Source organism: Myodes glareolus, chromosome 11, assembly GCF_982192425.1.
Source record: "Myodes glareolus chromosome 11, mMyoGla1.1, whole genome shotgun sequence".
NCBI lineage: Eukaryota > Metazoa > Chordata > Mammalia > Rodentia > Cricetidae > Myodes > Myodes glareolus.
In genome coordinates this window covers 25,903,195-26,138,542 of record NC_142036.1, presented here as the reverse complement: position 1 = coordinate 26,138,542, position 235,348 = coordinate 25,903,195, and the positions used below count along the sequence as shown (strand labels likewise).

The window sequence follows — 235,348 nt, the reverse complement described above, 5'->3', positions numbered from 1 at the left end:
ACAGACTTGTTATCAGTTATGCTTGCGGTGGGAAGAATTGTATGGGGAGGTGATTGAGCTATTTGAGAAAAAGGCTAAGACCCATTTAAGTTCAGAGAAGGTAGCAAGGGCTCGTAGACTCGGAGTGGGGAACCCAAATGCCATCCCCTGCAGGCAGATGCACTTTCAGCTGAGGCTGAGGTCCAGAGGAGGGCAGGGGAGACCCCTTCACAACGTCTAACTCAAGGACTTGTGGTGCTCGACTTCCCAGGGCCCGGCTTTAAAGTTTTTCCATCCCACACCGTAAATTCCCACTCAGACCTTGTCCTAATCCTGTCTGCTCTTAGGAGGAAGGTCTGTGTTCATGTCTGTGATGGCTACCACCTGAAAAGTCAATGACAGGAAACATGACCTGCAAGGAACTGTGGTGTCACCCAGGGTGAGATACAGACCTGGCTCCAGCCATTGCTAGGCGAACAGAATCTGTGGGCTTTCCAGGATGCTGTGGAGAGGGATCCTGAGAAACAGGACACACTCACAAGCAAGCTGGTGGGCCTGACTCGCTGAGGTAGTATGCTCTTTCCAAGTGGGCCAGCTCCCTAGTCCCTGAAGTCCTCTGCACAGCTGACACCCTGTTGCTTAGCTAGGAAAGGCATTCCTCTGAGGTCATTTCTTGCCTTCCCTTGCATGCCAACTCCAAGTTGGCCCAGCCTCTTGTATCTACTACTTCCTGCCTGTTACACATGGCTTCCACTGGCCTCTCCATGCAGTTCATTGCTCTCTAGACAGGATGGAGAATGTGTGGCTTCTTACCAAATTATGTATTCTGTACATCAGAGATGTGATGTGCTTGCCAGAAGTACAGAAACAGAGGAATATGGTCCTTGGGGCAAGGTAGATGACATCATGTAGCTCTGATGCAGACGGCACATTTGAAGAAGTAGATTTTGTTCAGATGAGATTGGCTCACTCTCAACTCTACTCTGCTTGTCTCTTAGAAAAACTACATTTCCCAGCCTCCCATGCAGCTGGGACTCATGTGACCAGAATCAGGCTAATGGAATATGAGTAATAGGGCTATCAAATACTTCCATACTTGGCCATAATTGCATGTGGGGTTCTCTCTACATTTCATCTCTTACTTGTGTAGATGAGCAAGGGAAATCCCACAATTATGGAACTGCTTCTGGAAAATTCTGGGGTGTCTCACAGACTCAAATGGAAACTTGAGAATGATATTATTGGAACTTAAAAAGAAAACTCCATGGTAGGAAAACTGTAAATCTCAGCAGGTACCTGGGGGGTTGGGGAATGGGAAAGATGAGGGGAAAAGAAGTCATTGACATTTGAGTAAAGCTGGCATGGAGGTCTTCCACATGGTGGGAGGCAGACGCTGGATGGTCACAGAAAATGGGGTGTAGAGACAGAGTAAGGAATCCTGCAAGGATAGCAAAAGAACGTGTAGGCTCTATTCAGCACCTGAAAGAGAGAAAGGATAGAGGAAAAGGGAGAGCTGTATCTTTCTGAGTCAGAACTCAGGGTGCTCAGAGTCAGCTGGACCTCGGGGTTACTCTTAGGGACTGGGAGACAGGGATTCTAGGAAGGAAAAAATACAGTATCTCATTAAAGGGATAATTGTTCCTCTTATTCCTTTAGCATGGATTAAGATGGGCACATCTTCCTACGAGTGGTCCCAACTTCCTGAACTGTCCAGCTGGGTTAACTCGTCAGGGAAAAGCCAGTGGCATCTCTCTACCAATCTTTACAGTACCAGAGTCCATTCCTGGAAGGATTTGAATCTGTCATCACTTGGGAAAAGGCTTGCCAAAGGGCTGGAGAGATGGCTCAGAGGTTAAGAGCACTGACTGCTCTTCCTGAGGTCCTGAGTTCAATTCCCAGCAACCACATGGTGGCTCACAATCATCTCTAATGAGATCTGGTGCCCTCTTCTGGTGAGTAGGCATATATGCATACAGAACACTGTATACATAATAAATAAAAATCTTTTTTAAAAGGCTTGCAAGAAAACAATCTTCTACTAAATTTTAAGAATACTCTGTGTGTAGGGGTGTGTGTGGGTGTGGGTGTGTACATGTGTAAAAGTGTGTACATGCACATGAATGTGGAGACCAGAGGTTGGCCTTGGATGCCTTCCCCAATGGTTTCCCACTTCCTATTTTGGAACTAGGTTCTTTACCTGAGAATGGAGCTCACTGATCATCTTAGTTAGGGTTCTATTCCTGTGAAGAGACACCATAACCATGGCAACTCCTAGAAAGGGAAACATTTAATTGGGTGGTTTAGAGTTCAAAGATTCTGTCCATTATCGTCATGGTGGAACATGGCAGCGTATAGGCAGACTTGGTGCTGGAGAGGTAGCTGAGAGTCCTACATTTTGTGCAGGCAACAGGAAGTGGTCTGAGACACTGGGTGGGGCTTGAGCATATATGAGACCTCAAAGCCTGCCTCCACAGTGACACACTTCCTCCAACAAGGTCATACCTACACCAACAAGGCCACCCCTCCTAATAATGCCACTCCCTTTGAGGGGCATTTTCTTTCAAACCACCACACTGATCTGGCTAGACTTGTCTGGCCAGCAAACCCCTCGCACCTGTCTCTACCACTCCAGACTTGGCATCAGAGCCTGGCTGAGTTTTGTTGTTTGTTTTTGTTTTTTGAGGGTTTTTTGTTTTGTCTTGTTTCATTTTGTTGAGACAGGATCTCACTGTGTAGCCGGCTTGACTGCCCTGGAACTCACTTTGTAGACCAGGCTGGCTTTGAACTTGCAGTAATCAACCTACCTCTGCCTCTCAAGTCCTGGAATAAAAAGTGTGTGCCACCATGCCTGGCTAGCTTTTTTTTTTAAATGTGAACTCAATCTCCATGCTTGCACAAGAGACATTCTCCCGACGAAGCCGTCTCTTCAGGCCCTTCTCACTGGGCATCTTATGAACATAAAATAAACCTGCATTGGTCATTTATGTCTGTTATTTTATTTTTGTTATTTGGGGCCAAGGGTTGAACCCAGGGCTAACCATCAGATAAGCTCTTGCCCCTTGTTTTACGGCACTGTGATTTGGATGGGGGTTATTGCTCCAATTCAATCTAGCTTTGACTACTCTGAGTTGGAAGGTTCATCACCGAGGAAGGTCTTCAAACACCTGCACCCTAAGGGTCACAGCTACAGCCAGGGCCAGTAGATAAAGTGATTCTGTGTTGGAGTCCTTAGGAGTTAGGGTGCCCCTGGAATGGCTTGTCTGCATAGTAGTGAGTTAGCTGCCACTGCTGGTGTCTGTGGAGGGTGGACTGCGGGACCCAGTAGAGGTACTTAGCAGTGAGGATGCTGGGTATTGTGACCTCTCTGCTAGGCCCCAGCACAGATAATGTCTCATATAGCAGTATTCCTCCTCTGAGAGTTGCTAACTGAAAGAGGATGGAACTGAAATCTCACCATGTCCCCCAGAGCCCTGGACATGGAGACCAGAGGAGTTCCAGGAATGGAAACTCCCTCCCCAGATGCCTAAAGCAGTTGGGTCAGATTTGGCTCTCTCTAGAATGCCGAGCCAACGGCAAGCAGCAGATGGGGTTGAAGCTTTCTCCCATTCTTCTCTGGCCAACCCACACAGGCCAGTGTGTGTAAACAGGAAGATGAGCCCTTGTCTTACTAAGCAACCCTGGTGAGCAGGAAAGGAATTTTAATGGTTTCTGACACCTTCGGTCCAAACCAGATAGATTTTCCCTCCCCGCCCTTCTCTTAGGAGAGAAAACAGTATTAATCCTTAATAGCATTCTTGCTTAGTCTGTTTGGAAGAGAGATCTGTTCTTCCATAACACTCCAGAACTCCAGGAGCCTGACCCACAGAGGGATTAAGTGGTCAAAATCAAATGTATGTTTCAGTAGGATGTGGGTAATCCTTCGGGATAAACATTGAGTCTGCCGCTGTTGAGAGGATGCCCCACCTGAAAGAGGTTGCCAGCCAACAAGGTGGGCGGCTCCAAACAAAGCCTGATAGGATTCTGGGAAAATGCCAGAGAGATGAGCGCAAGAAGCCCTTCTTCTGGTCTGGTGAGGGTTCACCCTCACTGGGGGGGGGGGGCTGCTCAACATATAGAGTCCCAAGTGGTCAAAGATAGAGGGAGTGGCGTTCCCCAAACCACAGGGCTGGGCTTTCTCCTCAAAAGTCTCCGATGGGTGGATTTGCGAAGACGCCCTGCACAGATGCTTCCAGGGTGCGTTTGCAACAGCGTGCTTCACTGGAGCACGACCCCTGCCTCAAGGCAGAAGAGAAGACCCTCCTGCACTCGGGGGCTTGGACTTGACCACTTGATGGGTCCTCAAGGGCAGCCCCCAAGCTGTCCTGAGTTTTCTGCATGGTCAACCCCTGAATCTTCCTATTTGGGGTCTTCCAAGGATACTTTGGATCTCCCTGGTGTGGGCGGGGCCCCTGCCCATAAGGACTGCACAAACTCTGCTGTGATTGGTTATTTTGCTTTATTTCCAGACTGAAGTTACTACATAAATCCACCTCACAGTCCAATGCAGGAATACTTGGCAGAACAGAGGCGACGATACAAAAATACAGCTCTCGATAGTAAGGGGACCAGGCTCAGCTCATTCCAGTCCAAGCCAGTGAGAATTTGCAATTTCAGGTCAAAACGGGGTTGGGGGATACTGCGGAATGAAGAGGTGCAGAACACTCAGCTATCAGCACTGCCCCAAGGTCCTAGGCTGGGGTAGGTGTGGGTCTTTCTGGCATGCAGTCACCTCTGGCAACTCTCCTACAAGATTTATACCAGAGTGGAGTTTGAGCCCAAACCTGTGGTCAAGAGACACGACAATATGTGTGTGTTGCTAGTTTAGTTGTACCTAGGAACTCTGGGAAACTGGCACGCTCCTCTCAAAAGGCTGCTGGATGCTCTATAGTGTGGGGGGCAAAGGGTAGGAGTTCCTGGCAGCAGTCACATGACCCTGGTATCAGTGTCTTGGCACACAGTTGCCATGGACACCCTGCAATTTTTATATTCTCCCTCTCTTCCCTCAGGCTCTCAGGTCTAGCACTCTGGTCAGATGGAAACGAAAAACTAATTAAGAAAAGCCCTGTCAAGAACTCAGCTAGGGATTCAGCTTCAGGCCCGAGTCCTCGTCCTTGAACTTTAGGATGACATTTTGAAGGGGCCTTGGCATCTCCCCAGGGAGCCCTGGAGTTTAACTGTCATTAGTCCTCGGGGTTGGGGGATTTATTTAACCAGCCCTGTAAGAGTGAGATGTGACTGGTCCTGGGGCTTCTCCGGGATGGCCACTCTGCGGCTGTTCCTGCCCCACCCACACCCAGAACCCCAACCGTCACCCCCACTCTTCACCTTAACCAGTCTTCCGGTCTAGACTTGTTAGAGAGGTGAGCTCAAGCGTTAATAGTGACAACACAGCTTCCGGCGCCACACAAGGCCACAGCACGTTTGGACTGGTATCACATGACGACAGTGGTACTGTAAGGCTCGGCAGTGAACACCCAGGTTCCCGCTCCCCTCCTCCACGCCCCAGCCCTGCTCCTGGCAAACCTCCCGGAGTGACAATTCTGACTCTCTCTCACCTGTAGCCCGGGTGGCAGCAGACATGGGAAAAGACAGGGCTCATTCACACACTCAGCAGTGCCCAGGCTTCCAGGAGCCAGGGGGACCTAGCTGTGGCCCAAGACCACGGTTCCTTCCTTCCTTCCTGAGGAGAGAGGCACCTGTACATGGCAATGTGGGAGACAGCCACCACGCAAGCTCCAGACCACAAGGCCTGTTGGTGAAAGCTCAGGCCTAACCTAGCCTCACATAAGGATAACTCAAGTTAGGCCAACCCAACTGTTGGGGACCCTCCCACTCCCAGTGAGTTAGGGGTCTGGTAGGCTGAGTGGAGCTTGGTTAACAATTCAGGTTCCTCGCCTTGGGCCCCACTTTTCCCAGAGGCCTCAGGGGCACCCAGAGGATAGGCCTCCCTGGTCCTGCTTGTCCTGGAGCAGGTAAGGAAGGCTAGGCAGGTTCCTCGGAGGCGGGCTAGGTCCCTGTGAGTGGTCTCACTGACGAAGCAGTACAGCACCGGGTCAGCTACACAGTTGAAGCTGGTGAGGAGGAGGGAGAAGTGGTAGATGTTGAAGATGCTCTTGGCGAACTCACAGCTAGCCTCCCAGAGGCTGCGGACTAGCAGCAGCACGTGGTAGGGCAGGAAACAAGCCAGGAAGATGACCACGGTGCTGAGCACCAGCCGCTGAATCTGGTCCTTGCGGCTCTTCTGCGTGCCGTGGCTGCGGCGCACAGCCCGCAGGATGCCCTGGTAGGAGGCCAGCAGCAGGCAGATGGGGAAGAGGAAACCCACAAGGAAGCGGTAGTAGTTGATGCCACGCTGCCAGGCCTGGATGGGGTAATGCTCGAAGCAGACTCGGTGCCGGTCCTCGTCCTCAATGACTTCCTTGTGCTTGAGGAAGTAGATGCTGGTCAACAGCTCCTTGACCCAGATGAGCACGCTGACACCCACGGCTGCCTTCAGGGTTCGGAACTGGTGGAAGCGGAAGGGGTGGGCCACAGCTAGGTAGCGGTCGATGGAGATGCAGCAGAGGAAGCCCACGCTGATGTAGATGTTCTCATAGAGGAGGATGCCGCACACCTGGCAGGATAAGTCACCATATGACCAGTTGTCATGCTGGAGCACGTACTGCAGCCAGAAGGGGAGCGAGCAGATGTAGAACAGATCTGCAATGGTCAAGTTACACAGGTACACTCCGAGCTCATTCCGAGCCTTGATCTGCAGGTAGCCGAAGTAGAGGGACAGGCAGTTGGCTGGGAAGCCCACCACCAGCACGGTCACGTAGACCACCGGGGCCAGTGTCTGGTGGATGGTGTGGTCGATGGGACAGGTTAGTGAGGAGTTCTCCGTGGTGATGTTTCCCATCTTTGGGCCAGAAGAGGCCTTACCCCTCATGGACTTTGAGATGGGGTTAATCTCTCTGTTGCCATCTTGTTTATATGCGACTCAAGTGTGTCAAAATCTGTTCGTCACTGGCGGTAGGTGAACCCCTACAAGTGAAGGCAGAAAAGACTTTAAATAATCACAGCTAAGGGCTACGTAACACCTATGTGCCAGCATCGTTCTATGTGCTGTGTTCATTTAGAAGCTCCGCCACCCAAGCAGCTCCAGTGCAACTGAACGAGATATACCAAAACACCGAGGTGTGGCTTATGGCTCCCCATCTCTGGCTTCCCTATTCATCCCCTGTCCCTTATTTATTTTTATGGTCCCTTGGTGCAAGCAAAGGAGGTAAAGAGGAGATCCTAGGAGCATAACTAAGCCTGACTCTCCAAAGGAGAGTCTCTCCAACATGGCCAGTGTGACAGTAACAGTCTGAACGTTACAGGACTGTAGCAACGAGGCCCAACATGGGACCTCTCCGTATGAAGAGACAAGCCCTAGTCCATAGCCTTCTGTGCTTCAGCAAGAAACAAAGGCCAGTTTCTCATCAAAGTGCCCTACTCAAGTTCCTGTTACCCCTCAGTAAGTGTCTCCTCTCTCATTTCCCCAAGGGATCTTGGGCAAGGTTCTGGACTAGGGATCAAAATAAGCAAAGGTCAAGGCAGAGTCAGTCCCTTGCCCAAGTTTGTGAGTCTCTCAGAGCCTCGATTTCTTCTTCTGGAATTTGGGGATTAAAAACACCTCCCCGTTTCGGTCAGGACCATATCAGATGGCAGATGCTCACTCTTTTACTGCGTTAGTGAGACGACTGTATCGAGAACGTTGGTTTGTTTGTTTGTCTTGTTTTTTTGAGACAGGGTCTCACTGTGTAGCCTGGGGCTGTCTTGGAACTCTCTCTCTCTGTCGACCAGGCTGGCCTCAGACTCACAGAGATCCACCTGCCTCTGCCTCCTGAACGCTGTGAGTTGAGAATTTAGCAAACGGAACTCCAGACCACAACGATGACTAAGGGTAGAATGTGATGTTTTGTCGCAAGTGTACTTGATAAATTAACACATCAAAACAGTAAAGGCTTGAACTGCTCTATTGATTTAACCCTTCTCTCTCAGCTGGAAAAATCTCACTGGGGCTACATCATATTTTTCTTTTCTTTCTTTCTTTTTTTTTTTTTTTGAGACAAGGTTTTTCTGTATCTTTGGTGCCTGTCCTGGAACTAGCTCTTGTAGACCAGGCTGGCCTTGAACTCACAGAGATTCGTCTGCCTTTGCCTCCCGAGTGTTGGAATTAAAGGCGTGCACCACCACTGGCCGGCAACATCATATTTTTCTTTTCTTCCTCTTTTTATCATTTGTTGGCTTGTTTTTGGAACAGCTTTGTCTATGCGTGGAGTCTCCTCAGTGCCGGGGTGATAGTGTGTGCCATCCCCTCTGCTCAACTGGCATTTTTGAGCTTTTTTTGCATTTATTTCCTTCAAGAAGCCGTTTTAGGCACAGTATTTGCTGTCTTGTGATGAAACTTACTGCCACAGGTGTCCTGCATATTCATGCTGAAGTCATCTGGAAGCAGACACGACACTGTGGTCTCTCAGATTTTTTTTCTCACTCTATCCCTAGCCAAGAACTGACTTTCCTTCCCCTTGAGAATCTACAGTCTACCTGACTGAAGATTCTAAATTACACTTCTTTGTGATTTCTGCAGATCAATGCTGGCCTTTGTGCACTCTTCAGAAAGCTGAGGGCTAGCTGGGCTCCTGAGGGGAAGCCTCTTAGAGACCCTGACCAAGTCTCAGCAGACCCCAAGATTCCAAGTTCCTGTAGCTCTCTCCAGAGCCGTGCCTTCCCTTCCACCTCAGCCCTTCTGGCCACCACTACCTCCCATCTTTCCTTGACTCCCACCTGGCCCGGGACCACCAGAGCAGAGATGGCTAAAGGAGCTGGAGACTACTGGAAAGGGGCATAGAGAAATCTGGACCCTGCAGCTCCAGTGCCAGGGTCCCTGAGGACGAACATGGGAGTTTCTCTGAAGTCACACTCAGTCTTGCAGCTAACTACGCAGTTACCAGCTCCGACCTGTGGTTTCTTTAACCTTGATCTCGGCTACCAAGGTTAACAGTGGTAGAGAGAAAAAGATGGGTGAGTGTAGCACATTAATGTATTTTGAACTTGAGACGCTAAAGCAGGGGATTTCAATGCCACCTTGAGTCACCTCAAACAACTTAAACAACAGTAAACACCATTGCCACATATATTATGTATACACACACACACATATGTGTGTATATAATATGTGGGGGATGGTGGTACGTATCCACATATCTGTAATCTCTCTCTCTCTCTCTCTCTCTTTCTCTCTCTCTCTCTCTCTCTCTCTCTCTCTCTCTCTGTCTCTCTTTCTCTCTAGTTTTGTGAGACAGGGTTTCTCTGTGTAACGGCCCTAACTGTCCTGGAACTAGCTCTTGTAGACCAGGCTGGCCTCGAACTCACAGAGATCCGCTTACCTCTGCCTCCCGAGTGCTGAGATTAAAGGCCACATATCTATAATCTCAACAATTATGCCGGGGTCTGGTGCTAGCCCGGACCATAAATTATTTCTCTAGACCAGACCCCAATATAAACTCTCTCTCTTGACCAGCGTGGAGGAGCAGGAATAAAGACACAACTCACATGGCTTTATCGGGAGGGAGATTCTCAGAGATCCCTCATGAAGTCCTGAGTTCACATCCTGAAGAATTCTTCTTGTTTATTCTCCAAACAGCTTTTATACCAACACACAAACTGAGCGGGAAATACACCAGCATTCTGTCTCCCGGTAACCAGGTGAATGGCGTTTTGTCGCGTCTACCTGTCTGCTGTGTATGCTAGCTGTCACATAGGCTTGAATTAGCATCTCTATCAGACATCCTCCAAATTACAAAGAATGGAGCAACAACATCCTGACCTTTTGTTAGGGCAGTGACAGCCTGTCTGCAGGGCTATGTGACCGCCTCAGGTGGGGCCTATGGCTTCAGAGCCTGGCTGCCATACCATATAGAAATATGGGCCTACACAATTATGAAGCAGAGGCGAGAGGATCACTATGAATTCAAGACCAGCCTGGACTAATTGCTTAGTAAAATTTTGCCTAAAAACAATATTTTGAAAGAGAGAAACCACATTCACATAAATTCATTACAGTATACTATTGTAACTATTCTTTTTATTACTGGTTATTACTCACATCTTCCTATGTCTAATATACAAATTAAACTACATCATGGGTAAAATGTGTACATGTTTGATAACTCATAGTGTAAACAGAGGTCAGTGCTCCCCACCTGTGAATTTAGGCATCTCCTGGAGGTTGGATGTGTGCCTTTGGGACAAGGTAGACCACTGTGTATTCCATTCTCCTGGATAAAGGGGCCAGAATTCTCATGCATGTTTAAATGAGCAGGAAATGGGTCTGGTCCAAAGCCACCTTTTCTCTCATCTGGATTCCAACCCCCTCTAGCAGAGTGAAAGCCCAGCCCCTCCTCTACCCGAGCTCGATCCTCTCCTCACCCCACTCAGTCTTTCCTCAGAAGTCCTTCCAGGCCCGCTCACTCTCTATCCAGCTCTCCTCTCTACCTGACCTCTTCCCCCACTCAATCCCACGCCAGCCCTCCCACTCAGGATCTGTGTCAGTCACAGCCCTTCTCCGGAGAAGCAGCCCATCATCTCCTTGATTTACACACTTGGAAGCAGCTTCTCCTACACCTAGACTGAAAACCAAGTACCCTCGTCAACCCAGCAGACCCCCTGATTCTAGCTCCCCTAACCTTGCCTGCCACACCATGTGGCAGCCACACAGCAGCCTCCTGGGCCTTGGTCCCTCTACCTGGATCTTTCCTGGTCACGCCTTCCTAGAGATCTCCTCCTATGGCACAGCCCCACACAGCACCTGCTCCTGATCTGCCAGAGATCTCTGGACTGTCGCTTCCTGGAAAGACTTCTCTTGGCACCCACCTCAAATACACACACACACACACACACACACAGAGCACACATACACACTCACGCACATGCACACACATGTGCACTCACTCACACATTGCACACAGGTGTACACACACACCGCGCGTGTGCACACACTCACCCTCAGGCACTTGTACACACGTGTGTACACACACACACACACACACACACACACACCCCTGTCTCCATATCATTCTGACTGATTGCTTCACAAGCTTTTCCGATTTACGTCTTATGCATTTAACTCGTGTGACTGTTGACGGCCAGGCTCCACAGGGACGCAAATTCCAACACAGCAGAGGTTTTTTCCACCTCTCACTGATGTCCCCCCAGCAGTGGGATCTATTTAGGGACTTCTAGAATGACTAAGTAAGAGTCATTGCTCATTTTTTCCAGATGAGGAAAGTGGGTTCCGAAGGGGAACCAGCGAGATGGCTCAGCTGGTAAAGGCTCTTGCCACTGAGCCTAATGACCTGAGTTCAAATCCCACATCCCACAAGTTGTCCTCTGACCTTCACACATGTGTCATGCAAGTGTGAGTATCGAAGTTCAGACCCTCCAGAACACAGGTAAATGCCAGGTGGGTATGGCAAACCATCTGTAACTCTAGGCTTGGGCAGCAGAGATGGGGGTCCCTAGAAGACGCTGGCCAGCTACATCAGGGGATCCTGGCTGATTGTGAGACCTTGCCTCAGTGAATAAAGGGGACATGAAAGGGAAAAGAAAAGGGTGGAGGAGCACAGGCCCCAGGCTTCCCCAGATCAGAGCAGATGAAGCCTCCTTGAGGCATGTCCTGTCAGGTCTTGGAAATTCCCTGATAGTCACCAGGCCCCAACTCTGTTGTTTACTAGTGGTGAGTGTATGGACGTGTGGGGTGGAGTAGGGCCGGGTGACGTTTGTAGCTTCCTCTTTCCTAAGCCAGCAGCAAGCTACTTCTGGCAACCAAAGGCAGAAATATACAAGTCTACAGAGCCAAAAAGCAGCACTGACTACAGCCAGGTTTAGGCACCTCCCATGTTCATTGTGGAGCAAAAAGAACAGCAATTCTTAAACTGGCTGCATCCACTGGAGGTTTAGGAAACTACAGACTCTCATACTCCTGAGTTTCCAAACTGCCTAGGTCTGAGAAAGGAGCTCTCGAAGTTTTACATCTCAAATGAGCTCCTAGGAGATGCAGAAGATGCGAGGTTGCTGGACCATGGATCACACTTTTTGCATAGCAAGGTTCCAGAAGAATCTCGAAGGCCATAGGCTCAGGTTTTGAGCATGTCCCCCTCCCGTTATGAGTTCCTGAGGCAGGGAGCAGATGCTGCTGGAAGGAGCTTAAAACCCAGCAGGAACTTTGAGCAGAACAGGGACACAGGCACTGGACATTTCCAGACTCCATCTGCAGGGCGTGGCTCCAGGGGTCCTCATGGCGTGGTGACTGCAGGTATTCCCATGTCTCTTTAGCTTGCAAATGTTTTGCACTTTATAAGGGTTTCCTATTTGTACTCTGGTTCCACCTTCACAACCCTGTCTTTGTTTCTTTTTAAGACAAAGCTACTTGTCCAACTGTCCAGTACTTCCAGGTTTCATGGAACAGGTATTTGAGGAACATGTACAGTGTTCAAGTGCAGCCAGGATACATACATGGGGAACTTAAGAGATAAAACAAGAAAGAGCTCCCACCCCCAGGGACCTCCAAGCCCAGAGCTCCTACCCCCAGGGACCTCCAAGCCCAGAGCTCCCACCCCCAAGAGAACCTCCAAGCCCAGAGCTCCCCGCTCAGGGAACCTCTAAACCCAGAGCTCCCACCCTCAGGGAACCTCCAAATCCAGAGCTCTCCCCCCCCCCAGGGAACCTCCAAGTCCAGAGCTCCCATCTCCAGGGGACCTCTAAGCCCAGAGCTCCCACTCCCAGGAACCTCCAAGCCTAGAGCTCCCACCCACAGGGGACCTCCTAGCCTGGAGCTCCCACCCCCAGGAAACCTCCAAGCCCAGAAGCCAGGAGGACACATGCAACGGTTACTGCCATGAGAGGCAGCATCTGGTGGATGCATAGGCATCTCTTACACATACATTTAGTGTTGGCTCACTTTTGTGAGCCCATGCACGCTTTCCTTGATTCCAATCCCATTACAGCCCGATGGCTCCCAGAGCTCCCCCTAGGCTGCATATAAACCACTCCTGCCACCTCACAGGACAAGCTCAGTGGGGTCCACACTAGGTCCCACATTGTCTCCACTAATCTGTCTTAGAAAAGATGTCCCTACTTGCCCAATTACTCACCTTGAATGGATGCCCTTTAGCTTCTTCCCTCCTCTCCTTCATGGCCTTAAGAAAACTGCCAACTTCTAGAATTTTCAACTCCTAAGTCTTTGAAAGCATTGCTCCTTTCTCCCTTTCTCTCACCAGCACTTAAGGTTGGCTTGATCAAGACTTCCTGAAGTCAGTGTAACTGCCTTAAGTTAGGTTCATGCTGTGACTCACCACCAAAATGCCATCTTTCAAAACACACATCTAACCAAGTCATACACTGGCTGTCCAAACATTCACCCATCTACCCAGCCACCTATTCACTTACTCATCCATCCCTTCCCTATCCACCCATCATCCATCATCTAGCCATTCATCCATCCATCTATCCATCATCCATCCATCCATCCATCCAGTCAGCCAGCCACCCATATCCATCTATCCAAACATTCTTCCTAGAACAGTCACTGAATGTCTATTGTGTGGAAGGCATTACACTATATCCTGGCTCTAACAGTCAGCTTCATCTTATTCCCACGAAGAAGAACAGGTCAATGAAGTAAACTCCTAGGAAGAGCACAGGATTTTGTGGGAGCTCTTTGGGGGTAGCCTAATGCAGTAAGGGAAGCCTTTCTGAGCAGTGACAGCCAGACTGAAGCTAAGAGGAAGAGGAAGGGCTGCCCAAACAGCGGGGAGTTTTTGCCTGTGGAAAATGTGTGCATGCCGTCAAATGCAAGAGGGAGAGAATGAGTACCTTTGGGGAACTGAAAGTAGCTTGACATGAGAGCAGGTAAGTACGAGGCAGGCCTGGCCAGAGAGGAGACAAGAAGCTCTATAGAATGCCAACAAAATAGAAAGGAATTGAAAAATAGGGGAAACGGAAAGGTCCCTCAATGGCTGGTCCTCAAGCCTCTCAGAAATGACTTGTTATGCACAGGTAGGTAGAGAGGTAAGTGGGTTGAGTTGCTGGGTGGAAAGCAGATGTATAGGTAGTGAGTGGATGAATGGATGGGAACGTAGGTGAGTGGGCAGATACACGAACGGGTGGATATATTGATGGATGTGTTGATGAGAGAGGCGCAGCTGGGGAAGGAGATAGTTGGAGACGATTGGGTGGATGAGGCAGAAGGGTGTGAATTTTGAGGCTGGGCACTGGAGCAGTGGGGTCACTAACGGAAGTAGGAAAGTGAGAAGCGGGAATCTCTGGGGCTGCCTTAGCTGGACGGTGAGCCCGTCACAGTCAACTCACACCCCTACGCCATCTGAGGATGAGCAGCCTCCAGGGGAGACATCCGTCCATGTATCCATTGGGATCTACCTACATGGAGTCCAGAAGAGAGTTCATCCTCACAAACTAAGCACCATGTTGGACACAGAAGTGTTTGGGAGTGGAAAAAAATCTTAGCTCCATCTGCATGGAACCGTCTCCTGGTCAAGCACAGCTCTGTATTTCCATTCTATGACACCAGTGAGAGCTTTGAGGGTCGGCAGTGAGCCGGTCTCCTGGAGATTCAACAGCTGAGATTCGCAGGTCAGGCTTAAAGTTCAGCCTGAATCTTCCTATACCCGCCATTTTCTAACCATTGATCAGGATCACCACTGAGCAACCAGCTTTGGCCTCCATGCCTCGAAGATGCCACTACAGGGGCCAGTAGGCTCTGCTCTGGGCTAGCCTCCTGCTCCCGGAGGCCGTCTCACCAGCTTACATATGCCCCCAGTCCTTGGTCTCCCGTGGTGGAGAAAAAAAAAGAGATATAGCTCTCTACCATCTAACTGAAAAAACTGAGAACTACACACAAAGTGACTCACAGCTGGGGCAGAGCCTTACACACACGTGAGCCAGGATAGAAGCCATTAAGGGTTTAAATGACCAGGCGAGATGAAGCCCTGACAGGGAGAAAGCACGTCTAGAAGAAGCTTGTTCCGGGTAGGAGAAGCTCGAGAGGGTTGGATCTCTCCTGGAGCCTGAAGAACCATCTTCCCCAGCACTCATTCTTCTGCACGCCGTACTCGGAGCTGCGGGTTTCCTGTCTGCCTGTTTCCCTTTCCTCAACTGACCAAGCATCCAGACATTTACACAGACCATTTCCAGAGGGATGAGGGCACCCAACTGTCCTATGAGGGCTGGCTTCAGCGGAACTTTCCCTGGGGAAGGGGTAGAAATAAAATGTTCTTTCTTTCCATTGTCACCTTTCCCCCCGAATAGTCTCACTCTTGCAGTGACAAAGATAACCGAGTCTCATTTCTAATGTCCAATAAGAGTTTCAAAGTCAACCCAATTAAAGCTTACCAAATCCCTGTAAATCGGGTGGGGCTGGCCTTGCTAACCCATTTCACAGAATCTGAAGCCTAGGGAGGCTGAACTAGTTCCCGAAGCTTACACAGTAAGTCAGGATGATTCTGAATCTAGAACAAAAGCCACTGGGCATTCGGTTGCTGCCTTAAAACAAACAACAGAAGCCTGACAGTGACAGTGGTGGCATGCACCTTTAATACCAGCACTCGAGAGGCAGAGACAGGTGGAACTCTGTGAGTTCGAGGCCAGCCTGGTCTACAAGAGTTAGTTCCAGGACAGCCAGGGCTGTTACACAGAGAAACCCTGTCTCAAAAAAACAAAAAACAAGCCAACTAAACAAACAAAAAAATTCAAAACCAAACAAAAAAAACCAACAATAAAAACAGACCCCAAACAATAGCAAACAATAGCAAGCAATACACTTGATTGTGACTGTGTGGCCCTGTACACACACACACACACACACACACACACACACAGAGAGAGAGAGAGAGAGAGAGAGAGAGAGAGAGAGAGAGAGATTGAGAAATAAACTCCCCCAGATAATGCTTACCTTGATGCTTGTCATACATGCTGGTATTTTCAATTTCATTTTCTTTATACACAGGTCTTGGGCTATTAGACTGATTTCTGTCCCACAAGCGGGCCACTTTGGAAACTATCCAGTCCCATACCCACAGTGCCTGGCTTTTCTGGAGCCTCTGGAAACACAAAGGAAGGCAGCAGGGTATCTGCAGCCGGGGCTGCCGGGGAAACCAGCAGTGAGGTCCAGCCTCAGCAGCCAGAGTCTCTGCAGAAGAACCCAGCAAGAGTCGGCTCTGACTCAGCCCGTCTAGCGAGCTCTACCCTCAAACCTCAACTAGCTGTACTCCTACAGCTCAGCTTGGCAGGACACAGACAACCCTGCCCCCGGACAAGCTCTCCCACTCTTGATTCCTGCAGAGAAACCTCCCGGTTCATCTAGAAAATCCCCAGCTGGAGGCTACCCATTCCGAGCTGAGGCAGAATCATGTGAACTCCAATCTGGTGTCAGGCTGGGCCGTTGCTGAGGAACCGCCCGCCGGCAGGAAGATGAGGGTAGCAGGGATCCCTCCACACATCCTCCATCCCTTCGGCTTTCTGCATGCTGCAGGTGGAGTCAGGGAGCAGCCTCGCTGTAGACACTCGGACTTGAATTAATACTGATGCCTGGGGGTGGGGGCTTAGAAAGAATCAGGCACCCTACTTCTACCTGTCACCACCTCGGGTGCATGCTAGGCACCAAGAGGCACCAAACATTGAACCTCTTTCCTGGGGTTTTCACGGGAGTCCCTCAAGTCTGCACTGCGGTTTGCTGACTTAGGGCCATCAGAGGCAAGGACAAACTGACAACTGACTGTACTCCTAGCCTCAAATCCTACCTCCCAGCAACTAATATCTGGGTTAGTGGGTCTCAGCCCTGGCCACACTTGTCAGAACACACTTCAGAACCTATTAGTATATACATACATATATACATACACACATACATACATATATACATACAGATATAGATATACCCTATCCAGGACTAATTAAATTGTCCAGGCATCAGTGTTATGCAAAGTTCCCTGGTCAATACTAAAATAGATGGGCAAATGGAGCCTGCTCCACAGACCCACAGAGCTGGGGTATTAGGGTAAAAGCCTGGGCAGGATAGGATGTGTGACCCCAAGTGTCAACTAAGCACTGAACCCCACCCGTGAACTCCTTCTGCTCCTGGGAGAGCTCACAAAACCTTGCTGTGTTCATTACCCACTATACTACACAGGCCAAGCTGGAGGAAGTTCTCCAGACCAGCTCCTCAGTTACAAGTGGGGAAACTTGGGGCCCCAAGGCCCAGAGGCTCTGGACAGAACCCAACCACTAAAGGACGACTGGGCTGTGAGTGAGGCTTGGTGCTGATGTCGGGGTCTGTGACGGAGTCCTCCAAAGCAGGGTCCATCACAAGTTATACCTGGAGCCTGATCATACCACACAGAGGGGACCCAAGGGACACGCATCACTGCGATGTAGGGGACCTGCCTTCTCCAGAGAAGAAACTGCTGTAGGACAGTGTTAGCTGAGGATCCTTCCAAGAAATGCCAGGCCTTTTTCAGCTGTCACCTGGCTAGCTGGAGGTTCTTATGTTACAGGAAGACAGCCACTTGTTCTGGGGCCGCCATCTGCCAGCATCGGATGTCATGCCTGGGGTCTAGAGTGTACTTGTCTTTCCATGATGTCACATGGGGGAGGGGAGCATATAAGACTACCTGACTACCCCCAGGTCACTGAGAGCACCTCCCTTCCAGGGTGGCCCAGCTTAACAGGACACACAGACACTGCACCCGTACCGTTACCTCACACACCTTCAGGAACCAGTGAAGGCATTGCGAACTCCCTCCAGGATGCCCAGGGACCAGAAAACTGTCCTAGACCTCTGCTAGCCAATGCACAAATCTTCACCTGGAATAGGCACCCAGAAAACCCACCAAGCCTCCGACACATTGATAGAAGGATGTCTTAGTCCACATCCTCTGTAATGCCCATGTAGTAAGAGAAAATAGAGCCACTGCTAGGTCTTTGGTGCTGGGATTTTTTTTCTTCAGCAGTGACACTACACAGTGGCCTCAGGAATCCTAGAAGCCCCATAACCCCTGCTCTTTACAAACTTCAACGAAACCTACAGTTCTATAAAAACATGAGCCTGTCACACACTGCGGCAAGGTCAAAACAAGTATCGCCCTCTATCTACCTGCAGGATTCTGCCCTTCAGCCAAAGAGAACAGGAGCAGCAGCTACTGCCCAGGGCAGGGTGGGATAAGGTCCTCCCACCCCACCCCACTTAGGTTTAAAGACACAGTCTCCTATGTAACTCAACCCGAAACTTGCCTATGTAAGCTCAAACTGGCCCTGGACTCATGATCCTGCTGCCCAAATGTGGAAACTCTGGGATTACAGACAAGCATCGCCACATCGCTGCACTATCCCAGCCTGGTCGCAGTGACTGCAGTCCATGGACCCCACTGGACTGAGCCCTGACTGTCCCTATCCTGTCACAGCATAGACACCTGCTTCTGAGATTGCCCCTGAGGAGTTGTGAACCTTCTTCAGCTGCTTTGGAAGCTACTGGCTGCCATTTGCTTCGATACAGAAGTCTGTTCCGAGATAGAGACCTAGGTCACAAGACCTTGAGTTACCCACCATCTCCCCAGAAATCCAGGCAGCTGGGAGGCAGGATAAATAGCTTTTGGGGTCTACACGTAAGGTCTCCAGGACACAGGAGTAATGCCACGGCCACTCGGAGGCCAGCTCAAGATGGAGGGTAGGAGGAGCGCAGGCTCTGACCCAGACCTGGAGGTCAAGGTGAGCACTTCCACGTTCTGAAACCTTGAGAATCATATGGTCTACAACTTCGTGAAGCTCGGAGACGATGAGACCCAGGAAAATGCCTGGCACTTAGTAGGTCCTGAAAAAGAACTAGTGAGAGGATGATGATGATGATGATGATGATGATGATGATGATGATGATGATGATTGATGGATTGATGATACTAAGCCTGGAGTTAGAAGTTCCCATCCTGCCATCTGATGACGCAAATCAAGGCAGAAACTGGGCAGATCAACGTGGGAAATGGTGATGGAGCACTGTGTATTACCATCAGGGTTTGGAGGAACTCAAATTATTCCCTAATTTGAAGCTAACCAGGATGGAGGATCTGAGGGGCTCCCCGGGGGTCCTGGCAATGTAAGCAATGCCTGTAATTAGCCATCTGCAGTTTGACTGCAGGGAGCCTTTCCTGGGTTGTGTCTTCAGTAGCTGTGTGTTAACTAGCTCATGCTTGTAGCCAAGGAGACTGTGTAGGTCACCTAGATTCCTGGTGGTGCTGGGGGCTCAATAGGTGCCAGTTGTGGATTAAGGACGCTCCAAAGATTAAGACTCTTCAGTTCCCAATGTGTCCAGCATCAACACCTCCTTGAGGGTTCTGGAAGAATCTGGAGTACCTCAAAATCTACACTAGCCACTGACGATGTGGCTGTCAACCAATGCATGCTCTGGTTTTAAGTTTAAGAAAAAATACTGTGTGCATGCATGGGCACATGTACCACGGTGCATGTGTGGAGGTCAGGAGATAACTCCGTGGTGGCGATTTTTTTTCTTCCACCTTCACATCTGTTCCAGTGACTGAACTCTGTCACCAGATTCGCCCAGCAAGTGCCTTTCCCACTGAGACAGCTTGCATGCTCTATTTCTTCTTTCCTTTTCTTTTCTTTCTTCTTTTGAGACAGGGACAGGGTCTACATAAAGCTAACTGTTCTGGAACTCATCATGTAGATTAGACAGGCCTTGAACTCACATATATCTGTGCATGCCTGCCTCTGCCTCCTAAGAGCTGAGGTTAATGGTGGGCACTACAACGCCTGATTTCATTCTTATATCAACCCTATGCTATGGGGTCATCCCAGCTTTACAGATGAGGGAAAGGAGACTCAGACAGAGATCTTCTCAGGGCTACATAACCGGCAAGCACATTAGCTAGGATTTGAACACGGGCCTTTAACTCCACATAAGACTTTAGGCCAGGGCTTTCCTGGTCCCACTGCTACTGAAGCAGATTGCCACGGAGTTGCTTTAAAACAAATTCTCATCTTACACTTCTAGCAGCCCACATCTGATACGGATTTTAGTGGATTAAAATCAATCTGTTCCCCCAGGTTGTATTCCTTCTGAGGAGGAGTTCAAAGAGATCACCTCGTTTTTCAGCTTCTAGAAGATTCCAACATCGCTAGGCTGTGGGCAACTTTCCACTCCCAGAACTTGCCATATTTTGTTTGTTTCTGTCAGCATGGCTTCTCTCTCCTCCCTCCTTTTCCGCTTTCAGGGACCCTTATGACAAATGAGGTCCACTCAATTGGCACAAAAAAGTCTCTCTATTTTAAGGTCAGTATAGCAGCAACCTTGGTTCCTCAGTTCTCTTAATTGGTGCTTATGAACTTAATTCTCTGCAAAGGCAATACTGTTGCAGGCCCCGGGGTAAGGAACTAGATATCTGGGTTGGGGCAAAGAAGACAAGAGACCTAGATGTTTCCCTCTATCCCTACCGCAATCAGGACCAGGTCTAAAGCTGCAAAGCAAGGCCACATGGACCAGCGCATCAATGCACCTGCAGGATGGGGCCTCTGGGTGGAGGCAAGCTTGAGCTGTGCCCCGAGACGGCAGCGGAGTTCTGGAGAGGGAAGCGGGAGGAGGCTCTTCAGTCTCTCAGCACCCTGTGCTGGGTGACCCAACTTGTAAGTCACCCCTTCCCCAACTTCTGTTCCTCTTCCCCCAATACTCCTTACCCACTATCTTTAAATTCTCTTTCCCAGTCTTGAGGCCACCCTGTTTCCCAGGTATCCAAAAGCACTGCCATTGACCTTGAGGACACCTGTATCAGCAACCCCTGGGTGCCTGGCCTGGACTCAGACTCAGAATCTCTTCAGGGTCTGGAGAGATGCCCAGTAGTTGAGAGAACTTGCTGTACAATCATCAGGAGCAGAGTTGGAATCCCGGAACCCATGCAACAAGGCAAGCATCTTGCTGGGCATGACCGTGCATGCCTTTAATCCCAGAATTTGGGAGGCCCATACACATGGATCTCTGTGAGTGTGAGGCCACTGGTCTAACAGTGAGTTTCAGAAAGCCTGAACTGCATAGTGAGGCCTTGTCTCGAATAGCAAACAAAGGAATGAACGAACTAGTCGAAACAACCCTGGGCCCTCAGCACTTAAAAGCAATGACTGCTCTTCCAGATGACCCAGATTCGATTCCTACAACCATCTGCAACTCCAGTTCCAGGGGATCTGACACCCTTTTCTGGCTTCCAAGGGTGCCAGGCATACAACTGGTGTACCCACATATAATCAGGCAAAACAACCATACACATAAAATAAAAATAAATATTTTTAAATGAAAAAAAACAATAACAAAAACAGCAAAAGCTGGATATCCATAAATATCTGTGCAAGAAAAATAATAGGGTCTATTTTCAAAACAAAAGTGTCTTGAGGCCCAGAAACATATAAACAGAAAGCTCTGCTCCCTGCTAATGGTGGCAAGTCTCACTACCCCAACCCGAACTAGACATTTAGAGTAGAAAATTATCAACAGCCAGGCTTTCCTCATGACCTACAGAGGCCATGTCCCTGAAAAGTTGAAAAATAAACAAACAAACAAAGCAAGCAAGCAAGCAGGCTGTGAAGTGTGATAAACCCACTTGGGCCTTCACTGAGAAACAGGCAGGGATGAGTGACAGATGACATGTTAGTCTGTACCCACCCCATTGCTCAGCCATTGAGGACAAGGAGGAAAGCAGCCCTGTTCAGGTTATTAAACTTCTTCTCTACCCTCGATTGGTGCACTGGTCACTTACTTCTTTGGGTTGGTGCCCAGTTTTGCAAGGCTGTAATATAAATGGCCTCTCTTTCAATACTCTGGTCAGTAGGCTTTATTATTATGAGTGGGGAGTGTTCGTTCCTTCCTCTCAAGCTGTAACCCCAGCTCCAGGGTTCTGATATCCTATCCAGGCCTCTGAACACACCACACACACACGCACACACAGAGACGCACGCATGCGCACACGCACACACATACAATCTTTAAGGGATGGAATCTGGCAGGCTGTGTCTCAGCAGTTCCCCTGGGTGGTTATGCCATATACCTGAATTTCCTGGTCGAGCTTCAATACCAGCTTCTCTATGCAGCCCTTCCCAAGCCCAGAGGCCAAACCAAATTCCCATCCACTCCTACACCATCTACTCCACCCTTCTCTAAGACTGCTTTGTCCTTCCCTGACTGAGCTGTGACTCTAGAAGTGAGCCTGTTCTCTCATTACGACTGTGAGAGCTGGGCCAGGGCCCCTCACATAGAAAAAAGTGTGGCAGGGAGTTCCAATGACAAGGCGAGTGCAAGTTACAGGTACTTGGAATGGGTGCTTGCATGCCTTAAGCTACAGCCAGGTGCAAGGTGCTGGACCTTTCACAGGCTGTGTCACCTAAGTGAGACGCAGGGTCACACAGCTGAGACATGACAGTGCTGGATTCATGGTGAAGCCCAAGTTTTCAATATATGTCAGGACTGCCAGTGTCATTCCTGGGACTGTACAGGGTGACTTCTGGGTGCCCACATCCTCCTTCGTTTCCTGTGTACTGCTGGGCACTGACACCACAAACCCTTGCATGTTAGGCCTCTGACCTCTACCTCTGAGCTCTACCCATGGCCTCCCACCTCCCTCTTGAAGGAGGACCTGGGTCCATTTCGTTTCCTACCAAGGAAAACTCCGTCAAGAGTTTGCATGAAGAAGTCACTGTGGGCCTTTCTTCTGCAGCCTGCCTGAAGTCCGATGTGGCTGAAACCGAAGTTAGAAGCTAACAAACAGGGGAGGCAGACAGGATGTGGATGAGGGACTAGGAAGAGCGTGAGTCTATTCTAAAGGTGTGGGGGGTTGGCTCTAGGTGACTATGAATCACAGCGGAAGCCTGTCACCCAGCCAGACTTCAAGCCAGGAGGGTCTGTGGTTTGAGGAGTTGAAACCTGTCTGAGCATCCTTCTAGCTTCTGGCCAGAGGCACCTCAGGCCTTTAGGTTGCCATGGTAACCCAAGTCGGCTGCACCCTCCCCCTACACTTCCTGCCTACCCACCCTGAGAGCTCTAAGCCATCAATTAATGATCCAATAATGTCTGACAACAATCATCCAAGCCCAGCTGCAGCCTCCTGAAATCAGCCAGACTTCTCCCGGGGACTGGGAGCCATAAAGATGTTCACTGCACTTGACCTAGGGCCACCTGCTAAATTCTCTTTTCCCAAATCTAGGTTACTCTTTATCTTCTTCCGCTTGATTTTGAAAGCATGAGGTTGCCAGAGGTGGGGATTGATGCTTTAGAGACTTCCTGAGAAACAGACGCTGGAAACCAACACACAGGACGCTTACCCCTCTCAGCCCTGACTCAAGACCAGAGACACCGATGCCGATGGTGTCTTGGGCATGCGCTTTTGTGACACCGCTGGTCCTCACCTGGAAGAGACCCTTAATGTTTGCACAAGATGATCAACTCACAGCACCCAGAAGGAAGAGAGGGAGAGAGAGGGGGAGGGAGGGAGGTTGCAAATCTGACTCAGTAGGTAGAAAGATCAACTAGCAATACACACCCTGGGTTTGGTCTTTAGCCCTGAATAAAACCAAGCACAGCCCCTACGCCTGTAATCCCAGTGCTGGGAAGGCACAGACCAGAGGGTCAGAAGCCCAAGGTTAGCACCAGTTAACAGCTAGTGTGAGACCTATTGTGGAGTATTATTTTGACTAGGCAAAAATGTGTTACATTTGTTTATGCTGCAGAATATTACTTCAACTATGTGAACGTGTGTTCCATTTGTTTCCGCTGCCTTTGTTAATGATGGAAAGATGTGTTATATTTGTTTGTGCTAAATTTGTTTAATGATGTAAAGATGTGTTGCATCTGTTTCACCTGGCCTAAGGCACTGGCTAGTTTAATAAAAACCTGACTGGCCAACAGCTAGGCAAGAGAGGGATAGGCAGGGTTGGTGGGCAGAGAGAATAAATAAGAGAAGTCTAGGCTTGAGGAAGAAAAGAGAGAGAGAGAGAGAGAGAGAGAGAGAGAGAGAGAGAGAGAGAAGAGAACGAGGAGAAAGGGCATGCCCAGGACCAGAAGTCAGACAGCCACCAGCCAGACACAGAGATGGCAGGAAACAAAGGAAGAAAGCCCTGAGGCAAACATAGATAACGAGAAACATTAAAATAAGAGCTAAGATAAGGCCGAGCATTCATAATTAATATTAAGTCTCCGTGTCATAATCTGGGAGCTGGGTGGTGGCCCAAAAAGAAAAAACCTAGTACAGAGACAGCCTGAGCTACAACAGGCTCTGGGAAAGCAGAGGGGAGTGGGGGTGGGGAAGAGGAGAAGGAGAAGGAAAAGAGAGAGAGAAGAGAGACAACCATGTTGTGGTGACTCTAAGGTGGCTGTAATTTAATACTCATCTGGCAAGGAGTAGGAGCCCCTCTGGATCCTGCTGGGCTCTGTGATAGTGTGGCTAATAGAACTAAGTGGAAGCAAAACTGTTCCAGCTTCTGGGTCCAGTCTAAGGGAACAGGTAGTCCCCACTCCCTATCTCTGGAGATAGTGGTTAATTGAAATTTAAGTACTAAACTGGAGGGAGCTCACCAATCAAGACAAGAGCTGACAGCCCCAGATGAACCCCCAGTTGACAGCTGGGACTAGACTCCTGCTATACAAGTGTGAGAGCCAATTGCAGATGGGCCATCCCGCTGACAGGCTGACAGAGATCACCTCGGAGTCCTTCCCAAATCGCAGCCTTTTGAGCAACATAAACAAATGTTCTGAGCATGTATCTTTTTTTGTTTTTCTTGTTTCTTTAAAGATACATAACAAAATTCTTTGAGAATTTCATCCACCGTATTTTGGTCACATTCAGTTTCATTTTCCCCCCCCTCCCCCTAACTCCTCCCAGATCCACCCCCTCCTACCTAACTCTTCCCCCAACTTCCTATCCTATCCGCTGCCCATATTCTCCTAGATGTGAGGCCACCCCTGGAGTGTAGTTGACATATTACGGTCACAGCCTGACTGACTGACTCTTCCTCCCATTCCCAGTTCCTAGCTGAGCTCTGCTTTGCTCTGCTCCGGTGACTAGAGGGAATGTTAGTATCACTGTCTCCCAAATCTCTGTAGGGTCTACCATGGACTGGGCTCCATGCATGGTTATTTAATATTAATTTTTGTATGGACTCTGTCGCAAGGGTATTATCACCTTTACTTTCCCTGCAAAACACAAAGGTTCAGAAAGAGAAAGAACATCCATTGAGGTCAGCCAGCTGAAACTGGAGTTTCAATGCTGAGGGCCCCAGAGAGCCCAGTTTAATTGTTCTTCTGACTTAATTGTTCTTCCGACTCTAGTCCCTAGAAAGTGCAACAGGGGAGGGGGCTGGGTATCAGCGTTGGTCTCTGCGCCTTGGAGGTCAGAGCTTGTGTGGTCCCATCACCACACTAGAAAGAACTCCAGCGGCAGGTCCTTTCTCGGAGGAGCCCACTGAAGCTTAAAATGAGGGTGTTTTGAACTGGAGATGGGTGTTGTATGCATACAGCCCTCTGGGGAGCAAGTGGGGGAGAAAGGGTGAAGAAGAATAAGAAAGAGGAGGAGGAGCCCAAAACTCTAACAAACAGAAGAGGTGGCTCAGAACAAAGCGGTGAAGTTCTGGAACTGGGCAGACAATGCAAGGAGCCCATATTTTGGCCGCTCGGCATGGCCCGCTGGGCTCGGGAATTTCCCCTCTCGCTCTTGAACACTCACCTCTGTACTGAGAGGTGGAGATGGAGGTGGGGGCGGGAGGAATGAAGCAAGTCATAGTTTTGTCTGTTGTCTCAGATTTGTGTCGTTTCCAACGATCGTCAGATGGGAGGGCAATCGACTGCCGCATGTCACCTCACTAACCTCTAGGGTTGATTCATTCACCCACAGGTATCCCCCCCACTTCGCAGCGAGACATGCCCACAGCCATTTGGGCACATTGGCACCAAGACAGTGCCCTTTTAAACCAGTGCTGAGCCCCAGAAAACTTGCTTCCCTTAGGGTTTGCTTCGCTTTTGTCCACCCATTCCTTCATCCAGACACAGGACCTGGGACATAGCTTTCTCTCTGGATTATTTGATTCCCAGAGGGGATTTGGGGGTTCAGACCAGCCAGTGCTGGTACTGCTCCTGCTGACTGGCGGTGGGCCAGCGTCCCCCTTCCTTGAGTGGAAGGTGAGGACATGGTAACTGTTTGGGTCTCAGTATAAGATGTAACCAGAATCTTCCGGAAGAAGGGACACAGATTCTGGGAAAGGACCCCAGTGCAATTTTTGGGTCACCAGAGCTGGGGAAATAAAGGGTTAAGAGTCTCACACTCTTTTTGCGGGTGAAGAAATTACCAGGTGGCCACGGAGCCAGCCGCGGGGGCGGCTGCTAAAACCAGCGGCGACCGCATAAGGAGACACCCGACCTAGAAGAGGACCGGGAGGCGCCAGCGCTCCGGAGCAGATACCATCCGGTCACAGTCAGTTCTGCGGGTCCACCGCACGACTATGCTGTTTGGGGGTGTGCCCGCCTCTGCTGTGTACTCGCGTCTGCGCGCGGTCGCACCCGCATCTGTCGCCAGGCAGCGGTTGTACGCCCGACCCCGCGGTGCGCGCTCCGGGGCAGGACCCACAACCCGCCGCAGACCCCCCACGCGCTTCTCCCTGCCCTGGCGCGCAAGCAACCCCGGACCGTGGCGAAAAGAAGGAACTTGGCTCGCAGGGGACACGTACCTGCGCGGCGACAGTCTGGGACGCGGGCCTGCTGTCTTCCGGCGCCCTACACTCGTCGCCCGGAGAGGTCGGGGACTCCTGCAGGCACTCGGGTCTCTTACTCCTAGCCAGCCTGGGCCACGTTGTGCGAGATTCCTCCGGCTCCCAACCCCCTTCAGGCATAGCCAGACCTGCCGGCCCACGCCCTGCAGTTCACACTGACCGCAGGCCACAGGCTAGGCGCCTGCTAGAAGGGCCGAGGTGGCCAGAGCGCGCGCCGGTCCCGGAGGTGCAGCATCCCCCACCCTCCTCCCGCCAGCATCCTGACTTAGAGACTCACTCTGCCTTGGAAGCCTCGCTAGTGAAGGGCTAGGGGACTTCTTCGGCTATAGGCACAGCCAGGCGCGCTTGAAATCCAACATGGGAAGCCGGGAGAAAGGTGAAGAGCGCAGTAGCCTTTCTGTGTTCACCTTCTGTCTCCAACATCAGTGACACATTAGTGGCCACTCAGTAAATGTGGCGGGTGTCACATATCTGAGCCTTTGTCTATGTGCCCTAAATCTGGCCTCCTGGATCCCAGAGCTGCTGCTCCCAGAGCCAGCAGGGGTGGCCAGGGACTTCATGAATGGCCTTCTCTGGTTTATGGAGCATCAAGGAAAACTTAATGTCCTTGGCCCTACATGCTCCCAAATAATACTAATAACAATAGCCACAGCTTGCAGCTAAACATTGTTGATTTGATTAACTCTAAACAAACGCTACTATTTTTCTCGTTTATATGAGGAGGCATTGAAGCACTGAGAGGTCAAATAGCTTGCCTAAGGCCACACAGCTATTTAATGAAGACTTGGAGATTCAAATACGCATTCCACCCTAGCCATCTTCTGTTTCCTAGCTTTCTCACAAGTGCACACCTGGGCTCCTGTGGACCACCTTCCCTTGAAAGCCTCCCTGCCTCTCATTTTCTGAGCTTTCCCAGTTTGGGCTCTTGCACCCCCACTGCACTATTCCAGTCCGACAGCCTTTGCATGGCCTGATGGGATCCTTGGCACACAGCTGCCTGTCTGTGTGGCCCTTGCTCTGGATGCACACTCCCATCTATGGAGTGAATGTCTGTAAGTGGTTGGTGGGGAGTCTACAGAGTTCTTGTCTGAGACAGACAGACGGTCAGGGTAGAGTGCAGTGTAAACCAAGGCGCAGCCTGGCGAGGGGACAGACAGGAGCTGTCTCAGCAGAGTCATAGGATGGAAGCTCCAGATCATTGATTCTCAACCTTCCTAATGCTTTGACCCTTTAATACAATTCTTCATGTTATGGTGATACCCCCTCCCCATCATAAAATTATTTCATTGCTACTTCATAACTGTAATTTTGCTGTTACGAACTGAAAACATCTTTTTTTCTGATGGCCTTAGGTGACCCCTGTGAAAAGGTCAACCCACAGGTTGAGAACCGCTGCTTTAGTTGGAGGGAGGTATTTGTGGAGCTCAGGGAAGAAGGCAGAAGGTACAAGAGCAGCCAGAACGGGAGGGGAGGATGGGTCTCTGTTGGTGTCAGAGGCTGGGTCAGCTAGCTGACTGGTCCCCATTGTGATATTCCACTTTTTTTGTTTTCACAAATGGAATTTTCCAGATTAACTGTCTCTGCCTGAAAATGCTCATCTGACCTTTTTCTTAATTTTTATTTATGTGTGTGAGTGTAGTGTGTGGTATAAATCTGTGTGTGTTGGTGTGCGTGCTTGCGTGTGTTTATGCATGTGGAGGTCTAATACCTTCTCCACCTTGTTTTTTGAAACAAGGTCTTTCCCTGACTCCAAAGATCACTAACTTCTAGACTTTCTGGCCAGAGAGCCCTGGGGGATTATCTGCCTGTCTATCATGTCCCCTGTCCCCATCAGTGCTAGGTTACAGATACATGTGACCATATCTAGCTTTTTGCATGAGAGCTAGGATCCAAATTCAGGTCCTCATGCTGGCACAGCAGGCACTTTTTGGACCGCCTCCCCAACCCCTGCTTTGTTTTTTGTTTGTTTTGTTTTAAATTGCCACTCTGAATGTAGTTAAGAGTTTGGGTTTGAAAATCAGAGCATCTGAGTTTAAATTCCAGCCCTTCTCTCTTACTGGCAGGGTGACCTTTGACCTTAGTTTCTTAGTCACCTTGTGACCATTTCCCCATCTATAAAATGGGGACACTCACTACCTAAGAGTGGAACTGACGTGTTGCATGAGTTAACCAAGTGATGTCTTCTCCACTCGGCACACGGTCAGGGATGTCCAACAGATGTCGGCTGCGGTGATGTTTTGGATGCTCACTGCATCCTTAGAGCTCAACCCTGAGTTTTCTTTGTAATTAGGTTTATTCTCTCCCTCTCACAGATCAAAACACTAAGGGGCTGTGAACTGCCTAAGCCCACCCCATTTCCAAGTGATCCAGCCTGGACTCTAAGGGAGTTCAGACTCTAAAACTGCTTCCCTCAGTAACTATGCTCCACCCCTCCCTTCCTCCCAACCTCCCTCCAGGAAAGAAGAGAGCTGCAGCCCACTGTCGTTGCACTTCGGATTCTCGGAGTCCAGTCGGGCTGTGGTGATAGTTAACTGCAAAGGGAACCCCATACTGCTCTCCTGCCCCACAGTTCCTGCGGTGGTATGGATGAGCTATGTCATAATCTCTGGTTGGAGGCCCCTAGTTCAGGTTAGCTCTACTGAGTAATCCTGTCTCCCTATTTCCACCCCATAATCTGTTTGCAGATGACCAACCAATATCTTGTGCCTCTTGCTGCCTGAATATTCTGTAGCGCTAGGAATTGAACCCAGAGCCTCGTACAACTAAGCAAGCACTCTACCCCTCAGTCACACCCTAGCTCCTAAATGTCCTTGAATTAAGCTTCCTATTGATTTGTACCTCATCTTGTGAGACATGAGGATGGCTCTTACCCCCAGTTTCTCAGAGCAGCAGAACTGGTGGGAGAGGTACAGACAGGGCAATTCTGGCTTTCCCTTCCATAAGAAAATTCTAGATTTGAAAAGGTGAGCTAGGCACAGTGGTACATGGGCATGCCTTTAATCCCAGCACTAAGAGGCAGAGGCAGGCGGATCTTTTGTGAGTTCAAAGCTAGCCTAGTCTACAAAGGGAGTTCTAGGACAGCCAGGAATGTTACACAGAGAAACCCTGTATTAAGCACGCCCCCTACCGCCCTGCCCACTCTTCTGTCTTTTGGCCATATTTTCCGGGGCTCTTGGGGTCAAGGTGACTGACTCTTTGGCAGGGGCAGTGGAATTTGTTGTACTGAAGATAAAACCTGACAACAACCTTATAAACAAGGCACAGCTCGCTAAGTTGAAAGGAAGTAAGAGTCATCCTCCAGGAGCTTCCTAGGGCTGGAATGGGGACTGTTCCAGGAATCCTGATTTGGAATACTCTGCCAACCACTATCCTTCATGCTCGCTGAAGTCACTCCCCACATGGGCAGGGTTCCAGAGACAAGGCCGGAAGTTCTCTGTCCCCAGCAGGTAAGGTTTGCTCCAGGCCTTCTTTTCCAGGCTCCTGTGTTTGGGGTTTTCTTGACTGTATGTTTTGTCTTGGCATTGTTCCTGAAGACAGTCTTCATGCTGAGAGCGATGGTAATGGGTTCACTGTCATTTTCGGTATCAAACTCCAGGTGATGCTCTGCAAAGGTCCAGAAGATGGCAGACATCAGCCTGTGTGCATCGCCCAGGCAGAAGTTTTCTGTGCTCTCCTTTGTCTATCCACACCCACTCTTCACCCATTTCATGGAGGACTGAGTCCTGGCTCCCTGCCTTGCTTCCTGTGTTTAACCAATAGGAGAATGGGGACCCAAGGGACCTAGTCCCTTTGCCAGGGTGGCTTTAATATGGCTGCCTCCTCTTGTTGAAGGTGTCAGTTCCAATAAGCTGCCCCTTCTCTACTTTCTTCCCATTGGCCTTGGGGGAGCCCCTGGTTCCACGTGACTACCCCTTAGGTCAGTCTTCTGGACCCTGCTCCTCAGATCTCTACTTCCAACTGGGACTGGGACTAACACAGAAGCAGAGGCTACACACACAGAGGACAGAATGGGGAGTTAAGAATGAGCAAAGATGAACTACTTGTAAAAATTACTGTCTTCCCTGGCTTGTTCTTCCAATGCGCATAGCTGGCCAGCCTCAGAGCAAATCCCTCTTCATTCTCCAACCAGAAGAACGGGCAGTTACTCCCTCCCCAGCTTCCAGTGCCAGCTCATTTCTGTGCCTGCTCGGCCCCACGGCTCCCATCACTGACTGCCCTGCCCCGTGCTCCCTGTCACGGGAACATGTCCAAGGCAGAGCTGATCAGGCAAGTGGGTGCAGATAGACAACTTTCCTCCTCAGAAATACCCGCCCGTGCTGAGTCAGGCACCTTCTAGCATAGTCTGGGCAGCAGGAAGCTGGTCGCTCTGTGGATGATCATTTCTGGCATCAACCACACACCAGCAGGCTGGGGCCTGAGCTGATTCATCAGATGGCCTGGGCAAGCAGAGGACCACATGGCTGGTTTTGCTCCTCCCTAGATAATCTGAAGGTTCTCAGGAGACTGTGACTAATGGGGACATTAGAAGATAGGAGATGCTGAGGCTGGTGCATGCATGCATGCGTGTGTGTGTGTGTGTGTGTGCGTGTGTGTGTGTGTGTGCTTGCGCACGCATGCACGCTGTGTGTGGGGTCAGCTCAAGTACACGTGGAGTACGAACATATGCACGGAGGGCAGTGTGTCTCAACCCGTGGTTCATGACCCCTTTGGGGGGGTCACATAAACAGAATCCAGCATATCAGATATTTACATTATGATTCATAACAGTAGCAGAATTACAGTCATGAAGTAGCAATGAAAATAATTTTGTGAGTAGAAGTCACCACAACTTGAGTAACTGTATTAAAGGGTCAGAGCAGCTGGGCAGTGGTGGTGCATGCCTTTAATCCCAGCACTCGGGAGACAGCGGCAGGTGGAGCTCTGTGAGTTCAAGGCCAGCCTAGTCTACAAGAGCTAGTTCTAGGACAGGTTCCAAAGCTACAGAGAAACCCGGTCTTGAAAAGCAAATAAATAAATAAATAAATAAATAAATAAAGGGTCAGAGCATCAGGAAGGTTGAGAGTCATCTAGAGGGCTGGCCTTGGGATTCTAGGAGAAGCTTTCAGGCCGAGTTTGCTCAAGTTGGGTTTCTTGAGGAGGAAAGTGCAGAGAACTTACACAGGTCTGATGCTGTGGGAGAATTGTCTGTATTCTGTCAATCATATTTTAAATAAATGCTGATTGGCCAGGCAGGAGGTGTAGGTGGGAAACCCAGACAGGAAGTGGAAATGATGCAAGGAGGGCAGGAGGAATTCTAGGGAGGAGGAAGCTGATTCCCCCACTCCTGCCCAGACCATTGAAGCAGGAGGATGTAAGCTGCCCCACTGAAAAAGGTACTGAGCCACATGGCTAAAATAGATCAGAATAATGGGTTAATCAAGATGTGAGAGTTAGCTAATAAGTAGCCTGACCTAATGGGCCAATCAGCATTATAACTTACGGAGTTCTCTGTGGTTGATTTTCTCTGGGACTAAACAGCTGTGGGGTACGGGGAGGCACAGAAAACACAAACAAGTAGGCCCCCTCATGTTACATGATGCTGTGAAAATAGGCAGCTTCCCTGGGTCTCAGTTTCCTCTAAAATGGACTTAATATAAAGCCGGGCTATGGTGGCGCACGCCTCTCCAGCACTCAGGAGACAGAAGTGGGCGGATCTCTGTGAGTTCGAGGCCAGCCTGGTCTACAAGAGCTAGTTCCAGGACAGGCTCCAAAACTACAGAGAAACCCTGTCTCGAAAAACCCAAAATAAATAAATAAATAAATAAATTTAATATAAAGATCAACACCTACCAACTGAATACAAGGGAACCCTCAATTCTGATTGACCTTAGAAACCAGTAGACTAGCTGAGTGTGCTGGTGTAGGCCTGTGATGCCAGCTACTCTAGAGGATAAGGAGGCAGGGGTACCAGTTTAAGGCCCTTCTAGCAATTTCAAAGCCAGCCTAAGTAACTTAGTGATGCTCTATCTCAACAAAAGCAAGAGTTGGGGATGATGTAGCTCAGAGGTACTTGACTAGTAAGACCAGTGCGCATGACGTTCTGGGTTCTGTTCCCAGTTCAGGAAGAAAGGAAGGAAGGGACTGGATTTACAAGGGCGTGGAGAGAGCAAGTGAGGTGGAGAAGGCACACAAGAGACTTTCCTTGCGGCTGGAGAGAGTTTTGAGAGCCAGGATGGGGTGCTCAGCAGGCATAAGCAGCATCTGCCTTGGTTCCTATGTGGCATGCATCACACCTTGACTTCTCCATTGATGCTCTGGCCTTAAGTATCTGAGTCTCCATTTTCTTTTCTTTTCTTTTCCCTTCCCTTCCCTTCCTTTCTCTTTCTTTCTATCTTCCTTTCTTCCTTCCTTTCTTTCTTTCTTTCTTTCTTTCTTTCTTTCTTTCTTTCTTTCTTTCTTTCTTTCTTTCTGTCTTTCGACAGGGTTTCTCTATAGCTTTGGAGCCTGTCCTGGAACTAGGTCTTGTAGACCAGGCTAGCCTCAAATTCACAGAGATCCATCCACCTGCCTCTGCCTCCTGAGAGCTGGGATTAAAGATGTGTGCCACCACTGCCGGGCTTCCATTTTCTTATTTGTAAAATGGCATCACTAACAATACCTCACAGGGTTGTGACAAATGAGTTAATGTATAAGGAGCCACCTGAAGAAATCGCCATTATAAGATGGCACAGGTGGTCCTGCAGCTTGGAGGTAAACAAGTCCTTTGATGTTGCCGGGTGGGGCTGAGCACCCTTTGCTTAACCTTGCCCCTGGCCAAACTCGAGGCCCTGGGCACCAGCAGAATGGTATTAACCAATCAGGACAGTATCCGAGCCTCTCCACCCTAGAAAAGCAGCTGCCGCTTGGGCTTCTCTCTCTCTCTCTCTCGCTTCCTGCTCTCTCTGGCTTTCTGCTCTTTCTCTCTCACCTTTTTCCTCTCGCCTTCCCCTGCTCCTTCTCTCTCTCGTCCCTCTTTCGTCCCCCATTCCCCCTTCAACCAAGTGGCTCCAATAAAGTTGTGATTTGGGAAGGATTCTCGATTTTGTGGTCGTCCCTGCTTGCTGGTCAAGAGGTGCGTCTCACATTAATGGGTCTAAAACTCTTAGAACTATGCCTGGCTTTAGCGAGCACTCCATGAACGTTAGGCTATCCCTCCTTAGCCCAGCACCCATGGAAAGCGCTGAGCTCTGCTCTTCCTTGAGTACAGGCTTCTTTGTGGCAAGGAGTTGGGTAGATGGAGACTGGTTTGTTTGCTTGCTTCCTCTTGGGTATCATTTTGGAGTATGTGAAGGAAGGAGGATGACAAAGAGCCCTTAGAGAGAGCCACTGGGACTAGGCACAGTGATACATACGTAATCACAACACTCAAAGTTTGAGGCAAGAGAATCCAGCTGAAAGTCAGGCTGCATAGTGAGGCCCTGTCTCAATAAACAAACAAACAAACAAACAGGCTCAGTAGTAGAGTACTGATCCAGTTTGCACAAGGCACTGGGTCCAAAGTACTCCAAGAAAACCAACCAATCAATAATCAACCAACCAAACAATAAAAACATCTCCTGGAAGCTTCCCTCAAGTCTTCCAGGACCATTATGGCTTAGGTGCCTCTTATGGGGTGTGGGAAAGAGATGATGTGAGAGGACTAACAACAGACATAACCTAGACCAGGGCCTGACCAGGGAAATTCCAGTAAGAACTCTCTCCCCAATCTCTCCCCCAGTCAGCTTTAGTCCTTGCTTGGCCTGAGCCCAGGGTGTGGGAGCAGCAATGGTACCAGAGAGGTGGTGTCACCTCAAGGTCAGAAAGGGGGTGCAGTAGAGTCCAGCTCTGCTACCCACAGAGTTCTAAAAGCCAGAGTGCAGCATACGTACAATGAATGTAAGATGTACCAAGTACGATAGTGCCACCTGCCCAGGGTGCCATGCTGGAACCATCCAATGTCATCCACTGCTAACACAACCTTACCACAGAGGTTCCCGGGATGTTCCCCCAGAAGATGTCGATGTCCTAGTCCCTGGAGCCTGTGAATATGTCATCTCACGTGGCAAAGAGGACACGGTCAGCGTAATTAAATTTGAGATCTTGAGATAGGGAGGTTATCTGGATTAATTTAGGGGGAGCTCACGGAACAGCAGGAGCGAGAGAGGGATGTGGGGGACCCACCAGCCGTTGTCCATTCTGAGGGAGGGAAGGGGAATAAGGAATAAAAAAGCAGGCAGATTCTAGATGAAAAGGGCTACCAAATGGAGGTCATCCTGGAAGAGCCTTCACAAAGGACCCCACCCGGGAGCTCTTGGCCCTGACCTTCAACAAATGAGACAGCGCATTTGTGGTCATTTGTCATGACAGGAAATGAGTACAGCCACTGAGCCCCTGCACGGCAGCCTCCTTGATGAATGGGCCAACTGAAGGAGACACCACAGCATCACTGAGCACTTGTGGCATTCACCCCTCCCCATCATCTCCTCTGCGTAGTTCCGCAACCCAGGCCGTGGAAGCAATTGTCTGTGCTTGGGCACAACCCAGGGATGGAAACTTCTAGAATAGGAGAGCTTGGTTTCTAGAGAAACCGGGCTCTCATTGTGTTTTTCTGTAGGTCTCCTGAAGGATGGGCGTGTGTGGGTTTGGATAAGGAGTAGGAGGAGGGCAGACAGAAAGACAGAAGGACATCATTGGAATGGGACCAAGAGATCAGTTTTTCATTCACCTGTGTCTTCCATACTTCAGGGCGGGGCACCTGGATAGTGATGGGAACTTTTCGTGATGTACGGAGTAGCCCAACAACACACCACAAAGATAGCGGGGTTACAGTGGGAGGTAGGCTCGCTGTGGGTGACGTCAGGTGGCTTCTTGGAAGAGGCGTCCCTCCAGCCACTGCAACAGAATGTCCAGGTGTCGAATGGGAGCATTTAGCGATTGTTGTTATTCTCTATCCAGTTCTCTTTTAATTTGTCTAATTGCACGGAGGAAGTCTCTGCTGTGCACAAGCGTGCCTTGCATGCCGTTAGAGTCCTCTGCTGTATGGAAGGGTCAGCCACAGGCTGGTCTGCAGGCAGCGAGGACACGGCTTAAGAGCTCTGCTTGGCTTTCTTTTGTTTTCACCTTTCGTCTAACTACTTTCCTTTTGTGTTAGGATACCGATTTTCCTTTTCTGGGTATGGAATACAGGACCTCTCTTGCTTCCTCCCTGCAGGTTAGTTGACAGGGATAAGCTCCCTTCACCTTGGGACAGAGCTAAGCTCAGCGGTGGGTTGGCCCATGCGAATGAAGGAATGGGAGCAGGAAGGGAAGATAAACTGAAACTCAACATAATAATCCTGTGCCTCTCCCTTTTTCTTCCTCTCCCTGGGCCAGGGTCCACTCTGCCTTCCCCTCCATCTCCAATGCCACCGGTGGTCCCTGGTCTCCTGCCCTACACATTACAAGCAGGAGGGTCAGGACATGTCCTAGTAACTGGGCAGGGTTGGACTAGGCTCCCTCAGGAAGCCTAGACAGGTGACCTCTTGGATCTGCTGATCCTTACACAGCCCGGCAGGTCTCATCAAAGTGGATGACTGCTATCTTCCAGCCCTTCTCCTCCCCATCCCCACCCCTTGGCTTTTATCCCTGAGCCCAGAATTTAAATTTTCTGTGAGGGGCCGGGAGCATTGCTGAAGGTCAGCTGTCTTCCTGGTCTTAGTGTTTGCAGTCGTGAGCTCCTTGGAGGTGTTATCTCCTGGCTGTACTCACCGGAAGCCGGGAAGCCACTCACCTTCCTCTCATGGGCACGGATGGCATGCAGCCCACAAGGCGGGGGCGTGGCATGGGTCCGATGGAAGCTTGGCTCCCATCAGTACCTACCCGACCCCACTGAGAACAGACCCCAAGCTAACACAGGGAGGCGCTGGCCAGCTCTCCCTATCAACTGCCCAGCAATGGCCTGGGGAGGGTGCAGTCTCCACAGTCACTGGAGACAGAGGGACCCAAATTCCTGCCCGTCCTTTTGAGGTACTGTTTTGAAGAACAGGTAGCTGGTTTCAGAAGGCCAGGCAGACAGACTGATAAGGCTTACTGGGATGGGTCACCAGGTTGAGCCCAGCCATCTTCCTCTCCCTCCCTCCCCAGGCACTAGATGACAACAGTGGAGATCCTGGTCCCCCAGCTCTGGCTGACTTCAGGCTGCTGCCAGGCAGAGCATCAGTGCCAAGCTGGCTTCCTGCCGTGCTGCACGGAGAAGGGAAGGGGTGTGGGTGGGGATGGATTCAGGGTAGCTGAGTTTGGAATGACCTGCGGTGGCCAGGGCAAGGAAAGCACTAAAGGAAGAGGTGCTGCGGGCACACCTAGCCATCTCAATTTCAGGTTAGGACCAGACTCACTTCCCTTCTGGTCTTTTGTTTTTGGCCATTTCTTCTTGCTCTTATGTCCGTCCCCTCCTTCGACCACTCCTACTGGTGAAGAGTTGACCCACTCTGACTCCTGACAGCAGAACAGTAAATTGTGCAAACCAGCTGTTAAAGGTGGCCATTACCAGGAGAGGAGGGAGGGGAAACTGAGGTCGAGATGTAAAATAAATGAATAAATTTAATTAATAAAAACGGTGACCGTTACTGAAGATGAACTTATGCCAAGCTGTGATTAAACAATGTAATAAAAACAAGGATGGTAAAAACTCAAACTTCACCCTCTTCCGCATTATGTTACTAGTTCTGTGCCTTCAAAGGTTACAAGCATTTTATCTGTACAGTGTGGGGGAAGGGGCTACTGCACATCTTTCTCCCTCGCCCATGTTCTATCACCCCATGCAGGTAGCTTGAAATCAGCCCAGCCAAGTGTTTACACCACAGGAATGGGCATGCTGTACTCATGGCTGGATTTGTGGCTGGTTTGGGGGTTTTGTTGAGACAAGGTTTCACTAAGCAGTTCAGGGTTCTCTCTCGTTTCAGCTTCTTGAAGGCTGGGATTAACCGGCATGGTCTGTGCCACCACGCCGGTTCAACGCTTTTCCAGTCTGACTTGAGAAAATGATGGAGATAGTATGCTAGCACTATAAAAGCATATCTTGGGTGAACACTGCGGTCCTACCTTTAAGGAAAGCTAGCCATACTGGAGACTGTTGCCTCCTGAATAGCACACACACAGAGGAACTCTCAATGCTGCAACCGGAAAGCAGTACCTGACTTAGCAGGTCACTCCCAAGTCAATGAAATCTGACTCGAGTCTTTGACTTGCTGACCAAGTGCCAACCCACATTCACTTTGGACTACAAGCACCTGCCAGCCAGGCTGACGTCAATACATAAGCATGGCAGCCATGAGCGAGAACATTCTTTGACAATCAGTTGGCTGCACCAACTTTGATAAACTTATATTATTTGTAAATATTTCATATCCTTTACATCAGTGAATTTAGATGAATGCATTCATCTCTCCCAGACAGATATTTGCCAGAATGATCCCCAATGTCTGCTCTATTCCAAATGTTCTCTAGAGCCCCTTGTCCCAAATCTCTCGAAGACCCCACCTCACGCTGTGAACATGAAGACTCATCTGTCACTTGGGTACTTTCCAAACACCTAAAGTTAGTGTAGAAGGTGGGCTATGGGACCTAGGAGGAGTTAGTATTAGAACACAGTTCTTAACCACCGGACCCAGGGTGTAGATAAAGGACCATCATCACTTGGGATTGGATGTGGACTCAATCCCACGGTTGAGTTGAAACCGTCTGAGGGAAGGGACAAGGGGAAAGACAATTCAAACACCCAGGCATGAATCATCATGTTTAGTGAAAAGGGGAAACCGACAGTCAGTTTTGGTGCTTGGGGTAGATGTGAGTTACTTTCCAGGCAGCTTAGCGACATCTCAGTCATGTATGTGCAGATCTAGAATTTCAAAGGAGACGGGGGCTAAGGCAGCTCCGCGCCTCCTGGGAATGGCCTGTAATTAGAATTGTGGATGTGGAGGAGCTTGTCAGGACGTGAGGGGTGATGAGAAACCTAGGTGTGCGTCAGGTGTACAGGACTCAGTCTGCTGAGTGCAGGGTGTGGCCACGACAGAGGCCCAGAGAGGGGAGTGTTTCAAAGGGAAGGTCACCTGGGGTGAACGCACCAGTGACCAGACTGCCTGGGGATTTAGCACCACTAGTGACCTTAAGAGCAGTCTTTACGTTGGGCAGAGCTGGACAAAGTGAGACAGAGAGACCAGAACTAGGGCCCTAGGGCTGGGATGAATGGGATGAAAAGAGCTAACCAAGGGCAGGACAAAAGCCTGGCATGATCTCTAAATATAGCTGAGAGGGTCAAGACCAAACGCGGGCTTCTGTAATGGCACAACAGATGGTGTCCACTCAAGAGCGAGGGGAGGTCAGCTGAGAAGTTCAAGTGCAGGAAGGTGGACTTCATGCCTGAAGCTTCTAGGTCTGCGTTTGTGAGCACGGGGGAGGTGTGTGGAGGGAAGGGAAGTGGTTGAGGGAACCCAGGGCAGCCCACAGGCTGTGTGTGGGTGTGTGAGTGTGGGAAGGCTGTCCCAGAAGGGACACGGTCGTGAGAGAAAGGCTGCCAGCAACAAGGCATGGCTGGCCAGGTGTCAAATCCTACAAAGGTCACACAGAGTGAAGTCTGCCAAGTGAGTACTCCACGGATAGCAGCTCCCAGCACGCAGCCAGCTCCAACAGACTGCAGAGCCTTGGGAAGGAGGGCAGGGCCAGGAGGCAAGAGCAGCTTACACAGGAAGTCTGATGAGGGAGGAAAGGAACTTGAAATTCCAGGTGGACCAGGAAACAGGACAAGGTTCGGTCACCTGGGGAGATAAATATACTTTTTCTTGTCCCATTCATCCATCAAACTGATTTAAATACGAGGCTCCGACATCCAAATCCAAGATTAGCACTTGGGAGCTGTGTAAGGGGCTCCTGTCCTGACTGCAGAGTCCTATGCCTAACTGGAGCTCCCCCGAGGCTGACTACATGTGACATGGACCATGGGGGCTGCTGTCACTTCCGGAACAGCTCTGTTCTTTACCTTTGTCTTGCTGGCTGTGTAGCTCTGCTTATCCAATGACTCAGCCAACTATGGACCCCCACAGCCGAGGAGGAGCCTGGGGTGTGGGAGGTGGAAGCCCTAGTTTGTGGTAGCCCACTGCATGTAGCCATGATGTTCATTGAAGAAAGCCAGGACTCACTCAGGTTCCATTCCGTTTTATTATGGCCCTGCCCTTGTCTTCCAAAAAAGAAAGGTTATTTAACACACAACCCAAACACCCTTACCATGGATCTTGTTAACATACAGAGATCTCCCTGTTTCCTCCTTAGCACGTTACACCAAAACAGAAAATAAATCATTCAGCCCATTCCAGGGAAAAGCACCATTACAATAGGAAACGCAACATGTTAGGAATTGGACCAAATATAAAAACAGCAGGTCAGACCCTGAAAGAATGACTTCCAACATAAAAGGAACATAAATAGGCCCCCGAAAGTATATCTATATATATTCATGTGTGCACATATATATTAAAGAAATTTGGTTTCTACCCCCAAAGTTATTCAGAAATAACAACATTCCAACTGAGCTAAGGAAGGCTGGGTGCAAGAGCCACATCACAAAGGAGTGTGGCTTGGCCTTCCCTCTCTGTACTAACCATGCCTGCCAGTCAGTCCATCGCTAGGACACTTCACACCCTAGCCTAGCAGATCCAGTGTTTGTAGGAAAATGAGCCTGGGAAGTCCCAAAAGGCTGATCCCTGGGCAGCCTCAAAATCCAGTAACAGAGCCTAGGGCCTGGGGCTGATTCTGGAGCTTGGTCCTGCTGGAGGGACAAGCCTGGAGCCTAGGAATGCGATGGCCACCACCCTGGGTTTAACAGCCAGCCCTGCTCTGGGCTTTTCCCAACACCCTGTAGATCTTTGCAGTTTGCCCAGCCCAGGCCTTTCCCTAGGATCAATGGCTTTTAGATGGGAGACCCAGAGTTGGGACTTGGCTCTGTGAGCCTAGCGCCCATGTATGTATTCACATGTGCACACACATGCTTTAACGGAGGTCGACAGGTTGCAAGTGAGCATTCCTACTCAAGTAGTGTCTCTTCCTGTGTAAACTGGTTTTGCCACTGAATTCTAAGCAGTCCCCCTGCTAAAGAGATTTGTCCATTAGACACCAGCTACTGGAAGCTGGAGACATAGAAGATAAGTTACAGACCCTGGAGAGCAATCCTCTTAGGGCTTGGCACAGTGTTTCCATCAACCAACAGGATGACTGTGTGGGAACCCCATTCCCCTTTCCATACCCTTTCCTGGTACCCCGGGCAAACAGGAGAAAAGGCCATTGTCATCAGAAGGCGCACAGACAGTCTGGGGTTTGCAAGCCGCAGATCCAACGACAGGAGTCACACACAACCATACTCATACCACACTGTTTGTGGGTCCCCACCTGGCTCTGGGGACGCTGGTGTGCTCTTTGAACTGTTCCCTTGACCGAAGTCATCAGGGCCCCGGCTGACATGAGGAGCCAACTCAGGAGACCTACCAGGACTTTTGGTCAGGAGCCCCTCGCTGTAGCAATGCCCCGCGCCCCCATCTCCTTCTGAGGTGCTGAGCCCTGATCGCACAGGAGCGACGGTGGCTACCTCCCCCGAGTGTGGTGACACTCTGGGTTTTGTCCTGGCAGCAGGAGCCACAGTGGGAGAAAAGTGCTGGATCGGGGAATTGCTACCACTGCTACACGCAGCAGCAAGGGCTGGGGCAGTGGCAGACTGCTGTAGGGGGGCCAGCCTCTCCTCCTTTGGGGGAGCCAGAGAGAAGCGCCTTGTGTCCAATGGCCGGACACGAGTACCCGGGCCTGGAGAGGAGCTGTCGGCTTTTCCTGCCAGTGTAGTCCGTTCCCGGGTCAGACTGTGGGAGCCCTGCAAGCTGTGGCTGCCTGTGTCTCTGGTTCCTGCAGCCTCAGGACACCCAGGCTTCTGAGGAGACTCTGGCCTGCAGGCTTCTGGCCCACTGGCCCGGAGGAGGTCAGCCGAAGCCAGGCTGAAGGTTCTGCTCAGAGATGCGCTTCGGCTAGCAGGCATGTGGCAAGTCGGGGGCATCGTGGCTTGCCTGGGTCTACCCAGAGACAGGCTCTGGGGAGGCTGGACCTGTCTCGAAGGAACCCCAGCCAAGGCTTCCGCCTCAGACTGTCTCAAGTTGGGCTTTACATAATGCCCTGGCTTCAGCCGCTGCCCCTCAGAGGTGTTGACTGACATCTTGATGGTGGGAGCCACAAAGTTGGTGGGCATCTTGGCTCCGTCTTTCCTAGTTGGTCTTAGCTGGCCTCCCGTGGCTGAAGGATCATGGGCCTTCCGGAAGTTGTCACTAAGAAGGTCATCATGGCAGCTGGGAGTGTCCTGGGGAGGGGAGAGAACAGAGGTGGAAAATTAGGCCCGAGGGTCCTTGGGAGTCCAGACTGACATTTCTTTTTCTTCTGGGCTTCTAGGGATGCCCAGGAAGCAGTCTCGGATGTGGGGCCAGGAGTGCAGGAGACACTGGGTAAAGAACCCCAGACATGACCCAGGCAGATCACTGCCTAGGCAGACACAGAGGGAAGTGACTTCTCATAAAGTCACGGTTTTAATGCCCACAATGAGACCTGGGCAGAGCCGACTGTTTCAGTCCATTTCCTCCCTACAGTACAGAGCAGGAGGGAGAAGCTTTGGGGGGTGAATCAGCCCTTCTTTCTCCATCTATCCCACAGGCTTGGGCACTCACGAGGACAGGAGAGAAACAAGACACACACCACAACTGGCCCTGCCACCCGCATCTTCCTCTCAAGAACAGGAAGGGAGGAGGTGGAAGGCAGAGAGGTGGAGGGCCCGGAGTGGAGATGGCTCATCCCAGGGCTCCAGGAAACTGCTTCCCTAGGGCTCTGCTTCTCTCCAGGAGAACGTATCCTTTGCCACCAGCCTGGAAACAACACAGCTATGGGAGGCAAGATCTGTGACACTGGTAGGGTCTGTAGTCTGTAGTCTCACAGGCTGACAGAGGCAGCAGTCAAGGTGAGGTGTTCTTTCCAAGGCTGACAGGAGGGAGGCTGGCAAGACGGCTCAGGGAGTAAAAATGTTGCCACCAAGGCTGACAACCTGAGTCAGCTCTCCTGAACCCATTGGTGGAAGGGAAAAACCAACTCCCACAGCTGTCCTCTGATGTCCACCGTGCCACCGTGCATGTGTCCACACACACACGCGTGAACAGATAACGTCAATGGGAATAGGAAGAGATGGGAGCGCAGACAGGATGTGAAGCTCAGGGGCCGCCAGTTCCTGCTGTGCCCTGCAGGGGTGCCAGGCTGAAGGATGGAGCAGGGGTGCTCTCTGATGTGCCACGTGTGCTGTGGGCATCTAGGAGAGCTGTGAGCGCTAATGTCCACAGATGCCATTTATCGCCTCTGCCACCAGGCCCCGCCCTAGGCTTCATCTACGAAAACAAAACAAAATCAAAACGACAAAGAACAAAAGCCACCTCACCTGTTGTGGAATACCCCCTTACACTGTGTGAAGCTGTGTTACTGTGACGGGTTTAGTAAGAAAAACGGCCGATGGCTAGGCAGGAGGTATCACAGGGACTTCAGCAGAAAGCTCTGGGAAGAAAGGCAGGGTCTCCAGCCAGGTGGAGAGGAAGCAGGATGGGCAGTGCAGAGTAACGGTAGCCAAGCCACATAAAACAATATAGATTTAAAAATACGGGTTGATCTAAGTTGTAAGAACTAGTTAGGAACAGGCCTAAGCTAAGGCCAAGCTTTTATAATTAATAAGTTTCTGTCATTTTTTTTGTGAGCTGGAAGTCCAAAGAAAAATCTGTCTACATTCACCCAATTCCTAAAGCAGTCTGGCAGGGTTTGGGTCAAGCTGTGGAAAAGTACTTATGACAGACTGAAGAAATGAGGTCACGCAGGCCGCAAGCTGGAGCTTAGGCCACGGCTGTGTGACCCTGGGCCTCTTTCCACACAGCACGCCGCTTCTATTTTCATTTGGTCATTTGCTTCTGCTTGTGTGCAGGCGAGGCAGTCGGATCTCACCCTCCACCTGCTGGGGCAGGGCCTCTCACTTCTGCTGCTGCCCTGCTTGCCCAGGCTAGCAGCCCCTAAGCTTTTGTGGATAACCTCCCACCTCACTGGAGAAACACTGGGATTACCAATGTATGCCACCATACATCCAACTCAACTCTGTGTGTGGGTTCCAGGAACTGAACTCAGGCTTTTTTTTTTTTTTAAACCTGCTGAGCCCCCCACCCCCACCTCTGGCCCCTCTTGTCTTCTGCTGAAGTGACTTATAACTGCCATTTAAAATACGGTACTTGGCCTTCTACACATGCCTAAGCGTCCTACAGCATGTGTAAGTTCTTCGTGTTTGGAATCTCCAAATGCTGCTCTTCCAGTTCTTCCACCATTGGCACTCGCTCCTTCTCTATCAGTTTCTTTTCGCTACTACGTGAGGAAATGTGTGGCGTCTGTCTTTGTGTAAGCAAATTTCCAAGTCTCAAACACGCACCTTCACAACATCAGCCTTCCTGGCTACCCCAGGAACCCACCTTACGCCCTTTCCCCTAGGCATCGAAGGCTTGAGTGGGGACCCTACTGGGGGAAGGTTCTACTGGGGTTCAAACAAGCTAGCGGTCCTAGGCACTCAATGGAGGTGCGAGAGGCTATATGGCTGCCCACATCAGATTTCATTGGAAGCAGCTATAAAAGGCCTCGCATAAGCTGAGAAGAGGTGGGCGAGCCTATAGGACTTGCGGCTCTGTCACTGACAACAGGTCTGAGCCTCAGCCTTTCTTAGAACCTGTAAGGGGAGAGGACACAGACTGTTGTGGACACCACACCAAGACAAGAAGGAAGGCTCAGTTGCAGCCCCTGATTCCTGGACTGTGCCTTGTGCCAGCAGGTCATACGGTGCCCACTGAAATGATCTGAGCACCGCCTTGGACCCATGCAGTCAGAAACCCCAGTGTGCCTTGTCTCTGGCAAGTCTATTAGGCAATCTGGACCTACAGAAGGGTTCAGGAACCATTAACTCAGAAGCATCAACTTGCCAGGGTACTCTCCTCCTCAGCTGGAGATCTCCAGCATCTCGCATGAAGCCAGCACTCGACAGGCGGAAACAGTGCATGTTTCTCTCCTGTGTCGACCATGAAGCCAGGCACTGAGCAAACTTCTAGAGGAGTTAGTTGGCTTCACTGTGAAAACAGGCACCATGCCCACTGCCCAACAGATAGCAGGTACTCAATGAACACTCACGAGCAAGTATTTTATATACCCCATGCCTTTGGGCTCTCGTAGTATAGGCCGTAGATATTGCTACATAGATGAAATCTGTTTACTTAGGGGAAGTGTGTGTGGGGGGGAGACCAAAGCATTAACTCAACAGTTCTCAAGATCAAGATGGTATAGTTCACTCAAACACCCGAGACTCCCGTTACTAATTTCACACAGCATACTGCAGCCTATGGGTGGCCCTAAGACACTGAAGCCCTGAAGAGCACAGAGGACGGTCTGTCAACAGGCGGTCATGGGGAGGGGGGTGAGAAGCTACTGAGCACGCTGAAGCCACGAACCCAATCTAGCTAGGTTCTCAAAGATGGGGTAGGAGAGAGAGGGAGAGAGGGAGAGAGGGAGGGAGGGAGAGAGAGAGAGAGAGAGAGAGAGAGAGAGAGAGAGAGAGAGATGCTGGAGATCGAACCCAGGCTCATGCCGAAGCCACCCAAATACTCTACTAACTACATTCCCAACCCCTATTGCAGCCTATTCTCACAATGCGTGAGCAGACAAGTCTCTGATGGGTGGGTGGGTAACGCAGGTGTGTGTGTGTGTGTCTGTCTGAATGCAATGTGAAGACATGTATGTATGTGAAGGTCAAAGGAAAAACCTCTTCCAATGCTGTCTAACTTAATTTTTTTATTTTTATTTTTTTGGAGACAAGAGTTTTTCTGGCCTGAAGCTCACCAATTAGCACAGCAGGATGGCTGATGAGCCTCAGGGATCTACAAGTCTCTGTCCTTTCAGTGCTAAAATTACAAGGCGATAACTACCATGCCCGGCTCCAAGCAAGCTTTCATGCTTCTAAACATTTGAGCAAACAAAAGCAAACAAAAAAACAACAACAACAAAAAACAGTATTACGAATGGCACAAAGCCCTGGGTTCAATTCAGTAAAAGACACACACACACACACACACACACACACACACACACACACACGGCACGCACCCTGTTACATCATGGCATGTGAAAACCATATAGAATGAAAATGTCACAGTCAGGAGGTGGTGGTGTACACCTTTAATCCCAGCACTTGGGAGTCAGAGGCAGGCAGACCTCTATGAGTTTGAGACCAACCTGATCTACAAGAGCTAGCTCCAGAATAGGGTCCAAAGATCCAGAGAAACCCTGTCTCGAAAAACGAACCAAACAAACAAAACAAACAAAAACAAAACACAAAAAAGAAGAATTCAAATGTCACTGTGTGTAAGCTCAGTGTGTAAGCCATATACAGTCAAAGTCTGCATTCTCTACAGAGCAGAGCGAGACAGCTCTAATGAAACTACCCAAGGGTCTAAGGACCTGAGATGTTTACTCTGTGATCCTCGGAAAGCCTGTCCAAGCCACCAATGGCTGCTGGAGATGACACAGGCTAAGAGGCACTCAGCTCTGCCACAAACCCTGCCAGTGAGTGCTGGTCACAGGTTTGACCTGCTTGGTGTCCAAGGGGAAAGCAGTCCCTGCTGTCCCCCTCCTTACACCACTGGCTCTGCTGGACTCACCTGGGTGGGAGAGCCGCGGTTACTCTCCTCTAGAAATTCCTCCAAGGTGACCATCTCACTGCTGGGTGAGGCCGAGCGGGGCCGACCCCCGGTGTGGGCTGGAGCTGCACCTCTCTTCTGGACACTCTCCTGGGGGACAGGCCCGTTCCGGAGTGGGGGGTACTCGTGGCGACTGAGAACAGCACGTCCTGGGGTGCTGGGGTCCCTGCTGGGGATCAGGTCTGAGCTGCTGAAGCTCTCACAGCGGCTGTGCAGACGGTCAGAGGAACCTAGGAGGGCAACACAGGGCACAGGTTGATCTCACTCTCTCCCCTACTCCCTGGGGCTCACCTGAAACCATCCCAACTGGGAAAAGCTGCCCAAGCCCTGCTGTGCCCAGCCGTGATTCCTTCTTCAGTCACTAACACCACACCTCAACTCTTAATGAACTGGTGGAAAGGAAAAGAAACTTCCAGTAAAATTTAAAAGTGTATTTAAAATGTTCCCATCTCCTAGGCAGTATTCTCCATGTTTTATTATTTATTTAGTTAAGTTTTTTAAAAACTCTGTCTCATGTTGCACAGGCTGGCAGGTGACCTTGGAACTCTGATCCTCCTTTACCTCCCAAGTGCTGGGATTATAGGCATGCACCAGGTTTATGCAGTACTGGGGACTAAACTCAGGGTTTCATGCATGCTAAGCTAACACTCTATCAACTGAGCTATTCCCTAGTTGTTTTTCTATTCTTTGTTTGTGGGGAGGGGAGGTTGAGACAGGTTTCTCTGTAGCTTTGGAGCCTGTCGTGGCCTATTTTTCTATTCTTAAAACAAAACAAAACAAAACCCCTCCCAGGACTAACAACAACTACCTTTGTGTCACAAGAGACAGACACTCCAGTTGCTGGCAAGTGTGAGTGCTGAGGTATAAGGTTTACACTGGAGCAGGAAGCCCGGTGCAGACGGACTGACGGACGGGTGGGGCGCCTCTCAGCTTCACCAGTCTGCACATCCTCCTTGCTCAGCAACAGTGCCCATCTCTTCTACACTGCTCCAACGTCAGTATGTGTGACACCGCAGCGAGCCGTGACGTTGAAATGACTAACCCTGGCACGCTCATCAGCTCTCACCCACCCACATACTAAAAGTTCACTCGGCACACAAACATGCAAGGTCACTCTTGCAGGAGTCAGTCATGTAGAAGTGAAGAAGAAAAAAAATCTCAAGCAATAAAGTCCGGTGACAGCATATGTTCTCTTCAAATGTGGAGATGGGATGGGTGGTGTGGCGCACGCCTTTAATACCAGCACTCAGGAGGCAGAGACAGGCAGATCTCTGAGTTTGAGGCCAGCATGGTCTACAGAGCTAGTGTCAGGACAGGCTCAAAACAAACAAACAAAACAAACAAAAACCAATCAAAAAAAAAATAGAACACCCAAAACCAAACCACAAAAACACCACAAATGTGGGGGGCAGGGGTCCAAACATGAAAACAGACCATGAAATAAACTTAAAATTTTAAATTTCTGTTAAAGAATCAAATTCGGCCTGGGGATGTACCTCAGTTGGCAGAGTGTTTGGCTAACACGCATGGCGTTCAGGGTTGGAGTCCCAGCGTCGCACAGGCTAGCATGGCGGCACTCTGGCCTTGGCTCTAAAGTGAGCTGGAGAGCAGCCTGGGACACGAAACTCCTCTTCTAAAAGAAATCCCACTTGTTCTCGGTTCTGCGTGGGAAAGAGCACTGATCCCTCTCTCTATCCCACAGAGCTTGGGCCCAGAGGAGCTGTGACTTATTCATGTCCTCGGGGTAGGCAGCCCTAATCTCCCTGGCCTGTGCCTGGAACCTTGGTGTAACCTATGACTGCACCAGATGTGCCTCCAGCCCCGCTAAGCAGATCTGAACTCTAAGAATGGTGTGAGTCCGGAGCTGAACGTCCTAATAAATGCTTGCCTTACCCTTGAGGCTCAGGGGTGAGCTGTTGCTGGATGTGTTCCTGCTGCTCTCCAAGCTGTTTGGCCGCGACACTGAGAAGAAACGACTGTATTTAATACAAAGGGCCAATGGCCAGGTAGATCCCAGGTGAATATCCCGACTCGAGGAAGAAAACATAACGAAGTAACTCTACACCAGTTCAGGCCAGGGCTCTCGGGCAGGGAGGTCCGCAGGATGCTGCATATACTCTTCTGAGGCAACTGGCTTCAGCAACAGAGAGCTAGACACAGCACGCAGCAGGCAGCCATAACTGGCAGAGCTAGGTCTCTATCTGTCACCAGGTCTAGGCATCTAGTTTAAAACGGCAATGAAACAGGCCACATCACAGAATTCTAGCACAAAAAGTACATAGGGGCTCTTCTGGGCAAACCCAGGACTGGAGCTTAGAGACCACCTCTCACTGCACAGAACTTTCTGGAACACATGCCCACAGTCCTGTCAGCAGTGAGGTACTATCCAAGGCAGGAGGTGCACACATGTATGTGCAAGCAGAAGTGTGTGTCAGAGTGTCTCCTGTAGGTGATGCCGGGATGTCTGTCTACATGCTGCCTGCATTTCTTCAGCCGCTTTCGGTCACCTTCCTCAAACATTCATCTGCTCTAAATTGAAAACTCAAGGCTCCTAGTAACAAAGGCAGAGGGACCCAGCCTTCATGACCGTGGGTGTCAGCCTGAGCCAGTCTGCAGTCATCACTCTGCTTCAGGTGCAGAGGGCAGCACGCCACTCCTTGCCCTGGCTGGACCATCCCTTTAGGGTCCACCTGCAGCAGCCGGTACCAGTGTCAGGTGAGAAAATACCTCCGCTGCTGGGCTCTGAGCCCCAAGGGACAGGGGTAATGTTCTAACATCTCTGTAGCTCTGGAGTCAAGTGCAATGTGTAACAGCACCGGGCAAGCCTTCAGAAACACTAGAAGGCCCCTGGCTTGCTGTCCTCAAGGGGCGTCAGCCCGGGTGTCTACACAGGCCTAAGTACCAAGTGTGGTAGGCCTTGGCACAGAGCAGGCATCTGGACACATCTGTTGGCTAAGTGTTTAGGGATGAGCCAAAGAAGACTTGGAGCTTGGGAACAGTATTGAACCAAGACCCTTGGTGGAGAGGCAGTCGGAACAAACGCAGGCTGTTCTGTAACAGGTACAGGGTGTGCTAAACGGAAGCATCTATGTTTATTATTTAATTTTGGTTTTGAGTTAGTGCCTTATTAGGTAGTTTAGGGTAGCCTTGAACACACAAACCTCTCATCTGAGTCTCCTGAGAGCTGGGATCATAAGCCTGAACCATCATGCCCACTCACCCAAGTTCATTAAACAATTTTTTTTTTCATATTCCAAACAATGAAACTGCAGGAGTCGGGAGGTATATGAAGAACCTCATGGCCAGGCAACCAGTCACTAAACTGGCTCCACAGTGAGCTGGTGCACTTGAAAGGGCCCCCTCCTACTACAGGGTCCCCTACTCTGGTAAAGACAGAAGGGTTCCTGGACCAAGAGCCCTCATGAAAGAGCCTGTCTTTACCCACAGAATCAATCATAAATAACAAACACCAACATTGTCACACTCTCTAAAGAATGGGTAGAAGACAAGGCTGGCTTCCTCAACAACTCCAAGCACATCAGAAATAAACTGAACCAATGTAAATCTCCAAGGTTTCCCTTTTAAAGAATTTCTTCCTACACTTTAGGGTTTACGTTTTTTTAAACATATTTATTAGTGTGTGTGATGTGTGTGTGAGGGCATGTGCAGAGGTCGAAGGACAAAACTGCAGGAAATGGTTCCCTTCCATCATGTGTCTCCTGGGAATAGAATTCAGGCCATTAAGCTTGGTAGCAAGTGCCCTAACTCACTGAGACACCCCACTAGCCCACTGCTTTTTAGTTTTTAAAACATTATTTTTAAACATTTATTTGTGTGCACGCATGCATGCGTGCATGTGTGTGCATGTGTACACACATGTGTATGGAGGTCAGAGGACAAATGCAGTAGCTGGTTCTCTCCTTTGACCCCATGGGTTATGTGATCAAACTCAAGTTGCCACACCTGCACTTGGCAAGTGCCCTTACACACTGAGCCATTTTGTCAGCCCCCTAGAATTCCTTTTTAAAAACTGGGAACTAGAGACCACTGTGAGAAGTGTGAGCATCAGCATGGCAATGAAAACTACAACGACAGCAGTGGCCTCCACAAATTACCTGACCATGGGAGCCTCAGCCCCACTAACACCTGGAGGAACGACCCTCTGAGCCTTGGGCCCATAGGCACCTGGAGGAACGGTATCCAAAGTATCTCCTCTGCCTACACCTGAAGAAGTAATCAAGGAAGCCACAGCCCCCAACTACACCAACTGAAGGAAAATGGAGTCCCCTGAAACATAGGCTCCACCTGTTCCGATTGGAGAAAGAAATGGGTAGACAGCAACCTAACGAGCAATACAGCACCATCAGGAACTAGTGTTTCTACAACAGCAAGACTTGAACATCCCAACACAGATGAAGCAGAAGAAAATGACCTTAAAAATAATTTTATGAAGATGATAGAGGACTTTAAAGAGGAAATAAAAAATTTCCTTAAAGAAATGGAGGAAAAAGGAATAGATAACCAAAAAAATTGGAAGAAATCAACAAATACCTTGAAGAAAATCAAGAAAAAGCAATCAAACGGGAAAGAAACAGTTCAAGGCTTGAAAACTGAAATAGAGGGAGAAAAAAAATAAACACAAATGGAGGGAAATCTGGAGACGGAAAACCTGGGTAAACAATTAGGAACTATAGAGCAAGCATAAACAACAGAACGCAAGAGATGAAAGAGAGTCTCAGGCACTGAAGATACAATAGAGGAAATAGATTCATTGGTCAAAGAAAATGTTAAATACAACAAATTCTTAACATAAAATATCCAGGAAATATGAGATACCATGAAAAGACTGAACCTAAGAATATGAACTGAAGAAATCCAGCTCAAAGGCACAGAAACTATGCTCAACAAAATCATAGAAGAAAAGTTCCCAACCTAAAAAAGTATGTGCCTATAAAGGTACAATAAGCTTACAGAGCACCAAATACACTAAACCAAAAAAGTCCCCTTGCCACATAATAATCAAACCACTTAACATATAGACTAAAGAAAGAATATTAGGAACTGCAAAGGAAAAAGGCCAAGTGACATATGAAGGCAGACCTATCAGAATTGCACCAAACTTCTCAACAGAAACAATGAAAGCCAGAAGGTCCTGGTTAGGTCGCATTATACAGACACTAAGAGACCATGATACAACTCCATATTACTACATCCAGCAAAACTTTCAATCAACATAGACGGGAAAAAAACCAAGATATTCCATGACAAAACCAGATTTAATCAAATTCCAACCCAAGGAAATTAGCTACCCCTACAAAAACACAGGCAATAATCTCACACCAACAAAATCCAAAAAAGAGAAACATACACACACCACCAACAACAACAAAAATAACAGGAATTAGCAATCACTGGCCATTAATACCCCTTAATATCAACGGACTCAATTCACCTATAAAAAGACACAGGCTAATAGACTGGATACAAAATCAGAATCCATCCTTCTGCTGCATACACGAGACACACCTCAACTACAAAGACAGACATTACCTCAGATGGACCTAAGAAACAAGCTGGTGTAGCTATCTAACAAAATGGACTTCAAACCAAAATTAGTCAAAAGAGATGAAGGTCATTTCCATATTCATCACAGGAAAAATCCACCAAGATGAAGTCTCAGTTCTGAACATCTATGCCCCAAATACAAGGGCACCCACATCTGTAAAAGAAACATTACTAAAGCTTAAACCACACACCAAGCCACATACACTAACAGTGGGAGACTTCAACACCCCGCTTTCACCACTGGATAAGTCTGCCATACAGAAACTTAACAGAGAAAGGAACTTACCGATGTTATGACTCAAATGGACTTAACAGACATCTACAAAACATTTCACGCAAATACAAAAAAAAAAAATCTTCTTCTCAGCACCTCATGGATCCTTCTCCACACACTCGGTAACAAAGCAAACCTCAACAGTTACAAAACAACTGGAATAACCCTGTGTCTTATTGGATCATCATGGCTTAAAATTAGAATTCTACAACACTAATTGCAGAAAGCTTACAAACTCATGGAAACTGAACAACACTCAACTGAATCATTACTGGGTCAAGGAAGAAATAAAGAAATTAAAGACTTCCTAAAATTCAGTGAAAATGAATCCACAATATACCCAAATTTATGAGACACAATGAAAGCAGTGCACTAAGTTCATAGCACTAAACGCCTAAAGAAGCTGGAAAAAAAAATCCCACACTAGTGAGTTAACAGAACACCTGAAAGCTCTAGATCAAAAAGAAGCAAACTCACCCAGAAGATGAGAGGAAATAGCCAAACTGAGAGCTGAAATCAACAAAATAGAAACAAAGAAAACAATACAAAGAATCAATGAAGCAAAGGGTTGGTTCTTCCAGAAAAACAAAATAACAACAACAAAAATTGACAAAATAGACAAACCTTTATTCAAACTAACCAAAAGACAGAGAGAGAATATCCAAATTAACAAAACCAGAAAAGAAATGGGGGACATAACAATGGACACAGAGGAAATCCAGACAAATTAGTTGTCTGAAATTGTTCCAAACAGAAACAGAAGGAGCATTGCCAAACTCTTTCTACAAGGGTACAGCTACCCTGTTACCCCAACCACACAAAGATACAACTAAGAAAGAGAATTTCAGACCAATCTCCTTCATGAACATTCATACAAAAATACTCAATAGAATACTGGCAAACTGAATCCAAGAACACAACAGAAAAATCATTCACTATGACCAAGTAGGCTTCATCCCAGAGATGCAGGGATGGCTCAACATATGAAAATTGGTCAATGTAATCTACCACATAAACAAACTGAAAGGAAAAAAATCCACATGATTATCTCATTAGATGCTGAAAAGCCTTGGACAAAATTCATTACCCGTCATGATAAGTCTTGGAGAGAGCAAGGATACAAGGAACATAAATGGAGAGAAACTCAAAGTGATCCCACTGAAATCAGGAACAAGACAAGGCTGTCCACTCTCTCCGTATCTATTCAATATAGTACTTGAAGTTCTCACTAGAGCAGTAAGAAAAATAAATAAGTAAAAGGAGAACAAGGGGATATAAATTAGAAAAGAAGTCAAACTTTCACTATTTGCAGATGATATGACACTTTGCATAAGTGACTGCAAAAATTCCACCAGGGAACTCCTACAACTGATAAACACTTTCAGTAATGTAGCAGGATACAAGAGTTCTCCTATACACAGATGATAAACAGGCTGTTAAAAAAAAACATTCAGAGAAATAACACCCTTTGCAATTGCCACAAATAGCATAAAATGCCTTGGGGTAACTCTAACCAAACAACTGGAAGACCTGTATGACAAGAACTTTAAATCTTTGAAGAAAGAAATCTAAGAAGACATCAGAAAATGGAAAGATCTCTCATGCTCTTGGACAGGTAGGATAGTGAAAATAGCAATCTTACCAAAATCTGTATTGCAATCTACAGATTCAATGAAATACCCATGAAAATCCCAGCAAAATTCTTCACAAACCTCGAGAGAACAATACACAACTTCAAATGGAAAAACAAAAAACCCAGAATAGTCAAATCAATCCTGTACAATAAAGGAACTTCTGAAGGCATCACAATCCTTGACTTAAAACCCTACTATAGAGCTACATTAATGAAAACACCCTGGTATTGGCATAAAAAAAGACACATGGATTAATGGAACAGAATTGAAGACCTGGATATCAACCCACACACCTATGAATACCTGATTTTGAACAAAAAAGCCAAAATTGTAAAAGGGAAAAACGAAAGCATCTTCAACAAATGGTGCTGGCATAACTTATTATCAACATGTAGAAGAATGCAAATAGATCCACACCTATTAAAACTCAAGTCCAAATGGATCAAAGATCTCAACATGAAAGCAACCATATTGAACCTCATAGAAGAGAAAGTGGGAAATAGCCTTGAACGCATGGGCACAGGAGACCACTTCCTAACTGTAACTCCAGCAGCACAGACACTGAGAGAAACAATTAATAAATGGGACCTCCTGAAACTGAGAAGCTTCTGTAAAGCAAAGGACACGGTCAACAAGACAAAACAACAGCCTACAGAATGGGAAAAGATCTTCACTAACCCCACATGTGACAGAGGGCTGATCTCCAAAATATATAAAGAACTCAAGAAACTAGACATTAAAAGAACAAATAATATAATTTAAAAAAAATTGGGTACAGATCTAAACAGGGAATTCTCAACAGAAGAATCTCAAATGGCCAAAAGTTACTTAAGGAAATGTTTAACATCCTTAGCTATCAGGGAAATGCAAATCAAAACAATTCTGAGATACCATCTTACACCTGTCAGAATGGCTAAGATCAAAAGCACCAATGACAGCCTATGCCGAGAGGATGTAGAGTACGGGAAAACCTAGACAACAAAGAAGACCCTAAGAGAGACACACAGGGATCCACTCTGGAAGGAGAAAAAGACAAGATCTCCTGAATAAATTGGGAGCATGTGAGGTAGGGTGGAAGGTGGAAGGGTTGTGAATTGTAGGCCAATTGTTTTTGCTTTATGTGTCTAAAAATCCAATTATGAGTGAATTCATATTATATTTGTCTTTCTGGGTCTGAGTTACCTCACTCAGTATGGTTTTTTCTAGTTCTGTTCATTTGCCTGCAAATTTTAAGATGTCATTATTTTTTACTGCCGAGTAGTACTCCATCGTATAAATGTACCACTTTTTCCTTATCTGTTCTTCAATTGAGGGGCATGTTCTGCTTATTATGAATAATGCTGCTATGAACATGGTTGAGCAGATGTCCTTATGGTATGACTGAACATCGTTTGGGTATATGCCTAAGAGTGGTATTGCTGGGTTTTGAGATAGATTGATTCCTAATTTTCTGAGAAATCACCGTAATGATTTCCAAAGCAGCATCCTCCAGGTGTGCCAGGGAGTCCTGGTGACCAATGCAGGGAACATGTTTTAGGAAGCCCTGCACTTTGCCCTTGCTCAGGTCCCACGTGCCTGTGGTAACACTGAGTTGTATGACATCTCAGAGTTTTCAGAGGCTTCTAGGGGGGCAGAAGCCTGGAGAGGCTGTCAAGTAGAACTGCGTGGGCGGAGGAAAGCAGGGCAGAGAGGCAGGCTCAGAGACGCTCCAGGCCCTGCCTCTCCATGTCCACCATAACAATTCCACCCTCACCTCTCTTGTGTGCTAGATATCCATGACGCCTGTGCCACTTGGCTTAAACTCAGAGTGCGACCAACAAAAACCCACCTAAACCACACCGGCTACTCACCTGGCTGCCGGTGGTAGGGCCCCTCAGGCTCCATGGAAGGCTCACAGAGATTGTCTTCTGAATTACAACCTAAGGAGAGAATAAAGTTAATGTGTTATGGTTTCTAGAATACCTACAACCCACAAGGAAAACCCTGGGGTCCCGGGCTACATGACCAGTTCAGGCCTTTGTTCAGCCCCTGAATCAAGCAAGCAAGAGAAGGTCCAAGGGGTGAGGGAGGGATATGGATGGTGCCCCCGCTCATCTGTCTACCTGGGAAGAGAAGACGGGCTAATGCACTGGACTGACCCCATCTATCTCAAGTCATACTTTGTGCCTGTGCATGAAGGGCAGGTGAGCTCTGGCCCTGGGGCCAGGGAAAGCGGCTAAGAGTCTAGTGCCCCAGGACCTTTCCAACTCCCACAGCTAGCAGCACCAAAGGCAGAGGGTGTGCGACCATCTTTAAGGGCCACAATGACATCAAGTTGGGGGAGGGAAGGAAAGAAAAAGAGCAGACAACTGGGACCCACCATCTAAGGGGGGGGAGGGTGAGTAAGCCTAGAGCCCTCAGCCCTCAGACAAGATATTAGTCAGCAAGAGGCCTCTCCAAGATTGCCTGTTTCTATCTGAACACTAAATACGGGGTCATCTCTGAAAAGATCTCCATACTGAAATCAGTTACCTACCCGCTGGCAACAAGTGTCCAGACTGTGAACTCAGGGACCCCATGAGTGTTGCTTGTGTTTTACTTATAGCACCAAGATTGTGCATGCTTCCTTCCAAGGCTGAGTGTATAGGCGTAACCCCAAAGAGGCCATCATATTCAGCTGTTTCTTTTTTCCTTTATTTTATTTTCGTATTTTCATCTTTCTTCAATCATATGGAGGGGGCGGTTCCCTTCTGTTTGTGTATTCTAGACTTTCAAACGCTTCTCTCTGGCCATCACTTCTTTCATAGCATCCTGTTCTTGTTTCGCGACCACAGTAACTTTTCTTACCACCATCAGGCAATTTAACACTTCTTCCAAACACCCCAGTTTATGCCAGTGACTTCTCTATTGGCTTTTCCTCTGTTAGGGGCTGCAGGCTCTCATGTGTCTACAGAATCCTTGAGCCTCTGTGGGCTTCATGTGACATCTGACCAAGCCATTTGCCTGGGGATCTCTTCAGCTAGTGAGACTCAAAGCCTACCGATTTTTCTCCTGGGGTGTGTACAGACACTGGAGTGCCAGGATATAGCTATCTGCAAAGCCCTCACTGATGTTGTTGTTTTTGGTACGGGACATTTGCCCTTGGTTCTGTCAACAGACTTCTGGGTTAGAGACCCTCTCATTCATCTTTTCTAGAGAAAATATCTTCTGACTCCAGGGAGCTGCCTGGTATCAGCCCAACCCTGGAAACACCAATGCCTGAATGCTCTTGCTGATGGGTCCTGAGGCTTTTCTCGTGGTACTTGGGCCTACTGATGGTTGAATTATTTATCCAAACTCACTTGGCTGGTTAGCAGAGGCAAGGCTTGCACCAATTTGTGACTCAGAAGTCTTCGTCAGCTTTTCCCCTCTGAGAATATCTCCGGTCCCAGGCCCAGAGCTCATCCTCTAGAGAAGTCATACTCACCTTTGGTGCGGCCTGGGTGCTTGGGGACTGAGGTGGAGCTGGAAGGGGCTGCCATGATGGCTGAGGTTGAAAAAGTCCGGGAGCCAGGCTCTGAGGGCCAGGACTTCACAGCTGGGTCCGTGGAGGCATCTGTGCGATCAACACTGCCTCCTCGTGGAGACCCTCGCTTTGGTTTTAGATCCCCGGAGCCTGGGGCAGAAGACATTGAGAAATGAGGTCGTGAGCCCGAGTCAAGACTGGGCAAGCACACGGAGGCCCGAAGCAGGTGCGGCAGGGCACAGAGACTACAGAGACACAAGCTGGGTGGCCCCCAGCTGGGACTGAGAGTAGGAGGCTACCACAAGGCTAGCTCAGATTCCAGTGTGGCCACATGGTTAGCACTGGGGGACTGGTGGGGAAGAACACAAGAGGAGAAATAAAATGTTGGGGATGATCCAAAAGTCAACTACGGGGTATGCTTTCTGTGATCCTCTACAAATTCTGTCCCAACAACCTGAACAAGTACCTGCAGCTGTCTCCAACCCTGCCATTGGGGTGCTAAGGGCCCTGCCAACTGGTTCCTTGGGGTATCAAAAGGAAGTTCACTGACAAGCTCACCACAGTTTGTTCTCAGAAACGAAACAAAAAACCCCCAAAAACTTTAATCTCTGCAAGGTGGTTTTTACCTTGTATCTTAGGTTTTTATGCAGTGCTAAATTTTCTGCTACAACCTAATTTCTCAATGTCTTCTGCCCCAGGCCCCGGGGATATACCTGCTGAAATTAAGCAATATTGTTGAAAAGCACTACCTCTAAAAACAAACAAACCAACACCCCCTGCCCCAAAACACCTAACCAAAACAGACAACCAGGAGGAGTGAGTGTGGGATCTCCAGATACAAAATATAAATGAGCAGGGAGGGCCGAGGGCACAATGAGATGGCATCATATGTAAGACCCAGGGTGCGAGCCCAGAAAAGAGAATAACCCCGAACAAACAAAAGAAAACACGGGAGCACTCCCAGCAGCTGGCCGGGCTGCAGGTGGAAGTTGCTCTCGCATGACCTGGACTCCTCAGCCCTTCCACTCCAGAGTTCTTCTGCGTGTGGTCTCAAGGCTCAGATCTTAGGATCTGAACTAAGGAGGAGATTAGATTTTGGATGCTAACCCTGATGAGAAGCAAGACTCAAGTCTGGTAGAATGGATAGTGACGAGGCCTTCCTGTGGGTTAGGTGAAAATGAAGCTCCAGAAGGGGGTGGAGACGGGTAGACAGGCTGCATGAGCACCAGACAGACAAGCACAATTCCAACGGCATGCGAGGAAGACAGACTCTGGGATCAGGTGCCATGATGGCTTGGTGTTCTTAAAGACAGGGTCACAAGCTGAAGTCAGCGGCAATGATAACCAACCTTAACGCTGTCATGGCTGCAGGTTTATATGGTCACCTGATTTCTACGGTGACACTTCTTTTCCATGTGCAGCACAGTACTGACAATAACCTTTCCTTTTCAAGATAAAGTGAAGTGCAAGCACTGAGTCACTTTAAGGGAGAACATATAATAACCATATAGCAGAAGGGGCCACGGCCCAAATCACAGAGCCGTGGTGTGAGGCAGACAATGACGGTGGTGGTGACCTCTCTGGCCAGCATCTTCCCCTGCTCTGGGTGTAACTTAAGTCCTGATATATGGTCTGTCCACTATGGCTTTGATTTCACCATCCACGATGTCAAAGAATCACAACAGAGTCATAAAACTCCACTCTGGCTGGGCAGAATCAGCTCAATTATTCAAAATGCTAGAAAAGAGCAGGCCATCCTTCAAAACACAGAACTGGGGGCTTAGGAGCGGAAGGCAGCAGCTGTGTTCTGACCAAGAGAGGGGAGCAAAGCTGAGCTGCTTAAGAATAAATCTTTAGAAAGGCAGCTCACCGGCTGGCGGTACCTCAGGAGCACAGCGACAGCAAACCACGCCTGCGTTGCACGGGCACAACAGAAGCTTGCAGATGCAGGGAGGGGGAGCAAACACGAGGCCTCTTCACTTACTTAGCATGGGTCTCCTGGCCCAAGGACAAGTAAATGCACGTACATCCTGAGGGTCCCCTAAAACTGTGCTGTGCTGAAGAATGGTCCAGGGAGCATGAGAACTCATCTTCTATTTTGCAATCAGAATCCACGATGGCTACTTTGTAACTGGGGTGAGGAACAGGGGTCCATTAGGGACCACGTGGCCTTTAGGGACTAACTTCCTTTGGTTGGCAGCATGAATTTTAGAAATGAAGGAGGGATACATGATGAAGACACATGGTAAAGGAGGGGGTCAGAAGTCCCCAATGTCTGAGAAAGAGACAGACTCGCTGGGAGAGGATGGGATGTCAGAGGAAGACCAGAACCGCAGACGTTTAGAGAGAGCTGGGTGGGCCGTCGGAGACTTGTCTTTATCCTTGCTTTTGCTTCTCAAAAAGGGACTCTTTTTGCGCTGGGATGCTAAATTGTTATCATTGTGATAACCCAGAAGAGGAAAAACAAAAAACAAACAAATGAAATGAACAATAATCACAATGAATCTAGGCTAGCGAAAAGTACTTTAGGAAAGCGGAGTCCTGTCCAGTCAGTACCCAATACCTGGGCCAGAACCATTTATGCTGTGACTCAATTTAATTTAGTGGCACACTGGTGCCAACCATAGCTCTGAGGCACATCAGGAGAACGATACGTTGCCCCAGGAGCAGTCGGTTTAGATGACTTTTCAATTTCAGTGTGTTAAATTATTAAATACGAATGCTTATTAACATGGAAGCCAGCTCTCTTACTCATTCATTTTAATGACAGGTTCCCTGACAACTCATTGGACACACCTAATGACATGCTGGCCCACCGTCAGGGTACAGTCTGCCTGAAGCACTCACAAAAGCCTGTAATTCTAGAATCTCTTCCTTTGGCAACATGAGTTTAGAAAACACTCAAATATCTTTTCACCCCCCCTCCACCCGAGACCTGAAGGAATGATTTCCTTTCAGATCCCCCATGTTCTCCACTCCTTGAAGTGGAGCTCCTGACCGTCCCTGTCAGGGTATTCACTGCTCCAACGGATTTCTGGTTTAGGATTAAAGTGGACGCCAGACTCTACTATTTCTTTTGCCACAGCACCACCTAGTGATCAAATCCCACATTACAGACTAAGGGTTTCAGGTTAGTGACCACAGCTGAGGGAAAACTTCAGGCTGTGCCAACTCAGGAGTCTGAGGCTGAGATGCTGGGCTTGGATCTCTCTTACTATATGGGCTCTGCCTCCTGAGTGTTACCTTTGTGAGACCATCTTCTAGAAAATAAATACATAGCATAAAAAATGGACAGTAATAATGCCCACCTCATGGGTTAGGAATCAGAGGTTCAAAGGGTACTCAGCTCAGCTCCCAGTGGCAGTATGGACCAGGCAGACACTTTCTCTCAAAGTTTGCTTGCTTGCTTGCCTTCTGGATTTTTATTTATTTTTTCTTTTTTTCTGAGACAGGGTTTCTCTGTGTAGCCCTGGATGTCCTGGAACTCGCTTTGCGGAACAGGCTGGCTTTAAACTCAGAGGTTCCCCTGCCTCTGCCTCCCAAGTGTGAGGACTAAAGGAATGTGCTACCACGCTAGAGTCTCTGAAAGCTTTCTTAACTCAGTTAAACTGAGCACAACCAACGCATTTATTCAGCTTAAACGACAATATAGGCAGAAATGGAAAATGTTCAAAAATTGCCAGTATGGAAACTCACTGGCTATCAGAAATGTGAATGTCTAGAGCTAGTTAAGAGATGAAGCGTGGCAGCTCTCACCTGTCATCCCAGGACTCAGGAGGAATGCCATGAGTTCACGGCCTGTCTGGGTTATATGAGTTTAGACTGAGCTGCAGCATGAGACCCCTTTTGCTGTGACTCACCTTTCACCTACTCCCATCCACATAAAGGACAGCCGCAGCTGACGGGAGCGCGCATACGCCTCCCAGCCGAAGTGACAGGAGCTCTTGCAGTGGTGAACATGATGCAACCCACAACAGAGGGCACCTGTGACTTCTCATGTGTCCTGTCAGCCCCTGAGAGCCCGGGCTTCCCTGACATACTACATTCAGAAAGTTCCAGTGTCTTTAATAAAAATTTAAGTTACTTAGAATGAAGGTCTGGCATAAATAACCCAGTACTTCCCTCAATGCACCCATGAGTGAAAAGTACATTTGAACTTCTTGAAATGTTTAAGGTAATTTGTATATTTCAGATTTGATTATAGTCATTTTCGATATCACAGCATCGGAAATTTGGTCCTAGCTTCAAAACTGTTCAGTCACTACAGACCTAGCAGTGACCGCGATAACAATGTCTGTATCACACCGCCCTTGCCAACCTCTTCTCTTTGTATGTTGTGTGCACAACAATCTGTATTTTTTAAAAAAAAAAAAAAAAAGAGCTGGGCATGGTGGTGCACATCTTTAATCCTACTTGGGCGGGAGACGCAGGTGGATCTCTGAATACGAGGCCAGCCTGGTCTAAAGAATGAGTTTCAGGCCAGCCTGGTCTAAAGAATGAGTTTCGGGACAGCCTGGGCTGCACAGGGAAACCCTACCTCAAAAATAAAGTTGCTTTTTTTTTTTAAAAAAAAAAAATATGCGTACGAGTGCTTACTTGTGTGTGCGTTGTGTGTGTGCAGTGTCTGGGGAAACCAGAGAGGGGCATCAGATTCCTAGAGCTGGAGTTATCGACAGTTGTGAGCTGCCATGAGGGTGCTGGGAATCAAAACCCATGTCCTCTGCAAGAGCAGCCAGCGCTCGTCCCTGCTGAGCCATCTCTCCAGCCCCAACTATCTATCTCTTAGATGAGGATTTTACTGCACAGGAGCATGGTTAAAACACCTCAGTGGTGAAGTGCTGCCAAGACCAAAGGCATTCACCAGTGGTACAACCACGTGCAGCTCGTCCAGTCGGAGATGCTTAATGAACTCCAACATGGATGACTAGCGTTCCTGTCTTACTTCAGAGCTCCTGGCCAATCCCAAATGCCTACCTTCAGGGAAGATACACCCAGTGTCCCAAGACTACAGTGGAGAATAAACCAAGGTGCTTTTCAAATGATGAAAGACGACAACCACTCAGGACTTTCTAATACTGGGCACGCGGAAGGTGTGGTCAATACGTGTGTACAGAAACGAGCTAACCATAACCTTCGACACACCTGAGGGAACTCCAAACACGCAGCCCATGTAATAAATGGTGCTTCCCATTCTAAAGTAACAACCCAGCCATAGCAGAGACGGGCTTGGTGACATGCCCAGGTAGGGGACACACATACTGCCACGTTCCCACGGAGACATGGCACACCCTATCAGTGGATGGAGCTGTCAGAGCTTCTATCATTGCTCTGTCGCATCTGGCAGAAGTACCTACCTTTCCCCACAGGCCCGTTGTGGGTGTCGCACTCTTCTGCACAGTTTGGACCGGATGGGGGGTTGTCAGGGCTCTCTGTCTGCGATCTGACAGTCTGGGAGGCAGATGGTGAGGCGGGGTCTGAGGGCTCCAGCTGCCAGGAGGAGTTATCTGTGCTGGACTTTAATCGTTCTCTGGAGCCTTCTTTCTTTGGTTTGATAAGTTTGACCAGGGCTTTAGCTCCGATCCAGTGGTTCTTCCTAGAGAGAAGAATTTTAGGAGTTACAACCCATGCTTACAAGAGGCAAGCAATGGCACGGGGATGGAGGTGTGGCTCTGTGGCAGGGTTCTTGCCTCGAATTCACAAGGTCCCAAGTGGGATCCCAATAACCTCAAGAAAAGAGGACGGAGGACGGTGTTCATGAACATGGCCATGATCTTATTTACACCGCGGAGGCCTGGAACTGAGAAGCCTCGCTCTTGGGTGCAGGCGAGGCAGTTAGCGGAGGGTACGCGGCATCAGACCATGCTGGTCTCCCAGAGGATGACACTTAGCTGCACCGTTACTCATCTCTTGTGTGCAAGAACGGGGCCGTGCTATCCAGCTGCTTTTTGTTTCCTTTCCCCCGTGAAAGTCATCTTCAGGCGCAGCTGCTGAAGTCAACCAATGACGGCTGGTGCTCGCTGACCGGCATTCAGGAGGTGCACCAGGGGCAGAGGTGTCTGGGCTAAAGGGAACTGAGGGCATTCTCGGGTACCTGGAGGAGAGCCCCACTACACACTTCCGGCTCTTGGTCACTTGTCACTCCTACTCCTCGCTGCAGCCTCAGTTTCCCCACCACATAGAAGATGGAGACTGGGCGGCTCAATGGAGCTCCCTTGAAGGGCTGGTGGTGATTCCAACTCCATGGCCTAGCCCAGGCAGTCTCAAGGGACCGCTCTCAGGGCTTCAGGCCAGTGACCAGGGAAGTACTACAAGAGATGATGGGCAATCTACAGGCACTGAGCTAGCCCATAACCTGGGGCACTGCTCACAGGGGTAGATTCACTGTTCATGCCTGTGAAGCCATCCCTCGTAGACAGTGTGTCTACACAGGGAATAAGGCCAATGTATATACCACAGCTGATAACTGTGGGGCCCAGGCAGGTGTTCTGCTCACGATCCCTTTCCCTCCAGGGACCCTGGCTGTGCTGTCGACATCACGCTAAACTCGGACTAAAGTCATTCAACTTTAGTGACCGACTCACAACTTTCTGACTCTTATCAAGGTTCACCCCGGTGTCTCATCAGGGCTGGCTGGCATTTGCCACCCCTCACAGGACAAGCTGGGGTATACAGGGCAGGGCTGAGAGCTCTTACTTCTTTGCCATAGGCCGGTGGTTCTCCGCCTGTGGCCGTGATCCCTTTGGACCACATATCAGATATTTACATTGATTCATAACAGTAGCAAAATTATTGTTATAAAGTAGCAAAAAAATAGTTTTATGGTTGGGGGTCACCATAAAATGAAGAATTGTATTAAAGGGTTGCAGCATTAGGAAGATTAAGAACCACTGCCATAGGGGCACCTATCAGTGGGGCGCAGGGCTGGTCCCGTCCTATGGCTCCCAGACTGTCCTGTCTCTCAACTAAACAGCCTATGATCATTGTGTCAGGGATCTAAGATCTACTCACTTCTTTGGAGCAGGGTCATAGAACTTGTACTGATCCATGATTTTTTCTTCCAGTTTTTCCTTGTGTCTCCGTAAAGCATTTAATTTGTCTCTGTGAACAGAGGGACAGGAAACTGATCAATCCAGTTTAAATAAACAAGTGAGAGTATTCAACAACCCAATCCAGATTAGAAATCGGTGTCTGGATTCGGACCTGAGGGGGTTCAATCCTACATTGCTCAATGAATTGGGAATTTAGGGTCAGCAGTACCAGCTATGCATCTAACCGGCCTTGTTGGCCTACTCCTTTAATCCCAGCACTTGGGAGGCAGAGGTGGTAGATCGCTTTGAGTTCGAGGCCAGTCAGGTCTACACAGTGAGTTCCAGTCTAGCCAAAGCTACAAAGCGAGTTCCTATCTCAAAAAATCAAAACAAAAACCCAGATATTCACGCTCTTGGAAGACCTGTGATCAGCTAAGTGGGCCTAAGAGAGCAAATATCCTACCACCTGGGAACTCACGCTTGGAACTCCCACGATTTCCCAGCCAGGCCAAGCCACTGCTGGCCTGAGGCAGACACTCTAACACAGCAATGTCACCAGGCACATTAACACTTGAACACAGAGATTGAATGCCAGTGTAGCAAAGGCACCCTGGGGCCTGGTAACAGCTTGTGAGGCACACTGCTTTCAGAGGACAAGCAAGAAGGCAACAGGCTGAAGGCCACAGACTGGGGCCCGTGACAAGCTTGAGCACGCCCCAGGCAGTCAGCCCCGGCAGAGCACCATGTGGGAAGAAAGCATCTGGGTATGGTGACCGCTTGAAAAGCCAGAAGCTCAGGGGCCAAAGCAAATCTCTGCTTCTAAATGGCGGAAACCGGCTTAGGCTTTTAACATCACAGTAGCGACTGGCAGTCCCAGTGCCTCTGCTTCCTGTCTGCCAAGCTTGCCGAACCCTGCGGGCCTTGTGTGGTCAGCTGGCTCCAAGCCCCCAACTTCCTCATGGGAAAGCGAGGCCCTAGACAGTAACTGCTCAGGTTACTTCATTGCTGAAGCAGAGAAGATAACATCTATGCGGGAAAACTTTCCCAAGAGCCCCCTGTGAAGGCTGCACTCTGGGAAAAGGCACCAATGAGGTGCACGCTGCTTGGAACAAGCTGAGAGGAGGTGTGCCAAGCCACCGGCCTGACACAGACACTCTCTAATACAAAAAACATCACCAATAGTCTCCCTAGGACCAGACTTCAACGCTGTTTCGTTAGCATCTGCCCAACCTCGGCTGGCGACTCTACCACATGGATTACAGAGGGTAAACTTCAAGCAACTGCCACTTAGATCCCAAATTACAGTGTGGGTTGGCGAATAAACCATCCCGAAGGAGGTGGCGAGTAGATGCACCAGGCAAAGAGGAGGCAGCAGAGTTACATCAGAGGGAGCTGGGAAAGCACCAGGGGTTCAGTGACCACGCCCCTCCATAAACAGGCCACTTCCTGCCTTTGTTTTGCTTTGAGACAGGGTCTCTCTATGTAGCCTCGGCTCTCTTGGAATATGATATGTAGACCAAGCTGGTCTCAAACTTACCAGAAATCCACCTGCCTTTGCCTCCTGAGTGCTGGGATTGAAGCCACACACCACCGTGGCCCACTCTTCTTGTCTTAAGCACACTGAGTCCAGCAGCACAGGGCTTGCCCAAGATGCTGGTCATCAGGAAGGACAGGCATAATATATACAAGCATGGTACACTCGGATTGTCCAACTGTGGGTTTCCAGCATCAGCGCTCTTCCTCACATTCATTACCGCTGACAAGTGACAAGACACACATCCCTTCGGACGTCCCAGGAGAAGCAATGCCTAGCTGGGCACCCTCTCGCCTACATTCCCAGCACCTAGATCACCTGCTATACCTGACCCTCCCTATCCAACCTGGCCTCCTCTCATCTCAGCTCCACGCGCCCTTCTGTGCCTCTCTAATCCCCATGGGAGGGGACTCTGTTCATCCCTGTTGCCCCAGGGTTCCAGGCTCCCACGGCCTGCTTGAGGCTGGGGGGAGGGAGGGGTTAAGCAAGGCACAGGACAAACTTACTTGCTACAGTCAGATGAGATAGAAACTGATTGCCAGTTTTTAATCTGCACTCGATCCCTGAGATGCATCTGGTGCTAGCTGCCTATTTCTACAAATGAACTCAAGTCTAGAAGTAGAGAGAGATACCCCCGCACCCCACACCATGGCAGATGCTTCAGAAAAAGCAAATGAAGGCAGAGGATATAGCTCAGTTGGTAAAATAACTGCTATGGATGCATGTGAGGACCCGAGTTCAATCCTCAGAATCCATATTAAAAAGCCAGACCGAGTGGAGTGCCCTTGTAATCCCAATAGGGAAGAGACGAGACAGGAGGACCCAGGGGTTTACTGGCCAGCCAGCCTAGCCTAATCAGGAAGGTACAGGCCAATGAGAGGCCTTATCTCAAATGACACTCCAGGTTGAACTCTGGCCTACACACACACACACACGTGTGTGCATATGTACCCCTCCTCACACATATGTTTTCACACAGAGAGAGGGCACATGGGAGCACAAAACCTCACACATGCACAAGTTAACCTTTACCTTTTTCAGAAATCGAGAACATTCCATAAAATGGTACAGTTCCATTTCCAACCCTCCAACCCTAATGGCTAGGGGCTGTCTTGAAAGCATCAGGTGTATTGGGGGAGGAGAAGACAGGACGTCTGCAGCGGGCTGAGGACAGTGGTCCAGGGGCCCCTTACGGACATGCCCACCGCGGCACTCACATGTACTGCTTCTGCTCCTCGTGGTACTGCTCCTTGTTCTCCATGTTCTGCTCTAGCAGCATCTGGTTCTGCTGACTCAGCAGCTGGATCTGGCTCAACAGGTGATGGTTCTCCTCCTCTAAGTTCCCCTTGAGACGGGAGAGCAGCTGAAACACAGACCAAGACTGTGACGCTACGCTGGGAACCCAGCCTCTCAAGGGAAAGGAACACTTGCACAGGGCGTCCATCTTAATGCTGTCTGCACTCCTGAGGACCTGGGAAGGATCGACGAGCCCGAGGCTACATTTCCTATGTGCACACCTGACCCAGCAGCCACGTGGCAGCTCGCGGCTGTTGAGAGCACAGGTGAGCCACTCTAATGGAGGTGTGAAGCCAGACGCACAAGTGGGCGCTGAAAACTCAGTAAGAAAAGGGGGAATACAAGATCACGTATGAAAGGATATTCCTGATCTCCTGGTTAAATAAAATGTTATTACAGATAATTTTCTGGGGCCAGGGATGTGGTTCCGTGGTAAAGGGCTGCCTGACATCCCAGCACTGAAAAAAGAAAAAATTATTAATCTCATTGAAAAGAACTGTTTTGAAGGCGGCTACTACACAGTGCTAAATCACACGTGTAGTTTCTATGTATTTCAACTGTGTGCGCTGCTGTGAAAGACAGCCCTTTCTGCCAAGTCAGAGACTAAAGACCGTGGGCCTGCCAAGCCATCTAGTGTCTTGTGCCCTAGCAACACAAAAGCAACCTAAGAATGGCTGTGTCCCAACAAACTACACTCTCACACATACTGACAAAAATCTCACACAATTTTCCCTAGCTACAAAATATCATTGTTAGTTTGATTTTTAGCTTCAACCATTAAAAATGTCAAGAGCCATTCTTGATCCATGGGCTGTGCAACTGCAGGCGATAGGGAGACTCTAGCCTGTGGACTGAAGTTCACAGACTTTTGTTTGAGAACAGCACTGTGGTGTAACGGGAAGGCCCAGAAGCATGGGAAGCAGAGACCGGGGCTCCTGTCCATTATGTACCTCTCTAAGGATGAAATGAGCTAACGGGTAAGCCACAGTGAACTCCCAGCATGCCACAGGAGGGAAACCCCATAAGACCAACTAATCGAAGGATCAAAGTCTGCCTCTTTCTTTTCAATCATTTTTTACAACTAATATGTATGTAATGAACAGAACTGGAAGGACAATAGAGGTTAGACCATTTTCTTTGCTAGAACGCTTCTTTGAGGTCCAAAGAAATGGCTCAGTTCATAAAAGCACTAGCCATGCAAGCCAGCAAACCTGTGCATGCACGCACACGCTCACACACAGACATATAGAGACAAAGACATACAAACACACAAAAGAATCCGCCTGCAGTGGCAGTCTCCAGTGGATATGGGTTCCCTGAGCAGTGACAGCCCTCCCCAATAGGGCACTGAGCCAAGGGCCTTTCTCTCTCTCTCTCTCTCTCTCTCATTCTCCATGGGCAGCTCAGATCTGGCTAGGTGATTGAACACTAGCGCCTGGGACTTGTCTCCCAGGGGTGTCTCAGAAATCAGGAGGGAATCACTTGCTTTCCTCAGTCTCTCTCTATACAGTGGGGTCTATCTGATACTCTATTTAAAGAAGGGCTTTGCTTCCCACAATGGCCATTTCTGACCCAGCTCTGTGCCACCAGCAGCTGAATCACCCAGGGGAACAGAGCCAGGCAGCCACACTCAATTCCAGGCCATTTTGCTTGGATGGTTGTCTGCCGAAAGGAAGAGGTAAAGAAGATGGTGCTACCATGTCCTGAAGGACTGACAGGAGCCACTGCCGACCTCAGGGAGCAAATGTCAGACCAAGTGGTCTCTGAGATGTCCCTACCCCTGGTGGCGCTCGGGTCTCACCTTGGCTCCAAAGACACCTCCAGCCTCAGAGAAGCCACCCAGGAGGAGCGCTAGCCCCTCGCAGAGCTGCCCGGAGCCACGCCTCACCTCACAGTGGTTGTCCAGCTTGGTCAGGGAGATGTCCATGCTCTGGTGTTGCTCCTTCAGTTCGTCAAAGCGCGCCTGCCAGCGGTTCAGCTCCAGCTGGGAGTTGTTCAGCGATGTTTTCAGCTCCTTGGTGTGGGCATGCAGCTCTTCGTATTCCCCTTTCAGCTGGTGGTGCAGGAAACTGACCCTATGGGGAGGAGAGCCACAGGCAAAGGGGCTCAGAAGCATTCCAAAGACAGAAAGGCCTGCAGCAGCTACGGTTTCTGGACCCGTTCTGAGAGTGGCAGACTGCACAGGCTGTTAACTCCTGTGTGTAATGTAAGAATTCTGAGCAAAACTGCTGCTTTTCAGCCGTGTTCTCTGGGGCTCTAAGAGGGCACCTCTGATGCCATGCTGGCCTGGGTATGGGGAGAGAGGACAATACACATGCAGGCTAAGATACTGGCCTAAATAGGACATCAAGGCCAGTAGCCTTCTACATTACAGTCTAGGCATTCTGGTGTAAGTGGAAAAAAGAGCTATGGAAAAAGAAAAAAACACTGGGGAATATTTTCACTCTAAAACACAGCACTCACTCTTCCAAAGAAGAAAGGAAACCAACAGTCCCACTCAGCCAGGACACCCAAGAACCACGTTAACCACCAGCATGGCACAGTAACGCTACAGGTGCAATACTGGTACCGACTCGACAATAACCAACAGCTCAGCTCTCTAATTGGACTTAAGAGCCACTCAACAAGAGGGAGATCATGCCTGGTACTGGAAACCTAGCTAAGTAATCAGAGCTAGAGAAACCATGGCTACTGGAGGAGAATCTACAACCAGTAATTTACTAAACCAGCATAATCCCTAACAGCAACCTATAAACAGTGGACCTTATACCCACAGGCAAGTGTAGTTTCACCCCTCGTCAAGGAAACTTCTCTTTGCAACAGAAGCTACTACAGACAACCACAACCAATGAATATGCAGAGACGTGGAGCCCAGTCCCAACATACATCTACAGACGCTCCTACATCTAAGGCTCAGGGAACACTGCAGAAGAGGGGGAAAAGATTCACAGAGGGGCTAGAGATGGCCCAGGGGTTAAGAGCACTTGACCGCTCTTCCAGAGGTTCTGAATTCAATTCCCAGCAACCACATGGTGGCTCACAACCATCTGTAATAGGATCTGACTAACTCTTCTAGTGTGCATGAAGGTAGATCACACAAATACATGAATAAATTACAAAAGAAAAAAAAAGATTCTCAGAGCCAGAGGATGGGGGACTTTACTGTGAGATTATCCCCTAGTAACATCAGAAAATACACCCATGAGGTCTCACCAACATGACTGCCCAAACACGAGCTAAACAAGGAAGACGTCAAAGAACATGCCACACAGCATGGGGACCCCAGGAGACCTCAACCCTACCCAAAGAACTCCAGGCAACTGAGGAGAGCTGGGAGCTGGAGAGGTGGCACTCCCAGGAAAAGAGCAAACCAACTGGCTGTCCAGTGCCAAACAGTCAGCCCTGAAAACACACGTCCAAGCCTGCGACTCTAGGCAGGTGGAGCTTATCTAACACAGGTGTTTTCTCTGCTAGGCACATGGCTGCCACTATGCACTCAGGACACCGACTGCATTTAAACACTGTACCTGGGTTTGCTTAACACAGCAAGATGAGGACTCACGCCACTGAAGACGCGGCAATAATAGGTCCTGGGAGGACTCTGGTCCACAGTGGGAAAGACGGAGGAAGGGAGCTGGTGAACCTGACAACTGGGACATTTTGTGAATGCTGTACATACCCACAAAAGATTCATGAATAGGATTGAGATGCTGGTTACAGATACGCACTGGCGACTGGGTGAATCTGCTGAATGAGGAAGACCACCATGGCTCCCGCAGGCTGGGCTGACATCTGAAGACGGCTATCCAGATACATGACCCGCCCTTCCCTGTACAGGTTGGGCACCGCCATCCATGCCACCTCCACAAGCACAGCCCTCAGCTCCTCGCCTGGCCAGCATCACGCAGTCCGTGACAAGGAGTTCACAAGCCTTCCACACTAGCAGGTTTTACTGAGGACTGGTCTGAACGGACTTTTGGGTAGCTGCCACTCCCCCAGGCCCGGGTGGGCGAGCCTGGGTGCTCACCTGTCCAGCTCTACTCGCAGCCTTTGGTTCTCGCTCGTGGCAACAGCGTTGGTCCTCTGTTCCCGCTGCAGAGCCTCCCGCTCGGTGCTCAGCACTTTTTCCAGCTCCTCCAGCTCAGCTTTCTGCTTTTGTAAGTCACCATGCCTGGTGGAGGAAGCAGTCATTGGAAGCGCGGCCAGGTTTTATCTTCCACAAGCAACTTACACCCCAGGAGATGGGAACAGACCCTCTCAGAAAAATGGGGACTCCTCTGAGACCTTCTCTCTGTGGAGTGAGAGGCCGGACGGCAGGGGAGCAAGAGGAATGCTGCCAGAGTTGGGTCTGTCAGTCTCCCAGGGGCCCAGAGTCCTCTTCCATTCTCTGGTCCCTTTTGTGTGTCGCCTGAGAGCATAAGGCCTGCACTCTACACCCTTTTTAGAGACTCATCTTACAAAGCAGTTCACTAACAACCAGCAGATCTAAAGGAAACCACAAAATAAACAGCTAAATTCTACTGTATGAAACAAATAATCCCTGCTCACACCCTCCTCACCCTATGGGAGCCCACATCTCTGTTCCCACTGGCGGGACGGGGGGGGGGGGGGGGGGGGGTTGTTGAGGTCTCACCTCCACACACACACTCTGGGCTTGAACTTTCTTTCTCAATCCTTGTAGGCTGCACAGCTGTCGCTGGGGGGCAGCAGAGCACAAGGAGGATCAACAAGCCCTGACTTTTGTCCCTCCCTGCTGATAACCTAGATCTCCAAGTCCGTGAAAGGAGTGGTCTGAAGCACACTACTCAACCACCTGGCTCAGAAGACCAGGACGTTGCCCCCCACACACACACACACCTCTCTTCAGAGTATGTAACATTCTGTAGGTGTCCTTCTGTTGGGGTCTCCAGTCTCCTCTCTAATTTCTACCCCCACATCAGCTGAGCCTGGGCCATCTCACTGGAGCCCCAGGTAAGGAGACTCAAAGACAAATGTTTCCAAGGCCATTAGCCAAAGCACAGAGGTGGCCCTACCACATAGCAGGGTACAGAGATAAGATGTGGAGATCTGTCTGGCTTCCAGAGCCAAGTTAGCGACCGTGGAAGAATCACCCAAGGTTGACAATAAAGGCCACAAACTGACCAGCAAGGCTTTCCAGTTCCTGCTCTCCTTGTGTCACTTCAGCAAAGCATACAGATCTAGTCCGCCACGGCCCGCAAGCCTTACCAGTGAGCCCTTGACACGACACAGCAAGTATCTGGCAGGAGGCCAATTAAACATCAAATGAAAGGAATCCAGACTTCTGTCACTCTGAAGACTGTGCCTCTAGCCAAAGACGTAAGTAGCTGACACGCTATACCAAGCCAGGACCTTGACCTTCAGGGTCAGTCTCAACTACAAAAACCTTCCTCCTCTGAATGGGCATTAAGACTCTAAGAAGAGGGAAGAGATGGTTCAATGGCTGAGAGCACTGGCCATTCTTCCACAGGTCCTCAGTTCAATTCCCAGCACTTACATGGTGGCTCACAACCATCTCTAACTGTAGTCCTTGGGACACAGTGCCTTCTCCTGGTGTGCAAATGCACACACAGACAAAAACACCTATACACATAAAATACATAAGTAAACCTCACGTTGGTGCTCGCCTTTAATCCCAGCACTCAGGAGGCAGAGGCAAGTGGATCTCTGAGTTCAAGGCCAGCTTGGTCTACAGAGTGAATTCCAGGACAGCCAGGGATAACTCTGTCTTAAAAAAAAAAACAAAACAGACCCCCAAAAAAAAATCTTTAGAAGACTCTAAGAAGACAATGTTTTATGACGCTTGAGAGCAGAGATCACACCCGTATTAGTGCCAATGCTATGTTCCACTGCATTAGTCTGCCAAGGGCATGGCTCCTTCCAGGACTAGACACAGCACCATATACATAGCATAGGCCCAATAAATCCTGCATATAGTATGGGCTGGAGGGGGAACACCAGGGGATAAAGATACCTAGAGGCAGAAGCTGCACCATCTGGTAGGAAGGAAAAGTCACACTGAAGCCAACATCTTGGCAGCCCTGACGGACAGAGATGAGGGAGACTCTAGATGAAGGCAGAGGCCATAGTTGATGGGAAAATCCACTGCCGCCACCATTCTACCCACAAGTACCATCAGCACCCCCGCAAGGCTTTCCTGGCTCAGTAACATTTGTAGATCCCCACAATGGAGACTTCTTACACGTCAGTCACTCCTACCAGACATAGCCTAGCTGTTCTGCTGAGGTGGTCCGGGCAGAAATGCTGTCAGTGGGGGCACTTAGCTAGTGCAGGAAGGGGACGCTGGTTCTCTCCTGTCCCACTCCTGTGGGTTCCTTCTTTGAGCAAACCTCCTTCGGATGCATGGCTCACTGATTCTCCAGGCTCTGGAGATAAAACTCCAGATGGGACTTTAGATACACCTGCTAGGGATATGGAACCCGTAGTACAGGAGCAAGGACTCAGTCAACAGTGGGTGACCTTAATGACACACACCCCAGGACCTGGGACTGCCAATGAAAAATTAACATTTATGTATTTCAACATAGCAACAGTTTACCTTTAAAAAAAAGGGGGACAAGTGCAGATGAAAGGACAATTGCAGTGTGGGTGACCATGGGAGGGCACCTGGGGGCTCAGCAGTCTCTCTCCTGTTCTCTCCCTCCCTCCCTCCCAACTGTGCTAAGATCATAGGAGTGGGATTCCTTTGTGCTCTGTTGTATGCATTCAATATTTAACATAATGGGAGGATACACACACACACACACACACACACATTTTTTGGTTCTTCAAAACAGGGTTTCTCTGTAGTCTGTCCTGGAACTCACTCTGTAGACCAGGCCTGCCTCTGCCTCCTGAGTGCTGGGATTAGAGGCGTGTGCCCGGCAGATCTGAGTCTTTTAAGCAAGCCCTCTAGACTTAAGACTTGGAATAGGCAGTCTAAAGTATGAATGTGCACAACCCTGCAGAGGTAGCAGGAGAATTTTCTCAGGGCTGTGGGTCAGGAGAAAAGGTGGGGAGGAAGAAGAAAGAATTCTTAGTGAGCAAATCTCCAAGTGTCCACACTGGGTCACAGAGTCAGGGTGAGCCATGTCCCCAGCTGGACAGACAAAAATCACATAAAAATCACTAAAGGTTCTATTTCCTTCCCTTTGGGAAAGCTCAGGTGCACCAACAATGGGAAGCAGCCTGCCAAGAGGAAATGCGGGGGAGAGAAGGAGGTACGTAGAGGGCTTCAGGAAAGTCCCAGAAGCTCTGGGACAGCCTAAGGGGCTCGGCACAATAGCTGCCTCTACCATAGGCTGCATCTCTACCCCCAGGCCTCTCTCAGGTCTCCCAACTACATACCCAGCTTCCCTCTCCCCAGGTGTTTGCCTCCTCTGCCCCACAGGCCCTATCCCTGCCCTCCCCTGCCCACAGGCCCTATCCCTGCCCTCCCCTGCCCATAGGCCCTACCCCTGCCCACAGGCTCCAGGGCCCACCTCTCCCCAAGCTCCTTATGCTCCAGCTCCAGGTTCCGGTGCAGTGTCTTCAGGCAGCTGTGCTGTCGGATGAGGGCCTCATACTCGGAGGACTGGCGCTCGTACAGGGCACCCAGGTGCTCATGGTCCTGCAGCAGGGCCTCATACGCCGTTGCCAGTTGCTCCTGCTGCTTCTGCAGACCTTCGTGTTCAGCCTCCTTGGCCGCGTGTTGGCTCTGCAGGACTGTGTACTGCGCACCCAGTGCTGCATTCTGGGAGCTCAGTGTAGAATTCTCCACCTGCAGGAGAGCAGAGCCCTGTGTGTGGTGAGCAGGCCAAGGACTACCAGCCGCAGGTGGCACCAGAGGGACCACAAGGTAGGCCAGGCATGGGCAGTGCTTCTAGAACTTGAGGACTTGGCTCTGGAAAGGGGGGGGGGGGGACAACATGGCAAACACTGGCTATATGAAAAGGTTGTCATCCTGAACCATCTCCAGAAACTGTCCATCTTGGTAAGCCCGTTATAAGGCATTACTGATTATTTTTTAAAGCCTGTTTTCTAGACAAGCCAACAGAAAATCTGTCAACGTCTTTGTTCTGCTAGGGTCTGCACTGAGGACTTTGAGCATGCTAAAAGTGGTCCGTATCTGAACCCCCGGTGTTTTTAGAATATTCTAACATAATCCCAAAACAGAAAACTGAACAGGGGCCAGAATTCCTGATATTAAAGGCAGACAAAGGCTTTTTCTAAGACAAAACAAAGTAACAAATCAACATCCTATTTTGTTATTTTAACAAAACAAACCCAACCTCTTTGCCAAATACATTTCCTGTTTATTGTCTCTGTCCCATACACAACTTTCCAACTTTTCCCAGAAATTACATTAACGAGCAATTTTTCATTTTCCCACCACTTAATAGTCACAAATAAAACCACGTGATACATGGGCTGCAATGCTGGCCCTACTGGCTGATTCCAGCAGACGGAAGCCAGGTCACAGCCCCACTTCCCCTCTATCAACTTAATACAGCTCTGCCAGGTTGTACAATACAGAAACTGTTTAACCGAGCTTACTTATTTCCAAATCTCTCTCTTTTGGTGTGTATGTATGTGTGCGTTTACGTGTGCATATCATGCTCACTTGTATAAACTGAAAAGCAAAGAAATGAAGTTTTAGCCAGACAGCCCCAGGCCCAGCTATAAGAAATGTCTCATGAGCCACCCTACCTTCAAAGACTCCCATCTACAGCAAACCTCGTAACAACCACCCAGTCCCCACTGCCCCACGCTTGGCCTTGCAGCTCCCACCAAGGAGCCGCCCTGGGTCCCGCTACCTGCAGCTTTGCGGTCTGGGTCTGCAGTGTGGTGGTGTGTTCCTGCAGGAAGGCGCTCTGCTTCTGTAGGGTCAGGATCTGGCTGCTGAAGGCCACATTCTGAGTCTCCAGGTGCTGCAGCTGATCCTTCAGCAGCTGCTTCTCGGCCTGAAGAGCTGCGTTCTAGAGGAGAAGCATGCGCCAGTTACCCACGGCATGACAGGCTCTCTGGCACGAGCCCTGGGGCTACTGAACCCTCAACGGCAGACACAGCCCAGAGCTGGGGTTCCTCAGGCACAGGAAGTGAAGAGCTTCCCTCTTGGAAACAGAGAGACAACTAACAGAATTTTCAAAATAGGACACAAGATTACAGGAGTTATTGTCCAGGACCTGAGACACACGGGCATGCGAGCCACTTTCATGATTCCGTTTGTTTCCTCTGGAATGGAATACCTGACGAGTACTTTTCTGTGAGCTGAAGCCACTCCCCACTGACCTCAGCAATGGCTGTCCTTACATTTGAGACAACAAATGGAACAGGGTACTTAAGAGTGGAAGACTAAGGCTGGAGGGATAGTTCACTGGCTAAGAGCACTGGCTGCTCTTCCAGAGGTTCCAGGTTCAAGTCCCAGCAACATGGCAGCTCAAAACCATTTCTAACTCCAGTTCCAGGGATCTGACACCCTCACACAGACACGCGTGCAAGTAAGACACCAATGCACACAAAGATAAACTACTTTTAAAAAAGGGTAGGAGATAACAAAGATCATATGTATCATGTTACCAACCAGGTTAGGAGCCAGGACATGGGCTGCCGGCTGGTGCTACCCCTTATTAGCATGTGACTTTGAGAGAACCTCTAATGTTCTGTCTCAGCTTGTTTGTCTATTGAAAATCATCACAGTGAACTTCAAAATGTCACTGTTGTAATCAGGGGCACAAGGGGGGCAAGCGCGCACCGGAGAGCTTTCTCTGGTAAGGACCAAGGGTAAATGCAGGGGTGGTGGTCATGTCACCTCGATCCCAACAATGAAGGCTGCCGAAGCCCTGGGAAAGCAGCGCAGACCACATGGCAGTATAAGAGGTGACTGCATGTCAATAAAGCTTTGTTCAGACACAGCTTGGGCCATGGTACTGGGAGGTAGCGCGGGAAAACACATCACTGTGGGGATAAAGGCTGGCGCACAGATTCTAGGTTTGTCACCACAGGCAGGGAGGTCAGCCCAGGAGACTAGGTGCGTCCCCTTGTATTTGAAAGGCTGAAGGAACTACACTGAAAGGCATCCAAGGGACCAGCCAGGAGAACTGAGGAAGTGTCCTACTAAATCCAATAGCCTCTGTGACCTCTGCCATCCATATTCTTTGCAGTGGTGATACACTCTCAGGCAGCTGCTATTAAGATGCTCAGTTCAAGGGCAGCCCACTCACGCTACGCTCTAGCTCGATGGCCCGGTCCTTTACACGGAGAAGCTCCATGGTGGCCTCTTTGTGGCTGGGCTCCCAGGCCTCTTTTTCTTGGGGACTGGTGTCCACCTTGCCCGTAGGGAGCTTCAGCACGTCCTGTGCCTGGGTTCTGTCCTCCTGGGTCTGCCTGAGCTGCTCACATTCGTCCTTTACCTGCAAGCAGCATTGGAAAGCAGACTCAGGCAGGAAGCAGCCAGCGGGTGCCCCACTAGTAGGCAGGGAGGGACCCCTCACCAAAGCCTCAGACACCCACCTACTCATTACCTGAGGAGGGACAGGCTGGATGTTCTCCTTTGCCATGTGCTTCCCCAGAGAGGACACAAAAGGTGGGGACGTGAACCTTCACCTGGCTTAGCCCCCCCTTAGCTACGTGATAGGTAGGTTCTGTTGCTTGCCTGGGCCTCCAGTCTACACCACACAACAAAACTGGGCATAGACAGTCGCACATCTCACAAGAGCCCCGCCAGCTCTGCGTCTGCCTGACTTCAAATCCCAAGTCAACTCTGTAACCAGGGAATGCGCCACATGTTTAAAAAGGGAAACGGTAACATGTGGCACCAGCCCATCCATACACAGATGGAGATGGAATACACAAGTGTGTGTGTGCGTGCGGATCTCCTTATTGACATGTGTGGAAAATGTGAATGAGGGAAGCATATTTATATGCACGTAGACTGTGCATACATGTCATCTGTATGTATGGGAACATGTTCTTGTATGTACCCAAGAGTTGACACACATATCCATACAAGGTCCTGTCCCATTTAAGGGGCCTTGGAGTCTGCAGGGTTCTGCTTGGCGCTCTGGGCTGTTTTGTGTTCCCACACCTTACCTGGAGGTGTGGAACTGCCCTAAGCCACAGCCTCCTCCCTACCATGCACCTGGCTGTCGTGCCAGCTCCTATACCTGAGGTGGACACCCTGTGGAGCCTATAGTTCATCCTCACGTGTCCCAGAACACTGCCCTGCTTGTCTCAGAGGCCTGGTCCTTACCATCTGCAGTTCAATCTGCAGTTGGCGATTCAAGCTTTCTTTCTCTTCCACCTGGGCCTCCAAAAACACAATCTTTTCTTCTTTCATGGCCAGTGTTGTTTTCAAGGCTGATTCACTTTTGCTTTCCAAAATCTTGCATTTTCTGAAAATATAAAGATACAATAGTACAGTTTTCATGCCACTTCACCCCAATCTCATCTCCCTGTGGCCAGCACACACTCTTCCCATTAAGTTGGTTTCATATGCCACTTGCAGAAGGTGTCACAGGGACCCAGAGCCCTTCCCGGGGTTCCCTGGCTGACATGTTCACAGAACAATCACCGCTATGCTTTACGACTACTCCTAGAAGAGGTGTGCTATCACAGCCACTTTACCCATGGTCTTCGACCATCTCAGCAAACACCAGCAACCGGTCCAAGGTCACAGAGCTAGGACACGGCAGCTCTGTGGTCGCCCACTGCACCAGACACGTCAAAGTAGGTATGTGAGTCTTGGTGCTTACAAATCCAGAAACGTCAAGTTATTCAAGAAGGCATGGCTAGAAGATCTGTAGCCATCCATTAAGAGAGATGTGGCCCTCCCCGGCCTGCAGGTCAGTGCAGAGCCTGTCAAACATGCAAGAGGCCCTGGGGTTCAGTTCCAGCTCCACAGCTGTTTATCACACACAACATTCTCCTTGCATGCCTCCTTGAGACTCTCCAGGGACAAGACCTGAACTAAGGACAGACACAAGGGTCATGTGATACAGTGACTTCAGCAGTGAAGAATAGATCTCAGCTCAGGCTGAGATCCAGGAGCTCAGATTCATCGGAGGGCACGGTGCTGGCATGCAGGGGACTGTCCTTACGTGTCACTGTGACTATTATCCTCCTGCAGCAGCAGCTCCTTGCTGAGGCCAACCTTCTCCAGCTCTTGGCTCAGTTTGTCCAGTTCGCTGGTCAGCTGCTGACTCTTCAATTTTTCCAGCACCAGGTCCTATGAGACAGGATAATACCACTGTTGGCAGAAGTCTGGCAGAGGCATGGCAGGGAGGCTAGGGCTTCATGACGGAGTCACCTCTTTCCCAAACCTGGCTGTTTCAGATGTTACAGGCAGGCAAGCAAGCAAGCAAGCAAGCTAGGTGATGAGGGGGTTAACTCCTGGATGCTCTATCAAAAGAAAAGGGACAAACACCCTTTCTCAGCTTTTTTGGTGCTATAAACAACAGACCACACAGCAACATATAGAGGATGGATCCAAAATGTTCTCCTTCTCCAAAACAGGTCAGAAATATTCCACTGTGCTGCCTTTAGTAGCGATAATGATCTCTACTAATATGACTGACTTTTTAAATTATAAATTTAGCAAGTAATTAAACACTCAATATTGACAATAAAAAAAAAGCAAGGAGAGAAAGATTTTTTTTTTTGTTACTATAACTCAGGGTGGCCTTACTGTGTAGCTGAGGCTGATCCTGAACTTCTGATCTTCCTGTTCTCCAAGTAATAGGTGTACACCACCATGCCTGATTCTACACTGTGGTTTCAACCCAGCGCTCTGTGCAAGCACCCAACCAAGCCTCCCGTCTCCACACCCAAAGGAGTGTATTTTAAACCTTGGCTTTGGTTAACTTTTCAGAATGTGGGCAATAAGCCCAAAGTTCATCTCCTCAATCCATTTTGCTTCCGTCCCTGCACATATATCTGAGAGTAGCTATTACTTCTGCCTGGTGCTACAGCTAACCCTCCTATCAAATCACAGGCAGGATGGGATCCCCACCACCAGATTTCCTGGCCACACCAGCAGCTGATGCCAGGCGAGCAGCTCTGGGTTAGCGCAACATGGATCAGCTCCTGGATGAAGCAGAGAGGAGCTGGCATGTGTTTTCCGGCAGCCTTCTAACCTGCCATGGCCACTGCCCAAGCCCAGTGCCGAGATGGTGGAGCTCTAGGTCAAAGCTGCAGCTGGGTCCTTGGCAGACTGAAGACAGGAGGATCAGGATTTCAAGGCTAGCCTGGGCTACACAAGGATCCCAGACTAGCCTGAGCTACATAGCAAGATTCTGTATTCAAAAATGAAAACAAAAGCAGAGCAGCATCCGGGACGGCTAAGTCCCAGGTCAGATGGCCGACTGCTTCAGGACTGTCCTGCTGTGGTGAGAGTGGCGTGCATCTGTGTGACAAGCCCTGGAGATCCCTGGGAAGTTGGTGACTGTATCACAGCCCACACTGCCCGCACTGGACAGACATGGGCTGTGGGAGGTATGCAAAGCTTGTGTTCCTCCCTGGCTCAACCTACATTGTCAAGGCTCTGAGCTCACTTTGAAATCACTTCCCTTCTCACTAGGCACATAGCACCCTGCAGCCGCCTCCGGCTGAGCTCCACAGAGTGTCGGGCTTTCTTCCTTGATCTACCTGGCACATGCTGATGAGCCAGAAAGACAGTCCACTCGGGGATGGTTTAGTTCTAAGCTAGAAGGAGCCAGGCACCCAATCAGTGAACTGACAACTACCTGGAACTGAGCTGAGATGAAGCCTGCGGGTTGGGCCACTCTCTACTAGAGCACACCATGATGAACACACCAACAGCCCAAGAAAAGGGACCAAGGGCAGTAGAACAGATGCCCAGGAAACAGAAAATACGAGAGGCTAAAACGGTCACACACTTTGATCCCATCACTCTACTTCTAGAAACATATCCTTTAAAAAAGTGTCCGATACGTTCGTGACGTGATAGGGACGTCCAGTACCACGGAAGCAGTAAGAACATGGGGAAACCAGAAGACAACTTGAGAGAGTCCATTCTCTCCTTCCACTATTTGGGTTTGGGGGATCAAATTCAGACCGTCAGGCTTGTCAGCAAGCAAATGACAGACATATGCCCCCCCACACCAAATTAATAAATGAATGAATGAATAAATAAATGTAAGAAAACCATCACCTAAAAAAAAAAGAAACTAATTTCATGTGGAAAAACATGAAAACATAATTTAAAAAAGTAAGAAGAGCTTGGCCATATATAGTCTGGTATGGAGCAGCCCTATGGTACATGACTGATTCACGATTCTCTTTTAATTTATGGTCAGTTTGGGGAATCCTGGTTTTATCCCGGGCTAGCAGTACACACGGTTCAACACTGTCTCTCAATGCTGGGCAAAGGCAGTGAGCTAGAGCTCTGAACCGCAGGCACTCCAGACTGCTGTGTGCCTAAGCTTATGTGCAGGAGATGGCGTGTGTCAAGTACATCTTCCATTTACAGAATCCGATCTATAGTGAGTGACAGGAACACAACCCATTGTGAGTGGAGGGGCGCACAGACACGGGGGCACAGAGTGAGAGGAAAGGATTCCCAGGGGGTTGTTAATGAGTAGTGAGCCACCCCATGCCTTTCCCCCAGGTTGATTGAGCTCAACCTCAGGGAACACCCAAGATCCCCCTCCATTCCAGAACCTCCCATCCTGGAAACAGGCCAAGGCTCACCTCTCTCAGGGTGGTCAGCGTCTTCGTGTGCACAGTGACCTGCTTGGTGAGGTCCCTGTTGTCCTTCTCCAGCTCCTTCAGCTTGCTGGCCGCATCCCGGCAGCGTGCCAGCTCTTTGTCCAGCGCACGGCTCTCCTTCTCGGCTGCTGACAGTTTAGCAGCACTGTCATCCAGGACAGCATCCTTGAGCTCCACCTGCTGCCATAGGCGCCTGGTCTCCTTCTCCAGCAGTTTCTTGTCCTTCTCCAGTTGGGCCACCTCCTGCTCCAGGGCCTTCCTGTCCTTCTCAGCCCCCTCAAGCTGCTTGTGGGTGAGCTGCAGAGTCTCCAGGTCTCGCTTCAGAGACTGGCGCTCAGCTTCCAGCTCGCTCAGCTCCCTCTCGAGGGCCTGGGACTTGTGGTTGCTGCTTTCTAGGTTGTGCTGCAGCCGCAGGTTCTCGGCACTCACGCTCTGGTAGCTGAGTTCCAGGCGCTCTGAATTCTTGCTTAGAGTCTTCAGCAGCTCCACACTCCTGCGCAGCTCCTCCTTCTCCTGCTCCAGCTGCTGGTTCTCCGTCTCGATCTGCGCCATCTTGGCGCTGGTGAAGCGCATGGCCTCCACCATCTTTCGCAGCTCCAGGTTCTCCTGATCCAGCTGCTTGTTGTCCCGCTCCAGGCCCTCGAGCTGCACAGACACGTTCTGCAGGGTGTCTAAGGACTTTCTCAGCGCTCGGTTCTCCAGCTCCAGACCCTGGCTCTCATGCTCCAGGGCCTCGACCTTCTCCATGACTGTCTTCAGGGAGGTCACCTTCTTGGCCAGCTGCTCATTCTCCTTCTCCAGCACCTCTGCCCGCTCTCCCTTCTCCTTGGCCTCCTCCAGGTCTCTGTGCAGCTGCTTCTTCTCTAGCTCCAGTTGGCTGACTTTGCTGCCAGCCTCAGTCACAGCCTGGTGGAGGGCTCTGTTTTCCTTCTCCACATCCTTCATGCTGTTGACCTGTGGCCTCTCCCGCAGTGACCACACGGCCTGGTGGAGGTGGCCCTTCTCCTGCTCCAGGTCCTTTATCTATAAGCAAACACATTAGGTATGACCCAGGCTGCTGCCGGAACCCACACCAGTGATCTGGGTTCACACAGGAGCTGCCAAGTAGAAGTCTTCAATACCACTCTGTGGTGCACCCAAACACATCTATGGCTCATCACAACACACTCGACACAGTGATCATGGTCTTAGACCTAAATGACAGGTCTCTTTCTTGAAAGTGTTAGTGATTCCCTTGGTCATGGTCAGCAGAACCCAGTGGATATCCTAGCTGCCTCTATGGTGTTCTCTTGGGCAACACCCTTCTGTTGTCCAGTTTCTGTTGTCCATGGATACATTGGACTGGCTGCTGCTTCCTGTGCCTTGGTCCCTTCCCTGTGTCTTCTCTTCACTGACCTCAGTGCCCCAAGAAACCTTGCACAATGGCTTTAAAGAGCCGCTGTACGTCCTTGGCTGTGAGTGAGTTTCCTGGAAGTGTGCTGTGTGGGGTACCAAGCCTTCAAAAGTTCCAGCTTCCCTGACCTCCCTGAGTGATGGGCTGTACCTGTAAATTGTAACGAACCATTTCTTCTACACTGCTTTAGGTCACGGCGTCTGTCACAGCCACAGAAAGAAACTAGAACGTTCATGTCAGGAACGCTAAACGACTGTCGGAAGACACTGCCAAGTGTCCATCCCAGACCCGGGGGAGGGTGGAGACACGGCCGTGCCCCTCAGCGCCTCTCCTGCTAGCACGAGCACGTGAGGAGGCGACCGCGATGATGGTGCCTACCTGCCTGGCCTTGTCAGCCTTCAGGGCCTCCATGTCATTCTGCAGCTGCTCCTTCTCCCGGATCAGCTCCTCACTCAGAGTCTCCAGGTCTTGGCTGCTCTGCTTTTCTCTCTCCAGCTGTGTTTGCAGCTTCTCAATCTGCAGATTTAAAGATCCAGCCTGTGACAGTCAGCCTAACTCAAGTGAGCTGTGCTTGGACAGACAGACGGAGCCTTCTCTGCCCAGGCTATTCCCACAGGCCCTTGAGAAAAAAGGTACCAATGTTACTTTGCAGCAAAGTCCTCCCCCTGCCTCAGTCATGGACCTGGTATGACCTGCACTTCCTGCTCAGGATAAGAGAAGTTACTTGGCAGAGGTCTGCCCTTGTCTGTCCCAGGTTACCCATGCTGCTCTGTGTCTAATCTACCCCATATCTTGCTTTTTTTCCTTGACCTGATCTACTTCCACTGTGTCAGACCACATCGCCCAAACACCCAGTGCCAGATTCCCCACAAGTACTGTATGGTTCCCCTTCCCCTCCTTATGCTTGGTGAAAGCACCTGGCTGCTTAGGTTTTATCCTCCTAGGTAAACCTATCATCAAACCCTGCCCCTTCTGCCCACGCTACTTTCACCATACTTCATGGCTGCTGCCCCAGACCAAACTGCCCTGTTCTGCCTAGACATTATCCTCCTATTACCCCCTGACAACACCAGGCTCTGACAGGGGCACCCACCGGCACCCAAGCTTCCGAGAACACGAGTTATCTGGACAAGAGTTCTCCACATCTTCCAGCATCTGGGTGCCCGTGAGGACACAGGACCTGAGTCAGCAGGGCTGGCTCCTGTTCTCTGGAGATGCTCAAGCTAGTCTACTCTGCTGAGGCTTCAAGCCCAGGCTGTCGGCCTCAGAGGGGCAAAGCAAACCTGTCCTCCCTACTGACGATGTGACTTTGAGTGAGTGCTTGACCATTCACCAGGGCCAGACACACTCATGATGCTCAGTCACCACATCTGCTGCACCACAGGTAGCTGAGCCTCCCTGGAGACTGCAGGGCCCACGCCCAGTTTCTGACTCTACGGGTCCGGGATCTGCATTTTATGTCATCTTAGTGTGCCTCAGGCTGCTGATTGGGGGCCACTGCTTTAGAAGCGATGCTGAGAAGCATCGGAAGCTCAGGCCACCGTTCAATCTGAACCTTGAAGGTAGAACCAGGGAAGCCCAGTGATCCCAGGAGCAAAGTACGGACAAAGGTTCAGGATCCCGCAGCTCTAAGAATCCTTGTCTATAAAGACTGCAATCTCTCTCCTCATAGTCTGGGGTACCATGATACCTTCTTTAGGAGAAACTGGGGTCCATCAGCGGGAAAGGCGGGACCAGTAGGGTGTGCATGCATCATGGTTGTTAAGAGTCCCAGCATGGGACCCTAGGGCAGATTTGATTCATCCAGCCATGTTGGTCACGGCTTTCCAGAGGATGCTACAATGTGCCACATACGGGCCTTTTCCAAAATCAAGACCACCTATCTCACCCGAGACCTGACACACAGAAGGGAGGCTGAGTTGGCTCAGCACAGAGCATGCTGGGGGGCCAGAAATGAGAAGTGGGGGTCACAGTTATGGGAGAGTACTGGCCCACAGGAGTCAGTGTGGCCTTGCACCTTTAAGAAGGGCTGGACGCATGTCCCTCTATGTATACTTCCAGGCCTGTGGGACAAGGCCCCCAGCTCTGCCCTGAGCTATGCCAGTCTTTGGGTCCGATGCTGCTGCTGCTGCTATCTAAACATGGGAAATCCCTGGGTCCTGCGTGGCTGCTCTGGGATCACCTCCATCTTTTTCCTTCTTGGTTCTCTGCTCCACATTCTATAGCTTACTGAAGATAGCAAACGCCCCCACCCCCAGCAAGCTGGCTATGCTGGGTTGAGAGCTAGCTGCAGGCTCGTGAGCCTGAGAAAGCTTCTCTCCTTACTGTTGGGGCTCAGACACTTCAGATAGATGCTCCTGACGTCTCCTGATGGCCCCAAAGCAAGCGGGGCCTTCTTCCTCTGATAATACGGAATCTTTTCCTATTTGGCTACAGGAACTGCACCCCCATGGCACCGGTATAAAGTTGCACAAAGACTGGAGGGAGGCAGTGTCTCAAGGACCCAGCAGGGAAACTGCAAGGACTCCAGTGAGCCCTACCACACAGAGGATGACTGGGGTTAATAGAAAGGAAATGGGGCGGGGGGTCGCTGAGCTGGTTGAGTGTGACCGCCTACTGGTGCTCAAGTGCTTACTCACCAAACACAGGGAACTAGGACCAAAAGATGGTCAGAACTGTATAAAGGATGGAAACGGCTCCTCTACTGGCTGGGCAGACTGCTGTCAGACACACTCTATGGGCAGGACACAGGACAACTCTGGTCTGGGAGAAGTAACCCTCCTTCTAGTGTCCCATTAGTCCCTAGCTACTGGGAACTCTGTGGGATGTCATGGCTTTCCTGAGACCACAGCAGGACAGGGCTGGTAAGAGCCAAAGGACTCAGGGAAAGCAGAAGCTAGGACTGGTCATGGGCAGGAGCTGGTGGCAGTGACCACTGCATGTGTTTGTATACAAAGGATAGTCTATAGAATGGAGGTGACCCACACTGTCCCTAGCCCAGTAAGAAGATAGCTCGGGCTTTCCTGAGAACCTACAGAGTGGGAAGGTCTCATCTTCTTTTATGTCAGCTCTTTTTCATTCTATCCAACACTGAATGACCATTTATAAAGACATTCCCTGCCCTGGGACCACAGAAACCCAAGAGACCAAACCATGTGCTCATGTCTCCCCTTTTCGCTTTGCACCACAAGACAAGGCATGAGAGAGGGGTGTCTCCTGTTCTCTAAAGAACAAATCACTTGGCAGCTAAAATGTCACAGGACAGTCCGTACTTTAAAGGACCATGAGAGGGTAAATGCAGCTAGAAGGTTCCATGAAGGTCCTTTTCACAGCGGGAGGGTTTGGGCCAAGTCCTGGCTGAGGAGAGAAGCAGCAGAGACAGGATTCCTGCTAGCAGACCTTGCTCCCCACCCACCACCTCACCAGGTGCCTTATATGGGACTAAGGAGCAAATCAAGAGAACACAGACAAGAGACACAGTTCCTACAGGAGAGCCACCAGTAAGAGAATGATTGCAGTCTCCCTGGAGTCTGGCAGTGGTGTGCTAAAGGCCCAGAGGCATGCCATTTCCTGCATGGCACACTGGGTGCCCCATGCCCGCCCAGGGAGGTTACCTTCTTGCTAAGCTGCTGGTTCTCCTTCTCCAGCTCCCCACATTTGAGACTGCTCTCCTCCAGTGCCAGCGATGCGTCCCGCAGCCCCTGGATGGTACTCTGGAGGCTCTGGTTCTCCTTCTCCAGCTTCAGGATGCGGCTCGAGGCGCACTCGTTCAGCTCGAACACAAAGGACTTCCTGGAGGCTGAAGTGCCGAGTCAGTCAGGGTCTAGCATTTCAGGAGCCCCCGCTTCCACCCTCTGACACAAGCCAAGCCCCAAGAACAAGGCATTCCTCTCGTTCTCCGTTCTCATCCAATTGGGAATGCTGCTTCAGCGCCCAAGAGTGAGGCCTAGGCTGGCAGAGTTGGGTCCACTCAATCTAGAGCTTAAGGAGAAACTGAATTACACTGTAGGCGCCAATCATGGGACTGATGGGAAGCTGGGTTACCACACTGCTCACTCAACTGACTCAAGGGCTGTAGGCATTTTCAGTGCCCACTCCAGGAGCAGTGGGCATCTCGGCTGCTCAGCAGGGAGGGCAGAGTGACCAGCTGACTATGAGTGAAGCAAAGTGATCCCTGTGTACATGCCTGTAGCTGCCAGCCTGGGCTAGAACCTGGGCAGCCTGTGTATATATGCCTGTAGCTGCCAGCCTGGGCTAGAACCTGGGCAGCCTGCGTATATATGGCTGCAGCTGCCAACCCGGGCTAGAACCTGGATAGCCTATGTATATAAGCCTATAGCTGCCAGCCCGGGCTAGAACTGGATAGCCTGTGTATATGTGCCTGTAGCTGCCAGCCCGGGCTAGAACCTGGGCAGATTTTTTCCAACCTCACAGTTACGTTGAAGAAAAGTCAGACAATACATGCAATGCTGCTTTGGATGTCTCAGTGAGATGAGGTAAATGTCTCTGCATTTACACAACCCCACACTTAAAATCTTGAGTCAAGGACTAGATTTCTTGGTCCTTTCCTCCTACAAGCAGAGGCACGGCTTCAGGTGAGTCCCAGGGCTTCTTGGGAGGCAAAGAGTCATGGTTGTTCCCCAGGCCCTCCTCTGTCCACTCACCAACTGGAGCCCCATCACAGTACACTATTGACATTCTCTGTCCCTCTACTCCTGACTCTCCTCATCACCCAGAGGCTAGGAGAGCAGAGAAGCTGCTGAAGTCCACAGCAAACCCATTCATGTGTGTTCAGACTCAGCGCGTGATGTGTGTGTCCAGATCCTTCCGCAACTATAAGGACTGAAGAGTGTTCGTGTCCTCTCTTGTACTATCATCTACCAGACCAAGACCCAACAGGCCAGACGGTCTTAAAGACCCTACGCAACAATGGCTGCAACAAGAAGGGGACTGGGACATCAACGCATGTCCAATCCTAGAAGCAACACAGGTTCAGAGACACTTGGGAGGCCTCTGGCCAGTTAGCAAAAGAAAGCAACCTAGCCATCATGGATCTTGGAGAAAGAACCTACAACCAGTATAATGTCTAACTACAGTCTGAATATATATCCTATACAGGCCTCATCAAACGGAGATCATCACAGAAGATGTAGTCAGCCCCGCCTGATACATCTACAATACAAGTCCTGCACCTAAGGTCAGGGGTCACAGCAGAAGAAGACTGTCAGAGCCAGAGGAACAGGAAGTTGGCTGTTGAGAGTTAAAGTCCTAGAAATGTCAGAGAAGCTATACCAGGAAGTCTCCTCGTCATGGCTGCCTAAACAAAACCAACAGGACAATATCAATAGACATGTTAACACACAACAGGGAAATCACATGGGATCTCAACCTAGGCAAAGAGTTACAGTCAACTAAGGAATGTTGAGAGCAGGAGAAATTCTCCCCCAAGAAAGAGTTCCCCAAATCTGCTATCCAGTACCAAATGGCCAGCCCTGAAAACATATACATACAAGTGACAGTCTATGCACTGAGAAGGGTGTTATTTATACATTTAGCTCTGTGTGTGTGTGTGTGTGTGTGAGAGAGAGAGAGAGAGAACAGTTAAAGACACGTAGGCCATGGATTTGAGAGATCAGAAGTGAGGTACATGGGAATGATTGGAGAGAGGAAAGGGAAGGGGAGAAATGATATAGCTGCATTTTAATTTTTTTTTAAAAAAAAGCCTAAGCAAAGCACCTGGTGTAAAATAAAAGTCCACTAACTCAGTCTGTGGCCATTACTTCTGCAATGCTGGACATTACTTCTTCCTATTGGACAACTACTGCAACACTTATGTGAAGGTCACTTTTATAAATTTAATATTTTAAGTATTAAGTTTTATTATAATTATTTGTGAGTGTGTGTATATAAATGCATGCACATGGATGTCAGAGGACAACTTGCAGGAGTTGATTTTGGGCACTGAACTCGGGTCCTCAGGCTTGGCAGCAAGCACATTTACCTGCTGAGCTGTATTCCACCACTGGTCACGTTTCTGATCCTCCCATGCTGGGAGTCAGCACAGAATAACGTTCAAGCTTCTACAAGTTCAACAGTGGCACCGACTGCAGGCAGCTTATCAGCAACTCAAGCACCCTCCACACTGAACACAAAGGTTTGTGCATCAGACCACCCAGCATTCGGGACTCACAGGTACAGTAAACATAAATGGGGCCAGACAGGGCTAAAGTCTCCTCCCATGAGGCTGAAGGCAAGCTTGCTGCCCTCCTTTGGCAAATGGGGAAGCTAAAGGTTAAAGACACGGTATTACTCCAGGCCCCAGGTAGAGGAGCCAGCACGCTGAGCCAGGTCTTTCCAAGTCTTTCTGTCTTTCCGAGCCCACTAGAGAGGCTGTGGTAGAGCTCAGTGGTTATGTATGTGCTTGGTATACACAAGGCCTTGACTTCAATCTGCAGCCCACACACAATCTCAAGTATTTAGGGCCAGGCACAGTTTAACCCAGCTACTCAGGAGAATGGAGCAGGAGGCTCACCTGAGCCCAGGAGTTTGGAGCCAGTTTGGGTAACATAGTGAGACCAACCAACACTATCACTAAGAATAAATCATAAGTCCAGGGAGATGGCTCAGTGGTCAAGAGCACTGACTGTTCTTGCAGAGGACCCAGGTTCAGTTCCCAGCACATACATGGCAGATCACAACTACCTGTAACTCTAATTCTAAGGGTAATATGACCGTCTTCTGGCCTCCACGGGGCCCAGGTATGCAAGTAGTACAGAGATATGCATGCAAGCAAAAACACCCATGCACACAAAATCATGTGGTCAGGAGATGGCTCAAGGAGTAAAGGTGCCCGATGACCTGGGTTTGGGTCCTCACATGGTGAATAAATAACCAATCCCCCACAAACTGTCCTCGCTTCCATGTATAAAGCATTTATTCCATGTATGCACACATGCATAAATAAATCTAATTTTTAAAATTAAAAATAAATCTATTGTAGCCATTGACTTAAAGGGTTCATAAACTACACCAAGCTGTATGAACTAAACAGGCCTTTGAAGCTAGCCCTGAAAGCCTGCACTGCTTCTCCAGTCCACCAGGGGGCAGAAGTTCTTCTTGGTGGACTTGAACCTCTGAGCCATAGACAATGCCTTCCCCCACCCACCCTGTGTGGCTCCTAGGCACCTCAGCTTGGTACACAGGCACCAAAACAGACACAATTCAGTGTTCACAGAAACAAGCTAATACAAGGCTTTCATGTTCAGAGCTGGTAAGAGCACTGGAAGAAATGACCTTGGTAGTATTCTCAGGGAATTTTTATTGATATCTTTCAAACCTAAAACAAGCCAAATGCCCAAGCCTGCTCTGTCAAGTGCTCAGTCAATACTAACTTGTTAAGTTAGGTGCATGGGAAAGGTGAACGTGGCTATTTTCAAACACAGGAATTGGCTTATTGTTTGCTGGGCGCTGGAGCTTCCTGCTGCAGTGCTGACTGGGGTCCCCCACCCTTCCCATAATGAACAGCTTATCTCAGGGTACCGGCAGAGGGCAGCAGTGCGAGCCAGGAAGAATGACTCTCCTCCCTCCCCTTCCCCTAAGATCATAAAGATCATAAAGAGCCGGAGACTAGGGAGAAGTGGCCACTTAGCATCCCCATCAGGGAGACAGGAGAGGCTGCATCCATCCTGCCCAATTATGCAAATGAACAGGGCAAATAATACCCAGGGTCCATTTATAATAAGGATTAGTGATCACTGGGGACACTTCTGGTGTCAGGGTTTTCTGTCATCAGCAAAGAGCTGTGATCTGGAAGCTTCAGAGCATCCATATGGGAAACCCAGAAAATCCCAGCACTTCATTTAGAGTTTACTTCTGGGCATCGGGGCTGCCAGGCCACTCACGTTTCCCCTGGGGATGACCATAATGAAATAGCTCCGAACGGCACTTGAGGAAATCACATTTTCTCGTGGAGAATGGATGGGCTGTTAGAAGCCGCAGAGGCGGTCACAGGCTCAGCTCCTGGGTGAGCAGTGGCTCGGTGGGGCTGGGCCCCAGCACTGGGCGCTACCTACCGTCGGACAGGTCTGCATGCTTGGACAGCTGCTCCAGCTCCCAGCCCAGGTGGGCCGACTCGTTCATGCTCTGCTTCTGGGCGATCTCCAGAACCATGTTTTCTTCCAGCAGCTCCTCGATTCGCTTCTTATCTGTGTCCCGATCCTGGGGTACAGAGAGGGACACTGTGAGAGTGAGAACGGGCTGACTGGTCTCAGACGCCAAGTACCAACGACCATCCACTCAGGGCACAATGCTTCCTTCCTGACAGAGAGCTGTGCGCAAACACCCCCACTCAGGGCCCCACGGCAACAGGGACCACTACTAGAGAGTCCCTTGACCTGGCCACTTAGGTCAAGGAGGAAATTCTAAGGGCCCAGTGAATGCTCTGAATGTAGGAACACAAGGAACAGCACTTTGCCACGTGACACTGTGGTGACAGGCAACTTGTCAGCTCTAAGGTAGGTCGTCTCTGCACCCTCAAGTGCTGTGACGAGATGACATGCCAGTGCTTAACCCATTCAAGAGCCATTGAGGACCCCTGAAAAAGACACACGCGTTCACTCTTGCAGAAGCAACATGTAAGGCAGGTCCTAGCTGTTTTGAGGGCAGTAAGTGTCCACTCGAGCCACCGAGTGCTGCAAGCTCTTAAGTCAGCAAGCTGCTGGGAGGCAGCAAACTCAGAAGCTGGCACACCAGAGGAGCTTGGCCCTCCTACACCCCCACCACGGCTTCTGCACACGGCACCCGTGTCATTCATACCAGTTCCAAGTCATGGAGTTTGGATTTCAGCTGCAGGTTCTCTTTCTCCAGCTCATGGACTTTGTCGCTGCGAGCCCGGGAGGCGGTCAGTTGCTCTTCCAACATGGCCTTGGTCTCGATTAAGATAATGTTGTCCTCTCTCAGTTCCTGAAGAGCAAACACCAACAGGAGAGCCATCAGATAAGGCCAGGGTCATGACCCTAGGACTTCCAAACAAAGTGCTTTCAGGCCCCTGGAGTCAGACAACCAGACGAGAGAGAGAGAGAGAGAGAGAGAGAGAGAAAGAGAGAGAGAGAGAGAGAGAGAGAGAGAGACAGACAGACAAACAGACAAACAGACAGACAGACGCAAGTTCTGGGAAGCTCGTATGCAGTCCTTGTCAGCCTCACCCATTCCCTTGAAGCCAGGCACGTAGACTCTCAAAGAAAAAAGTTCAAGGATCAAGAAAACATTTAATAGTGCTGGGGTGCAGATCAGCGCAGAGCGAAAGCCTAGCACGCACAGGTCCTGGGTTTGCTCCCCGGCACAGCACATAACGAGAACTTTGGGAAAGCAACCCTTCCTCAATGTCTTCCACAGTCAGTCAGATGATCCTCAACTTGGACCCCACTGGAAAGTGGACTCTACTGACAGTGTGGGTCACCTCTGGGCTGGTTTCCTTTAACACAGGGAAGTGAAGGGGGTGGCCTAGACTGCCGAGGGGACGGAGCCCAGGACGAGGTTGGGGCCAGTCAAGTCACAGCAGAGGAAATACAAATCCCACAGACAGGTGCAGGCAGAAACTGGCCTCTGCGGGCATTATAGGAAGAGGCCAGTCTATGAGCCATGTCGGTCAGACCTTGCTGTCCTGAGCCTCTCACGTCCCATGAACCCTCCTCAGCAGCACTTGCTGTCCTGAGTGCGCGGCACAGTTTATAAACAGTGCACACTGGGAACTGTCACCTTCCTTGGTGGGGAAGGTTCTCAAGGCTTGTCCCACTCACAGCCTGCAACAAGGACCAGGGATGGAGCTTGCACGTACCCACCGTGTGCTCATTCTCCTACATGGGCCTGAATCCAAGCTTCCCAGAAAGGAAAACACTCATGGACACGGGCGTGATCAAAGTTGGCCCTGGGGGCGCAGTTCACTGATTCTAGAGTCTCCATGCCCAACAAAGACTGCATCACTGGGGCTGGTTCTCTCTCAGCCGCTCCTCATAACACCCCTCAGAGGGCAGGCAGGGCCAATCCCTTCCCACAGACGGAGAAACAACCCAAGTGCATGAAGGAAGGTGTCCAAAGTCACAGGCCTGCTGTGGGCTGAGGCTGAGGTTCCCATTTAAGCTGTGGGCTCAGACGTTTCTCCATGCCCCTCAGCTTTTCAGGGGCCTCTGGTGAGTAAGAGGCCAACGCTGCCACCAATGACATAAGACAGAGAACACGGAGGGTCTGGAATCACCCAAAGCCCGGCATGATCTTTGCAGTCACTGTCCATCCTGTGTCTAACAAGGTCTACCCACCAGCCTCACTTTCAGCCTTGCTATTCTGATTTGTTGAACGACCACAGGACAGGCTGTATGTCTATCTGCATAGTCAACCCCTACTTAGTCTTCAAGATCCATCCCTCTGAGGACTTGGAGTCGACATTATTTATCCTGTTCACTAAGTCAAGTCAGATATCTAGGTTTCCACTCTTCTTGCTCCTGCTGAGGTAAAGGTAGCAGCCTTGTCCTCTTCCCCAACTCGGGAACTCTTGGGAAGGAACTGTTTGTTACACTTCTGCTCACTGAGTCTTGTAGGAAGGGGGAGTTGGTGGTAGCCTATGTGGTGGTCTTTGAAGGACTCAGATACTACGACAGGCAGGGACAGCACCCAACAGAATCATCTCTAAACACCCTTCAAACTGCCTCTGCTTTGGTCTCAATGTCCCCAGTATTAGGTAATGACATTCCTCCCTGCCTTACACATCTACCACCTCACAGGACAACAACCAGCCAGGAAAGACACTATACTTAAGCTCCTGCAGGCCAAGGGCTTCACTAGCAGTCTGCAGGGTTGAGAAGTTGACTCCATGGCTCTGGGCAGCTGTCTGGCATACTTATCTGTCCCAACCAGGGGGCTGTTATCAAGTCCAGCCCTGCCCTGCCCACAGTTGGGGTGGTTATACAGCCATAGGTTAGACTAAAGGTCCTGTCCCCAAATGAATTCAAAGAGTAACTGAGGGGGCAGTGGGCCAACTCCATTTCTGCCACGAATTTTGGCTGGAGGAACTCTCAGACTGGATAACTGCCTACGCGAAAGAGCGGGTTAATAATGCATGCACAACTCTGATTACACAACGCCTGAACTCACGAGCTGTCCAGTCACAGGCACTTCACACCTGGGAAGGACAAAGTTCAATCCAGCACTCGCCCACAAAGCAGCTCCTTGTTAACACATAAAAATTGTTTGGCAAGGGCTTAGGGGTGTTGCTGAACAGTGGAGGACTGGCCTAGCATACATGAAGCCCTGGGCTCTGTCCCTAACACTGGAAAACAAACGCATACGACAAAAATTAACTGGTTTCCCAGAGTGCTTCGTGACCCCCCACGAACACCAAACACTGGAAGGGATATGGAGTCAAAGGAAGTCTCCTTTCCAGGGAGCTTGGGATTGCAACACACAGGGCTCCTGGCGTCCACTGTAACAGAAAGCCCAGGGATGCCGAGGGAAGCAAGAGCTGGGCCACCGGACCCATGGCAACAGGCCTCTTGCTCCATCCTGCCCTGTCTCTAACCTTCTTAGCCCCACTGCCATGGAGAGTCAAGGGCAGGGTATGCTCTACCCTGACCCTGAAGGCCTGCACGCCTGAAACAAGGCCTGACCTGAAGAAATGTAGGGACCAGAGCAGAAACCAAAGGTCCCCTCTGGCCTGTTCAACTTGACAGATCTCATCACAGTACCCAGAAAGCAACAGGGACAAAGGACACCCCAAGGCAGAAAGAACAGAAGACTGCCCAGCCAGCATCTGAGTTCCCCTCAGTGAGTTCCCTGGGATTTAATACTCCTCACTTGGGACATGACTGCTTAGTTGGGCACAAACTGTAGAAGGCTGGGGTCCCCCATAAGCACCTCTAGTTCGCCTGCACCACCCTTACCCCCTTTCCTTCTCCTTAATGGCCAAGGCTCCCCCTCATTCTCTGGCAGCCACTCGGGACTCTGGAGACTGCCAGCCACATTCCGATCCCAGACCACTTGCTTAGCAACTGTGCCGCCTTTTCTTGTCTGGAGAAAGGAGGTTGCTACACACCTCACAGGGTCACTGTGGGCCTTAAACGGTACGGTGGACCTAGAGCTAAAGGCAGTTCACGGTCTATAGTCCCTACCGCTCACCTAAAGGCCACGCTGCACATCTGCTCCGTAAAGGACCAGAAAGCAGTACCCTGTTGGGGCCAGAGGATGGGTGCCAACAAAATTGTACCCACAAAAGCCAACGGTGGGCTGGGTTTAATCTACAGAATACAGTTTGCTGGCTTGCGAGCCAAGAATGTCACTGGTGCAGAGGCCTCACTATCAGAGAGGCACATACTATCTGCCTGGGCATACAGTCTGGTCAGGAGACACAGAAACATGTATCACAGTAATACCATACTTCACACATCGCCCAGAGCGGCGCGGGGGTGTGGGGGTGTGGGGTGGGTGTGTGCTTATAAAAGAAATGTGAAGCACATGACTTGCTGAGCTCACAGACCCAGCCCTGCTCTCTGGCCCTAAGCGGACAACTTCTGAATAAATGAGTACAAGGAGAGGCAGACAACCTGGGAAGTCGGCTGCAGAGGCCCAGGGTGGTGGCTGCAGTGGGGGGGTCAGGGGCAGCACTGAGTGCTGGACAAAGGGAGAACATGGAGCCATCCGGTGATATGAAGTATATGGTGGACCACTGGAGAGGCCGGGGGACTGAGGAGCATAGTCTGTGTACAGTTGCCGGAACAACCAGAGCAAGCCAAGAGAGGTCAACTAGAGGCATGCACAGACTTCAGATACCTACTGAGGACAGCAACATGCTGAGAGGTGGGAACACAGGTTTAAAGGATGATGGGCCCCTGGGCCTGATCCGGGTGGGGTGAGGTGAGGAGAAAAAAAAGAGGACATGAACCCCGCACAAGTGCAGGGAAAATGACTGAACTCCACAGTTAGCACAGGCAGGCATGGAGGGCAGTGATTCTGGACACATTAACTGAGGCTCCTATGGGGCGGAGATCTGAAAGCAGGGAAGGGTCCAGTCCAAAGCTCAAGGCACTGAACGCATCTCCCACTGAGGGTGACAACACATCTAGAAGAGCTAGGAACCTCAGGGTATCTCAGGGTACAGGGGAGTAAGTCAGCCTGGGGTCAGGGCAGGAATGTCCAAACTGTCCCTTACTGACCCTGGGCCCCCCTACTATCACCTTAGAGGTGTGATCTCAGAATGGGAGTTACAGGAATGAAACACGTTGGAACTGGTCATTAACTCAGCTCCTAAGGACCAGGGCCTTGCCAGTGACCCACCCATCTCTCTGGCTGCTGTGTCCCTGCAAGACCTGTTCCAAGGCTTTTATCTCCACTTGGGGGTTCTCTACAGGGAAGGGCTGGCTAGAATAAGCTTGCTGCAGGCATGCCTCTGTGCCTGGGAGGCCAGGGCAGGACACACTCCTCCTTTCGTAACAGGACAAGACTTGCCCAGCACTTGGCAGAACAGTGTATGGCTGGGTCTCTGCCCTTCTGATTAGTTCGAAACTAGCACTTCCTAGAAAGCTGTTCATCTACACAGCACAGGGAAGACCACGGCCACTGTGCTCAAGATGCACCCGCCATCTGATCATGTGCCTTCTGCTTTACGTAGAATTTTTTTAAAAAAAGATTTATTGTTATATATAGTGTTCTGCCTGCATGTACACATGCACACCAGAAGAGGGCAGCAGATCTCATTACAGGTGGTTGTAAATCACCATGTGGGTGCTGGGAATTGAACTCAGGATCTCTGAGTTAACAGCCAGCGCTATTAACCACTTGAGCCATCTCTCCAGCCCCTTAGGCAGAAATTCTAAGCCAATCAGGAAATACTGAAAAACCTCCCAGGCTGTGTCACTACCCTACAACCCTGACTGAGACCCTCTTGCCCCAGGCAGCGGCCCTGAGGCCCACTGTTTTCAAAGGGAAGCCACAGGGGCCAGCTAAGCACCTTACCACGCCTTTTCCCGCCTCCAGTGTGGCTATACAGCTCCCCGTATGCAGTTCCCATCCTTCTGAGAACCAGACCAGGAACCACAGAAACACTGCTGCAGCTTAAGGACAAACTGTAAATCTGTGATCCAGATTTTACTCATGAAATTCAACTTGCTATGGCCCTCGGACCCGAGCTCTTCCTCACCTCCTCCTCCTCCACCCGCACTGACACGTCCTTCCTCGGGGATCTGCACTGGTGTGCTCTTCATCACCCATCAGAGAGGATGGCTCGGTCACCCCACCCCCACCCCCCACCCCCTGTTACGGAGAAGTGTCACAAATGGGCACAGCTGGTGCGAACGTGACAGCTAAGCAAGCCAGACTCTCGCTTAGATGAGCTTGCTCACCTGCCCATCGTGACTAACTCGACCCGTTCCAGTCCCAAGGAGAGTGACCCTCAGGCTTCTCCCTGCATTCTCCCTAGAGCAAAGGACTCTACACAGCGACTGTTTCTTTCAAACGGTGCAGGGTTTCCCAAAGATCTCATGCCTGCTGCCATGTGAGGTAGACTCCCCACCCAGGGTTGGAAGTCTGCACAGACAGAGCAGACACACACAGACAGGTATGAAGTTCTGTAATTCTCGCCTATGGAAGTGAGCACCCCGCAGCCGAGAGCCTCTGTAGGAAAGTATTATGGTAGCACACGCCTGTAATTTGTGCGTGTTAGAGAGTGGAAATCCACAGGTCAAGCAGGCCAGAGGTTGGTGCTAAGCGTCTCCTCAATGACTTTTTTACTTTATTTTGAAAACGTACTGACTGGCCAGCAAGTCCCAGGGACCCTCCTATACCCGCCTCCCCAGTGCTGAGATCACAGGAGCCCTCCGGCTGTGGAGCATCACGTCACCAACTGAGCCATCACTAACCCTCACCTTTGAAGAGAAATGTGTATGTGTATATGTGTATATGTGTGTGTGTGAGCGCACGCACTATATGTGCTTTTCCTGTATTCAGATCTGGGCACCACACACCAGAGAGGCCAGAAGAGAACGTTGGATGCCCTGGAACTGAGGTTAGACAGTTGTGAGCTGCCATGTAGGTGCTGGGAATTGAACCTGGGGCCTCCGAAGGTCAGCCAGTGCTCTGAACCACCCTTTAGCTGTCTCTCCAGTCTGAAATGTGTGTTCTTAACAAGTCCCTCAGCTGATTCAGACCCCAGCTTGAGAAATGAAGAGCTAAGATGCAGGGAAGAAAGGTGTTTCATAGCTTCAAACTAGCACTTCTGTTTCATAATTAAGTTGATGTGGCCAACCAGGTATGCACCTAATCAAAGGGCTAATGGCCCCTTTCTCCATTTACTTAAAGTGTGTGTGTGTGTGTGTGTGTGTGTGTGTGTGTGTGTATGTGTGTGAGAGTGTGAGAGAGAAAGAGAGAGAGAGAGAGAGAGAGAGAGAGAGAGAGAGAGTGAGTACATGCTGGCTGTCCTGTTTTTCTCTGCCTTATTCACTTCAGACCACCTCTCACTGAACTTGGAGCTCACTATTTCTTTGGACGACAAACCCTACTATTCCTTCTTCCATCAGAGGTGCTGGTGGGCCCAGGCCCAGTCCTCTGATAGCGGAACAGTTACCTCAATCCCTGCAGACCCAGACAACACCAGAACCTTCAGGAAAAGCAAACTACCCAAAGTCTCCAAGCCACACTTGACCTTAAGGTCAAAACACCCATGGGCCCACAGGCCAGTGATGGCTGGGAACAGCCTATGTCTATAGAAAGCACAGTGTTACCAGCTCTGCAAATGCAGCATCACCCAAGAAAGAATCTAGTAAGTATGATTCTTCAGCTCCTGGTGTGTGCCAAGACTGTTCCAGATGTTGAGAATATGTATCCATCAGCAGCACGAACCAAGCTCCTTTCCCAGAAAGGCCTTTCTGGTGGGGCCCAGGAAAGCAGGGAGAGGCTTAAGTGCCAGCCCAAAGGAGCCTCTGAGATCTACACCAGCATTCCACCCACTAGACTGCTGGGGAATAATCCTTTCGTACACTGTGAAAATGGGTGGCTCTCATTGTTAATAAAAAGTTAACTGGCTAAGTAGAGTTTTCAGGGCAGAGAGAATGTTGGAAAGAAGAAGGGCCAAGACTGAGGAGTCTCAAGCCAGAAGCACCATGGGAAGTTGATAGACGAGGTAAACAAGCCTCGGGGCAGCACACAGATTAACAGAAATGGGTTAGTCTAAGTTGTAAGAGCTAGCTGGTGACAAGCCTAAGCTAGTGACCCACCATCTATAATTAATTAATAGGTCTCTGTGTGGTTATTCGGGAGTGACGCTGGGACACAGAGAAACTCGGCCTATACTAGACATTGAACAAGAATGGTACACTCTGCATACCTTGGCTGGCTGGGCCCCCAAGCCTCCAAGTTCCCTTTGCATTGTCCACCACAGACACACCAGGATACATAACCCTGACCTCATCCCAGGTACTGACCGCCCTGCTGGTTGCTTTCTCAGGCTTCTCAGAATTTGACTCCTCTGCATGGTACCCCCAACCTGGAGTTGCTCCCCGTCATCTCAGGCTCTTCTTTTTCCTGTGGTCACCCAGAAAAGCATTCCTGATCTTGGCCCGTGTCCTGAGGGGGGCTCTCTTGTACGGCGCCTGCATAGCACGGACACCACAACCTGACTGCAGGCTTATTAACCTGCTTCTCACCAGGTACGGAGCTTTAGGAGGGGACTGGCAGGGTCCCTGTCAGTCCCATGGCTGTCTCCATATTGTCCAATGTCACCACAGGGCAAAGTTAAACTCGCCCCAAAGTGTGTCAAGTGTGGAAAGGCCAAAGAAGGTATCACAACTGTTCTTCACATTCTCCAAGGGTAAAGGCAGCTCACACTTGCTGCTGGGAGTTCTCCAATCCAAGGAGCATCCAGATGCTGTGTGTTCCACCATTACTCGAGTCCTGGGGCCATGTTGCACAGATGTACAAACTTCTCCTCTCAGGCCCAATTCACCAGGAGTCTCTGACCCCACAGTTACTGCAACCCATGTACACATCATCACCTGCCTTGCAAGATCTCATGTAGACAAATGCATTCCTTCTTACTATTAATAAAACTACTTCATAACTTATTGAATTAATAATATAAAAAGTGTTACTGTACTCAACTGAATCAGGTGATGAGAACACGGGTGGGAAAGAGATTCCCTGCAAACCTCTTTCAATGTCTAGGTTCGCCCTGCTGCAGAGAACAGAACTCCTCCATCATCAGCATCATCAGCATCATCACCATCAGCAGCAGCAGCAGAAGCAGCTCCTAACACAGTAGCTTATCTGCATGTTCACAGGAGAACAGCCTGGATCTGGGACCTGCCCACCTCTGCTATGTAAGTGAGTCCTGGCCATCACATCGTACTCCTGACCCTGTCTGGGGACCTTTTAAAGTCCCAACTTCAGGAGTAGTTGCAGAGACAGCAGTTTGGGAAACCTGTACAAGACCATGCCTGAGGCTCTATCTGTGGCATCGGAACAAGCAACTAAGCGCACTGGTACACACTCTCCACCTGGAGCCCGGGCCCGAGTGTACTCCTCTCAACTTGGGCAGAGGTAGTAAGCCATGTTCCCAAGACAAAGGGAGGCCAGGGCCCCTGCTCTAGCTCCTTGCCCAGCATCTAAGGTCTTCTTAGCAGGGAGGAGGGTGAGTCATCCGGCTACTCGCATTCCGCAAGGGGACACTCCCTGAGCGGGTCTGGGAAGCAGTGCTCAGCCACATCCTCTAGGGCTCACCTCAGCAACCCTGGCTGCAGCAGGAGGGCGAGTGTGCCAGCAGGAAAGGGAAGTCCCACAGCAGGGATGACAGAGGGCCGCTAGACCTGTGCTCAGTGACCCCAGAAGCTATCCAAGCTGAGGCAGGACAGCTGGAGCCAGTGTGAGCAGGGAGGCAAAACCCATTCTCGGGGGGGGGGGGGGGGAGCCCAGTGGTAAAGGCATTTGCTATGTAAGGTTGACAAATCAAGTGCAATCCCTGGAACCCACATCAAAACTAGACACAAGGGGGTGGAAGGGCAGCTCCGTGGTTAACATTTAGACCCCAGCACCTGTCTCTATAGAGCAGCTCTCAACCACCTCTAACCTCTGACCTCTGTGGGCACCTGCACATGTATGCACACAGTTCCCCACATATACATCATTAAAAATAAGGTTAATCTTTTTAAAAAAAATTCAAAAGGCCAGACGTGCTGGCACACACTTGTTACGACACCTCTATAGTGATATGGGAAGCAGAAATGAGAACCGGATGGAGGCTCGCAGATCAGCCAGCCTGGAGAGTGCAGGGGCATAGACACCCGGGCAGCCTGGGGAGTGCAGGGGCATAGACACCCGGGCAGCCTGGGGAGTGCAGGGGCATAACCACAGGAACGACTCTTTTTACCTCAACAAGGTAGGAGAGGCAGACGCTGGAGAGTCATCTTGATCCACACATACACTGTGTGTGTCCACTTACAAACGCAATGAGTAAAGTGATGCTAACAACTAGCAGGGCTTCCACTGCCTAGGAGTAGACGAGGGGACCTGCATTCCACATCGCTCATTTTTAAAACTTCATTAGCGGCAGTATTTTTATTTTATAGATGGTGGAGACTGAGGCCTAGCAAATAGCCCAGAAATTGTAAGCCTTAAGAAACAAACAAAACCACAGACAGGAGTCACCACCATATTATTATGATGACTTGGTTTGATGTCAACTTGACACAAGCAAGAGGCATTTGGGAAAACGGAATCTCAACTGAAAAATGCCTCCAAAAGTGGTCTAAAGCTGAGTCTACAGTACATTGTCTTAGTTAGAGATTGATCTAAGAGGGCTGTTGTGGGTGGTGCCTGAGCTGAGCAAGCCATGGCTTCTCTATCAGCTCCTGCTTCGGTGGCTGTGCCCAACAGCAGTGGCTGTGCCCAACAGCACTCTGCCTCAAGGGTGGCCACTCACCTCCATGCGAGCCTTGTAAAAGTCCACATCATGCAGCTTCTCCTTGCAGCGTATCAGTTCCATCTCCAGCCTCTCCACACGGTTCGCCTTTTCCCTCAGCGAGTCCAGCTCATCCCGATAGGCCCGGGCTGAGCGGGCATCAGCAGCGAGCTGGATATTCTGTAGGAGCGAGAAGGTGAAACCCCAACTTAAGACACTCATTGGAGGATCAAATCCCTACAGCATGGGATCTCCTGACGGCCAAGGAGCTCCATGTCCATGCACCCTGCATGGTCTCCCACACTTTCACTAAGAAACACGGTTGGCATCCTGAGGAGGCTCTCAGGACAACAACTGTGGACAGCTTTGCTACATTCCTGACCCCCTGGGACCGATTACTGGGGAACCCCAGCCTTAGCCCAGGCCTTGTGCTCACATCTTGCTTGGCCTTCTGAAGCTCCAGGACCAGCTGGTCCACCTCGTGTCTGGTATCTGCAAGCTGCTCCGTCTTCTCCTCCCTGCACGGGTGATTAGGAGAGAGTGAAGGGGAGGATGTTTCTTGGCAGGCTCAGGGAACAGGCTGCTACTTCTAGAACCACAGAGGGGAAAGGAGGGCACACGCGCTTCTAGAAGTCTGTGAAAATATTCCTGACATGTATTCTGTATGCTTGTACACACATGTGCGTGCATGCACGCATGTGCACAATTCACTTGTGCAAGTGTATGCAGTACCCATAGATTTGATAGTCCATGTCTTTCTCTATGCCCTCCACATCATTTTTCTTGAGACAGAGTCTCTCATAAAAACAGGAACTCGTGTTTCAGCCAGGCGGACTAGCCAGCAAGCCCTGGGGACCCTTGTCTTCACCCCCAGTACAGGGTTACAGATGTGCTGTTATGTGGGTGCTGGGATTCCAAACTCTGCAAGCACTGTACCCACTAGGCCATCTCTCAAGATCAAAATTCTTAGGTTTCTAACAAGCACCCTTAAACTGGGCCCAATAACCAACTACCTATTGCCCCTAAGTGAACAAGACAGACAGAGACTAGCCACAGCTCTGTGAGGCCAGACATGAAGAGGTAAAGCTGAGCAACTCCCCAGATACACAAGTGACATTTACAACTTCAAGAAAACGGGAAAGAACCAAGAGAGCCAAGAAAACAATCTGTTCATCCCGGCCCTAAACTGAGTCTGCATGAGCAGTCGTCTACTTTGATAGGCAGCCTGGCTGGATCCTAAGCACCAGGAAGCCCTCCCTACAAGTGCAGACCTGCAGAAGGCTGGTGATGAGCCTTCAGCCACAGGAGCTCAGAGCTGCCCCGCCAGCTGAGCTACCCCACACCACCACACACGCAAGCAAAGTACCTGAGAAGAACCATGTTAGGTTCATACCACAGAAGAGGGGAAAAAACGGCAGGACTCACAGTTCCTGCCTGACGCGCCGCAGCCTGGCCTTAGTGTCAGCCAGTTCAACTGCCAGGTGCTGCTTGTCTTCGCTAGACAGGCTGCTGGTGGGGCTTGGTGTGGAGTCTGGACTGGAGAACTTGCCGGGGCTGGGAGGGTGCTGCGCCTGGAGGTAGTCCCTCTCTTGTGTCAGGTCCACAATCAGCTGGAAGACAGGGAGAAGACAGGCATATGCGGGGTCACTGCTGCTCCCTGGACTGGCCCAGTGTCCAGGCCCAGATTCAGTGAAGAACCACTGAGACAAAAAGTCTGAGAATCAGGAGGGAGAACATGCTACATGTTTACAGAGCAGGAGCAGAAGCAGACCCCACCCATGTTAGGAACCCTGGTCAGCCTCTGTCTTCCTGTGGGCATCTGTGCTGAGGCTATTCACCACAGGGGCTATACCCTGGGGGGATACTGATGTCCCACCCTAGAGACCCTGACCAGCAGGCCGGGAGGAAAGGCCGCGTCAGGGACCCACACTGCCAGCCACAGCTGTCCCCCAAGCACACCTCGGTGCACTCGTCCCGTTCATCGATGAGTCTGCGGAGGTGGAACACCATGTTTCTGGAGAGGGCCTCCAGCTCCTCGGGGGCCACATCTGGCAACTCCAGCCACTGCAGGTCAAACACATTCTCCTGGTTGTGGGTCACCTGTGGGAACACAGCCTAGGATTGCAGAGGCTGCTATGCATGGCCCTGGTATTCCTGAATGCCCAGGGCCGTGTAGAGTGTGACCTAGGCAGAGCCAGAGGCCACTCTACACCTCATTCCCACATCAGGGACAGCAATTTACTTCCCAGACGTGATTAAAACCTCACTGATAAATTTCCCATGCCCAACAGAGGGGGCTCCTTAAGTCCTGTCCTAGGATGACAAGACACTCATTCTCTGGGATGCTGTGAGCTGCATTAATTCACAACATAGAGAAAGTGAGTTTTCAGTGTGTGGACGAGGAACAGCTCTTAGCTTATTTCTTAAAATCTAATGCAAACAGAACAAAAATGTTAAGCCTCTTAGTTCAGAACCGTGCGTACATAGCAATCTTGGTTTCTTCAGGGGAGTTATTTACAGTCTTAGGCGATTTTGAGTCTTTGGTCTCACTCCCACAGACCACAGAGGGCAGCCTGGCTTTACCACTCTCCTGAGCAGAGAGCTGAGGATCTGCTGAGCTGCCGTCCTCTCGTCGTTGGGAGAGAGACAGCACAACACATAGGTCTCAAGGGGACGGCAAAACCAGGGGAAGAGGTGTCCACGGCGGAAGCACTCAGATGTCTGAACAAGGAGAAATCTTATCCCATGGTATCTTGCAGTCAGGATCTGAAGGCCAAATCCCCAACCTGATCTAGGCCAGGGCTGGGAAGACCCTGAGTCTCAATGTCATTGTGGATGGCCTCAGGGTCTCCAAGCCCGTGTCACGTGGTCACCTGAGTTTTTTAATTTCAGGCCCATTCTCCCCCTCTCTTGATCCTAACAAGCGGCTCCATGGCAGATCCTGAGCATGGGGCTTTTAGGAGGCACCCAATGAATTCCTATGCTAGCCGTCAAATTTGCTAGTTTACACAGGCCTCTTTGGTTGTATATTTCTTTTTCTCTTTTAATATCCTGCAGTCTGATCAGGAAGGACAGTGAGTGGCAAAGAACTTGCAAATTTCAATGACCTAAGACTGTCCCTAGACACACATATTTGCAAAACACAATACCCACAAGGAAATTGAAAGGCAGACTACTTCTTAAACTCAAAGAAGCACAGTAATGGGTGAGACTATTTATTAAATACTGACTTTCTCTTATGTCAGCTTGTCTGGGCCTCCTCCTACTGCATGCCCCCGTGGCATCTACCTCATGCTTCAAACCCTGAACCCTGCCGTGCCCCAGCCACCATGGGAGCCAGGTATCCCAGCCACAGACATGTCGCCAGCACCTCCCAGGAAAGCCCTGTGCCTGGGGCCTCTTCTAACTGCACAACGGCTCTTGCATGTTCCCAGTTCCGCATTTCTCTACCGTGTCTAAGTAGAGCGCGCGCTGAGCCCAGACAAGGCACGGAGCACTAGGACACCCCCGGTGGACAGCTGCTACACATGAAGTCACCTTTTCAGCTGATACCATCTCAGCCAACCTTAGACAGAGGAACAGGAAGGTCTGCCTTGTCCTGCCCCATGGCGGTGACCGCGTGGAGGCCTCCTGAGGCCGTGTTCTCAGGGTGTGCTGGCTCTGACATCTCCCTTGGTGGCAGCTTGTTTCCTTGTGTCTCACTGACAGCAGTGGAGACGCTCTATAAAGATCAACTGTTCAGAGCGGGATGACATTTGCCAGAATACATTTTCAGGGCCAATAAATCAAATTCTGAGCCTAAACCATTTGACAGCTCTTAAAAATAGTCTGAGTCCATATAAGGCAAGAAGAAGCAGGCAGAAAATGACTTGATTGAAGTGTTGATTTTTTAAAAAAAAAAAAACAAAAAACTTCTATTTTATTTTAGCTTGCTGGTGGCTACCTTTCCAAACACAATCAATGTGTCTGTGGTGTTATGAAACCTAAAATTAGCGGAACCATTCATGGTGATGGAGTCCTCAAACTTTTCCACGATGGAGATGTCACCTCTTGCTATAACCCCAGATCCATGGCCACACCCCCCACACCCACCCCATGCCTACCTCCTGGATGTGAGCCACAATGCCAGCCTGGGTCTCGATGTCCAGCTGTTTGATTCTCTCAATGAACTCCTCTTTCCTCTCACACTGTGAAGGGTTTATACAAGTTAATGGAAGCATTTGTCCAAGTACAGAAAACCTAGGTAATCAACACACCTATAGCAGCCTGGGGACTTTGTACCCCCCTCAGACTAAGACTGCATAGAGCTCCTCTGTCCACATACAGGAGACTGGTTTCTGAGACTTACCTTTGATCCCTCCCAGGTGAGAACCTAGGTGGGACACAGAAATGCTTGCTTCACACAAGCTCTTCACAAGTAAAGAGAACACACCGGACCCAGGGCGAGGGCAAGCACACTCCAACCATAAAGGGCCAGAGGGCAACTATGTCTGCTTGGTGGCAAGAGGGACAGAACCCAGGCTTTTATACAGGCTAGTCAAGTGCTTTTAATCTTGCACCAGCCCTTCTTCATTGTTTGAGACAAGGTCTCCGTCGTCTAGGTTACCCTCAAATTCACAGTTCTCCTGCCTCAGCCCCCAAGTGCTAAGATCACGGGTGTGTGTCACTTCATCCAACCAGATGCTGACAGTTATCAATTTCCTGGCCTCTGTCACAGTTCCTCAACCCTGCCATCGCAGCTGGACAGCAGGCAGCGACAATTGCAAAGAACAGAGCGTGAAAGTGGCTCCGTAAAACCTACTTACGAAAACAGGTGCCTGAGATCTTGCCCACAAGCTGTAGCGAGCACACGGTATGCTATCCCGGCCTGAGGGGGTCTGTACCTCAAGATGCCTGGCACTACAGACGGTTGCCACATTGTTTCCTAGCAACTCCCGTAATGACGGACTGGCCACCCGGAACCCTCCCCAGCCACTGAGCAGCCCTACCTGAACAGCACAGCCCAGCACCAACAGCAGCACCTTCTTAATCTCCTCCATGCTCTTCCCTGCGTCAAAACAGCAACAGATGTCATTAAATTCAACTGCTTAAGCAAGTCCTGGGAGATGTGTTTTGCTTAAAGGAGGTCTGGGGGGGTGGGGGTGGGGGAATCATAGAAAAGACAAAAATAAAATAAAACAAAAAAAAAATCCCAGTAGCCACTTACACGTGCACACTACACAAGAGTTCATTTATTATTTTTTTTTTAACCATGAGAATTCTGCGCAGAACCATTTGAGCCCTTTACCATAAAATAAAATACCTCATAAAATCTCTCTCTCCATGATAATCAACAGACCTTTCCCATCGGCAAAACTTGTTAGCATGTACTGTAAGCAAACCACAGGAGTCTCCTGTGCACAGCTTTGCCTGTTATGGGGTATCTCCAACAGAGCAGGCGGGACAGCATAGCAAACCCGCTGTCTACAACTTTACGCTGCCAATGCTTTTGTATCTCACATCCCCTCCCCCTTTTGTTGGTGAAGTTCAGTGTCAGACTGGAGGGCTCTAATATAAACCACAGAAAACATAGATGTCCTCTTCTGTTTTTCGAGACAAAGGCTTCCTACGCACCCTTGGTTGGCCTGGTCCTGTGACTGCCTCCTTCTTCAGCACCCCAACCTGTGGCCTTACAATCGAGCACCCACACCGAATCCACATTACTTTTTGATGGTTACCACAACACTTTGCACAAAGGCTCAAACACCGGCCACCAGCCTTCCCTGGGTCAAGTTTTGAGAAGAGCATCCTGTGGCTAGTTCTCTAGGAGCGGCCTGACTCACATCCTTAGGGGGACAGACGCTTCACACTTGCCATGGGCCAAACCGGCCTGCAGACAGGCTTTCCCACATGTCCTGTGAATCAAGTAACAGCTTCTACTTTCCACCTCTTGATCAACACATGTGGCTACACTCTTAACTCTACCACTAGGACAGGCCCCAAACCGTCCTTCATTCAGAACTAGATGTCTTTGACTGTGCTTGAGGCTGAATGTCTGTCTCAATTACCTAACCAATACTCGAGGACCTGGGCTCTCTTCTGCTTCTGTGAGATGGAGGCAGGTGGCCTGGGCTGGGAATAGGGTTTCCATTCAAGTTTTTTTTTAAAAAAAAAAAATTGTGTTTCTGCTTTTTTCATCACATCCTGTCATACAACAGGGAATAGTGTTTGCCAATAACACAGCATCATTTTTGCAAGACTTCTGACTCCCTATCATACTGCGCCAAAACGGCCCTGGGTACCAACTGGAGACACTTGTGATATCAACCATCACTGTCAATTTGACTAGGTTTGGAAGCACCTGGGACACCTCTGCATGTGTCTTGGAGGTCAATTCCAGAGATGCTTAACTGGGGACAGAAAACCAACACTTATACGGGTGGCACCATTCTATGGTGCCTGAACTGAAGAAAAAGGAGAAAAGAAGAAGCCTGATAAATGCCAGCACCCGCATCTTCTCCTGACAGAAGCAGAATATGAGGTAACGTGACCAGCCCTACACTCACACCATCAGGAATTCCATAACTTTCCCCATCATGACGGATCCTCTTAGTTCATGAGCCAAAATAAACGTATCTTCCCTAAAGCTGGTCCATCAGGTACTTTATAATGAAGAGAAAAGTAACTGATACAAGAGAAAACACCAAGCCACACCTAGTAACTGGGATATAGACAGAGGAGCATAGGCAGTTACTATGGGACTCCCCTCTATATGCTGTGAATATGTTTTATTACCGTTGGTTAATAAAGAAGCTGCTTTGGCCTATGGCAGGGCAGAATATAGCCGGGTTGGAAGAGATAGAGAGAGAGAGAATAGGTGGAGTCAGAGAGGCAAATATAGCTGTCGAAGGAGAAAGTCACCAGCTGCCAGCCAGAACCTTACCAGTAGGCCACAGCCTTGTAGTGATTCACGGATTAATAGAAATAGGGTAATTTAAGATGTAAGAGTTAGTTAATAAGAAGCCTAAACTAACAGGCCAAGCAGTGCTTAATTAATATAGTTTCTGTGTAATTATTTCAGGTCTGAGTAGCAGGGAAACGAACGAGCAGTCTCCGCCTACAAAATGGCATGCCAACATGTGCCAGCTATATCATATAAAACCTGAGAGCACTTGGGAAGGAATTCTGGACGGACGGATGGATAGACGGACAAACACATGGACAGACGGGGACACACACACACACACACACACACACAACAGAGTTAAACAGGGCTTCATGGTAGCAGCATTTTCTTGGGTGGGCTCTGTTTGCTAGCAGGGGCACATTCCTTTAAGAGAAAGCTTCCTGACTCAGTGATAACAGCAAAAGCTGCACAGCTCCTTGGAGAAGGCTTCCTGGTTCATGTTGGTTGCAGGAACAGCTCTGCATCTTTCAGGAGGCCAGGCACTTGAATGGGGTTTGTAGGCAGCATGCTGCAAGTTACTTGGTGGCAGCATGAGCCAACTGCTTCCCAGAGTTGAGGTGGCAAACATGGTTCCCACCCGGCCCGGGCGGTCCCAGAACTGGTGGTAAAGGTACCTCTGCCATATTGAAAGCCTGAGAGAGGCGGAGCCATCATCCAGGGCCACTGCGACCAAGCTGCATTTTAAAAGCACTCCTGGTCAGGAAATGATTACAGATATACAATAAAGACAGATTTAGAGAGAAATAAACCTCTGAATGGGTCACAGTGTGTTTAAAAAATGTGCATAGGCTTGAGAGAAAGAAGAAAAAAGTATAGACAGCTGTAAAAAGAAACAGTTTTAGCCGGGCGGTGGTGGTGCACGCCTTTAATCCCAGCACTTGGGAGGCAGAGGCAGGCGGATCTTTGTGAGTTCGAGGCCAGTCTGGTCTACAAGAGCTAGCTCCATGACAGGCTCCAAAGCTACAGAGAAACCCTGTCCCAAAAAACCAAAAAACAAACAAACAAAAAAGAAATAGTTTTTAAAAAATAAAACAAAGTCTCTAAAGAGACAGAGTACAGACAGTCATAGATTTTAGGAGTAGAGATAATAAATATTAAAAAGCAACAGTTAAAAAGAAAAAGGAAAAGAATCCATGTAAAAAATGGAAAATACACAGAGAATGTGGATTATCTATATTATTGTGTTTTCTTTGAATTTTTTGACTGTAAATGAGCTAAGTACAGCAAGACATTTCATTGTATGGGCTGCTAAGCAAAACCAACATACATATTTTAAAGGTATCTTGACTTCAAAATTTGAGTCTAAGGATATGTTGCTTTGGAGAAGAGGTTCTGCTTTTGTTTCCACAGAGGACAGAAAGCTGTGGATTCCTTACCCACTAAAATGGTTTGATCAAACAAGATCCCCTGAAGCAATAGCCCAGAGAGTCCAACATCCATGACAGCTTCAGGACTGCTGGCTGAGATGGACCTAGTAGACAGGATACCCCATGAAAGACCTGATTAACAGTATACTCAATTAGTAAGAAGTAGTCTAGACAACTGCACAAATTCCCTAAATGATCGTTTATAAATGTTTGTTTACATTTAAAGGAGGTGTGCTATAGAGATGAATACTTAGCATGGGTATGGATCTTGGTTTATATGTATATTTCTGTTCTTGATTAAGGTATTGTGTTTGTGCAGTTCATTTAAAAATGTAATGTATATCTAAGAAATATAGGTTAATAGATAGTCATCTTTAATAGTCAAGCTTGTAGTTATGTTAGTTAGGTTTTCTAAACCTATAGATATATTTCAGATGAATAGGTATTCTTCAAACCTTTCAAAGACTAGCAGAATGTTTCAAGAACTTAGGACTTTACATGTAAATGAAACATATCTGCTTCTGGCAACACCAATCTACTTCAAGAGGATGATGGGCATGAAAGATGCTCCTCATGGAGTTTTGTTTTTTAATTTGTTTTGTTTTGTTTTTCGCCATTTGGGCAAGAAACTGCTCTTGCCTGGACTGCTTGATGGTATGCTGTATGAACTGGACATGCAGGACCCATAGAAAAAAAATGACTGCTGAACTTGCCTAAAGATGAAACAGTCCTTCAGGATTCCTGCTTCATGGAAACGTCTGCTGGATACTATGGGCCTATAGGCTAAAGATGGATGCCCAAACGTTACAGAACATTTTTGGGTGACTTTCCAGGCAGTGAAATGGTTCTGTCAATTCTAAAGTTTTAGAAGTTGTTTATAATATACTTCTTGTTTCCTTAGGTATATCCTTCTGAGATCTGTGATGGAGTTGAAGAATAGTTATAATTTTCTTAGTCATGATAAAAGATAAAGTAGATATAAATATTTTAACTGTAATTCTTGCACGATACCAGTTTTGTTATGTGTAATTTTACTATCTTAAAATTAAAACCTTCCTTTTTATTTAGACAGAAAAGGGGAGATGATGTAGGATTCCCCTATGTACACAGTGAATATGCTTTATTACCATTGGTTAACAAGAAGTTTCTTTGGCCTATAGCAGGGCAGAATATAGCCAGGCTGGAAGACATAGAGAGAGAAGAGGCAGTTGGACAGAGAGATGCTATGTAGCTGACAAAGGAAGGAGAAAGATGCCAGTAACCAGCTATAACCTTACTGGTAGGTCACAGCATCGTGGTGATTCACAGATGAATAGAAATGGGTTAAGTTGTAAGAGTTAGCTAGAAATATGCAAAAGCTATAGGCCAAAAGGTGTTGTAATCAATATAGTATTCAGGTCTGAGTGGCTAGGAAATGAACAAACAGCTTCCGCTTACAGACAATAACCTGTGAGAGCCTGCTAATTCCTGGCCAAGACTTCACTGAACTCAATTCTATGGCACTAGCCTGGTTGTCAAGCCTCAGAACAGGGAGCTAGGAGATCACTCCTCTACACCCATGAAGCACCTCCCAGTGTCAGGTGGGGCCTGAGGCCATCTCCTTGTTCTCAGTGACACATCAGAAGATGAGGTTCGGTGATGTGGATCCATATACGATGGCCTTCTTTTTGCCCAAAGACTCTAATCCACACATTAACATGTTCCCTTCTTATCATTGAGAAAAAAAAATTAAACCTTCCACATTGGTTCTAATTAGAGAAAAAGGGAAATCCCATGTCCAAGAGCTAACAGCCTCAAGTCAGGCCAATGGGATGCTCTGGGGCATCCTCAATCACCACGCACCTCCTTCCCCTCTGAGTTTCACAGATTACTGGCAGGCAGAAGGCCCTTATGTGCCCTTGGGTAGACACAAAAGCACTGGCTCCTAGCCCTACAGTGAGAGGTACATAGCCCCTGCTTCCATGCTGACCTGCCCCTATCACTGGACCTGAGACAAGGGAAGAAAATGCTTGTGGAGCTTGAGCTCGGGCAGAAAATCTTTATTCATGCCCAGGACCAGAGGATCTATTGTAGCGTCCTTTAGAATAACTGGGACAGCTCCAGTGATCCACTGGACCAGCAGACTAAAACAACAGAGAGAGGTGGCCTGAGGAGTGCGGGCCCACCGGATGGGAGGAGCAAGCTCTGTCCCCTCCGGACAGTGGTGACAGCTCACAGTACTGTTGTAGGGAGGACTTGGGTGGTCTCACCAGGGATCAGTGTTTGAGTGACAGGCAACCTAAGGGGCCTAGGTTGATCAATACACACTATGAATGGACCAAGATGTCACAGTGAGGTGCACTCGGTCTGTAATTGTCAGTGAAAAACAAATCTAAGTGTGAAGTGGGTGCTGGATAGGTCTGATGCCAGTGCCAAGAACACAAGCAAGTGTTCTGACAGCAAAGGGTTGAGAATCCTGCACAAATGTGAGGGCTTAAAACTACACTGAGGGGCTGGAGAAATGGATCAGCAGCTAAGAGCACTGGCTGCTCTTCCACAGGACCCAGGTTAGATTCCCAGCACCCACAGAGCAGATCACAACTGTCTGTGACCCCAGTTCCAGGAGATCTAATGCCCTCTTCTGGTATCCTTGGGTATCAGGCACATGAGTGGTGCACAGACACATAAGCAGACAATATGCCCACTTACACAAAAAATAATTAAAATAAACAACAGTAAAACCCAATGAGGTCAGCAAAAGAGCAAGTGTGGCACTCCCTCGGCACCCTGCCATCACCCACGTGCTACCCCAAGCCACTCGTTAACTCAAGAAGTCACCAGAATTAGGGAAAAGCTAAGGAAGGGCTAGGCATGGGGGCACACACCTACGGCAGCACTGGAGGGATTGAAGCAAGGAGGACCATGGGTTCAAAAGGACAGCCTGGGATACATGGTAAGACCTGCTTCAAAATAAGACAAAGCAGGGTCAGCAAGATGGCTTAGCAGGCAAAGTCACCTGCCACCAAGCCTGATGGCCCAAGTTTGATCCCTGGCCCCCAAGTTTAAAGGAAAGGACCGAGTCCTCCAAGTTATCCCCACCTTCCATACTCAGGCTGTGTGTCGCAGCTTCCTCACCTGAATGTACACACAGAGACAAATAAATAGAAATGTAATATAAAAATTTAAAAGACAAAAAGGCTAAATGTTTTCTCTGTAGAGCATTGTTTTAAAAAAAAAGGGGGGGATTTTTTTTTTCTTGTAGAGGGGAACAAAAATAGAGAGTTAAGCTTAGGGAAAAAAATTCCTAAATGAAACAACGGAAATAAAATCCACAGGAGAAATGGGTCCTAACCCCGAGTTACACCCATGGCCCACTTGGTGCTCAACACTGGCAGGCTGTGTGCTTTCATCTGGCAGATTCCTTCCTAAGAAAAGCCTGGAATGAACGCTGGAGTCCACTCCTCCCTATGGCTATTGAAAAGTAGATGCCTATTTCTTTGAAGATTCCACTAGGAAAGAAAAGCGGCTCTTTTCATAAGTCTCCCAGACTACAGGCTGAACTAGTTTCAACACACAGCAGAAGACTCTCCTGAGTCCCTGCAGGCAAGCGGGCTGGGTAGCTCAATCAGCACCCGAGGACAGTCTGCTCCCTGCCAGCTCCTACTGTGCGCTGGAAGCATAACAGACAAGTCCTCTGAATACTGACAACGTGGACACAGATGAGCAAGCCATCAGTTTCAAAGGTCTAATGGGCTGGAAAGATGGCTCAGTGGTTAAGAGCACTAGCTTCTCTCCTCCTGGACCCAGATTTACAGATTTGGTTCTCAGCACCCACATGGCAGCTAACCACTGCCCATAATTCCAGTTCCAGAGGCTCCAGACACTCTCTTCTGGCCTCCATGTGCGTGCGCACACACGTGCACGCGTGCGCACACACATACACACTCTGGGGACCCACAAAAAAACTTCTAGTTTGCAGTGCCAGGCACAGGAAACACCATCTGCAAAGGTCCAGAGGTAAGAAAGCACGTTTCTCAAAATATGAACGTTTTGTGGTTAAGCTTCCTGGAGCTGGTTTCCACGGAGACGGTGCTGGGTAGGGGTGAACCAATGTCATTTTCTAGGCCAGATGATTCACAAGCAACCCCAGGTAGTGAAGTCAGACACCCACTCTAACCTTAAGTTTTGTGAAGGGAACCCCAGAGAGTCTGAGTCAGTGGTGGAGTCTAAGAAAATCCCACTAGCATGCTTACAGTCTGACAAAGTCACCCAATTTGTTCCAGTCGGCATGGCAAGCAACAGACGATCTGATCAACAAACGCACAGACCCGAAAGATGCACACAGCACCTGGCTCCAGGTGCAAGAGGAGGAAAGCATCTGCTCTCATGCATGGTGTGAGGGTGGATGGACAGCAGCAGCAGTTATACCATGGTGCTGGGCTAGCCAGAGGTGTGAGGGTCGGGCGGACAGCGGCAGCCTCGAGGAAGGTAGGAAGGAAGCACTGAGGATCTGGACAGGGTCAAAGAAGAGCAGGGCAACTCAGCCCTGCCTGGCTAACTGAGCAAGCTGAGGACTTGCAAATTAGCCAATTTTGGAGGGGAGGGGGCTTAGACCCAAGTACCAGCCTGAGCCTGTGGAGATATGCTACAGCCACGATCATTGTACCTCAGTATCATGTACTATGGCTACCATTTGTGTTAACCCCAAAACAGCCCCAGAAGGACAACATTATCTCCTCCATCTTACAGACAAGAAGAAGGAGGCTGAGTCAGAGCTTCAGGCTGCCCCCAAGACTGCCTACCTCCTCCCTAGCAGCCCAGCACTTACTGATCAAGTGTTTCCCCAAGTTCACTCACTGACTGATCTTAACTGTTGCAGGAGATCAGCAAAGATAACAGTGTTGGTTTCCATAGATAGATGCCTTTCTTAGTAATTCTACGTTCTGTTCTCCCCTGACTTTACATGCTAGGGTGGACCACTAACTCTGCTTTCCCTGGTTTGCTGTTTAAGAAGCGGTCGTTTCATAAGCACGATCATAGGGCTGTCCCATGTGTGAAAACAACAGTCTGAACATGGTATCAATGGTCCTCATGTATATCCAAGGACTCACCCAAGAGGCTGGCTCTGGGAACTTCCTGGAAGTTCTGTCTAACATAAAGACAGTGATTTGCTATTATTTATATTATTTAGACAGTCAGGATAGCCTTCCATGGTACTACCATGGAATCATGCACAAAACTGCTCATGTGTAGGAACATGGACAACCTGTACTATCCATGTCCCACTCAAGGGGTAGGAAGCAGGCTCACATTCTGGGGTGGGGGTGGGGTTTGGTTAGATTTCTTAGCCACTGAATGTGATCACACTTGACACCCACCCGGCACCAAGAAACTATACAATCCCTTACTTGTTTATTTAGTCACTCAACAAACATTATCAGCTATAGACTTTGGCAGGCACAGAGCTACACTTCTGTGTGGAATGGTGCAGAGCTGCCCCAAGTGCCCCTGACCAACCACACCCCCACCCCAGTGTCTCTCTCTGTCTTCCATATTAAATCTGTCCTGTGCCTCTGAGTGCCCTGGTAAAACCACACAGGACAATGTCCCCAGGTTATGCAGAGCCATTTGTAACCACAGGAGCCCTCAGGACACCCTCCCCACCCCAGCCTGTTCCTACCAGCCTGGGGCCACAGAAGTTGACAGAAAATTCACCAAGCAAAGAATACGAGAGGAAAAAACATCCACACAGTTTGCCCCGGAGGAGACGAGGGGCTGTGCCGCAGAAACACATCAGAGTCAAGGGACCTCCCGGCACCAGATGAAGAACTCTAAGCCCGGACATGAGGGGAAGACAGAGACCTTTGACAAACAACATCTCCTCCTTCAATCTCCTCTTCTGACTTGGCCGGCTGCAGCCACAGAGAGCAGAACTTCTAGAAGCCATGGCGGTGGTGGTGAGGCTCTCTCTGGGCTCCACCACTCCAGAAGTTTACTAAACAAAACTTGGTTTCCAAGCAGGCCGTGCTGGCCAGAGGGCTGGCCCTGGGCTACTGTGCTGGTATGGGCATGCCGGGAACTGAGCGCCATCTGTTCCTAGGAGGCATGGCATGGGCTTCTGCTGTCCAGGCCACCAAACCAGCACTGCAGCCTAGCAAAGGGACACAGGGAAGCCAGGAGCAGGCTAACAGACCCTGAGAACATCAGGATGCTATCCTGAACTGCTCTCGAGAGTCAAACAGGAGACGCTAGAGTGATTAAAATTCCAGGAAAGAGTAAGGATTTTTAAAAATTTACTGTATTAGCTATTTTTCCTCACTGCTGTGACAAAGGGTGCACGCAGGCTCACGGCTTGAAGGAATATGCAGGGCAGGGCAGGACACCTCACGGCAGGGCAGGTGTGGCGGCAGAGTGGGGCGCCTCTCATGCTGCTTCGCTGCACCCACACTCATGAAGCAGACTTTATTCAGGCCCGGACTCCATTCCACAGCATGGCGCCACCCCTACTCTCTGGAAACATGCTCACAGACACACTCTGGTGCTTCCTAGGCGGTTCCCAATCTAATCAAGTTAACGAAGATTAGCCATTAACTCTTATATTTTCTTCCTCGTTCAAACAACTTAAGGTTTTTGCAATCTACAGTCAGCCAGACCTTTGTGGGTAAAGGTGCCTGTGACCAAGACTAACAAGTTGAGTCTGAACCCTGGACCTACATGATAGGAGGAGAGAATCAACCCCTAAAATGTTGACATCTCAGTGGAGCTCTGTATGTACACTGTGGCACATGTGCACACAAAGTAAGTGTAATAAGTAAACAAACAGGGTTAGCAGTAAAGGCCTGGATAAATGAAATAAAAACAAGGGCAGGCTGGGGAAAGGACACAAGAATGGCTCAGCATGAAGACTCATGCAATTTCATCACTCCACAGCAGTCGGTTCGGAGGAAAGCAACCGAGGTAAGAAGGCCAATCATGACAAGCAGAGCCTGGGCCATCGCAGGAAGCAGCCGGTGAAACAAGCACGCCTGCCTTGGTACCCGCAGTTGGCTGTGCAGAGCTGCTGTGTGTGGGTTGTGAGAGGGAGGTTGCTGTGGGACCCGGGAACTTCAGGGCTAGCCCTGAGAGGGTAAGGAGGTACGGCTGCCTCAGAGCCTGCCTCGGAGCAGGGTTGGCTCCTGCACATCTGCAACCCTGAGCTTCTCCCACCCCTTCACCCCTCTTCATCTCCACAGTTTGAATGGCCTGTGTGTTGAAGGGCTGATCCCAGAGTGGGACTGGTAAGAGACTGGAGAGATGGGGACTAATGGGAGGTCTAAAGTTGTCACTAGGGCATGCCTTGACCCTGGTCATTTCTTCCTCTGCTTCCTGGCTCTCGTGTGGGCAGTTTTGCTCCAACATATGCTTCAAGGTCCCAAAGCAACTGAATTAAGGGCTGGATCATCCCAACATGATTCAAAGTAGACCGGCCCCTGTATAAGGCAATCCCTCAACTCGAGTATCAGTTCCGTGACAGAAAACAAGCACAACTTAACTTCTCCATTAAGAATTCATCAAAGTTCTGCCCAAACACCACCTCCTCCATGAAGCCCTTCTGACTTGCTGGGGTAAGATTAATTATGCCCCTCTGTACACAGAGGCATGCTGTCGTGCCAGGATAACCATCATTATGGATTCTCCTCTTTCACCTCCCTGCTCAGTGCACACTGGGGGCTTTTCTATGGCTCCAGGGCCCCTGGATCCAGTACAGGGAGCATCTGAACAGCAAAGGCTGTAGAGGAGGTTTGGGCTGAGCTCCTTCTGCAAGGCTCCAGCCAAGAGGCAGCCAACCAGGATGAAAAAAGATGCAAGGGCATTTGAGTCTCCTTGGGAGGGTCAGAAACCAGGCCTCTGGCTTCCTTAACCAGAGCAGAAGACATCACAGGATCCCACACTTGGCCAAGGAGAAAAGATACACACAGAATGATCTGAGCCCTCCACGAGTCTTGCCTGCTGCTGGAGACCTTTCTCAACCGCCACGCCAGGAACACTTGGGACCAATGGCCGAATCACTGACAGCTGGTCCCAAGAATTGAAGCTTGTATTCACAGACAGGTCCCTATGGAGTATACATATAGGGTCGCAACCCCTCCACAGCACCCCCACCCCTACCCTGGAATCTGAACTGACATTCAGAATGAGCACAGCAATGGTGGTGGCCATAGCTTAGGAGCTATGGTCAAAACCCCTCAAACATAGCCATCTGCATGATGTATGGTTTAAACACGGTTTACCTAGGAGACCTCTGTGCTGCATGCATGTCTCTCTCTCTCTCAACAGGGTCTCTGCACCTTCATGGCTCCTTCCCTTCTATTCTTGCTAATGCAGATGAGGTCAGCAATTTATGAGTATGTAAACCACCGCTGCGCTTGGATGCAGGCCTTGGACGAAGAAACAAAGTTCTCTTCCAGACCGTTCTTTGCGGCATCACAGAAATTAATTTGCTAACCCTCTGGCTTCTTGTCAGACAAATTCCATCTTTCTGTGTGGCGAGGGGCACAGTGGCAGGCCTAGGTGCTGAGGAACCAGAAGTGTCGTATGCACCACCCTACCTCATTCTACAGTCAGAGCTGATGTGGGCCCTCGATCTTCCTAAGGCTTCTACAGAACACTCTTACCAGCAAACCAAATAAATGGGCTTGATGGTTATGCAGCCGGCAAGCCGGTGTGGCTCTCTGTGGGCCATCTTGGGCCTAAGGAAGGCACAGCTGTTACAGAGCAGGGATTAACCACCACCCGAATGACCTTTTATGCATCCAAGTCTGTGGTTAAACTGTAGGAAGCCCTAGGAAGCTGTTAAAAGGAGTAGCATATGGAGAGACAGGAAGAGATGGGGCATGCCTCCAGCACATAGGTCGTGGCTCTGCGTGTTCGCCGAGCAGTTATTTCACGCCAGACCCTGATCTAGGCACAGACTATGCACTCAAAGGAGCTAGGGAAGAAGGGAAAACAGGCAGGAAGAAAGGGACAGGCTGCTGAGAGACAAGGAGGCCAGGAGGGCCTTGCTGAGGAAGCTCAACAAGCAAGGACTTAAAAGGGGCTGCCTGAGAGAGGAGTGTAGCAAGCAGGAGAAGAGCAGTCGGTGGTACCAGGAGGGTATGCCACAGGGGAATCCACACTATTTGGGATCAGAGACATTGTTCCGTTGTGGTACGTGTGCCAACAACACGAAAGTAACCTCACACAGCAGAAAGCTATGATTAACAGCATGGTGTGAGCCTCTGCCCAAAAAAAAAAAAAAAAAAAAAAGTTCAAAATGTGTCCCTCATTAGATGCAGGAGACAGGAGTGAAAAAGGCAATTCTCTCTAACCCGGGCAGCCACACAATTCCTTTAAAATGCTAACTCTGTTCTTTGTTTAAAAGGAAACACAGAACGCTTCGCACATCTATTTTTAAAATTTAAAACTGAAAATACGATTCCATAAATACCGCCTGGGATTTGTGTTTGCATCTTCTTGTTGGCAGATGACTCCGGCCACCCCCCCCCCGCCCCCCGCACACACACACACTCTCTCTCTCTCTCTCAGAACCCCTCAGGAGCCCTGTCAAACCTACTCATCCATGTGTCGTGGGGAGGCCACCTCTGCCCTCAAAGGCAGCCTGCTGAGGCCCCAGTCTAGCCTGTCACTCAGGCCTGCCTAGGTCTCTGAACTTAGGCGTGGGTGTCATTTTTGTTTTAAGATGCGATGCTCCCCGTGTCTCCTCATCACTTCTCCTCAGAGCTGGACCCAGAGTCTCTGGAGCGCGCGAGCATTGGTTCTGTAGCGCAGAGGAGCCCCGGGACCATTCACCTCACCTGCTGACAAACACGGAAAAGCAGCTACCCCACGGACTGAGGTGAGGGTCAGACAATTCTGTGCACTTATGGGGAAAAGCACTAGCGCGAACGATACACTTAACACTGGGGGAATCCGACAAACGAAATATGCAAAGAAAGCTGGGTTTTGGTTTTAGTTTTAAATCGGGCTGATAAAATGGCTCAGCAGGTAAATTCATTTATCACCAAGCCTGATGACCCAAGTTTGATCCCTGGACTCTACATGGTGGAAGGAGAGAACCAACTCCTGCAAACTGTCCTTTGATATCCACATGCCTGCCCTGGCCCATGTGCCTGTGTCCCCCCCCCCTTACAATAAATAAACAATATAATTTAAAAAGAATCTACTTTTCTGTGGGTATTCTGGGTTGGTGTCACACAGGAACAAGGACTTGTTTTCCCTAAATGGACAATCTGTCTCTGGTAAGGAGGAAGGGACCCTGAGGAAGAGAGACAAAAGGCACCCAGATTTGGGAGCAACAGGAAGATGAGGAAGTGGCACAGATGACAGGGCGGTCAGGCAAGGCAAGGAGAAAATGTTTATTACATTGATCCGTTCACCACTGACACTTTTCTCAGCACCATGATTCAACTACGTGATCCAAATAGGTTCAATGTTGGCAACTGCCGAGCTGGGGTGTGTACTACAGACAGGAACTCAGGCCCCAGAGAGCCTGAGATGCCAATCAGCTGTTCTGCTTATCAGCCTAGTGACAAGGGTGTGTGCATACATAAATTCCACACCTACATAAATGGGAATGACACTGACACACCCCAGAAGCACACTGTCATTTCCACACTTTAAGAGGTGTTCAAGGGCTGGCACAGGAGCAGGTGTTCCGTTCTCTGGCTCTCCAGTGCCCTCAAAGCAGACAGAATGGCAGCCCTTGCTGGCACAGCCAATCTTACAAGGTGTACCCCTATCTACTGGTTAACATCAGCCCCTCATCAACCTGGAAGGCAACACAGTTCTCAGCAAAGCGGCCCCACTCCCCATCATCACCATTCAAGTCTCACAGGACCCAACTGTACCTGAGGTTCAGGGGTGGCTGGCCAGACCACAGCTGGCATTCTCCACCTCTTTTTGGAGGGTCATAAGCTGAACCTAGAGTCGGGGAAGCAAATGCTCCCGTTCCTGATGCAATGGGATAGAATGGGGAGGGTCCTCACAGGCAGGAGCCACCAAGCAACCTGGTGGACATGGAAGGGCCACCACGTCAAGCTGATGATGAGTGCTTACGCGCCAGTGCCAAGGATGTCTTTTTTTGGGTGTACAGAAAAAAAAAAGAGGTGGACATAGTGCCAGCTGGAGCCCAAAAGGAGTGTCCTACCTACTTAAGCTGTACAAAGACATCTCTGCCGACTCCAAGGTCATGCCACCAAATGAACTCCTGTTTTAGAAGTCCTGTCCTTGGTTGGTCAATAGGTTTATTTTTCCTCCAGTGTCACGGCAACTTAGGGACTGTCCCAGTCAGGAGAAAGGCCAGGCAGACCCCGGGAGGCCAAGGAGCAGCCCACAGAAGGAAGCTCCTTCCGTGAAAACTGCTGACTCTCAGAACCCCTGGCCTCAGCCCATCCTGCAGGCCTAGTTCCCTTGTTTGTCCTACCACCTCACGGACTCCAGAGTTCTAAGCAACCAAGGTGCAAGGAGGAACCAGCATGAGGAGCTGGGACCCCAGGGCGCATACTGGGTGCCACAGTGCGACGATGTGTAAGGCAGGCCACCCACCACCATTTCACCTGGGAATTGCCTGCACATGGAATGTAGAAGGTGTCAGGAGGATCTGCCACTTTACAGACTTACTGAGTCCGAGACCAGAGGGGCTCAGAACCCTTGCCCACCAGGTGCTCTCAGTCCAGGTGAGGGACATGAGACAGGGGAGAGACACTGGCTCCCAAAAGGGTGCTTGCTTCCAATCTAGGGACGCATCCATCACACCGGAATCCGGTGCCGTGTTTACAGGAGTGGAGTCTGCAGAGCCCAGCACAATCCAGACTCCCAAAGTCAGACCCACATTCTCAGAAGGAACACAGCAAAGGCCTGTCTGTCTCTGCATTGCATCTGAGGGTGGAGACAGATTCACCCTCCAAGGGAAGAAACGCATGCTTGGCCTAAAGTCTCCGGACAGTAAGCCACCCTTTAAAGCCTCTCCAAGACTATCACGTGTTTCACTGTGCTGGCTCTAAGCTGGCAGCCAGAGCTGTGGCTAACAGCTGTCCAAACTGATGGCACTGCCCAGGCACTGCAGAAGGTGGGGGTGGGGTGCTTGCACTCACCAGACAGAGGATCTTTGCCAATCATCAAAACATTGGGCAAATTCATTACGATCAGCTGCTGGAGAACTTCCTATAGAGACAGAGAGAGAACGACACGGTTAAAGAAGACAGGAGTAAAGAGCCATTAGGTAAATCACAGCTAATCAAGTCACTAGAGAAGTGTGCAGCCACTATGTGGCAACCGTGAAGGCCCTCAATGATAGGATGAACCATTCAACACGGAGTGTAATCATTCTGTCTTGCTCATCAAATAAAAATGGTGGCTGCATATGTAGAAACGTGCAGGGAAAGACAAATGACACGCTAGGCCTAAGCTTCCTTTCAAAAGCTACACAGAATTGGTTTTGTTCCTATCGTAGGCGCAGTTAAAATAAAATAGGGAATAAATAATAGAGAGGCTACTGAGCCTCTACAAGCTGAGGACAGAGGATCTAAGCATGGGATGAGGCTTTGGGGGCAAGTTCTAGAAGAGATTTTGTTTTTCCACATGGAGTGACCTTCAGCCTGGCCAGAAAAGGTGGCCTTGGGGACAGCTGCCTCCTGACCTGCATACAGAGGCCCCTGAAAGAAGGTGGGGCAAGGCCTCCTATCTGTGGGTCTTTTAGGAGCTGAGTTCTGGCCAGTGGCAGTACTGACACACACAGCCTTGGTCATTCCCCATCTTGGGCAGATCCAGTCTTCCTCCCTACTCAGAACTGCTTTTCACAGATCCAGAAAAGAAAAACCCAAGTCTGGAGCTCCAATACTCAAATGAAAATTGAAGCATGATAAGGGTGGGGGGTGGCAGCAACAACAGGCGGATCTTCAGAGATCACCGGCCAGCCTAGTAGTGAGCTCCAGATTCAGTGAGAGACTCTGACTTGATGATGATGATGATGATGATGATGATGATGATGATGATGATGATGATGATGATGATGATGATGATGATGATGATAGGAATGACAGAAGAAGACATCCAACATAACCTCTGGCTCCATGTGCATGTATGAGGAGACACACATGCACAGACACACATGCACACATCCAAAGAAAACTCCAGTTTTATGGAAGACTGGTGGGAAAGAGTGGGTGCCTTTGAAAAGGGTTTCTACTGAGATGCAGCCTGAGTCCGACTTCTCTGCTGCTCGGAGGGGAAGGCGGCGGCTGTGTTCAGCAGGCTTCCCACTGGCATTTGAGAAAAAAACTCAATACCTAGAGGGCTAGTCCCACAGCTGAGCACCTCAAAACCATCTCAGAAGCATGAGGTGAGACACTTGACCGTGGGGACTAGCTAGTACCTGGGCTCACATGTCACCTTGCCGACCACAGCTGTCTTCTCAAACATACCTCGGTGGCAACACACAAAACTCTCCCAGCACAGGTCCGAAGAGCACATCTGGAGAGTGGGGCTTCTAGAACAGCGTGCCCATCCTTGTAGGCAGCTCCCTCTGTGGGGTCCTAGCATCAGGTTACCCTGGGAGATCAAGACCATCCCTGACAACCACCTGCATTCCAAGTCCTGGTGGCTTTCCTTCCACCTTGTCCAAATCTCAAACCTTCATGCACCCTTCTATAAATGACGTAAGTACAGTTAGGAATGCTTTCTTCACTTTTTTCAAGGTAATCTGTCAAATCTCCAAGCTTTACTTTTGTGCTAAAATAAGCAAATATTACAAAGCACCATTAGGAAAACTGTCTTCCGAAACAGGAGGCTTAGATTCATTTAATCAGTACTTCCTCATTTCTCTTAAGAAAGATGCTACTTATGCAATAGAGAAAAAAAAACGGTTTATGTCATGGTGGTGTATGCTAATAATTTCAGCATTCAAAAGGGTGAGGCATGAGAATTGCCGGGAGTTCCAGATCAGCCTGGGCTACACAACAAGACCCTGTTCTCAAGAAAACAGTAATAAAGAAACAATATTTATAAACAGGATTTTTAAAAGTGTTCCTTGTAAAACACCAGGAGTCTCCTAAGACCTAATTCATTGAAGAGAAAAAGAAAAAAAGCCATTAACCAGTTCCCTTAACGAAGCATCCATAACATTCCAGCAAAAGCAGGCTCAAAGGTTAGCATTGCCAATAACATGCAACTTGAGACACATAGTTAACTCCAATTTCTCCAGAAGCCCACTTTAAAAAGGTAAATAAAAGTGGGGATATTTTCATAATACTTATAAGCCAGTGTATCTAAATGTAATCATTTAAAACAAGATAAAAATTACTGAGTCATTTTACACTCTTTCTCATAGGATCTTTGATAGTCACAGCATATTTTACACTAAAATCACTCAATTTGTATGCAATTTGAAAAACCTGAAGTGTACATAGATTTCATAAATTTATAGCTAAGCAAGTAGATTTCAATTCCCTAGTTGTTCCAAATACACTTAAGAATACCTTTTTTTTTTTCTTTTTTTTTAAATTCGGACAAACTAAAATAGTACTTTGTATTCCCAGATGTACCAGTCACATTCCAAAGCTCTGGACAGTCATAGATGGCTACAGGGTCCCCAAGAGAAACAAGGTACTCTGTGGCCCATGAGTTTCCTTGCACCTTTGACCTCCCCCAACAAAGTCCCGCAGGGCTGGAGCCTCCCTCCAGGACGGGCCTCAGCCTACTGGGGACGTGAGCAGGGTGCTGACGAGAGGCCCCTCTGCCTGGCACTCAGAACAGAAAGCCACTGTGAAGCAGCTGCCACAGTCTGCTTGGGACACCTGGTCCCACCCAAGCTGGCTGTGAGGAGCAAGGCTGGCTGATGCTGGAGTGCAGCCCAGTGTTGAGCTCCCCACAGTCCCCCAGACCCAACCACCCCAAAATACCACAGCTACATCCTGACGTGGGGATGAGGGAGCCTTAACCAAGGCTAGGGCACCCCCGCCCTACTACCCCTGCGGTAGGTGGAAAAGAGTCTGCACCTTCCTCAATGGACTTGAGATCTGCTGTCACAGCCACACATAAGAGGCCATGGAAACCCCAGATTTCCTCTTCATAAATTAAAGTGGACTAAATCCAATCCTGGGATGGCCCACTGGCAGTTAGTTGCTTGAAACAATCCCCCAAATCTGGGTCAGAGGAGGGTGTGTGCATCCTGCAGAGGCAGCCTGAGCCCTAGGGAGGAGCCAGGCAGGAGAGTACTTAATATTATAATAGGCACCCTTTCTGCCACACTAATCTGGGCTTCAAAACCAAACGCAGGATCTCATCAATTGCTGGAGACCAAGGGGAGCTTCTACAACCCTCTCAAAAAGGATCTGTCACACCAGCTTTGATGGGACCCAGGGCAGTCCCTGTGTCTGCACTATGAACAAGCCAGAACCACAAACTGAGCCTCCCTCGATTTTGACCCTGACTGGCATAAGGTAGCTAGTGTCAAGATCTGTGGTTTTCAGCACGCCACAGAAGAGTTAAGAATATACTAGGCGTGACGGCTTAGGTCTAAAATCCCAGGACACAGGGGCCTGCGGGTGGGGAGACCCAGAAGGGCACACTACACAGAGCACTACACATCAGCAAAGGCAGAGCTGGAGCCTCACTGTAAACTTTAAACAGCCAGTCAGGCCTATCAGTCTTTGCCATCCATTTGAACAGAAGATTCTTTCTCTGTAAAGGTGGGAGAAATGTAGGGTACTAGATGGATCAGGAAAATACCAGGAGGGCTTGGTGCACTTGCCAGAAACCCCAGAACTCAGGAAACAGAGACAGAAAGATCACCACAAATTCAAGGCCAGCCTCCAAGCCAGGTGTGGTGTTGCACACCTACAAGCCCAGCATTTCGGAGGTTGAGGCAGGAGGATCACCACGAGTTTTAAAGTAGGCTTAGAATTCAGAAGTGAGTTTCAGACCAGCCTAGGCTATAAATAAGACTGTCTCCAAGAAACAAAATGAGAAGCAAGATCGGGATAAAATTACTCTTGTATGCATGTGTGAAGGAGGTTAGTGTGGGACTGCCAGATCAAGCACAGCGATTTCAACCGGGCAGTGGTGGCGCACATCTTTAATCCCAGCACTCTAATCCCAGGTAGAGGCAGGTGGCATCTGTGAGTCTGAGGTCAGCCTGGTCTACATAGCAAACTCCAGGCCAACCAAGACTACAAACAGTAAGACTGTCTCAAGTTAATCAAGCAAGCAAGCAAACAAACAAAAAAGAACGATTCCATGAGAAATGGAAAGAACAACCCACAACCACTACCACTTAAGTGAAACTTTTTTTAAAAAATGTGTTATAGGTGTTTTGCCTGCATAAATGTATGTGCACCATAAATACACCTGGTACCCATGGAGGCCAAAAGTGGGTATCAAATCCCCTGGAATTGGAGTTAGAGGTGGCTGTGAGTCATCATATACCGGGGAACTCACAAAGAACTTGGGGTCCCCTGAAAGAGTCAATGCTCTTAATGGCTAAGCCATCTTTCCAGCACCCTGAAACTCTGAATCTTGTAAGTCGACAACTTGTCCAGAAGGGAAAACAGGAGCTGCTGAAGCTAAGTGCTTAATCTTTGTAAGAGGTGCCACAGCCGCTGTTAATCCTGAATCAAGAAGGGAAATCCCAAAAAGTTAAACACTCTGCACAGGCAGCAGGAGGAAAGTGATGCTCTTGGTTGCCAAGGAGATGGGGATGGTCCATGCGGCAAAACCACAAAGAATGTTCACGCTGACCTACCCAGACTCTCAGAGTCAAGACTAAAAGGCAGGAACATACATGACATCGGCTTTGTATGAGCTGTTCACACACCCTTCAGGTCTCATCTGAGTTCAGATACTCACAGGACACAGACCTCACTGTGGCTGAGAATGTCAAGTACGCAGACAGCCACAGCACAGCAAAAGGAACACTGTCAAGGGCTTCCCAGTGGCAGGGGCCTTCTGGCCTGGGCTGTCAAGGACCAGGCTGACAAACTGTTCCAGGTGAGCAGCAGATCAAGCCCCAGGTTAGTGAGTGGCACACTGAAGGATGCACAATCTGCTCTTTCACTGAGATGCCCTTCCACACAAAGCCCTGCAACACCAGCCAGGGCCCTCTCAGCTCCCAAACCTCAGGCAAAACACCAGTGCCCACAATCACATGCAACCTTTTTTCTCTCTCTAAATTTATTCATCTGCCACTTCCACATTTTACTTGTCAATCAGCTCCCCACTCAGCCATCAAAAAGCTTCTAACGGTGGCAGTTGGGAAAACTGAATCAGAAAACATTCCTAAAAGATTTGCATTAAGACTTCCTTACAAGGCCTCTTTTATGTGGGTGTCTTCTCTCTCCCATACTGATGAGATACCAAACCCCCGAAAGCCAAATGCTTCCCTCTGCAGAGTTATCTCCCATGCTTTCAACCCTGGCACTCTCTCCCACTATTTCCTTAAGATTCACAGCTTGTAGCTGTTAGCAAAAGATGAACTCTTTCAAAGTGGGAGGGAAAGAAGGAATAGTTCAGAACGTGTTATAATTCTCCATGAAAACGACCGTAAGTGGAATACTGAATATAAATGTAAAAAACACATTCTGAAGTGAATCTATGATGCGGGCTTGAACGTGCCGTGCCCTTCTAAACTGTAGAGTCCCAAGGGTGGTCATCTGAGGAGCAAACTAAGCAAAACAAGGATCACTCCTCAATTTCCAAACTGTGTGTGACAGTCCACAGGAAAGGCTCACTGGTGTCAGATGCCTACAAATGCCATCAGGGTTCTGCTGGGAACGCTCCCTAGGAATTGCACCGCACCGGCTCCACCCAGCGTGGCAGGAACTGAGCCCCACAGAGACCCTGAAGCTGGGAGGAGTATAACATGGGTCATTTGCACCGTGGTAGCCCAACACTCATGACACCGGTGTGCGTTCCTCCACATGCTACATCTCAAAAATCTTTGACCTGTATTTGGCCAAGATAGTTCTCAGAACAACACTTCAACACTGTCCAGAACAAAAGCTGCCCTTCCAACTTGGCTCCTGGGCCTTACTGATCACTTCACGATTCCCAGTCATTGAGAGGTTCCTGTTCTTCTCTCCTCCTATCACTCCTATATGGTGTCCAAGACAGGAATCACCAGTAAGCAGCACCTGCAGGACCTGTACTGCTCAGGGATTTCATGGGTGAGGGGCAGGGCTGAGTGAGCTTATCCCCCACCAGTCTCTCCGTGGCCCAAACCAGGGCATCTCCTGCAGCTGACACTTGCTTCATACCTTTACTATGGACTCATGACATTTCCAGTCAGGCCAGCATACCTCCCACATTGCCGCCCCTGAGAGGGCAATAGGGATTTAACCCCAAAATCGTGAGCATCAGAGAGCTTTGGGGGCCTGTTACGCCAGGACCACAATTTTCTAATTTAACTGCCGTGAAGAAACATAAAACACTGATTTATCCATGACACCTGCTCAAAGCATGACCCAGAGGACCAGGAGCTTGTAATTCCATCTGTACAGGGGCCTCCAGTTCTAACAGCCCCTGCTGACTGGGGCAGGAGTCCTGGTACAATCAGTGGGTAATGAAGTGCTTTAGTGTGAAGAGGCTGCCATGGAGCGCTGCTGATAGACTCAATCCATCTGTTCCGCCTCGTTTCAATTAATCCAGGGTCCCTAGGGCCTGAAACCAGCCCGGTCTGAACAAGCATGGCAGCACAGGTTTCCCTAATTAGGCCAAGCTGTGTTCTAGGATAAGGCAATTTTAAGGCCTGTCTGAGGTTACCAAGTCACCAGAAACCCTCTTCCAACAAAACAGAAACAAACACCAGCTGACTGAAGAGAACTGGGGTGGGGGGGGAGCCCCCAGAAAAGCCAGCACCACCAGAAAGGGCAAATCAGCCCCTCTCTGAATCACATTCTCCTGTAGCAAAACAGGACTCCCTCAGCTTCTAGGGGGAGGGGGCTTCCTGCATCAGGAGCTCTGACAGCAAGAAGTGCACACCCACCAGGAAGAACTCAAGAGGGATGGGCCCAGAGGACATTTCAAAAGCAACCCCAAGAAATGTCCGCCCTTCTCTTTAAAGGCTGTGTGATGGTCCCTATGGCTATGTGGACAGCTGTCTGTCTAATGGCAAGAAAGCAGGACAGGGTGGAAGTGCTTGGGGAATTCTATATGAGGTGAACACATGCCTGGTCGTGAGAACCCAGGGGGAGGCTTTGGGGACCAATGTCTCTTATGATCTCATCAGTAACCACATGTATCGGGGTGGCAGGTCTCAACTATACACAAAGTACATCAGGAGATAGGGAGAATTTGCTACTTTTTTAAAAGTCTTATTTTAAAGTATGTGTATGCGTGCCTGTGTGTGGCCAGGTGCCTATAGAATCCGGAGGTACTGGAAGCTATATGCTGTTATTCGCCACCCAATGCGTGGGCTGAGAACTGGACTTGGGTCCTCTGCAAGGGCAGTGTCCATTCTTAACTGCTGAGCTGTTTCTCAAAATCCATAATCAAACCAGCACAGCCTTAAGGATTTCCTATAGAGCCAGAAAACAAGCCCAGAGCAGAAAAAAAAATGGGAGCCTAGCACCACATTTGGGTCTTGAAGCAGGACCCACTGGCCCCTGCCTTGGGGCTCTTTGTACCATAGCACAGAGCCTTTCGCTCCAGTGTCTAACAAGGACCAGCCTCCTGGGAAACAGAGGAGCAGCTGAGCCGAGAGCTGTCCTGTCGTCTGCCCACCAACACTTCTACTGTCAGCTTACGAGACAGCACTGCAGCCCTGGAGCGGGGACTAACAGAAGGAGCCTGCTCTCAAGAAGCAGGAGGAGACTGCTATCAATCAAGTCCTAAGACTCCTCTCTTTGGGCTTCCAGGAAAGGCCTGGTTTCCCTGGTGAGAAAGCAACAGAAGAGAAGGCAAGACTTCCTGGAGACTTGATTGTTGTGAGTGAGCCTGGCCTGTCAGCGGGCGATGCAACCTGAGGCACTTCTCCCGACCAGGCTCTGTGCTGCCTTCCTGGCAGAACCTTCTGCCCTGAGCGCTCCACTAGCCAGTGCTCAGTGACCGAGGCATAGCCTTCCTTCCACCTAGCAAGTGGCACCACCTCAGCGACTACGTCCAACCATACCTGGCACACTATCCTTACTCACTACCCTTGGTTCCTTCACTTTTGGGGTACAGGCAGAACAAGAGCAGCAGAAAATGCCCATGAGCCTCCAGCTGCTGGTGGCAGCCCACATCATGCAGCCGGACAGGACCTGAGGGTCCAAAAGTGAACTGGGGTGGAGGCAGCACACGAGTCTACCATTGCACACACCGGGACAAGATCGGGCCTTGTCACATGAGTACCCTGGGACGAAGGCCGCCAATACTCAGTGGTTAGCAGTCCCCTGACTCCATCACCCCAAGGCAAACATCTAGAAGGCAGGGAAAACAATCAGACCAGAAATGCGACATATGTGGTTGTACTTGATGTCCGCCTCTCTGATTTCTGGGTACCTGCTGGGTGTCACATGCTGCACCTGTCTGGAGATTATGAACGCCCGCCTCTCTGATTTCTGGGTACCTGCTGGGTGTCACATGCTGCACCTGTTTGGAGATTATGGACCGAAAACAAAAACCACAAAACCTGTAGGGAGAAGGGAGGACAGCCTGAGAGTGTGGGTGGGCCTGCTCTCAGAGCCCACAGCTGGGAGGAGGCAGTTCCTCCAGCAAGCCCAGCACCCTAACAAAGACAGCTGGCTTCTGAGCTGGGGATCCCGCCAGGCTCTGAATATGGTGTGCAATGCCCAAGATTCATGAAAAGAAAGCTTAATCCGCAGTGTGGCAATGTTAGAAGACGGTGAGACCTTTAAAAGACAGGGCTGAATAGGAAGTGATTAAGTAGTTCTCAAAGGACCCCAGATCTCACTTGTTTTCTGTTTTGTCATGTGATCTCTTCTGCACCCACTCCTTGGTGAGGACCCCCGCCTCCAAAACAGCTGCCTGATCTTGAGCTTTCAGTCCCATAAACCATGAGACACTGCCTCAGACATATCACTGCATAACAGCTCAATCACAAGCTCCTGGAGCGAAGCGACAAAGAACAAGGAGCAGGTACCAAGGCCTGCAGGTATGTGCGCTGCCTGGGTCTGTGACAGGGCAGGTGGCAACAGAGACCGAGCTACCTTCTGTTCTCCAACCCCAAGGCGGCCATGGCACATTCTCCTCCAGATTCGCAGCGTGATAACTGAGAACAGAACTGAGCACAGGGCCACGCTCAGGGCGAGTGTCCACCTATGATTTGAAGAGTCTCTGCCAGCTTCAGAACGCCTGCCAGACAAGCAAGTATCTAACCCACAGGCCACCAAGCTCTATACCCGGCGTGCAATTCAGCCCCTAGCCCATGCTGGCTACACCCGAAGCCACGCTGGTGCCCTTGGGTTTTGCTAGGTGTCATTCCCCACGTACTTAGGGACTACGGATGTTCCCTCCCTTCTGCACTGACTTAAAAAAGCCCAGCTGTAAAGAAGATTCAAGGCCATAGACCAAGAAAGTGGATCCCTTGGAGACATACAGACCACAGCTACTTTTGCATCGGGAGAGGGGGTGTCAACTCCACTCTAGAAACTTCAAAAACGGAAATGCTCTCAAAGCCTCTCTCCATCCCTATGGGCCAGGCCTAGAAGGAAGGAGGGCTGAGCAGGGTCATCTACTGCGACTTTCTTCTCTCTCCCTTCTCCAACCAAGGAAACTTGCATGCCCACCCTGCCTATCATATCAAGGGTAGTTTTGACGCTCCAGGGCTAATGGGGACACCCACTGAGCTGGTTGGTCTGGGTGCAGCCGTGGATGTGCAATGCCTGCCAGACTCAGTCTGTGCCAGGGAGAATGAATGACAATGCAGAGAGAGAGAGGCAGAGTGGATGAATGAGCAGGATCTGTGCTGGCCTTCTAATAGCCCCCTCACTGTCCCCCACCCTGTGGGCAGATCGCTATAAATCAGCTCCTTTCCACAGATGTAGAAGTCTTTAGCAAGAGATGAGACTTCACCTAGTCACCAAGAATATACTCTCAGGAAACTGAGGGAAGACAGCCTGGGGCAGGGCTGACAACAGGGGTAGGGAAGCGGGTGTGTGTGTGTGTATGTGTGTGTGTGTGTGTGTGTGTGTGTGTGTGTGTGCCAGTTTCACCACTAATATCTTGGCAGGAAGTGAAATCTCAACAGATATTATCGGCTTTAGGGCTGCCATGGGGGGGGTTGGTGACTCCACCCATCATGTGATACAACCTGCTATATCCTGTGACACCCACCTATCGTGCCTGCCCCCATCCCAAGCCTTCCTAATTCCTCTGCTGACTGTGTCCCCTCTACAGGTAACAGGAATGTAGAAGGTCATTCTCAAGTATTAATCCCTGGAAGACGCCTACCAAGCGCTGGCTGATCAGGGCTGGCTGAAAGGAAGGTTGTGCTCCTGTGAACAGAGGTTACAAGACCTCAACACACACTGCCCATCTCCAATGCAAAGGATACTTTATTTTGAACAATCACAAATCAAAGGGCCTCCTCATAAGTCAGATACTGCATTATCTCATTTAGTCCTAATTTAGGCAGGTGGAACCAGAGTGAGGTCACTAGGTGCTAGACCCCACCCCTTTAATCCCAGCACTCAGTGGACAGAGACAGGTGTCACAACTCTTGTGTGTTTGAGGCCATTCAGGTCTACATAGTGAGTTCCACATCAACCAGTGCCATATAGTTAGATAATGTCTCAAAAAAGGAAAAAAAAACCCACTCTACTGACAGCTCAGGGCTGGGGCGGGGGTGCTGTGAAAAAGGAGGGGGGTAAATACATCCTGGGTATCAGGGCCTGGGATGAAAGGACGACTGAGCAGGACAGGAGTGCAATGTGGAGTGCGAGCCAGGTCAGGATGGGGAATGAGAGTTCCAGGCAAAGGGAAGACCAAATGGGAAGGGCTCAGACAAATGTTCCTGGAAGCCCAACTACATCTGCCTTGAGCTTCTGTGGTCAGATATCCCAAGGTGAGAAGCAAAGACCCTTCTCAGGTGAGCAAGGATTTCCCAGGGGTTTTCTGTCTGGTCTGGGGGCTCGGGTATCTGGTGATGATTATCTGGAGTGCTGCATTCAGGTTAATGATCTTGAGTGGGACTGGAGAGACAGTTCAGCAGTATTGGCTGGGTATTGGCTGCTCTGGTAAAGGACCTGGGTTTGATTCCCAACCCCCCTTGGGCAGCTCACAACGGCCTGTAACTCCTCTCCTAAGGAAGCCAACATTCTTTTCTACAAACATGCAGGCAAAATGCCCATATACATAGAATAAAAAAATTAAATCTTAAAAAAAAAAGGATTCAAAGGACAGATCTGAATTCAGAAGCTGTCTAAACCAAGAAGTAAGGTATGCTGTCACTCCTCTATGTAATCAAATGTGACAGGTGACTGTAACTGTGTATAGTACTGACTGCTAAGGGAAGATGGGCAAGGGCGAACTTCATTGGTTACAAAGCGGTGCACTAGCCTCCCTAGCTCAACCAGATGCACTTTTGTAGTCTTCTTCCCAACTTGTGGGCTCCTAAGTATGGCAATGGGGACTATTACTTCCCAGGGTCCAGCACACAAGAGAGTCAATGCCACTTGCCAAATGATCTAATCCAGGGACCACACTCCCCAGGAAGCATGTTCACCCTCTATGTGGACAGCCTGGCAGTGGATCTGAACCGATGGGGACAAACCCTGCCCCTCATTCAGGCACACCGAGTCAGCGGCTATTTGAAGACAGAGCCTTTCCCCTCCCTTCCTGTCCCCAAACAAGGACACTGTCTTGGAAAATCAGACCAGTGGCCCCTGCAGTCCCTCAGCCAGCTGAGGGCCTAGTCATTAGCACAGTGTTTCTGCTTCCCGGCAGCCAAACCTACTGGGCAGGAGGAAGCAGTCTACACCACCCCTGCGCTATGGTAGCAAGTGGACTCCTTCCTCCAGCTGTAGCCCAGAGATGCCATGAAAAGACCCAACACCACAATAACTGAGCGCCTGTGAGACACGGGAGTGGATGGCTGGCTCTCTCCAGCTACACATTCTACTGGAAGCATGGAGGAACAGATGAAGATGGAAGCTATGAGCCCCGGGGCACGACTAGTAGCCCCCAAGTGGGGCTCGACCTTCCAACCTTAAAGCCATGATAAGCTTGGTGACACAGTGAAGTCCCTGTGTGTCTTCCCGAGGATCCAGAGGAGTTGGCAGGTGAAGAGGTGGCCAACCAAGTCCATACGAATGATGCAAATCTGGGTACCCAAGGAAAGGCAGGTGGACAAACATGCCAGGCTTCTCTGGGCAGTTGCACCCATGTTCCCAGACCCTTCCAAGCCTTAGCTTTCTCTCTGGGTTTCTGTACACTGGGCTCTTTAAGCCCCCCCGCCCCCCCCCTTCTGCTTTGCATACTCAGCGGCTGCTTCCCTCTTAGATTCCTTCAAGTCTTCATTCACTCAAGTGTAGCGGAGTCTTTTTCACAGCAGGCACTAGAAACCAGGACAGAATGTGAACTCATATAGTTATCCTGCCCTCCAGGCAGTGATTAGCCCTCCCCACTGTGAGCTCAGCAAGGAACGCTGCCTGCTGGGCACAGAAAAATAGAAACCCGCTTGTAAAGAGGGTGTGTTGCAAGTCATCCTAAACCACCATGGCCTACTCCACCTACAGGGCAGTGCTCTCCCACATCAGCCACCATTGGGTAAGCCCGTGTTGGCTCAGCCTCCAGCTGGCCACTCACTGGAGCCCCAGGCCTGCTGAGATGGCTATGGGCTTTCTCCTCACAGACTGCAGAGAATGGTCATGCCCGGAGGTTAGCATTCCAGAATTGTGGCTGCTGCCCAGTCACCGAATCAGAGGGTGAGGCTGCTGCTGGGCTCCACACTGGACTGCCCTCGGTGAAAATCCTACACCTACCCAGTTAAGTCACCCCCACTCCCTTTCCAAGGGTAGGTAGCTATCATCCTGCCTCCATTACAGAATAATAAAGAACTACACAGTGAGACCCTGTCTCAAAATAACCAACCCACCAAAATTAACTAATTAAAAAAAGAAACTGAAATTACAATAAAATGCTACATTTCCAGTTCCACAATCCATGCTGGTTTTCCTCTAGAGAGGAGACAAGAGTGGTGGCCCAGGGCTGGCAGGGTCAGGTAGGAGAGCCACCTTCAACAGGGGTGACTGTCAAGATCAGCCATTCCAGGGCAGAGATGCTGGGTCCCGGTCTGTCGAGCTGAGTGCACTCTCTTGCGGTGTACCCGCCCCCTCCCCTCAATGCTGTGCATGCAAATGTGATGTCTGGACACAGGCCCGATGGTGGCAAACTGTCTCACTGACAGCAGGTACCTTGTTAACTCAGAGAAGTAATGGGGTTTAGGAGTCAAGAGATGCCCGGATCAACCAAGAGTGATCAGAACGGGCCAGAGTCCCTGGGGATTCAGGTCTCTGGGTGAATGCAAATGATCCTGGGGTCTGGAAGGCAACAGATGCCACACATTGGGCTCATGGTATACTTATCCTGTATCTAATAATGCTAAGAAGAGGTGGAGGGCTATCGGACATATCACAGAGAATTATACTCAACTGTGGTGATAAAGCCTTAAAAGTAGCAACTCAGAAACGCAAATTTATGAGAAGCCAGGTGAGCCCCAGCATAGGGTATCACGACCCTGGGTGCTTTTGATATCACTGCTCTTTGGGAGGCCATTTCCCCGTTCTGCAGGAAGAAAAGAAAGAAGGAAGGAAAGAGGCCACCTCCACTTTCCAGAGGGACAGTAACCACGCTACACATGGCCAAATGGCCTGCCTGGCCATGTAGCCACAAGAGGACTTGCGTTCTGTTGTCTCAGAGGAAGGAGCAAGCAGGCCCAGAACTAGGGAGCTATCTACCACAGAAGAGGAGATAAAGCCTGACCTCTGCCCTGGGGAGATCACCATCTCATCAGAGACCCACACAAACACATGTGGGAACGATTACCCGGAGAGGTCACACACAACAAGGCATTAACTGTGTGGCACAGATCGGAAGGAAACAAGCAGTTAAGGAAGGGGAAAAGTCGCAAGCTGACTGAAGTCACAGCAACCAGCAGGCTTCCCAGAGAAGGGAGGCCTGAGCTGGATAGACAGGTGGTGAGACAGAAGCAGGGGGAGGGGTAACTATGAAAACACAGGCTCCACCCCAACCCTCAGCAAACGCTGGATCACATCAGCCTTAGCTAAAACCAACTCCAGCTGCAGGATTGTTGGTCTGACATGCACGGAACGGGGATAATTAGTGAACATAATCCTTGGCCCCTGATGTTCACGCTGGGTTACACACTAGCCTCATTCCACAATGCAATCACTACCTGTAAGGCCTCCATCTAAAACAAAGGCCAGGACCCTGAGAGAACCGACAATTCACCAGACACCCTACTCCTAGATTTCAGAACCTGAAAAATTCCAGCTAGCTTTCTTGAACACTCTGACTGTCTATAAATAGTCCTAGTGAGTATGCCAGTTTAGTTGCCTTTCACCTTACAACAAAAGAACAGGGCTACGTGTGGTGTCTGGGAACACGCTATTTTTACCTAATATTTATGTATTGCTAGAATTCATCTTCAGCGCTGCATGCCACTGTACTTAATTTGTTTAGACAGCTGGGTAATATTCCATTGTGCAATTGTGTCTTAGTGTATCCAACTGTCCTCCCATTGATGGGCATCTGGGCTGTTTCCCGTTTTTTGTTATTGTGCATGAGGGTACAGTGGGCATTCCCATTCGAGCTTGCTAACGTCCGTGTGATAGCTTCTCTTGGGTGTATGCCTAGGAAGGAAGCCAAGGTGGTCTGTGAGTGTGTGGACTCCAGACAAAGCAACTGTGACAATTCACGCTCCCAACAGAAGCCGATGAGAAACAGAACAGTGAACGCTGTCTCAGGAGTCCACCAAAGGGTCTGATCCATCCTAGGTTTGCGACAGTCCCTTCACAGAAGCAAGCAAATCCACCACAACCTGGCACTACAGACAACTGTATCCAAGAACTGGGTCCTGACAGGGAGCCAACCCGACTTTGAAACCCTGTGTTCCTACCCACGCCTCCCACCAACAAGTAAAAAAACAAACAAACAACAACAACAACAAAAAAAACCCACCAAGTATCTCTTACCCAAAGCAGTAACTCAGACAAAGTCAAAGTCAGAGGACACTAATACCTACAGAAGGCTCAAGTATTAAACACAGATAAGACACTTCCAGACCAGTCTGCGGGATTGGGTCATGGCCACACAGGATGGCTTGGGAATGGGCTGGCCATGTCAGGAGGTCTAACTGGCTTTCTACGTCTGGCGTTTTTCACTCCTTCATTAAGTCCCCTGATGCCTCCTCCCAGTCAGCCCCCATGTGTCCATAAAGAATGGATACCAAGAAGACCTTGTCTCCCGCCATGGCAGCCTGGCACCTGCTCTCCTTGACAGCTGTCAGCATGTAGCTCTGAACAGCTGGCAGCCATGGCCTACCTCAGCAGGCCCTTGCCCCTCAATCGGAGTTCTTTATGCATTCGGCCTTCCCTGTGGCGGGCCTGCTGGAAAACATTAACTGTCTGCCCTCAAGAGGTTTAGCTACTGTGAAAGGAGCCAACCCCAAAAACAGGATGAAAAGGGGTCAAGGCAGAGACTGTGGCTCAGTCCAGACACCACCCGGCTCTAATAGCTGATAGGGGTTCACATCCAGCAAAGTTGTTGCGGCCTGCCATACCCACTGTGAGGAAGCCCCTCCATGCTGTGAGATAGGACCCTACGAGGGGACCCTTCCCTCTCTTGGGACCTTGGCTTCCGTGAGATCCCAGGAAAAATCAGGGGCTCAAACTACTCACTTACTTCCTGCTGGTGTTTGTTCAATAAAAACAAAACTCATATTACTATTTATACAAGGGCACTATGAATAACCTCTGCAAACTTACCAATGATGAGGTTCCTGTCATTTGAGGGAGCTCTGGATATAGTACAACTTTTCAATAAAACATTAACTGCATAAAGGAGGAGCAAAAACACAAGAACAGAGCAAACAGAGCGCTTTGCAGCAGCTTCTCTAGACACGTCAGTTTGACAGCGAGGTCCCAACAGAACGCCACACACATTGTGCAATCTTCCTTCCTTTCAATTACATTTAGAGGTTGGAGAGATGGTTTAGTGGTTACGAGCAAGAACTGCTCTCGCAGAGGACCTGAGTTTGGTTCCCAGCACCCACGTAAGGGCAGTTCACACTGTAACTCCGACTCCAAGGGTTTGAACACCCTCTTCTGGCTTCCATGGAAACCAAAATGCACATACACGAGCGTATGCACACATACATACACAAATAAATGAAACAAATCTTTTTAAAAATTACATTTATTTATTTATGCGTAAGAGAGGCCAGAGGACAACGCACAAGATTCAATTCTCTCTTCCACCAACCACGCGGGTCTTAAGGACCAAACTCATGTCATCAGACTCAGTGATAATCACCTTTACCTGCTAAGTCATCACAGGAGTCTTTCTGCAAGCCTCACTGTGATTCATCACAAATATAAACACAAAGAGACACACATGCCACATACACCCATCCCTCATCAAGGAGCAAGCTTCACCCATCTTTGGTCCCTTTGTTGAAACACAGGAAGAATTTTAAAGCAAACTCCAGCACGATACTACCCTATCCATCAAAACACACTTCCTTACAGACCACGATCACACAGGCCGCATGTCTCTCCTGCCACGTGCTTCACCTGTCACTGTAAAGGGGTAGTGAGAATGAGAAAGGGCTGGCCAGCATGGCTACAGCATGTGTGATGCTGAGAGCTACAGTCTCAGGAGGGCAGTGATCCATACGCCCAAGCAGGTTTGCTTTCTTCCTTTCGTGACTATGACTGCCAGCTACTAGCCCCAAAGAGCGTCAGTCAGAGGGTGACTATGTGGCCCATCAACCCCATGCAAGAAGGATGCAGCAACATTGCCGGCGGGAAAAGATTAGGCAACTCTTACACCTGCCAAACTAGCTCCTCTTCCTGTAAGAAAGATGAGCTACTAACTGGAGCCATGTGCTCCTGGGTCCACTCCACTCTTGGCTGAAACTGCTGGGTGCTGTGGCTCCTGTATGGGACCTGTCACACACTACTCATGGCTCTGAGAAGCTCCTGGGTAAGTTCTCTCTTACTCTGAAGAGAGGCTGCAGGGGCTTCTCCTGTGGGAATTCCAGTCTCTTGTCCACGAATGATGTGCAACAGAGACTAAGGCCCACCAGATCCGTGTCACATGTGGGATGCAAATGAAGTCTCAACCAGAGCAAGGAGTACTATAGAAACAGCAGGTGGGCCCAACCAGCCAGCAAGCACACAAGAATTGTTTTGGGGTCAGAATAGTCCTCTTCACTGTTCAACAGAATTTCAAAGAGTACCCCATTTCCCTCCTCTTCATTGTACAACAGAATTTCAAAGAGTACCCCATTTCCCTCCGCCGCAAAGCAGCTCCAAAGAACACCAGCACTTCGATCACACTCACACACTTCAAATACGTGCTTCATAAACAAAGGCTTTGCTTGCATTTGGAGGCCGATCCTGAAGTGGATGAGTGGGCGGGGCTCCTAACACCACCTTCTCCCTGCTGCTGAAGGAAAAATGCTTTAAAACCTAGCACCAAGGGCCCAGGGAGCAGCTTCACCCTTCCTGCCCCTGTCACGGAAGGGGATAGAAAATTTACTTTCTACACCAGTTAGGCTTCTCTTACAAGAGCCAGCTCTTTCCCCTCTCCCTGTCTCAACAGCCTGTTGCTATTTTGCCCTAGTCATTTAGCACTGTCTTCTCTCTAGCTAGGATGATTCCTTAATGCCAAAGCAACAGAAAGAGTACAGGAATGAGCGTCAGCAGCACTGGGTTCTAAATCTAGGTCCACAGCAGAACGTACAGCACAATTTCCCTGGGCCTCAACTTTTTCATGATACTACACTTCATGCATGGGGTGATACCAATCCCCCCCTCCTGCCGTCACAGCTAACGGACTGAACACTTTCCCCCACGATCATGGTGGAAGATTTAAAACCCAGCCAAAGTTAATAAACCTGCACACAGGAGTAAACCCGTTTGCCACTCCCAGGTCTAGAAGGTCTCCAGGGACACTGTAACCACGGTGGGGCCACAACACGGCACTCGGTAGAAGAATGCGAAAGGTAGGCACGTAATGAATTCTGCCCTAAATGAGCTGCACTCCAAGCTGGCCTCCTCTGTCAGAAATGGCAGTCTGAAGAAATCTTCAATAGAGGCCCCCAGGAGCTGTCTGTTCAGTGTGTTCCCTAGAGTTCTGAGCCACCTATATAGCACGAGGTACACTTGTTCATCTTAGGGCCCTAGGCTGAGCCAGGGCCATGGTGGGTCCCACGGAACCAATCAGCAGTGAGAAACAAGACTTACAAAGGCAGGACCATAGCTCACCAGCTCCCTATTGGGATGGAACTCAGGGCTTCTTGCTGGTCAGGCAAACACTCTACATCCAGGCACACCCCTAGCGTTCTTTTTACATTTAATCCTATCTTATTTCTGTTTGTGACACTGAGAATTGAACCCAAAGCTTCCCACAGTGCAGGCAAGGGTGCATGGGGAGCGGAGTGGGTATGTTGTATGTACATGTGTGTGTGTGTGTGTGTGTGTGTGTGTGTGTGTGTGTGTGCATGTGTGCGTGCGTGTGTGTACTGGCCCCCTATGTGCATGCAGAGGTCAGAGAAAAGGTCAGGCATCCTGCCTATCACTCCTCGTCTTATCCCTTGAGACAGAGTCTCATTCAACCTGGAGGTAGCCAGCAGCCAGCAGCCAGCAAGCTTCAACAACCTTTCTGTCTTTCCCCACTGCACTCAAATTACAGGTATGCATGTACCCATCAGACTTTTCATGTGGCTGCTGGGGATTTCAACTCAGGCCTTCAAGCTTTCACAGCAAGCTCTTACTTGCTGAGCTCTCTCTCCAACCTGCTTTTGTGTTTGTCTGAGATAGGTCTTGAACTCCCACTTCTGACTCCTGAGCACTGGGATAATAAACCCAAGCTACCATGCCTGGCTTCCACATGTATTCCTGTATTACAGAGGATTGAACCAGGGCCTTGTGCATGCTAATAAACATTCTACACTGAGCCAGGACCTACACTGTACCCCTTCTCAGTACCCTCCAGCTCTGGCCTCTGCCTCTCTGCTTGTAGACTTGGGGGGACTGTTCCTCACAAATGAGTCATCCCTCCAGCCCCAGCTATGGTGCCTGTCCCTGAGGCCAATCATCTCCAGGGCTGGCATTATTTCAGTCAGAAGTCCAGCTAGGAACTCAGAAGGCCATGGTCTGATCTGCCAAGGCATGACTGGCTTGGTTTCTACCGGAGAATGTAGCCTTTGATCTAGGCTTCCACCCTACTGCCCAGGACGGGAGGGCTCCTCCCTCATTCTGCTTAAAAGTGGGAGTGCAGAGGACCCAGGAGAGGCTGTCTGAGAAATCTAGGAGCCCAGGAGTGTCTGGCCTCTGCCAAGGTCGGCCATAACTTACTAGCCGCTCATCTTCCTAGCTGAGGAGATTGTGCTGAGCTGTCACTTTACAAAACCAGTTCTCCCAGATCAAGAACAGTGTGGGACTTAGTGAATGGCTGGTGGGAAACCAGACACCCCTGGGAACAGCTTCGTTCTTGATGAAAGGAGGTGCTGGGAAAAAAAAAACAAAAAACATTTAGCAGTCCTGCAGGTTATAACCCATTTTATTGTCAGCTGCACGCTGGGACAGAGAACCCGACTCTCCACTGGAGAGGACACAGCACCGTAACACAATAGCTTCAAAAAGAGGAGGCAGTTTTTCTCACAGCGAGACAAACAGATGCATCTGTGTGTAAACGTCTACAGAAGTGGGGTGACTGTTACAAAGCTGGCAGAAAGGCAGCCTCTCTCTGTGCCCTTGACAAAGGCCAATTCTGCACCCAGCGTGATGATGGGGACAGCCTGCCTGAGCACCTCACTATACAATGGTACCACAGCACACCAAGTCCTGGGGAGGCAGAATGAAGGTGACACATCTGGATGCCAATAGGACTAGTGCATACCAGTAAGAATGAAGTAAAGGCTGGGCGGGTGGTGGAGGCAACACCTATAGTCCCAGCACGTGGGACACAGAGGCAGGTGGATCTGTGGGAGTTCAAGGCCAGCCTGGTCTATGAGACAGTCTCAAAAGCACCTCACACCTTCTAATACCCAAACCCCACACTCCCGCCTTGCAGCTATTTCACAGCATAGGGCTGGCTGGCAAACTGGGCATAACATGGTGGGGCTGAGTCACATGCTAGATTCCAGTCTTGAAGTCCTCACGTCCTTCGCTCCTTAGGCAGACAGTCCCCATGGTATACCAAAGAAACCCAAAGGAGGGCATAGGAGTGCTTATGTGATGCTTAAATCACCACCTGCTGCCCTTGATGATATATATGTTAAATCAAGTCCCTAGTAAGGTGTGGCTCTTAGGTCCCCAGCCACCCAGTATCAAAGCATAATACAATTCCTATCCTCTTAATTGTACAAACTCCAGCCTTTCTTGTTATTTAAAGCAACATCCTCCCACGAGGCAATGCACCACGGCTTCTTAGATTACCAGGCACCTCTTAATACACCCCACCGAGGACCAGCATTAATACTCCTTTTCAACAAGGACAGCACCCCAGGCTGGTTTTGCTTTGAGGTCTGAGTCCTCAAGGCTGTAGGACCCAAACCATCAGAAGTGCAGGTGGGATAAAGTATACTCCACAGGACAGCAGCCTCCCTCAGGAGTTAACCAAGGAATGCCAGCAACCAGAGTCAAGGCCCCAGTGAGCCTTTTCATGTCCTCCAGATTCACAGTTCTCCTGACCCATGAGTGACTTCAACAAAAACTCTGTGGCTATCCTTCCCGCCTCCCTCCACTGAATCAGGGCCACGGTCCACACTACTGCCAGTTCCAACAGAGTGCAGTTTGGCACTGATCCCACCTGGAAGACTGAGAATTCCAGGCCAGCCTAGGCTATGTAGTAAGATCCTGTTTTGTTGCCTTTCTCCCTGAGGCTGCTATGGTCCCCTACCTTCCTGGGTCTTACTACATAACCTGGGTTGGCTTGGAATTCTCAATATTGCAGTTGCCCGAGTGCCAGGATTACAAACACGCCCTTCCACACTCTGTTCTGAGCAGGATACACTCCCTACAGCATATCTCCACCTCTAACAGAGGTAACTGCACGAATGTTATTTCAAAAGACAATGGTGCAGAGAAAAACGATGGGTAGAGAGCAGAGACCAGGGTATTGAACTCAACAAAGACACTCAGGCCAAACACAGTGGTGCACACCTTTAATCCCAGCACTAGGGAGGCAGAGGCAGACGTATCTCTGTGAGTTTCAGACCAGACAGGGTATACAGTGAGACCCTGTCTCAAAACACACACACACACACACACACACACACACACACACACACACACCCTAGCTCGGTATGGCCCAGGGTAAGCCATTCCACACTCCAGGGCCTCCTTTTCTCATCTGTGAAATGAGGACAATTAATTCCCAAGCCATTTGCTTCATAATCTTTAGTAGGCTCTTTGATGACTGGGTTTCCTCTTTTTCTTTATCCTATGACTAAGCTACAATTAAAAAGTGAATCCGTGTCAGAATCAATAATACAACCACAGGTGTGCATGCACAAGTGCACAAGTGCACACACACAAACTTTGAGGTACACATAGCTCAACCACCATCCTCTAAAAGCTAACCAAAAGTCACTCAAAAAAAAAGGAGACGGGGCCAAACTCTCTAACTCTCTCAATATCTGTGTGTGTGTGTGTGTGTGTGTGTGTGTGTGTGTGTGTGTCTATTAGTTAATTAGTCTATTAGTTAACTACTCTTCCAGGGGACAAGAGCCCACCATGGAAAGGAGGAAGCATGGCAGCAAGCAGTAGGTGTGGTGGCTGGAGCAGGAAGCTAAGGGCTCTCACATCTTGAACCACAAGCATGAAACAGAGACAGCCAACTAGAAATGGACTGCCCCCAGTGACATACTTCCTCCAGCAAGGACAAGTCTCCTAAACCTAAACCTACCTAAACAGTGCCACCAATTGAGAGCCAAGTATTCAAATGCCTGAGACTGAGTGACATTTATCATTCAACCACCACAGTGTGTGTGTGTGTGTGTGTGTGTGTGTGCGTGTGTGTGGTTTTTGCTACTAGCACATTTCAGAATTTCCCACAACACAACTGTTCAAATGAGAGGGAAGACTCACCCCTTCTCTACGGGCCAGCATACTTCCTCTTCATGCCTGGGACAACCCCAGGGCTCTGCTGTCATCAGCTGTGAACCTGTCCAGACCCATCTCTTTAAGCCACGAGGGCAGCCAGAACTGAGTATATGAGCCACTTCCGAGCGTGCGTTCTGAATGTCCTCAGATCAAGGGCAGCAGGTGGTGACTGAGTAACAGACATCGTTCGAAGTGTTTTAACTAGACTGTCCTATGCATCCTTAGCCCAATCTACTGTAAGTCTTACTCTGTAAATAAGGAAACCGAGGTACAAGGATGTAGAATGACTATCCCATGCCAAGGTGGTCTGGCCAAAGAAAACTCAGTCTCAGACACTCACCCAGTGCCGGAGAAAGAATGTGCATGGCTGGGTTTTGAACACTGAGAGTGCAGCAGAGGTCAGTCAGCGCCTCTGTGGACTGTGCAGCTGGACGGCATCGACTCCGCAGCTGCTGCTGGTGTTTTACTGGCTGAGTTATGTGACTATCAGCTTAGGCCCTGACTCTTGGGCACCTGCGGACTGGCCATCGAGCTGTCTGGGTACCTAACAAGTGCTCTATAGAGGGAGACCCTGGAGAAGCAGCCAGCAGAGGTGAGTGGTGGTGGGGACAGAATAGGGGCATCCAGGGTGCTTTGAAAATGCCTAACACAGAAAAGACCAGCAGACCCTGACCTCTGACACTCTGAAACCACGTCTGTCGGATAAGGCTTAGAATGGAGCATGTTTATACTGGATGGCATCTAAGCCAGGAGCATCTGACCTAAGATAAATTCCCAGAGACCTGTCACCCACCTTAAGCCACCAGGTTCCAAGGTGTACAACTGCAGCCTTCAGCTTTAATACCTCCACAGGCTCCTGGATGAGGTAGCTGGAGTCAGGGTGCAGCCCATGCAAGTCTAGTAGACTGGCTCAGAGGAAGCCTGGAGCTGCAGCACCTTCCCCCAGGGCCTAGCTCTGGCCAGACTTCTACACAACAATCCGAACCATATTATCAAAGCTGACTGAACCGAGGAAAGCACTGCTGGCTGTAGCCCCCAAAGCCCTTCCTAGATCCCCTTCCAGTCAGATGCAAACTGTAGAGCCTGCCTTGGTAGAGGCTCCAGACAGCAAAGCCACATGGGTCTTCCTTAGTCTAAAGGTCCACAGAAGCCAACAAGAAGGGGCAGCTGCCTGGGCACTTTCCACAGCCATTCATGCAGCTTCGGAAGATGCCTGACAGGGAAACAAGGCAAGGAGTGAAGGGAGCAACCCGAGGAACTGGAGTTGATGTAGGAAGTCTGGACTCAGCCGCTGGTGTCTTCACATCGCTAGGAGGATGGAGCAAAACCACTTGGGGCCCATTGCTCTGCTGTCCCCTGTAGTAGACAGAAAGCGGCTTAGAGGGGTCAATGTTCCATGCTCTCACTGCATGCCAAAATCCTCTGAGATTTGAGAGTTATCAGATACAAGTTTCAAGCAGTATTAATTCCCTAGATCATCAGGTCAGCTAACTACTGGTCTCTCACCGGGGAAGGGGGTTCCCATGCATTCTTCAGGGAAGCTGGAAATGACAGCTACCCCATTGGGCGATCCAAGCCCCTTTCACAAGCTCTTTCTTTTGTTAGTATTTTTATTTTGTTTTTGTTTTTTTGAAACCGGGTTAAGTGTAGTCCAGGATGACTTTGAATTCCTGGTCCTCCCGCCCCACCCCACTCCCCAACGATGGGATCACTCGTGTGTGAGCTACCTTGCCTTGCTAACATTGGTCCTGTCTGGCTGACGGTGCTGGAGACAGAACCCGATGCTCGGTCTACGGAAGCATCCCAACACTAAGCTACACACCTACTACCCTTTCCAGCCACTACAGTCTCACAAACACCAAGGAACAATGGTCAAGCCCCGGGGTTATCCCAACTGTTTCAGTCAGGAAGTGGGAGAGAAATGGAGTATTCAAGTGAGTTCTAGCCAGTGTATGAGTTTATCTACAGCCAGGCTTCTGAAAACTCCATTATGTGGAGCCCTGGATAAGCTCTGACATTCATTTTCCATGTGTGTGTGTTGCTGGGAATACAACCCAGGCCTTCAAATATGTGAGGTAAGCGCTCTACTACTGAGTTGCATCCGGTCCGACTATTAACTCATTTATATGGTCTCAACCAAGACCTCACCTGTGTATGGTAAGAGGGCTGGGCCCTGCAGCTCTGGGAGGCCCTTGACACTGCCCAGACCTCTGAGCTCAGGTACCCGGCTGCATTTGCTTGGGAAAAGGGTTAGGCTGTGGGCCGGGACTGTGGCTGGCTACAGAGGCTCTGGATGCTGGCTGAGCCGCTCTCTTTCTATGTAATGTGGATGAGAGGCACGGCAATCTCAAAGATCAGACCGGAGAGTAACGACGCCTGCTGCTCGAGTTCACAGTGGGCGCTCAAGCCGATATATAAACAAGAAACACACACGGCAAGCTGTCAGCTGTGTGAAACAGTAAAATGACTAAAAAAGGATCGAGCGAGACACTCAAACACACGCCACTTCCACCAAATAAAGACAGAGCTGTTCCAACAGTAGGCCATGACTCAGAGGCACACTCGGGGAGCAAGCTGTTAGCTCCTCCCTCGGGGATCCATCAAAAGGAGTTCCCCGGGTATTAATAACCCTCAGCTGTAGAGGAAGTAAAGAAGACAAAGATTCCCTTCCCAGGGACCGGCGGCAGCCTCAGCAAGACAGTGAACGGAGAACCGCTTGAACGTGCTGAGCCTGCAGGCCGATGAGTGGCCGGTATATGTCTTCTCTTCTTTCATTATGACTGGGGCGATAAAAATAGAAGGCCAGAAATAAAGCATCTGAGTCCCCAACTCTGCTCAGGCCAAGACATGATACCGGTCCTGACCTCACAGCAACATTACGGTCAAGTAAAGCCCAGGTTCCCAGGACACACACCTGCACTGGGATCCAACCTGTTCCTATTTAAGGAAGGCCAGCCAGAGTACCTCTGGCTCACCAAGAGAATCGGAAAGAGAAAAAACACGCCCGACTCCCCACTCCTTCCATTCTCCCATGTTCCTAACCTCTGTGACACCCTTCCTCTTGGGCCTCCAAACCCCACCCTCCCCTAGTGAATGCCACTCGTTTCTTCCTCTAGAAAGAAGTTCAAGTTCAGATCCAAGGCTACTGACTGGCTCAATAGGCCTCAAGTGTGTGTGGGGGAGGGGGTTTGATTGTCTGCCAGGTTAATCCTGGATTGATTCAAACACGAACTTCTAAAAAGTCCTCTACTGAGTCAGCAAGACAGCTCAGTGATTAAAGGCCCTTGCTCGGCAACCTGTTTACTGCTGGAACCCGTGTAAGGAGGAAGCTGTCCTCCATGGGGGCTGGAGAGATGGCTCAGTGGTTAAGGGCACTGGCTGTTCTTCCAAAGGACCCAGATTCAATTCCCAGAACCCATATGGCAGCTCACAACTGTCTGCAACTCCAGTTCTAGGAGATCCAACACCCTCACACAGAATACATACAGACAAAACACCAATGTACATTAAATGAATAAATAAATCTTAAAAAAAAAGCTGTCCTCCAACCACCATAGGCACCCCACACACACACACACACATATTTCCAATAGTAATAAAATGCTAACAAAAATTCTTCCATCCAAGACTAACTACCCAACAGCCACAGGGACATCTTAGCTGCTAGGATTTCTTAAACTAATTGTCTCTTAATTAATTGTCTCAGTGCAGAAAAAGCCTTAAACTGACAACGAAAAGAAGGAAGAAAAGGAGGGAGTGAGAGGTGGGCTGAATGGCCTAACCTGTGTGGTGGTTTGGATGAGAAACGTCCATCACAGGCTCATGCATATGAACATCTGGTCCCTGGCTGAAGGCACTGTTTGGGGGAGATTATGGCTCCCTTAGGAGGTAGAGCCTTGCAGGAGGAAATACTTCCCTGGGATTTGGACCGTTTATAGCCTTAACCTACTTCCAGTTTGCTCTGTTTCCTGCATGCAGCTGAAGATGCGATCACTCCCCCCACCTGCCCGTCCCCGGAACTATAAGCCAAAGGATTAAATTGCTCTGATCATGGTGTTTTATCACAGTAACAAAAATTAACTAATACAACCAACTCTGGTTACTTAGCCGCTCTTAAGTCCATGCGCCTTATGATTAACACCACATATATTTTCATTAGAAGCCCCTTTGACGCCTTCAAAAAACTATCCGACACACAGTGACAAGTTCCACATCAACCTAGCCTCCTAAGGAATGCCTGTGGCATCCTCCTCTGTTATGGACAGGACACTGCACTATAACACCTACAGCCACCACAGGGAAATTGAGGAGCATGCCAGACGCCCTCAGGGGCTGTCACGTTCCTTAAAGAGGCCTCTGTACAGTGCTGCTGTAGGTCTGAACAGGGACCTCTGAAGTTCACTGTGGAAACCTGACCCCCAAGCAACAGCACTAGGAGGTGATTAGGGCCTCGGGGGCCCTGCTCTCAAGAACTGATAAAGGCCCTACTAGCAGATCTCCCTCTTATCTAGGAGTGATCCCTTCCCTGGCCCCTCACTCTCCTTCTGCCACATTAGAGCACAAAATGAAGGCCCTCGCCAGGAGCTGCCCTTGGACTTCAGACTTGCTAGCCTACAGAACTGGGAGTAGAAGAAGATCCAGTGATTATATATAGATGACCTTGCCTGTGGCCCCTGCTGTTAGAGCACTAACAGAGAGGTTGTGCAGGGTTTGCCAACTGGCTACTCCAAACCAGCACTGCTAGACAAAAGACAAAGCCACTGTTAGCCTGCCACACCCTCCTGACGTGGAACTCAGTCACCTGGCAAGTGCCGTTGAGAAGCCAATCACTGGTCTCAATCTTTATCAGGACGGCAAGGCCAGAGAGTGGAAAGGGAGCAGTCTAATTCCTTCAGCACAGGGGAGCACAGGGTTCAGGGTCCCAGAGAGAAGGAGTTGTCTTCCGGCATAGCCACTTAATGCTTTCGATCCTATTCTCACAACCACCAGGATCCTTGGTTTCTCTAAGCTTCCATTTTCATCTTTGAGACAAGAACATGTGTCTTGGGAGGCAGAGGCAGGCATGTCTCTGTGAATTCTAGACCAGTCTTGTCTCTATTAGGAAGGTCCAGAGGAGTCAAGGCTACATTTAGACACCCTGCCTCAAACAAAACAAACTTTCATGTCATAACAACAAAGAACAAGGTACGTACACAAAGATTCCACACCACAGACACCAGAGCTCTCCACTGTCAACACCAAACACCCAACACAACAGACAGCATGATTTAGAAGATTCTAGAAGCCTCAGAAATCAACCTGCCCACTCTCTAGAAGTGTCAGACTTCTGAGGCCCTGAGGCACAGAACACTCAGCTCTAGTTTCACATCCTCACGGTGCAACTGTCTTACTGCCTGCCCCTTCCTCTAAGAAAAAAAAATGGTGTGTGCAGGGGGTTCTGTGCTCTTGTTTCTGAAATGCAATATTATACTTAACATCACACAGCACTTGGCTCTTTCGGTAGGGCTCAGTGATGCTCGTTACACGCGCTGCTGTACTGCCAGCCCGCCCTCCATCTCCACAAGCCTTTCCATCTTGCAGAGCTAAATAGTAACTCCCTGGGCTCCGTGCTTAAGAACTAAGGACTTCTAAAACCAGGCAGCCTTAGGAGGCTGGTCTGAATTCAAGACCAGCGCTGAATTTTCTGGAAAACTACATTCCTTTCTTTTTGCCTTTTAAAGGTCTGGCTCTACTCAGGAACTTAAAAACTTCAAACCATATCATTACTTCATCCTCTCACGTCTGACCCTGAGCTGTGGAAGAAACCTCTTAAGGTTCCCACCAACCTAGTGCCTGGTGCTTCAGCTCTTGCCTTTCAGACGCTGGACCCAGAAGTTCAAACAGACCCCGGGATTTAAAAGACCTATAAACCCTGGTAACAGATTGCCTCTTCCTCCCATGGCCACACAAATTCCAACCACTAACCCTGGAAGTTGGGAAGGCTGTGAACAGAGGACAGAGGTCTTGACCTGGACCTCCCATCCCAGGATGGAGCCGGGCAGGCACCTCAATCAGTCACAACAGAAAGAGAAGTGGAAGCTTCACTGATCACATTTCTAATTACGTTCAGTTAAAAACAGCAAGTTTAGAAGGAGATCAAAAGGCCTGTCATGTGACTCGGCCTTGAGAAATCACCGTAGCCCACTCTTTGAACCTCCATTGATAATAAGGCCCTGAGTTTCAATACAGACAAAAGCCGAATCATCTTGGTCCGCCCCCACCTGCTTGTGGACCTCTCTGGCGGCTGCGGGCTCCCAAGCTAGGGCAGAGAACGGCTGGAGCAGCTGGGCTGCTTTCAGGAAAGCATCAGTCATATTCAAGCAAAGCCACGGCAAGTATGAGGGCGGCAGCTGGCACCAGAGTTCCTGCCCTTGGGACACAGAGACAGTGAGTGGGAGCAGGGACATCCAATGACGGTGATAACAAAAACCATTAGCTGGCTCAGGAGCCTGTGTGGGCCTTCCAGGAGGCCAAGGGAAGCAACCATGGGCAGGAGGGCGCAGGTCATAAAAGCAGCCCTGCTCACCAGACTGGCAGCAGGATACAGAGGTAGCCCGCTGCCTCTGAACTGGCCAAACCCAGGGAGCTGAGGCCAGAAGTGACCCCAAATGACAGAAAAGGAAACCGCTTGGAATCTGGCAGGGATTTCTGGTTGGTTGCCATGGCAGTAGGACCCTACAGAGACGGAGCAAGGAGGGCAGGCAAATCCAGTTGCTACCCTCCTCCAGGACAGATGAGGGGAGGCTTTTCTTGAGGCCCCCTCAAAGTGCTGCCCAGGCCAGAGGCAACCTCCCCAAGTGAGAACCAAAGGTAAGGGCAAGAGAGAAAGGGAGAAAACTGCAGACTGGAGCAATGACCCCTCTGAGTGACCCACACCTCACCCGAGCAGGTGTCATTCTATCCCATATGGTCAGCAGAGCAGGCCAGAATCACCAGAAACCATCAGCCCCGACACCTCCCACTTGGGACACCCACGTCCATGACTCAGTCCATTTCCACCTGAACAAGGCAACTCTTCAGGTTCCATTCATAAAACTCACATCACATAGCTTATCCTCTGAAGACATGAGGCAACAAGGCCAGCTTAGCACAGGCACTGCCAAAGTGGCCTCAGTTCTGGGCAGCATTCTGCACCTCGCTGGATGCAGGTGTTGACCTGAAGCAAGAACAGGAGATGAGCCTGTAGGCTGTAGGTTTGAAAGGGAGGCTTTTTTTTTTTTTTAAAGCTTAAGGTCATTCATTAGGCTTAAACCTTAGAGAGCTCAGGGGAGCCAAGCTGGCTAGACCAAGTTGAAAACAATCAATTTAATTTTTACCTCCCAGGGCTTGAGGCTCTCAGTACATATGACATGTGGCATTTCCATCAAAGCAAACAGAACATAAAAAGCCTACAGGCTAGTGAGAAAACAGCAGGGGTCCTGGAGTGGGATTCAGACTCCAGGGCCTCAGTTACCGCTATGCAGCCAGGGTCTGAGCTCCTGCCCTGTATCAGGCTCCTGTCCACCCACTATTCAACCATCCAGCAAGGGCAAGAGGTCAGGGGCTCTGTAGGGTCGTGGCCTAGAGCTAGGACCCCTGTGCAGACCCAGAGCGGGCCGCCCACTAGTTCCATGAATGAAATGGTTTTATCTGAAGTATTTACTTTCTCAAGCAGCAGCTTATATTGCTCAGGTCATTAACACACACACACACACACACACACACAGAGAGAGAGAGAGAGAGAGAGAGAGAGAAGACAGCTGTGTCTCCATGTGGTGAGGTGAGAGAAACACAAAAGGACCGAGTACCTAGTTTTGGAGTTTCGTTGCTGGTGTCAGCCAAACCTGGGCAGCTCCCTTCAATGTGAAAGTGTGAAGACACTCCACACTCTGGGCGTACCCAGAAAGCATAAACCAGAAAGATCAGAGAGGAAAGGGGCCAGCAGGGCAAGAGACAGGCACAGGCATGCACACACACTGCCGATCCACGAGTCAGAGCAGGCTGCCCTCGGAAGGTCTTTGGATCCACTCCATAAGGCTGCCTGCCCACTACACCTACCTCTACAAGACCGGGGGCAGCCCAGCCACCCACTGACCAGAACCATGGTGTAGCACAGTGCTAAGTCCCTTTTAACCTTCCTTGGCAGGCACTGTCAATATCCCCTTTTCAGACAGGAGGGAACTCAGGGAGACGAGGTGAGCAGCTCGGACTTGGCGCCTGCGGAAGTCGGCAGCGATTACTTTTGTTACTCTTCTGTATGATCTGCATCTCCTGACTCCTACACTCTCCACCTGCACATCCCCCATCCCCTCGCCTACAAAGTCAGCCCGGTACTGCTGTTGTGATTCACAGATCACACATATCAAATCATTTCAGTAAGCCTCTCCATAGCACACGTTACATCTTACAGACGAAGCTAAAGTTGCTTCATCTGTGGCTAGGAATGGGGTCACAGGAGTTCCCGGACCCAAATACAAGTTAAACAGTCCAAGTGGATCCTGTAGTAGAACTCTCCCTCGTGGCCGCCCGCCCACTTTTCACCTTGTCCCTCAGCCGCTAGTTTCCCTTTCCTAGCCAGGGAGAAGCCAGCTGACTCTTCCAAACAAAGACTAGTGGATCATGACAGAAGCAAGGGATTCCTCTCTGCAGGCCTCTGCTTTCAGAGTACCCCAACATCCAGAGTGCCACCCATCAATCTGTAATCTACTGAAAACTCAAGCCATTAGACCCCTGCAGTGTGCACACTAACACAGCCTCTATGTACTTCTTGGAATATCTATGGCCCAAACTATTACCAATAAACTCAGAATTTGGGGTAGGGTGTGGCCTGTCCCTTCCCTCTATAACCCTGGCTGCTCTTATGGTTACTAGAAACAACAGAATGAAATTATCTGGGAAAGGCCAGGGTTCTGAATGCCTTGACAAAGCCATGGGGGAAGGGGGGAAAACCTGTCTTTCTTAAGCCAACAGTTCAACGACAAAAACTGTTATTAGCTTGGCCGTGCACCAGGCAGCCGGCTTTAGGGAGCAACCAAGCTTGCCTGGGCAAATCCTTGTCAGATTCCATGTGATAAACCAGTTACAATCAAATATGCTGACCTTTTTATGCACTGATACCCACCTCAAGGAGATAAGGAGAATCACCCTCATCTCACTTTAAAATTGAGAACTGAATCTGGTCACAAGAAAAGGGGTACTTCTTCCCACCTCCTACCGGATACCACCACTGGACAAACTGTTACACTGTCATTCATTCCAGTATGGACCAAGAGGCGCAGGGGCTCTTGGTGTTTGAAGTACAGTGTAGCATGTGTGGTTTTAGCTATAAGTTTGCGGGCAGCATGAATTCAGACTTCTTCCTCAGCAACTGAGGATGACCATGGCTTCCATGACAACAGCCTTCCTATTCATGCCTGTGCACCCACCACCACAAATCTTCCTTAGACCAAGCCACAGTGGGAAAATCACACCTTGACCCAGTGAGACAATGCACTGGAGATTCTGGACAGGAAAGCAGCAGAGGAGACGTGCAGGTCTCTGGGCTGCAGGGAAACAGAGCAGTGCAGGAGCCACCACATCAATGGGTGGCATGCTCCACACCTGGGAACAGAGGAGCAATGGCACAGGCCAGCACACAGCTCCGGGTATCCCTGAAAGAAATCCTGGCAATGCAAATCTGAACTCAAGACCAGGAGGAGGAGCCCACAGGAACAGTGCAGACTTAATGCGTGTTGCATGCACTCACACACACAGTATTCATGTATGTGCATGTGGACAGACACTTGCATACTCATTCACATTAGCACATATAATGTTCCCATGCTCACTCAAGCGTGCTCACTCTGTGATAAGCCTCCAATACTTCTGGCAGAATCCCAACTCTGCTAATTACATCAGACCCACCTTTCACCCCTCCCACCAGCTGCAATTAGCCCTGTATCTTGACTTCCTGCTGCTCTGGGGGTGAGGGGAAAAGCCAGCTGCTCCCTCTGCCCAACCCCGGAAATGCTGGTTTCAGAGGTGCCTCAAGCAACCCAGTCCCTGCTTCTTGGGGCTCCAGGCTGATAGGAAATCAGGGGCAGCCCTTTCAGGGTGTTCTATGAAACAACGCCCCCACTGCACCCACATCCCTACACCTCCCTACACAGACTCCAGAAGCTTCGCTTTGAGAAAGAAAGTTGCTCTAGGCAGCCAACAACTTAGGAGAAACATGCGGCTCTCTGGAGCTGAGGTTTCCTCCTTCCTAAGTCTGTTTCTTAGCCTGTAATATGGGCCCAGCAACTTCTTCCTCTTGAGGATGTGGCTGCAATGAAGAATAAGGCTGGCAAGCCCTGGTCTCAAGGGAAGGCTAAGCTCCCTCCTGCTTGGTCTCTGCCTTTTGATCCCACTTTGAGCTCTGTCCCCCACATTCTTGTTGCTATTCAATATGCCTCGACAGCATTTGAGCTGACAACAAAAAGGTGAGGTGAAAAGGAGAGGGGGGGAGGGGAGAGAGAGAATGGAAATCAAATTTCCAGGTAGCCTCACATCCAGCCTCCCCAGGAATGTGGCAAGTCCCCAGGGCCAGGGCCCCATAACCTTCACCCCAGTCACCACCAGAGCTCAGAGGATAAGCTGCAGGGATCAGCAGGCCAGGGAGAGGGAAGACCAGAGAGAAAGTGCGGAGTCAAATGGAGAAAATGACTTCTGTGACCTTGAGCAGTTAGCTCCCTAGCTCCTGCCTTGGCCTCAAAGCCAAGATGAACAGCCGCCCTGCAGAATACAGCTTTCTTCCGGTGGGAATCCCAGTGGAGCTAGGTCCACAGACCACCTGCCCGGATCTCAAAACCAAGTTCCTCAGCACACACAGCCACAGACCCTAGGTGACCACCAACCACAAAGACCCTCCCCTCCCCTCGGTCTGGTGGGCCTTCAATCCCAGCAGTCACCTTGTCTTCTGTTCTGGCGTGTAGGTCACACCCAGCCCCACCCCGGCTCCCTTGCCAGTGCCAACTCATGGTTCATTTTCCACATAGGTACCTGAGTTTCAACTCAGCCCTTTTCCTTTCTAAAATAAGGAGAGAAAAAAAGCTCCATCCTTTCCCTTTTGCAGCTCTGGGTGCGTGGGCTGGAGGGGTACAACCCAGAGGTAGAGTGCTTGATGAGCTATGTGGTCCTGGGTTTGATCTCTAGTAAAACAGGTAAGCAGAAAACACCTATGACACCAAATGCATCAGGACGAGGTTCACATCCACAGCACGACACCCCAAGTGTTTCATCTCCAGGGGCCTCACCCTTACCCCGGGGCCCAAATCCCATCTCCAGCCTACTTCACATCCATCCTTCAGGTGCCTCCCAGGACGCCCCTCCACCAGCCTGGTACTCTCAAGGCACAGGCCAAGTGCCACCCCCTAGAGGAAGCTGTCAGTCAGGGTCCTCATCCTTCCTGGCCCGTGTTCTGAGACACTACCACGTCCTGTGACAAGCTGCGGCAGAGCTGATCTGATCTCCTTCCCTCAGTATCTCAGGGATGAACAACAGCCTTTAGACCCAGGAGAAACGTACAGCAAAGATGGGTCCCACAGGACCCCAGCCACACCCACCGCTGGGCCACCAGGGCTTCCTGTCTCGCATTTCATCACTCTGCACACACCCGTGGGGGTGTGGGGGCAGGAAGAGGAAAGGAGGGGCCCAGGCAGACTGCTGTCCTCCACTCAGCATTCACACTGTGGCCCACAGGGAAACAGAGGGTTCCACTGACCCTGGGACAGAGCCCAGTCCTGCAGCCTGGGACCCTATGATCTCTCCCCTCCTCCTCCATCCCCAAACTGCCTTCAATGGGTGCCATATTAGAGAGGGAGTCCACCCAGAGAGACTGGCAGAGACCATCTCAGGCACAGTCTGCCTTACATGAGCGAGGTACCAGCTTTTGCAGAGTGAGCAAACAAACCCCCCATCCCAGAACTCTGGGCCTGGGGTAGGGACACAGACATGGCTAGTGTTCAGCAGTAGCACGGAATGCGGTCTTTCAAACAGGGCAGCAGGCACTACCGTGAAAGGCACAAAAAAGCAGTTCACCAGAAAAAAGGACAAGGCCTATAAACAGGGTACTTGTAGCAATAAGGAGCAAACACCCCTAAAGTATTCATGCCCTCTGACCCGGCAACTCCCTGACAGGAACTTACCCTGAGGAAACCAAAGACGAATTTGCTGAAACATTTATGTGCAGGGTGGTACCGCTCATAATTCAGAAACAGGGATATCGGAAATGTCAACAATGGTACCGTCACACAAAACATCACACAGCGCTGACATTCGTACACATGAATGTTTAATGGCAAGGGGAAACACTCACTCCCCCAAAAGTGAAAAAAAAAAAAAAAAAAAACACTGCACACAGGCATTGGGAATTACGAACCACACACACAAAGAAAGCTAAGGCAAGCACCAAAATGGTGACGGTGGCCACCCCCAGGTGGGGAGATGACGGGCAAACGAGATTCCTTTGACATTTCCCAACCTGGAGGAAGGAACCCCGGATGAAAACATTATCTGTAATTTCCTCAGCTGTAGACGCGAGCTGGCCAATCAAGAGGACAAGCCTCCTCCTTAGGCTCTCAAGGCGTCAGCGTGGAAGGTAATATCTCTGCCAAGCCAATGCAATGTGTTATTCATGAAGCAAGTTCGGTGTGTGCCTGGTTTTCTCAACCCCTCAACTAGCCAAGGGAACACCACTTCGTACTCCCCAAGTCACACAACACAGAGCTGAGTGAGACCAATGTGCGTCTGCCACCAACAATGCCGAAGATCTATCGCCTTCTATTCTTTCTTGTTTTGTTCTGTTTCGAGACAGGGTTTCTCTGTGTGTAGCCCCGGCTGTCCTGGAACTCACTCTGTAGACCAGGCTGTCCTGGAACTCACAGATCCACCTGCCTCTGCCTCCCGAGTGCTGGGATTAGAGGCGTGCACCACCACAGGCTGGCCTTTTTGTACTTTTTAAGACCAGGTCTCACATAGTCCAGGCTGCCCCTGAACTGTCCATGTAGCCAAGGATGTTTCAATGCTGGCTCTCCCGGTGTTCCATCCCCCCGCTACTGAGATTACAGGTGTGTAACACCCTTCCCTATTCTGGTTTGACTTTTGACAGTGTTTCATTCCAGCCAGAAAGAAGGCCCTGTGAGTAATGATGGCACCTGCGACACCCATGGCAGGTGGAGAGAAGTGGCTTCCATACGCTGTCCTCTGGCCTTCCCACAGGCACTGTGGTACACAGGCACACACACTAACTTGAGAGAAACTGTTCCCTTTGTCAAGACGCTTCTCATTCTCAGCAGCTGCCATATGTTTTTTTTAACACAAATGCCAAAGAGCTGGCTGGGGCGGAGTTGGAGCTGCATCTTGGCATCTACCTATCACAGAGGCTGAAGGTCACACAATGTAGCTCAGGCAGGGCAATTGCTTAGCATGGTCAAGGCCTTGCACCTCAGGAAAACGGAGCTTGGGGGCTGCAGACAGCACAGCCACTGGGAACACTTGTTGCTCTTGCGGAGGAACCAAGTGAGATTCCCAGTGACCAGACAGCCGCTCACAACACCCCTGGAACTCCACTCCCAGGGATCCAATGCCCTCTTTTGGTCTCCGTGGCACTAGGCACGTATGTGATGCACTGTATACATGCAGGCAAAACACCCATACGTGTAAATAAAAATTTTAAAAGGGATCTTTCAAAAAGCACCCCTCTCACACCCACTGGGGTGATCCCCCTTCCTCCTGGCCATCCCAGACCGAGGGAAGGAGCAACAGTTGCTCTTGGTTGGTTGGCTTTGTTAAACAGTCTCACTGTGCAACCTATGCTGGCTGCAAACTCGCTGTACAGCGCGGGCCTCAAGCTCTCCACCCCCCTTTTCTGCCTCCCTAGGGCTGAGATCACAGGCAGGCGTGCACCACTGAGCCTAGCTGGGAATGGCATGTGGGCCATTTCATACCACTCTGGGCTAGTTTCCAACAGGGAAGCTGGGCAGTGGTTCCTTGGGAAAATGCCCATTGAATACCCTCTTTACATCAATAAGCTATAGTGCTACCCTGGAAGGGAAAAGGGCAGGGTGTGCAGTTAAACTTATGGCATGCCCACACGGCACAAAACAAAATCCATTCACCCCACCGTGGGGAGGAAACACTAAAGGCGATCGGCGATTGTCTCTGGTGGAAGGCTGACGTGTTGGCCGCCCTCACGGTACTTGTTTCTCAAGCTGTTTATACAGCCCGAATATCCTTCTAACATGAGAACAGAATTTCTGCTCCCCATAAACCAGAAGGAAAGAATACACAAAACACTGCGCCCAGGTAACGTGTCAGTCACGAATGCACACATCTCACGAACTCTTTCTAGGCTGGCAGGACGAGGAGACAGTGAGTGACCCTTTGTTGCTTCCAGCAAGTGCTTATGTACACTTTGCTTAGCTTGAGCTAGACAGTCACCCAATGCCAGCCCCGCTCTCAAAGAGCTAAGAGATGACAAGAACACAGGGCCCTCTTCCCCACCTCCATTCTAGTTGTTCAGTTCTTCCTTTGTGTGAGTTTCTGGAACCCTAGGCCGCAACCACCTCTCAGTCCCACATTGTCTTCAGGCCTTTCGCCTGGCCCCTCACAGTTACTACTCACTGGCAGCAAGGAGCCCACTGGGCAGGACGCTGCAGCACCTCTGCCTTGCGAAACCACCCTGAATACTGTCGTTCACAGGTGGGGGTGCACACATGCCACAGCAACATTTTTACAGTCTGTGTACATGGTCCAGCTCACCAACACTGACAGGACAGATACAGTCATGCCAGAATACCCAAGACACTGCCTACTTCTTCCCTCTCCCAACCCATTTCAAATCCATATTGAAGAGAAGCCAAGGATTCGGCAACACGCGGACAGTCCTTGGGAGGACCTGGGCCCAGGTCAAGCCCAAGACACAGCACCCCTGCCACTGGTCTAAAGTCAGCAATCAAGGCAGAGGGGAGCCTCGGCTAACAGGGAGTCCTCGGGTCAGCAGAGACCTCACCACATCTACGAAGACCACTGATTTCAAGCACCAGGACTCAGTTACAGACCAGGGAACTGAAGGGGCAGGGTCCAGCCATAGACCTGTGAGACCCTGGCACCAACAATAGTTCTTGAGCCATAGCATTGAGAGCGACTGTGGTTTTTCCGGAGTGTCAAGAGGTATCACATGGCAGAAGGCAGTTTCACTGCTAATCAGAGACTCAGAAGCCAGGTATCTGAGGTCCCCAGCTGCAGCTCATTCCCCACCAGTGCTGGCCATGCAGAAGAGCTCGCAAACACCCTCAGAGTATCAGCCACCCTGATCGACCCAGGCAGTACATCTGCTCAAACACAGCAAGCAGTGTACAGTGGACTCTTCACACCATAAGCCCAAGTTCCTGCTGGCCTAGAGGCACAATAGTTCCATTTTTCGCCCCTATAGCCCTTTGTGGTTCCTCCTCCCTCTCCTCGAGTGATTCCGGCAAAGAGCTACCGAGCCAGAGGCATGGCCCATGCACCCCTTCCAGAGTCCCCAAGTGACACACAGAGAACAGGCTGTGAACCAAGACCCTCCAGGCCCTTATGGCATTCAGAACGAACCAGTCTAAAATGCAAGAGTCCCTGCCCTGAAACTGACACCCCCACAGCAGGGCTAACACAGAACTACCAAGGGTCAGCAGCCAGCGACCACTTACTCTGGCTTCTTTGGGGAATCCACGCAAGGGACCCCACTGCAAACACACGGGAACTCATTCAAGGGGCCTCTGTACACCTACCTGAGGGGCCTTTCTACACACATGTGGGAACCCACTAGAGGGGCCCCACCCCAGACTCGCAGGAACCCCTGGGCCAGTAGAGCAGCCTCACCTGGTAGTAGGTCTTGATGTTTCTCACCAGGATGCTCAGGTTCTGGATGCGCAGGTTCACATCGTTGTTGACATGCTTGTTGATGCGCTGATTGTTGGGCCTGGGGTCTCTAGAGTAAGAAACGGAGTAAAAGTCACACCTCCGGACAGTCACTGTACCTCCTTCCCCAGTGGAGGACCAGAGCTCAGGCTCATGAGCCTCGTTAATCCTTTGGTGGCCATGAGGCTGTGAGGCCAGAGCGCAAGTCAAATCCTAAGTCTGTTCACAGCTGTGCTAGAACCCTACATGACCCATCATCTCTGCTGCCTCACTCAGGCCCCTGCTGAACACAGCCCTTTTCAATACTGTTCCTATTTCCACTGCTGGGAGCACACCAGGGACATCCAAGTGTTCACACTGTGAAAATCAACATACAGATACATAAGAACCAATAACCTATCCAAAATTGCATTGTAGCATTAAAAAGCCAAGCAAAGGCCAGGCAGTGGCGGCTCACGCCTTTAATCCCAGCACTTGGGAGGCAAAAACAGGCAGATCTCTGGTGAGTTCAAGGCCAGCCTAGTCTACAAGAGCTAGTTCCAGGACAGGCTCCAAAGCTACAGAGAAACCCTGTCTCAAAAAACAAGAAAGAAAAATACATGAAACATCAAGAAAAACGGGCTGGAGAGATGGCTCAGCAGTTAAGAGCACTGGCTAGTCCTCCAAAGGTACCGGGCTCCATCCCCAACACCAACATGGTGGTTCACAGCCATCTCTAACTGTAGTCCCATGGGATACCCTTTTCAAGAGTGCAAACATACATGTAGATAAAAACCCATCCATATACATAAAATAAATAAATGGATCTTTTTTAAAAAAGAAAAGAAACAAAAACACAAAACGGGGGAGGGGGTGCTGGCATGCTTTATGACCTTAAGAATCACGTTCCACTCAGCACTGGTCTCCCTGTCATCTGGACTTAGGTTAGTCCTGCTCACGATTTACACTCCATGGAAACAATGGTGTCTTGACAACCTGACGTCTAGGAGTCTAGGATATGACTGGTGTGCCATCACACTCCACAAGAAACGCCAAGTGTGGGAAACCCCAAGCGTCATTCATTTTCCAACCTCAGGCAAAACTTGGGTCTGGCTGTAAAGATGTCAGCTAAGTGATTTACAGTTTGGTTCATTGACATGCAGGACAGTCCCCCAAATCCTCAGTGTGGGAAATGTCTGCCAAGAAGAGTGAAGTGAAAAGGGGAGCCTGCTCTCCATAGCAAAGGCCTCCCTTCCATCCGCTGTCCTGAGGCACCACCAAGGATAAAGGGCAGGGGAACTCAGAGGCCACCTTCCCATTTTATGTCAGCCAAGCCCTGTGGTAAAGGTGCAGAGCCTCCTCGGGGCTGGTGGGGAGCTACGGAACTACTTCTGAGGCTATCTGGTTCATTCAAGGCCACATTATGAGAAGGTGGAGAAACAGAAGGAAAATCTTCAATCATTTCGAATGGAAGCACAAGGCTTTTTTGTAAGGCAAGCTGTTTAACGGTCACCCTCTGAATAAATAGTGGACATACATTCTGTCTCCACACCATGCCCTAAGCATGCGAACCTTCTCACATGCATTCAACAGCCCCTGATTTCACAAAGTCCTTCCACAGCCCCTCAAACAGCCACGTGGGTCCCCTAAGGGGAACCAAGAAAACTGTTTCCAGCTGTCAAGTGACAACATTCCTCAGTGTCCCCATACCATGATGGGGTCCGGCTAAACCATCTGCCCATTAGGCTTCTTCTAGGGCCCTTAATTAATTAACAAGCAAACAGAGGCCTAGAGCCCCGCTGACGTTAACTTAGGAAAGAGGCAGCATTCTGTATTTCAACTGTAAAGGCATTTTAGCCACAGAAGCCTTCGGAATGTGACAGTAAGGGGCTCTCTTACAGGATGAGCAGCGGTTTCACGGGAACACACATGAATTTGTGAGAAGCTGCAGGCTTTGCCAATTCCTGGTTTGAGGAAAGTTAGGGAATGAAGCTGAGGCTGCACACATGTTTAGCAAACACTCATTACCAACCCCTAACTAAATTTTAAACTTCTGAGATAGATTCTCATTATGTGGCCCAGGCTGACCTTCAACCTACAACCCTCCTGCCTCAAGCTTTGAAATAACTGGGGCTGCAGGTGTTAGGCTATGCACTGTTTCATTCCTACCAAGATTCCAAGACTGCATCACCACACTTTCTATGTGTAATGTCAGGGATTGAACTCAGGGCTTTGAGAATACCAAGCAACCGTTTTACCAACAGAGCCACATCTACAGTCTCTGGATTCCATCTATATCAGAGGGGCCGCATCACAAGTACCAGGTATCTAAAGCGTCGATGTGCCCCACTGACAGCCACTTACTTGCAGAGGCTCTGCACACACCCAGGACCTGGGATGCGCAGCCATATCTGTTTCTGTTCTCCCCAGGCATGGGAAGAAACGGCTAATTGATGGAACACTAGAAAAGAACCCTGACATTAGTTCTGTGACTAATTAGACTAATTATCATGATCATTAGCATTCCCTCAGTTAACCGAGTCTCTCAGGGTAAAGAACACTTATTAAGAGTTAAACCAAAAGTTTCAGCATTGTTTATGGAAGGCAAATCCCCTTTCTACCCACTCAGTGTTCCACATCAGGTGCTAGAAATGGGGGTCAGAGGCCCAGGGCTCACAAGAATTTGAACAAGCATTAGGCTGTGGTGAATTTGCCACCATCCTAGCAAAGATGGAAAGAAGTCAGCAGGCAGAGCCCCTAGTTCACTGAGGCTCCTTCACGAGCAGATAAACACACCACTGTGAACACACACACACACACACACACACACACACACACACACACACGACCCAGCCCTACTTCACTCACACCCCACTAATGACATCTGGATATTAATACGCACCATCTTGCTTAACCCTCCCCACATCTACAAAATTCTACCCTTCATCACAGAAGAAGAAACTGAGGCTCGGGGGTGGTGTGGAGCAATCTGCCCAGTGTAGCAGAACTAGTCAGCAGTGGAAGCTAGCTCTGCCTGAAGATAGCACAGCACCCCAGTTTCCCAGCAGTCCCCACAGACAAGAGAAACACAGCCTGTGCTCTAGACCACTTGGTGGACTCTCTCATTCAAGAATTCTAGCCCTGGGCATCTCCTGAAAGCTGACCCTGCAGGGCTTTCCTGCTTCCAGGTGGGCCTGTGTCAGGGAGGCCAGGGCCAAGAGACTACCCCAGCCTTCTAGAGTTGCCATAGACAATGGCCAGGTGCGGTCACGTGACCACAGCCAGCCTCCAGATGGTACTGAAGTATTAGGTAACAGCCTCTTATCTCAGCCCACCCCAACCCAGTCAGTCACACCACTCTGCCATTTTCAAAGGCAACTAGGACAATTTATCGAAAATAGCATAGCAGTGGTCTCCAGGTACCCAGCACAGTAGGTAACACCCACCCACTGATCACGATAAGGACCCGATCCTTAGGCAGACACCGCTCCAACTGGGCAGAAGGGGAGGCTAAGGCTCAGCCTATATATCACCAGGGAAAGACCAAGGCTGAGAACTGTGTGGTTGTTTAGAGACTGAACACAGAGGGAAGGAGACTTGCAGAGGGGGTAGTGAGATGGCTCACAAGTCAAGGCACTCGTTGCTAGGTCTGAGTTCAATTCAGGAACTCCTCTGCAAGCTGTCCTGACTCCACGTGCATGCGCACACGCACACAACTTTTTAAAAAGTAGACTGAAGAAACCAAGCACTCTGTGTATGTGACTGACCCGCAATACCATTCCCAGAACTGAGCTAGGCTCCAGCACATTATCTCATTACTCTCCTTAGGGCAGAACTTTAATTCCTGCCTTTCAGATGAGAAAACCGAGGCACCTAGCAACAATTCCAGGAAGATGATCCTGGGCCCAAACCTAGCCCGACCACTTAGGATGCCCAATACTCGGTCAGGGTTCTTTTTGTTTGTCTTTGTTCTTTATTTCCTTTTATTTTATGTGCACATTTGTCCATGTGAGGATGTTGGAGTCCCCGGACCTGGTGTTAAAGACAGTTGTGAGCTGTCATGTAGGTGCTGGGAATTGAACCCAGGTCCTCTGGAAGAGCAGCCAGTGCTCTTAACCACTGAACCATCTCTGCAGTCCTGTTTGTTTTTTGAGAAGGTCTCATATATAGCCCAGGCTGACCTTGAATGTATGTAGCTGAGATTGGCTTCGATCTCCTGGCCCACTATTAGGATTACAGCTGTGCACCACCACATCTGGCAGAAGAACTCATCCAAGGTTCTTTTAGTTACCCAAATTTTGAGGTGGCAGGTATGGAACCCAGGACCCTAGACACTCCGTGTAAATACCAGAAAACTGCAGATGCCCCTATTTGTGTTTTTATAGAGGTTACCTTGTTGTTGTTCGTTTTTGCTGTTTTTCGAGACAGGGTTTCTCTGTAGCTTTGGAGCCTGTCCCGGAACTAGCTGTAGTAGACCAGGCTGGCTTGAACTCACAGAGATCCACGTGCCTCTGCCTCCCAACTGCTGAGACTGAAGCAAGCATCACAATCCTGTCATAGCCTGGCTAGAGGTTACTTTTACAAAGAGTAAAAGGTGCGCATCTTAAATCACAGGCTGGAGCTTGAGAAAATACCTTGCGGGGAGCCATTCCACAGTCCCCCTGGCAGTCAAGCCCCACCCACTTCCGGAGGCGAACGCATTCTGAGGCCTGTTACCTGGTGCCAAGTTATGATTCCCTAGAAGCAGAAAATGATGATAGGCAGGTCCTGTGCCCACCCACTCCTGCCTGTCCTTCCTGGTACAGGAAAAGTCACTCATTGTCTCCGTGGCTGTCCTAGGGCTGCTGCATACCGGCCAATCCTTCTTCCAGAATGATCGCATTAGCATATCAGAGGGAAAAATGACGCCGAAAACTACCAGGGAGAGGAGCAGCCCAGTCGACCCTTCTGCAGAATTTAGCCAGGGCCAAATGCAAACAAGTAATGAATTGGCCTTTCTCAGAAAGGTCCAACAGGCTCCCCTGATTTACAGGCAAGTGGTAAAGGCTTCAGGAATTCCAAAGGTCAGGAAAGAAAGAGATCCCGGCCCTGGGCTTTTGTTCTCCCCAGTGCCTCCGTGTAGCTCGGTAAAAGCCTGGAGGACACTGCTAATTAAACAGCCTCAAGCTTCACAGGGATACGCTGAAGTTCCAATGGTCCTTATACCAATGCAACCAGTCATTCTCCGGGTCTGGCAGAATGGGGAGAGAGTGGCCAGAACCCACGCCTGCCATGAGGCAACCCCAGAAAAAAAAACATTTTCATCAGAGTCTAAGACACACCGCCAAAGCCAGTAACAAATGTATTTCTTTAGAATCTGGTCAAATGCTGAAGGATCGTGATTGGTTGTTTTTTTTTTTTTTTTTTTTTTTGAGACAGGGTTTCTCTGTGTAGCTCTGGCTGTTCTGGAACTTGCTCTGTAGACCAGGCTGGCCTCGAACTCACAGAGATGCCTCCTGAGTGCTGGAATTAAAGGCATGTGCCACCACTACCTGGCGGAAGAAATATTTTAAAAAAAAAGGAAAAAAGCTGGGTGGTGGCGGTGTGTGCCTTTAATCCCAGCACTAGGGAGGCGGAGGCAGGCAAATCTCTAAATTCAAGGCCAGCCTAGCCTACAAGAGCTAATTCCAGGACAAGCTTCAAAACTACAGAGAAACTGTCTCAAAAAAAAGAAAAAGAAAAAGAAAAAGAAAAAGAAAGAGAAAGAGAGAGAGAGAGAGAGAGAGAAGAGATGACAGTTCCACCACTGTGACATCAAATGTCGAGCCATCTAATTGGGAAGGCTCCCCATACCTGCCCCCAGCTACAAATAGAGACTGTTTTTAATTAGCTAATGAATAACTGAGTGTGGCACCTCCATCAGCCTCAGGTGAGTGGATCAACGGAAAGGCGGGTCCACAAAACACACTGAGGTGTTTCTATTTCGCCCCAAGTGCCTGTGACTCATACTGACACTCACTTCCAATACGATCCCTGAAGCTTCTAAGTTAAACACAGAATGTCAGAGCCAACACCTACACGGCGATAAGATGTCAGACAGACAGGCTCTGCAGAACTCAGCAACGGATGTGGTCAGAGGCAAGTAATATCTACAGAGACCCCATTTAAGGCCAAACGGTCCGGCACGGCATGGATGCCTATGTGCCTTCTGAAGCAGACTTCTGAAATGACTGCATCTGCCTCAGAAATTGGCAAGAGAAGGGAGGGAGACTCAGAAACTCGGTTACCAAGCCACAGTGAAACTTCAACCACATTGCGACGCTCCCGACCCACCGGACATTTCCTGTAATCAGACCCTCGTTACAGTTCTGGGTCTCCCCCAAAAGAAAAGGGACTTTTAATGTCAAGGCTCAGAGCACCATCAAGTCCTTGAGTTTGCAGAAGAGTCGGTTCCAAATTCCTTAATTGAGTAAGCAGCCACGGAGAGTCCAGCGGCCCACCTGCAGGCAGCCCCCCTCCCGACCACCCGGCATTCACAATCTCAGGCTTCGAAAGCATCCTCTCTGAAAACGCAACTTACATTTGCAACATGATTTGGTTCAAAAAGATGCCATCCACTAAATCCATGTACAGAGTCAAGTTGTCCTGGTGGCCACTTCCAAACGTGCCAAAAGTTTTCACCTGCAGGGAAGCAAAGGCACGTCGGTCTGACGCTGGGGGACAGGCGGGCCAGGGATGTCACCCACCACCGCGGCACCCTTCGCAGGCAACAAGCCCACCCTTCCCGAGCGCTGTCCCCTTCATGCGCCAGGCAATAGACACAGGACAGAAGGAAAACTTCTGACTACTCTTCTCCAGCGTCCCGGAGCGCGAGGGGGGGGGGGAACAAAACAATCAAACAAAAACAAATAAAAGGGACTTTTTCAACGCATTTCTCACGTCTCAGGTTCACTGGAAAGCAGCGCGCCCAGCCCGTCGCTCCGCGTCCCCACTCGGCGCCCCCAGCGCGGGATTCCGGGCTTCAGGAGCGCACCCCCCGACACACACACACCCCGAGCGGGAACAGGTGCGCGCTCCCGAATGGGAAGGCCACCCGCCACGGAGCCTCCCGGTCCCCAGCACCGCCGCACGGAGTGGAGGAAGGCCAGGACGCGCTCACCCAGGTCACCAGCGGACTCTGCAGGAACAGCTCCACGAGCTGCGACACCGTCACGTCCATGCTGAGCCGCGGCCGCGCCGCACAAAGCGGCTCCGGCAGCCGGCGGCGGGCGCGGGAGACAAAGGCGGGGCGCGAGCCCACGGTGCTCGGCTGCTGCCCCGCCCGCCCGGGAAGAGCGAGAGGATGGGGGCGGGGGGGGGAGGGATGGAGGGAGGGGCGACGCGGTCCCTTCCTCGGCCGCCGCCGGGCGCCCTGCGCAGCCTAGTGGAGCGGAGCCCAACGGGGCGGGGCGGGGAACGCGTGGGGAGCGGGGACGCGAGCGGGGAGGGGCGGGGCCACAGCACGTGGCGGCCCGAGTGCGCGGGCAGGTGCAGCCTGCGCGCGCAGACCTGGGCGCGGTGTTGGCCCGGGAGGAAGAGGGGCTCGGTGCAATCCTCAGGCTGCAGGATCGCGCACCGGTGCAGATGCTCAGCCGTCTCCCGGGCTTCCCTCCCTTGTAGAGGTCCCTTTAGGATGCAAGCGGTGTGGCCGTCTCACCCTTGTGCACCCTTTGCTGTGGCTCTGCCCTCCCTCTACCATTGCACCCAGGGGTGGAGAGCCTGTTCCGGGCGCAGTGCACCACAGCACCTTTGAAGCAGGGCTCCCAGCACGACGGTCGCCGTGCCCCCTGCTGGCAGGGCTGTGTGCCTGGAGGCCTCTCAACCCCACTCCCTCACCACTTCCTGGAAATAACTTCCCTCCACCAGCTGGGCCGTTGTTCGATGGTCGCTGTTATGACTGACGGATTTAATCCTCACTGAGTTGTGGGAGTGTTAACCCGAAGCCCCTGGCACGCAGCGTAGCGAGCTACTCAATGGTTGCCCTTTGGCTAGCAATTTACAGCATGGCTTTGTCACATATTAGGGGTGCGACATCTGCTGTTGACATGTAGTATTACAGTTCCGCCTGACTGGAAAGCATGTTCATCGACTCGTAAGGGTCTAAGAATTGTAGAAGTCAGGGTAATTAAAAAAAGGCGAGGAAGGGGATGTCGGAGATTAAGAGCACTGATGCTCTTCCCAGAGGACCCAGATTTGATTCCCAGCACCCACAGGGTGATTCACAACCATCTGTAAATCCAGTTCCAGGGACTGGTGCCTTCTGGCCTCCTGTGGGCACCAGACACACACGTGGTGTACAGACATTTATGAAGACAGAACACTTTAACTCAAAAAGAGTAAAATAAATATATCTTATCTAAAAAAAAAAACGGCGGGTGGGAATAATGGTACAAGCCTGTGATATCAGTTCTACGGAGATGTTGGCAAAAGGATGAGGAGTTCCTGTTATCCTTGGCGCATAATGACTTCAGAGCTAGCCTGGGCTCAGTGACGTCCTGTCCCAAAAGAAAAAGACAATGGCAGTCAGTCTTAGTTCCTGTAATCACAGAACTTGGTGGAGCTGAACCACGAGGATCTTGAGTTCCAAGCTAGCCTGGGCTACATAATGAGCTTTAGGACTACAGGGGTGGGGGCAACATAGACCACCCTCTTTGGAAAAGTAAGGGCTGTTGGGGGGGTTGTTATTTTTTTCTGTACCCACCTAATTTTTTTAATGATGAGAAATCCTTCCAGCTGTTTAATAAACAAGCATATTATTTCAAACCAAGAAATTTGTTGAACAAATGACTGTTACTGTTCATGAGACCTTTCATTCTCGTGTGGAAATAAGTTCTCCACTAGAGATGTTGGCAGTGCCTGCACAGCCACACCAGGGAATTTTCACTTTGGATCAGTTATATACACACATAACAAGGTCAATGAAACAGTATGTATGACTAATGTACCATAAAAACCACTCCACGTTTTAGCTGCACACACAATTTAAGCTCCTACCAGGTGACACAGAAATTAGGTAGCCGTAGCCGAGGTGGCTCATGATCACTGACATCCAGACTGACTACCACCATTGCTTGCCTAGACCTCTTCATCCAGACAAGGATTTACCCCAGCCTGCCGAGGACAGCTGTGCAGTGACCCCCAGGGGTGGCCTAGTTATAGGTAGAAAAGCTTCCAATGATGGGGTGACCTGGGATGTAAAACACAATGTTTGCTCTGTGCTCTTAGGTCTGCGCTACGAGAACCAGGCTGGAGACTTAAAAAAAACACACGCACACAGACAGAGACACAGGGATACAGGTCATCCTTGATACAAGAACGCCAACTTTATTGTGCTCAGGGGAAGCACAATATATAGGGCTCTGTCCATGGCCCAGCTCTTGATATCTTTCAGCTGCAGGCCCGCCAGAAACCAATCCCCTCTGGTGGTCAGAGCAGCTGCAAACACAAGAAAGCAAGGTTTTTGGTTTTGTTTTGTTTTTTGCTCAGAGCAGCTGCAAGCAAGTTGTTTATAGGAAATTCAGGGTCTGGGGTTCACAGCCCCCAACACTGGGGAAAGCAAGTCTGAGAATTTTCCCTGTTTAAGGATTTTTACAAGGTAAGTTGGAATTTCCAAGTGAGGCATGTAAAATCTTTGCCCTGATACATGACCACGATGTCTTTCTCCTCTTGCCCCGGTCTGCTGCGGGTGCTCTAATGAGAATTGTTCGCTTGGAGCTCCATCACACTGGGGCTGGGCTTCAGGGAAAGCTGAACTGCCAAGTTGCGTCCCTCTGCCCACCTCTTCCATTTTAAAATGTCTCGGTTCATTTCTGAATAGATATGTGTATGTTGCTTTTACAATTTTTGAATGGAAGAAGAATTTCTTCTCCAGACAGTCAGTCTCACCAGGTAGCCGAGGCTTACTTAACTTGCGACGAAGACCAGGCTGGCCTATCTAGTCTGTTCCTGCTTCATGCCTAGCAGGAACCAGGTTTTCAGTTTTGATTCTGACAAAGGAGTTTCTCCCCCGAGGAAACACTGACTTAGTATGATAGCTAATGGCATTTCTGTGTCACCTGGTAGGAGCTTAAACTGTGTGACTAACTAGAAGGAGGGGTGACTTTTTATTGTTTATTAGTATAAATTAGGTATACACAAGTTGCACTGACATTCTTATAAATTGTTTTTTGTTTTTTTTTTTTGCTTTTTTGTTTTTTGAGACAGGGTTTCCTCTGTTTAACAGACCTAGGCTTTGTAGACCAAGCTGGCCTTGAACCTCTGTCTCCCAAGTGTTGGGATTAAAGGCATGCACTACCACCATCTGGCTTTTTTTTTAAAACCACATTCACTGTCATTATCTTCTCTGTCCCCCTGCCCCTCCTGCTGATCCCTTCTTCTTCCTGATGAGTCCCCTTTCTTCTCTATTATTTATTTATTTATTTATTTATTTATTTATTTATTTATTTATTTATTTATTTTGTTCCCAGTGACTGTCATTGAGATTGCCTACAGGAGCCCAAGGAGGATATTACTTTCAGAAGCATGGATACACCACCAGTTGTTACATTACTAAAGAAAATGTCTCTCCCTCTACTGGCAATCATTATCTGTGTATAAATAGTCAGAGAGAGATCAAGTTTCATGAACCCCCTTTCCTTTCCATGACAGGATGCTGTGAGTTCAAGAGTGAATGATGAGGTTGTATAGGTATAGAGAGGGTTGAACAGTCAACAGTCTCTGATTCTTGGCACTTTGACCAGTTATGAGTTGCTGCATCATAAAGTGCCTCCAGTACAGCGATAATTGTTTGACCAAAGCCAACAGTGGAAGACCCGGATAAATCCAGACCCCTCTAGTAACAAGTTTTGTTCTTTTAAAAAGAATATGATGGGGAGCTGGAGAGATGGCTGAGTGGTTAAGAGCATTGCCTGCTCTTCCAAAGGTCCTGAGTTCAATTCCCAGCAACCACATGGTGGCTCACAACCATCTGTAATGAGGTCTGGTGCCCTCTTCTGGCCTGCAGACATACATACAGACAGAATGTTGTATACATAATAATAAAATAAATAAATTAAAAAAAAAAGAATATGATGATGGGATGTCCCGGGCGGCTTGCGGAGTCCGACAAGGATGGCCATGAGTCCCTGCAGCGCCATGCAGCTGGGGGAGTCAGTCGGGCGGTTACGGCGGATAAAAGGCTCACAAGACATAGTAAATAAACACAAGGGTAAACATTTATTACTTAAAAAGAAATAAAAAAACAGAGAGACAGAGATAGACAAATATAAAGACATAAAGACACAGAGACAGAGAGAAACGTGTGCACACGACAGGAGACAACCACACAAGAGAGAGAGAAAGATGGCGAAGGGGGAGGTCAGAAGTGGCTGGGTGGGCATGGTTAGTTCTTAAAGTGACAGCAGTAGACTAACAACAAGAATAGAACCAAAAATCTCGCGGGGAAAGAAGAACCAAAAATCTAGGTTAGCCAGTTCAGTGACTCTGTTCCAGGAACTAGCTGACCATAAAGTTAGACTATAATCTTGAGAAACAGGGAGTTACCCCCTTGTGATTCTCATTAGTATTTTCAGAATTTTCCAATGATCATTGGTATTTTCAAATTTTCCAATGACGCCCCTCCCTACCCCCGTTGGGCTGTGGTTTCTTCCCCTAAATATCCCCTCTCCCAGCTACTCGGAGTCAAACTTCTCTACCTCTGCCTGGGAAATGAGTTTTGGCGCCAGTGTGCTGGTTCCTGTCCTGTCAATAAACCTCGTGTGATTGCAGCAAGGATGATCTCTTATGATTTCCTGGGGGGTCGTGTTATCCTGAGACTTGAGTGAGAGTCTCCCCACTCTGGGGGTCTTTCATTTGGGGGCTCGTCCTGGGATTGGCAACCACCTTCGTCTCCGGAGACCCACTTGGAGATGAGACATGGTCTGTGTCTTTGTTCTGTGTCTTTGTTTTCCATGCAGGCTGAATTCAGGTTCTGTACAGGTTCTGTACTTTTGGTTTTGGTTTTGCAGTCTCTTGTGTCTCAGGAGGAGACAAAGGGAGTGATCAGAAGATGGGCTAGGAGATCACTGACTGCCACACTGGGAGATATCCCTGGAGGAGAGGAGGGATCTCAGGGACGCCTGGGAGATTCCTATCTGGGTGCTGGTGAGGATACAGAAGTTCTCCTGGATTGGAGGAACTATATGCCCTCCTGGCTGTCCATATTTCTGGAGTGGTTTTGTCTGTCTAGGTTTTGTTAGCCTTTGCTTGTGTGTCTTCAGTCTCTGTTTTGTCTTACTTGTGACTTTGATGATGGGACAGACTGTGACATTGACTCTGGATCATTGGACTGAAAATTAGGGCTAGAGCACATAACTTGTCAGTTGAGATTAAGAAAGGGCCATGAAAGACTTTTTGCTCCTCTGAATGGCCAGCGCTTGATGTCGGCTGGCCTCCGGAGAGCACCTTTGATTTAATCATTATTTTTAATATTAAAGTTATTGTTTTTCAGGAAGGACCAGGATCCCATCCTGATCAACAACCATACATTACTGTATGGCAAGATTTGGTCCAGGATTCCCCACCTTGGGTTAAGCCCTGGGTGCATGGACAGAAGCCAGGCTCCCAAGCCCTGGCTCTCCCAGAGTCGGAGCGCAAACCGAAACCTGTAACTCTAAGGCCTGAGAATTCACCCGAAAACCAACCTTCGACTCCTCTTAAAATCTTTCCCGAGATTGAGGAGCCACATGAATGGCCGATCCCTCCACCACCCCTTTACCTGCTGCCCCAAATGCCTAATCCTGGTGCTAGCAGTGGTGATGGGGGGCCTGCAACAGGCACACAAAGTCAGCGTGCTCAGAGTCCTGCACAGGGTCCTGGAGGACCAGATTTGACCCACCCCACCTCCAACCCCTCCAGTATAGGAACCGACCTGATTGGGACTTCAATATGGCAGCAGGTAGGGAGAGGCTAATGGTCTATCGCTGAGATCTCATGGCAGGTCTCTGTGGGGCCGCAAGACACCCCACTAATTTGGCCAAGGTAAGAGAGATTCTTCAGGGACCAGTTGAACCGCCATCTGTGTTTTTTGAACATTTAATGGAGGCTTACAGGCATTATACTCCCTTTGACTCAACCTCTGAGGGTCAACAAGCAGCGGTAGCTATGGCCTTCATAGGACAGTCAGCATCAGATATAAAGAAAAAGTTACAGTGGTTAGAATGGTTGAAGGATTATACCTTGCAGGAATTTGTTAAGGAAGCAGAGACAGAAGAAAATAAGTAAGAGAGAGAGAGAGAGAGAGAGAAAGAGAGGCGGAAGGCAGAGGAAAGAGAGGACTGGAGGGATTGTTGACAAGAGAGAAATTTGACTAGAATTTTAGCTGCAGTGGTAGGAGAGAAAGGGAAGACAGGGACCTAGACAGATAGGGAACCTGGGCAACAGAAGACCAAAGATGAGTGAAGACGGACAGAGGCACCCCTTGGACAAAGAACGATGTGCTTATTGCAAAGAAAAAGGACATTGGGCAAGAGAATGCCCAAAGAAGAAAAGAAGGGCCTCTAAGGTACTGGCCCTAGAAGAAGATGATTAGAGGAGACGGGGCTCGGACCCCCTCCCCAAGCCCAGGGTAACCCTGACTGTGGAGGGGACCCCTATGGATTTTCTAATGGACACAGGGGCTGAGCACTCTGTGCTAAAACAACCACTGGGGAGGCTAAAGAATACAAAGACTATAGTAATTGGAGCAACTGGACAGAAACAAAATCTGTGGACCACCTTACAAACTGTAGATTTGGGGAGAGGACAAGTGACTCATTCCTTCCTGGTTATCCTTGAGTGTCCCATGCCTTTATTAGAAAGAGACTTGTTAGGGCTGGAGAAATGGCTCAGAGGTTAAGAGCATTGCCTACTCTTCCAAAGGTCCTGAGTTCAATTCCCAGCAACCACATGGTGGCTCACAACCATCTGTAATGAGGTCTGGTGCCCTCTTCTGGCCAGCAGGCATATATACAGACAGAATATTGTATACATAATAAATAAATAAATATTTAAAAAAAAAAAAGAAAGAGACTTGTTAACAAAGTTGAAGGCCCAGATCAGGTTTACTCGAATCGGGCCGGAAGTGATCAAAGCCTTTTGTTGACCAAATGAGTGACCATTGCTCCTCCTACTGTCCTCAATCCTGATACTCTACTGCCCAAGACTGATGACTCCTCACCTACCCATCACTGCGCTGACCTTTATTTGCCCGCCTAAAGGCCCTTAAAGTAGTGAGACACCAGGTCTGGGAACAACTGAAAGAAGTATATAAAACTGAAGACTCACACATGATGTATCAGTTCCAAGTAGGGGATGCTGTTTTTGTCCAGCGGCATCAAAGTTGGGAATCTTGAGCCTTGTTGGAAAGGACCATACTTGGTACTCTTGACAAATTGCAGTATCCAGGGCTTTTAACAATACTGCTAGTCAGGATGCTTGTATTTGGGGGACTAATCATAGGCTGACTCTTACTGAGGTGTCAGGTGTAGGTACATGCCTCAGAAATTCACCAGCTGCCTACAAACGTTTGTGTAATGAGACTTTTAAGAGCCCTAAGACTCCTGACACTAGGTACTTGGTTCCTGGTTTAGATAAATGGTAGGCTTGTGATATAGGCCTGGCACCTTGCATATTGACATCAGTCTTTAATAACACCAAAGATTACTGTGTGGTTGTACAAGTGGTACCTAGGGTCTTTTAGCATCCAGTTAACATGCTTGAAGATGAGTTTGACAAGCACCCAACTCACTTTCAATGAGAACCTATTTCTCTGACACTAGCAGTAATCCTGGGCCTTGGGTAAACTGCCAGTGTTGGGACAGGTACCGCTGCCCTAATACAGGCCCCTCAGTACTTTAATGAATTAAGAATAGCCATGGATGAAGATTTCAGGGCTCTAGAGCAATCTATTTCCAAACTCGAAGAGTCATTGACTGCCCTCTCAGAAGTGGTCTTACAGAATAGAAGGGGATTAGATTTGTTATTCTTAAAATACGGAGGATTATGCACTGCTCTCAGAGAAGAATGTTGTTTCTATGTGGACCATTCAGGAGTAATTAAAGACTCCATGAGTAAACTTAGAGAAATGTTAGACAAAAGACAAAGAGACAGAGAAGCGCATCAGGGATTGTTTGAGAGCTGGTTTAATAGATCTCCTTGGATGACTACTCTGATATCTTCCCTTATGGGACCATTCCTAATTTTGCTTCTGCTATTGATTATAGGTCCATGTATATTAAATAAACTAATTGCCTTCACTAGAGAAAGAATAAATGCTGTTCAGATTTTGATGTTATGGCACCAATATAGTGCTTTACAAGGTCAAGAAGATATTGAAATCTAGTTCTATGATTAGAACTAGGTACTAAAGTGGGGAGATGAAAGACCCAGATAAATCCAGATCCCTCTAGCAGAAAGAATAGAACCAAAAATCTAGCAGGAAAAATAGAGCCAAAAATCTAGCAGGGAGAGAAGAACCAAAAATCTAGGTTAGCTGGTTCAGTGACTCTGTTCCAGGAATTAGCTGACCATAAAGTTAGATTATAATCTTGATAATAATCTTGAGAAATGGGGAGTAACCCCTTTGTGATTATCACTGGTATTTTCAGAATTTTCCAATGATCACTGATATTTTCAGTATTTTCCAATGATGCCCCTTCCTACCCACGTTGGGCTGTGGTTTCTTTCCCTAAATATCCCCTCTCCCACCTACTCGGGGGTCGAACTCCTCTTCTGCTGCATGAGAAATGCGTTTCAGCCCCAGCGCACTGGTTCCTATCCTGTCAATAAACCTCATGTGATTGCAGCAGGGATGGTCTTGTGAGTTCCTGAGGGGTCATGTTATCTCAAGACTTGAGTGAGAGAGTCTCCCCACTCCAGGGGTCTTTCAACAGCATCAGTAGCCTGTGGGCATACGTACTTCTTTAGAAGGTAATTTGATGGGCTCATCGTGTCCATTTGGCAAAACAACAACAGTATAGTCAACCACCTTTTTGGGGTGACTTCTGCCGCAATCCTAGCCGCGACAGGTAGAAGTGTGAGGACCAGAAAACATTAAGTAATAAGAACAGAGATAAGAATCACAGAGACACAAGAGAGTAATGGGAGAGCAAATGAGTGAATACGGAATGCTGAATTCACCAGCCTTTATTTTCTATATACTTTTATACCCAACACAAAAGGGGAAAGAAGGCAAAAGACTGCTTTAACATGATAGAAAAGACAACTAGAACAGTTCCTTGCTTCAGTACTTGGAGACATCAAATCATTACTCTTGAGAAAAGCATTCTGTTGTTTAGGCAGTGAACCCACCCTAGACCAAGTATCCCAAAGGCAGCCACTCCCTAGGTCAAACCTCCTACTTCCAAAGAAGGAGCAGAAGTATGCTTGAATTCTCTGACCTTTGGTAAGGACCATCTTATTGTCCAAAACACCAAGTAATCACACCCTAGGTCAGGGTGTATAGCCACAGTTGATGTCAACAACTGTGAGCAAGCACAAACTCTCAGACCTTTAGACAAGGTGGAATAGGCTCACATTTTTAGGCCTCCACATATAATAGTATTCTTTCTAGGGCCTGTGATCTCCCCCAGATGTGGGGTTTTGACCAGGTTTAGTTACAGCAGGATTCAGCTGCTCAACTGAAAGTCTTTGGGACCCTCTAGCACCCCGGTACTGGAATTGTTACTTAATAACTTGCAGTTTTGGGGGACAGTTTTATTTGCCTCTGCTAAGTACCTCTATCAAATGCTTTAAGAGGATCTTTTCAAATTTACTTATGTATGTGAGTATTTTGCCTGTATGTATGTATGTGTGTATGTATGTATACCATATGTATAGGTCCAAATGTTTCTAAGCAGCCATGTAGGTGCTGGGAGCTGAACCCAGTCATCTGTGAGATCAGTAAATGCTCTGAAGCACTGAGCCATTTCTCCAGTCCTCAAAATACACCTTTCCTTTTTGAATTTTTTTTGTGCCATTCCATAGGCATATTTCCATAGGCATGTTACTCCAGAATTTAATATAAACTAGAGCTGGAGAAATGGCTTATTGGTTAAGAATACCAGTTACTTTGCAGAGGACCTGAGTTTGGTTCCAGCAATGAGAAAAATACACTAAGCTTTTGTTGGCTTGTTTGTAACACTGTTCCCTGAACCTAGAGCCTGGCACATGCTAGACAGCTGTTTTTCTACTGAACTATACTTTAGACCCTGTTTTTCCCCTTCTCGAAGATTACTTGCCATTGTTTTGAGTTCCTTCAAATTCCTATTAGCTTCATTTTACTTTAATATGGTGCTGAAGACAGAACCCAGGGCCCTTGTGTGTGGTGAGCATGTGGTATGCCATGGAGCTCTATCTTTGCCTTCATAAACATTAGAATATTTTCAGCATCTACAAGGAAGTAAGCTGGGAAATCCTAGGTGGCGTCCACTGAATTTGGGTATTAATTGAGGATGATGCATGGCCACTTAAACAATACTGTCATTCAATATGCATGAGCTATTTTGCACTTATTTAAACCTTTTTTGTTTCTTTCAACAATGTGTTTTATATTTCTGAATATGGATATAAACCTGGCAATTTTTTTAAAAGATTTATTTATTTATTTCATGTATGAGTGTTCTATCTGCATGTACAACTTTATACCAGAAGAGGGCACCCGATCTCATTATAGATGGCTATGAGCCACCAGGTGGTTGCTGGGAATAGAACTCAGGGCCTCGGGAAGACCAGCCAACTCTCCAGACGCTCTGGCACTTTTGTTAAATGTGTTAATCCTTCCCCATTTTTCTTTTCTTTTCTTTTTTTTTTTTTGTTGTTATGTTTAAATCCTCAAGAGGTACAGAATCACACAGATTCTGTGTCCACTGGCCTTCCATAGGCATGTTACTCCAGAATTTAATATAAACTAGAGCTGGAGAAATGGCTTACTGGTTAGGAGTACCAGTTACTTTGCAGAGGACCTGAGTTTGGTTCCTAGCACACACATGGTAGTTCACAATCACCTGTTATTCCAATTTCAGGGAATCTGACACCCCGTCTGACTTCCAAGGGCAACAGGCAGGCACATGGTGCACATATATGCAAGCAATATAGTCATAAGTAATTTGTTTTCGTTTGTGTTTTTGAGATAGGATTTCTCTATGTAACTCTGGCTGTCCTGGAACTCACTCTGTAGACCTGGCTGGCCTCCAGCTCAGAACTCTACCTGTCTCTGCTTCCCAGTGCTGGGATCAAAGATGTGTGCTACTACTTGTCATTTAAATCTTAAAAAGAATTCTGGGGCCTAGAGAAAAGGTTCAGAAGGTTCTGAGTTCAATTCCCAGCAACCACATGGTGATTCACAACCATCCATAATGAGATCTGGTGCCCTCTCCTATTGTGTAGGTATACATGCAGGCAGAACACTGTATATATAATAAATATTTTTTTTAATTTTTAATGATTTATTTAACTTTATTTTATGTGCATTGGTGTGAAGGTGTCAGATCTCATGGAACTGCATTTTCAGACAGTTGTGAGCTGCCATGCAGGTGCTGGGAATTGAACCCGGGTCCTCTGGAAGAGCAGTCAGTGCTCTTAACCACTGAGCCATCTCTCCAGCCCAAATAAATCGTAAAATGAAAATCTTTGGACACAAACTACCTCTCTCAAGATCGTTTTAGCTTTCGGGGAGCGTTGCTGGGAATTTCTGCGTTGTTATTTACTTTGTCCACATTAACATATCTCTTGTCCAAATAGAACTATTATTATTTTTGGTTTTTCGAGATAGGGTTTCTCTGTAGCTTTTGGAACCTGTCCTGGAACTAGCTCTTGTAGACCAGGCTGGCCTTGAACTCACAGAGATCCTCCTATCCCTGCCTCCGAGTGCTGGGATTAAAGGCATGCGCAGCCTTCCAAACATGTTTTACAAGTTCTGTTCCTGGTTGGAGAGATGGCTCAGAGGTAAAAAGCACTTGCTGCTCTTGTAGAGGACCAGAGTTTGGTTCCCAGCACCCATGTCTGGTTGTTCACCACTGCCTGTAATCCAGCTCCAGAGCTGATGGTTTTTTTCTAGCCTCCATGGGCATCCACAAGCACATGTGCCTAAACAGATGCAAACACACACACACATAAAAAGAGAAAGTAAAATATTGTTCTTCCAGGCATGGTGGCACATGCCTTTAATCTCAGCACTTGGGAAGCAGAGGCAGGCAGATCTCTGTGAATTCAAGGCCAACCTGGTCTACAAATCGAGCTCTAAGGACAGCTAGGGCTGTGACAAAGAGAACCCGTCTCAAAAGCAAACAAAAAGAAAACCCTGTTCCTAGTAGGCTTTCTTAAACTCCAATATGGCAGGAAGAGCTAAGGGCCATTGTAAATGAAATCATTTTTTAAATTTGTTTTTATCATTGCAAGTGTACAGAGATACAACTGTTTTTTTATTTTGTTTTGATATTTTGGGATGGGGTTTCTCTGTGTAGCTTTGGAGCCTGTCCTGGAATTCACTCTGTAGACCAGGCTGGCCTCGAACTCACAGAAATTCGCTTGCCTCTGCCTCCTCAGTGCTGGGATTAAAGGCTTGTGCCATCACCACCCTGCTTGTTTTTGGTTTTGTTGAATCAAGGTCTCACTATGCAGCTCAGACTGGCCTTGAACTTGTTATATAGCTGAGGATAACACTCTCTGATCTCTTATTTCTACTTCCTAAATAGTGAGAAGACAGGTATGTGTCACCAAGCTCCTACTGCTTTTTGAGTTAAAGTTTGTCTCTCTACTACTATGCCACTTCATCAAACTTATCAATAATTATTAGTATTCCCTTATTATCCTTTTAATTTCTATAATGTCCCAATCAACTAAAAGGTTTTTTGTTTGTTTTTTTCTCCTTCCCCAGTTTCTCCAGACAGATTCTCTCTGTGTAACTGCTGTGACTGTCCTGGAACTAACTAGCTTTGTAGACCAGGCTGACCTTGAACTCCTAGAGGTCTGGCCTGCCTGTGCCTCTGCCTCTCCAGAGCTGGGATTTTGGGTTAAAGGCGTGCCCCACCACTGCATGGTTGATTATAAATTCTATTTGTTTACGTGTGTGGGCACACATAGGTCACAACATTGTTATCAAAGGACAACTTGCAGGAGTCAATTCTTTCCTTCCGGGCCCAGGGATTAAACTCACATCAGAGTGAATTTAGGTGCTAGGCACCTTTAACCACTGAGCCTTCATACCAGCGTATATGTCTGTGTACGATGTTTGTGTGTGTGTGTGTGTGTGTGTGTGTGTGTGTGTGTGTGTGTGTGTGTGTAGTGCCTGTGGAGGTCAGTAGAGGGTGTGTGATACCTTGGAACTGGAGTTACAGATGATTGTAAGCCACCATGTGGGTGCTGGGAATTGAACACTGGCCCTCTGGAAGAGCAACTAGTGCTCTTAACTGCTGAACCATCCCTCCAGCTTCCTTACATATATTTGATTTTAGTAATCTAAGTCTTTTTTCTTTATTTAGCTGTTGCTTTTAACTCATGAGTATTTTTTTCCTACACTCCCAACCAAGTGTAGCAGAGAAGCCATTTGTTTCAATGCTGTCTGACCTCATTAGAACTACCTTAAGACTGGCTAAAGATTAGGTGGCCAGTGGGTGGGTGGACTGCCATCATTCTTAGGAGACTCTTTTCAATATGCAGTTGATTCTTGAATTCTGCAACTGTTGGGTTTGGGGCACTTTACCCCAATTAAAGAGATTTACAAGGTTCTCTCCATCATGTCTAGATATTAATTTTAATCAATATACCATTCTTGCTGCATAGATTTGGAATGACTAAGAGTAGAAAATTTCAGGTAAAGATCAAGTTTTATAGTCATCTCCCTCCAGGTTTTGTAATATATTTAGGGGTGGGAATGTAGCTCAGTGGCTAAATCATTGTTCACCAATCGGGAAGTCCCAGAATAACCAAGAGTGTATAGACACAAGTATACTAGGGCTGGTTTTTGGCTTGGTGGTAGAGCACTTGCCTGGATTTACCTCATAAGCAACTCCCAAAGCAAGTAAGTACACATACACATCATTTGCAGTGCAGACATATTAAATACTGATCCTCAAATGATAGCACTCAATTGTTGTTTTCAGTACAGGTAAGGATCAAGAAACTTAAAAACGTCTATGCTCTTGCCGTTGCACTCTTGCGGGGACCCACCCAGGGTCTCCCAGTATGTAGGCCAGTATGGTAACACTAAGCTATATCTCCAGTCCCTACATTCTGCCCATAACTTTTTAATAGCCAGAACTTGGTCCTTTTAAGAGTCAGCTGGAGCTGGAGAGATGGCTCAGCCATAAAGAGCACAGGCTGCTCTTTCCCAGCAACAACATGGTGGCTCAACCATCTGTAATGAGATTTGGTGCTATCTTCTGGCCTGCAGGCACACACGCAGACAGAATACCATATACATAATAAATCTTTTAAAAAAGTCAGCTGACCAATCAATAAAGGCTATGACTTTCTAAAAGGTCATTTGACCTCTATTGTTTCTGCCCCCCCTTTCCTCATTTTCCCAAAGGTGAACCCTCAAGTACTTGAGTAGCAACCCCAATAATCTCCCAACACCCAGTTTTCCTGGATTCGTACCATGTGAAGTCTACTTTTCAGAGCCACCCCATTAGGACCATCAAGGAGGCTGTTAGATCCTCACTGAACCTCCATTTGTAGCATGCCATTGGGACAGCTATTTCCCACATACCCTTTTCTATAGCCCTCAGTTTGTACCTCCTCTAGTGCTTAAGTTATGAGAACATACAAATTAGTAATTTCTGGATGAATTACCTTTTTTTAGGTAAATTTTACCTATCTTCTTTCTGTATTAATAGACGCTTGTGCATATGTGTGGGCTGTGGTGGAGCACACCAGGCAAAGGAATACAATATTAACCTGGACTAAATTGTCAAAATGTTTGTCTCAAAACAACCCAGAAGTCAGGTGCAATGGCACATGTTTGAAGATAAAGCCACTTGGGAGGTGAGGCTGGATTGCTTGAACTGAATCTGAGCAAAAGAACGGGAGGCCGACTCTAGAGACATGCACAGGAGGAAAAATGCCATAGGATGAGGCAGGAGGATCCTGAGTTCCAGGACAGCCTGAGTTCCATCATTCCTAGTCTGTTGGATATGGTGGCACACACAAATGGGAGATGAAGGCAGGATAAGCAATTCAAGGCCATCCTTTGCTATGTGAATTTACACACCAGTTTAGTAGAAACCTTAACTACTTGTCCCACACTCCCCAGAGACAGAGAGGGTGGGGCCAGGAAAGATTAGATTTTAGTAATTATTACTCCCTCCCCCTAGACAAAACTCCTCTGTGTAGCTCTAGGTGTCCTGGAACTTGCTTTTTAGACCAGACTGGCTTCAAAGAGATCAGCCTTTCTCTGCTCCTGGAATTAAAGGGGTATCACATCACATCCCTTTCTGTGGATAATGGAGAGTTATTAAGACTTCTCCAAACACATTAACAATAGCAGTAAGTTAAAGAGTTCTAGTTTCATAAAATTTCCCTGAAGATCAAGATTAAAAGAAAAGAGGTTTAGAGTCCTCCATTTCTATCCACTAAAAGGGGAAATTAATGGTTAAAAAAACTGTTAACTATGAAAGCCATCAGTTCCCAGTGAGCACAGGTGGTCTTTTCTGCACTCAGCATTTCCAGAGTCCCATGTAGGTAGGTTACATAGTTGTTAGGTCACACATAGGTAGGTTACGTGGTGTTAAGTTACATATAGGTGGTAGGCTACATGGTCTGGGTGTAGCAGATATTAAAGTAAAAATAAGATAGAACTTTCCGTCAAGGAATAAACAGGATGTCTGGGCAACAGACAGAAAGATCAGGGGGATATTCTGATGTAATTACATATAGGATCTGAGTACAAATGGGCAAGAAATGGCAACTAATCATAATCCGTTGAAAACTACCAGGGTAGCTTTGTGGAAGAGTGCATGGCAAAATGTTTTCTGGATTATAAAGCTTTCATCACTTCAAGTTTTTTTTTTCTTCATTGCAAACACTAAAAAATGAGCAAAAGAACTCATCGGTATCATTAAGGTGAAAAACATTTTATATTATATTCATACCAGCTACCAAGGCTTGGGCTTAGGAGTGTGAACTTGGGGCTAGGTGTGTAGCTCAGCAATACATCATGTGCTTAGGGTTCTGGAGTCCAGGGCTGAATTGCCAGAACATAAATACTGTGGCCTTGTAGTTAAACTGTCAACTCGAGGGCTGAATATCTAGTAACTTCTGACTAATGGTAGGTCTCCCAGAAGTTCTTTTTGATTTATAATAGCAAACCTTCATTTGCACTAAGAACTAAGAAAGGAATATTCTGAAAAGCATGGCCAAAGGCTAACATAGATTTAAAAAAAAAAAAACTGCATGATTTATGAAGCGATGAGTCTGCCCTCTGCCCAAGCATTTCTAGAATATCAAAGCAAGTGTTCCAAGAATAATTCTGAAAAGTCAGAAGGATCTTGAGTTTGGCTAGAAACGTTTAAAAAATGTTTAAGCCACCATCATTATTGATGCAAAATGTTGTAAGTAATAGTAAAGACAGTATTGACTTAGACCCCCCCCCCCCCAATATAAATAAGTTGATTCAAGCATGGTGGCACATAGCATTCTTTTTTGGCAGAGGCACCTCTGTTGACTCCGGTTTACACAGTGAGTGCCAAGCAGTCAAGGATTCCTAGAGACCCGTTCAAAAATATAAAATACAAAAAAACCCCAAAACAAACAAACAAAAAAACTCCACAAGATAGGCATTAACTTCAATTATTAACAGCCAGAATTTCTGACTCAGAAGTAGCTCTAACTGCATGTTGGTGCAAAGCAATTCAGAAGAGCCAGGACTGCTGCTAGCTAGTTTAAGGCCAGTTTGGTCTAAATAATAAGTTCTAAGCCAGCTGGAGCTATAGAGCTAGAACCTATCTCAAAAGTTAAAAAGGGGGGATGGAAAGAGGCTTAAAGGTTACATTCAATTTTTGCTTTTACAGATGACCAGGATTTGGTTCCCAGTATCCACTTGTTGGGCTCACAAACCATCTGTAACTCCAGTTCCAGAGGATCCAACTTCTGCTCTTCCCAGGCACTGCAGACATGTACATATACATACATGAGGCAAACACTCATCAACATAAAATAATACAAATCTTTGTTTTTTGAGACAGTTTCTTTGCATAACAGCCCTGACTATCTTGTCTCACTCTGTAGACCAGGGTGGCCTAGAACTCAGAGATCCAACTCCCTCTGCCTCCTGAGTGCTGCGATTAAAGGTGTGTGCCACAATCACCTGGATAAAAAATCTTTTTAAAAAAGCAGATTTATAGTGAAATGAATTTACTTTTGTAGTTTATTATACTCTGAAGTTTCATTTTTTTTTTTGGAGACAGTGTTGCCTCAACCTCAAAGATTCATCTGCCCCAGCTTCCCAAGTGCTGGGATTATACTCACTACCACGTCCAGGATACTCTAAAGTTCCCGTTGTTACTGAGGAATAAGTAGCAAGACAGAAGCGGGTACTCAAAGTATATCCACGACTGTATCTTCTCCTGGGTATGAAGTTTTACTCAATCACAAGTATAAAGAAGTTTCATTTTTCACCTTAAAAAAAGTGAGGTTTCTGGAACATTTTAATTTCCTTGAAATCATCTTAGTATGTCTAACAATAAAGATCCTATTCAAGAACATATTTTTTGGGGAGCTAAAAATGGAAACTGCCCCTACCCACTCTACCACTAAGCAACATCCCCAGACCCCAAAATGCTGTTTTAATCAGGTGCCATCTAATGGTCATTAGGCGCTTATTACCACTTATAGTTTAAACTGGTATTCCAAAGGGCATATGTTAAAAAACGAAAGAAAGAAAAGAAACATACAATTAATACAATTTCTCTTACTCTTCACTTTTCTTTTTATTATTCAAAAGTCAAGTATTACTTTTAAATCATCCATCCTCAATTTTGATTTAATGTACCGTCATTTCTCCAAGATATGAAATTTCTGAATCTCTTTGGAATACTAATTTCATGTTTCTAGGTTTAACAAAACTGTCAAAGTTTTAAATTCCACTCTATTTCCCTGAAATCTCAAGACAGCTGCTGATGCAAATTTTAATATAAAATATTTAGTCACAAAATAGTATTGCTTTTTTATGCACATAGTTGTAAGATTACTTTGCTTTTGTCAATAAAAACTATACCATCTTTCATAAAACTCTAAACAAATTAAGAACTGTGATGTAGAACACAAATTACACATGTAAAGCAGGTGCCAGCACGTTAGGCTATATTACATCAAAAATGTTTTAATGGTCCCAAATATATATATTCAACAACTAATCATACACTCAGGGGGAGAAAAACAAAACAAACTGAAACAAAAAGAAAAAGTATGACACAAATGACCACATCTAGAATTCCACTCAATCTTTAATCAAGTCGGGACAAATCCCCACCTTAAAAAAAAAAAAAATCTGCAGTTTGAAGGGCAAAGGGAACAGATTAAAAAAAAGAGGATACTTTATTTTGCCCCTCCCCCACAGAGGTTTTCCAAACCTGTTGTAGCTTGACTAAAATGTTCAGAATGTACGATTTTAAAGGCAGGTCTCTTTGTACAAAGAAACTGCTGGCATTCTTTACTAGTGAGGAACTATGGCAGAAAGACCCATTCTTCTAAGTCTCAAACATGGTGGTCCAAGAAAGCAAGTTTTGATTGTAGCAACCGACCAGTCAATCCAGAGTTCCACTGACAAAACCCCTGCCCTGTTGGCTTTTTATTTCCATTTCCTTCCCTGAGAAAAGGGCAACGTGTGGTCCAAGCTGGAGAGCTCACAGGCTTATGTCTTCCCCCTAACTGCACAGCATCCCCCTCCTCCTGCTCCATTGAATTGGCACTTGATGAGCAGAAGTCCAGTGTGCTGCTGATTTGTGTCAGTCACTCACAAGAGACCACTGCGCTTTGATGTGGATTTTGTAGGGGGGAGGGGTAAGAACCAGTTTTGTCAACAGGTACTGTTCACAGGCAGTTGCCATTATTAGGACTCAAATTTTGCTTTCTTTGACAACGGTAGCGTGTCTTCTTTGTCTTCATCCTCATCATCATCTTCATCATCATCGGGATAATCTACCAGACCCACGAGTCCTCCCTGTTCAGAAATAAGGGTTATTTAAAGGGAAAAAAACTCCCAAAACAAAAAACCCCCCACTGCATTTGAAAATATCTGTGTTAAGCACAGAAAAAGTGTAAGCCTAATGGCAGGATGTTGAAGCTCATTAATTATTTTTATATGTATTTTAAATGTTCATATTTTTGGAAGGTTCTTTTAAGCTCCTAAAAATTAAAATAGCAACAAAAATATACACTACTAGAAAAGCACCCAGGAAACAAATACTACTGAAAAATGGCCTAACTGTATAAAATTTCATTTTTTAAAAATGATGCTGGGTATTAAATCTAGGGCTTCAAACGTCTCAAACCAAGGGTTCTACTACTGCTACCTACTCAGCCTTCGTTTTTATTTTTTGAGCCAGGGTATCACTTAAGTTGCCCAGGCAGGCCCTGAACTAGCAATTTTCCTTTCTCACTTTACAAAGTAGCTAGGATTATCAGCCTGCACTACAATGTCTGGCTCAAATTTACTTCAAAATATAGTATAAAATGGTATCAAAATGCAGAAGACAGATCACTCAAAATGAAGGCAGATAGGAAAATAGTTCTACTATCTATCTCTCTGTCCTTCTCTCTTCTGGATTTTCTTTTTAGCCTGCTTTTCCGCCATAAGCTACTACCATACAACTTGAATGCCTATGAAAATTCATAGTGTTTTGCTCTGAGCCCATGCTTCATTTCAACATCTTTGACTCACCCTAAGCCCTGAGGGATCTCCTGCCAGTGTCAGATGAGATGAGACCAGTGAGATGGCACAGCAAGTTAAGGGGACTGTAGTGATACTTCATTTGTTTTTGTAATAAATAAAGCTTACCTGAAGATCAGTCCCACTGGTCAGTCTTACAGACCAGGCAGTGGTGACACACACCATTAATCCCACTAGCTACACTAGTTTGCTATAGAAATTGGGTGGCATTGATGCATGCCTTTAATCTCAGCCCTAGAAAGGAATATAAGACAAGAGGAGACAGTCCTCAGACACAGTCTCATTCTGAGATTCCTTGAGGCAGGATGGCTATTTCAGATTGAGGCAGAGCCACTGGCCGGCTGTTTTGCTTTTCTGACCTTTAGGTTGAACCCCAATTTATTTCCCTGGGTTTTTATTAATTGTGCTACAGGGGACTTTCTGACCTATGCTTGATCCCTGGGTCCCACATGGTGGGAGAACTGATTTCTGCAAGCTATGTTCTTATCCCCCATACATGCTGTGATGTATCCACACATACACACAACATGTTTTACATTTTTTTTTTTTGAGACAGGGTTTCTCTGTGTAACAGCTCTGGCCGTCTTGTAACTTGCTTTGCAGACCAGGCTGACCTTGAACTCATGCCTGCCTCTGCCTTCCAAGTGCCGGGATTAAAGGCATGTACCACCACTGCCTGGCACAAACTTATCTTAAAAAAGGAACAAAAGAAGAGATTGGATGGTACTATGAATTAGCCTGGCATATGCCAGTCTTAGTTTGTTCTAATTGCTATTAGTTTTATCTGTGTCGGGGGAAGGCATGCTGAAGTAGCAAATGCCACCAAGATAAATGTTTTTCTTAGAAAGAGATATTGTTTAAGAACCAGGCAATGGTGGTACACGCCTTTAATCCCAGTACTCTGGATGCAGAGGCAGGTGGATTTCTGTTGAGATCAAGGCCAGCCTGAAAAAAAAAAAAAGACAAAACAGTGAGATGTCATCTACATATTTAGTATCAAAATTTTATTCCTTATATGAAATGTTAGTGATAATGGATAGTTATCATAAAGAAAACAAAAATAAAACTAAAAAACAAACAAAAAAACCTCTTGCTTCCCCTCCCAAGTTTTTAAAGATAACTGTATAAGTTACAGTTCACAAGTGAAAAACACCAAAGACAGACAAAATTTTGCATTGGACACATGAGGTGAGTTCAGGTAGTTGTTGGAATGAAGTCTCACCTAGTTCACAGCATTTAGCTAGCTACAGAAAAGAGAACCAGAGCTAAAACCCAGACACACTGACACTAAGAAACTGTAAAGAACAGTAAATGGGGGCATGTGGGTAGTGAGAAGTGTACCTTTGTGGTAATAGCTGCCGTCTGAGATGTACTCTTAGGGACGGATCCAGGAGAGCCTGGAGAGCCTGGGGATCCAGGTGACCCTGGAGAGCCAGGCAGGCTTGCTGCCGATGACTGGCTGCTGAGGTTAGTCTTTGTCCCACTGGACAGGGAGAGTTTGAAACTTGGGCTCTGTCGTCCAGAAAGATTAGTTTTCAGAAGCACCTCCTTTTCTTCACTTTCTTTCACTAAAAAGAAGAGTATAAAATAGTTGTCATTCATTTTTTTTCCCTGAATTCCTCCAAATGAAGTGACACCAAAAAACCATTAACCATCTTATTTTTATTTTTTTGCTTAGGAGTAACTCTGTTTCAACCTATGACTGAAGCCTAGCCAAGTATTAATTGCAATTATGCAACATTTTTTTTTTGTTTTTTCGAGACAAGGTTTCTCTGTAGCTTTGGTGGCTGTCCTGAAAATGCAGCAAATTTTACAATGCAGAAGTATGACCTTTGGTACCACATTTAGTACTTATATCCTCCATCAAACTATTTTCCTTAAACTAGGAAAACTCAGCCTATGCCTTCATGTAGTCATCAATTCAGCCATGTCCTGTAGGTCTCTGAACTGTCATTGTATACTCTGAGTAGATACTAATCATTTTCTCAAGAAGTAAAGAAAAGACCTGGATTTTCCCTTGCCCACTGTTTCAACATACATTTCTTCCTTTCCATGAATTTACTTATTGGATCCATGATATCATCATCATTCTTAGTTTTGTCAGATGGAGACACCACAGCCTCTCCATCTTCCATGTCATCTTCATCTGTGTTGAACCACATCTCTTCTTCATCTTCTAGTGTTCTGGCATCTCGTCGATATCGATGATTCCTCAAGATGGACCGCATGCTATGAGAAAATGGAAGGTCATAAGGGACTGAGGTAAAAAAGGCACTAGGCCTAATCCCTGACACCACCAAACCAAATACCAAACCACATGGGAACAAATACACAACTATAAGACAGACCCTATCAAATCTAGTACAATCAAATTTCATATTTTTATAACTATTATAGCTCAATTATTATACTTGTTAACCTCGAGAGTTAAGTAATTATTGTGTAACTATAATCCATACTACAAAGGCCAGAAGCACAGTAGTTAGGACCTGTATTCAGTCCCAGCATACAACAGCAGCTCACAACCATTTGTATCTCCAGTCCCAGGGGATCCAACACCCTCTTTCTGTCCTCGGTGGCTATCAGGCATGTACCAAGTAGGTACACAGATATACATGCAGACAAACCATATATATACACACACACATATAAAATTAATGGAGTTGGATGGTGGTGGTGGATGCTTTTTAATTCCAGGAGGCAGAGGCAGGCAGATCTGTGGGTTCAAGGGCATCCTAGTCTACAAACCAATTTCCAGAACTGTTACACAGAGAAACCCTGTCTTGAAAAGCCAAACCAATCAACCAACCAACCAAAAAAGTAAAAGAAATGGGGAGAAAAAAAAACTCCAACAACCCATACTACAAGTGTGAATTCAGTTATTTAGGAAGGTACATGGATGGTATTTTAAATAACCTATACTTAAAAAACCAATTAAGATAAAATTCTGACCATATGAAACCTCACTGCTGTATCAGTTTATTTTGGTGTCTAAAATCTTCCTATAATTCAACTACACTTTCAGAAACAAACAAGCAAAACTAGTATAGGGTTGCCAGAGTAAAGGTGTGTTCTGCCAAGCACTGAGCCCCAGAACCCACATGATGGAAGAGGAGAATCAGCTCCTGTAAGCTGTCCTGAGACAAGTCTCACCTCCCCATCATGGTGTACATGTGTATGATGACACATGTATGCATAAAATAAAAAGTGTTGAAGAAAAAGACAATGGAAAGTCCTTCATTCCTCAAAATTTCTGTGTATGTCTTCTCATCATCTTCTTTCAATGGCCAACTCAAATACTGCCAAGAATCAAGAAAATGGGCACCACACAATCTACTGCCAAATGAAGAACATGTTCAAGTATGTAACTTACCTGTCAAGTTTAGGGTTGTCTTGCCTTTCTCTTTGCTGTTCAAACCTCAATTTTAATCCTTTAAAAGTCTGCACATAATCTACATCTTCTAGTGCTTTCCAATAATTTTCAATTACATGGGCAGTTAATGATTTTATATCTTCCTACAGGAAAGAATTGCAATGAAATAAATAAAAAAATACTTTAACAAGATAAAGTGAGGCATTACTGTGGTAATTCCTAAGATTAACAAAAATTTAATTCCATAAAGTTACCATATAATTTAAAATAATCAAACAATGAAAACAATAGTATACTTGCTCCTTCAATAGTCTTTTGGTGTATCTGGGAATTGTTAATTGGTGTTCCCAGAGTGTATGTCCAAGCCCCACTCTAGTGATTCTGGCTCACAAAGACTGGACACAATGGCACACAGCTGCAATCCCAGCACTTATAAGGCCTGAGGCAGGAGAATGGTCATGAGATTGAGTTCAACCTAAACTGTAGAGCATGGCCCTCCCTAATCTCAAAAACATACTAAAAAACAGAAAAAGTCTACAGTAAACTCCAGTGGAAGTTGTACAGTAACATAAAATACTACCCCTAGAGGATATATTTTAGAATGAAAATGATAAACATTTGAAGTTCTGTATATCTTATTTTTTCTTTGGTTTGAGACAGGGTCTGAGGAGTACTAGGATTAGAGTCACCACACCCAGCATATTTATCTCAGCTCTTAAAAAATGCCAGATACTTTTGCATACATGTTTTTAATTGATCTGAATTCAATTAGGTTTTTGGTAGCATGATTCTTTTCTTTTAAAATTATACACACAGTGTTGTGCCACATATATGCCTACAAGCCAGAAGAGGGCACCAGATTTCATTATAGATGGCTGTGAGCCACCATGTGGTTGCTGGGAATTGAACTCAGTATCTCTGAAGAGCAGCCAGTGCTCTTAAGCTCTGAGCCATCTCTCTAGATGGTTCTTAAAGAAAATCTCCACATTCTCAGGACAAAAGACAGAATACTCATGTTTCTCAAATTAAAACCCAAATCCTAATATAAGAAGACAGGACCTACCACTCTAATAAATTCAAACATTTCTATTATGGCGGAGTTCATCAGATTGTAACGAGATCCATTGTTGAGAAACGCTTTGACTACAGGTTCAAATAAAAAACTTTTCATTATGTAGCGGTTATAAAATTCATCTTTTAATCCAATGATTTTTCTCTTAAATCGGAGGGCACCTGAAACACAGAGGTATTACTGTTTAATGTTCTACATTTCAGAGTAAACAAACATCAGAACTTATCAGCAGACACCAGTATTCTCCATTCTTACCTGTGTGCAGGTATGTGAACCTGAGCACAGGGATATTAAGAGTGCTGTAAGAAAAAACATTCTCAAACAGTGTATGTTGGTAGGGTGTGTGATTCATGCCTATAATCCCAACACTTGGGAAGCTGAGGTAAGAGGACTACTAGAGTTCAAGGCCAGTGGAGGCTACCTATTTGAGATCTAGGACATCCTGGGCTATGATGCGAGACCCTGTCTGTTACCCGCCCCTCCCACACACAAACAAAGGTAGTGTATGTTATCATAGAACACAAGTCTTAGAAAGCCAGAAAGTTCTGGGAATATATCACTCACTATCAGCCAAAATGTAAGGACTGAACTATCATATTACTAAGGGGACAATCATTTTTAAAAATTACCCCTCTGAATGCATTTTAAAAATCACCTAAAAAAAAAAAAAGCACTGTCTTTTTTTTTAGGGCAATCCACTGTATTGTAATTTGATCTTCAAATTTTTGGACCCTTAGTATTTTATAGAGTTCATGGATCTATACTGGATTATTTGTAGATGTGGTAAAAAAAAAAAAAAAAAGACAACAAATCACAAAAATCCGCATGCCCCCAAAATTGCCTTCCCATGGTTTAGATATAAATTTAGTTGTTTTAAAATTCGATCCTCTACTCTCATTGCAGCGAGTATGCTTTTGAATTTTCCCTTAGTTTTCCTTTTAATAATTAATTAGGCTTTAACTTACAGATTAGCAGATATATATATTTGCATCTTGAGGTATGGGGAGTTAAGTCACCATTCATCAAGATCCAAATACACTCAGACAGCTAGACTTCAGCAGAGCCCTCGAACCTATATGGAATTATCAGTAAGTTAATGCCCCAATTACTGTAAACAGTTCAAAAAAGCATACTCACTTCACGCAGTCACATCGTCTTCGGTTGGCAAGATTAAATATTGTGTTTGTATTTTGGTTTCTTTGGAGATCATGGAAGTGGCTCGTTAAATTGCCAATTTGTTATTAATCAAGTCCTTCATGAGCAGGTAGCCAGGCAACCATGCTGACACGGTTTCTGGGTGGGAAGGCAGAGGAGTAAAGCAGCTCAATTTTTCTTTAGTTGGCACAAAGAGGTCCACAAGTGAATGCCCAATTAGGTACAGTTGGTTAGAAACTGCCCTAACAATCCAACTTATTTAAGAGTGTATCTTCATAAAGAAACACTCTGGGCAGGGAGTTTCAAAATAGTTTAAAGAGTAATAACTGCGTTTTATTTTTAATCTACTGAAAAAATTTAAAAACTTAAGTATGGTGAGGACATTTTAAACACTAAGAGGCATTGTTCAGTGTGGTGAGTGAAGGCCTGACAAGGGTTTATTTCTAAAACAGCGATTTTCTTTTGTTTTGGATAGCTGGCAAAAGAACTTAAGTGAAGCTCATGCTAGTAAATTTTAAACATTCAAAAGCAAAAACTACTATTATTCTAAGGTTTGGTAATCTAACTCTACAGGCTTTGTGGAGACTTGTGTCCTATCAAAACATCACATTAACCACGATACTATTATACATGCAATTTCTAGGTACGGGAAAACAAATCGCCTACCTTCCCAGAATTCAGTGAGGCCAGAATTTGCCCTGATGTACATCAATAATTATTTGTTTCAACCCCCGCCCCAAGCAGCCCTGCATCAAAAATATCCAAATATTACTATTCTTTGCTACTAAATAGCAAGTTACTCTCTGCCTTTGTTTGTCTGTTTTTCGAGATAGGGTTTCTCTGTAGCTTTGGGAGCCTGTTCTGGAACTGGCATTACAGACCAGGCTGGCTTCTTACTCACAGAGATCCACCTGTCTCCACCTCCCAAGTGACGGGATTAGAGGTGTGTGCCACCACCACCTGGCTGTTTTCCACATTTTACCAGCCAATTCTAAAGTCCAGTCATTCAAAAAAGAGTAGAGAAAGCTCCCAGTTATGCAAAATTGACATAACCACAGCATTTTCAACATAATGTTCACTCTGGTTCCACTCACAACAGTGCTAATCTTCATTAGAACAGGCCAGGAATCCCTTGTGTTCAGTTTTGGTGACACTTTTTTGTAGTACATGATACAAGATTTCATGGAGTAAGTTTGAAACTCATCACCACATGTGAAAGTAATAACAGAAGATCTGTAGCAAAGCTCCATCTGCCCCTCCTTCCTATTGATGCTAGGGATTGAAGCCAGGGTCCTTCTATGCTAGCATGCCAGGTAAGCACTCTACCACTGAGCTACCTCTGACCCTACAATAAAGCTTTAAAAGAAATTCATTCTTTTTATGGAGTTCTGTTTCTGTTCTCCATTTAGTATATGTGGGAGGGGAATGTATGTGTGATGGCTCACATTTGGAGGTCAGATGACAGCTTTTAGGAGTTGGTCCTCTCCTACCAAGGGATCAAACTTAGCAGCAAGCCGCCTCTACCCACCACTCCATCTCTCCAGCCTGAATTCAATACTTCTTAAAAACACTATCTAGTCAACATAAAAGTACCTAAAGTCTTAAAAAGGCACAGTAAATAGAGTAATAGAACTTGTTATCTATCTTGTACTCATTTTAGAAAGGAGTGTAGGCCTTATCTAAAGACTTGCTTATTTAAAATGACAAATACTAACTAAAAATATAAATCTCCAGGCCGGGCGGTGGAGGCACACGCCTTTAATACAAGCACTTGGGAGGCAGAGGCAGGAGGATCTCTGAGTTTGAGGCCAGCCTGGTCTACAAGAGCTAGTTCCAGGACAGGCTCCAAAGCTACAGAGAAACCCTGTCTCGAAATAAACAAAACAAAACAAAACAAAAACCCCAAAATATAAAACTCCAGGGGCTGGAGAGATGGCTCAAAGGTTAAGAACACTGGCTACTCTCCTAGATGTCCTGAGTTCAATTCCCAGAAACCACATGGTGGCTCACAATCATCTATAATGAGATCTGGTGTCCTCAAAAGTCCCCAAACCACATTTAACTATTGTTTTTTCTACTTATACAGTATATTTAATGTGCAAATTCTCTCTCAAATAGCACCCCGCCCCCGACAGAGTTTCTCTATGTTGATTTGGAGCCTGTCCTGGAAATACTCACTCGGTAGACTAGGGCTGGCCTCAAACTCAGAGATCTTCCTGTCTCTGCCTCTGGGGTGCTGGGACTAAAGGTATACACTACCACTACCTGGCACATACCTAACTTTTTACTTCAATGTATACTTTTTCTCAGAGATCTGCCCACCTCTGCCTCCTGAGTGCTGAGATTAAAGGTGTGCACCACCACCACCCAGCTTAAAGCCAGTCCTCATTAACTGCTATTGTTTGAGATGTTCTGATCTAAAGCATGGGAATAGAGGCCCACTGTAAAGAGTTAGGTTTCAAAGTAACTTGTTCCAGTTAAAACACGTACAGAATATACCTAAGATAGAACAGCAGTTTCCAATATGATCTTCATCTTGTAAAATAATTTTCTACATAATTTTTACTGGATTATAGTAAATTTGTTTTTAGAGTACTACAAGCAAAGAAGATACTGGGAATGCCTAAATTAAAGAAAAAGAACTTTTCTTTTAACTTCCATGTCCTGACAATTTCCACCTGGATTCGTTTCCCACCTATAGCAAAATATACCACCGTCCTATTCTTAATTACATTCAATTAATGTCATTCTCTTTTATGAACAAAACAATTAAAATTAATACCTGTGAAAACTTCCTGATATGATTTACTTAAAATAAGTTGATATTATACTGTTTCTAAGTACAGTTCTTATTTAGATTTTTATTTTCATATTATACTACCCTAATAAAACAATGAAAACAAAACTACAAATTATAAACACCATGCCATCAACTGTAAGACTTACCTTAGTTTGAGATGATAAATACATAAAGATGTGCATCTCAGATTCAATGAAATATAATAGTAGTTTGTGTTTAATCTCTTTTCTTTTTTTATTCTTGGAGACAGGGTCTATTTCTGTAGCAATGGCTAGTCTTGAATTCATAGACATTGGGCAGCCTTTGGAGTACCAGAGTACCAGAGTCACCGTATCCAGCGATTTTCTTTGTTGAAATAAAACTATTTAAACTTAATCTATGTATTTAGTTTTTCCTTTCTGTTTCATTTCCAAATTTCCTTTCCCTTCATATATAGACAAGACTTTTTATGGTGACTCAAAAGAACATGGCCTTGGTACTGTCACCTTTCCTATGATAAATATATGAAGAAATGTTTTTAGTGTATCATGTTTGTCTGCATGTATGCCTATCTACCATGTGTGTGCCTGATACCTGTGGAGGCCAGAAGAGGGCATCAAATGGCTCTGAACCTGGAGAATAGATATCATGCCATGTGGGTGCTAGCAATCAAACTCAGGTCCTCTGGAAGACCATTCAGTGTTCTTAACCACTGAGACATCTTTCTAGCCCCCAAAGCCATTCTTTATTATGCGCTGAGCTAACATCCTTAATCTCATCAATAATACACAAGTTATGACTAAAGTAACATTTAGTATTCTCAGTATTCAGTGGAAAGTAAATGAACCCAATAGTCTCTTCAGGATGTAAAAAGATATATTCCAAACACATGAATGCATCACGTATGTGTCAAGTAAAGAAACATAACAAATGGAAACTAAAAACACGAAGCCTTAAAACAGTACAACAAAATCCAACTTACCTTTAAAAGTCAACTGGCAAGTTACTTGGTCAGTCAACTGACCAATAACTACAGTTTAGATATGCAAACTCATTATCTAAGAGTCTGGCTACAGCATGACCACAGCACTATGGATTAACCTATTTCTTTCTTTTGAAATATTTATGTATTTCATGTATATTAGTGTTCTGTCTTTGGGTATGCCTGAACACCAGAAGGGGTATCAGATCTCATAACAGATGGGTGCTGGGAACTGAACTTACGACCCCTTGGCTTAGATCAAGAGCACCCAGTGCTCTTAACCACTGAGCCATCTCTCCAGTCCAATAATTTTCTTCTTCTTTTTTGATTTTTCAAGACAGGTTTTCGGTTTTCTCTGTTTTTCTGTAACAACTTTGGCTGTCCTGGAAATACTTTGTAGACCAGGCTGGTCTAAAACTCAAAGATATCCTCCTGCCCCTGCCTCCCTAGTGTTAGGATTAATGGTGTACACCACCATAGCCAAGGAATAAACTATTTCTATTTCAAAAGTATGTTTTACTATAATAAGCTGAGATTTTAACACCGTGAATGTCAGCTTAAAACAAAAAAATTATAGCTAAGACTAATCTAGAAAGAAAGAAAGAATCCTGTTAAAAATTTTTTCTATTGCTTTTTGGGCTAGGGGTGTAGTATAAATGGACAAGGTATTGGGCTCAATTCCTTAGTGCATTCCCCCACATTACTACGTGTAAAGCTGGGAATGATAGTTTGCACCTGTAACCTCAGGACTCAGGTAGTTGAGGCCTGAGGATTGCAGTGTGTGTAAAGACAATTTGGGCTGCAGAAAGACTACTGACAAAAAGATAAATAATAAAAACAAAACAAAACCATCTGTAGCTATGAAATAGTTCACTAACTTTCTCCATAAAGGTTCACATATACATATTTCAGGCTCTGTGGCACATATATGGTCTCTGTAGTATTATTTGTTTTTCTTTTATTAAACCACTCTTTAAAACCATCTTGTAAGTTATACAAAAGACAGGCAACTGGTAGTATCGGTGAAACTGTAGTTACTTACCACTCGAATTGGCAGATACTTTCTTGTCACTCCAGTTTGTATGAATACCAAACTATGTCACAGGGCACAGAGCTTGTACTAAGATCCTAGGTCCCCTGAGGACTCAACTCTGAAGTCAGTGATGTTCTCAGCAATGAGCTTTAAAGCTAAGAACAGGATAGTACAGAAAGATAATAATTCTTTAAGAAGCACTTACATAATGCTAAGAAAGCATGCTTGGAGGCCATAAGAACTAGCACTCGGCGAAGGATGTCCTTGTTGATAATATAGTTCTTTATGTGATAGGTATGGTGCTCCACACAAAATGTTAGCAATTCCAATACAAGTGCCAGTAACTGTGCAGTTTGAAAATCATCTAGAACAAACAAAAACATGGTCATATGTATGCTGAACAGACAATAAACAGTATAAGAAGTAACACTACACACCGTTTCATCTTCAGTGTAATTTTGCTGTATCTTCTTCCACTGATTTCATTGTGCTGTTTTCTTCACAACTCACAGTATGCTTATAATACTGTATTTACTGATATTTACTCTTTAAAGCCAGTAAGTCTCTCCAAGTATCTTATTTTTTTCATTCTTATTACGTAGTCCCAATAAGATTATGGCATAATTCCCTCTACAAGTTCTTAGTAGATGCTAGATGGCTTGAAGGTGTGAATTTGGAAACAGACTTCAAATTTTACCAAATACAAATAAAGAAAGAAAAATAACATTTCAAAACTTGACTTCTAGGGTTACACAAGACTTTATCTAACTTGTTGGACACAGAAACACACCTTTAATCCTACCATTTGGGAGGCAGAGGCCTGGGGATGTCTGTATGTTCAAGGCCAGCCTGGTCTACACAGTGAGTTCTAAAACAGTCAGGGTTATGTAAAGAAACTCTGCCTCAAGAAGGAAAAAAAAAAAAGTAAAAAGAATAAACATTTTTCACAACAGTACATCAATACCATTATAGTTTCTATTAATGCCATGAATAATACTATTAATAGAGTATGCTTTAAATTAAACGTACTACATTGTGAATTTACAGGGGAAAAATAATGCATGGATTCCTAAATAGAGCATCAATGGCAATTTCCCAATAACGACTTTAAAACCATCCCTTAAATACACATACTTAAGTGCAAGTCCTAAGGAATAAATTAAAATAGTTTGCTGCGTACCATGGCACACACCTGTAACCCCAATAGCGGGGAGACTAAAACAGGAAGATGTTTGGGGCCAGCATGGATCCCATAGCAAGATCTCTCAAACAAACATACAATCCCACAAACAAAAACAAAAACAGTTAAAAATATGCCGAAGAAAGTAGTTATTTAACTGTGATTATAGTGCTTTTAAACAAATTTCACCTTAAAAAAAAAAAAACCTTGAAAATACATGATTAAATCTCAATCTATTAAAGCATTCTTTTTTTCTGCCTGCATATATTTCTGTGCACCATGCATATGCAGTGCCCATGAAGGTCAGAAGATGATGTTAATGCTATGGGACTGGAGGTGCAGATTGTTTTTAGCCACAGTGGGTCCTCTAGAAGAGCAGCCAATGCTCTTAACCACTGAATTATTTCTCTAGTCCCCATGTCTTAAATCAAGACTGTAATCAACACCAGGTTTTGAGTTTGACAATTCAAGAAAGCTACGAACCTGTATTATCTTACCTTTACTAGGCTTGTCTTCTGTTGTATTTGCTAGTAAGGGAGCAGTGAGAACATGCATACAGTGCTTGTAGAAGAAACCCAGAAATTCAGTCTTTTCTGTTTTCTAAGGAATCAAACACACTTTGATGAACTTTAACTGTATTGGTTCCTACCAGCAATAGAAAACATACTGCTATAAAATGAAGAAATAGCTATGGCTTACATTGGCAGTGGCTAGCATGTTCTCTGGGTCAACTAAAGTTCGAAGCAGGCCCATAAGTTGGACTGCTCCTCCAAGCTCTGGATCTGTATCACAAATCATATGTTCTATAATGAGGTTGATGAGCAAAATATCCTGGTGATAAAAATACACATAATACAGATTACTAAGACACACACAGAATTACAGCTAACTCTAGCTGTCTTGTTAGCTTCAAATAACATAGAATGATTGATCAATCTAACAGGGTAGATGAAGTGTTTCTTTTTCCTAACGAATGGTACAGATATTCAATTACCCCCGCTCCCCAAAGTTTCATTTCTCATTTCTTTTTTCTCTTTTGAGACAGAGTTATACTATGCAGCTTTGGCTGCCCTAGAACTCACATGCAGCCCAACCCCCAACTCAGAGATCTGCCCGCCTCTGCCTCCCCAAGTGCTGGGATTACAGGCATGTACCACTACCTCTCTGGCCTTTTCTATTATCTTTAAACTTTGTCTGATTATAGGGAAGAAAAAAAAACCCACAAAGGTCAGGTTTGGTGTTAAAACATGTTTTGCTTCTCTAATAATTCATCTAACATCTGCAGAAAGCTCATGGACTTTACATTCATGGCTTCAAAATAAGAATACTTAGAATTTATAAAACTGATTTGCCTTCATTGCATTTTCTTTTTTTATTATCATTTTTGAAATGGTAGCAATTTTCCATTTGTGAACAAAATAAATTGAGTAAAATGAGACTGGAGTGTACAGAACAGTAGGTATATTATGTGGATTCCTAATGTCAAAGAAAATCAAATTCTGACTTTTTTCTAAGGATCTTTCAAGGTGGGTGTTCTAAGTTCAGAGGATAAATAAAAACTGGGGCATACAGTGAGCAATCTCCTCCCACTTGCCTATGTATGCAGTGGTTAAGACAGACAAGGACAAAGAAAATGCAGACACTATATGGAAATGATTGGCAAGTGAAATCCAGAAGCCTAATGCATGTTTATGGAAGTGTGAAGATGCACAGGCATGTCTGCTCACCCAGTGGTTACAGGGCCTACAAGAACAGCTTTTAGTTCTAATTACTCAAGATACTTTGGCTCTCAAGATAGGACTATTTCATAGAAGAAAAATGTGATTATGATTCAATAATTCATGGTACATTTTTGCATGTAGTCTAGCACTATAATTTTAAAAACAAACCACAAATATAGACATTACTAGGCATTCAACTTCATACTGATGGGGTAGGTTTTTTAAAAGTAACAAAAGCTGTGGTTGATTTTCTAAGAAATACTGCAAGCTGAAATTCTGCAAACTCTCTTCCCCCAAAGGAGACATAAATTTCTTCTCAAAGAATGAATTCAAGATAGCTTAATCTATTCTTTTTTTTTAATTTATTTATTTATCATGTATACAATATTCTGTCTATATGCAGGGCTGAAGAGGGCACCAGACCTCATTACAGGTGGTTGTGAGCCACCATGTGGTTGCTGGGAATTGAACTCAGGACCTCTGGAAGAGCAGGCAATGCTCTTAACCGCTGAGCCACCTCTCCAGCCCCCGCTTAATCTATTCTTAAGTAAAAAATGGCTTCCAAAAATTTGGAAGGAGAAAAAAAAAAAAAGAACCATTGGCTTAGTAAATCAAGTAGAATAGCACAGACATCCAGAGATTTGACATACATTTTGTACCACAAAATTCAATCTACCCTACAAAGACAGTCTGAGGTATTTTTAAAGGTAATTTACCTATCTTATTTTCTGATTAAATATTACCACAGCTTATGAGTGTGCAAGACAATAACTTGTTTTTATTGCTATAAAGAAACACTTCCCTAATACATTTCAGGGAGATGTATTTTATTTTACTTCTTTAGTCTTGATGACTCTGAGAATCCACCCCTAGTAGTGTGCTTTCCAATGAAAATTACTCACAGTTCCACATACAGAATATTCAACTGATTTAAGGGCTTAAATAAGACAATATAGCCAAGTCAGCTTCATAATTTAAAAAGTTGATGTCAAATACAATAAATTTATAACTTAAGGCAAGAGTAAATTAAGGGGAAGAACGAGCCATTTGACACTATGGCTACACTTCCCAAAGAGCACTAGTTTAAATCTTAAAAATACATAACCCCAGCTATAGCCTCCTATGCATAAATACTTACTATTAGTGTAAATAATATTTACCTTGCTGGTTATTTTTTGCTCTGTTAACTTCTTACTTACATCATCATTCTGTTGTGCCTCCTGCATGACAAACTCTCGTACCATGGATGGATTATATTCAACCAAGTATGAGAATATATCAGTAGCAGCACTTCGCACCTGTGTATCATCCATGCCCTGCAAAGGAAAAGTACCATTCTCTCACAATCATAAAAATATGAACCTTGACAAAAGAAATTGTCACAAAGCATGCAACATAAAAGAAACATTTAAATGGTTGCTGGGGAGAGCTATTTTTCTGGTACAACTCCTTATCCACACTCACTTATATCTCACTTATACAAGCAATCCTAATTAAAAAGGAAGGAAGGGAGGGAGGGAGACACGAAAGCAAGACAGGGATGACAGCAGGTCAGTGGTGGTGCACACCTTTAATTCCAGCACTCTGGAGGCAGAGGCAGGCGAGGCGGATCTGAGTTTGAGGCTAACCTGGTCTATAGAGAGTTAGTCCCAAGACAGCCAGAGCTACACTGGGGAAAAAAAAAGAAAAAAAAATAGGGATGATTTAGAAGGCGGGGGGATTCAGCATTCAGCAAGAGTGGGAAGACATTATAAACAGGATTGGGGATAGTATATGAAATAGTCAAAATTGTAAGAAATTATCTAAGGGCTAGGGAGATTGCTCAATGGATAGAGCACCTGCAAAGAAAGTCTAAAAACCCAAGTTTAAATCCCAAGACCCCATGTAAAGCCAGGGGTGATAGTGTCCACATTTGTAACCCCAGTACTTCTATGGCCAAGATGAGAGATGAAGATAGGAGGGTTCATGAAAGCACCTAACCTAGCCAGCACGTTGCACATAACAACAAAAAGCAAGAGACTCTCAACCAGAATGGAAGGCAAGGATTGATATCCACAGAGTGCAATGACCTCCACATGCACAGTGGCTTGTGTGACCATACGTATACATTCACACACAAACTTTATGGGAGAAAGGAACATACATATTAATGTGAAAGAATAAATCTTAGAGAAGTACCAGCTGACCCATTCCCCAGCCTCCTTAAGATATATTTTGAGACAGGGTTTCTCTGTGTAATAGCTCTGGCTGACCTGGAACTCATTCTGTAAAAAGGCTGGCCTTGAATTCAGAGATCTATCCACCTCCCTTTGCCTCTCTAGTGCTGGGATTAATAAACATATATAAAATAAAAATTATTATGGAATAGTAACATAATATTAATACCATAATTATGTCAACATCTATTATACACACTCTCACACACACACACACACACGTATGCATGTATGTTTTTAAAGATGGAATTTCTTTTTTTCAAGACAGGGTTTCTCTGTGTAATAATCCTATATGATCTGGAACTAGCTCTTGTAGACCAGGCTGACCTCAAACTCACAGAGATCTGCCTGCCTCTGCCTCACAAGTGCTGGGATTAAAGGCATGAGTCATCACCGTCTGGCCGGGATTTCTTTGATTAGCCCTGGGTGACACTTTTTAAAAGATTTATTTATTTATTATGTGTACAACATTCCTTCCATGTATGCTTCCATGCCAGAAGAGGGCAACAGATCTCATTATAGATGGCTGTGAGCCACCATGTGGTTGATGGGAATTGAACTCAGGACCTCTGGAAGAACAGTCAGTGCTCTTAACCTGAGTCATCTCTCCAGCCCCTGGGTGACATTTTTAAATTAAAAAACAATAAAAGAAAAAGAAAAGAAGTCAGGAATGCTTGGATTAAAGGCAAGAATCACTGTTCAGTTATTTTAACATTACATTTGATAGGCTGCAAAGCTAATTATTAAAGATATGATAAATTACTGTATGTATGCATGTGTGTATGTATGACAAGGTCTAACATTATAGCTCTCAATGGCCTGGGATTCTTTGTGGTTAGTCTCAAACTCATAGAAATTTCTCTGCCTCTACCTGGGATTGAAGGCATGTGTCATCACTGTATGGTTGCATAAATTATTTTAACCAAGCAGTTTGTTAATTAAACATGAGGAAGACTCTAATACTACACTCATATCACTTCTTTAACTTTATGCTATGCACAGTTATTATTCAATATTGGTTACACACAAATATGCTACCTATTACATAAAAAGTCTTCTGTGTTTATGTATATATGTAATATAGAAAAAGAGGCCATTAACTTGTGTGTGAGAGAAAGAGAGAAAGAATACAAGCAAGTGGCTGCCTGGGAAGGGAGGACAGGGGAAAATGATATGATTTCAAACAATAAAATTGTACAACATCACATCCAGTTTTTGATATGGGATCACATGGGTAGTTCAGAATTAAGAGAAACAAACTTACAAGGATGACTTCTAAAGCTGGTAATATGCCCATGTTTGACAAAGTCTTGAAAAAAGCATCTCTGTTTTGGGGTTGTAGCGTTTGAGAAAATGCACAAAATTCTTTTAAAAAGTTAACCTGAAATCAGTAAAGAAGACAAGCATTAAAAGGTTAATCTCAAATTAGAAAAGTATTAAGTGAGTGTAAATGTTTGTTTTACTTCTCTGCCCTCCTAGTATTTGATTTCTTACCAATTCTTGTCTTTTTTCCTCATCTGTTGCTTCATCTGTTAGTTGTGCAAACAAATCTGTCAGAAATTTTTCATCCTCCTATGAAATAAACGATACATTTAATTAGCTTACTGATAAGATTGTATAAAATACAATTTCAGTATATCATAAACTAGTTTGACAAAAGATGTCAAATTTCTTTTAAAAAATAACAAACTAATAAATAATATGTATGTACACACGTGCGTGCATACACAGACTCACACACATACAGCCAAACATGGGGAGTACACACTTTTAGTCCCAGTACTAGGAAGGCGGAGGCAGGTGGATCTCCATGAGTTCCAGGCAAGCCTGGTCTACAAGTGAGCGAGACCTTGTCTCAAAGCAAAACAAAGACAAACTGAGACTTCTATCTGAACGATTACCTCTGTATTTTGACAAAACTTTTTTCCAAACCCCACTTTAGAGCCAGGAAGTTAAGTGTTTCACACCCTGCAAGCCAGTGGTTTATCATACCCTACTACTGCAGGAGAACAGTCAGACAGCATGTAATAGAATACAGCTATGTTACAATGAAACTTAATAAACGCAAGCATACAAGCCTGCCTAGTGGTAAATGCTTAAAATCACGGCAATGGGGAGGCAGAAAGAGAGGGGTGGGGAGAGAGGCCCACATGGGCAGCAGTGAGATCCTGTCTCTAACAGTCAAACAAAACACACATACAACGTAGTCAGTGTTTGCCATGCTCAGTTTACACGACCTAATGGTAGATATTAAGGTTCTATAACCTCTCTTCAGTAAAGATAAAAATGAAACATTCTTTGGGCTTCAAAGATATGGAAAATGGCCAGGTGGTAGTGGTGCATGCCTTTAATCTCAGCACTCGGGAGGCAGATGTAAGTGGATTTCTGTGAGTTCAAGGTCAGTGGTCTACAGAGTGAGTTCCAGGACAGCCAGGTAAACACAGAGAAACCCTGTCTCGAAACAAAAACAAACAACAAAACAAAACAAACAAAACCCCATAGAAAATGAAAGAAATATTATTTGAAGATACCCATCACACACACAAATATATATTCCTTAACATACTAAATTATTTTGAAATAATTACTTAACACAGTAATAATTAACACATTAATTTTGAAAAGGCCCCAAAGGATTCTTTTTTGATTCTTCTGATTTTCCGAGACAGGGTTTCTCTGTAGTTTTCGAGCCTGTCCTGGAATCAACTCCTTTTATTTATTTATTTATTTATTTACTTATTTATTATGTATACAATATTCTGTGTGTATGCCTGCAGGTCAGAAGAGAACACCAGACCTCATTACAGATGTTTGTGAGCCACCATGTGGTTGCTGGAAATTGAACTCAGGACCTTGGGAAGAGCAGGCAATGCTCTTAACCTCTGAGCCATCTCTCCAGCACCCTGGAACCAACTCTTGTAGACCAGGCTGGGCTCAACTTACAGAGATTCACCTGCCTCTGTCTCCTGAGCGGTGGGATTAAAGCTGTGCATCACCACTGCCTGGCTGTCCCAAAGGATTCTATCACAGGATATTTATTATTCTGAGTAAGTAACAAGTCATATAGTTATCCATAGTTACCACATATTTACCCTGTTACTCATGAATTTTCTTCATTACAATTTCTCATCAAGATTTTTTGTTGTTATTGCTTAACTTTATTTTATGTGCACTGGGATAAAGATGTCAGATCCCGGGGAATGGAGCTACAATTGTGAGCTGCCATGTGGTTGCTGGGAATTGAACCAGTCCTCTGGAAGAGTATCTCTCCAGGCCCTCATCAAGATTTTTTTTATATTATTTTTTTATTTACCCAAAAATACATTTTCATCAAGATTTTGTTAATAATTTATATTTGCTTAGGTAGGAGTACATTCAATACTACTCCAGCTAAATGTAAATTTATGCAGACTACAGCGTTAAGTTTCTAAGAAATTATATTTATTTATATATTAGGACTGAGGGGAGCAATGTGTCACAGAACACATATGAAGGCCAGAAAATAACTTTCTGGAAGTTAGTTCTCTCCTCCTAGTACTGAGTCATCTTTCTGTTCCTATGTAGTTTATATTAACCAAGGTAGGTGTTTAGGAGACATTTTCTATACGACACAATTATAAAGCTTGTCATTTCTGCTAAAATACATAATAGGAATAAATAATACGACTCTGATGTTTTCTACTTTTTTCACAACTAGTGGCATCCAATTTCAGCATACATCCCAGATTAGTATCAAAGTACTTAACAGCATTACAGAGGAACTAGTCAATGGTAAAGTGTGTAATTTTGTATGTGTACATGTAAAAGGGTGGTAGTGAAATTCTATCTGTAGGGGCTGGAGAGAAAGTTCAGTGTTTAAGACAGCTTACTGTGCAATCATAAGAACAGTTCAGATCCCAGTACCTAGACAACAAGCTAGGCATGGTCCTGTATACACCATCAGCAACCACTGAGTCGGACTGGAAAACAAGGTCACATAGCAACAGATAGGTCCAGAGAAAGGTTCTGCCTCAAAATAAGAAGGCAGCAAGTAACAGGACACCCAGTGCCCGTCACTGGTTTTTATGTACACTAAGGTGTTTATACCTGAACACTTACACAGATATACCACACAAAAAAATCTATTTCAGTTAGAATAGACTAAGGTTTCGTAAAATACTATGTACTTAGGTCACATTCAAATCAAGCATTAAGAGACATTCATTTTGTTGTTTTTAAAGGTCCCATGTATTAGAAAACGGTCAACACTTTACTATATGGTTTCACTTGATCTTCAGACACTTCATAGTATCCTATAGTATTAATATGATTCCTCAGATGGTAAATTCAAGTTTACTCTAACAACCTAGCAGCTATTAAGTAACAAGTAAAGTCCAAATATTCTCAACAACTTCAAAAACATACTTTTAGAAGGGACATATACAAATGTGGCTACAGGTACCTGATGTGAGTAATAGGACCAAATGCCAGTTCTCTGGAAGAACAGCACATGTTCTTATTAGTATTAAAATATTTACCATCATATCATAAGATTAAGTTTAAATGTAAGGATGTAAAAGAAATTATTATTTTTGCAGTACCTTTTTAAAGTTGGGGGATAGATGGATGGATAAGAGATAGTGAACTGAGAACGACCTAACTTACCTGTAACATACCAACAATTTCTACCTTGTTGAAAAAGATGAAAGAGTGAAGTGTTGATAACATGTTTTCTTCAAAGACTGAAGGGGTGGGGAGAACCATATCTTGTATATACTGAACTCTGTATGTCTGATGAATTTTTTGTTTCAGCTCAGGATCTGATATCGGAATCACTTCTTTAAACTTGGCTGTTTTTGTTAAAAATTCCCTGTGTTTTCGTGGTTGTGATAAAGTTGGGTCATATTCCAAGCATCCAATGACGTCCATTATACAGTCCTCAGAGAACATAACCTCAAAAAGAGCAGTTCGGTTCAAGAGGAAGATCCCTTTGATAATTTCATATAAGTGGTGCAGTCCTTCAATGTTTTCCAAATCTTCACACACATGAAAAAGCTCTAAAAGCTTTTTAATATAACCCTCATTTTCCAGTGCTAGTGCGAGTTTCTCACGACGGAGGGGGGAAGGTAAAGATGATGCCACAAGCTCTGCAATTTCCTCCAGTCGACTTAATTCACAAGATGGCAATTCTAAACCTGGTGAGGACATATCATCAAATCGCTCCTCTTCTGATTCATCTACCAGGTCTTGAGTGATGTCCACTGAAGGGTCCTTTCCTTGAACCTATAAAAAAAAAAAAAAAAAGATTCTGTGGTAGTTGACAAAATTCAAATAGTAAATCTAAGCAATAGCCTTAAATGAAAGAGACATTAAAAAAAGCTGTAATGACAAATATCAAGTTTGAAGACTCTTCTCTCAAACCTGAAACAACTGTCTACTATGCTGTAATTTTCCAAATGACATTTTCATGTTTATGCAAACTAATCAAAAGTTGAAGAACTTAGTAAAAGCTCTCCTGAAGTACAAGTGTCAGGCACAACTTTACTTCAAGACCTACAAGACAGAGGACCAAATACATCAGAGAGTCTTCTGTCCATGGACATCTTTTCTTAAGCAGGAAAACTCCACATTAACATTCGAGGACCATATATTGAATAGTGCCATACACCGAATAGTACCAAGCTCATCAATATTTAAGTAAAATTCAAACGAATATCAAATATAATAATGCTAGTCATAAAGAATACACATAATTCTAAGACAAAAAGGAAAAACATCTAATTTCAATTGATCACAAAGGCAAACTAGCTTTGGACCAAAGTGGATCAATGGTCTGTTGTAAATGCTAGGTAATAGCCCTGGTGTGGGACAATTCTATTCTGTCAATTATATTTTAAATAAACGTTGATTAGCCGGTAGCCAGGCAGGAAGTATAGGTGGGAAAACCAGACAGGAAATAGAGGTGGGGCAATGAGAACAGGAGTATTCTGGGAAGAAGAAAGTTCTTTTTCTACAGTCCTGCCCAGACACCGAAGAAGCAGGATGTGACCTGCCCCACATGGCACCGAGCCATGTGGCTAACATACATAAGAATGGGTTAATATAAGTTATAAGAGCTAATATGAAGCCTGAGCTAATGGGCCAATCAGTTTATTATTAATATAGTCCTCTGTGTGATTTTTTTGGGACATAACTGCGGGAACCAGGCAGTTGTAATGCAGGACAGTTGGAGACAGGACCAGAAACCCCAACAAGCAAGACCCACGCGTTACAAGCCGTATGATTAAGAAAAGTTAATTAGGACAAAGTGCACCAACATAATAAAGCTACATATATAGTAAGTGAGATATCTAAGTGTAGAACTGTCCACAGGATTATCTGCTGAAGTAAAAAACTAGTTGTTAAGCTGGGCAGCGTTGGTGCATGCCTTTAATTCCAGCACTCAGGAGGTAGAAGAAGCAGGAGGCCGCTCTGTGAATTCAAGGCCAGCCTGGTCTACAAAGGGAGTTCTAGGACAGCCAGAGCTGTTACACAGAGAAACCCTATCTCAAATAACAAAAAGCAAACAAAAAAGCAAACTAAGCATACAAGAAACTAGTTGTTAAGACCCTACTGCTGAAAACACAAGCCTGTGGTGCAGGACACAGACTCTGGTGGTGGTGGTGGGGCGCCCATGAAGACAAGACAGACACACAAGACTGAAACTAATACTGACAGATTTTGCAAGGGTTGATGGTTGAAGTCTTGAAATATGCTATAAAGTGATATGATTTTGACTTAAACCAGTGGGTAGCACTATTGAAAGAATGCTACACATATTCAATCTCTACCACAAATACTTTAAAGTTGGTTCTGTGTTGTTAATTATACAAGTTTTCATTACAGCTATTGGTTCATAAACCAAGTTAAAGATAAAAATGTACCTCTAGCATTCAGCTCTAGCAACTGCTAGCAAGAAGGATACTTGAAAATGGGAGCATTTTTAGCTGTTTTTATATCAAAAATGATGAATGATTCTAAGAATGAGAAACACCTAAGAGCTCTGAAGCAAAACGCAGTGACTTCCTTAGAGTGAACCATGATACAAAAAACTGTTTAAGGCAAAACCCATGAAATAGTAACTGAGAAATGACTCTTAGTGGATATTTATTTTAAAGGTCGAGTCTTACTTTTCATTGCCAGACTGACCTAGGGCTCTCTATGTAGAAAAGTTTAGCCTAGAATTTCTATCAGTTGTCTTGCCAGGGCCACCAAGTGCTGGGATTATAGGTGTGAGTCACCATGACAAGAAATGGCAGTTTAGTGCACATATACTAAAACTTGAACGATACAGAGAAGATCAGCATGGACCCTGAACAAGGATGACATACAAATTCATGAGGCATTCCATATGTTGCAGCAGCTCTGTCTACTTTACAAACCAGTCAACTGATTCCCCCCTACAAAAGAAGAAATGACAGTTTAAATATGAAGTTGGACAGGAAAATTAATGCCTGAGTAAATTGCTGCGAGAAAGTATACAAATAATGCATTATCTGTGTCACAAATGAAGATAGGTAAAAAACACATGGCATCAAAGACTATAGAAGTTGGACAGGGTGGTGCATGCCTCAAATCTTAGCACTTGGGAGATGCAAGTAAGATAAGCAGGTTTTAAGGTCAGAGGCACCTGCCTAGTAAATTCAAGTCTGGCTGGGTTATGATCCATCTCAAAAACAAACAAACAAACAAACAAACAAACATCAAGACAAGATAAGCTGGAGAGATGGTTCAGCACTTACAAGTGCTCTATCACGAGGACCCTGTTCAGAACCCAGGAACCAGGTTGGATGGCTCACCAATACCTGTAACTCCAGTTCCAAAGGGATCTAGTACCCTCTTTTGGACTGACACTAGCATCCACACATAAACTCAGACAAAGAAACATAAACATAAATAAAAACAAGTCTTAAAACCACAACAATATAACAAAGACTGGGGAATATTCTCAGAATGTAACTCAGATGGAAGGAAATTTAAGCCAATATACCCCAGATACTTGCATGTCCATGTTTACTACACCATTTAAAACAGACAAGATAAAGAACCAGCCCAGAAGCACACCATCAACAAGTGGATAGACAAAGCAAATACGGTATATGTACTTAATGGGAGTTTTACTCAGTTATAAAGAATAAAATGTCATTTGCAGGAAAACGAATGGAAATAGACATCATTAGGTTAAATAGACTAGGGTATGCGTCTTCTTACGCACAGATTAGAATTAAACAAGACATGAAAGTAGAATAAGGTCTTTATGGGGTGAAGAAGAACTTTTATTCATTCATTTATTTATCTTCCTTTTTTTTTTTTTGAGACAGAGTTTCTCTGTATAGCCCTGCCTGCCTCTGCCTCCCAGAGCACTGGGATTAAAAGTATGTGCCATCATGTCAAGTAGGACTGTTTTTCTTGTAGTTGCTCCCACCTCAGCTGACAACTCCATGCTTCCTTTTGCTCAGGCCTGAGTCATGAGTCGCCCTTGGCTCCCTCCTTGCCTTCTGCCCCATGTCTGATCATCTGAGATTGTGCTGTCTCTGCCCCCAAAATCCACTGATGCTAGCTTGCCTCTCATTGCCTAGCATCTCAAGTGGGTAACTTCTCTTTGTCCCACAGTTAATCCTCAGCACAGGAGCTGCTATGGTTTGGGTAAGTGTATCCTGGAAGGAGAATATCTTAAGGGGGAACCAAGAGTTAGGTAATAGAAAAAAGATAACTACATGCATTCATAGAGAGAATCTTGACTTAAAACGTGACAAAAGCAGAACTACTTGAAGAAAAAGGGAACCAGGGGAGGAAAGACAAGGAAAGTAAAGGGGGTATGAACAAGGATAACAATGTTATTTATATTTAAGTATCATTATGAAACCCATTATTTTTGTATGTTGAGTGAAAAATTAGAGTGTGTTGTTTCTCTATTCATAAACTTACCTGACATATTTTCTCCCAAATTTCATCACATCCAGCTTTTTCTTGAAAGCTAAGGGCCAAATCATAATTTTCTGCTTCAGACCACACAATCAGAGTGTCCTTCGGGTTAAAAAAAAAAAAAAAGTCTGAATGACTACATGTGTTATCACAAACTCTTTAAGATATAGCAAATGAATAAAGCAACAAGGCAACAGGAATTAAAAACATCATTTTTTACATTTCTAACACTGCCTACTGGTAATTATTAGTGCTTTGTTATACTTTATTCTGTCAAATCAACATAAATGAAACAATATTTTAAAAATAGAAGTTTGGCCAATATATGAAAAACACTATAAAAGGCATACATAATACTTACATTCTAAAAGGAAAATACAAACCATTTGCACCAAGACCATCTTCACACATTACAATTTTTAAAAAGGCTTATATATTTTGGTGTTTTCTTTGCATGTATGCAACACCTACGGAGGTCAGAAGAGGGCTTTGGATACCCTGGAGCTGGAGTTATATACAGATGGTTATGAGTCGCCATATAGAAGCTAGGATTCAAATCCAGGTCCCTTGGAAGAGTAGCCAGCGTTCTTAGCTGCTGAGCTTTTTTCCCCAGCTGCCACTGTATTTTATAGTATCATTAAAGTGCCCAACAAAGAAGTCACAAAATGGATCAATAAATAAAGTCCATTTCTCCACTCAGTTGGCAACAACTGTTCTTTACCTGTGGCTTACTTAGCCTCTGAAATTACTGACTTGAACAAGCCAGGCATGAATGAGCCATACCTCTAATCCAATACTTAGAGGGCTGAGGTAGAATGACTAATGACTGCCTTGAGTTTGAAGCTAGCTTGAGTGGTTTTAGCTGCTAGGCTCAACCTGAAGGAGCACTAAATGTGGGTTCTTAAGGATACACCAAATGGCAATCCTGTCAGAGCACCAGAAAGGAGCACTGACCAGTTTCTGGAGCTAAGCTGGAATTCTTGTCTTACCCTTGGAGCAAGAGTCTACCAGATACACTTCCAAATAGAAAGGCTTGAGTAATGGGCTCCCTCTACCTAGCCTCTGGGAGGTCTTCCTCATAAGCCCAGCCTCTCCTGTGGCCTGGATGAAAAGAGAGTTCCCAGCCCCTATTAGCCATAGCCTGGACTAAAAAGTCCTATATTCTGGGCCAGCCTCTAACCAGAGGCTGAGTTCTTCCCAGGGATCCATGGAGCTACCCTAAACCCTAAAAGCCCTCAAGGTTTAGATCCAGAAGGACTGGATTAAAGAGAGTGCTGGAGCTGTAGTTGCCCCAACCTGTCGGAGGGAGGGATTTGCAAGTCTCACTAAACCCACAGCTCTTAACACGTCCCCATATCCTTCTCATGTTCCTCAAAAACATTTCTACAAGTTTCCAGTCTAAAAGTGGGATTGGGGCTAATGGATGTTTTTCCTTCGGTGGTTGCTGCTCCTGAACTCTTCAAAGCACCTACCTGCACTCCCCAACATGTTGCATTGTAAAAATTTATGTTGTTTTATGTTTGAAGCAGGAACGTACCTGTCCAGGCTTGCCTGCCTCAGCCGAGTACTGCATTACAGGTATGTAACACCAGCATATTTGTTCTATGCTCCACAGTAGTTCTATTTGTCTGTTTTGTTTTTGTTTGGCAAGGCCTCAGACTTTATAGCCAAAGCTTCTGATCCTTTTATCTTCCACCTGCAAGTGCCGAGATCACAAGCATGCACTACCACACCCAGCCCCTACCAATACCAACTTCCTTTTAGTCTTATTTTAATACTCAAGGATATAAGTTTTTCATACTTGCACTTTCAGGGTCATAAAGAGATTTCTTTATGTCAATGACTTTGTGGAGCACATTTTATTTGTGTATGCAAAACACTTCATTCTATCTGCAGATAGATAGCTCTGATAGCACAGAAAGGAACTCCAATCACTTGGCTGAGTTAGTAGTTGATTATTACAGCAACGGTCACTTTTTCCTTCAGGTAAAAATAAAACTGCTACTTTAATTTTAGAGAAACATGTGTTGCTAGAATATCTGGAATATGAACTCAGATTAAGACAGCTTCTTTAATTTTTGAATTAAAATTGTGGCTGAGGACTGGGGAGAGAGGCTAAATGGATAAAAGCACTTACTTTTCAAGCCTGACAATGCCCCCAGAACCCAAGGCAGAACAAGTGAACTGATTCTTGAAGAACCCAGTTCAGATCCCAGCAACCACGTCAGGCATCTCATAAACACCTGTAACTCCAAGGGATCCAACACTTTCCTCTAGCTCTGCAGGTACCTGCATACTTGCAACATGCAAACATACACTCAAATACACATAAATAAAATAGTGGCTGACAACATAGTTAAGTGAGTACATGTTTGTCAGCCTGCAAGAGGCTTAGAATTCATTACCATCAAGCAAACAAACAATAAAAACAACAATAACAACAAAAACCCAATACAAAAAAACAAGGCTGGAGAAATGACTCAGTGGTTAAGAGCACTTGTAGCTCTTGCAGAGGATCCGGGTTCAGTTTCCAGCACACACGTGGGTGCTCACAACCACTCCTAACTCCAATTCAGGAGGACTGATATCCTCTTCTGACTGACACCCAACTCCTGAAGACACCAGTAATGCATGTGGTACAGACATATATACAGGTAAAATCCTTGGATACACATAAATTAAAAAAAAAAAAAACCAAACATCTTTTAACCACATACAGACTGAATTCACATTGTAGAGAGAATCAACTCTCTCAAATTGTTCTCTGACCTCCATGGGCAGGCTGAACCACCCCCCACAGTGCAATAAAATATTTTTTTTCCAGAAATCAGATTGGCGAAATGTTATAATCTGTTTTTGACTTTCTTATTGTAAAGAATCAATGGTAAATTTATTTAATCACCAAACTAGAAAGATAATGCATAATGCACAACAGCTTCACTTTTTTTTTTTACCTGTTGTTTCTGATATGCAGTGTTAGGATTTATTTTGGACTCTAGAAGAAGAGAACCTATAAAACAGGAAAAAAAGCTGTTATTACAAAACAGAAAAATTAGATATCCTTCACATACATATGCTTATTTTCTCAGTTGCATGTACACCTTCAGTTAAGGAACAGAATGTAATTTGGTGCTGGCCAGATGATGGCTCAGCAGGTAAATGTGTTCTCTCCAAGAGCCTGACAAGTTGACTTTGGTTCAGGAACCCACTGTGGAAAGGAACCTATCCTGAAGGCTATCCCCTGACTTCTATATGCCCACCTTGACAATACAGTTATTTCACATATACAAATAAAACAATGAGTGCAACAAAAACTGCAAATATAACTTGCAGCTTGAGAAACACACACTGTTTTGAGTGATTTATTTTTGGTGGTAGTAGAGGTCAGTCCAAGTCTCAAATGTGCTGGGAAGTACAGAGCTATAACTCCTAGCCAAATAGACTTTTGGTTGGTTGATTTGTTTGTTTTTATAAGACAGACAGAATAATATTAAGAGTGAAGACTGGGAAGCAATAACAATCCAACAATTTGGGCTGGTCTTTAATCCCAGCACTCAGGAGATGATGGTAGGAGGCCAGCATAGTCTATAGAGTAAATTCTAGAGCAGCCAGGGCCACACAGAGAAAACCTGTCTGAAAACTCACCTCCACCTCACCCCCCAAAAACCCAACCTAACAATTTTCAGAGCATAAGGCAGCAAAAATAGCAGTGTGAAGCCAGATATTAATTTCTAAAATTATATTAATTGTAAATTTTATGGAACCATGCTAATGTGGTACATGTATATAAAATACATAACAAGCAAACCACTTCCATCTAACTAAAAATATTATGATAAACAAGTAACAAATGTGCATATTTACATAGCACAATGGTATGTCAATAAAAATAAATAACATGTATTGATCTCAATAAGGTTAACAGACACTCCTATCCCATTATTTTGTTTAGAGTCTCTGAAATCCTCAGATAATCTGGGATTAATAATGTTTGATATGTCGTGTGTCTTATAGAATACTTTTAAATAAGCAAATAAGGCTCTCAAGGCAATGTGACAAGTGTCAAGACAAAAAATGGTTTTCACGATGGAAAGAATTTAAGTAACTAAACATTGTGTGTGTGCGTGTGTGTGAGAGAGAGAGAGAGAAAGAGAGAAAGAGAGAGAGAGAGAGAGAGAGAGAGAGACACACACAAAGAGGGGGGGGATTGTACCCATAACCACCAAATCCTATTTCTTTAGTTTTCTTTCCTTTGTATCCTCCCTAACTGGCTTACTGAGGTTCAGATAAGAACCATTAACAATTTGGGGGGGGGGGTTTCAACCACCTTCTTTCCCCCCAACTTTTGTGAAATTAATCATAAAAAATAATAAACTACTGAAATTTTTCAGTTTTTTATTTTACTGATTAAGACCTATGTTAGTGATACAACACAAGAAAACTGCAGGGAAATTAACAGAATGTTTAGAACATCTGAAAATGGTGAAGTCAGAGGGAGAGGACACAGCTTAGTGGTACTGTGCATTCTCAGCATGTATAAGCCCGGGTTCAACTCCTAGGACCCTGCCAAGTCAACCATCTTTGTATTTTTCCCAATTTGTTTACCAGAATAAAAACTGCATTCTATCTGGGCGGTGGTGGTGTATGCCTTTAATCCTAACACTTGGGAGGCCGAGGCAGGTGGATCTCTGTGAGTTCGAGGCCAGTCTGGTCTACAAGAGCTAGTTCCAGGACAGGTTCCAAAGCTACAGAGAAACTCTGTCTCAATTCCACTAAAATACTAAAATAATGTTCAGGCCATGCAATTAAAGGTTGAATTTATTCTTTAAAAGATTAATGAAACATGACATCTAAAGGCAAAGAGCTGACCTAAGAAAAATGTTCTAAAATTAGATTGTGATAATGGCTACAACTTTGAGGTATGCTTGAAACAACAACAACAACAACAAAAACCTATGGTTTTATTGTATACTTTGAGTTATTAAACATTTAGAAGTCACTTTAAAAAGTTACAGTGGCCCAAGACATGGTGTTGCTTGCATGCTTTTAATCCCATAACTTGGGAGAAAGAGGCAGGCAGAACTCTGTGAGTTTGAGGCCAGCCTGGGAGTTCGAGGTCAGCCAGGCCTGTTACAGAGAGACCTTGTCTTGAAAAATCAGAAAAAAGTTAAAGTGGAAGCTAAAGAGCAGTTAAGGACCCAGGTTCAGTTTCCAGCACCTAACTGGCAGCTCACAACCAGTTCCAGGGGATCTGACAACTTTCTGGCCTCCAAGGGCATTACAAGCACATGGTGTATAGACATCTATTTATAAAATAATTTTAACCACCCCCCTCTAAGTGGAAGGTTACTGGTGATGTATCAAGAGAGGAACTGCCAAACTTTAGATAAAGGTTGTTAAGACATGAAGCAGATTTTCCTACAGAGAAGACATCCGTATACCCTAATATCACTGACAATTCTCAGGGATCACAGTTGACTATTAATGGAAAAACAAAGCTACTGAAATTTGTTCTTCCTGTAGAAGATGAGTGAATGCCTTCCCACTGGAGAATGAGATTCTAAATAAAGCACAAGGTGTGACTGCTAAGCAAACTTCACCAACAGGTAAATTTAAGACGTTGTGGCAGGACCTGTATTTTCACTCAAGGAATTCCTAAGGATTTCCTGGATAAGCTCTAATATCTGTGTTCTTACTGTCAACTGTCAATCACAGCATTAAGGAAGTTGTTGAGTTAGTGTTTATCACCCAATGGGATGTTCCAAGTATTAAAAGCAAAACTAATTCACATACTTTAACAAATACAATAATGTCTTGAATTATACAAAATATTTCAATTAACTATAAAATATCAGTAATTGGGATCTGCTGATACACATCCATAGTTTTAGCACTGATGAGGTCAAGGCAGAAGGATTACTGTGAATTTGTGGTCAGCCTGGGCTAAGTAATAAACTTTTTTAAAATTGTTTTTATTGAGCTGTATATTTTATTTTGTCACCCTCCCTTCCTCTCCCCTGGTTCTCATGTTCCCAATTTACTCGTCTTTTTCTACATCCCATGATGTTATGCGTTCCTTGCTTAATATTGTTTATTGCTTGCATTTTTATATTTGGTATCTGTTCCTATTGTATATTGTTGTATTGGGTTTGGATTGATCTTGTTTAGACAAAAGGGGATATGATGGGGAAGCTCAACCATATCTGGTTAGGGTGTGGCCCGAGGTAGAAAAACCGGGGTGGGTAGATGAGCGTGCTCTACGTTGTGCTTACTGGACCATTTCGAACTTCGGACCTCCCATTCTGGTAGCGTGAGTTCCCCACTTTTTCAATTATTAAAAATACAACTGTTGTTCTTGAGCTGGTCTGGTTATTTATCGTACCGACCTAATATGTCAATAATTCCATATAATTAGATCCATGTATGTCTCTCTTAGGGTCCTTACTGTTGTCTAGGTTCTCTGGGATTGTAGTAGGCTGGTTTTTCTTTCTTTGCTTTATGTCTAAAAGCCACTTATGAGTGAGTACATATGATATTTGTCTTTCTAGGTCTGGGTTACCTCACTCAATATGATGGCAAACACTTGTTTTAAATACAAAAAAGGTGTATGGACTTTGATTGGCACTGTTTTAGTAAAACATGAATCACTGGTGGTAGCCAACTCTAGATTTTTGGTTGGTTGGTTGGTTTCTTGAGTTAGAATGATCCTAACTCATTATGGTGTTCTGTTTGGCTTTGAAAGACATGTGCAAGACATCCACAAATTTCTGATTCTTCTGCCTCAGCCTCCCAAATGCTGGGATTTCAGGTGTGTGTCATCATACTGGGCTCACAGAAAAATCTATAAGCAAGCATTCTGCTGAAGGTATTCTATCTAATTCAATTGCACTCTTTCTTCTGAAGTTTTCCTAACTCAAGTAGTTTCAGACATGTTGAACCCATCAACTTTTTCTCCAACATTTTCAAAACTCTTCACTGCATGTCTAAAGGTCTGTCTATCAATCTATCTTCCACCTGTCTATCCTTTTATAACCCTAGCATAGTAGCACACTTTTGTAATCCCAACATCAGGAGAGTGGAGACATGAATCCCTGGGGTTTGCCTGCTAGCTAGCCAGCCATCTTCACCTAATTCACAAGGCCCAGGCTGATGAAGAGATCCTGTCTCAAAAACATTGGTACTTGAGTGAAAAAACTGTCTCTAGTTAATTACTAAACGTTCTATATTGAAGTAGAGTATTAAACATAAAATGAAGCAAAGGGCAGGAGGTGTTGCTTAGTGATAGTATTAGCCTAGCACATGCCAAGTCCCTGGTTGTGATACCCAGCACGGAAGGGTATAAAATAAAGAAAAAAAAAAGACACATACACCTGACTTGGCAGCTATTTAAATGAACGAATGCAAAATAGTATGGTAAGACACTACCAGCCACCTAATCTCTACTAATAATTATTTTTCTGATACCAGGTCCTTTTGCATTTTCTTTCCAAGTTTCTCAGTAATGTCACAGAACCAGGACAACGGAAAGGGGGAAAAATAGTACATTTAGAGAGGAATCATTTCACTTCCATCCCCAGAAACCTGGGTAAAATAAGAACATTTAAAACAGTGGTTCTCAACATGTGGGTCACAACCTCTAGGTAAACCTCTATCTCCAAAAATATTTAATTATGATCCATTCGATTCATAACAGTAGCAAAATCACAGTTATGAAGTAGCAACGGAAGTAATTTTATGGTTTGTGGCAAGAACTGTATTAAAGGGTCGCAGCACTAAGAAAGTTGAGAACCACTGATTTAAACTGGTATTTGAGATGTTGGGGAAGCACCTTTCTTGAAACCTAGTTCTCCCATGTATCTTGGCTTTATCTAAGACACCACTTTAGAAGTCCAGTTCTGGGCCCTGTTGAAGGTATGGGTGACCTAGCCCCGATGTTGGGGTAGGGAGCATCCCTATTACTCATCTGAAACATAGCAGCATGGGTGGAGGAATGATGCTCTCTCTCCACCACCCCCTGCCCATCAAAGCATTGACAGGTGGGGGAACTGGCCCTGGGGTCATGGAAGTGGGAGAACTGGCCCCACCTCTTGCTCATTGCTACAAGGGGTGAATGGGGGGGGGCTCACCCTGGTGGGGAGGGCAGGGGAGAACTAGTTGCCTGGCCAACCCTGCACTGCCCAGGCCCAGAACCAGGGTTATGACTTGGCCCACCCTAATATCCACCCCATCTATGATCTGCTGGAGCACTTGAAGGGGCCCGACGAACAAACACAAAGCTGCAGGATCTTCATAACACAGGGCAACAACAGGATATCCAAGAAAAATCCCAGTTAGGGCCCAGTATCATTAGTGTAGTAGAAACCAGAGGCCCCTACAAACCATAATCCCAGAGAATTTAGACAACAATGAGGACACTAAGAGAGACTTACATAGATCTAATCTACATAGGAAGTAGAACGTAGAAAAAGACAAGATCTTCCGACTAAACTGGGAGCATGGGGACCTTGGGGAAAATGTTGAAGGGGGGGGAGGGGAGCAGAGAAAAATGTAGAGCTCAATAAATATCAATAAAAAAGAGAAACCAGAAGCCTCTAGCCAGATCAATGACCCTTTACAATTAACACCTGCAAATAAAGATATATGGATATAAGAGTTTACTGCATGACTTACTGTGTTATGTGCCACATTGAGCTTACATGATGAGATTTTGAATATTTTCCTTTTTTTGTCTTAAATTTTGTTTTATTTTGGGGGGGTTTGCAGGGGCCGAGGGCCGATGCAAAGGAATGGGGAAATGAATGGGATCAAGATCCATGATGTGAAAGGCAAATAGAATAAATAAAGTTAAAAAAAAAAAGAACTCCAGCTTTGGTCTCCAATGCCTTATTCCCCAGCTAGTACATAGGTTGAAACTTGGAAAACAGTTCTACAATGTTGAGGTTAACTAAGATAACTAAAAACAAACAAACAAACAAAAAAACCCCAATAAACTATTTTGGCCCTGCATTTACAGTTTATTTATGCCAGTCTATGTAATTGTCTGTGTTTGCCATCTAACAGCTCTTATAGGGTTAACTTATGAACACTTGTCCAGCCTACTGAATCCCAGCACTCAGGAGGCAGAGGCAGAGGCAGGTGGATCTACAGAGTTTCAGGACTGCTAGAGCTACACAGGGAAATCCTGTCTCAGAAGATCTTAAAAAGAACAACAACAGGCTCCAATCATGCAATGTTAATGTCAGTTAGCCACAGACCCCAAACAGTAATTCTATCACAATGTACGGTGTAGATCCTGACATAAGAGTTCAATTTTATGTGGGAGGCATTTACCATCCCAACAGGAGAAAAAAAAAAGTATGATCCTGAGACTGGAGAGAGGGCTCAGTGTTTAAGATAGCTGCCACTCCTACAGAAGACTGGGGTTGAGTTCTCAGCACCTATATGACAGCTAACAACCATCTGGAATTCACAGTTCCAGTGGATCTGACACCCTCCTCTGGCTTCCACAGGCACCAGGCATGCAGGTGGCACACTTAAATCCATGTTGGCAAAACACCCATATATATAAAATAACAATAAAACATAAAAATAATAAATAATAAAAGTAACTAGTATGATTCTTAGCAGGAGACTTCAGTATCATTAATGAAAACATAGAGAAGACTCTCATCAAAAGCAACACATTTCTGACGGGAGTAATTTAGTAACAACTGCAGTAAAAGTTTAGGACAGTCCTTCCCCACTCCAACTGGTGGAAAAAACACATCTAGGGCTAGGCATCATAGCACACATCTTTAATCACAGTATTTGGGAGGTAGAGGCAAGTAGATTTCTGGCCTACATAAGTGAGTTCCAGGACAAGCAGAGCTACACAAAAACATAGGCCCTATCTCAAAAATTGAAAAGAAAGAAAACAATCTAATCATTATTTTGTTAATGTGTAATGTCGAACATCATTATTTTGAAATGAATAAATATCTAAGTCTCAGTTTTAGTTTCCAATATGGTAAACATTAGTGAATAAAACCCAAATAAATTGTGTGGGATACCCAAAGCAAGAACAATGGTATTCCAATTAAAATCTTTAGAAATACCACCAAAAAGGAATACAGAGTGGAATATTGTGCTACTTTTATGAGAGTTTGGTAGAACCTAACACTGATAAGCAAATATACCAATATACCAATAGCGGATTACCAACAGATCATCATGGTTCCTCCTATAAAGTAAACAGGGTTTTCTTGTGATTCGATGGGTTGGGGTTAAGGGTGCGGGTTGCTAGTGTTACTCAGGAAAGTGTCATAGAAAGTCTCAGAGAACTCTAAACTAATGGGCACACACAATTAAAGGTCCCCCCCCAAGGTCCAGCAAGCTCCAAGCGTGACAAATATGAGTTAGAGTAGATCCCTGGGACCTACATAATGGAAGAACTGAACTGACTCCTATCGGTTACCCGATCTCTTCCTGAGCCCATGTGAACACGCATAGACATACAATAAATAAAATGCAAACCCATTTTTTTAATATAGGAAAAAACGGGCAGCAATTGTATAAAACCAAATAAGAATAAAGGTAAGAGTTAAGACTGTTTGGCTCTAGAGTTCATGGTTTTAACCATTGTGTTTTATACTGTTTCTTCAATGCTATTTCCCCCACTTTTGTTCAGTGTTTTTATGGCAGGAATTCCATACAGAATCCAAGAAAATCTTTAGACTCCAGTCTAGTGACAACAGGCAACTTGAGGCTAAGGCAGAAAAAGGCAAAATCAAGGCCTATGTGAGCCAGGTGAGAGAAACTCATTTCAAAATAGAAAGTAAAAAGAATGGTTGAGAGATGGTTCAGCAGTTAAGAATACCTATACCTCACTATACCTCAGAGGACCAGAGTTAGATTCCCAGCATACAGCTACCTGTACTTCTAGCTCCAGGGGATCTGATTCTTCTGACACTAGAATTCACTTGCACAGATCCACACAAATACACATAATTAAAATCTTGAGCAAAAAAGGTTGTTGTGTAGCTCAACAATCAGTGATTGTACAAGGCTTCAAGTTCAGTTTCTAATACCTCAAAAAAACAGTACTGAATAAAGAAAACAAATAACTCCTTTCCTGGTTTCTTGTTAAGTGTGTGTGTAGCTATCCAAAGAATCAAAACATTAAAACTTATGGTTAGGAAAAACAATGCTAGCCAGGCAGCGGTGGCACACGCCTTTAATCCCAGCACTTGGGAGGCAGTGATAGGCGAATCTCTGTGAGTTTGAGATCAGCCTGATCTATAAGACTTAGTTCCAGGACAGGTCCCAAAACTACTGAGAAACCCTGTCTCGAAAAACCAAAAATAAATACAAACAAACAAGCAAAACCAATGCTATGGGTATTCACTAAAAATTTATGTAAAGGGCCTAACCCCAATATCTAGTATAAAATCAGCACTTAATAACTTGAATTTTTAACTGACAACCATTTGTAACAGGAAATGGAGCTTTGACAATAGTGATACAGGTCTACATTACAAGCATAAGGCTTATGATACTGCTTCGTCAAAATTCCATACAGATTTCATCACTTCTAAACTTCTAGTACATATTCTTAGCTGGAAAACTTTATATGAACCTCATATCCCTTCATAAGAGAAGCTGAGTTAGCATGAAGAGTTATTGGGCTAGGGATGTAGCTTAGCAGAAAAGAACCTGCCGATGCACATGGCAGCAATGGGTTCAAACGTGGTGCTGGAGGTTGGGGAAGCTGAAAACCTGAGAGTTCTTGAACTGTTCTATTTTCAGCACCAAATAATCAATTAGATTCAGGTGTATGTGAACCCCGAGTTTGGTCCTGGTTTTAGTGCCACAAACAAATACTAAAAGATAGTTCCATCCCATTGTTAAGTCTGGAGCATAGCCCCAGTCCCTGGCATCCATCCTAGCCCCCTGGCCTGGGAGTTGCATCGGTCTGGACTCCAAATCCCAGCATGCCAAGGCAGTTAAGGGAGCTCCCAGGGGAGAAACATGTGGTTCCGGGTTTGCATGTGCTCCCCTCTTCCCTGTCTCCCCGCCATGCACTCGACCACCTGAGAGCACTGTATTTAATAAAACGAAGAAACTACATTAAAGGATCACAGCATTAGGGCGGCTGAAAACCACTGCTCTAGGTGATCCAAGTTTGGTTCCCAGTACCTACTCCAGGTACTGCCAGTAACTCCATTTCCAGAGTATCCAACATCCTTGTCTAGCCTCCACGAGCACCACACTCATTAGCACAACCCTTCCTCCTCGTAATTAAAAGTAAAGACAAAATTTTAAGGTATAGTATTTAGGTCTGCCCTATAACACTCAGATTCCTTCAACTATAATGGTCCTCAAACTTGCATAAGTTATCACATTCAGATATTAAGGTTTTGATTAATCCACCGTTAGTCTTCTACAAAGCTGTTGCACTCAAATTTAAAAAACAATTTATCTATCTATCTATCTATCTATCTATCTATCTATCTATCTATCTATCACGTATACAACCTTCTGCTTCCATGTATGCCCGCGCACCAGAAGAGGGCACCAGATTTCATTACAGATGGTTGTGAGCCACCATGTGGTTGCTGGGAATTGAACTCAGGATCTCAGGAAGAGCAGCCTGTGCTCTTAACCACTGAGCCACCTCTCCAGCCTTAAAAATGTACTTTTAAGTGTACTTTCATGACTGACGTTGAGCTATGGATAACTAAAAACACCCCATTCACTTACTGTAGGCAAGATTCTATACTAATATCTACTTAGGAGAACAACCATGCTTCCCCTCACTAGAACAGTCAAAAATGAAAACAAAAAAACCTAAGAAAAACCCTTCCTACCCAAATGTCTCTTTTTCAAATTACAGGGCAGGTAGAAACAGACTATACAACCAATATAGAGCTATACAAAATTTCATTAGGCTGAGCCTAATTTAAGCCTCAGTAGTCAGTGAGCAGTGTTACCTTGAATGTCTGTCTCCTTTCCTTCATGCCTCAATTAACAAAATCCAATCTGTTTGATTTTTTACACAAGTAACTCAGATGATAGATAACATTATTTTAAAATGTAAAAATACTTTACAATACTTAAAAGTAGGGCTGGTGAGATGGCTATGCTTGTTGCCAAGTCAGTAGGAGTTCAGTAGGAACCTACATATTAGACCCTTCTTACCTCCACATGTCAATACTAACAAGTTTAAGTAGAAACCAAACAGAAGACTCCTATTTTTAAAACCTGGTAGTCCAGATACTTAAGCGGCTGAGGGAGGAGAATCAATCACTTGAGTTCAGGGATAAAGGGAAAAACATATTTGGTGAGTTGGAAGGGGCTGAGATAGTTCTTAGCAAAGGCCAGGGAAGCCTCAAACTGAGCTATTCTCTTGCCTCAGGTTCCTAAGTACCGGGATTACAGGGGTGCACCACCATGCCCACTCAAAACACTGTTCTTGATGCTGTCCAGGCAACCTTAAGTAAAGAACATGGATATGATTTTACAAGCTCAGTGTAGAACACTTGCCTGGCATGTGCAAGGAAGTCATCCTTTGTATGAAGAAATGCCAACATCAAACTTTATCAATTCTAAAACTGGCTAGGTTGACATTATCCTTTAGCAAGTTAACAGGGAAACAAAGTACAACATTAAATCATGGTCGGAACACAGAACATCACACAAGATCTACTATAAAACTTAGAGGAAAGTGACTTTTTTTTTTAATCTAAAGAAAAGGGTATTTGGGGGCTGGAGAGATGGCATGGCTGTTAAAAACACTTACTGTTTTCCGCAGAGGACCTGAGTTCAATTCCCAGCACCTTACAACCACTTGTAACCCCAGTTCCAGGGGATCTGATGCCCTCTTCCAATGTTTTCTGGCATCAAAAAACACATGCAGATGGTGCATATACATACATACAAAACAGCAGATAAATCTAATTTTAAAGAGGGGGTGTGTCTGCCAGCAGACGCCTACTGAGTAAGAATGAAATCCAGGAAAATGGGCATAATAGCTTTGTAACACATTCCTCCCCTCTACAGCAAGGAAAAGTGGACTACAGATCTGCCAAGCACTCCAGAGGTGGAAGATGTATTTATGTATTTACCTAGACAGATTTGCTTGAAACACAGAGGCCACAAATACTGAGATTCAGAAACTGTCTTAGAAAACTATGTGTGGGGGATTGAATTCACCCTGCCCCCACCCAAACTGGCTCATGTTTGAATACTTGAGTTACCAGTAAGTGGAACTGTTTTAAAAGTATTAAGAAAAAAAAAGTATTAAGAGGCGTGGTATGTTATTGAGGGAAGACTTTGAAATTTCAAGACATACCATTCCCAGTGTGTTTGCTGCCTCCTGCTTGTGGATTAACATGTGAACTCTCAAGCTGCTATACCAGCTAGGTGTCACCATGCCTTCACTCTGCCACCATAGAAACAACCTCTGGAATCATAAGCCCAGGACCCTTTCTAGGTTGTTTTGATCATGGGAGTTTTATCACAGCAATTTTAAAGTAACTAAGGCAGACTTTGTGACATCGAACAAGGAAATTAACACAACACAAAAAGTTTACTTCAAGGTGAGCAATAAGGCTCACGGGGTAAAGATACTTAGCTAATAGTAGCTTGACAACCTGAGTTTTATCACCTGTGCCCACAAAGTAGGAGAGAACCTGCTTCCCACACCACTGTGCAGATGGGCAGGCAGATGGATGGACAGACAAACAGAAAAGAAAAAAAAAATTCAGGGGTCAGGATGCAGCTCAGTGGTAATGCACTTGCCTAGCACGTACAATCCTGGGTTCAAACCCGTTATTGGAGACTGCTTTTTCGTTCCAGCCGCCCAGACCTAAATAATCACACAGAAACTATGTTAATTACAACACTGGCCTATTAGCTCAAGTTTCTTATTAACTAACTCTTACATCTTAAATTAACCCCATCTCTACTAATCTGTTTATCACCATGAGGTTGTGGCCTACTGGTAAGGTTCCAACATCTCTCTCCTTTGACAGCTACATGGTGTTTCCCTGACTTAGTCTACTGTCTCTATATATCTATTCCGATTTCCCTCCTGGCTTTACTCTGCTAAGCCATTGGCCCGAACAGCTTTATTCATCAATCAATAAAAGTAACACATATACAGAAGGACTTCCCACATCACAAACCATTACACTTTAAAAATTTCGAAAACAAGTGCTTATGTTTCATCAGTTTCATGATGATTTTTTGTTTTTGAGACAGCATTGCTATTCATTATTTAGAACAGGATGGACCAAAAATCAGTATGTAGCCCAGTTACCTGAATTACACATGTATGCCTCCACACTGCTAAATTCTCAAAAAATAATCTGAAAAACTTATATTCATAGAAAAAAGAATGTTACTATACAACAATGTTTTTGAAGGATTCTTTCAGGGTGTTGGAGGGACAGCGAAAGGGTAACACAATTTTTTTTTTTTTGAGACAGGGTTTCTCTGTAGCTTTTTGGAGCCTGTCCTGGAACTAGCTCTTGTAGACCAGGTTGGCTTTGAACTCACAGAGATATGCCAGCCTCTGCCTCCCAAGTGCTGGGATTAAAGGCATGTGCCACTATTGCCCAGCCAGGAGAACACAATTACTAGAGGTCCAACCCATCCACAATACTTTCCCTTTCTTCCTTTTTGAAAAAGAAGCTTAAACTAATCTAGAAGTAGAGATACTTCTGCTTCAGCTTCCCAAACACTCAGATTATGAGAAGTGTTAGATTATAAATTTGTGCACCATACCCATCTCTAATCTTAATTTTCTACTAGACAATGAGTCACTTTATGGAACACAAACTCTATTTGCCAGGTGGTTGTAGACACTTCCTGCCCTAAGGAAATAATTAGCAGAAGGATAGGTATTCAAGGCCAGTCTTTGAAATCACCTGAAAACAAAACAAACAAAAAAGAAATGCTGAGCTGGAGAGGTGGCTCAATGGTTAAAGATCACTTACTGCTACTGACTTCAGAATCCACGTGGTAGCTCATTAAAGTCTAACTCTGGGCCCAAGGAATCCTTTTGACCTTCAAGAGAACCAGGTATGTATGTGGTACACATACATACATATATGTAGGCAAAACACCCACATACACAAAATAATTTAAAAAAAATTTTAAAATAGAAATGTCTTCATTGTCCATCACAATGGAAAAAATTTCTCAATTAATTATATGTATCAGAATGGAGAAGCAAACAATAATGGATGATCTAAACTAGTAGCAGATGTCATAACTTTAAGCATCCAGGGCTACACAGTAGGTAGGATCCTATCTCAATCAATCAATAAAATGAAACTATCTTAGGGCTGAGCGCAAGGCTCAATTGCTGCTTATCTAGCACTCATGGAGTTCAAGGCTTGATCTCCAGCACCACATGGATAAAGCAAGAAAGCGTAACACGAGGAAATGGAGGCAGGATCAGAAATAGAAGGTGGGGCTGGAGAGATGGCTCAGTGATTTAAGAGCACTGCCTGCTCTTCCAAAGGTCCTGAGTTCAATTCCCAGCAACTACACGGTGGCTCACAACCATCAGTAATGAGATATGGTGCCCTCTTCTGGCCTGCAAGCATATATGAAGGCAGAACACTGTATACATACATACATACATTAAAAAAGGGTCATCCTCACTACATAGCAAATAAGTCCAGCCCAAGATACATGAAATTTTGCCTATAACAAAATTAAAGTATCTGCAGAGTAAACTCAAATTTTGTTTCCTTTGAAATAATCCTTGAGGCCAAGAACAAAATAGCACACAGACCATAACATAGGAATAAAAAATTACATTCACCATAAGTAGCTATAAGTGCTTTAAGCTGTAGGCTAAATTTGTCACTAAAATACAGACCATCATCCTAGGCTGAATTTGCACCAACTTATAATTATTACCTCAGATTCTAAGTTTTCTATAAAATATGGCTAATTATAGAAGCCACATTTGAGAATGGTTTTAAGAATTATGTTTGTAAATACAAGTGAATTGCTTAAAGAGGCCCTGGCACATAGGAGGTACTCAATATTCTCTATTTCTAATCTTGCTTGGCATTTATCTATAGGGGAAAAAAACTTTAGTAATAAAACTACAGACTTCATCACAAGTATCCCACAATTTTTCTAAGTCCATTTTTTCTTTGTTGTTTAGAGAAAATGTTTTACTATGTAGGCCCTGAACCTGAGCTCCTCCTGCCTTGCTTCCTGAGTGGTAGAATTAGGAATATGGTACCACGCCCATCTTAAATCCATTCTTTGGAATTAGCTTTCCCTCTTAACAAAATTTACAAGGCGAATCAGTAATTTTGTTTAGCTCTTTCCCCATTTAAGTAAAACTAAAAACCATTTTACCTGTTCTAGTAAGTTAGAACGTCAAAAGTCCAAATGGAAGAGAGGGGTTTAGAGGCTATTTCCTAAGTGATAAAAATATAAAAGGGCATAAAAACACCAGATTTTTACAAAATCTTCTTAGAAGAGATTCTTCAAGAAGTGTGGCATTAAGCTTATCCTTTCAAAAGGTCTTTGTAAACTGGTTGGCTGTGGTAGCTCACTGCCAGTAATCCCAACAGGAGGATCTGAGGCAGGAGATATGGAGAACAGATGGAGAGAATGGCTCTAAATCAAAACAAAGAGGCTGGATGAGGAAGTAGACTTACAATCTCAGGACTTGGAAAAGTAGTAGAGAAAGAAGGACCAGGACTTCCAGATTTTTGTTTGTTTGTTTGTTTTTCGAGACAGGGTTTCTCTGTAGCTTTGGAGCCTGTCCTGGAACTAGTTCTTGTAGACCAGGCCGGCCTCGAACTCACAGAGATCCACCAGCCTCTGCCTCTGCTGGGATTAAAGGTGTGCGCCACAACCGCCGGCGACTTCCAGATTTTTGGCTACACATCATGTTTGATTCCAGTCTGGTACTATAGGAAACTCTGTTTCCCCAAAACCAACAAAAGGGTCTTTGTATAATCAAATAAAGCACATTGGTGTGAAGAAATTCAACGAATTGGTCTAAAGCCTACACATAGTTAAATCAAAATATCTAACTGAGTATTTGCTGGAGGTGGTTCAGTGGTAGCCTAGCATGTTCAAGACCCTGGAGGATTCTATTTCTTGTTAGCCCACCCTCAAAAAATAAGCAGCTAACTTGACTAGGTGTTAACCTCTATTTCCAATTTACTATAAGGAAAGTTTTCCACACACACAAAATGTAGCGGTGGAGGTCATTATGCGACAGTCACCACACATTCAACTTGTATTTTAACGCCAAATAAGAACACAGCTCTGAAAACGAGACCTACTGTAATCAGAAACTTCTTTTCAGACCAAGTCTCACTATGTAACCCTGGCTGGCCTAGAACTTTATGTAGACCCAGGCTGGCCTCCAATTCACCTAGAACTGTTTGCCTCTCATGTTAGAAACTTTTAAAAATACCCATAGAAGTAACTTTTTTTTAACCACTGTTTACTCATTTGGGGTATCTTTTTCCAATTCAAATGTTTCTACAACTTCAATTACAACCAGGAGAATCTTGTTTTTCACGGAATGAGTTCTGGGTATAGTCCAAAGAACACAAATCTTCGCAAGCCTTTTAACCCCAGCAATCGGGAGGCAGAGGCAGGTGGGTATCTTTGAGTTCAAGGCCAGCCTGATCTGCAAGAGCTAGTTCCAGGTCAGGCTCTAAAACTAAAGCGAAACCCTCTCTCAAAAAACAAAACCAACCAACCAACCAACCAAAAAAAAAAAAAAAACAAAAAAAAACACAACAACAACAACAAAAAAACAAAACCAAAAACACACACAAAACAAAAAAAACAACAAAAAACCCCCAAAAACCAACCAACCAACCAAAACCACAAACAAAAAAAATCCCCCACAACCCCCCCACAAATCTTTGAAATAAATTTGTAATAAATTAGATAAGAAACAACAACGAACAAACTAAACTGCCTGTTCCCTCCGATTACTGCAACAAGGTAACTATATTTATATTTTAAAGAAACAACTTTAAAAGTTTTGCCCAATATGTATTTTTTTTTCATTAAGTGAAATTCACAGAATGTAGGCAAAGAAAAGGGCAAACCTTGAAGAAACTAGTAAGTTAAAACGAGAAGCCGAGCCGGGTGGTTGTGGCACACACCTTTAATGCCAGCACTCGGGTGGCAGAGGCAGACGGATCTCTGAATTTGAGGCCAGCCTGGCCTACAGAGCGAGTTCCAGGGGCAGCCAGGGCTACACAGAGAAACCCTGTCAAAACAAGACAAAAAACACAAAGCCGTTATTTTGAACAACATGGTCTTTGAACCCTGAAGACTGTTTCAGTAGACCTAAGAGAAAGCAGCAGGGCAAACTCAAGTTTTAAAAATACTTCTCCCCACCTGTTAGTTGAACCAAATGAGGACAATACGCTTAAGCAATCAGAAAATCTTGCAATAAAATGTTCCAAAGGTCCACAAGTTCCCACAGTAGAATTACAAAGTCTTCCTTTCTCGGCCAGGCGTGCTGGCGCACTTTAGTCGCAGCACTCAGGAGGCAGAGGCAGGTGGATCTCTGAGTTCGAGGTCAGCCTGGTCTACAGTGCTAGTTCCAGAACAGCCAGAGCTAAACAGAAAAAAAAACAAAACTTGCCTCATAAACACAAAACGGCAACAATAATAACGCCCTTCCCTTTTTGTGAAAAAGACAACCAACAACGGAGAAATCAAAGGGATCCTAGCAAGGTGAAGCAGCAATTTCTGTCTAGCGGAGTTGCCAGATTTACAGACCAGCACTGCCGACCCTGAGGACCAAAAAGATGTAGTGGAGGACGTCCAAAAACAAAACAGCCGCACCGAACTTTCTCCACAGTGTGCAACAGCTATCAACTTCACGAGCTCCAAGCAAGGTCTCCGGTCGCTGAACTACGGCAGGTCGGAGTCGTTCCGCGCCTTTCTCAAGGTCACGCCGGGGCAAAGAGCACACCGGGTCCCAGGCACCCGACCTTTCGCCACCGAAAGGCGGTCGAACGCACCGCGCCCCGCTCGGCTCGAACTCTCAGCACCGCAAGGTTCCGGGCTTAGGGAAACACCCCGAATGTTCTCCGCCCGGCTTCGCCGGGCCTGGGGACCCGTGCGGCGTTCCCACCCAGACTCCCGCCGGTCCTCCGAGCTCCCCCGGACCCAGTGGGGTTCACCTACCGTCGCTCTCGGCCCTGACGAGCAGGGACATGCCCTTCAGCCGCTCCACGTAGCCGGAGGACACATGGCCAGTGCCCCGGTCGTCCCACTGCCGGTCCTCGTTGAGCGTGTAGACCTTCACCCGCCGCCGGGTGTCGGTCATCGTGGCGGCCGGGGACCCCGCCCGAGAGGCCCGGGGACTGTGTCCAGGAAAGGCGGGCGGCCGCAAACGGGAAACTCCGGGCCCTCAGTGCCGCCGCTGGCCGCCGCGGAGCTGCGCCGCCGCTCGCATGGCCCGCTCCCGGGTCCGAGCCCAGGGCCGTCGCCTTCGCTCGCCGCCCGCTCCTCGGCGCTATTGTCCAGGCCGGGTGAGCGCGGCCGCCCGGCAGCCCCGACGGGGACGCGCAGCGCTGAGCTGCTTACCAGCCCGTCGTTCACACAAGGGGCAGCTCGGTTCACAGCACTGCTCCCGCCTCCGCCATGACCTCCGCAGAGCCGCTTCCCGCGCCGCCGCCGCCTCCTCAGGCCGCCGCCGCCATGTTTTCCTCCCTTGTACCTGGCCCTGCCGCCGCCGCTGCCGGAGCCTCCGCTCCGCTCAGCTCCTCCCGCTTAAAGCATCCGAAGCGGACGAGCTAGCACTGCCGGGGAGACTCCGAACGTCCCGAGCGACCTGAAAACCCCTAGGTCTTTTTAGAAGCCGCCTTCCCTACCCCACCGCCTCTTCCGTCTTCCTCACAGAGCCAAAGCCGCCGCCATCTTGACTCGCCCCTCAAAAGCGGCGCGCGGGGCCACCTAGGCAGCGACGGCAGGGGCGGCCCGCAGGCCCCACCACTTAAAGAGACAGGCCCCGAGCCAGCAGCCTCGCTGCGGCGGAGGCCTCGCGCCGAGGCGGACCCGGAGCCGCGGGGGTGGCGGAGCGGAGGAGGCGGGACGCGAGTGGCGCCGGTGTAGGACCGGGACTCCCTCGCGCTGCCCTGCACGTAGTGTCGTGCGAGCGCGGGCTGCGTGTGCGTCCGTCGCACCCTGAGTTCGTCATCAGCCCTGTTGTGGGCAGGGAAGGGGTGTGGAGTCGCGGCGGCCTAAGGACCAGTCTGGGTTTGGGGCTCTGATCCCGTTGCTCACCCTTCTCCTTGCGTGCTTTCTCCCGCCGCTTCCCGGGAGGGTCTTTGGGGTCGGCCCGAGCCGCGGGCTTCTGGCCTCCTCCCTTGGTTTGAAATGAGAAGCTTCTGGGGAAAAACCGTTGGGGCCGCGGCGGGCCTCGCACTGGCCGGACGAGTCTACCACACACTTGGCATGGTGTACATTGCGCGGCACAGGGTCATTCTGAGCACCCACCTCCTTTTCTCTGCCGATTACCAGAGATGATGTTCTTTTGCTTGTGTGTGTGTTAAACAAAACAAAACAACACGTCTTGAAGGCCTTGCAAAGATAAAAGCAGTACTGTAAGGTCAAGATGAATTTCTTTTTTTCTTCTCTCTCTCTCTCTCTCTCTCTCTCTCTCTCTCTCTCTCTCTCTCTCTCTCTCTCTCTCTCTCTTTCTTTCTTTAACAGGGTCTCACTATGTTGCTCTGACAGACCAAAGCAACGTATGTGAGAAGCTGGGACCTTCCTCACCCACAACTTGAGAGACAAGCAGAAGACATGTCTGAAAACGTTTGCGAACAAAATTGGCAAGTATGGAAAAACAAAGCCGTTGCTTTAGCCACTGGAATCCAATTGTTTCCAGCATCTAGATGGAGCCCATGGACTATCAAGCAGACCAGATTATCAATCAGTACGTCGCACTGGTGTGCTGATTTTTTTAAAGCAGGGATTCTCAACCTTCCTAGTACTGCGACCTTTTAATACAGTTCCTCATGTCGTGGTGACCCCTAACCATAAAACTATTTTGTTGCTGCTTCCTAACTATAATTTTGCTACTGCTATGAATCATAATGTAAAGGAGCAGGATATTTGCTGTGCAACCTTGAAGGGGTTGTGACCCGCTAACCTCTGTTTTAAAGGAACTTGTAGATCAGCTAGGAGAGGTGCACCCTGGATAGTTCCTTATTTGTTTTAATTCTTTACCCATCAAAGAGGAGATTTGCTTTCAGTCCACTCTGGAACTTTTACTGGGGGAAAGAAAACTGGAATAAAGCACACCTAACCAGAATGACAGTATCTGTCTCTTGGATGATAAAGGACATTATTTACAATCTAATTTGTGTCTTCTAGAGTCATTAACCTCTGAAATAGTTTTGTTCTAAATTGTCTAAGTTGCTATACTCTGGCTCTCCCACTCTGTTCTCCCCAAAAAAAAGTGCATTTTAGGGATTTTGAATCAGGACCAACCAGGATTTGTGCTTCTCAGAATTTCAGAATAGCCAGCCTCCAGCAGACACTGTTTTATAGTGATGCTTTAATATAGACGTACACAGGGGATTAAGAGGAAGTGAGGAGTCCAGAGGGACATTCTCCAGTACATGAGTATAGGCTTCTCGAAGAGTCAGTTTGTCGTTTATTTTTACTTTTCCCCACACAATAGTCAAATACAGAATTTGGGTGGATTTTGAAGTTACTATCTTCAAAAGGTTACCGAGGAATCTAACTGAGATCTGTAGAGTAATCCACAAGATTACAGTTGATAAGGTAAAAAAACTCTAGATCACAAGGACATGGGGTACTTACCGTAGATAAGGCTGAGAGTCTTAATAAAATTCCTGAAAATGTCTGAGGAAATGAATGAGACCTTCCCTAAGGTTGTATACATTCA

The 235,348-nt window shown here is 47.2% G+C and overlaps 3 protein-coding genes, 1 long non-coding RNA gene and 1 other non-coding gene across 14 annotated transcripts; 2 read left to right on the top strand and 3 right to left on the bottom strand.

The window, feature by feature from the left end:
• Nucleotides 1–4,457: 4,457 nt before the first annotated feature.
• On the bottom strand, nt 4,458–27,401 carry Gpr68 (G protein-coupled receptor 68). 5 transcript variants are annotated; one of them, XM_085697845.2, is made up of 2 exons: nt 27,140–27,401; nt 4,458–7,041 (listed from the first exon to the last, which is right to left on the bottom strand). In XM_085697845.2, exon 2 carries the CDS (start codon nt 6,944–6,946, stop codon nt 5,819–5,821), a length of 1,128 nt encoding a protein of 375 aa, XP_085553971.2. In that variant the 5' UTR covers nt 6,947–7,041; nt 27,140–27,401; the 3' UTR covers nt 4,458–5,818. The 5 variants fall into 5 exon arrangements, with proteins under 5 accessions (XP_085553971.2, XP_048305405.3, XP_048305404.3 ...); XM_048449448.3 differs by lacking the exon at nt 27,140–27,401 and adding an exon at nt 26,821–27,093; XM_048449447.3 differs by lacking the exon at nt 27,140–27,401 and adding an exon at nt 22,765–22,897.
• A 12,630-nt stretch (nt 27,402–40,031) lies between these two features.
• On the bottom strand, nt 40,032–168,354 carry Ccdc88c (coiled-coil and HOOK domain protein 88C). 3 transcript variants are annotated; one of them, XM_087911573.1, is made up of 31 exons: nt 168,201–168,354; nt 167,622–167,722; nt 161,045–161,153; nt 122,957–123,026; nt 107,522–107,580; nt 106,637–106,720; nt 104,493–104,633; nt 103,959–104,143; nt 102,970–103,051; nt 102,555–102,713; nt 92,417–92,563; nt 91,675–91,819; nt 87,217–87,401; nt 83,981–84,118; nt 82,192–83,232; nt 79,581–79,708; nt 78,734–78,875; nt 77,706–77,894; nt 76,299–76,460; nt 74,985–75,262; nt 71,513–71,656; nt 69,374–69,560; nt 67,407–67,552; nt 64,636–64,725; nt 62,982–63,220; nt 57,589–57,777; nt 55,994–56,062; nt 48,564–48,632; nt 46,632–46,900; nt 46,207–46,257; nt 40,032–42,223 (listed from the first exon to the last, which is right to left on the bottom strand). In XM_087911573.1, the coding sequence occupies exons 1-31, from the start codon at nt 168,258–168,260 to the stop codon at nt 41,231–41,233; spliced, it is 6,051 nt and encodes a 2,016-aa protein (XP_087767699.1). In that variant the 5' UTR covers nt 168,261–168,354; the 3' UTR covers nt 40,032–41,230. The 3 variants fall into 3 exon arrangements, with proteins under 3 accessions (XP_087767699.1, XP_048305407.3, XP_087767700.1); XM_048449450.3 differs by lacking the exon at nt 46,207–46,257; XM_087911574.1 differs by lacking the exons at nt 122,957–123,026; nt 161,045–161,153; nt 167,622–167,722; nt 168,201–168,354 and adding an exon at nt 116,688–116,808.
• LOC125410087 (uncharacterized) lies at nt 96,143–101,502 on the top strand. The gene is made up of 3 exons (XR_007234979.3): nt 96,143–96,445; nt 99,089–99,401; nt 100,086–101,502. It is a non-coding gene; the product is annotated as an uncharacterized LOC125410087 (long non-coding RNA).
• A 17,637-nt stretch (nt 168,355–185,991) lies between the features above and the next one.
• Ppp4r3a (protein phosphatase 4 regulatory subunit 3A) lies at nt 185,992–233,542 on the bottom strand. Of its 4 annotated transcripts, none has more exons than XM_048449451.3 (15): nt 232,618–233,542; nt 215,391–215,446; nt 212,440–212,538; nt 208,138–208,755; nt 204,988–205,065; nt 204,758–204,874; nt 202,438–202,593; nt 200,256–200,387; nt 200,054–200,156; nt 198,582–198,740; nt 192,419–192,588; nt 191,356–191,498; nt 190,021–190,211; nt 189,324–189,550; nt 185,992–187,253 (listed from the first exon to the last, which is right to left on the bottom strand). In XM_048449451.3, the coding sequence occupies exons 1-15, from the start codon at nt 232,757–232,759 to the stop codon at nt 187,143–187,145; spliced, it is 2,502 nt and encodes an 833-aa protein (XP_048305408.2). In that variant the 5' UTR covers nt 232,760–233,542; the 3' UTR covers nt 185,992–187,142. The 4 variants fall into 4 exon arrangements, with proteins under 4 accessions (XP_048305408.2, XP_048305409.1, XP_087767697.1 ...); XM_048449452.3 differs by having other exon boundaries at nt 202,477–202,593; nt 232,618–233,541; XM_087911571.1 differs by lacking the exon at nt 232,618–233,542 and adding an exon at nt 231,582–231,750.
• LOC125410126 (U6 spliceosomal RNA) lies at nt 210,765–210,868 on the top strand. Its single transcript, XR_007234988.1, has one exon. It is a non-coding gene; the product is annotated as a U6 spliceosomal RNA (small nuclear RNA).
• Nucleotides 233,543–235,348: the final 1,806 nt, after the last annotated feature.

What these genes read in the sequence shown, in the direction of transcription:
- Gpr68 (XM_085697845.2), bottom strand. Translation starts at nt 6,946, where the DNA reads ATGAGGGGTAAGGCCTCTTCTGGCCCAAAGATGGGAAACATCACCACG.
- Ccdc88c (XM_087911573.1), bottom strand. Translation starts at nt 168,260, where the DNA reads ATGGACGTGACGGTGTCGCAGCTCGTGGAGCTGTTCCTGCAGAGTCCG. An exon ending in TGGCAAAGATCCTCTGTCTG is followed by an intron (nt 107,581 to 122,956) that starts GTGAGTGCAAGC and finishes GTTTTGACGCAG; the next exon opens with GGAAGAGCATGGAGGAGATT. An exon ending in AGCTAGCTCTTGTAGATCAG is followed by an intron (nt 42,224 to 46,206) that starts GTTGGTCTCAAA and finishes TCCCCTCCCCAG; the next exon opens with GACACTCCCAGCTGCCATGA.
- Ppp4r3a (XM_087911571.1), bottom strand. Translation starts at nt 231,735, where the DNA reads ATGTTGTTCAAAATAACGGCTTTGTGTTTTTTGTCTTGTTTTGACAGG. An exon ending in AGCAAAAAATAACCAGCAAG is followed by an intron (nt 200,388 to 202,437) that starts GTAAATATTATT and finishes TTTTATCACCAG; the next exon opens with GATATTTTGCTCATCAACCT. An exon ending in CGGCAGCTATTACCACAAAG is followed by an intron (nt 187,254 to 189,323) that starts GTACACTTCTCA and finishes ATTTCTGAACAG; the next exon opens with GGAGGACTCGTGGGTCTGGT.